At 40.0% G+C, this 288,358-nt stretch overlaps 1 protein-coding gene across 1 annotated transcript; it reads right to left on the bottom strand.

Moving 5' to 3' along the window:
* Positions 1 to 52,260: 52,260 nt before the first annotated feature.
* Positions 52,261 to 249,044, bottom strand: NUBPL (NUBP iron-sulfur cluster assembly factor, mitochondrial). Its single transcript, XM_080939670.1, has 11 exons — positions 248,921 to 249,044; positions 248,281 to 248,428; positions 245,946 to 245,980; positions 207,013 to 207,103; positions 168,851 to 168,890; positions 168,675 to 168,765; positions 93,156 to 93,249; positions 77,601 to 77,686; positions 61,296 to 61,416; positions 57,170 to 57,252; positions 52,261 to 52,449 (listed from the first exon to the last, which is right to left on the bottom strand). The coding sequence occupies exons 1-11, from the start codon at positions 249,026 to 249,028 to the stop codon at positions 52,387 to 52,389; spliced, it is 960 nt and encodes a 319-aa protein (XP_080795796.1). The 5' UTR covers positions 249,029 to 249,044; the 3' UTR covers positions 52,261 to 52,386.
* Positions 249,045 to 288,358: the final 39,314 nt, after the last annotated feature.

Below are 288,358 nucleotides of genomic sequence, written 5' to 3'. Positions count from 1 at the left end.
GAGACAGGGGGTGGGGCATGGAGGATGTATGGGATGTGGAACAGTTGGAGGGTGAACTGGGAGGGGAATAAAATCTTGAGTGTAAGAATAAAATAATTAACTAAGAAAATAATGCAATCTAACAGTTGTTATCAAGGAAGAGGGGATGGTGGGAAGGGCATCTGCCTGAACCATGTTTGCCATACTCAGGCTGGGTAGAGCTCCTTCACATCCAGCCACCAAGTGCTCTTATGATGGGCTAGTACAGAACCTGCCACACAGCTCCTGCCCAGTACATATATTTCTTTCACATTTGTGATATTAATAAGCATCTCTATTCTTCGAATAGAAAATAGAGGTCATACTAGTTGATCCAATGTACTGTACCTTTGGGATGCCAAGCTACTCAAAGGAGGAGGAATAAAGCCTTCTTTATTCGGCACCTCAATTATAGACACGGCATTTGTTAGGGAATTCTGTCAGGAATTATAATTTCTCAAACCGAGACCTATAGTAGCAGAAGAAAAAAAGCTGCACTTCAAAGGAAAGACAAGTGTCTTTATCCTATTTCTGCAACAAGCTACCCACCCCCATCTCACCCCAGCCTCTGGCAAATCATTTAACATGTAACCTGTATCTCTAAGTCCAAATTTGCAAATTAAAAGCTTTGACTGGACAGCATCCAAAGTCCTTATAGCTCCCCAGATTCCATGTTTCTATAGTTCGGATCATGTTACACCTTAAAATGGCAGACCTTGCTCTCCTTGCAAACCACAGGCCCTCGCTCCACATCATTTACCTTGGTTTAACTTGTTTCTTAAGTTAGTGGCTCCTTCTAATCCAAGAGTGTGCAAACAAGAATGCAAGTGGCCAAGCTTCCACCTCTGCCTACTCGGAGATCAGCTGAGGCCAGGGTGTGCTGGGAGCAAACAGATCTGCTGCAAAGATAAGATTCTACCGTGACCTCGAGATTTCTGCCGAGCTCAGCGTGGTGGAGATGCCCCAAAGTCTGGTTTTGGCGTAACTGGGCCACATGAATTAAAGCAGGAATACATCCTCCTACACATCTTCATGTTGTAGTACCCTGTGCTGACAGGTGTCCCTTATGCTCCAGCTGAAACTCTCGAACTAGAAATGTTTTTGTTCAGAACAGAAAATAGAATGGGGCGCATGCCAATCATAGCCTCTGTAGTCAAAGCAGTGGGCTCGAGGGCTCAGCATTCTACACGTGTGACTCACCATCCTAGTTGCTTCAGCATGTCTCCAAAGGCACAGACAATACCTTGTTCACTTCTGGAACGGGCACTGGTTCACTGCAGGCACGTGTATACTTCGGTAGAATATGATGACCAAATACTCCAGGCTGGGCAGCGTAATACATTTGTGTTCTCTCAGGGAAAAAGAAATGGCTTAAAGTTTGAGATCAAGATGTCACAGGGTTGATGTATCCTGAGACCTCTTTCTGTGGCTTGAAGGTAGAGGTCTTCTCCCTGTTCCTTCCCACAGTCTCCTTTGTAAGTCTGCCTGAATTTCACTGTTTCATAAGGGCACACAAGCAAGATAGGGTTAGGAACCAACTCTATTCACTTAATTAAGTATTTTGTTAAACAGCCTGTCTCTAAATAGCGATGTTCTAGTTGCTGAGGGCAAGGTCTTTTCCATAGGAGTTCTGGCCCCAGGGGTGGTGTGGGGTCATAGTTCAGCTACAATGTTGCTCAGGGCAGTGTTCTGTGAGAATGACAGGTAAAAGGGAGGGATAAGAATGAGAAGAGAGCTAGACAATCTGGAGGCCGGGAAATATCTAATTGATTGAGTGAATTTTTAGGCTAAATAATAATATATAGAACTACATTGATTGAGATTGCGGAGATATTACATGTGTGTGTATAATATACATGCATGTGTGTAATAACATCTTAAGGGTCTTAAGTTACATATTTTAATCTAGACTTATATTTTAAAGCATTACTAAATTCTATCAAGTTGGCAAAAAAAGTGGATAGTCACAATGGGGCTCCCCAGGGGTAGTTCTCTGTCCTAATCTTTCCCACCTGTACTGACTTTCAGTAGCTCAAGTATCATCTACCTTCCCACACTACTGACATTCTCAGGACCCTCTCATTACAGACAAAACGTGCCGTCAAGTAAATCTGGTTCCTGGGAGTTTGTTTAACTGCTTTGAACGGAAGCTTGTCAATCTTTAGTTGCTAGGTTGTCTTAGTACTTTGACTCTGTTCTACAACCTTTGTCTTTACAGAGCGCTGGGCAGATGGCTCAGTAGTTAACACTACACAAGGAAGGGAACCAAAGTTCAGATCCTCAACCCATGGAAGTGATGGCCGCCGTGGTATCTGGCCTGTGATTTCAGCCTCAAAGGGCAAGGACAGCGAATCCTTGAAGCAAGCTGAATAGTGAGATTCGCCATAACTGGGGGTTCCGAATAGGACTGAGAGATCCTGACTCAAAGAATAATGTGAAGTGACTGAGGGAGTGCCCCAATATCAACCCCAAGCCTTCACATGCACAAGCATAACAACTGAATGTACATAAGAATGTATATTCAGTACATACAGTACATGCAGGTGCAAACATATACACACATATACATAGCACATGCATATACATATAGATTTTACATGTATACACATGGAAAGAAGATTGAAAAAAAAAAAACTCTATGGAATTATAGGGAAGATGGAAAATGCCCACCAGGAATCCCAGTGAATCTCCTTCTGATCCATTTCTTCCTCACTAACATTTTCCCTCTATCTTCTCTTGTCACTGGAGCATAATTGCTCATATGTAAAACTATCAAGAAAGGTATGGCTGTGTGCCCAGACAGGAGTCAAAGAGTCCCTGTGTTCTTCAGCATGTCCTGTGATGGATGCCCTATGTCATCTTGCTGGCTATGAATCTGATGCAGAGTTGCCTTAGGACCAGCCTACATCACAACAGGAAACGCTGCCAAAGGTCAGCCCTGGCTCTCTGAATGAACATGCTGGAGGCAGAACTAATATGAGGCTTGTTTGTGCGCCAGTATCATGGAGTCATGTAGACACAATTCACCCATCCCTTCCTTAGCCATTCTCTCCCGGAAAAACTAAACAGACAAGCCAGGGGAAGAAATGTCCCTTGAAGCACATGTGTTGGTTTTTCTGAAGTTTCATTATAGCATATACTATTTCTGCACTTAAAAACAGAGAGTTAAGTGGGCTCTATCTGTATCATATGAGGATTAGACATTAATATTTAAAGACAAATTTATTGTGGTGCTTTGTCAGTGACAGTGATGAATTGCTGCAACTTTGACCTCTGGGCGGATTGGCTGCCATAGGCCTTGGGAATGCCCCCTGCTGCCATCCCACAGGACTTTCTGTGATGAGGTAGTGTATCTCCATGGATGCCATTAGGCAAGATGCCACTGATTTAGCTCCATGTTAGAAGGGGCCGGCTGAAGAGTGCTGGGTTCCTCCCAATTGCAGATAGATTTTGTTTTCCTCCTTTCTCACACGCCTAGACATTTGTACCAGAAATTGATCAAATACATTTGTGCTATAAAACTTCTTGTCAGGAATTTAAACCAAGTGATTTCTGACTTTTCCCTGTCTGTCTTTTTTAAAATGTGTTTTAACTGTCCTATTTAAGACATGTTTTATTGTGAACCATTTCACACGCTTCTTGAGAAAAGAGGCACTATATAAATCACACTAGAAGAAAAGCCTCTCAAACCAGAGCAGTGTTCACAGAAGACAAAGCTGGCTCCCTTCGGGCCCACCTGGCTGGGTGAACCTGTCATTTCCCTGCCTCGATCTGTGCTCTGTGGGCTGAGGGATGAAGAACCACCCAGAGGGCAAGGAGGCCCGTCCTGCCAGAAGCATCCAGCTTATTCAGGCTTGCCTTGCTGACAGTTTCAAGGCACAGAGGAACAAGGATACAGTGGCAAAAGCTGAGGCACAGACTATTTCTTGGCTGTCTAGATGGCCATTAGAATGAACGTGAGTGGCATTTGTACTGAAAAGGGACTCTGTCATATGACTTGTAGAGGCAGGGAAGGAAATATGATTAGATTGAGTTCTCAAGACTATAAGAAATTATAGTTCCACAAGTCCACTAAATAAATAAACAAATAAGTAAGTAAGTAAGTAAGTGATTGGAAGGCTAAATCCTGTGGAGGTTAAAGTTCACCACAGGGATCTTGGAGAAACCAGGATTTGGATACTGTTCTTACAAGTATGCAAAGCTCACCTCCCACCTTGAGTCATGAATGCTCAGAGCAGTCATATGGTGACTGACAATGAGATGAAATGGTGCCTGGGTTACGGTAAATGCTCAGTCATTAGTACTAATTGGTAAGTCATGAGACCAGATATTCCCTGAGACTTTGGACAGGGACTTTAATCATATAGAACATCATTGAGAAAAACTGGAGGCTCCATGTAATTTGTTCAGTCTATCCATTCATACATAATTATAGAAGAGAGGAAGCCAGCCAAAGAAATCACATTATGTCCACATGACACTTACTAAGACCAAAAGAAGGAATTCGCAGTCGAGAGCAGATAGAAAAGAGAGATACAAGTTCTGGAAGTGAAGGCCTGGGTTGGGACAACACTGATGGCCACTGGGATATATTCAGGACAAGGAAAAGAACAAGAGAGGCAGAAGCCTCCTGTTTGAGCAGATGGCAAAGTTAATTTAGAGATGACACTGTGAAAACACAATTTCTCAGGTCTTACTTGGTTTTCATCATCTCTATCAGGAACAATCTTCGAGCCAGCTAGAAGAGCGAAACCCCAGCCAAGAGGAAATGAAAGTCTGAGATAGAGCAGAGATAAGAAGACAGCACCTGGTTGCTGCATCTAAGTCTCCAGGCTTGGATGAATGACATTCCAGAGCTGTCTGAAGTCTGAATATTTACCCAGATATTGCAATAAGAGAAGCATCAACAGCTGACAACACACACACACACACACACACAGAGAGAGAGAGAGAGAGAGAGAGAGAGAGAGAGAGAGAGGACCCAGCAAGAATAAGAAATCTTGATAGCAAATTCTGACAGCCCTGGCAAAGCAAAGATTTCACTTTAGTGGTTCTGGTCTATTGTTATTCATAGCCAATTCTTCAGCCCTGCCTGACCAGAACAGCCAGATTCTTAATTCCAAATACTGAACAGCCCCAACAGAGTCTTTAAGGGATACTTAGATTTCCCTCTGAAATTTTATAATACAAATCTCTGTCATCTGTACTGTTCTCGGCATTATCTTCTAAGTTCCCACAGTAGATCATTAATCTAAACCAGTGGGTCATAATCCATTTGTGTCTTGAATGACCCATTCATAGGGGTTGCATATCAGATATTCACATTATGATTCATTACAGTTAGGAAGTAACAACTAAAAATAATTTTATGATAGGGGTCACTCCAACATGAAGAACTATACTAAAGGGTTGCAGCATTAGGAAGGTTGAGAACCACTGTTCTAAACATTCAATGATTTTCCTATCCCAAAATGTCAAAGTTCATCCACAGTCCACCCCCAAAACAAGATGACTGGGTCTGCCACAAGAATACCCTACTTCTGGTACCAATTTTTGTCTTAATTAAGGGTTATAGGCTGATAAAAATCAGCATGATCAAAAGTAACTTAGGGAGGAAAAGGGTTATTTCAGCTTACAACTAACTCACAGTTCACATTCTATTACTAGGGGAAATGAGGCAGGAGCTCAAGACAGGATCTTGGAGGCAGGAACTAAAGCAGAGAGAGGAATGCTGCTTAGTGTCTTGCTCCCCATGGCTTGCTCAGCCTGCTTTCTTATATTGTTTAGGACCATGGGCCAAGATGGCACCACCCAGAGTGGGTTGTGTCTTCCCACAGCCATCACTAATTAAGAAAACCCTACAGACTTGCCTACAGGCAATCTGAGGGAGACATTTTCTCAACTGAGTTATCCTCCCAGATAACTCTACCTTGTGGCAGATGACAAAAACCAAAACCAAACAACCAAACAAAAAACTAGCCAGGATTGATATAAACTGGAAAAATGACAGTATGACAACATATGAAAACGAAGGAAGTGTGGTATAATTCCAGAAACTTCCAGAAAGATGAATGCCTCAATTTAATTACAAGAAACTTCTACTTTGTAATGGTGACACACACCTTAAATCCCAGTACTCAGGACGCAGAGGCAGGCAAATCTGAGTTTTAAATTTGCCTGATCTAGAGTGAGTTCTAGTCCAGCCAGGGCTAGATAGTGAGACTTTATCTCAAAACAAAGCTTCTGATAAAATCTAGCACAGAAGAGACATTTGTGTGAACCCAGTAAGACAAATGCTGTCTGCCTAAGCTCACACATGCGGGCTCAGATGGCAACCGTGTTTCACAGCCATTTTGTAGTCATAAAAATAGTATCAGCCAAGGCTGTGCAGTCTCTGTGGAGGCTCTACCAGCACCACTCTTGACACCCAGGGCTGCAGCTACAATGCCAGAGTGGACCTAGGATTGGCCTATAGAGGGGTTTCAACAGCACATGGCTCAGTCATAAATATCTGTCTTCCAGAGGACAGGGGTAAATTGGAGGACAAACGTACTGTGCTAACATCTGCTGGGTAAAAGACCAAGAAATAGCTGGAGATGGAGAGGTTGAGACTTCAAGCTGTGGAAGCAGAGAGCTTGTGTTTGAATCTCAGTTCTATACTCAACGGTTGTGATGTTCAAGGACTTCTCAGTTTATGTAAAATTACATAAATACCAGTGTATGTGCATACTTATGCACATAGTTTAAATGAAATTGTGCCATTTGAAGGTGACAATGTTCCCCCCAGAAGCCATAGACTAACAAAATCTCAGTGCTAGGCACAGGAAGCCTTCATTTCAAGTTGTTGGACAGGATAGTTCCAGACACCCCCAAAACAATATATGCTATTACCATTGCCCTGGTTGCCTCCCAGAAATCAAAGGTACAATCGTATCACTGAAAATATCACACACTTTGGACAGGGGATTTGGAGGAATCATGGAATCATGCTAGAACTGACCTTGGAAGGCTTCTCCATGAGGACCAGCTCACATATGAGCTGCCAAGAGAAGAAAACAAACAGTAGTCCTACCCAGCCAGGATGCCTTCAAACCACAACAATGGTCAGCATGGCAAGTTATCCTGAAAGGTACAATAGTGGAACTTCTGATTGAACTTAAGGCCAATCAACTGGAAGAAACTCATGTCTGGTACTGTAAACCTACCACTACCATATGGCTTACTGGTTAGGATCTCAGTCTATCACTGAGAGAAATCAGGGCAGAAACTCAAGGCAGGGGCCTGAAGACGGGAGTTGACTGGGACCATGGAAGATGCTGTTTCCTGGCTTGCTCCTCAGAAATCACTTGGCTTGCTTTCCTTTACAACCCAGTACCAACTGACTACAGATGGCACCGCTCACACCGAGCTGGGCTTTCCTACATCAATTTCATTAGCTGAAGAAAAAAAAAAGTCCCCACAGAGTGGTCCACAAGATAACCTGATGGATACAATTCCTCAACTGAGAGTCCTACATCCAAAGCATTGTCTAGGCCTGTGCAAAGTTGACAAAGCATGAAGTGTGTGCTGCCAAGCTTGATAACTGGAGTTGGATCCTTGATATCACATGTTGGGAAAGGAGAAGTGACTCTTGCAAATTTTTCTCTGACCTTTACACATAGGGCATGCTGCCTGGTACACATCTCACACCCACCACTAAATAAATAAAAAATTTAAGGAGACAGAGTTCTTAAAGTTAAAAATAGAACCACCTCATAACATACTAGTCTCTCTGATAGTTCTATACCATCCCCTGAGCAAATCATTATGTCACAGAGAGATCCACATCCTGGCTCGTTAATGCATTATTCCCAACTGCTAAGATATGGGAACAACTGACAGGTCCATCAAGAGATGAGTAGAGAGAGGAGTCATGGAGTAGGGCAGGGTAGAGTGGAATCTGTTCCAGCACTAAGGAGGCTGAGGTGGGAGGATCTCAAGTCAAAAGCAAGCTGGACCGTTTATTGAGAACCACACTCTCCCAAGTTAGGAAGTTGTGCAGCATTAGTGTGTGTGATGGTGCTGGTAGTGGGAAAATGGGTGATTATCTCTTTCTACCTCAAATCTGTTGACACAGGTCTTATCATTCAACAAGACGAGATTGGAGGACATTCTAGAAATCAGAAGAGGCCTTTGGTCGAGTGAGCGCTCATTTACCCAGTGTAGGGGAATGCCAAGGTGCTGAGGTGGGAGAGAATGGTTGGGAGACGGAGTACCATCATGGAGGCAAGGGGAAGGAGAGGGGGGGGGGTGGGATTGTGGGAAAGGGATAACATCTGAAATGTAAATGCAGAGAATATCCAATTAAAAAGTTGAAAAAATATTAGCAATAATGGCAGCCAAAATGTATTTAGTGCCTACTCTCTGCCAGACTCTCTCAGATGCCTCCACTTACTAATCATCACAGAACCTCAGGGCGATGGAAGCAAGTCAAGTGGCCAGAGGACAGGTGACGGAACATGATGTGCTGCACTTGTACGAAGGAATACTCTTCAACCTTAAAAAGGAAAGAAACGCTGGCATTTGCTAAAAACATGGATGAACTTCCAAGACACTCTCACAAAAGCTATATGCTGCTGCTCACTTATGCTCTTGCTCCTCGGAGACCAAACCCAGAGAGGAGAGCAGTGGCCATCAGGGGCTGTGCAGAGGGAGGGATGAAGAGATACTGCTCAGTCAACATGTTCTCAGTTTTTCAAGATGAAAGATGGGACGATGGGTGACAGCGATGCCACAGTATGAACTGTCACTGGGCTTCACAGGGGAAGGTGACGGCGATGCCACAGTATGAACTGTCACTGGGCTTCACAGGGGAAGGTGACGGCGATGCCACAATATGAACTGTCACTGAGCTCCACAGAGAAGGTTGATTTATAGCATCTGTTGATTCATTTGTGTGATTTTTTTAAACCACAATTTTAAAAAGCAAGGCAAAACTTTATAAACTAGAGACTATTTCTTCATTAGTTTTCTTCTTAAATTTTTAATTTTTTTGAAATTATAATATAATTATCTGATTTCCTCATGCAGCCTTTGCTCTCAATTTCATGACCTCTATTTCTTCAATTGTTGTTACATGTTACATACATTTTAAAAACACATATTCCTAAACACTTAACGACAACCTTCTCAGTCCACACAATGTTATCTGGATGGACACGATCCAGGTAACTTTATACATACAAAGGCTACTACTAGGTATTGATTAGAGAATCACTGGGGACATTCTTCCCTGAAGAAGACTGTTTCTCCTGCTGGAAGCATTCCCCAGTTATTCATGGTTCTTTGTTTTGAGTTGAAGCCCTGGAAACTTTCCACCATCCACATCAGCGCGTACATTTCTCAGGTCTGCTTAGGAGCCATGTTGATGAGATTTCATAGCTGTAGCCTCTCTAACATTTCAAGGAGACACATTCTCGCAGCAGACTTCTTACTCTGGTCTTTCTGCCTTCTTTTACACAATGACCCCTGAGCCTTAGATATAGGAATTGGGTTGTAGGTTTATCATTTGGGGCTAAGCATCATGTGATCTCTCGTTCTTTGAAGTTTGATTGGTTGTGGTTTTCTGTAATGAACCCCAACACCACAGAAGAGAAACCTCCTTTTGAGTTGTTGATCAGGATGGTCCGAGAGACGCCTAAAACATTGTTGGCTACTGCTGTTGTCCTTGCTTGCCTTCAGATGTAAAAGCTAAATCCCTATCGCTGAAATGGGTTAAGTCACCATGCACTTCAGACAGGACCCAGAGGACCCAAGCTGGATCTGGCCAGAAAGCCTCCCTCCCCGCAGGACTAGCTTTCATGGTACCAGAAGGCACCATGTAAGCTTCCAAGGAAGAGAGGCTGCCAAGAGCCCTACATAGCGATGAGTTCTGTGAACTCCAGAAATGAGCAGGATGGCACAGTAACCCTAAGGGTACAGTAGTGTTAATGCCTACTTTGGTGATAACCAATAACTTTTGGACTTAAGACTTTCTTCATAAGAGGAAAACCAGCCAAGTATCCAGGGCTAGTGAATCACTCCTGGGGCATCATGGAAACACCTCTTTACCTTTATTTCATAGAAAAGGTAGCTGGGTAAAGAGGCTAAAGTGGGTAAAGGTCTTGTAGTGGGCCCTGTGGAAGCAAAACTCACACCCACGCCACCATCAGTGGCCTTTTCCCTAAGCCCTGTGCATGCCCACCCCTCTTCATGGGCCTGATGCAATCCTGCCACATGGTGATGGGCTGGAACCCCTGTGCAGATAGTCTTTGTACTGTAGTGTTGAGATTCCATACCTCTTTCCAACCTTAGGAATTGGAGTGTCTCGTTTAGCTGAACAGAATTACTATCAGTATGGACTGTTTGTCAGGGGAGAAAAGCGAGTCTAGGAGCCTTTGCCAAGGAAAATTAACATGAAGCACATATTGAGAAAATTCTAGTCCACAGGTTAAGTAAAGCTCATGACAATAACCTTTAAAGAATTACTATTTGTTCACTTGACAAATATTTATTTGATGCCCTCCCTCTATGTGCATTTATTGGTCTAGGTGCTTAGAGTGCAATAATGAATTATACCATCAAAAATCCCTGCTTTAAGTCAGGTGGAGGAGAGAGAAATAAACAGGAAATATAATAACCAAGTAAGTGATGTGTAGCGTACCAGGAGGCAGCGAGACCTTGACAGCTGAAGTTTTAAATTGGGTCAGCAGGAGAGACCCCAGGAGAGGGTGACAGCTAAGCAAAGGCCTGCAAGGGGCAAAAGAGGCAGCCATACCTGAAGGAAGAGCATGTGGGGCCCTGGAATCATACACAATATGCCTGGACCAAGAGCCTGCTGGGAGGAGCCGCTGCAAAGAGGGTGTTGACTAGGATGGTGTTAGGAGGAGGGAGGAAGGGGCAGGCAGCAGGCCTTTCAACTGTGCTGAGCCTTGGGCTTCTCACCAAGCAGAACAGCAACCTACAGTAGGACTTTAAGCAGAGAAGCAATATGAACTGATTTACACTGAGTGTATTTAAATTCACTATATTCAATATTGTTTTGACTTGAAAATACGCTTTATCACTGAGACCGGTGCCCACAGGACGTGAAGCTTACCTCTAGGCAAATGTCAGTATCATGCTCAGAGTACCCACCAGGCCTACAGCTAAAGAGGGAGTATGTGGGGGGGGGGGTTTGAGGGGGGACTGCTGAGTAAAAATAGTTGTGTCCTTTAGTTTAGAGAGCTCTGGGAGGAATAGCTAATAACAATAGCTGTAAAGGTCAATGCAAATATTAAGTGCTATCAAATTCTAACTACTACTTAAACATAAAAAGCCTGCCATTATTCGTTGGCCCAAGAGTCAGGACCTCTGGCAGCCTGATCACATCGGCAGCCAGTCAGGGTCTTGGTGGCTTTAAATAGTTGCAATGCTCTATCCCTAGGTGCCTGAGGACACCCTTGGAGACCTTCTCCATCACTCACTGCCTAATTTCACAGAGAGGCTTGAATTTCTTCTCTTGTTGTCAGAGCCTCTTTGAGCTAAAACATCTGGAGATCAGAGGAGTGGTCTTATACGGTTTAGATCTTATGCCTCTGATGGGTTCCCCAGAGAAAGTGGCAGACACTCTTCAGACAGTGGATTTTCAGGGATGTAGGATGAAGGACTCCCAGCTCAGTACCATCCTACCTGCCCTCAGACAATGCTCTCAGCTCAAAAAGGTCAACTCCTACAACAATAGCTTCTCCATGCCCATCCTGAAGGACCTTTTGCAGCACACAGCCAACTAGAACAAGATCAATGTGTAACACCTCGCCCCTCTGGAGTGCTACTATTGGCTGGCTCATGTCTCAAGAGTAAGATTTTCCCAACATTGTCTAGCGCTCATGGATACGCTCAGGGATATAAGGCACCAATTTTGCTACAGATCTGGGCCATAATTGTCATTTGCGCCGTGTCTATGGCCAGGAGGTCAGACTTTGTGGTTGCTGGCAGTAAACATGGATGCAGGACTTCTACAAGTGAATAATGACAGGCTTTTGACACTTTTCTCATTCGGTGTGCTCAGTGATTGTTACTTCAGACACTGCTCGGATTGTTGGAAACGGAAGGATGGACAGTGGCTGGGATCCTGGAGGCTGAACTTGACACGGGGGAACAGTCAGACGGACTGTGGGAACAGGAGACCTGTGGAGTCAGACAACTTGGTAGATTTGAGTAGATTTTTCCAGGACAGATTATCTAAAAGCTTTGTCCTGGTCTTGTAAACTTTGTTTTTTTTTTTTTATTGAAATATTTAGTGAATAAATATAACACAAGTCTTTTTGTAGATGTCATTACTGTTATCTGAGTGGAATAAAGTATCTAAATTTAAACATTTTGGCAAAAAGGCCCTCTGGAAAGAGTCAAAATGAACACTTTGTGACCAGGGCTGTCACAATCCAAAATCTTGGATGGGTGAATAAAATTATCAGCTAAGGTGGTTCACATATGGACATCTAGTTTGGACTGTGGTACAGAAGTCATTAAAACAACCTCTATGTCTCTTAAAAAAAATAGTTGCAATGTTACATCCTCTATCCACAGCTCTGATGGAAGGGTCTGTGTCCCCTCCCCCATGTCCTCTGCAGCAAAACACAATCCTGAGGGTCAGGGTTGATGAAAACCTGTTTTCTGTTGTGTTTTGTTAAAAATCATTAATTCTTCAAAGGTACTCACAAGACTCCACCAATGCTGCACCTTTGCATGGGCACACATGCAAAGAGCACACTTGCTATGAGCTGTTTACACCAAGCCACAGAGTCATGGAAAATTTGCTAGAGATTGGTTTGTGTGGGAATTCCACTGGAACACTGGCTGCTGGGGCCAGCTTTGAAACACAATGAATAGCCATTGTTCTCAGAGGATCTACATACACCGAGGACTGCCTTCCTCTTCAGAAATAACTTCCAGCCATTATGTTTTTTTTTCTTTATAATTGTCGTTGGTGTACCCAATGTTCTAGATGCCTGCAGAGAAGAAGAATTACATAAAGACATCTCAGTTGTCTTTCACAGAGGACTAAATGCCTCTGTTTTGGTAAACTGGTCCTGATTGTTACTTCACATGAGATATGCTTAGAGACATCAGATAAGAGAAGGTGACCCACTGAATACCTATTAAGTGCCAGATTCTGTGTTTACGTCATTTTCCTAAATTTTGTAGAACAGTGAGAACAGACAGTAAATATTATTTTGCAAATGAAGAGCTGAGGTTCAGAGATTAGGCCACTTGCTGGAGTTAATTCACATCAGAGCTAGGATTTGAACCTGATTCTATTGACTAAACTCATGCTGACACCAGGCAGACCTAGGCTGAGGAAACTGTCATCTGGTGGGTGGGACAAGATGTGCACAGATGGTGCTGGCCTACTGGAGCCTCTGCTGGGCATTGTCACATCTTTCCCCTGGAGTCCTGTAATCTGCAGGACCAGGGCTTGGAGCAGAACAAGTGCAAAGGACCAGATCCAGAAGGTCATGTTCATAACCCCAGCACTCAGAATGCTGAAACAGGAGGACTGCTGTGAATTCCAAGTCACCTGGGCCTCAGGATATGACTCTGTCTCAAAACAAAATCAATAAATTCATTTTTAAAAGGCTTGCTAAGACACTGAAGAAAAAGAAAATCTGAGGCCACAACTGTAGGTCTCATGCTGGGAAGGAAAGTAAGTTTGAAGGGTGATTTATCACCTAGTGATGTTTTAGGAGACTCGGTTTCTGGGACACCCGGCCCATTTCCTCTCAGCAGAGCCACACGCCCTGGGAGCAGGCATTTGCTGGATGCTTAGCTATAATCTCTCAGCTCGAAACTTCTCATTCTGCTTTGTGGTTCTGTTCTGGGAGTCTGGCCTGCCAACTCCCTAACAGGCTGTCTGCCACGAATGCTGACCAGAGAGACAGGGAGGTCCCGTTTTCTTTCTGCTTTCGGGCTGTGTTCTATTTGCCTGGGCTGGCCTAGGCCCATTTTTCTAACTCAGGTCATGATAGGTTTTACTTGAGGAGCTATAACTTGTTGTAAACTTGCCAAGTGACCACTGTGGAAGAACGCAGGTATTAATAACTCTGACCTCTTCATATATCTCTCCAACCTGGGGCTGGTGATATTTCCTCTGGTAACTAGAACCATGACATTTACTACATAATTTGCCCTTTAGTTCTTCAATATTTTCTTAAAATTTATATTAAGGTGTCTGCTTTAAAATAACCAGTGTACTTTCTATCTCCCAACTGATATACAATTAATTCTGTTGCGAATTTAAATGAAAAGCAAACTAGAAAGCTTTTTAGTATGAGCCAGGGTCCAATGCCATGTTTACAATATATAGCTTGCTCCCAATACACACAGGAGGTTGGCTTTGCCTCCACCCTGTTAAAGCTATACAGTGGTTGGTTCTCCACTGAAGGGGTCCAAGTCCTCAGCACTAGGTCCTCCCATGTGGTCTGCTTACCTTCTTACCGTCCTCTCAACCATGCCTTCCTTTGATCCACAGTTCAGTGCATGCCGTACGTTTTTCTTCAGCCCTTTGCTTAATATTTATCCTTCAAAGTCTATCTCAGCTTCACCTCTTCTATGAAAGCTTCTCTGTTTCTCTTCTCTCTACTCATCCTCTAACCCTGTGTGCCCGGGTATGAGTATCCTCTCATAGTGACTCTGAGCTCTGGGCATCATTGCTTTAACTCTTGGTGGTCCCTTAGCCTAGTAGGCCCTTCACAGTTAATGGCTTAGAATTAGTTGTAATTTTTCCACTGTCTGTTATACAATTGTGAGAGAGAGCTGGAGGGGGGTGGGGCTCATTGTTTAGGAAACTTTGAAACTCTTTCTTCCTCTATTTGGATGGAACACTTCTCCAAACACAAAGCTGTTTGTATGTCTTTGCATTAGATTACATCCCTAGGAAGTGAGGGCTTTAGAGCCCGAGTGCAGTGCCAAGGAGGCCTGACATCATCAAGAACACAAAGCTGCAGATAGCGAAGAAGAAAACTCGGCCTCTTAGAATCTTGGAAAAAGAAAAGTAGTCCCTCTAGGCAGGGCAGAGACTGTGGTACTGAATCATCTCCTCTTTAAAAAAATCAATTACACTTATTTTTAAGAGATGGGAGTCTGGCTGTGCTACCCAGGCTGGCTTCAAACTCTTGGACTTTTGAAAAGGCCCACTTTGCAACAGTTCTCACGTTGTGCCTTTGAGTGCACGCTACCTGTGAATCTCAATGTCACATAAGAGCTCTGATCTTGCAAGAAGGTTAATGATGTGTCAGTCAGAATCCAGAGCTCAACTCTTTTGTTGCCAGCTGTAGGAATATGGAGTCTTAACATTTCCAACAGCACTGAACATAGTGGAAAGTTTATGGGGGGCTGTTTCTGTCCCACATCTCCAGAGCCATGCCCCCACCTGATGGTTAGTCACATTGGTGCTCCATTATTTGATGCCTCATCAAAGAACAGAGTTGCTCAGGGAACTCATGTCTATGAAAACTTGTGAGAACCTAGAGGCAAAACAGTCAGTGCTATCCGGCACTAGTCATGGCTCCGGTGTGGCCAACATGGAACTTTGGCTGGAAAAGAACAAAAACTAGAAGAAGAAAAGGGAGGAGGAGGATGGAAAGAGAATGAGAGAGGGAAGGAAGAGGGAAGAACAGGAAGAAGGAAAGAGAGAAGAAGAGGCAGGAGGAGGGGAAGGAGGAAAAGCAAGGGAGAGAAGAAGAGAAGGCGGTAAAGGAGGAGGGGGAAGGAGGAGCAGCAGCAGGAGGAAGAGGAGACAGTGGCAGAGGCGGCTGCATAATGTCCTTTGGGCCTGTAATCCACCTCTTCTTCTTCTGATAGGGAGACTGTCTGCTCTTGCCTGGAAAAGAAAGTTCACCTGTTTGGTCAGAAATAACTGTGCTGTCTTTAAGACTGTGTTTCACACACAGAGATGGAGCTTCACACTGGAGACGGCATAAGGACTCTATTGGATTTTACTGAGAATAAGTGATTATCTGATACAGTCTTAGGACTGCTGACATCTATTGGTTTCAAGAACTTCTGTTGAACAGCTTCATACCTTCTTTGTTGTCAATTAGCATAGGGATACTGGAACTTTGTGTAAACTGGTCAGTTGTGAAAATGAACTTGTCACAGCTGCCTCTGGTCTGATATTAAGCAGAGCATGAAAAATGGAGTGATAAAATAAAACAAAGATGTTCTTTAAAATCCAAAATGATAGGAGCAAGTAAAATCTACAGCATTTCCTCTGCATGAGTGGAACACTTTATGTGGGATAGGGTGTGGATTATGCTGAAAAAATTCACAGGGGAATTGGATGATGGGCCAGTGTCTTCCCTTGGTTCTTCCAGGGTCGTTTTCTTCCCCCTTCACTCAGAACTGGTCACAGAGATACGACTTACAGGTGGTCAGTGGGCACTGGCACCCTGTGGCGGTTTGAATGTGCTTAGCCCACAAGAAGTGGCATTCTCAGGAGGTGTGGTCTTGTTGGAGGAAGTGTGTCACTGTGGGGGTGGGCTTTGAAGCTCTGCTCAGTGTGGAAGAGTCAGTTTCTCCTGGCTGCAGTCAGAACAAGAGGCAGAACTCTGAACTCCTTCTGCAGCACCATGTCTGCCCGGATGCTGACAAGCTTCCTGCCATAATATTAATGAACTGAACCTCTGAAAGTGTAAGTCAGGCCCAATTAAAAGTTGTCCCTTATAAGAGTTGCCTAGGCCATGGTGTCTCTTAACAGCAATATACCTAAGTCAGAAGTTGGTACCGGGGACTGAGGTTTTGCTGTGATAGGCCTGACCATGCTTTTGTTTGGAGGAATGTGGGTCTTAGGACTTTGGAAAGCATTGGAATGCTTTAAGTGGGGCTTAATGGGCCATCCTAGAAGGAATATGAAAGATAGTGGTGCTGAGAGTAATTTAAACTGTGGAGGCCTGCTGGCTCAAGAGGTTTCAGAGAAGAAGAATTTTAGTATGTGGCCTAGAGACTGTTCTCGTGATGTTTTGGTGAAGAATGTGGCTGCCTTTTGCCCTTGTCCAAAGAATCTGCCTGAGGCTAAGGTGAAGAAATACAGATTAATTGCATTGACAAAGAAAGTCTCCAAACAGCCCAGCACAGACTTTGTCCTCTGGTTTATTCTCATGAAGAATATTTTGATCAAGCATAGCAAGCTTAGAAAGGAAAAATACAAATTGTATGCTTCAAGTATTAAAGGGGCACCAGGAAGTAAAATGGAGCTAAATCCTATGTTCAAGGAGATAAAGTGATGAAGCAAGTTCCAAGTAGGAAAAAACTTGGGTCCAGGTGTGGTGGTACACGCCTTTAATCCCAGAACTCAGGAGACAGAGGCATGCAGATATCTTGAGTTCAAGGTCAGTTTACAAAGCAAGTCCAGAAGAGCCAAGCTTAGACAGTGAAGGGTATAATAGAACAAGGAGGGCATGTTCCAACTCCAGAAAGCAGCTGAAATTGGAAGTTGGGGTTACTGGGGTGCTGGTTGGCTGGAGCTAAGAAATGAGCAGTGATTAGAAGAGACCAGCATCACTGAGGTGGAATCTTCTGTGAAGTATTTTCTGGGAGCACAAAGAAGCTGTGTTCCAGATATAGCCAAGGTTGTATTTCATGCTGCAGCTGTACTTGGTAATATGTAAGAGTCACTCAAGTGGTACTAGGTTTGGAGGAATGAAGGGGTCATATAGAGCAGCTGAGGCTTGGCAGTGTTAGAGACTAGGCGAAAGTACAGCCTCAGTTGCAGTTGACTGCCCATGACTGAAGGGGTCATGCAAAGAAGTTGATGCTTTCTACCATGAAGGGAGTCTATGAGAAGCCATTGGTAAAGCCTAGTTGCAGTGAAAACCCCCAGCATGCTGGAGATGTCAGTATCATGGGTTGACCACCAAGAATAGCAGCAACAGTGAAGTAGAGTCAACCAGACTCTGGAGTGCTACAGAGGGCACAGTTAAAGATGTGACCCAATCTCTTTGGAGGAGCCTAAAGGATCATGTTGGATCCCAGAAGCTGTAATTGGAGCAAGAAGCTGTAATGTTGAAGTTACCTTGGAGACAGACCCCAAGATATTTGAGATGCCAGAGCTTATGGGATACCTGCCAAGGAAAGCTGCTAACAGGGAGTGGAACCAGCCCAAGAGAAAGAATTGTGCTACAGTCAACAAAGCTGAAAGGAGTTGGATATTAGACATGGAGATGCAGACTTTGGAGTTGCCCAACTGATTTTTGGTCTTGCTTTGGTCCAGTATTTCCTCACTAATGTCTTGGAATGGTAACATTTATGCTTTGATGCTGGGATTGTGTGAGCTGCTCTTTGATTTTGTTTTTATAGGAAATTACAATTAGATTTCAGAAGAAAATATGAACTTTGGACTTTTAAACATTGTTGAGCTGTGATAGACTATAAGGACTTTTGAAGTTGGACTAAATGAATTTTGCATTATGCTATGGCTAAGTATGGCCCCCATAGACTCATGTGTTTGAACAAGCCTATGGGGAACAGGGAGTGGAATGTGGTGGCTTGAATATGCTCAAAGTTGAGGGGTAGAAATGTTCTATTTGTGTGATGGTTTGAATATACTTGGCCCATGGGAATGGGCACAATTAGGAGGTATGGCCTTGTTGGGGTGGGTGTGTCCTTGTTGGATAAAGTGTGTCACTGTGAAAGCAGGTTCTGGGGGTTCCTAGTGTTCAAGCTTCACTCAGTGCTGAAGAGTCAGTCCTCCCCTGGCTGCCTTCAGTTCAAGATGTAGAAATCTCAGCTCCTTCTCCTATATCATGTCTGCCTGGATGCTGCCATGCTTCCTGCCATGGTGATAATGTACTGAACCTCTGAAACTATAAGCTGGGCCCAATTAAATGTTGTCCTTTATAGGAGTTACTTTGGTCATGGTGTCTCTTTACAACAACGAAACCCTAACTAAGACAACTGTTTTTGGAAATCTACTTTCCAGGAAATTTGGTAATATTCAGGGTGCTAGCAAAATCATTAATGCTTTCGCAGCATACAGGAGCTTCTCATGTTTTAGATGTTATCCCTTCAGTTGCTGTATTACAGAAGTTTTAGAAAGTCTAACATATGGGTAGAAAAGCCAGAGCTACTAGCATCAGAAAGTGGGTAGCAGGAGCATAACTTTACCTATCATGGGAAAGGGTTTTGTATTTTCACAGTTGGTGCATCTCAGCTATGTGTGAACCTATCTATTTGCACCTTTGGGTTACCAGGAAGTTCATTTCTAGGGTTACCTAATGTACTCAGAAAGCAGAAATGCAAGCAAAACATTAGCAGGGAACAGATGTTGCCTTGTACACATGATGATTGAGCAAGAACTTTTGCATTCCTTCATCCATCCCAAATGAACCAAAAGAGAACCAATTTAAGTCTCTAGCAGAATGGATAGAGTACTGACAAGCGCACCACATGAACCAAATTTCAAAGGTTGCCCAGGGCTACTACCCAGTTTTTGGAACTGTGACATTTGCATCAAAGATAGTGTCTGCTACGCATTTCTGTGTCCCCTATGACAGTCCTTTAAATCCTGGACGTTGCATTTGGAACTTATTTGTTTGAGAATTACAAAATATAGCATTGTTTTATCCTTAGCTTCATACAAGAAGTTTCATGATGCCATTAGAGCTAATCTAGGATAATATACTTGGCTGTTTTTTTTTCCTGAAACATAATTATATTGCAAATTTTCATATTTCCTTCTGCTGCTTCTATGGTGACACCATTTACATATCTCAAGTGATGAGTCATTAAAAGGGGCCATATGCTTATAACATAGACTATCTGGGTTTTTAATCCTATTAACTAAGACATGGGCAATTAAATAAATTCTTATTCACTAAGTTGGAAATGCTAAGTAACTACCTTGTTAATGAAGCATCCAATTTAAGCAATGAAAAACCTAATGATTTTACCAGACTTTAAAAACTAATCTTGTATAGGACAGTGGTTGAGTGCAAATGAAAGCCCATTTCTCAGCTGCCATTCCAAAGGCAGCAGGGTGATAGCTAGGATTAGGGAGCAAAGGCAGAATGTGCATATGTATAAAACCAGATAAGGGACAGTAGACACAGTAAGCCACACAAAACCTATTCTGAGGATCACAAATCTACAAGCCATGTAAGCCATATATTTAACATGAATAGCAATATCAGCTGATATCTATAACATTAAACATCTGCTTCCTCTTCTGTTAAAAGATTTTTATCAAAGGCTAATTGGTTAAGAAGAATATTCTGTCTTGACATGAAGGTAAGTCTTCAAAGTTGATTTGTTGAGTATGTCTCCTTAATCTAATATTCAAAAGCAATGAAAAACTCCGAATTAACAAAATATGATGCTACTAGTCTTTAATTAAACCACCATGTCTGGAAGTAAAAAGGTAAAAGGGAATTTAGTGAGTTACTTAGTCCAACCATTTTTCTCTGAAGACTTTAGTCAGGTACTGAATCATTACTTGAAATAATGTCAATAATATTAATAAAACTAAATTATCAAGGTGTATCTAATATTTATTCATCTTATAAAATTTTTCCAGAAGATTGATATTTGTTTTAGTTAAGTGAGCAAATAAAAATTGTTTCTAAATGTACTGTGTCACAATTCTTTTAAAACCGTAACAATCCTAGGATTAGTTTAATTTCCCTTGCCAATATGGATGGTCCCAAGACAGGGAAATAAGAAGCAGTCTTCTTGGTTTCTTGTAGAAAGCTAGGTGTTCTAGGGAGTGAAATTTATGTTTATTTAACTTCCAAGTGGGAAGTCTCAATATACAGTCAAAGTAGATGTGAAATAGGCAAGCGAAAAACAAGAAAAATAAAACTCTGTCCACCCACAGAGACAGCTATAAAGGGGCCCCACAATTTACCACTGCCTTCCAGTGAGTTCCTGTTTACTAGTGAGGAGCAAATGATGGAAATTCTCCTCTAAATGTGCTGCCCCAGCAAATCTTTGCCCATGAGATACCAACCTGACTTCAGGAAGTTCATTGGCTCAAGGACTAGACACAGCAGTCCTAGAGCTGCCTGTTTAAAACTGCCTCAGGGGACCTTAGGCAGACAGCAAGCAATTCAATAGAAAGGCTTCAGACCAATTTGTTTTCCAAGTTAAAAAAAAAAATACTGCTGATATTACAGTCTCAAAGAATTTGGAGACCAGGCCATCTGGAGTCTCAGTGTGGTCTGCTTCTAATTACAACAGGAGATCAGGGGGGTGCTGAGGTCAAAAGGACCTGCAGGGTCTTTGGTGGAAGGGCCAGTATCACTGTGTGATCTGTGTCCTTCCTGGTGATGACCCTCCCTTCAGGGGAACTTTTGGAAGGCAGTGTCTTACCACCTGGCACAAACTGACATTTGTTGGCATGTACTAGAACTTACAGTCTTGTAACAGTCTCTAGATGCTACTTGAGCAGTCATGGGGAAATGAACAAAAATCCATTTGCTTGGAATTGATGTCCATTGTCTTCCTTAAGCATTATCTCTTCAATCCAAATGAACACATGCCTATTGACTGTCTCCATCTGATTAAAGACAGGCAATTCAAGGAAGACAAAGTAGTAGACAAACACATAATTAAACTTCATGCATAAGAATGAGTGTTATGCCTAAAAAAAACCCTTTGAAACCCACTACTGGGTTGGCAATGTAGCTAAGCAGGAGAATGGCTGCCTATCACTTTAGGCCAGGAGTTCAATTCCCAGTACTATGAAGAAAAGACAGATTGGTGAAGATGGATTTGTGGATGGACTATCAAGACCTAAGTTTGCATCCCTCTTACCAAATAAAATCTTGGTATGGGTTGGGGCACCCACGGTCCCAGCACTGAGGGGAGGAAGAGGGCAGGTTGACGCTGGGGACTTGCTGACCAGCCAGGCTAGCTGAAACCTCAGACTCCAGGGCTAGTGAGAGTCCCTGTGCCATAAGTAGAGTATGACAGAGGAAGATATAACTTCTGGCCGGCACATGTGCACACATAGCTGTGCACATCTACACAATCATGTGAGTGTTCCCACCTATGTACACACACTTTCTCTCACACACACATACATGCCCCTCACCCAAACTTCCACTTAAAAGTATTTTTCTCTTTTCCATAGAAATATAAACTTTTGTGGTAACAAAAAGGAAAGGAAATGTAAAGGTGAACCCTACTGAGCAGAGCTATGCTGGTCGGAGGACGATGCAGTAGGGCAGAGTGTTAGTTGCTGGTCTTCCTCTGTTCCGTTGAGAGGTCCTAGAAACACTTGTGTGGAGCCCCCAGGCCATACCCAACACTGCAGAAGGCAGGGCTGATCTGATGTGGAGTTGTGGAGTTAGACGGCAGGTATGGCAACTGCCACGGGATAAGGGAGTTTAAGTCAGATCTCCAAAATAAGGACGGTTAGGAAACTGGGGCCAACACAAGCAGCCTGGCCTTAGCCAGCACAGACAGGGGTATACACTGAAGCCTTGGTGGACAGGAAGAAGAATATGAACGTTACACTTAGGTATTTGCACATTTCCAGAAACATCAGTTACTGGATGCTCCGAGAGGGATGGCAAGATTTGTGTTAGGAAGGTGGGGATGGGGTAATCTAAGGGGTGCCACAGAGTAGCAAAACCACCGAGCTCAGTATGAGGTGTCGCAATAGGAGAGATGATGATCTCTTAAGGGGAAGAGTCTGCGTGGCGAGGGATTTATAAGAGTATTTTGCTAAGGAAAATTCTAAGATAATGCTAATCTATTTTGTTCATTTATTCATTCTGAATACTTGCTGAGGATCTGTCATGTGCCAGGCACAATTCACAGGTGGACAAGAATAATTTTTGCCTGCAAGAAGGTTACAGTCTAATTAATGAGACGGGAGGGGCATAATTAGGCAATCAAGGGAACACTGAGCAGAAGGTAACACCACAGAACCACATTCATGATGACAGGAGACTAGAGGGGAGTGGGAGGCTGTCTCTACAGGTTTTCTCTTTCATTTCAACCCCCTTCTAGCATACCTTCCCTGAGACAGGGACCAGAAAACAAATTTCCGGGTTCCTTGTAGCATCATGTATGGACCTTGCCTATGCCAAACAGCAAAAAGGACTGGAAGACAGAGCAAACCAGTGAGAGGCTGAGCCCACTGTCCATCCAGGCTGTCAGATTTTCAGCAGTGGTAGTGCCAGTGTCTAGCCTCCAGCTTCTGGGAACCATGCTAATGAAACCCTTAGCAGAGGCAGTGTGACCCTCTACCGTCAGTACATTTTGTGTTTCCTAGAGTTACAGCCGTGGCAGAGGCATACACCTTTGGTGGGCGGGCTCTCCAGTGTGAACCTAGGAACTACTCTGAGAAATTACCTACAGCTTGCCTACACTTCCAGTCATTTTATGGGCCCCTAATCCTCCCCACTGACTGGCTTTTCTTAAAGCTAGCTAAGCAGTTGCAGCTGACTGCTGTTAGCTACAACTAATCCCTAAGTGGAATCAAAGGGACAGTTCGTGCTAGCTGGAGGTGGAGCTGAAAGACTTCTAGGGAAAGGTAATGCCTGCATAGCTCTTGAAGGATGCATGTAATTCAGACAAGCAGAAAAGCAGGAAATATGTAGTCCAGTTGAAGCCAGGAAGGTAAAGAAGAGAGTGAGGTATTCCGAAAACTGTCTGGGGTTTACAAAAAAAGACAAGCACAGGGGCAGACAGGTGTCCATTCCTTAGAGCCCGCGTTAGCCAAGCATGCTGAGTTTTATTCATGGAACTTACCGGAACTTGTGAGCCAAGAAGTAATATAAGCATATTTGCATGCTTAAAAGACAAGCCTGCAGACTTGTTACACAGGAGTTAGCAGGACTGGAGCTGGAGCACACCTGAAGAAGACAGAAATGATCCTGGAAAAACCGAAGAAAAAAGGAGACTGGAGAGATGACCCTCTGGTTCAGAGTGCTTGCTGCTCTTGTACAGGACTCGGGGTCATCCATATATGAAGTGGAAACTAAATCCACCTTTGGTTCCAATGTTGCTGTCAATGGGACTTCATGTGATTAAAAACTAATAATAAGGGTTTGTTACAGTATTGGTTTAATTTAACAAGTATACTTAACTTCTCTAAACTACAGCTGCCTCCAGACTAATCTAGTATAACGTTCATGGTGCTGTTAGAAAAAAGTTAAAAGAGAACCCATTATTGAGTCAGTATAACAGTGTGAGCCCAAGGGGTGTGTGAGTGTGCGTGAGTGTGTGTGTGTGTGTGTGTGTATGTGTGTGTGTGTGTGAGTGTACGTGTGTGTGTGAGTGTATGTGTGTGTGTACATGTATGTGTGTGAGTGTATGTGTGTGTGTGAGTGTGTGTGTGAGTGTATGTGTGTGTGTACGTGTATGTGTGTGAGTGAGTGTGTGTGTGAGTGTGTGTGTGAGTGTATGTGTGTGTGTGTGTGTGTGTGTGTGTGTGTGAAGCTTACTGAGCTATTATAGATGTATCAGTTATCCGAGTATTACTCTATAACAGGATTTTTTGTTACTTCTACTAGAAAGCATAATTCTGGAACAAACCCCCAAGGATACAAATCTTTGACTTCAATGATCTGCTCTTTTGGCTTTCATTCTCCTCTATCTAAACTTCTTCAAAATAGAATTTTTAAAAAGTAATTTTGACCTTCCCAGATGATACAATAACCAATATTTATTTTATCTCGATTGGGATTTTATAGGATTATTTATAATATTTTTTTAAAACAAATGCCCCCTTTGTCTGTAGATTTCTTTCTCTCAAGCTTCCACATCGATTCAGTCTCCAGGCTGTGTTATTTGCAGAATGAAGAAAAGAGGTTGCGTGTGAGGGGAGGAGGCAGCAGCAGTGGAAATGAATGTGAAGTTAGAAATAAAGTATCTGCCTACTTCCAGTTTTCTTATCAGGGGATGTGTCCCTGAATGTCACAACCACAGCCAGGAGAGAGACCATCATATCTCATGCCTTTAGGTACCGAACAGTGTGAAGAAGAAGCGTCAGAGTGGAGGTCTTGCTCCAGTCTTTCCTATGCCCCTGAATAGCATCAACAAGAGTAAACCATGGTCTCAATGGAGCAGGAGCCTCTTGCTTATTAAATGGTCAGGTAAGTGATTGCAGATAAAACAATAATCTATGTCTTAGACAGCTAATCAGTGGCCATAATTCAAACTATGGAGATGTGAGGGCCTTTACCACACTCTCATGGTAAAGCATGACAGGAAAGGCACAGGGAATGTTTTCTCTGAATTAGACCTTAGATTCATCTTCTAGGCAGGAGTGGACCACTTAGCATGGGATGCATGTAGACTAGTCCTATAGAATCCATGATTGAGGCTTCTGCTCTCTCAGCTTATGTGTACTGACCTCTGTGTCACACTTGTCCTGGGGAAATGTCTTACCACAGATAGATCTTGGGATGAGCATGCTGGTGCTACCATTCCCTCAGGCTTCCGGTAAAAGGAAACAATCAACATGTGCATCTAACTGTTTTAAAGCAGTTCATAGGCATTCTTTCTACCACCTTTTAAGTTAGAAGGGGTGATCAAATGTGGTATAGTCGAAGCTTCCCAAGCAACAGATAGTACTCACATCAGGATATAACTTGGGGGTATATCTCCAGGAGTGGTATAGCTGGGTCCTGTGGAGAAACTAGTCCCGATTTCCTGAGAAACCGCCAAACTGATCTCCAAAGTCCCTGCACAAGCACTGAAGGAGTGTTCCCCTCGCTCCATATCTTGGCCAGCATGTGCTTGACATTTTGATCTTAGCCATTCTGGCCAGTGTAAGATGGAATCTCAGAGTTATTTTGATTTGCATTTTCCCAGTGACTAAGGATATGGAACATTTCTTTCAGTGCTTCTTGGTCATTCAAAATTCCTCTGATAAAAATTTTATTTAGATCTGTACCCTGTTTTTTTTGGGGGGGTGGCTATTTGGTTTGTTGATGTTTTATATATGTGTTGGATATTAGTCCTCTGTCAGCTGTAGGGTTGGTGAAGATCTTTTCACATTCTGTAGGCCGCCATTTTGTCCTATTGGCTGTGTCCTTAGCCTGGAAAAAGCTTTTGGTTTCATGAGGTCTCATTTATTAACTGTTGATCTTAGTGTCTGAAATATCGGTGTTCTGTTCAGGAATTTGTCTTCTGTGCCAATGCGTTCAAGGCAGTTCTCCACTTCCTCTTCTATTAGATTTAGTGTGTCTGCTTTTATACTGAGGTCTTTGAGCCACCTGGACTGGGCAGGGAGACAGATATGGTTCTATTTGCATTCTTCTACATGCACGCATCCAGTTACACCAGCACCATTGGTTGAAGATGTTTTCATTTTTCCATCTTATAGTTTTGGCTTCTTTGTCAAATATCAAGTATCCACAAGTGGGTTTATTTCTGGGTCTTTGGTTCTATTCCATTTAGGGGACATAGGAAGGGACCACTTACACAGGTGTGGGTAAGCAAGCCACAATATGAGATACCGAAGACAGCAACAGGGGCATTGTGACCAGCCCAAGGCTTTAAGGAGACTTAGGAAATTCATTAGGAAAGAATTCTGTGGAGATGGCCATGTGGAAGAATAAACACCCCAGCTCTCTCCTGAGGTCCGAGTTTGTTAATGCAGAAGTTAGAGCAGAAGAGCACATACCTCCCTCAGGCAGAGAAGGCAAGGAGAGAAGTGGAGTGTGGCGGTAGAAAAACTCACTGAAGCCACCAGAGGGGGAAAGGCAGAGCTTCAAGTGGACCTGTCATATCAAGAGGCTTAGGAGACATAAGGAGAAGTGTGTCAGGTGAGCCACCAGATGAACAGCTTGTGCTGGAGAAATGAACCAGGGCTCAGCAGGCTCAAGGGCTGCTGTAGACCATCACAATGGGAGAAGGGAGAGACGGAGGCCATGCAGAGACCAAGCCTTACTAAGTTGCGGGGCCGGCGAGAAGAGGAAGCAAGGGCAGGAGTTTGAAAGATGGAAGCTGCCATATCACAGGCAGCTCCCAGGTGTACTGTGCAGCGGGGGGATGGGGGGGTGGGGGGAGTCCATGGGCCACAGCTAGATGCAAACCATGTTATGGAGAGTAGGAGCCCGGGATGCTTACTTCATGTGCACAACTCTTTTGAGCTCCTGCTGCAAAGAGAAGAAAGCAAATGGGAACGGGATGGGGATGAGCATGGGGGAATCTGGTGATCTTTATTTTTTAAAGAAGGCAGAAATGCCAGTGTGCTTCTGTGCCCACAGGGACAATCCAGGGGAAAGAGGACCGAAGGTTGTGATAGCCAAAAGTACCTGCTTCCCTAAGGGGGTGGAGTGGCAGCCAGTCAGCACCTAGCGACTGTAGCCACCAAGCCTCTGCTTCCTTGGGGAGCTAGAAATTGACCTTTTTCGTTACATAAAAAAATATGAAGTCTCTTGATATTTAAATGTTGGCAGTTAACTAAATATCTTTAACTCTGTGAAGGCCAGGGAAAATTCATCTGTAGGCTGCTGGTCAGCAACGGGCAAGGCTTCACCCCTCCCTAATTTATCAGGTGTAGCTCTGTTCTGGGAACTTCTCGAAGACACTGGTGGTTTAATCTCTACAGTCTTTGAACCATCAGTGCCCAGTGCCTGGCCAGGGTAGCTAATGACACAGTCTTTGTCCCTTTCATAAAAGGCAGCGGAACCAGGGCTGCCAGAGCCTGTGGTACATCCTATACTTAAATCCTCACAGTTAATACTTAGGCGTTCCATGTGCCCTTACCTCCTCCCACCTCCTCCTTGCTAAGGAAACCGACTATTATCTGCAGGCCAATGCAAATAAAGGTCACCAAGAGACACTTGCAGGCCAAACACCAAATGCTGGCATGCAAGAGAAGGGCCTATTGTTTCAGTGTTCCCAGCTAATAAAGGAAGTGTCAATCAAAGGAGGCCTCTGGACTGGTCCATACTCCAAAAAAACCATAACTGTCAGCAAAGCTTCAAGCAAGACAGCACTGGCCTCTGCAGAGGTGACCAGCACCTGCTCGGAAGACTGCAAAAGCTGTGACTTCACCCAAAGCCCTTTCCTGTGGAGGACACAGGACCTGCCAAGCTGGGAGGACTTCAATTTCAGGGCTGATTTTCTTCAGAGGCAAGAGTGAGGAGGGGAAACCATCTTGGAGCAAGTCTACATTTTAATACTCAGGAAGGGACATCCCATTTATAAATGAGCAAATCCTAGATCTTCCATTTTTTCCCCATGGAATATACATGTTAGGAACACTTCTTGGGGCTGGAGGGAAGGATGGGAGGCAAAGAGCTTGTCCTGCTCGAAACCGAGTTTGGTCCCATACCCACACCAAGTGGATGACAACTTCCTGTAACTCCTGACACTTTCTGGTCTCAGTGAGTACCTGCACTGCTGAGCACATATTCCCACACAGACACATGTGCACATAAACAAAAACAAATCCTAAAGAGAAAACTACTCCTTAGCTACAGGACTGGCCTGACCAAGTGTCATGTGCCTCTGCCTGAAAGTAATTAGATGTGAACGACATGTTCCATTTATTGTTTTATACCCTAGGCTCTAAAATAGGTATGTTTCTTTCATTTTGTTAAAACCTGTCTGGGAAATGAAAGAGACCAAAGAGAGACAAGACAGAGTGTCTTAGTTAGGGTTTTATTGCTGTGAAGAGACACCATGACCAAGGCAACTCATGAGTTATGTCATTGATTAGTCAATACAAATAAAATGCTTCTCTCTCTCTCTCTCTCTCTCTCTCTCTCTCTCTCTCTCTCTCTCTCTCTCTCCCCGTGTGTGTGTGTGTGTGTGTGTGTGTGTGTGTGTGTGTGTGTGTGTGTGTAAGTCAGAGGACAACCTTAAGTCTTGGCCTTTACCTTCTATTTTAAGATTGGCGTGTCTCTTGTCCATTGCTACATATATCAGACTAGTGTGCCTGTGAGTTTCTGGAGATTCTTCTGTCTTTGCTGCTCTCCTATCTTACAGAATAACACCCTGAAACCACACACAACGATTATGACAAAGCCATATGTTTACTTCTATTAGGTCAGAGGGACCTGTGGAAAAGATGGTGCATAGGGGAGGGGGCCGAGAGACAAAGTTCTGTTCTTTTGTTGGACCGCATTTTATAAACGCCAAATTCAGAATAACTCAGTCAATCACACACTCACTGTGCAGCCTTCCTCTGTGGCCATTCCTTATGTTTAGTCATCATCATCTCATGGCCTCCACAGAGCTTAACGGCTGAACCAGTCAATAGGCAATGGAGTCGTCTTCAGATAGGAGCTGATTTGTAACTAGCGGAATCTGACAATAAAGGCAGCCAGTCTCCACTAAAGACAATGCAGACATATAATCATCACCACAAAGGCAGAAGACACAGAGACTGCTCCATTGGCTCAACTTCTGGATGTGGGAAGTAATGTAGCAATCTTCTGAGGAAAACATTAAAAGGATAAAAATATTAGGTGAAGAAGAAAGAGTGAAGATGACGTCCAGGGAGCTGAGTTTCTGGACACTCGGCAGAAAGGGCTTCCTGCTGTGTTGGTGGGAACAGACTCTGGTGAGGTGATTCTGCAGCAGAAGCCACAGAAAGCTAACTAGGAAACAAGACCCCTTTCTTAGGATGCTGATGGACGTGCCAGCACTCTCTTTGACCTTTGTCACCCTGGGGGAAGGAGGGTCACTAAGCCCTCCTGAGAGAACGGTTAATTAATATGGCAGACACTTGAGATTTCCACCAGGAGGTGAATGGAAGCTACTTTAATGGGACAGGTCAGGAAAATAGAGCCTCACTCTGCAGATATCTTGCCCACAGGCTGTATATGGACAGGGATTGGCAGTGGGTATGTGAGCTCCCAGAAGAGGCAGCCAACCTTGTCCTAGCCCTTCTGATCACATTTGCTTTGCTCTAGAGCTCCGCTCAGTTCTGCTGTGTACTGTACTGTACTTATTTTTGCGTTCAATCGTTTAACATTTTAAAAATCTGTAAAATTATTTTGTTTAATTGGCTAAAAAACTGCACACAAAAGCCTCCTAGCCACTCGACTAGGCAGCTAAGTAAAGATCTTCCATAGGAGCCTGGGGAACTTCTATTTCAAATCTCACAGGTGAGGGAGTGAGTGCAGACAGGTCTAGCAGCTGCCCAAGACTCTGCCAGGAGACCAGTCACACTGTTTACTACCACACAGATGAGCCAACATGAACAGGGGGGCAGGCGGCCTGATGGTTGGAGCGCAGGGATGACCGAACATTCAAGTTTTGACCTCTTCCACTTCCAAGCTCTGGAACCCTGTGTAAATTAATTAACTCCCCCACATGTTCATTTGCTCACTGTAAAAAGTAGTAGGGTCTGCTTCACTGAGCTGCTCCGAGGGTTGAACGTAAGGGTGGATGAAAGGGCAAAATATTTGACATTCCACAAGAGCTCCCTAAATGTGACCTCTCTTCTTCATTATTTCCAACATCCCCATTGTGTCTAGAAATAGACTATCAAGCAGCAAGATCCTTTAGGACAAGGTGGCTGAAATGTATTCCCTATAGTGCATGGCTTTGCCTGTGGACTGGTTAAAAACCAAGTTCATCCCAGGTCAACCTCAGATCTATCAAATCAGGTCTTGGGCAGGGATTGGGAATCCGTTTTAACAGGCCCTTCGAGAGCCTAGGCCCACTGGGGATGTGAGAACTGTTGATTTACAACAAGTATATGCAAGTCTCTTGGAAATGTTAGCAGCCAGAGAGGCTTGAGTTTTCCAGGAAGGCTCCAAAATTGTGTTTTAATAGACAGAGAAGAACACACATGAGATTTAGCCTTGATCCACCAGCCAGTGGATCCCAGCCCAGCCTTCCCAGCCTGCTGAGTGCGACTGAGGGCAGACACCGTGGTCTGTCATCTACATGTTCTGAGCATCTCCCGCTGTCTGACAGGCTGCAGACACTTGATAAATATTCATCGCCTCAACAGTGAATGAGCAGTTAGGAGAGAGGCTGCAGATGACTATCGTTTCCAGTCATCAGGGATCTCACATCTAAGGTAATCGAATCAAGGATTTTGTTTTAAAAATTCTTGGTAGAATTTAAGGAGCACCCATTTGTTTGGGTTATTCAGCAGCTTAAACACTTTTTATTAAAGCGCCAACTGAAAAGGAAAAAAATATTAAGAGTGATCTGAAGAGGTTTATGAAGGGGAAACCAGGAAAGGGAATAACATTTGAAATGTAAATAAAATATATCTTTTTTTTTTTTTTTAAGGAGAAAAGTAAAGGGTGTTCTGAAAACCCCTCTAACCCTCACTAAATCCGCAGTGAGAGTGAAGCCTTGAGGTCACGAAGAGAAAATGCAAGTCCAGAATGCTGGTGTTGCTTTGCCTCCTAATCTGAAGCTCTATCTTGAAAATAGAGAGAATGTAATTACTTTATCAACATATGCATATATGTATACATACATTAATTATAGTTGAAACATAGATGATTGCTTATATCCTGAAGCATGGCAAAATGGAGATTAATTAAAGAGAGACAAATAGAATAGACTCAGAATAATTTACAATGGGGATAAATATAAAAATTTTGTCTGGGATGGTTCTAATAATTCAGTTAATCCTCATATCTAATTAAACATGCATTCCTGTTAATTAAAGTTAATATATTTTGAAAGTATATGTCATATTATCAAGTTAAAATCCCACATCTTCACAGAGAAAAACACAGCATCCTTTAAGAATTAATAAATACCATAGCAATCCAAGCATTTACAGGATAGTTCAGTGTAGTCCAGCACACATCCACACCTATCGACTATGAAAAAACATTAAATAAAAATCTGTCAAAGGCTATAATGTGTGGATCATCCATGTTTATTTCATGTCTTATATCAGCCTGTGTGGACAGCCCTGTGTGGAACGGACAGCTTCATCAATATTCTCACCGGAATCTATTTGGTTTCATCAATGCAAAATCTATTGTCACCAGTTTCAGAAGACTGGCCTCCTGGCCCAGGGACACTGCCTCTCTTGGAATATTGACACAAAGAAAGAATGGCAAGCATATATTAAGTGGAGCGACTCTATACATTAGAGCAGGAGAGAAAAGCTAGCCGAGGGAACATGATTCCTTGGTGGCAGAATTAGCTAATGACTTAGTGAGGATGTTAGCACTGTCCTGTCTCACTTCTACCCCAGGAATAACAAGAAAGCCTAGGGCTCTAGAGCACATGGCAAAAATTTTAAGAGGGCCGGGGAAGCTGAGGGTTATTCCACAGAGCCTAAGTAACTTCTCAGGTTCTCAGGGTAATCTGCTTGACTCATTTATGCATCCAGCACCTAGCTCTCTGCCACTTTTAGACTTGGGCATACCGTTAGATGTACTTCAGTATTTGAAAGTAGGCTAGCTGGCTTCCCTATTTTCCTTCATGTTCTACTGACTCTTTTTGTGGGGGGGAGGGGCAGGGAATGCTTCAAGGATTAGGCTTGTAAGACATCTAGAGAACCTCTCCAGTATTCTGTTCCCTCTCCCGTCTTCCTGAAATTAAAAATACTTTAAAAATGTTCATTTAAATCTTTACAATGTTCCACTAAAACAGTTATTGATCCCCTATAGCAGTGATGTGACAATGGGGAAAATGGCCACACCCTTATTTTTGAAGAGCTATACTATCTGCTGGAGCTTTAACATAAAGGGACTTGGGTGCAGAAGAATGCAAAAAGTACCTAAGAAATAATGTAATCTCCCACCCCATCCCCCGGCACTTCACGATCTATGGGTGCCTGTTCAGTCTGTATATGTGACTGCCATCCTGATGCTGTCTATGAGATTGGTCAGAGGAGACAAGGCCTGTCTCAAATGAGCCATGTAGTCACGCGTGCATGGGCACATATATACATATGTAACACTTTGTATCTGCTATCATTAATTCATAAAATGGCTGTGAAGGGTGGACCTCTATACAGGACAGGAGCTGGATGCAGCTGTCTGAGCACATATTTTTTTCCATGCATGTCTCTGTTGTAAAACCAGTGTTGTCAGTGGTCAATGATTGGCCCCTCTAGATGCCTGGGCATCACTGTTACTCTCCCTGTTGGCCGACATTCTTGAAAAAGCAATGGGATCACATGTCCTCCAAAACTGATGAATAGATGGAAGGAGTCATTTTAAAAGGGATCTTATTTGATTGTTCCAAAGAATTATATGCTCATCCAAATAATCAAACTTGCTGGCTGCTTTTGTGAGAGCTGCTTTCCCTCTGCTCACTGGCCTCAGAGTCCACTCCTTTACAGTGGGCTACAGAGTAGCACAGGCAAAGATGGTGAGATTGTAGAGGAGAGACAGCTGGAACCCCTGGAGCTGGGACTTACCTCTCACATATGTGCATAGCATCCCTGCTGGAAGAGAGACTTTTCAGTTACATAGAACAAGTCCTTCCTTGTTTAGGTGACTGGAAGTAAGAAATTATCACAGTTCCTTTCACTCTTACAACCAACCATTCAGATGAAAGGTGAACCCCATGCCCTTTTGGGTAGGAATTTGATCTAGGCAAGTCACAAGGCCAAACCCATCTCTTGGATTCCTTCCAGCACCCAGCTCCTCTTCCACTATTGCTCTGACTGCTAGGATCTGTCTAACTATACCATCCTCGAGCCCTACCACTTCAGCAGTTTGGAACTCCCTTACTCTTGAGTGATTGGGCCAGAGGTAGGAGTGAAAGGTGGACGTTTGGCAGGGCAGTTGAGTTGACAGATGAAACAGATTACCATGGAAGGGGCAAATAGTCAGGAATCAGGTGTCATGGCTTCTGCATTCCAAAGCGACCTTGGCAGTAAGCATTAGAGCAGTAATTCTCAACCTGTGGATCTCAGCTCATTTGGAGGTTGAACAACTCTTTCACAGGGGTTGCATATTAGATATTTACATTACAACTCATGACAGTAGCAAATTACAGTTATAAAGTAGCAACAAAAATACATTTGTGGTTGGGGTCACCACAACATTAGGAACTGACGGATATCTCAGCTACTGTTATCCTCTGGCTTTCTGAATAAAGCCAGCAAACATGCAGCCTTGAGTGGAGCAAAAGCCAAAAGCCATCACATGGAGAGAGCACTGAGCATGTAGGGAATGATAGGTCGGATGTCAGTCACCAGGAAGATTAAAATGGAGAAGACACCAAGCTGCTTGAAGAGTGTTTTAAAGACAAGGATGCTAACAGTTCCTAGACTCTTCCCAGCTCCAGACTTATCTCCAAGGTAAACCAAGACTATCAAAGGGTCAGGGCAGTGGATTGTAGGGTGTTGCCTGAGGTCAGGATCTTCCCTGTGCAGTATTGGACAGAAGGGACTATTGTCCTTGCTGGGTCTGAAAGAGGACATTGGCTTGGAAGCATGCACTTCCCAGCAACCCCGTGGACCAGGTGAGGCTGGAGAGAATGTGTCAAGTCACTGATACACAGCAGATCTAAGGGTGATGGAAACTGACGTCATACAGCAGATGTAATGCTCACACAGTACAAGAGGGAGAGGTAAAAAAAGCCACTCACTGGGTGGGCCACAGCTAGATAAGAAAGAACATTGTGATGGTGATCTGTGTATGTCAGTGTGAATGAGCTACAGGGACCAGACACATGGTCAAACACAACATGAGATATGTTTGTGAGTGGGTGGCAGATGGGTGGAGACTGTGCACCCTGAGTACTTTGTTACCCATAATGTAACACAGAATCTGGACTTTGTAGTCTCTACTCTTTCAGAAGTTAATTCCTTAAAATAAGCTTCTACCTACACCCACACATCCTGTTACTTCTGCTTTTCCAAAGAGCCCTGGCTAACATGGAAGTACGTCAGGAGAGAACAGACTCAGTGAAGGGACAGTACAGTACCAGAGTCCCTGTAGAAAATGGCTGCTGAGAGCAGGAAGGCCAGAGTCATTAAACTCAGATTTCACATGCTGAAGAACACACAGGAATGGAAGGGGGTGGAACATGAGAAAGCCTCTGAGGCTCCTGCTGGACATATTCCTTAATGCTGCTGGCCGGGCTCCACAAGCTCAGAGAAGCTATACCTCAATTGGAATGAGGAGAGAACTGTAAGCCATGTTTCAGGCTGGGGCAGTGCCTGTTTAGATTCTCCATTACGCCTGTGTCTTAAAGTCTTCACACTGGACAAAGGTCCTTCCTCCCCAGCTTACCTCTTTGCACCCTCCAAGCTCAGCTCCGGCCAGCTCCAGGTCAGCCTGGCATCAGCCACACACATCTGGAAGCTAACTATGCTCTTGGCTGTCAAAACTTTCAACTCTAACCCTTTTGCCCAGCCCTCTTCTGATCCAGCCCTATCCCTTGCTTTCCATAAGGAGGCTTTGAATGAAGCCCAGGAAGATTCTTGCATTGGTGAACATCTCCAGTATTCCAAAAGCTATATGGGCAACAATTTAGAACCTGTCTTTTTGTCTTATGCTTGGTGACTAAACGAGCTTTGAAGGGAGTCAACAACATCTTCTGTGCAGTTGCAGGGCCACTGATCTACTAAAAAGCTGTAGGTACCTCCATCCCAGGCACATTCTCTGAGTTTGTGGCAGACGACACAATGGGATTTGCAAAGATGCTGATGTACAAGAGCAAGTGGCAGATGGGGTCATTTCCAATTTTATTTTTCTTTATAATCTTATCTACCATCATCTTTATCAGATTTCCAATTTCAATGTTCAGTGTAGATACATGCTTTTGCAATCAATTTTCTAAACATTTCTTAAAGTTGGTGCTTTATTTACAGAGTAGTAAATAAAACACATGCCTGGTTTTAATGTTTAATAGCAGTACTATAAATAGATGAGTGGACAGATGCTAATCAACCACACCTGATTCATTACTTTCCAACTGATATATCAGAGGCTCTGGCAGTACCCTTTAAGGAACCAGGTGGACTGATTTCCTTTGTGGTGTGAGTGAAATTCACCCTGTGACTCATTCTTTCCTTCCATAAAAATTGTTTGGGGGTGGAAAAGGGAGCTTTAGGAACAATTCCTTTGTGAGTGACTACCCCTTGCATGTTTATTCATCTTCCCAAACCATGGCCTCTGTCTTCTCTCACAGCACAGAGAACACTGTTATGTAGTTCCACCTATGGTTGGCCTTCCCTAGCTAGCTCTTCTCTTCACAATTAAGCAAGCTGAAGCATTTAATGGCAGAAATAAAGTATAATTTCTTTCATCCTTAAACTAAATATTCTCTTTCCTTATTAAACTTCTTATTCACTGTGAAATTGAAAACACAGCTTTTTCATGATGACCAGATGGCCCAGAAAATTTAATCACTTCAAGCATTCCACACTTCCTCTCCACTAGCATCGACGATGGCAGAACCAAGACACAAACTCCTCATTTGTCCCAGATGCCAATCTCAATTGAAAGACTTTCACAACACAATTATAAAAACCAGATATGCATGAGAAGTAAGGCTGGGAGAAGAAAATGTTCCTGTAAGCTACACCATAAATCTTTCAGAGAAGAGTAATAATAGTAAATTAAGAAGAGCAGTAAGTAAATATTATAGTTTTGATTAATATTTAATTCAACAAGAATGGCACAAAGTGTTTTTCCAATTTATCTAGTAAGTCTGTTTGAGTTAAAATTTCTCAAGTTCAAGTTTTGTACTCCAGAAATTATACTCAGGGATTACTGATGAGTAACACAGGCAATGTACATGGTACCTGAGTCACACAAGGCTAAGATGTAGCCCAGTGGGGTAGTGCTTGCTTAATAGACACAAGACTTTTGGTTTGATGCTACACATAAAAAACAAAGACCCCACTGACTGATACCCATTTCTTACTATAGACTATTCCAAAGAATGTAGGCTTGTTATAATTCTTGACTATAGTTTTCTTTGATAGTTCAACCAAGGTAAATTGATGAACCTTTCTAAACCTGTTCTTCAATCTTAAAATAAGTGTTGGGAATTACCTTCCTATGGTTTATTGGTCAGGGAGACCCCAAAGCCATTCAAACGGAAGAGGTTATTGTCATTGTCCACCTTAACTACATAGCAAAACCTTATTGCTGAAGAAACTACATTCTTTGATTGCAGGACATAGGAAATCAATCTTGAATTGACTAGGAAATTCTCTCTACTGGCTGTTTCTCATTGTCCTGAAAAGAGCTATGCAGGCTCCTGGAAAAGACATTCATGGTATTACCTAACACCAGATCCCATCTGAAGAGGAAATAAAGAGATGAGAGGAAAATGGAAAGACAACCCTAAACTAATGGCAAATTGACTAGGCACCAAAAGGCACTAATGACCTGATCTTAGACTTCTCTGCTCCAGCCACATGAGAAATAGACTTTTACTATTTGTAAATTATCCACTCTGGTATATTTTGCTATATTATCACAAATAGACTAAAATAGAAGCTTCATTAGTTTACTTGTAGTTGTCAAGAAAACAAAGCCCCTTTTGCTTAAAATCTTTCACTTAAAAAAGTGCCCAGTTAGATGAGGGACTATGACATGACTCCTTATTGCACATGAAGAGGCAAATGATTTTAAAAATCTCACAAAAAATGCATCAATTAAGTCCTCGCTATGATGACAGGACGGAGAGTAGCTTATAAAGCAAATAAAAAGGGATTCATCCCTGTGACTCCACAGATCTGATGAGCATTTATGATGTGAGAAGTCTTGATCACACCTTGGATCTGACAGTTCATTAATAATAAAATAAATCACATTTAACAGCAGTGTCTAAAATACACTTCTTTATAACCTTTTAGACTTGAATTTTGACAACAGGAGTGTGTGTGTGGGTGTGTGCGTGTGTGTTTGTGTGCGTGCACAAGTGTGTGCACTTGCTGTAGGGCTCATGCCTCCACTTCTCCCTGAGCTATCTTTGGTTCTATTAGTCACTGTTTGGGTGCAAGTTTTGTTGTGTGACTTCTCCTAGGGAGAAAAATGTCCACTCATTTCAGATAGGGCAGAAATATTCTCTTAGGAGTTGTTGGCCAGGGAGGCCCTACAAACCATAGAGGGTACTGTTTCTGCTGTTCACTACAGGCGAGAACAAGATTGAATGTTCTTGTTACTGATGGCATCATCTTAGTCGGTGATATATTGCTGTAAGGAGACGCCATGACCACAGTAAGTCTTATAAAGAAAAACTAGTTTGAAGCTGGCTTAAAGTTTCAGAGGTTTAGTCCATTATCATCACGGCAGGATGCATGGTAATAATATATGACTGTAGCCCAGACAGACATGGTATTGGAGAGGTAGCTGAGAGTTCTATATCTGCATCAACAAGCAGTAGAAAGAGACACTGGGCCTGATTTAGGTATCTGAAAGCCCAAATCCCTCTCCCACTGACACATTTCATCCAACAAGGCCACACCTCTTAATCTCTGTCAAATAACACTACTCCCTAATGACCACATATTCAAATGTATGAGCCTATGGGGCCATTTTTATTCACATAATCATTTGTTTTGACACGGAGAAACTAAGATAGGGTTGAATGAGAAGGTCCTTCCTAGTAGCTGGCTTTCACAGTATCAGAAGGTATCATAAGGACTGTTAGGAGAGCATTTTTATCAGTAGTCCTGCTTAATTATAGAGCCTATATGCTATGATACAAACATGTCAGACAAGTTGTACTTACAGCTGCCAGAGTAGTATGGCTGTTATGGGTACAAACAACTGTTTCACATCTGGATTTAAGGCCTGTTGTACAGAAAGGAACTTACATCCGAAATTTTAAGCTACAGGAAAAGTTCATAGGACCCACTGGGAAATTAACTGGTTATTTCTTGAATTTACTTAATTGTTAAGTGTTATTACTTGAATTGCTACTTTCTAAACATTGTGCTTAGACTTACAGATCATTGTTGCTGTCAGTATCATTCAGGCATGGACTCAAACTTATTCTCTTTGCAATGGGAGGTGTATTACAGAGACTCAGACCTGGTCAGTCTCCTGAGACAGAGTGTTAGTGTAGTACAGAGTCAGATGTTCAGCCATAGACCGAGGAAAATAACTCGACATTTATACCATACACTTCAGGGCTCAGAGCATCCTGTGGAAGAGGGGGGAGAAAAAAATGTAAGAGTTTGAGGAAAAGGTGAGATGCTGTATAACAATGTCCTCCAAATTGAAATAATCCATCTTAGAGAGGGGCCCATGAACGCTCCAAGACCCAGGAAGTAAACAAAGCTGGATACACCTTAGAAAGCTCCTGAGACTTAAAGGATTCACAAAACCCTTCCCATAATTATGCAGATGTTAAACAACTGTTAGGGAGCAGACTCTAGCAGTCTGCAGGTTGTGCATGGGGCTTCAGGCATGTATCTCTCAAGGAAGTGGTTCTCAACCTTCCCAATGCCATGACACTTTAATACAGTTCCTCATGTGGTGGTGACCCCAACCATAAAATTATTTTTGTTGTCAATTCATAACTGTAATTTTGCTACTGTTACGAATTGCAATGTAAATATTTATGTTTTCTAGTAGTCTTAGGCAACCCCTGTGAAAGGGTCATTTGATCCCCTGAAGAGGTCATAACCCATAAGTTGAGAGCCATGTTTCATAGGATGTCATCCATGCTTTGGAGGGGCTTTCAGAGATGTATCTACTATTGATTCATTTATACTCCTGAAACTAACCTCTCACCAAAAGCCCTACCAGTAACTAATAAATTCACGAAGCACAAAGTTGGATTTTGGTGGGATGGCTATTCCGGTCTGTCACTGATTCGTATTTGGCACAAGTAGACATATTCATGCTTCTCCGGAAGAAGCTGAACAACTCTGTGTCGGCCCACAGCCAGCAGCCTCGTCCAGGCCCTTGCTCTCTCAGGCTGCGTCCTTGTGGTGGATTTCACTGCTCCTGTTCCTGACTGCCACTTTCTTGTGCCAACACTAGCATCTTATTTTCCACATATAGTTTTCTTTCTAATCTTCCTTTAAAAATTACAGCTTCTCTAAGTCATGTCAGAGTCAAGTACTTATGAGCGCCAATTTCTTGGTAACCTTACAAAGATAAATAAGTGTTCATGTTTTAGTGCAGATTGCAGCATTTATCACATTTTCTTCATTACTAATCCAGATCACTTTATTGCCAAATTCTCTAGTGTATGTGTATGTGTATATAAGTGTGTTTGTGCACAGGTTGTGTATGCATGTGAGTCTGGAGGCCAGGTCATATTAATGCTTCCATTTCATGCCCCCTAAATAACTTGTACCTGATCTCATGGGTCCAGCCTGCTTCTGCTGTACCACAACACGATTCTATTGTTATCATTCCCATATGTTTTTTTTTTTATTTATTTCTTTTTGTTCCTGAGATCCATTCCTTCTTTAAAAGTAGCACTTGTTGGGGCTGAAGAGAAGGTTCAGTGATGAAGCACTGGCTGCTCTTGAGGAGGACCCAGGTTCAATTCCCAGGGTTAACATGGTGGTTCACAACTATTTGTAACTCCAGTCTCAGGGAATCGTATGTCCTTTGATGGCCTCTGAAGGTACCAGGCACACATGTGGTACACAGACATATATGCAGACAAAACTCCCATACACATAACATAAAAATATAAAGTTCCACTGGTGCATAGTGCTCTGTGTGACCCTCATAGTGGATATATCAGCTCTTCTGTCACCAGATGTCTTAGTCTATTTAAGATACTCTATAGGATGCAGAGCTTGTAAATTAGAGGCTGAGAAGTTCGAGGTAAAGGTGTCTAGCAAGGGTCCACTACTGAATTGTAGACGGCTGTCACTGTGCTGTAATCTCAAGTGGTGGGAGGCAGGGGCTATCTATCTGAGATCTCTCCACAAAGGTATTACATCCCTTTTGTAAGGATCCCCCACAAGGCCCCACCTCCCAAAGTTCCACCACCTCACAGCACTGCCTGTGGACCAGACTATCACAATGGACCCTTGTGGGGTTCATTACAGCCAAATAAGAGGGGAAGCACACACGTCCAAACAATAGCAGTAGAAAGCTGGGCAGTCTGCAGGATTTGCTGTTTTCAACAGCACTGTCATAAACATTATGTGTCTTCAAGTGATGTGTGTAAGCATCTCCGGAGTTTAAGGGACATCATGGTTACAGACATGACTATATCTTTGCCCTTCAAGTCACATCTCTTGAGTCTTGCTCAGACTTCTGAATTTTTAGCACTTAGTTGGTAGGACAGGACATCTCGCTGGTTTCCATGTGCATGATTTCTATCGAGACTAAGTTTTCCTTACTTATGCTTACTAGCTGTCCAAGTTTTTGTTTATGAAACCCTGTTCACTGCTATTGGTTAGTTTCCAATTACACATTTTCCCCCTCTATTGCTTTACACGAGTTCTTGGATTATTCTAGATAACCCGTTTTACCCTGTTTCATGCTGTACCCAGCCTGCTCACTTTACGTTCCTTTTACTGAAGAGGCATTTTCACTGTGACGAAATCTCTTCTTTCATGATTGGTGTCTTTTGTAACCCATTTAAGGGATCCCTCTTTCCCATGGTCACAAAATTCTCCATTTTTTCCCCCTGGGTTTTAAATCTTTGCCTTAAACATTGATTTTACATAGCAGGAGACAGGGCTCATTTTCTTTCTACAAGCCTCAGCAACACTGTTTTGTCATAGTTCAAGTGTTCAAATATGCATGGGCTAATCCTAACTGTTTTGTTTTTTTCCCCTCAGTTTTGTAGCCCTACATCAACCCAAAATGTCTAATTACAACAGATTTCCAGTAAGGGTGGATTTCTGGGATTCTTAGACCTTTGTTCTTTACATAAAAATTAAAATCAATATATTAGGCATGTATAAAGGGGAGAATTATGTTTCAAATTTTATCTCAAAGACGTGTATTATAAATACAAATTTTTTGAGGATTTGGAAAGATAGCATGTAAGTTAAGAGAACTGCTGTACGTTCATTAGAACCAAAGCTCTGATCCCAGCATCCATGTAATCAGCGGGGCACCATAGACACGTGTGCCTGCAACAGATGCTCCCAGAAGATGAGTCAGAGAACTTACCTCAAATAGAATAGAGTTAGAGGGAGATACAGGCATGTGATTCCCACACACAAGTGTTCATATAATCACACGGACACACCATACACACACACACACAGACACACACACACACTGAATAAATCGGTTTTTCATAAGATCTCACTATATACAGGCTGGCCTTGAATTTGCGACCCTTCTATGCCAGTGTCCAAAGCACTAGGAACATAGGCAAGCGCAACCATGCATGACTTATACCCAGATGTTTTTAAACAAGTCTTAGGACTCTCCTTGTGTCAAGGTCAAGCTTAATCGCCTGTCACCTGAGGCCTGATATATACTCTAGTTGGTCCTGATATACCATGTCACTTGTCATTAGCTGCAGGTAAGCAACTGCCTCTCAGGAGGCTGGCTTCTCTAAGCCTCCCCATCTATTTCTAGCATATTGTGACAGCCTGCGTTTATTCGCTCATACCGTTTCCTCATACTGATCCATCCTTCCCTTCATACTTATCCATCCTTCCTCATACTTATCCATCCTTCCTTCATACTGATCCATCCTTCATACTGATCCATCCTTCCTTCATACTTATCCATCCTTCCTTCATACGGATCCATCCTTCATACTGATCTATCCTTCCTTCATACTGATCCATCCTTCCTTCACACTGATCCATCCTTCCTCATACTGATCCATCCTTCCTTCATACTGATCCATCCTTCATACTGATCCATCCTTCCTTCATACTGATCCATCCTTCCTCATACTGATCCATCCTTCATACTGATCCATCCTTCATACTGATCCATCCTTCCTTCATACTGATCCATCCTTCCTTCATACTGATCCATCCTTCCTTCACACTGATCCATCCTTCCTTCATACTGATCCTTCCTTCACACTGATCCATCCTTCATACTGATCCATCCTTTCTTCAAGCCTAATTCTAAATCTTTCTTCAAACAATGGAGATACTAAAAATCAAACTTTGGCTCGTTGGTTTTAAGTTTTACTTTATTATTGACAGCTTAGCATCCTCCTTTAAACAATGTACAGACTGGAATGGAGCTGAAGAGGTATTTCTGATGGTGCCTTTCAAAATTAAACGCGTTTAGATTAGTCACTATTGCCACTCTCTGGCTGTAGTTACGAAATGTTAAGTTTGGACTCTCTGTTGTACTTAATCTAGATGAACACCTATGATTAAGAAGCTACAAGAGAAAGCCAATATTTAATGGAATTTGTTTGCAAGTAGGTTTTACAGCATAATTCAAGAATACCTTCATCACAGAGACAGCCTAATAACACATTCCCATAGAGGTTTACAATGCAACTGTAGACTTCTCCATCTGAAGAGATGATAAAAAACAACTGTGTGAACCATAATTAAACCCATTAGGCACAGTGTGGGAGATAATGTTTAACAACAGCTCAGCAGCTGCAACACCCATACACTCCACAGTTGCTTCATGCTCCAAACAGATACGGTTGAAGGTATTTTATTATTTTTGTCTTACTTACCAGTTAAAAGAAAATTAACATCATTTTGAGTGGATATATTTAATTGATAAAAGACAACTGATGTTACTCTGAATGTCTAGTTGATGTGAAAAATAAAAATTACCAAAGGCAAAAGGTCTTAGTAACACGAAACAAAGACCAACTGAAGAATTTCAAATACCCATGAATGGTTAGAAACCATAAGCACCAGTAAAACCTTTCATACCCAGACTCCTTTTTTGCCTTTTAAATACAAGAATATTCTTTTGTATTGAAATTCTTTTTTTCAATTCGGTGTGTGGTCAATGGCTGTAAAGCCAGCACCCAGGAGGCTGATTCAAGATCATCAGAAGTTTGAGGCCCATGTGAGCAACACAGCCAAGACTCTGTAACAAGCAAACACACCAAACAAAACAAAATATGTTTTTTATTAACCAGCTCATTTGCTGTCGCCAGTTTGATCTTCAGGGAGGAAATGGTACTTCTCAATCAATGAGTTTACATTTACTTATTTTTCTTGATGCTGAGATAAAGTACTCGGCAAAAGCAACACAAGGATTTATTTTGACACACGGTTCAAGGGGGACAGTCCATCCAGTGAGGAAGTAACGAGGCAGCTTGTCAAAATGCATCAGGACGCAGGGGCAGATGAAGGCTGTGCTCAGCTCATTGCCCCCTCTGTTCATCTGAAGACTCCAGCCCATGGAATGGTACCATCCTTATGTTGGGTGTTTTTTCCCACCTCGATTAGGATTAGCCTAATCTATATAACCCATAATAGATATGCCCAAAGATTTGTGTGCATGATAAGATTAAATACTATAAAGTTACAATTATGCCTAATATCACAGAGCTAAAAATGTGACTCATCACTAACACGCAGCCCAGCCTGCCTCAGCTATCTCACGTGTGACCCTTTAACCCAGCAGATCTGTGTGTGACACATCACTAACACTCAGCCCAGCCTGCCTTAGCTATCTCACGTGTGACCCTTTAACCCAGTAGATCTGTCTGTGACTCTGGGTATACAGGTTAAGGAAAGTACACAACCAGACATTTACTGTTAACACACGAGACTCATGGTGATCTCCTACTTCACCTTTTGAAATAGCTTTGGAAACTTTAATCCAAATCATTTAAAAAGCAATAAGTGTGAAAATAAGCTGTTGCTCAAGATCACACACACTCAAATTAAAATAAATTCCCAGACACTCTTCTATTTCTACATTGCTGAGAATATTTTTTATATCATAAATGAAGATTTTTTCATCATGTTTTGTTGTAATCTACTGAGATAAACACGACCTTTCTTTTTTTAGAGCAGTCTATTCTATTCTATTTATCTAATTTGCTGTTTATATGGATTGGTTTTTAAATATTGGCAAACTTTCTATTCCCATTAAAAACAAAAACCAAAACAAACCAAATCAAAGAAACTCTTGGTTGTGATTTTGGTTTCTTTTCCTGTTGCTGTGATGAAATATCTAGACAAGAGCAACTTAGGGGGAGGGGGTTATTTGGCTCACGTTCAGGGGTACGTCATCATGCTGAAAGAGTCAAGTATAGGAGTGTGAAAAGCTAGTCACATTGCACTGCCGTCAAGACACAGAGAGCCATGAATGCGTGATGATGTTCATGTAGCTTTCCTTCCCTCTTACACAGTCCTGGAGCCCAGCCAGAGAATGGTGTACCCACAGGGAGCTGGCCTTCCCACTTCAATTAAATGAATGAAGATACTCCTCCACTGGCATGCCTAGAGGCCTATCTCCCAATTAGATCATTAACATTAACCATTACTGCCGTATGCCTCTCTTTGGAGAAGAGATTCCTCTCTGGAATCAACTAAACAAGATTTTTGCTAAGGTTTATTATAGTTGTTATGTTTATTTATCTATCACATTATTATTGTTATTAATTATTATTTTGTATAATGTATGTACTGGAGGAGAGATTCCACAGGGCACACGTAGAGGTGAAAGGCAGCTCTGTGGAATCTGTCTTTTATTTGGGTTCCAGGGACTGAACTCTGGTTGTCAGGCTATTATGGTAAGGCCCCTTACAAGCTGAGCCATTTCTCCGTCCCTGTCCTGTCTACAGAATGTTGTGTGTATGTATGAGAAGTATTTGGCTGAATTCTTGTACTGTCTGTGACAGGCTTGAGTGTCAGGTCAATGACAACTTCATAAATGAGCTAGGATCTGCTCTCTTGTCTGCTGTGTGAATCCCTTGTCTAGAACTAGCCCTGTTTTTTTCCTTTACTGTTGGGCAGACTTGTCAGTGAAGGCATCTAGGCCTGAAGTTTCAAGTTGTTCTTCTGTGACTTACACTGTTGAGGTCATTTAATTTTGGAAGGTGCTTTGATAACTTCTTTCATGGTATGTATATTTCACCAAGTTGATAGTTTTATAGGTGTAAAATTGGTAACAGTTCCTATTGTTTTTTTAACTAACTGTAGCACTTCGACGCTGCCTCGCCCATTCCTGATTGGGTGATTTTTGTCCTCTCTTAATAAATCTGATCACAGCTTATTGATTTTGTTCATATTTTCAAAACACCAGCATTTGATCTCAGTATTTCCTTTATAGCTTTTCCACTCCATTTCATTCTCCCCTTTCCTCCCCTGCTTTGGGCTTAATTTGCACTTGTCTCTAGGCCACTAAGATGGAAGCTCGATTCACTGATACATTTGTTTTCCTTTCAAATATAAAGAATATCATCAATTTCCCTCTACAGATCACGAAGATGGATCATGCCTAGTCAGTTCAGCATGTTTTATGACTTTACTTCTTTCTTCCTTTTGTCTCACGGGCAATTCAGAACTGAGAACAGAACTGTGCTGTAGGAGGTTCTTCTAAACATGTCATAGCATGGAAGTGCTCTGCTTGCATATGTATCTTACTGTCTGGGACTAGAGTGGCCCATAAGTGCTGTTAGTGACTCTGCTCTTTAATGCTCACTGATGACGTGATGATGTGCTCTTCTCCATCGACGACTGCAAGATGAGGACTGAAATCCCCAACTACACGATTCCGAATTTATTTATTCGAGTTTACCAAATCATGTTTTCTGCATTTGAAGACTGTTTTGTTATGTGGGCACAGACGTAGAATCACATCTTTTTGGTTATAACACCTTTATCATTACATGGTGCCTTTCTCTATCCCTAGAAATACTACTTGCCCTAAAATCTAGGGCAATTAACTATACTATAGTCACTTCATTTTTTCTTTTCATAAATGTTGACATGGTATAACTTTTTTACCTTTTTCTCTTTTAACCTACTTATATTTTTATACTTAGCTCAAGCTAGTTTACATACATACTCTTGTATGGAGTAGAAAGGGCTCATTGTCCCCCTCACCCTATCCCTCAGTTGCTATAGACAGCTGTTAGCTGCTAGGGGAGGAAGAGTCCATCATCTTTACAAGTTTGACTCACTGTAGGTGAACCCCACACCAGTGGATGGCTGACACTCAGGTATGAATAGCACAAATTGGGATTTGTGGGTGGTGTTTGGGGGGAGAGGCTGGTACTGAAAGGAATTAAAAGAGAGCAGGGGTTGAATATGTTCAAAACACATGATATAAAATTCTCAAGGAATTTAGTAAAAATATTAATAAAATTGGGTAACTTGGTCTTTGTGTGGCCCCCCAACAACTGGGGCAGAGGCTGTCCCTGACTCTGTTGCCTCCCTGTGGATTCTGTTCCCTTTGTCTGGCCTCAGTGGGAAAGGATGTGCCTAGTCCTGGAGTGACTTGATATACCCAGGTAAGTTGATGCCCAGGGGAGCCTCCTCTCCTCAGAGTAGAAGGGAAGGGACATAGGGGAGGGGCTGTGTGATATGGGGCCTGGGACTAGGGGTGCTGCTATTGGGATATAAAGTGAATATATAAATTACTGAAAAAATAATGGATATGGCATTTTGTACTTTAGTTGCTCATGTGGCTGAGGTAGGCTCACTGGAGCCCAGGAGTTAGAGACCAGTCCAGGCAAAAAATTGAGACACTGTTTGAGGGTTTGGGAGGTGGGCTGGGAATAGGGATGGGAGATAGGTGGCTTTCTTCTAGGCAGTATAGAGTTGGGTCTTTTTTTTTTATTTAGTCTGACAATTTCTTTTCATTAGTATGCTTGGACATTTTTGGTCACTGAAGTTATATATATGTTTGAATGAAAACATGCCAGCATGCTACTAATTTTCAATTTTCTCTTTTGTATTTTTATTTCTGCTTGGTTTTAAATCAAGTTTGTTTGTATGTTTTAAATAATTTCATTTTTATCTCTACTACTTAGCTTATCTTATTTTTAAAATGTTAATAATTACTCTAAACTTTATACTGTTTAGCTTTAGTTAGTCCTGATCTACATTCAAGCCAAAGCTCTCCTGTAGGGCTTTCTGGTAGCACACTCACTTCTCATCACTTGGGCCACACATGGGGCACTATATATGTTGTTTGTACTTTTATTAAACCACTGTATTACTTTTAATGTACTCAATTGTTCTTTAGAGTGATTTAAAATAAGGCACTACATAATGATGGTCACTCCTGTGTTCTAGCACTCAGGACGCAGATGCAGGAGGATTTCCAGTTCAAGGCCAGTCTTATCAGCACAACAAATTCTATTTCCCAAACAAAAATCTGTTAAAAATAATAGAAAATAGAAGACAGTGACCGCTTTAAGGTAAATGCCAAGTGTATTACATCAGAAAGCCTGACCGAGAAAGGAGTGGGGAAAACTTGCAAAGGTGTAGTCAGGCATTTTCATCACAGGATGTAGCAATTCCCAGAGAGACATTGTGATGGGCAGGACATGCCCACTTAGTCTGAAGGTCATCTGTGGTTGCTATATAACTTCAGTTGTTGAGTAGTTTTGAGAAAACCTAAACTCTGTAGTTCATACAGGTTTTTTTCCCTCCCTGTGTTAAGTGTGGATATAACACTGTTCCTTATCCTTCCATCCTTAGCCAAACTGAAATTCTCTCCAGTTTTGTTGCACTTGGATTTCACAAGCTATTTATATGGAAAGGCAAAGAATCATGCACTGTAAAATATTCTTGAAGAACATAGTGATGATAAAGAAGTCAGCGAATTATTGGTATGAAGAAAAACATAAAAACTGGTGGACTAGAACAGAGGCAAAATAGCCACTGACTTGATATAGATGGTGTTAGCAAGAACAAGAGACGTTGCCAGTGGTACTAGAAAATGAGATCTCCATAAGGAAGAATGACAACAAACCACATCCATCCAAAGTTGTGTTTTCACAGGCCCTAATATATGCTACTAAAGTCAACAATGTAGGAAAATAAATGGCAAATCTGAAATAGTGTAAGATCTTTTGTTCAATAAACACCAACAATATGAGAAAAAGGCAAGGCACAGGATGGCAAAAGAAATCTCTACCACAGAAAACTGACAAAAGATCCACATCAAAGACACACAAAGTGCCAACAGCACAACTCCAACACAAACAGGCAATAGGGTTGGCAAGGCTCTACATAAAAGAGATCACTCAATTAACCAGCTAAGGGACATAAAGTTGTTCAAACTCATTCGTATTTTGAGAATTTCAGACTAAACTCAATGATTTATCAGTGAACAACTGCCAATAGTTCCACTTCAAAATAAATAATTCAACAGAAATCCACAAAGACGGAGACATTGTTTAAGAAAGTTCTGAGTGGTAGGGTTTGGAGTAAACACTGGAACGATCCAGTTCTATCTGCAGTGCTTTGTTACCTATTAATTTCACAACAGCCACTTCCAACTCCTTTAAAAAGCTTTTTAGACTAGTGAGATGGCGCGTTGACTAAAGGTGTTTTCCATCAACCCTGACAACCTGATTTCCATCCCTGGAACCCAAACAGTGAAAATAGAAAGCTGATTCCCAAAGTTTTTCATCAAGATGTTGTATGGATAACAGTCCAAACATTTCACCTTATATACAGATTTCTTTTAAATAAATTTTTATTTTGTTTTGAGAGAAATACAGATTTGCATGTAGTTTTAAGAAACAAAACAGAGATTCTAAGTGCCTATAATTAAAGTTCCTTTAGTGAATAGTAACTTATAAAACTAATACAATCTCAAAATCACAAAGAGGCAATAACAAAGCACAGTAGAGAAGACTTCCAAGAGCTCAACTTTGTAAATGTAGCTTTGATTTCCTCAAAGGAAGGGTTGAGATGAGAACCAAACCCACGTTGTATGAATACAGTTTGGGCTGAGCCCAGAGCATTTCTTCCTGTGTTATATCTATCCTTCCGTCTAGGCCTGGAAGCTTCTAGCCTCAGTACAATCTAATCTGCAAGTCTGGACCATGAAGGCTTCAGATCCCAGCCTCTACCTATTAACCTAGGCCTAGAGTGTTTTCAGCCTCTAGGACTACTGCTGAATAAGCTCACCCTTTCTAGTTCTTTCTGAATTCTGGCTGGCTGCTTCAGTTCAGCTTTTTTGGTTTAAACTCTTTTCCAAGTTGACTGATTCAATCTGGTCTCTCTCAGCTTCTAACTGAATTGCTCTGCTTATCATCAAATTAATTCTGGTAATTTGTTCTAATCTTCTGTTTCCTGTATTTTCTCTGGCTCAGTCTGTCTTCACCAATATCTAACTTGTCCTATCTGAAATCCATCTATAAAACTGTTTATATAAAAACTGGCTCCTCTCCCTCCTTTCCTCCCTCCCCCTTCCCTCTTGCTCTTTGCACTGCTTCCAAGTAGTTTTTCTCCTGAGAGAATAGATTCTACCTTGGATGCAGTCTGTCAAATCTTTCTCTGATTCATCACTTTGTCTGCTCCTCAATTAGATGTCACTGCTTGGTTAAAGGGGTGTACAAGAAGATGTTTGCCTTCCAGATGGATCACACAGACCTAGAAGGTCTTTGGATGTGATCAGAGCAGCCATGTCGTTGGATTAAAATTCTTCTATACTGGGGCAGACCTGTTATCTCAGCTATGACATAGGCTGAGGTAAAATATCATACATTTACAGCCGACCTGGATTACACAGCATGTTCAAGGTCAACCCAAAGAACGGTGAGATCTTGTCTCAAAATTAAAAAGAAAAATGAGGGGGGATGGGATAGGGGGTTTATGGAGGGGAAACCAGGAAAGGGGATAACATTTGAAATGTAAATAAAATATATGATAAAAGTAAAATGAAACAAAAAGAAAGAAAAAGAAAAAAGAGGAATATCATCAATATAGTTGTGTGGTAGAGCCCTTGCCTAGCATGTGTGAAGCCCTAAATTTAATTTCTAGTACTGCAGTGAAGAAAATATTGTCATCCTTACTAGGATTCCTTATGTTGCTTTTATGGTCACACTTACTGTTTAGTCTCCATCCTTTCTTTACATGGCTATAAACTAATCTATCATCCCTTTCATTTCAAAAGCATACACGTGAATCACATGGCACACTGTCTTATGAGATTGTTGCACATATCCTCACAAATCCTCATTTTCTCATTTTCAACTGTGGAGAAGTCTTTCACGGCATCAATTTTTTATAATCATTTAGCCATCCACTCACTGCAGAAAACCTGACTTTTGGGGTCTCCCATATAATGCTAGAAATAGCTGTATAGTTGTTTGTTTGAAGGTTATTAACTTTATAACTGTCAATTAAAGAGCAGGAGCAGCTCCCCTGACTTTGGGATGTCCTTGACTATCAATTAGACAAGACATATGTTTTTCAAAGCATATGGTTAGAAACATGAACACCATAAAATACTCCTAAGGTGGGATGGAATGTCATGATCACGGGGAACACTAATCCCTCATAGAATACTCCTAAGGCGGGTTGGGATAAGGGAGGACTCTAGCAGCAAACTACCAAAGTGTCCAAACCCAGCTTCATCATCTGCTAGAAACAGCAACACACCTACGATAGAGCACTTACTACCTTTCCCATAGCTCCATTTGTCCTTCAAAAAATGTATAGATGAACAGTATTCCAATGATAAAAATGAAAGATTCTAAAGCTATAGAAAATACTTATCTTTTATAATTTTTATACTTATTATCTGTGGTGGTCTGAATAGGAATGGCCTCCATAGGCACATATCTTTGAATGTTTGGTCCTTAGGGAGTGGCACTATTTGAAAGGGATGAGGTGGTATGGCCTTGTTGGAGTAGGTGTGGCCCTGTTGGAGGAAGCGTGTCACTGGGGGTAGACTTTGGGGCTTCAAAAGCCCAAGTCAGGCCCAGTGTCTCTCTCTTCCTGCTGCCCGTTGATCTGGATGTAGCATTCTTGGTTCCTTCTCCTGTGCCATGTCTACCTGTGTGATGCCATGCTTCCTGCCGTGCTGACAATGGACTAAACCTCTGAAATGTTCACATGCCCCGATTAAATGCTTTCCTTTATAAGATCTGCCATGGTCACACAGTGTCTCCTCATAGTAATATAACACTGATAAAAGACATCATCAATGCCCTGACCCCATCCTGGAAATTCACATTTATCAGGTCTGGATAAGTCTGTGCACATGGAGTAGCAGTCCTTTTCATCAAGTATGTGTTTAAGACAGGACTACAGACAAGGACTACTGCCTGGTGGCAAGTGTTACATCTACATCGCATCCACATTTAGTAAGCCCTTTGAGTGATTTGGTTCAGCAGTTCTCTGCAGACCTGGGGCTGTGGCATCACCAAGTTACAGTTTCTTAAGAGATGGTTCAATGAAAGCAGTGGAGCTCAGACACCAGCTGTCAAGCCCCAAATCCAGAATCATCATAGATGGCCAGCACACAAACACCAACATTTTATTAGTGAGTTATAGGTTGACAAACCAAATCTGAAAATGAGACATTATTTCTTTAGAGATGAAAGAAAATGATCAGAATTGTCATTATTTTGGTGAGTTTTTACCACAATGCTCAGTTTTGACAGTTCATGATTATCAAATACCAGGACAATTTCCAGGGCACTTGGGAATCATTCTGGAGGTGATTTCAATCTTCTTACCACTTCTGAAGCAATGTTCAGATAAGCTTTGGCCTGGAAAAAAAAAAAAAAACAGACTCATTGTTTTATGTTTCTTAGCAGACACTGAATGAATCCTGAGAAATTCACCATAGATGCCCCCTGTATCTGATCAGAAAGCAGTAGACTGGGGTGTAGACAGTGAACGTAAGGCAGTGTACATTGTAAAGAGGCAAAAAGGTTTCTCATATTTGAGGGTAAGTGCTTAGCAGGTGACCTTCTGGAAATAAATAAAAAGAGTATCAGCAATTGCTGTGTTTCAAATTCGAATTCCGATGTCAGTACATTAACAACCTAGTCCAGTTTCAGAACATTTAAACTTCCTCCTCTGAGAAACCCTGAGTTAGATACTGTCAATTCTTGTCTGGCACAGAAAAGAGTTCCAGTTGAAAGACAGCTACTTCTTACTATCTGTGCTTTCTCTTTAGAAGGCATTTTCTTAAGTCTCCCTGAGACAATTTACAACAGCAGCACCAAGCACAAACCAGCTCTTCTCCAGGTGAATTTGGGTATTATACAAAAATTTCTGGTTCAAGTGTCACATGCCTCCTGTCTGGGATTCCCAGCACAAGGCATTGCTAGGACTGGATCCAAAGACACAGGCTAACACAGCACCCTTTGTTCTGGCTACAGTAATGACCATGAGATCTGAATTTAAAAAATTCTCTTAAACAAATGTAATAGTAACTGCCAATCTTATTCATAAACAGCAACTATGAAACTGCAAGACTCTATTTTTTTTTGAGGCAGGGATTCACCATGTAGTCTAGACTAGCCTTAAATTTATAATCCTCTTACCTCAACCTCTCAAGAGCTAAAATTTCAGCCTGTGTTACCATATTAGGATTTTGGAAAAGCACAAATTTTTAATCTAATATAGTTAAAATCATACTACCACTATTATTAAAAACTACCCAGCTTCCTATTTGCTAGTCATAGATCAAGGATAAAAACTATATTCACCTTCACTTTATACATGAGGTGACCATGGCCCAGAAAAGACTGTTTAAAACATGTCTACTTGGTAACAAGTTAGACTTTGAGTCAAAGTGACCAGCCTCCAATGCTGTACGCTACAGAGAGGTCCTGGCATCAGATTGCTGAATGACAAACATGTCAACATCTTCGTTTATGCCGGAGTCCCATCAGCTGAATCAACAATATCACGCATAATCATTTAGCTCTTACCTGTATTAGAGACACAAACAAGCCACAGTACAACTTCTGGGTGATTACAGAATAATTCAATTTCTCATACTCAGCCTTCACTCTTTAACCTTAGAGTGCCAGTGTAACACACTCAAGGTAATGGTTAGATTGGCATTTGCTGTGAAGCTCCCACTGTGCTGATTTTACCAGTTTTAATCTCTACAAAACTGTTGAGACTAAAATTTTTAAAGGCAATGCTGTATCATTTCAACAAATCCATTTTGGTCCCCATTGCATATTAAGCACTATGCTGGAAAATCTGTGAGATGCTATGATTTAGAAGAAGGCAGAACAGCTCATGGGAGAGAAGCTGGGGCTCTGGAGTTACACAGGCTGTTCCTGGAGTCTTTCTTTCATGTCTGATTAGCTGAGGGGCCTTGGGCTAGTTATGCATCCCTAGGCTGGTTCTCTAGGTGTAAAATGGCTGTGGAACCCACACACACTCTGAGGATTTGAGACGCCATGCAGAGTGCTGGTACAGAATGTATACTATTATGCCCAATACACCTGGTCAGGTGTGGTATCACACACCTGTAAGCCAACAGCTGGAGGGAGAAGCAGAAGAATCACAGGTTGCAGGTCATCCTCAGCTACAGTGAGTTCAAGGCCAGACTGAGCTACAACAATCTCTGTCCCCCAATTTCAAAAACAGAAGAAAGAAAAGAAGGAAGGAAGAAAGGAAGGGAGGGAAGAAGGAAGAAAGAAAGAAAGGAAAAGAGAAAAGAGAGAGGAAGGAGAGTTGGAAGGTAGGGAGAGAGAGCCATTCATATGAATGGGTCATATGAATGCTTTTGGAGGACATTTCCTCTCAAAGAATAATAAAACCACTGTTTCTTCCTTCATCTAACATTAAAGTACATGTATGTAAAAGATATAACTGAAATTTCTCAAGCTGTTAACCCTCTTCATTCATTAACTCAACTTTCCTGCCACAATTGCAGATCTGTCTAACTGGCCATTTAAAGGCACCTTGTCTATACTGAAACTATTAGAAGAGAACGTGGGGAAGACCTTAGAACACATAGGCACAGGGGAAATTTTCCTGAACAGAACACCAATGGCTTATGCTCTAAGGTCAAGAATCAACAGATGGGACCTCAGGAAACTACAAAGTTTCTGTAAGGCTAAGGACACTCTCAAGAAGACAAAAATGGCAGCCAACAGAGTGGGAAATCTTTACCAACCCCACATCAGATAGAGGACTAATATCCAAGGTATACAAAGAACTCAAGAAGCTAAACACCAGAGAACCAAACAACCCTATTAAAAATGGGGTACAGAGCTAAACAAAACGTTCTCAATTGAGGAATATCGAATGCAGAGAAGAGTTCAAGGAAGTGTTCGACAACCTTAGCCATCAGGGAAATGCAAACCAAAACAACCCTGAGATTCCATCTCACACCAGTCAGAATGACTAAGATCAAAAATTCAGATCACAGTAGATGCTGGTGAGGATGCGGAGAAAGAGGAACACTTCTCCACTGTTGGTGGGGCTGTAAACTGGTACAACCACTCTGGAAATCAGTCTGGCGGTACCTCAGAAAATTGGACATAGTATTACCTGAAGACCCAGTTATTCCACTTCTGGGCATATACCTTAGAGAAGCTCTAACATAGAACAAAGATACATGCACCACAATGTTCATAGCAGCTCTATTTATAATAGCCAGAAGCTGGAAAGAACCCAGATGTCCTTCAGTAGATGAATGGATTCAAAAATTGTGGTACATTTACACAATGGAGTACTACTCAGCTATGTGAAACAATGACTTTATGAAATTCTTAAGAGAATGGATGCATCTAGAGAATATCATTCTGAGTGAGGTAACCCAGTCACAAAAGAACAGACATAATATACAGTCACTGATAACTGGATACTAACCCCAGAAAGCTCTGAATACCCCAGAAACAACTCACAGACTATATGAAATTCAAAAAAAATGAAAAAGAAAAACCATTATGCTTAATCTTTACACACCAAGAAAACTTTGACTATTTCCAGGTTACATCTTGTTTTACATGTAATTTATGCTCATTGTAACTAGTAAGATTTTAATGCATACTATCAAACCTTTAAACACTCAAGTCCTTTCAAAAATGCATTCCTATACTTTTATGCAAAAATGCTTTTAAAATATGTACATTTATCTTTGTTTTTTTTAAAAATAAAGTTGTTCAATAAAAAAAGAAAAAAAAGCAACAACGAACAGGTAGAAATACTTTAAAATCTCAACTTAAAATTGAAATTACTAGTAAAAACTATTATTTGTAAGGAATCACCATAGAATACTTTTAAGTATTCTGCTTTTGGATGTCATTTTAATGTACATAATTTAAAAATCCTCATTTCAAACTTCATATTGAAAGTATACTTTGATAGTTGGGATTACCATATTTTAATATGAAAGCAATAAGGAGTTATGGTTTTGCTTATCTCAAAGCTCTTTAAAGAAAAATTGGAAAGTAAATTTAATACCGGAAAGGCATAGAAAAAGAAAACATTGATAAGCAATATACTGCATTTACTCAATGGTCCCACTGCAATAGCTGCACCCAATGTGCTGAAACTTGGGACAGGGAAAGATGCTCTGTGCCCACCAAAGGGTAAGTCTAGATGAATCGTTGTGTTTATTCACAACTCCAGATCAAATCTCCTCTCACTCTATTCATGGCTTAGTCAGGCTTGGTTCTTTTACTTCCGTGTTCACAGACGATAGAGGAGTGAGGAGGGATGATCAGGGTAGTTGTTAGGAGTGGACAGAATAGTCCCGTCCGCTAGGGCAGGGCTGGAGTGTAAGAACAAAGCTACTGGGAGACAGGGGTGTTGTGGAAGGTGTGCAGAAACTACACACACACACACACACACACACACACACACACACACACACACACACACACACACAGATGATAACTGGGCTTCCAAATTAAACAGCAAGACTGAGACTGAGCAGGAAAAAAATATGCATGTGACTTAATTTTATTTCTATTTTTTAGAAAACATTATAATAACACATTTTAATCTCTAAAATTTCCATACTTTGGCAACTTTGAAAACTTATCAGTTATATCTCTTATGATGTTGGCTAATGGTTTTTCATCTACTCCCCAGTTCTACTCACTAATATAAACAACAAAAATCCTATCCCTGCTGATTAGTAGTCCACAAACCCACTTTCTCATGTCAGGTTCCCTCCCCTCAGTAAGCATCTGAAGGTGTAACACTAATGTGACACACTCTTAACCAGTCAGGTGTTGTCAGGGGCAGGATAAATCCTTTAACTTCTCATTATGGGGTTTTCCCCAAGAAACCTGCTGGGAGGTCAGCTGTCTGTTCTTTGAACTGAGCGTCTGGTATCCACATTTGCATCCTAGCACACAGCATGATGAGTGACTTAAATCAAGGCAAGTCACTGTTGTCTACATGTTTGTCCTGTGCACTAGCAAACTCAACCTCATCTCCCATAGCTTCTGTATGTCATAAAGAGTACATCCCATAAAGAGAACAAAATCAAAAAATGGTACTTACCTCATCACTCCCAGGCTGAGAAAAGACAACTGGCTGACCCACGTCTGATGCTTCCCTTATGCTGAGGTGTAAGGGGACATCTCCTGCAGAAGGCCAGCAGAGAGCATTAGAGCCAGAGAAACTTATATGGGCACGGAGTTTCACTATTTCATCTCTGGAAAGAAAGAAAATCTCAACTAAGCTGAATTGTGTCTACCCACCTTCAATTTGATAAATGCCTAAAAGAGAAACTCAAATGTAATATAAGGTGAAAAAAAATCAAATCACACTCAGGGCAGTCGAGAGATTATGTGTGTGCCTATGTGTGTATAAGTGTGTGTGTGTGTGTGTGTGTGTGTGTGTGTGTATTTATGTGTAGGTGCAAGCTCTGGGGCAACCAACCATGAAATGAGGTATCTGATTTCCCTTGCTGAAGATCTCCAGGAGGCAAAGGCTAGCTCAGAGGGCATCTGTAAGCACTTCCCTGGAACAGCTGATATAGACATACTGTGTTTTACGCATGAAAAGGATAGATGAGGAAAGAACATTGAGGCAAAATGCCTAAAGACTCTTCATGGTGTTGCTGGATGAGTGAGTAAAGACAGCCGTTAAATAGTTAAGGGTCTGGAAAGATGCCTCAGCATGAAAGGTGCTTACATGCAAATCTCATGACCCAAGACTGATTCCCAGCACCTACATGGCATAAAGAGACAATCAACATTCAAGTTGTTCTCTGACCTCCACATATGTACCAAGGTACCTGCATGCATACACATGCACAATCATAGAAAAAGTGTAATAGAAACACTTAAAAAGTAAGCCAGATATGTATCCCAATGTTAACCTACTTTTGAGCCATCCTTTTTCTTACTATCTACTAGCCCATGTAACATGGCACATAAACTTGTGAGCTTGGTGTGCTCTTGGGAAGCACTGCCAGAAACCAGCCACGTGCTCTGACAATGCTGTACAGTAGGTGGGAGAACTTGAGAGCTGAGTGCTTTGAGCCAGTCTTCTGAAGGCTGAGAACTCAAACACAGTAAATGAAGTCTTAAGTATAACATCCTTGTTGTGCCTCAGAGCATTCTCAGAAGTACCCCAAACTCCTGCAGAGGCCACCAAAATGTGTGTTTAAATGTACGTTTTATGTCACACAGCACCCTGGCCATCAATATAAACAATGCAGAAGTTTATGTCACAGATATTGTAATTTATTACACCAGGCACGGCTGAAGGACAGGTATCAGCCAACTCTGTAGTTATATTTCTTTGTTAACCAGTTATTTTTATATTTTCAGTTATTACAAAATAGGTTTCACTATAACATTTTCACACATGTATATTGCTATGTTCTGCTCATGCCATCTTTACTCTCTTAAATATTCAAGATCTTGGTCATCAGCTTGACTATATCTGTAACCAGCTAAAACCCAAGCAGCTGGACACACATGTGAGGTCTGCCTGACTGGATCATGTGAGGGGGGAAGACCCATCCTAAATCTGGCCATGCGTTCTGCTAGCAGCCCACATAAAAGGACACAGAGGCAGGAAACTTCAGCTTTTTGCCTGTTTCCCTTCATTCTTGCTGGCAAGCTCATCTATTCTGTTCCTGAAGAATTACTTTGCTGGTATTAAAACCTACCTCTTCAGGATTCCAGTATAGACTAAAGACAAGCTTAGACATCCAAACTCGTGAATTGAACAACTACTGAATTCTTAGCCTTTTGGTATAGGTTGAAAGAGAGCCATTGCAAGACCAGGCAGACTATAAGCTATTCTAATAAAGTATACACATTCCTTCCCTCCCTCCCTTCTTCCCCCTCTCTCCCTCCCTTACCCTGCCCACCCCCTCTCTCCTGTACCTTTAGAGAATCATGACAAATATAATACCCAACAACCAAATTACAAAATATAAGATTATGTCAATAGCCATTTAAGGGTTAGCTTTGCAGCCAATTTGGTGTTCCTTCTACAGACCAATGTAAAACTACAGGCGATTCTCTCAGGGCAGACAAGGTAAATGTTACACAGAGTGTTTAGAAACCCACAAAGATTTTTATCTTGATTTATGAATATCAAGGAAACCTGAATGGCTTCTTTTCTGCTGCAGAAATGGAGTAAAGAGGCCAACTCCGAATTTCACACAATCACCTGCTGACATGGTGTTTGCCCTCCAGAGAGTCATAATGTTACATGCAGACACAGAAGACCATGGAACAGCCTGGGAGGTGAGCACCTTAGAAGAGTCAGGGCGCATCTCAGACGCTGGGCGGCCTTTTCTCTGTGATGGTGCGAGACAACTACTATGTATCAACTTGGTTCATATGGGTAATGGTGGAAAGAACCACTGCAGGCAGAGGGATGCCTCAGTCCGTAAAGACACTTGCCTGAGTTCAATTTCAGGAACTTACACCATGGGAGGAGAATATCAACTCCTAGAAGTTGTTCTCTGACCTCCACATGCACTCATGGTACATGTACCACACCCCTTCACCCCAACACACACACACACAAATATTTAAAATATAATTATTTTCTAAGAAAAAATTTCAAGAGCTGTTTTAGGAATAAGCAACCCAACAGTTCATATAGGAATGGGGGCAGGGATGTTAAACAGAGTACCTTAGCTAAGAGAGAGCTCTTCTGGTTTCAGTCCCTCATCCCTAGTCCCAACCTCTTGTTCTAGTCCATGGGACTTGCTGGATTCCCTACTACATTAGGTAGACCAGTAGGACTCTAAGTAACCTGTCCTGTAGCGGTGTTGAGATCTCATCTCTAGCAGGGTCCGGTGTTCACTACTTCTGACGGGATTTAGGTCATCATACATTTGTGAGTCACTGCTTAAGAAACAGTCTTCCAGTCTACAAGAGGCTTCAGCATCTAATAAATGACTTACAAAACTGTCCCACTTGTTCTAAGTTATGGAATTAAACCACCAGCATAATTCAATAATCCCATTGTAATTACACATTTACTTTATTATATAAGGGAAAGTCAATCTGTTATGTTATAATGTAGATTTGGAAAACTGAACTTTCTAGGTTAGTTCAGTCAAAAACAGTTTCAGAATATAATTAGTGGATATAATTACAGTAATGTATCAAAATATATCATTAGCATTCACCTGGTATTATAGTTGCTGCCACAGAGCGATGAATAATAACAAAATAATACAGTTAGCATTAACTTTCAGAAATGTATTATAATAGAGAATGTTTGAAATTCTTTCATCTCTAAAGGATCTTAATTTTCAACTGTCTCTAGCTAGTAACACCTGTCTTTACCCAGAACAGAAACTCATTCACAATTAAAGTAGAAAAACATATTAGCTTAAACATCCAGAGCTTGCTTGTGGGTTTTCTTTGAAAATGCATGTTTTACTCAAAATCTGTTTACTTTATTTTTCACTTATCACATGATTTTCATTCTCTTCCTAAACTACTCAAATCTTTGATTTAGTGCTAGAAACAATATATACAATAAAAATTCACCAGGCTGGAGAAATGGCTCAGTTATGAGCACTGATTGCTCTTTCAAAGATCCCGAGTTCAAATCCCAGCAACCACATGGTGGCTCACAACCATCTGTAATGAGATCTGATGCCCTCTTCAGGTGTGTCTGAAGACAGCTACAGTATACTTATATATAGTAAATAAATAAAATTAAAAAAACTCATGTGCCATATATCATAGAAATGGTAACCATGTATCACAGTAAAACAGGAGGAGATGCTGTGCAGCTGAAAGGCTGACAAGCAAAGAGCCTCATGAAGGTGTTTACACACGGCCCAAGCACCCAGTTAGGGCGAGCATGTCCAGGAACCCGACTTATACAGTAATGTCTATGTCCAACATTGAAACCAAGCTAACAACCATCTTTTAAAACATAGCTTTAATCCATGGTACTCAGACTACATCTGTCTCCTCAAACTGATTGGTAGGCTGTTTTCATCTGTCACAGAGATTATATCATAGCCTACAGAAAAAAACATATTCCCAGATGCCCAAGAGAGCTTAATACATACAATGGCACTAACTAACACTTTAAAGACACAAAGCTCCAAGCAACCACTCACCCTTACCTCCATTACTTCACTGCCATTTCCCCCCTGCAATTTGCCCCGTGAAGGAGAATTCTAAAGTCTTACCTAGAACATCAAGATCAAGGGTCTGTGCTAGTTTTCTTGCACCATCAGCACCAAAAATATGAGTTTTGTGTTTACATTTTGGACACTGGAAGACACTCATGTTTTGGACAAGACCAAGAACCTAGAATAATACAAACACATTGAAATTGAAATAAAATTACAGCACATCACAGTATATGATTTTAACAATTTTTACTGAGTACCTACTGGTTTGTGATACAAAGGTGAATAAGGCAGGGTTCTTGATTCTCATGGAACTCAGAAGCTAGTGAGAGATGAGGATAGTAACTAATGTAGTGATAAATGTAGTAATGAAAAGGGATACATGGAAACTAGAATGCTTGGCTTGGGAAGAAAGAGAACCTTTGTGTTACTCAGAGACAACCAACCGTTCCTTCAGGGTGTGCACAGGAAACCTGAACAGGCAGTGAAGCCTGCAACATGACACAGTCGGAAGCCGGAGCACAGCCAAGGCAGCAAAAATGTAGCAAGCTAGACCTGTTTGGTAACTGAGTGGCCTGGTCAGAAGGGACTGGTAAGAAAGGTCAGGTTTGATAGTGTTATGCTAGGAAAATTGAGTCTGATGGTGTTATGCTTTGAACATTCAGTCTTCCAGAGGCTCTTGTACTGAAAGCTCAATGCCCAGCTGCTGCTATTTTGGGAGGTGTTGGCAACCACCCAACCACAAGGAGCTGAGCAACTGTGAGCTGGACCGTCAGAGCTGTGAACCAAATTAAATCATTCCTTTTCATTCTTCTGGGTGTCTCACTCTCAGCAATGAGAGCAGCAACCAATCAGAAGACAAGACAATTAATGCTCACCAGACACAAGAAGCGCAAAGACTTCTGAAGCTGAAAAGAGGTGCTGTGAAAACGTAGCTCTGACAACAATACACTGAAGAACAGAATGGAGGACAAAAGTCTTACCATGGCAGCTTACACACGGCTCTTTTAAGTCATGTCCTAGAATAAGTGCTTGGAAGGTGTTACTTTCTTCACATAAGAACACTGTTAAGTGGGTGTTTTCTCATCCCCATTCTGCAGTGGAGAAAACTGAAGCTAGCAAAGATTCACGTCAGCTCTTACTGCTGCTATTTGAGTACGATTTTAACATTCTACCTACAGTTCCCATCTCTTTTTCTCAGTTTCCCTGGCTTTAGGCATAAATCAGATCTTTAAGAAATATTATTATTCAACAGTACCATTGCATAAGCAGATGACAGGCTCTGCAAATATGTGCATCCATGTGCCTTTCAATCTCACATTCATACAGACTGAAACGGTGGCTCTCGTGTGGAAGAGCACAGGGCGCACTGTGAAAACAGAGATAACACGGAGATAACCCCGTCTGTGCCACCCTATCTGCTCCACCATAAGATCATCACTATAGGGATTAGTACACCATTCGCATCTTAAATGAAGAACAGCACTCACATCCCACAACTCTGAGACAGAAAGGTGCTGACATCTAATATTTTTCCTGAAGGGAGGAGCAGAGGAGATGAAGGCCATCCTCACTCATGGAAATGAAGACAAACAGCGACGGGGTCTTGTGGAGCACAGCTTTTCACAGCATCTTGTACACACACCCTTTAGCTGATACAAAGTATCAAAAAGTAAAGCATACCATGCTTTGGTAATTCAATGTGTCACCTCCAGAAAGCTAGGAGAAAACATAGCTTAGTATCACAGGCTTTAGTTTTGTTTTGTTTTTTTTTTTAATTGACTTTGAGTATACAATTGCCTGGGAACTCTAACTGCTAATTATGTTAAATGTCATGTATACCCTGACTTAAACATAAAATAATTACTCAATAAAAGAGAACACACACACACACACACACACACACACACACACACACACACACACACGCCACTTAAGAAAGTGAAAAATCTAGGTATGCTATATTTTAACTTAGATGAGGAAAAGTATTCTTACCCTGGAAGCTCTCAGCCCCCATGGCATAGAGGTGTGATATGAGTGTGCCTGCGTTTATGTGATTCATTTCTCATGAGCCAACTGTCCTCTGTGGACTACAGAAATACCCCAGACACATTCTGTGCAGACTACATAAATGTCACAGTCATAAAATATACTAATATAACCAAATAGCATTTAATGTGCACTTACACACAGTAACTGGGCTAGACCCAAGGGAGAGCATGCAGTGGGGTGAGCAGAGCATTAAAGCTCACATTGTAACTGAAGAAATGAATTGAACAAAAAAATTGTCCTGGAAGTATAGAGTGTTATGAGAGAACAGAGTGGAGAAGATTTAATCTACTCCAGAATCATAGAGGACTTTTTAGAGGAAAAATCTGACCTCAAGTTATAGAAAAGCCAGGCAAAAACAAAGAAAGAAACAGAAATATTTACTCCTGAGTAAGAAGTCCATGTCTCCTATTAGAAGCTGCAAGTCCATGTGAGACCTCAGTAGGCTAGGAGTACAAGATGGAGCTGGAGTGGGAGGGTTTTGACAGAAAAGGCCTCTATGCCTATACTCAGAGTAATTTTATTTAGTGCTTTTAAAACAACATGACTATATGGGAAAATACGTTTGTCTTATCTGTTTGTTTTTCTTAAACAAACAAATTTAGGACTATGTGCTTCAAAATCAATAATGTGGGAGGTTAAGCATTGGTCTAAAATATATCCAGTTCTCTCTCTGGGCACAAGGTAGGGATTTTCGCTTCTGTCCAATCATGTGAATTCATAAATACCCATGTGCAGAAATACTCATGTCACAGTCAAGAATTAGGGACAGACTCCCCATTCAGTCGTCTTTGTCTTGGTGTTCAGAAAGTGGCTGTTAGAACCGATGGCATCGTTAAGTATGATTCAGAGAAAACAGCCGTATATCGAGAGAGAAGTCAACTGTTGACTGAAACCACCAACATAATTAACACATAAAACCCACCTGCCTTAGCTGACACAAAAAATAATTTCCATTTCTAGAATTTTTTTATGATTTATGTAGTATCATTTTATATTCTATAGTGAGAATAACAATACTATAACACACATGCGCTAAAAATATGAACACACATATATAAAGCATAAATACGCATTGGTTATATAAACTACCATTATTGACTAAGATGCAAATCACAAAAGTGAAATGAAAAAGAAAACAAAACATTGAGGGCCAACAACACTTTCTCTTGTTCTGTCTTCCAGCCTAAGTGTAAATGCTTAACACTGCTTGTTCACCTGAGAAAGCTACTGCACTTCACTGAGAAAGAATGCTACCCACTTACTTCTTTGATTCAATATTAACAGCCAACAACAGCAGCAAAGCTGGCTATAAGCCAGCACAGAGCCCAGAATACCCTATACATGAATGTCATTGCTTTATCACAGAAACGACATAGTGTTTCCATGTTAACTGGTGACTACATGGAAACTAGCGTATCTTAGCCCACCATTTGCACTGTACAAATACTAACTTCATGCAGACCAGAAGCTAAATGTGAAAAACAAAACAACACTTTAAGGAGTACACTTGCAATCTTGGAAGCAGACACAGACACCAGAGATAAGCTTAAGTGTTATTATTAAATAGAACTTTAATAATATTAAGGAACAAGCAGATGTCATTTAAGGAAAGGGAGACTATGGAGCAGGACATGCCTTCTACAACACAAGATTTGTGATAGACTTCCTACTGGGAGACATAAGAAACCAATATATTCAGACAGCATGATGAAAACCAGGGAAGAGCATTGTGGCTGCTTTATCAAGGAGACAGCCAAAGCACCTAAGCAGACAGAAACCAGCACCAGCATGAATGAAAGAAAACTATGTGACCCAACAAATCAGACACATTCTTATATGTACTTGCTGTACAGTGAGTCAAGGAATGGCAGCCAGTCAATCACCTAAAATGAATTTTGCGATTACGACTCCTGCACACTGTTCATAAAGACAAGCACTGTGTGACCCCAGTCACAGAAAGATCACAGACAGACCAGACTCCAGCTTTAGAAGCTGGGTTTCCATGGGGGTGTGGGCAGGAAGCTCCGGGTTGCTAGAAATTTTCAGTTTACTTTGAAGTGTTAGATCTACTGCTCAACATCTTTCATGCTTGAGCTGTCACCCTGCCCTCCTCCCAGCTCTGATGAGCACCATTTTATTCCCTACCGCTGTGAGTTCAGCACTCTTAGATTTTGCATATAACTGAAATCATGAAGTATTTGTCTTTCTGTGCCTGGCTTATTTCACTTTAAATGATATCCTCCAGATTTATCTATACTGTTGAAACAACTCAATTTTTAAAGGCTAAACACTATTCCACTAAGTATATAAACAATGTTCTTTATTTCCTCAGCTATGATGGCCATTTACAATGTCCCGTAGCTTGGCTTCTGTGAATGATACTGTAAAGAACCTGAGAGTGCATACACGTGTATGGCCTGCCTACTTTACTTCCTGAGGATGTATACAGAGTAGTGGGGATGCTGGGTCATGTGGCTTAACTCTTTAACTGAAAAATAATTTTAAAGTGTGAAGAGACAGCTCCACAGTTAAGACTGTGTTCTGCTCCTACAGAGGACTGGAGTGTGGATCACAACTCCTTTGTCAATTGCTTGTAGTTTACAGCTTACACTTGCCTGTAACTCCAGCTCACATGCCCTCTCTGGACCCCATAAAAACCCTTATGTGTGTATGCCATCCCAACACATATACACATAATTAAAAACAAAAGTTTAATTAATTAAGTCAGCTCTATACAATCCCAGAAAGCTATAGTAATTGACATTTCCACAAGCCACGTGCATGAAGACCCTTTCTCTACATCTCTCAAGTCTGTCTTTATCTGTTGTAGAGCATCCTCCCTAACAGGGTGTTCCTTGCATGTCTGACAACTAGTGATGTTGAACATTTGTATACACAATGGGCACTTGTATGCCTTTTTGCACATTTTTCCTTGCAATGGGGTTTTAGGATTTTTATGTATTTTGGATAGTAGCCTCTTATGCTGGTTTTTGTCAAGCTCACACAAACATAGACACTTGGGAAGAAAGAATCGTACTAGAGAAAAATGCCTCCATAAGATTAGCCTGCAGGCAAGTCTGTGGGGCATTTTCTGGATTAAGGAATGGTGTGAGAAGGTCTAGCTGGCTGGGGGTAGTGCCAGCCTTCGCAGGTAGTCCTGAGTTGTATAAAAGATCAAACTAAGCAAAGCAGTATGCAGCATTCCTCTGCAGTTTTGCTTCTGTTACTGCCTCCAGGTTCCTGCCCTGACTTCCATGATGGCCTGTGATGAGGAAGGTGTGAGATGAAATAAACCCTTTCCCCAGTTGCTTTGAACATATTTTACCGTAGCATTGGAAATGCTAACTTTGATGCCCTTGTCACAGACACGGAAGATACGTTTACCATTTCATAGGTTTTCTTCTGTCCTGTCAATTGCTTTCTTACTTGTGTGGTCTGTCCATTTCTGTATCCGTTTCTTCCAGAAAGTTTCTGTCCAGAGCAAGGTCACAGGAGAGCTTTGCTCAGTTTATAGTTTCACAACATATATTTATGCTTTCAGACTGGCTAAAGTTGGCTTTTGTATAGAGTGTGATCTAATTTAATTCTTTTCATGTGGATACCCAGTTGTCCCTAGACCATCTATTGATGAAACTGTCCCACCCTCTCTCATTGCATATTTTCAACATTTTGGTTTAAAAATTCATGATCAAATGTATATATTTACTTCAGAGCATTTAGTTGTCCTGATTTTTTTTAAGTCAAACAGTAAGTATGCTCATCATATAAAAATTACCTAAGTTTTTTATTTACAATTGTGCCTTTCAGGTAGGCATGTTACAAAGTTGTCATCAACAAAGGAGGTAATCATGGGGATGGCTCTGAGCTCAACTATCTAGAATTCCAGCTCGTGGGGACCAGTGCCCTGGTGCAAGTAATCCCACCCTTTCCTGACATGCTCACAACTAAACACTTTCTAAGTGGATCATGAAAAGAATGGTAATAAAACATTAGGAATAAATGACTAAGATGATGATCCACGGACTAGCAAAACCACCATCTGCTTTACATAGAAATTGTCTATAAAACACAGGCGGTACAAACTCCAGGAAAGAACTGTCTCCTGCTCTTACCTAACACTGCAGTGCAGACCTGACTTCTAACCCCAGAGAAGCTCCAAGATGATAGCTTTACACAACCTATCAGGAGTAGCCACTAGTCACCTGTGGCTACTGAACACTGGCAATGGGAGAACCTGCAGGGAATGAAATCCAGGCTGCCAATGAGTCAGTCAGAAGGGAAAAATAATTCTCTAACTTGTTCTTAAGTTGTTAACTTTTAAGGTTTTTAATTAAAATACACACAAATATAAGTACACTAGTTAGAAGTGCCATCTATATATACTTGTAGAGTAAATACACTCATGTTACCAAGGTTCTGTTAAGAGAAAAAAAACAATGGCAGGATTCTAGATGTTTCCTTACATACCCTTGAAAATACTTCTCAAAGAAACATGCAGACCTGATTTTTAGCACAGTAAACTAATTTTATCTGATCTTAAGCTTGATAGGAATGCAATTATACAATGGAATTCTTTTCTTTCCATCTAAGCCATTCATTTGTAATATATTTTCATGGAGCCCAACACTCTGTAATCTACTTTTCTATTAGTATAGAGACTATTTCTAAGCTTTGGATATTATAAATAAGCTTCTATGGATGCTTTTTTTATTTCTTTATACATTCTGAGTATTAGATTATACCCAGACATCATTCCCAACATGGTTTGAATATTAATTGCCATCATTCTGAGTGAAGCTGAGCACATTTTAAATGTGGCCTTGGTCATTTGTATGAGAACATCTACAATCTGCCTATCCAGCCATTCAGCCTAGTTTTGCAAACTCCTATTTTCTTCTTACTAAATTGTAAGGATTTCTGGGGTAAGGGTGGCAGGGTGGCCCAGTGTGTAAAGGCAAACCTGACATCTGAGTTTAACCCTCAGAATCCATGTAAAAATGGAAGAGAGAACCAATTCCACAAATGGTTCTCTGATGTTCACACAGGCATCATAGAGATGAATTCCCCAACCACATTAAATACATGTGTACACATACACACACATACACAAATACACACACTTTAAAAAAATTACTTTTAATGATTTTTAAATAGAATTCATATTAAAATGATATTTTTAATGTATTGCTAAACTTAATTTTATCTGCTTTGTTTTATTTTTACATTAAAAAATATAGCTACCCAAAATTTTAGTTACATTTGCAGCTTACTGTGTATTTCCAACAGACAGTGCTGCCCTAGACAGCATCTACGAGCGTAGTTTGGAAGTCATCCTACCTAACGGCACATGTGTAAGGATGTACAAAACTATTTTATCAGGATCTGAGACTTGTTCTAAGTATAGTACTTAATTGATTATATTTATTATTAATATTGGTGTCACTGTGTATGCATGTGTGCTATGGTCCTACATGGAAATCAAAAGGCAACTTTGTGAAGTCAAATCTTTCTAGTCCTTTATATGTACATTTATATGTGTATATATATGTATATACACACACACATACACACAAATGTTATTTATGTGTATATATAAATGTTCTTTATGTGCATATATGAATAATACATCTAGTTTTTCATATATCTGTATATGGCATATATTTTCTCTTTAATTAATTAAAAGGGAGAAAGCCATTATTGATAGATGCAGACTACATGACAAATGACTCTTTTAAGACGGGGATAGTTATGGGAAAGTATGCATAAAGGAGCTTAGAATCCACTGTACCTACTGATGTGACATCAGGCCTCCAGTCACCGAGGTCTAGAATAAGGCAGCCAAGGGTAATTAGGAAGAATCTAGAACATCCATATTCCAATTTTGTTCTTAGAAATTCTTCTACTGAATAGGAAATACACGTCTACATGACCCACATTAAATCAAAACAGCCTCACACCTTGTGAATACTTTATACACTGCTAAGCTGTTTGTGTTTATTGTGGGGCTGTTGTGTGTGTCCTTTGATAGCAGACACATTAAAAACAGCAGCTTTGCTCTAGCTTAATTTGCATAATGCCATGGAGCTGCAGCTGTAGTACGCTCAATCGTGTTTAATGCTCATCAGAGTCTAAGCTCCTTTCTTCCTTCTGACCTCAGCTAGTTTTATTCGATGCAAGCAAATGTTACATGCCTGGCTAACATCCGCCACCACCCCCATTTTACATGTTATTCCTACATAATTCCTGTCCAGCATTGGCTCAAAGGGGTACTTCTTTTATATTTTTCAGCAGATTATATTTATGTTTATTTGTGTATACACATAAACACATGCACACATACACACACATACATGCATATGTCTGTAACAATAATCATCAAAGAAATAGAGGCTATCAACTTGAGAATAGGAGGGCATTGGAGGGGCCTAGTAAGGTTATCTGGGAGGGGCCAGATGCAGGAAATTGAGGGGTAAAAATGGTATTTTAATTAAAAATACATTTTTAAAGGCATAGAAGAGAGATGGGCCAAATGAGGTGGTTCAGTGGTTAAGATCTCTTGTTCTTGCGGAGGTCTCAGGTTCAGTTCCCAGCACACATGTGGTTGCTGGCATATAACCATCTGTAACTCCAATTGCAGGGAATCTGATGCCTTCTTCTGACTTACAAGTGGGGTACTTCTTTTATTAATATTTAAAAAACTGACTCTTGAAATATCAACATTTCTTTGAATATTTTTTTTTTTTGTGTCTAAATGTATTGAATTAAGCAGGCTCAAAATTTTACTTTCTTCTTGCTATTTGAAACCCTGGTTTAGGCAAGCAGCAAGTAAGACTGTCAGGCCACTGTATAATACAATTTCTCAAGGTTAGAATCAGGTTAAATGTTGCTTGGAACCTGTCACAATCATTAAAAGAAACTGTGTGTGTGGTGGGGGAGTACACTGTTACATAGAGAATGAATATTAATAATGAAAATAGATTAGATACATAAGTGCTTTTCTGTTCTGCACCTATTTCTGAAGCATGCATACAGACACTATAATTTTAAAATCGAGATGGGTTTTTCATTTACAAGAAGTCTGACTTGAAAAGACTGTGTCAGGAGGATTGTGTCTACACACCTTTTATGGACCAGAGACGTGGCCATGGTCTATGAGGTACAACTCTTCTAGACCTTGCACTCTTCGTCTCTAAAAGGAGAATTTCTATTGGTTCCTGAAGCCTGCACGGAAACAGTAGCAGTCAGACCTACTAATCATAGTACTACATGCTAAGTTATGCCAAGAACTGGAAATGCACTCTTACTCAACTGCTCCTTATGACCAGTGGGTCGAGTATTACCACTTCTATTTCATGGACGAGAAACCTGATGCTGAATTACTTGCCCTAGGTCACATAATAAATTACAAAGCTAAAATCAGTCCAGGTCACTGACTTATGTATGAAAACAGGATGACAAGTAAATGAACTGGGAACTTTACTCATGGAAGCAAGTGGCCTTGGATAATGATAAGTCAATACAGTTTAGAAGAGCAATTTAACATGATCACTAAGGGACAGTCACAGACAGGCCCAATTTGCATTCTCCTTTGTACTCAGGAATGCAGTGAAGCCAAAGCCTTCCTAAAGAGCCTAGTCATGGCCTCCTCTCTCTCTTGACTGCCATTAGAGCCTCAGCCCACTTCTCAGTGCTCCTGTTTCCACGAGCTTTGCATCCTTACTTGAGCAAGTAAACCTCATAGAGAAGCAAACACTAGACTCCTAGAATGTCTCTGTGATAGTCTGTGGTGCCCACAGCACCGATCTCAATTTTGGTGCAGAAATCACAGGTGAGAATGTGGGCCTGGAAAGAGTGGGCTGCGTGGTAGTGACTGGTGGAGCGCGGCACCTCACTAAGCAAATGGATGCATTTATATGCTTCCCTGTGAATGGGGGAAATGATGCTATCTTCCTCACAGGGGTGTTCTGAGAGTAAGATGAGCTTAATGCATTAACTAACTTAGAAAGGTAGTCTAGTTTAGAGCACACGAGAACTCCTATGAAATCTTGTGGAAAGACAGATGAGCCTGCATCTGGTTGCTAAGATGCAATTATGGCTGTGATACACAATATTATCAGTATATTTTTGTAAAGGGTAAAAGTCATTTAAAAAAAGAAACATAAAATTCCTTACTGTTAAGAAGGAATTCATTGGTTGCATTATATGCAAACTAGTTAATGTGAAATCCTCAAAAGAATTTAAACAGAATGTTGCAAGGTCTTCTTTGAAACAATATTCTAAGTACATCCTTTTCATTCTGTTTTTATTGCTGTAACAAAATATCTGAGGTGGGCAAACACTATATCAAAAAGAGATCTACAGCTCACAGTTTTGGAAGTGATAGGACATAGTGCCTCAGCTAAGCTCTCAAGAGTGTCTCATGGCATGAGATAACTTAGGGGAAGGAAAAAGTCATATCACCAAGCAGGAAGCCAGAGAGGATGATTTGGGGCCATGCCCACTCTTAACTGATTCCACAGTCTCTTCTAGATGCATGCCCCCAGTGACTTAACAAAGGTCCCACCACGACTCTGAGAACCAAGTCTCCAGTACAGCCCCTCTCCGGGACAAGCCACGACCAAACCACAGCCTTATCACAGGTAAAGCAGAGTAAACTACTGTGGCGTCATGCTGAGCAAAAGCCATCTCCAGGTAGATTCATGGGAATATAACACCCCAAGTTCCTTTGCCTTCTGCTTGTTTTGCTTGAACCCCTTAAGCAGGCCGTTCAGGTTCAGGCTGCCAATCCTCTTTCAATATTCCAGGTCCTTCCCTTTCATTGCTGTTATTCTGGATCAGGTTCTGATGCATCATCACCTTGGCATTTTTCACCCCAGTCCACTAGAAATGCACATGTATGTGTGTTCATAAATTACGATATCTAGACGTGAGGGCTTCTCTTAAGAACTTGGCTGATGCTGTGTAAAACCTTTAGTTCTATCTTTTACTGTACTGATTTATGGCCAATGGTGCATCGCATTCAAGTGTCTGACCGTTCAGGCTGCCTCATTGCCTCTGTGTTTACTTGGAGTCTGTCCCACAATCTACATCTGGTTAAAACACTTTAAGCTTCATTCTAATGTACCTACTTCTTGGTTATCTTTTTATGGGCTCCCCTCATAAGAAAAGTCCAAATGTAATATGAACGATCAAACCCAGATCATTCATCTAGTATGTATTTACTGAGCAGCTACTTGTTTAGACACAGACCCAGGCAGGCCTCCATCTATAGCCCGTACAGGGTAGACCTGCAAATGTGCAAGGGGAAAGAGCATAATGAAACCGTAAACAGAAGGAGCTCTCATAGCAAACAGCACTAGGCCAAGTCCCCATGAGGAAGGTCTGCTTGTTTAGTCTGGGTACTTCAGGATGAAAACAGATTCTTAATAGAAAAGTAAATATCAGCTGTGCTTGGGTGTCAAAGCAGCTGAAGATTCTGAGGACACAGGATGGAAGGATGCTGCAGAAGTGGAGGAAGAGCAGGTGGCTGCAATGAGGAAAAGGCAGAGTAGGCTATGCTCTGGGTCACAGTGACAGCGTGCCTGTGGTCCAGATGGTTGAGCTGGGGGGATAGGATTTTCAAGGCAGGTTCTCTTGCTACAAGGGACTCAGACTCTTGTGTGAAGACTGAAGATAAACCTGTAGTGGGGTAAGAGGTGAAGTGGACATGTGTACAAAGACTTTGCAGGAAGTATCAGTGACTTTCCATGGCATATTGGGAGAGGGGAAAAAAGACTCCCCAGGGAAAGCTGTAACTCCCAAGTTGAAATCTGAGAAGTGAACATAGATTCCTAGGCAGGAAATGACTGTATCAGGCCATAGTTTACCATGTGCAAACTTACAGAACAGTGAAAAGAAGCAAATAAGATAAAGGCCTTCCCATAACACCAGCCCCACTGGCCCAAAGAAGAAAGTTTCCTTATTCTCAGAACTCATGGCCCCTTCAACATCACAAAGTTAATCAAAAGATGAAAATGTAGTCAGAAGAAATGGGTCTGCTTCTCTTTGTGGGGTTAGCATAGAAGTGTACAGTCCATGCTGTGCTGGGCTATATCATGTGAAGGTGTCTCTGTATTCGATTGCTAATCCTGTGCCATACAGTCCATGCTGTGCTGGGCTACACTGTGTGAAGATGTCTCTGTATTTGATTGCTAATCCTGTGCTGGCAGAGTTGACGCTCATCACCACCCTCATATTTTGTAACTATGTGTTCCTTCCTCACCTGCCTAAGGCAATCTAGAATTGTATCTGCTTGACTTTAATAGAGACCTGGCAGCCAATAGCTGGGCAGGAAGTGGAAGGCAGAAGAAGGGCAGAGGTAGACACATTGGGCAGATGGCTGGAGCAGAGCCGAGAGGTAAACCTGGCTACATGGTGGGACGTAGGCCAGGATTAGTCAGCATAGAGTAGTAAGAAGACTGCCCAGCTAAGGCCTAAGCTTAAAAACAATAAATCCGTGTCATTATTTTCATTGCTGGAGGGTCCGAGTAAGTCTGTAGTGCTGGGTAGCTTTTGCCAATTTGATGTAAGCTAGAGTGAGTGGGAAGAGGAAGCTCAGCTGAGTAAATACTAACCACTAGTTGATAGAGAAGCGTCCAGCCCACTGTGATACTGCGAGCCAAGTCACTCCTGGGCAGGTGGGCCTGGGCTGCACAGGAAAGGGAGCTGAGCGAGGCAGGAAAGCAAGCTAGTGAGCACCATTCTCCCATGGTTTCTGCTGCGAGTTCCTGCCTTGGCCTCCCTCAGTGACGAACCCTGATTCTTAGGATGAAAGAAACCATTTCCTCCCAGGTTGCTCTTAGACATGGTGTTTATCACAGCAATAGAAAGGAAATGGGAACACGATACTTCATTATAAAGGACACTAATTATAAGCAAATATGTACTTATGGAAGGCATCAGTTAACAACTGTTTGTTAAATTAAAGTTAAGTGAGCCCCTGCGTGACTGAGGAATAAGAGTAAAGATACAGTGTGGTGCTCTTCAGGAGCTGGGTGAGCTTCCAGAAAGGACTGGAAAGAAAATCTCCATGAGACCAAACACTCAGGCAGTGAAACAGCAGCAAAGTACACAAGGCACTCTCAGAAAGGAGTAACAAAAGTGGGTCACAAGGATACCATACATAAATTACTCACTACTAAAACTGGGCAAGGCTGACCATTCTGATGCTTTTGAAAAGAGCAGTCTACATACAAATCCTGCCATAACCAAGGGTTTTTTCATAGTTTTTTTTTTTTTTTTTTTTTATCATTTCAGGCAAAGGCCAGAATTTAATCCCTTATTTCTTTCCTCCTTTCCCAAGCTATGCATAGCATTTAGAAATCATTTAAATTAACTTCAAAACATTCTTGCAGACATCACTAAACTCTGTCCATACCAATGAATTCCAATGACATCACCGTTTCCATGGTAACTAATGCACTTCAAAATGGTGAAAAACAGAACAAGACTGAAAACCAAGAGAAAGGGAATGAAGTGGGATAAACTGCAGCGTCGCCTCTGCATTATGGAACACTTTCTAACTCTGAACACTTTGCCGTTCCTTAGACTCTGGAGCTTTTAAGAGCCAGAAGGTTCTCAGAAGTCACCACACTCACATCTCACTAACAACCGAGACCCACTTTTCTACAGAGCAGCACATGGTTGTTAGACTGCATACAGAGCTCAGTACTGGAAGTTCTTGCTCACTGGTGCACCTTACTCCATACACACACGCATCTTTTGGGTTTAAGAGATGATTAAGACATTCTACTTGTTTTAAAACTGATTTTTCAGTATAGAGGGAAATGATTAAAGTCAGGGTGTAGAAAGAGATACAGCAAGCAGATGTCCAAAATGCCAGAGGGGATGATTAATTCTACCTTAGAAACAGCCATAGAAAAAACAGCTCTGGTGACTTTCATTCCTATGCCATTGAGTCCCAACACCCATGAACACATCCCAAGACCCAGAACTATTCTAAGTCTACAAACTTTAATCACTTGTGTGATCCCAGACAGCTGTTTCCTCTTTTCACCAATCCTGGATGTGGTCCTCCGAGCCCTCACAGTCCACCACCCCTCACTTCCTTATGCTATTTCCTTGTTAACATCCTCAGCTTTTATCCTTAGGTGGCATCTAGCCAGCGATATCCCAGCTGGGCTTAGTGGCTGGTCTCTCTTCCTCATTATGGTCTGTAATAATTATATAGCCTACTCTCTGTCTTGAGAACAAAAAAAAAAAAAAAAAAAATTCCAACACATCAGTATGAGATTGTTTTCTTTATTATTTATATGTGAACAGTGTCCCAGAAGGGTGTGGCCCATAGTCACTACAGCCTCAAATGGCAGCATTAGTTAAAATGATCTAGTGAATAAAACAAATCATTTCTGAGGTGAAATGGGAGAGAAAATCTGATCCCCTTTGTTTGTAAATCACTTTCCTTTGTGGATTTTCTGAGGCTCAGTACAGTAGACATACACCTCTGCCTTCCCCTCAGCACAGGCAAAGCTCAGCATCCACAGGCAGGCAGAGGGCTAGTATCTGGACCTTACAGTGGTATTAACAGACCAGTGGACCCATTACTTTACCCAGGAAGTGTTACAGACCACTTGTTATCTCAGTGCCATCAGCTGTGGTAGAAGGCTGCCTCTCTCTCTGCCATTTTAACATTAACATTTTAATCTCATGTAGGAGGACTCATTAGTCAGTGATCTCCACGGCCAGTGCTTGCATCTAGTTTATTCTGGAGGACATAATACATTGCTCAAAAACACATGCAATAGAGAAAGTTTTCTGTCTGTAATGGCCATGTGATTGGCTTTGCTTTAATTATTTTCCAAGCTAAATTTTGGAGCCTAGAATGCCTGCTCTAAACCCACTGATCATACATCCAGGTGCACAGTGAAAATAGCCATGGTCCCCTGGAGAGCAAGCAGACAGGAAACTCCCTTACTGGGCTCACTCTCACTAGTGCTTGTTTGTCTAGCCAATGGACATAGCTCCACTCTAGCTGGTATGGGAAGAGAGTTACTCCTAGAGGAAGTCACCTTGACTCTACTATATATGCTCTTTTACATCTTTTAAGGCTCCTCTCAGAAACAAACACTTAAAGCATCCTTGAACTTTATCCTGTGTCATGGTCCTTTTGAAGAATTTGAGGAAAGTTCTGAGCTCTTCCCATAACCAAACACAATTATCACATAATTTGTGGTGGGAGGAAGGCAGGATAGAGAATGATGAGAACCCTGAAGCTAATCCATGGGTCTAAGATTCTAAAAATTGTTCCCTGTCATTATTGTGTATGTATATGTGAGCACAGGTATGCACTGTATGATGTGCATGTGGAGGTGAGAGATCAAGTGTGAATTGGTTCTCCTTTCACCTTTACATGGGTTCTGAGGATTGAATTCAGGTTGTTAGGCTCACACAGCAAGTGCTTTAACACTGATCTATCGTTCTGGCTTGGACCAAAATTTTGAAAGGCCTGTTTCTATTAGCTCTAAAATGTCTGTGGAGAGCCACATGAACAGAAGCATCACAGTGGTCATGTTCTAACTGCCCTCTGGTACAATCCCTTGGCTTTTGTGGAAGCCACTAGAAGGAAGAGCCGTTCCCTTAGAGTAAAGAAGAGGAGACTGTGTTTAATATAGTTTCTTCCTCTCAAGAATCTAGTGAAAGTATGTGTCTGGTCTCGAGCAAGCAGCTTGTGTTAACCATGTGCAAATGGGCAGTGTCTTAATTGGTATCATGCTTCTTTCCTTTGGCTGCTAGAAAATTCATAGCATATTTAAGTTCCTTAATGGCATGCAATTTGTTTGCTGACTTTACTCTGGGCTCCATCTGATCTTAATTATTCTATGTCTATTTTTATTACATTCTTACATTATTTTGTCATATACAAAATATCCCAAAACACTCCCTACACGAACTTGGGCTACTAAGAGTTAAAATGTAGTGGGCCTGAAGGAAAAGGAGTTACCTTTTCACCTCCTTTCTACAGGTGGCTTATTATAGTCTATCACGAAAGCATTTCCCAAGACGCTCATGTGACTCCATCAGCACTGGAGAGCATAGTTTTGTAGACAACTTGAAATTCCTGAACCCTGGTTCAGATTTCCTCTTGATTAGCATGATTTGGACATATTTGTAACCTTAAGTATGTTTTAAAGTAACTGAAAAGATTGAGTAGGAGTTTCACGAAATGTTCCACAGAAGGTTAACCTCAAACATGGACGATGTTTTGTTAATGACTTGTCTCATGCTTTTCCCCAGGAGAGTGTAAATGCTTACAGGCACATTGACCTTCCGAAACATCTCCGCACCCTTGCGTGCATCCATCAGTGCAATGTCCTGAGGTGTGGAGACAATCACAGCACCTGACCAAAGAGAAACAAAGCAAAGTATCTTTTACTACTTCAGGCAAGCTTGCTTCCAACATGACTTTATTCACCTGCTCACGAGGCCTCTACACACCTTGGCTAATTTACACAAGTTTGATACCAGCAAGTTCCCTTTCCTGCCTTCTGAAATCACAACTGACTGAGCAGCACAGCCAGAGCATTCCAACCTCTTCATTCAAACAGATGTTAATGAGACATGTATGGGGCCAGCCTTACTGCCCAGAAGTCAGGGATCTAACTGGCACACCAGAAAAAAAAAAAAAAAAAAAAAAAAAAAAGAGGACTGCCACACAGAGTAGTACAAGGTGCTAACAGAGAATGTGCACGAAGTCCTGAAGTTCTACCAAGCGACAGGAAGGAACACTAATAGGAAGAGGGAGTAGAGTGTGATGTATAGGGTGGAGAAGTGAAAGACACAAGGAGAAGCAGATGGTTTGGTTGGGATAAGCCAAGAACTATGGTAGAAATGTGGATGAGGACTGGCCAGGCTTGAATGGAGTCATCATTGAGTGATGGGGATGGAGCAGTTCAGGATCCCCACTATCATCCATCCTGCACACACAGATGGCCCTGGGATAGAGGTCACTGAAAAAACAAAGACTTGGTGTGTGATTAGCAGATTCTGTGACCTTGAATTCTGTGGTTTAGGTACACCAATAACCGGTATCATGCAGCTTACAATTCAATGTACAAAAACATGGCATTTCAGAGCCCAGAGGGACAGTATCAGAGCCAATAAAAATAGAGGAGAGATCAGCAATTACTATCTGATTAGGTAAAGTAAAGGTCAGGTAGTGCCACAAACTACTGTCTGAAGGTCCTTTGGGAGAAGTCAGGTAGGAAAAGGGGCAGGACTACCAAGTGACACAGCACACATGGGGGTGACAAGCAGACCAAGCTAGAACAAGCAAGATCCCATGGCATTTCTCCAAGATGAAGCCACAAACCCTTCTTGCAATCACATTTCTTCTTATCAAAATCTATCTTTTACATTAATATCAATAATTTGAATGTCATTTTTTAAAGTTTTGGTTGTATGTCTTTATTAAATTTTTATTTTTTTAAATCTAGATGTAACTTTAGAAAGAGAGCTCATGTCTTTATCAACTTTGAGATATAAATATATAAGGATTCAAATTTTGATTCTATAGCTGATGAGCTGTGTGCCCATGTAGGCTGCAGTGTCTTTATCATAAATGGCAGTAAAACCATGTCTGCAGTTACAGCACTGCACAGCTTTTAGACACCCATGGCTGATACGATGCCCTGCATCCAAAAAGAGATGCTGTCAAAAAGATCATCACTACTATGTTTATTATTATTAATAAAATGCCTCAGAAGTTGCCAGGAAGACCATTTCCTTTGTGCCATTAGACAGATCATCCTAGTCTTAAAAACAGTTTTGTGGATTGTTTCAGCTTTTTTTTCTTAATTTCTCTGCTTAACAATTCAAAAGCTAGACCACAGTTCTTTCTTTTAAAAGATGATTAGCCACATCTCTGCAAAAATTATTCTCTACACATACAAAGTATTTCCACAATCTGTCACCTTCTCAATTCTGTTATTAATATATTTTCATATCCAGTCATGTGGAAGGAATTAATCCTAGCTCTGGCCCCATCTAGCTGTGACTAATCTTGGGCAAGAAACTCAGAAACACCCTAGGTTTCAGTTTTCTTGACTGTAAAACTGGTGTGACTATTTCCAAGGCCTCCTATAGCTGTATGGTCTAGCATTAGCTTCTAACTGTATTTCTGAACAACCTGTCCAACCTGACGGCCCTGATTATCTTATTAAGTAAGTACTGCCTCTCAAACCCAGACAAATTTTTTTCCATAGAGGAACGAGGGGTTTCGTGGGCCATTTCCTCCCAGTCTTGTCCCTCACAATTGCCCACTGCAGGGTGTTCTCTATTGCACCAGCTCTAAAAAGTGCTCTGCACTCTAGCCACAGGACACACATGTGTTCTTGTCTAACTGTTCCTGTCTACTATTTGTATCTCATTACACTATACAGGTTCATGTGTTTTATGGTCTGTATGTCTGTCCTCCAAAGGACTGACTTATTAGAGTCCTAGTCTAAGGGTAGTACTGGGGTGATAGGACCTTTAAAAGGTGGGGTCCCACGTTCTACTACCCTGTTTTCTGTGGTACTCCAGGTTACAGACTCATATCTAAAGATATAAAAAGGAAAATGGGAATATAGACGGGAGATTTTACCTGGAGTCAGTGGAGGGAGGGAAACACTAAGCAAGAGGGAAAAAAGGAACAAAGAACATCAAGGATGATTGAAAACACCATAGAGAAACATGATTTTATATTTATTTAAAAATACTATTAGTACATATACGGTTTGGAGATGTTCATACTGTGGAATGATCCACCAAGAACATGCCACTAAACAGCAGCAACTCCCTCCCTCCCATGGCTTCTATATAAGCTCAAGACTCTAGATTCCTGGCCTGCTGGAGTTCCTGCCCTGACTTCCTTCTTTGATGAACATGGACGTGGAAGTATAAGACAAATAAACCCCCCCCCCAATTTGTTTTTAGTCATAGTGTTTCATCACAGCAATAGTAACCCTAACTAGTACAATGTATAAACACATATAAGTAGCTTACATGAAGTTATGCCACAAGGGGTAGAAATGTCTTTCCCAAGAGCCAAAAGCTATCTAACAAAAGCCCTGGTGCCAAGCATGGAAACTTTTGAGTTGTTGGTCAGAGAACTCCAAAGGATACCTCAAGCAACGTAGAATACTACTGTTTCTCTTGATGGCCTCCCAGAACTTGAAGGTCAGAGCCTATTGCTGAAGACGCCACATACTTCAGAACAGAACTTGAAGAAATGAGCTGCAATTGACCTGGAAGCCTCCTCCCTGAAGGCTGGCTCTCTTAGTATTCAAGGGTGTGATGTAAATTGCCAAGGCAGAGAAGGCGTCCACAGTGCGGCTCCTCTGCGACTCCTGTGAAGCACAGCAATGGCTAGACTGGCAAGAGACAAGCAGTGCTCCACAGTGGCAGCTTTCCTGTGGGCGGAACCAACTCCTGTCTTCCCGGAGTTAAAGCCCACTTAATGAGGGAATCATACCTACCGTAAACTAGTCAGTTATCCATGGCTAGAGATGTCATATTCCCAAGACGAGAACCTACTACTACCTTCCCCCCAAATAATGTAACGTCTAACTGTATTCTAAATACATATCCCTATACCCACAATACACGCAATTCTCACCCTTTATCAAAGAAGATGATTTTTGCAATAAATGCAAATTACAGAGATCCACAACTGATGAATATGCAGAGAACTGGTGGCTGTGGGGTCCCCATCCTCAAGAGACACATCTGCAACACAAACCCCCCACACCTAAGACTCAACGGAACTCTCCAAGATGGGAAGAAAGGAGTCGAACAGCCAGACCAGTCTGCTGTGAGATAGTGTCTTCTACAGATGACAGGGAAGTACCAGCACAGACTCTCAATAAGATGGCTGCTGAAAAGAGCATATAGATAATACCAATTAACATTCCAACATGGACAGGGTAAGTTCCACATAGATAAAGACCTGCAGGGGGTCAATGCTTATGGACGGGAAAAACAGTCTCCTCCAGGGATACGCTTCTACACAGGTTGTCCAATTCCAAGTGGTCAGTCATGGACATAGAAACATGATGCAAGCAAAGCTAAACAGACTTAGTACATTACATAAATGTGTGCATATATGTGTGCACACACATATGTATATACACATAAAGAAGAGATCATGTGGAACTGAAGTGAGAAGGGTACCAGTGAGTTAAGTGAATAGCTCACGTATGAGTTCTCAATATATTATTCTAAAAAGGGTGGAAGAGAGCCCTGTGGAAGGCAGCGAATGAACTGTCCTCACAGGGTTTAAGGTAGTTTTTTCCTGTGGACCATTGCAGGGGCTTAGAAAAGCATTTGTTATTGCTCAAAGGCAGACCCTTAAATCTCTCATCTCCTATCTGATGATTCGATAGCTCCTTCTTGCATAAATTCCTGGCATGATGTCTGCTACCTCCATGGTATGCTTCCAAGGGAGCCAGGACCAGGTTCAGCAGATTGGACCACTGAAAGCTTGGGCTCTTAGATTCTAAAACTGAGAGCTAATTAAATCCCTTCCTATAAAATACACAGCCTTGTACATTTTGTTACAGCAATGGAAGCAGACAAATAGCCAAGTGTATTTAATCTTTTCTTAGCAACCAAAACTAATGAGAAAATACCCTGTACAAAATGGGCACTTAGCAAAAAACTGAAGACCTAAAACTACTTTTGTTCATTTTCAAAATCACACATCTTAGATTAGTACAGTATGAAATTTTAGTAATTCTTTAAGCCAGACGTCAAGAGTTTAGCTTCTAGTTTTGTTAATGTATTGTATAACTCTGAATAACTAACTCACTAACTCTAAATCAATCTCAGCATATAAAATGGACCTATTTACACTGGCTGTATTTAACTAAAAGGAGTTTTGCTTATTTAAAAAATATAAAAGTGACATTAAAATGTTCAGTAACATTATTTTGTTATCCACAAGAGTTGAGAAAGATGAGTAATTTAACCTTAACTTAATCATTAGCATCAATTCTGAGTTTCTTTGTAGCTAGAATAGTGCCATAAACAGTTCTAGGATAGCAATCACTTTTCATGTCACCAAATGTGTATACATGTAATATACATAGAAAGTACCAGCCAGGTTTATAAAAGATACTTTGGTATAGATTTTAAAAAACAAAAGTACTGTTTTTTGTTTTTTTGTTTTTTTGTTTTTTTTTGTTTTTTGTTTGTTTTTTTAAATCAAGTCCTTGATTCCAACACAGTTCAGGGCTCACTGCTTTGGTTTCACTGAAACCTCTTCTTCTATTGTTCCAAAATTTTGAGCATTTCATATAAACAACCATTTCAAATAGTCCTCTAATGCTACTTACAACTTATGAAAAATGCAGCACAGACAAGGCTTCCAATAAAGTGACATTTTAGTCCTTAATCAGCCTACAAATTATCATCCAAAAATGTAAATTTTAAAGGAATCATGCCCATTTTCTTTTGTGATGAATCTCACAGCTTAAAATACAATCTCTTAACTTGATAAAACATTATATTCTTGCCTTTCTATATGGCAACATTTAATGTTTTATAGTTCATAACATATAAGACAATAAGAACTATTCTAGAACTTGCTCCTTGTATGCCATTACAAGTGATGTCACTTCCGTTCTGATAGATCTGACAGAAACTTGTGCTCCCTCTACTGACCACAAGGAAATGTCATCAGTATCAAAAAGAGTGTTAAGTTTGCAACATTGTCATTATTTTGGGTATTAAAAGACTCAAGGATCTCATAAGAATTCTTTATTCACTTCCTAGGTTAAATGTCTAGTTATATAATTTTTAAATACACTTTCCAACTTGAACCTTTTAAAGGTTTTGATCCTGACAAATTTGTAAACACCTCTCAAAGCAATTGCTTAGGACTATGTGTTAATTGTTAAGACACGTTACTATTTAGAGGAAGATCCATAACTGCATGCCTGGATTTCGGCCACAGTTCAGAGCAGTTAAACATTTAAATTCAATCACTCCAGGTTAGCTGATCATAATTACAGTGGGGTAACTACTCAACTGCTCAGTCCAGCCTGTGGGGCACAGACTGCACCCAGGGCCCATGCTTGTCAGTCCAGCCTGTGGGTCACAGACTGCACCTAGGGCTCATGCTTGTCAGTCCAGCCTGTGGGGCACAGACTGCACCCAGGGCTCATGCTTGTCAGTCCAGCCTGTGGGGCACAGACTGCACCCAGGGCTCATGCTTGTCAGTCCAGCCTGTGGGGCAGACTGCACCCAGGGTCCATGCTTGTCAGTCCAGCCTGTGGGGCAGACTGCACCCAGGGCCCATGTGGGGCACAGACTGCACCCAGGGCCCATGTGGGGCACAGACTGCACCCAGGGCCCATGTGGGGCACAGACTGCACCCAGGGCCCATGCTTGGCTGACAGCCTCAGCTGGGAGCATATTAGACATGGACAAAGTCTGCTCGGAATCCTGCCTGCAGGACAGCACTGCATCTTACAGCCTGTGAGCGCCTAAACCACAGCCAGCAGTGGCTCAAAGGCTCTGAGTGTGGCCCTCATGCTCACTGCAGCCAATTCACACAGCACCAGAGAACCAGCACGCAGTGGGGATGCAGCTCAGGGGCAGAGCATGTGCTTGGCACATGAGGGCCTCAGTTTGAGCAGAGCACCACAGGGAAAGGAAAACATAAGAGCCACTCAAGTTGTGCTGGCTTACCATGATGTCAAGTGTGTAACTGTCATTTACTGTAAACTGGAGTCATTACTGTCAACTCTCCTACATCTCTGTCACATCTGAATTTCCCAAATTATATCATCAAGGAATGCCCACTAATATTAGTTATCAAATTAAGTAAAACATGAATTATACCTAAATCCTCCTCAATTGTGCTCACATATTGCTTCAAAATATAACTCTCAGATGAATCACTGTTGGCAGCTTTATGCTTTCTTCAACCACAGATGTTTTATTAATTTAAGCATTACCATTATTTTGTTAACCTTGGAAATAAACTTTGCAAGTCAGCCATGGCAGCACATGCCCCCAATCCCCACAGAAAGGTGGAGACAGGAAAACTCCCACAGGTTTACAGTCAGCCAGAGTTGCACGGCGAGGCTTAGAAACTAAACAAGGAAGAAAGGGAAAGATGGAGGAGGTAGGAGAGGAGGGCAGAAAGGAATTCTGTTAACTGATCTGAAAAGAACTGTCAAAGCAGTAATGGATGAAAACCTACTTCATCGTTACTGGTAAAAGATGTTCAACCATATTACTTCATACTAGCAGAGTCTGGACACAGATCTAACACAGGCAAGAGAAGATGGGGTAACCAGTCACTCCAGTTACTAGCAGCACCAAGAACTAAGCAGGATACTTAGGCTGCACTCCTGAGGAGCTATGGGAACAGAGGCGGCTTCACAGATTCTAGAGTACAGCAGGAAGCAGATGGCTCGGCCACGTGCACATGACCTTTGTCCCTTTACTCACTCTTCCTTCTCATTCCCTTCATTGCGCCCCCTTCTTATGACTACTAGAGTTAAGTTAGAATCCTTCTTGATCACACTCATTGATCAAAACCTTGGGAAGCTTAACTGTTGGACATATATCTCCACCTCAGAAAGCTCTCATTTCCTGTAAGCATCTGTCTACAATTAAGGCTAAGGTTAAATATTAAGATTAAATGTCTTAAATTCTGTTAAATGCACATGTGGCTCAACCTGCCCACACTCTCCCTGAAACTACCAAAGTTTATTTCAGGATAGAACAAATTTCTTTTTCAACTCTTTTCATTTTTAAAGTGTCTTAGACTTTAGTTCAGGCTGGACTTGAACCTGTGATTTCCTATCCTTAGTCTCCAGACAAATGGATCACAGCATATGCTGACATTCCTGGCTCTTAGCTTTGTGTTTGCTCATTTCCGTGTTGTGAGTCTAATCCAGGACCGTGTGAGCAAAGCAAGCTCTCTGTTCTGAACTATTTTCCAGCTTTCACATCAATTTTTAGTCTTTAAATTTAAAAATTTTATTCTTTAAAAAGAAACTTCAGATGAGGGACTGACAGCTCCTGATCACTCTTTTACTAACCAAGCATGCTTCAGAAGACAGAGGACTGAGACCTGGCACTTATTGGAGAAAAGCTTTGATTCCCTACATGCCTAAAATGTTCAGAACACCTTCCAGATTTCCATCAAACCTGGAACATCTAAAACCAGATGCAAAGCTGTTTAGATTGTGGGGCCTGTGCTTTGCTAGTGTTTAATGGGTTTACATGTGGATTTTTTTAAAAAATATTTGTTTATTATATATACTTCAGATACACCAGAAAAGGGCATCAGATCACATTACAAATGGTTGTGAGCCACCATGTGGTTGCTGGGATTTGAACTCAGGACCACTGGAAGAGCAGACAGTGCTCTTAACCACTGAGCCATCTCTCCAGCCCTTACATGTGGAATTTAATACAGATCTTACCATATATGAGTCATTAACCTACTTACTAAACACTAAGCCAAAGGGATTTTAACTGTCAAGTTAAGCCATGAAGGAGAAGTCTGAAAAATTCCTAAACAAAATAGAATGGACTATTGTAAAAATGTCTGAAACAAGCCCATGTGAGATGAGCACCTGAAAGGAACTCAAGCAATTCCGACACCTGTCATTCAGTTGGTTCACACTAGTGATGCTGATTTAGACACCTGACATTGGTTCACACTAGTGATGCTGATTTAGACACCTGACATTGGTTCACACTAGTGATGCTGATTTAGACACCTGACATTGGTTCACACTAGTGATGCTGATTTAGACACCTGACATTGGTTCACACTAGTGATGCTGATTTAGACACCTGACATTGGTTCACACTAGTGAGTCTGAAAGCTGACTGTGTTGGAACCATCTGCAGATGTTTTCAAAATATGAGCTCCTTCAAGTAGCAATATAGAAATGTATTCATTCTTAGGCTAGTTCATCAAATTGGTAACTGATGCTCTATAACTTATACTTGCAGTATATGTTCAAGTAAATAAAACGACCCTAATTTTGTTTCTTCTTAAATTTAGATAGGAAACATTGCTGTTAGCATTGGCATTACATTTAATTTTAGAAATTTAAGTCTAAACGAAACAAGGACTGAAGTTCAGACTGGGAATAAAGCTCAATGTTACAATGACTGCCTCATTTGCAAAGGTCTGGGCTCAATATCCAGCAATAAATAAGTAAATAATGATATATCAGAAGTACCCTAAAAGGTAAAATCCTGAAACAGTTTCTAGCCTTTAACAGTTGCTTACATTTTTGTCTAACTACAAATAAATTTATTCTAGAAATAATTTCTATAATTTAGTGACGAAAACAGTAACAGTCTATACCACACAGTTCTTACTCGGTATCTGTGAGAGCCTGGCCTCACTGTCAGGCTGACTAGATTTGGAATCTATTAGGAGACACATTTCTGGCATATGTTTGAAGACATTCCCAGAGAAGTAACTGAGAGGGGAAGACTAATCTTGCATGTGAGCCGTATGATCTCACAGGCCGGAGTCCAAGACTGACTAAAAATGAGGAAAAGGAGAGAAATGAGGATCACCATCCACTTCTCCCTGTGGCTGATGTGATAACAGCATCTTGTCGTGCCACCACCACGCCTTCCTGGACTATGAGCCCAAATACTCCCTTCTCTCCTCAAGCTGTGTCTGTCATAGCAATGAGAAAAAAAATCACAGACATGGCATCCACTGATGAATTGTCAATCAAAGCCTGCACGGAAGACGGAGGACAGATGAGCACTAGCTGCTCTTCCATGTCAGGTAGTTCACAGCTACCTGCAGCTCCAGCTTAGGGGACCCAACACCCTTCCAGGCCCTGTGGGTACCCATGCTTACACACACACACACAATATCAATTTTTTAAAAAATAAATGATGATTTAATGTCTGACAACAAAAAAATCTATAATTAAGCCTTCTACATCTTGCTGGCTTTATAGTTGGAGGTCATTACAAATTTTATATAATTATAGAGAAAAACAAAGCACTAAATTAAAAAAAAAATCCTTTTCTTTGTTTACAGTAACTTTCTAAAAGATCAGTATTAGTTTATCTCTAAAGAATTAGTCTGAAAAATATAAAATTTTATTTTTAAAGAATTATAATTTTTTATAAAAGATTTTGTGTGATTTACATGTATGAAATAACTGTTCTTTTTGCTTTAAAGAGTAAATACTAGAAAATCAGGAACTATTTCAAATAATGGTGTACAGGTGCTCACGTAACACAGCAGCAAGCATTTCTGGATCCACCAATCCCAAGCAGATTTTCATTTTGTAAATGGCTGTTCAAATTAGTGAAATGTTACCACAGAAGAGAAACTTGATCAGTTGCTGATGGAGGAGAAGAGGGTGAGCATGCACAGCCTGAACTCAGGCATTTCTGAGTCACTAGTTCAGCCCTCCTGAAGCAGGATGGACACCTGCATAAACAGCACATGCCTTTCATTCTAGCCAGTGACTGAAATACTAAAGTGCCTTAATTTAAGTTTCCTGCCCCATCTCATTTAAATGAATGAGACACAAAAGGCTAAGACTGGCTTCTTCTATCTATAGGGCCCAGGTAGGGAGAGTGCTAGACAGGAACAAAGGACATCACCTCATTACCATAACACTGCAGGAGATTTTATGCAGCTTCTCTGGGCCCAAGGACATTCAAAATCCTAACCAGCAGACTACCCGGCCACTGAGCAGCTTCTCCTGGCCCAAGAGATAAGAGATGAAAACGGACTCACACCAGGCTGCTTGGCTCTTTCCTGTGAACAAAGAAAGAACAGTGGCTCCCCTCAGCCTCTTAACCTTTCTCCCTCCTATCATCTGAATAATTTCCAGTATTTTATTTCTCTATCAACCTTTACTTAGTAAAATGAAGGTTAATCTCAACCTGACTATACATTTACGACCATACTAAGAGACTTGCCCCTAACTCTACCCAACCAACACAATCTCTTGCATCTGTTCTTCTGCACCATACAAAACAAACTTGATTCTGTATTTATGTGTGATATAACTATTCTGGTCATAAAACTGATGGCCATCACATCGGTCTGTGAGCACAGGCTTTTCACTAATTTGACTGTTCTACTGAGTGTCCTTATCAGTTTATAAGTTGCTGAATACCATAAATTCCAGGCATTGCTTAGAGCTTCACCAGTCTCTACCACTAATATGCAATGAAATGGTGGTGACAAAGAACCAAAGTGTTGGTTACTCCACTTGCCTTGTCAACCCCTTCCCTACCCATTACTGTTGTGATCATGGCCCTGGGAAAGTGACCTCTGGGGACCGCCTCCCTGAGTGCCCTCGTTGTTTTGTTTCAGAAAGCTGTGTGCCAGCAGCAGGAGAGAACACTGTGGGAAGGGAGATGCCATGGTTCTGGGAGTGGCTACAGCCTCCATCAAGCACCTCTTTCAAAGATTCCAGTGCTCGACAGGACACTAAATTCACCCCCCCTGGCCTTCTCAGGTGGAGGGGCAAGAAGAACCCCTGCCATCCACCACTGCCTTCAGCATCTTCTAGTGTCACCAATGCTGCTGCCCACGTCTCTGTACCTAAACTCTTCACTAAATTAAGATTTGTCATCTGCTAATATAACAATAAGTTACTAATTCCCCAGTCCTTGGAAAAAGAAGACATGTTTCACATACTTAACATAAAGCACACATTCTGCTTAATTCTCAGAGTTAAACATAATGCTAGGATGGTCTTCAGATGGTCACACAAAAACTTCAGTTGATGTCAAGAGTGAAAGAAAATTCTATTAGAATTTGAAAACTAGAATAGTGTACATGTTTTGAAAGCATTTAAGAAAATTATAATGCCTTTCAGAGAAATATTAGTTTTCCTCTATTATGGAAAATAAACAAGTGACCAGTAACTCCTAGGAGAGCATCAGTGCACATCTGGAGAACAAAACAGAATTCAGCCCTCGACTCTACCCAATCCACAACATGTCAACAAATGATTAGCGGAATAAACTACAAACAAAACCTAGTAAGATGCATCCTCAATAACAAGGTACAAAGCACAGTGAAGTCGACACTGATGCTCTCTTAGCATGTTCAGTAAGACAAGAGCAACTCTAAAGCCGTGATCTCACACCCACCCTTCACCCCACCTCCTTTCTTTCCTGCAGTTTAGATTAGGAGTGTCTAGTCTGCACTCACAGTCCACATAGGCTCAGATTTAGCCCTCACTGATGGGCTGCCAACACTTCCATCTCTGCTGCTATACAACATTTTAACTCAAATAAGAGAATTTTTTTTTTTAATTTCTTCTTATACTGAGCTCATCATCTACCCACAGAACACAAACACATACAAAGAGTTGCTAATTAGAAAGATGATCTTTCGCTTTTACAGGTCTGCTATGAAATTCCAAAATAATGCCTGTTTCCTAGTACAAAACATTTCTTTTGTTCCCCCTGCATGGCTTAGAGCAATGTGAACTTCATAGACTCTGGTTCACATCTCTTCAGTGGCACTTGATTAGTTAGCATTTTGTCACTGTGGCAAAATTGTTGAGAAAAATAACTAAAACTATTTATGTTAATTCATAATACAACATTTCTGTCCATGGCCAGTTGACCTGGCTAGTTCTGCACCTCTGGGAGGCACAGAATCCTGCAAGGGAAAGGAGAATAAAACTGCTTGCCTCAGAGTGGCCAGAAAACAGATAGAGGAAGGAAGGGCAAGACAGGCTATGTAACCCACTGATGAAGCTAGCACCCTCATAACCCAGCCATCTCTCAACAAAGCCACTGGGTGGAACCAAGCCTTTAGCACACAAATCTTCATGGGGAACATTTTATCAAACAATATCCCCCTCAGCAAATAGCTCTTTTAAAGCATTTAAACAGTTTCTAAAAAGACACTATGCATGCATTTAGATAAGAGCTTTTACATTATCTCATTAGATCCTTATAAATTGTGGGACGGGCAGGGCTGCTCCTCATCTCAGTACAATAAGAAAGTATCAACTGTCTACACGGAGACCGTCTACACCAAAATAAATACCTAAAATGAAGTTATCTTTCTTCCTTGCTTTAAGGAGGAAATGCTTTGTTTAACTTATTCATTTACAAATTTCTTGTGTGAACACAGTGGGGGAGTTAAAATATTGAGCAGTAGAGCACTAAGAATGATAAAGACGCAGTAATCTTTTCATATGAACAGTGACAACTATCAGCCTAGCACTGTCTGTATTAGCTGCATATGCTCCTGCCCAGGTACTCTAGGAGACACTAGGACAGACAGAAAGATGTTCTGGCATTCAAGCAGCTGGAATGACAGTGTGACATTGATAAAACAGCCATTTTCTGGTGCCCCGCTCCTGAGTACCTGCAGGAAGGCAGTGAGTCTGGCAATAAGGGATGCACAGGAGAATGAAGACCTGTGCTGCAGATGCTGTGCATGCTTCAAAGGAAAAATGCCTGGGTCCCAAGGAGTGGTCCTACTATAATGCTACAGGGATTCCAAAGAGGGATAAAGGAGTCCTATCTGGGAGGTCAGGGGACAAGGCAGGGGCTGGGCATTAGAGCAGAAGGCTTTTAAAGGTCATACAAAACATGGGCATGCAATTCACTGCAATGGAAAGACATTCTGAATGAGGATCAAATCTGTGTAGAGACCTAGACTCAGCAAAGCTATAAGAAGAAAGTGGGGGGCTGTGAGGGTATAAGCAGTAGGGGTGGGGTCTCACCTGGTGTGAAGGGATGTAATGGTAGGAGCAGAAAGTCTCATCATAGACACGGATCTAAAGGGGGTTTGTGTCTTGGACAAATATAGAACATAGGAAAAAGTAGAACAAACTATCTTAAAAGAGTTTTAATGTCAGTGATAAAAAGGGCAGGAAACTAGGTTTATAAATAGGAAAGAGATAATTCTGAAGGGCGACTGATAAACCTGAAGGGCAAACACAACGCTGACAAGCTGTTCCAGATTTTACAAAGTGATGACAGTCATGCTGCAGCCAAGCCAGAAACTATGCCCACCGATTCCTAGAGCCAGCCCTCTTCTGGTGCCTCCTTAGACATGCTTGCTAGGAGATGGTATTGCCCCAAATAAAACAGACTTCAAGAACTAAGCCTCCGACAAACACTTTAGCAAATACTTAGAGAAATGATCAGACATACTTCGCACTCCTGGCTATCACCCTGGCAGGGCATTTTACTGTCTAGTACGCCTAGTTCCACTTCTGAGGACTGAACCCAAGATCATACATTTGCAAAGTACCAGTTCTACTGGTTCCCTCACTGTCTGATATAAAGTCAATGTCTGCTCACCAGGAAAAACAACCTTTTTACCATCAGTGTCAATACCGGCATGCCACGGCACATGCACACTCATTCTCACAGCTAGGACTCTACCAAGGGTGGGCACAGTGAGCAAGATGGTAGTATAGGTAAGCTCAAAGGCAGAGGGCCTTCAGTGAGTCACCTGGAATGGGTAAGTTCAGGAATAAGATAAATCAGAATAGCCTCTCAGGATTCAAAACATTACTCCTTGCAGTAAACTGCACTGGCTAGACAGGGGCACAGGTTTGACACATTCAGTAGTAAATGTAATTTATCACAGCTCAAATGGGTTGGATGCCCTGAGGCTGAACTTAGCAAACCATGACTCAGATGTTACCAGAGACCCTTGATGCAGAAGGTCCAATCAAGAGCTTTAAACTCAATCAGAACTGTGCTCAGTTATGACACATTGTAAATGTGGGACCTCGAGAAGTCAGTTAACCCTTCTGCTTTAAAAAGGAAAAGGCACATTATACAGTAGAAACCATCAAAATGATAAACTTGTTATTTGCATTTTATGCCAGTTTCATCTTTTATAGAGAGCCTTACCTGAATACTCCATTACGATAACATACATTAAAACATTCAATGCTCATCTTAATGATGCTCTTCCACTAGTAACAAAGAACATTTATAGCTTGCCAAAAAATCCTAGGTTTAAGCTTTTTCAGAAATTAAATGTCAATGGCAAAGCTAAAATAACCAATAAAAATGATCTGCAGAGATACTTTAAGTTTTCATTATCTTCCTAGAAGCCCAATATGTGTATGCGCATGTACACACTTGCAACTGTTTCAGAGTAATTTTTAGAATTTAATTCAAAATAAAGAGTTTATCACCACAAACTTCTAAATTCCATATACAAGATATTAAAACCTTGCATACTTGACCAAGTAAGCTATTTTATTTATTTTCTTGACTTAAAAGCAAAGGCTATAGGAGAATATAAAAATTTTCCATAACTACATTTGCCAAAAAGCCAATTTTCCTACCATTTACTTCTAATTAGTTTCATTAACTAATATTTTCTGTTTGTTAGCACTTCACTCTTAATACTTGAACAACTGGGCTGGAGAGATGTCTCAGTGGTTAAGAGCACTGACTGCTCTTTCAGAGGTCCTGAGTTCAAATCTCAGCAACCACATGGTAGCTCACAACCATCTGTACCGAGGTCTGATGCCCTCTTCTGGTGTGTCTGAAAACAGCTACATATAATAAATAAATATTTTAAAAAAGAGTTGAACAATTGTCAGTATAGCCAAATAATCACAATCTACCTAAATATATTTATATTCTGCATTTTTCTAGAATATAGATGTATATTATTACCTTTAAAATACCTTTTGTTTTTATAAATACACATATTTATTATCAAAAGTTCAATACATGATTCTGATCTCTAACAACCAATCCATAAATGATTTTAAGACAAAAAAAAATGTCAACAATATAGTTTATTTTTATGTAAAGTAACAGTAATACATCAAAGGAAGAACAAATCAAACTTTTAAGATTTACCTGAAATGGGAATATTCTGTGAAACTGATAACTGCACATCTCCTGTTCCCGGTGGCATGTCAACAACCAAATAGTCCAGTTGGCCCCAATCAACCTAAAAAGCAAGGTGATATAAGTAACAACACTGTATAAAAATTTCAGTGAATGCTGATGTAAACAAATGTAATGTATACATAACATCTCAAGTAATAGCTATGTCCTGAGTTAATTATGTCATAGAGTAAGCACAGTAGCTGATTACATGGTCACACACTGCCTACTTGTCCTGCTTTGAATGATAAACATGGATTTCCAGGTAACATGCCCTTACATATACACCTTAATAGCCTCTTTCACTATAGTCTTCTAGTCAGGACAAACCATTTATTTAAATATATAGCTTACACTGTGTCTAAGAAGGTCTTAGCTTTTTGTCCCCTAGAGGATTTGCTTCATATTTGCTTGTTTGTTTTAGTATAGCATTTCCTATTCAATAATTTTTTTATTTTTCTTTCATTAAAAATAAACATATTAATAATGAAAACAAATATTTAATAACAGGTAAAATTGTTTAATTTTAATATAACTAATCGCCCAGTACCATCAACAGTTGATTCTTACTTTGCAGTCATTTTTAAGGATTCTTCCTATAATTAAGTCTGGAATATTCAACTTCAGTTTAGACAGAGAAGCATCTTGTGCCCTTTTCCCCTCAGCTGGCTCTTCCCTTGGCTTCTCTAGCCTCTGTGAAGGACCCTTGGCTCCTCTTAGTAACCTAAACTAGAAAGCTGGCCTCATAATTAATGTTTCTCTTTCCCTCATCTCTCTCAGCCATTTAGTTACTCTGTCTGCTAAAAATCTCTCAAACACATCCATTTCTTCCTTCTACTGTCAAGAATTAAGGCTACAATCATGTGTTCTTATTAAAGCCTGTTCTTATTAAAGCCACTATCTGTTTCACCATTGCCAATCCAGGGAGAGGTGGCTCAGTGTTTAAGCGAACTGACTGCTCTTCCAGAGGTCCTGAGTTCAATTCCCAGCAACCACATGGTGGCTCACAACCATTACAGATGGCTCTGTTACAGGATTTGATGTGCACAAATGGACTCAGGCACAGACCGAGCTAGTACTTGCTTGCTTCTACTGCTCTTAGCATAAAGCCGAGCTTCCGATCCCTGAACTGTCTGGTCCTCACTGATTCCTCCTCAGCTTAAAATTCACTTTCTCAGAGAAAGCGGCCTAAGTCCACTGGACTAGACAGTGTGACTCCTACGCATGTCACCAATTCACTCTTGCCCTTATCCAATGAGTGTTGAAATACTCATATGTATTGGGAACTGAGTTAATAACTGATAATTAAATGCTTATAGAACATATAGATATTAGCAGGCAATCATCAAATTTCCAGTTCTACATAAGAAGACAGTAAGCTGTGAAAAGAAAACAGCCTACTGACTTCCAGAAACTCGAATGAGCGAAGACAGTCATCTTACTGCTGCCTTATGATCCATCTTGTGTGACGTGGAACAAGAAACGATGGTACAGGAGCTGGTTGCTATCTCTCAAGGAATGAGCAAATGCTAAGCTTTGAGACGTCTTAAGCTATAGGAGAAATGTGTAAATAATTCTATATTGCATCTCATAAAGTGTAGCATGCTATTTCTATACTATCTTTAAAGAGTAATTGGCTTGGGGTTAACAAATTTACATATCGCATACAACACACAGTTATTAGACTCTACTGGGTAGTCAGTATTGTTCTATGTGATTGGGATAAAATAAGAAATAAACCAAAGTCTCAGTCATCATGGAAGTAACATTTTAGTGAGGGCAACATAGAGATGGGCAGGTCAGAAAGCAGACCAAGTCAGGGAGGAAACGAGGGGCATCCCTCGATATACAAAACTATTTGGTCCCTGCTTCGGAAATTTAGATCAGGTAGGAAGAGGTGCCTCAAAAGCCCCTCAGTCTCTGAACTGCAGGTGGCTAGTGTTACAATGTCAGATGGCAAAAGATTTATCAATGGATTTCACTGACTTTCATCCCCAGTCACAGCGCAAAGAACACTCCCAGTGGAGGGAGAAGGGAGAGTAGAGGTGGCCAGGCCTCTGAGTGGGAGGAGAAACCCGCTGGGCCAGCCATCTGAAGGAAGGCGGGAGAGTCCTAGAAACAGCCATGGACCATGGCCTGGCACACTGAAGCGCGGCTGGGAAGGCAGTGTAGCCTTCCTAGAGTAGCACCCACCCCAGAGCCTCCATGGGTGGCTCTTGCCTTCCCTGGCACTACTTTTCTTTAAAATATGTATCAGTAGCTGACACTATATAGTGAGTGGCCTCTTAGGATCCCTTGTGATTTCATAAACATGTGCACTTGATATTGGTATAATGACATATTTTAAGAAAGTAATGAATACAGATTGACTTTCAACAGCTTAGAAAACAGTTACCCTAAGGCTACCCTTAGCTGTCATCTATGAAAGTTCCCAGGAAGATTAAGGACACTTTTTCCTTTTCTATCCCCATCTGAGACTGCCAGCACTGGCAGACGAGCAAATCTCTTCATTTCAGAGAATACCAGATGCCCAGTGCCAACAACTGATCATTGATGTTCTCTGCCATTTAAGCATATTGATCATGCTACATCCAACTTCTTATTTCTGAGAACTAGGGTCCCAAAGAACTAAAAATATGTCACTGTTATGGCAGTCTATTTCAAATGACCCTTAAATTCATACCATCTGAAAAAAACTAGCTGGTCTATCCTGTGTGATGCATACCAACTTTCTCTATAAGCGCCTGCTGACTGGAAGTGCACTGAGCAGCCAGAGGCTGATAACCACAGCCTTTGATCAGCAGATGTATGTGTTGGTGACATGGTCTTTATTCATAGCCTGTTGAGTGCTCATGATAGAAACTGCTCTACTGGGGGCTCATGGTGACAAACTTCATGACCAAGTTAAGACGTCAGAAGTAGAACTGTTGGCCATTTGTTCACGGGCTGTTCCTAGTCTACACTTACTGCTCCGCTGTAAGACATTGATGATCCAGCATTTTGTGGAGCAATGTCTAAATGGTTGCTATTTTGTTCATATTTTATTGTTGCTAATTTTAAAAGTATAATACTTCTTACTATTTTTGAGAATTTCATACACTCATAAAAAAGTATTTTGAACATATTTGACCTCCTCCACTTAACCCCTCCAAGATACACCTCTAAATTCTTCCTCCCAACTTTGTGTCCTGCTTTTTAAAAAGTAGTTCACTGATTCTGTTCAGTGTTGCCCCTAACTCATGAGTGTAGGACCATCCACTGGAGTATGGTTTATGTATCAGGGGCCACATTATTAGAGAAACTGACTGTTCTCTAGAAGCCATCAAGTGCCTAGCTTCTCAACAAGGAGTTTGATCTGATTTTTATTAGAAAGTGTCCCTGGAAGAATCTGATTCATTATTTTTTTCTCATTCATAACACTTTCTCCATTCTTTTGGTGTTTCCCCAACAGTTAACATACCAAAAGCTCAGTCCTCATATGACAATGTTGGGAAACAGTAGAGATCTTAAGAGACACTGTAGTATAGTTACTTCCTTAAAAAACGTACATCAAACAGGAAGAAGGAAAATTCACTAAGACTCAGAAAATCAGGGAAAAGCAAAAGAAAGTGCAAAATGACAAGTCATAGAAGTGTCTTAAACTTGTAAGGTTCTTATGGCCCTTCTTCGAGGTGACAACTGACAGAGAGAAGAGATTCTAACCAGCTAAGCTGTCTGAAAGTCATGCTGCAAGCATGAGGGATAAGACTTTTAAGAACCCTCATCCACGCTGGGGTGGGCTTCTCTGTAAGTTGTTCATGCTGCAACTAAGCAGCCTCTGATTCATGCTCCTATAAGTATATTCAACACACTTACTGGCTCATAAAACTCAATTTAGGTGGAAAAAGAAGTTTCTCTGGTATGTCACGGGTGCCTTCTGGGGTGAGTAGACATCTGTCCACTCCCCCACCCACCCCTGTCCATGCTACCACAGAAGTTATATAACCAATAGAACTTAATGCAGGAAAATTAAGTTAATGTTTATCTAGTCATGCCCACCCCAACACTGCTAAAACAAAACAAAATACACACACACACACCCCTAATAGAACTTAGTGCAAGGTAATTAGGTTATAGATGTAACTGGTCTAATACAATGGGTTAGTTCTTAAAGAGAGCTATTACAAAAGAGCAAATCTAGCCCCTTTCCTGTTTCACTTTTGCATGGGTTCCTACCATAACACTGCCTACCATGCTGTGATGTACAAGGGGCCCCCACCAGGAGACAAATAGAACCAGAAGATCTTGAAATTTCAGCCTACCAAACTATGGGTTAAATGACCATTTCCTTATAAATTATTCAGCTTCAAGGGATTTTGCTTTTGCAACAGAAAATGGACTAGAAAACTTATATAAAAGATGCATTTAATCTGACATCAACTCCCCTAAGCAAATTTTACAAATTAGGAAGTTCACAGATTTTTTTTCCACATTTCCAAGATGTAAAATAGCTCTTTTAGCACTGAGTTATTGTTTTTATATAACTATCCTCCCAGTTTCAGATAAGATATGGCATGTTCAGGGTCATATGTCTATGGACGTATTCCCATCCCACAGAGTCCCTTAGCAGAAGAAAACACTGGCAGGCCTGCACTCCATACCCAGGCTCCCCCTTAGCTGAGCAGTGCTTAATCAACAGGTACTAAGTAATTCTGATTCACACTATCTGTCACTCGTGATTAAATTATACAACTAAAATAAAAATCTGCTCTGTGTAAGGATCCTTTAACATACTAGAGAAATCTAAAGTGGAACATAACTTTTTTATGTCTGAACTACTCATGGCTTTTGTTCTTCCTAGTGGCTTATTTATAAGCTCATGCAACATTTTATTTTGGTTGTATAAAGAATTTACAGAGGAGAAATTACTGAAATATAAATTCCTTAGAAAACTCTGAAAGATGAGAAAGTTCTTCCTTTCTTTGCTGGCCTCCTGACTAGCACAAATTAATGACACGGTGGAAGTAACATGCTGATCCTTGTAAACTTCAACCTTGTGACCATCAAACTTGTATCTGACTGTAAGGATACATTGCTTGAGTTATAACATAGAGTGTGTTCTCCACAAATGATTTCATTTTCCCCAAATAAAGTTCTCTGATTCATTTTCAAACTTTTCCCCTTCTACAGAAAGTGGGAGGAGAGGTGGATGCCTGGATAAATCTGTACAAAGTCATTACAAACCCAGCAGAGAGCAGACACCGCCTTGAGAAGGTGGACTTCATGTGAGACATCTTCCATTTCCTAAGTGGCCCTCTCGCAGAGTTCTGGAGCAGGTCGGCTCTGACAACTTGGAGATTATCTAAAACCGGACCCTTTGCTCTCTCTGAGCCCATTTACTGAAATACTAGTTAAAACAACACCCCACAGAAACTTAATAGCATCCCCATAAAAGTCATAGTTATCGGGGATTTAAAGGAATATTTAAATTCTCTTAAGGCAAAATTTAAGCTACCTGCTTATATCTGAAGATATTCAAAAACAAGTAGATATAGTGACGTATAGGACTGTGACCAAAATGCCTAAATTATTTTAAACCTACTTTAAAAATCAAGCTATTTTCAGTTTAAAGAAGTCACCTGTAGATTTAGGTATCTCTTCCCTATCCTCTCCTGTACTCTGCCTCCCATTCCCATCCCCATTTAATCTTCCTGTTTAATTTCCTCTGTATCCCTATATAAAACTATACTGTCCCCCCTTCTTTGGAAATGTCCCTACTTCCCACCCAGTGCTTTATCTAACTTCTATGGGTATGTATTCTAAGTAAAATAAAACCTCTAAAGCTTAAAAACAAAATCCACATAGAAGAGAAAATGTATGTTTATCATTCTGAATCTGAGGTCTCTCGAGGTAACTACTACAAATTTGCTCCCACTGCAAATCTCTAAGTTGAGTTTTCTTCCATGGAGTGACACCTAGTATGCATCAGTCACATTCCAGGCAGGTCATGTCAGGAATAGTTGACCAACACAAAATGGACTCTGTGTGTGTGTGTTGTTTTTGTTTTAAAGAGACAGGTTAACATGAGTTGGGAAACCGGGAGCTAAAGGATGTTGGAAGAGTTGGGTGAAAGAATATGATCAAAATATATTGTATGAATAATTATAAAAGTGAAACTTAATTGGCAAAATAATTTTTTAAACGACTTTATTTTACAAAACAAAGATAAATGTACAGATTTTAAACATTTTTTGCTTAAAATTATACATTTTTGTCAGTACTGTTTTTTCAGATATTAAAATAATTTTTACATAAAACTATATAAATATATTTTTTAGTCAGTACTTGATTTTTTCAAGGGCTTGACAGTATGCATTGAAAACTTAATAGTTACCATGAGCGTAAAGTACATGCAAAACAAAACGCAACATGGAAATAGTCAAAGTCTTCTTGTTTTGTAAATATATATATATATATATATATATATATATATATATATATATATATATATATATATATATATATATATATATTTGTTTTCTTCATTTCTTGGACTTCATACAGTCTGTGTGTTGTTTCTGGGGGAGTGCAAGCCTCTGGGGATAGCATCCCAATATCAGAGACTGCATATTATGTCTGTTCTTTTGTGACTGGGTTATCTCACTCAGGATGATATTCTCTAGATGCAGCCATTTTCTTAATAATTTGGTTCTGGTGGCTGAGTAGTATTCCATTGTGTAAATGTACCACAATTTTTGTATCCATTCATCTTCTGAAGGACATCTGGGTTCTTTCCAGCTTCTGGCTATTATAAATAGAGCCGCTATGAACATTGTGGTGCATATATCTTTGTTGTGTATTAAAGTGTCCCTGGGGTATATGCCCAGAAGTGGAATAGCTGGGTCTTCAGGTAGTACTATATCCAATTTTCTGAGGTATTGCCAGACTGATTTCCAGAGTGGTTGTATTAGTTTGCAACCCCACCAATAGTGGAGAAGTGTTCCTCTTTCTCCTCAGCCTCTCCAGCATCTGCTGTCATCTGATTTTTGGATCTTGGCCAATCTGACAGGTGTTAGGTGGAATCTCAGGGTTGTTTTGATTTGCATTTCCCTGATGGCTAAGGATGTCGAGCACTTCCTCAGATGTTTCGAGGCCATTTGGTGTTCCTCAACTGAGAACATTTTGTTTAGCTCTGTACACCATTTTTTAATAGGGTTATTTGATTCTCTGGTGTCTTGCTTTTTGAGTTCCTTGTATACCTTGGATATTAGGCCTCTATCTGATGTGGTGTTGGTAAAGATCTTTTCCCATTCTGTTGGTTGCCGTTTTGTTTTCTTGACTATGTCCTTAGCCTTACAGAAACTTTGCAATCTCATTAAGTCCCATTTGTTAATCTTTGACCTTAGAGCTTGAGCCATTGGTGTTTTGTTCAGGAAATTTCCTCCTGTGCCTATGTGTTCTAAGGTTTTCCCTACTTTCTCATCTAATAGTTTCAGTGTATCTGGGTTAATGTGAAGATCTTTGATCCACTTACACTTGAGCTTTGTGCAAGGAGATAAGAAAGGGTCTATTTTCATTCTTTTGCATGCTGAGTGACAGTTGGACCAGCATCATTTGTTGAATAGGCTGTCCTTTTTCCATTGAATGTTTACTGCTCCTTTGTCAAAAATCAGGTGACCATATACATGAGGGCTCATTTCTGGATCTTCTATTCTATTCCATTGATCCACATGCCTATTTCTGTGCCAGTACCATGCAGTTTTCAGCAAAATTGCCTTGTAATATAGCTTGAAGTCAGGGATAGTGATTCCCGAAGATGTTTTTTTGTTGTTGAGAATGGATTTAGCTATTCTAGGTCTTTTGTTATTCCATATGAAATTGCACATTGATCTTTCCAGTTCCATGAAGAACTGAGTTGGAATTTTGATGGGGATTGCATTGAATCTGTAGATTGCTTTTGGTAGGATGGCCATTTTTAAGATGTTGATCTTTCCAATCCATGAGCATGGGAGATCTTTCCATTTTCTGAGATTCTCCTCAATTTCTTTCTTTAGAGGTTTGCAGTTCTTGTCGTACAGGTCCTTCACTTGCTTAGTTAGAGTCACACCAAGGTATTTCATAGTTTTTGTGACGATTGTGAAGGGTACCTTTTCCCTAATTTCTTTCTCCACGTTTGTCCTTTGAGTATAGGAAGGCTACTGATTTGTTCGAGTTAATTTTGTATCCAACCACTTTGCTAAACTTGTTTATCAGCTGTAGAAGTTCTCTGGTAGAATTTTTGGGGTCACTCAAGTACACTATCATGTCATCTGCAAAGAGTGATGTTTTTATCTCTTCCTTTCCGATTTGTATCCCCTTGATCTCCTTTTGCTGTCTAATTGCTCCAGCCAGGACTTCCAGTACTATGTTGAATTGACCATGTCATTTTGATCTTTGAGTTTGTTTATATGGTGGATTACATTGATGGATTTCCTTATATTAAACCATCCCTGCATCCCAGGGATGAAGCCTACTTGGTCATGATGAATGATCGTTTTAATGTGTTCTTGGATTCGGATTGCAAGGATTTTGTTGAGTATTTTTGCATCAATGTTCATAAGTGAGATTGGTCTGAAGTTCTCTTTCCTTGTAGGGTCTTTGTGTGGTTTAGGTACGAGGGTTATTGTAGCCTCAAAAAATGAGTTAGGTAGTATTCCATCTGATTCTATCTTTTGGAATAGTTTGGAGAGTATTGGTGTTATATCCCCAATAAATGTCTGATAAAATTCTGCACTGAACCTGTCTGGACCTGGGCTTTTTTTGGTTTAAAGACTTTTGATGACTTCTTCTATTTCTTTAGGTGTTCTAGGGTTATTTAGATGGTTTACTTGGTCCTGGTTTAACTTTGGGATCTTGTATCTGTCTAGGAATTCGTCCATTTCCTCCAGATTTTCCAATTTTGTGGAGTATAAGTTTTTGTAGTAGGATCTGATGATTTCTTGAATTTCCTCAGTTTCAGTTGTTATGTCCCCACTTTCCTTTCTGATGTTGTTAATTTGTATACTCTCGCTTTGCCCTCTAGTTAGTCTTGCTAGGGCTTTATCAATCTTGTTGATTTTCTCAAAAAACCAACTCTTGGTTTTGTTGATTTTTTCAATTGTTCTTTTTGATTCTATTTGGTCTATTTCTGCCCTAATTTTGATTATTTCTTGCCGTCTACTCTTTTTGGGTATATCTGCTTCCTTCTGTTCTAGGGCTTTTAGCTGTGCTGTCAGGTTGCTGATGTAAGCTCTCTCCAGTTTCTTTTTGGAAGCACTTAGGGCTATGAGTTTTCCTCTCAGTACTGCTTTCATTGCATCCCATAGGTTTGGTTATGTTGTGTTTTCGTTTTCGTTGAATTCTAGAAAATCCTAAATTCCTTTTTTTATTTCTTCTTTGACCCTGCTATCGTTTAACAGAGCATTGTTTAGTTTCCATGTGTATATGGGCTTTTTGTTGTCTTTGTTGTTGTTAAAGACCAGCCATAGACCATGGTGATCTGAGAGGATGCATGGGAGTATTTCAATCTTCTTATATCGATTGAGGCTCTCTCTGTGTCCAATTATGTGGTCAATTTTCGAGAAGGTGCCATGGGGTGCTGAGAAGAAGGTGCATTCTTTTACTTTAGGATAATATGTTCTGTATATATCTATAATTCTAGTTGGTTCAAAGTCTCTGTTTGTTTTGCAGTGTCCTTGTTCAGTTTCTGTTTCCATGATCTGTCCATTGGTGAGAGTGGGGTATTAAAGTCTCCCACTATTATTGTGTAAGGTGAAATATATTTTTTGAGCTTTAGTAGGGTTTCTTTTATGAATGTGGGTGCTTTTTTATTTGGAGCATATATGTTAAGGATTGAGAGTTTCTCCTGACCGGTTTCTCCGGTAATGAGTAAAAAGTGTCCTTCCTTATCTTTTTTGATAACTTTTGGTTGGAAATTTACTTTATTCGATATTAGAATAACCACTCCAGCTTGCTTCTTGAAGCTGTTTGGTTGGAAGTTTTTTTCCCACCCTTTAACTCTGAGATAGTGTCTGTCTTTGTCTCTGAGATGAGTTTCCTGTATGCAGCAAAAGGCTGGATTTTGTTTATGTATCCAGTCTGATAGCCTATGTCTCTTTATTGGGGAGTTGAGTCCATTCATGTTAATAGATATCAAGGAATAGTTGTTTCTGTTTCCTGCCATTATTGCTTTTGTGGGTTGAGTTGTGTCTGTGTCTTTTTCTTCTTTTAGTTTTCTTGTTTAGGAGTTTTCTTGTTTTTAACTAGGCTGTATTTTCCCTCATTGTATTGGGTTTCCCACCTATAATTCATTGAAATGCTGGTTTTGTGGTCAGATATTGTGTTAATTTTGCTTTGTCTTGAAATATCTTCATCTCTCCATCGATGGTGATTTATAGTTTTGCTGGGTATAGCAGCTTGGGCTGGCACTTGTGTTCTCTTAGGGTGTGCATGATGTCTGTCCAGGCTCTTCTAGCCTTCATAGTCTGTGTTGAGAAATCGGGTGTGAGTCTGATTGGCCTGCCTTTATATGTTACCTGACCTTTTTCCCCTTACTGCTTTTAGTATTCTTTCTTTGCTTTGGGCACTTGATGTTTTGACTATTATGTGTCGGGAGGTATTTCTTTTCTGGTCCAACCTATTTGGAGTTCTGAAGGCTTCTTTTATGCTCATGGTCATCTCATTCTTGAGGGTAGGGAAGTTTTCTTCTACGATTTTGTTGAAGATATTTACTGTGCCTCTTAGTTGATACTCTTCTCCCTCTTCTATTCCTATTATCCTTAGGTTCGGTCTTCTCATTGTGTCCTGGATTTCCTGGACATTTTGGGTTAGGAGCTTTTTGTTTTTTGCATCTTCTCTGGCTGTTTTGTCTATGTTTACAATGTTGTCTTCTGCTCCAGAGATTCTCTCTTCCATCTCTTGTAATCTATTGGAAATGCTTGCTTCTGTGATTCCTGATTTCTTTTTTAGGTGTTCTACTTCTAGGGTTATCTCTTTTTGTCTTTTCTTTATTGTGTCAATTTCCGTTTTAAATTCCCTCTTCCATTCCTTCATCTCTTTGATTCTGTTTTCCTCTAGTTCTTTGAGTTCTTTGAGTGTTTTTCTTGTTTCCTCTTTAAAACCTGTTGCCAGGTTGTCTTGGTTTCCTTGGAATATACTCTTTCCCTTTCCTCTTGCCATTTTGTTGTCAGTGATATCTTCTTGCCTTTCCCTTGTATCTGGTCTGTTTCCCTGGAATTCCACTGGTCCAGGTGGCAGATGGGTCGAGCCCTGTTCTATGCCTCAGAGCTGCCGTTCCGGGTGGTAGATGGGCCAGGCTCCGCTCTGCGTCCTGAAGTCGCCACTGGGTGGAAACAGAAGTTCGAAATTTCTGTTCCTGGTCGCTGGATCGGGCAGGGCAGGGCAGGGCAGGGCAAGGGAAGGGGTGCACTTTCCGTGTGCACTCCGCAGAGATCTCTCTGCTCCCTGGCAGCCCAGGTCTCCCACCCACCAGTTGTTCAGCCTCTACGACGCAAAATAATTTTTAATATTTAATCCTCTACAGACATTTGAAAAGCTAAGGTTTGAGAATGCTACAATTTACTTAACTGTTCTAATTTGAAGTAGTTTGTAAAATATATTTAGACATAAAACACTTAAAGTTACAAAACTATTATATACTTTAAAAAAAAGTTTTTGAAAGGGCAAAAGTGTAGTTGCCCTAACAGCTGCTTTCTGGATCTTCATTAGATGATCTTCAGTCATTGCTCAAGTTCAGGTTCTCCAAGGCATCAGAAACCACGAAGAACACTGTGTCCAGACCAGAGCAATCCAATGAGCCACTCAGCCAAGGGGACTCTTGATCCTAGCTCCTGCCAACTGCTTACATCTTACTTTGGGGATCAGAATCCCTCAAGTGGAGCTAAGCTGGGGAAGAGAAGAAAGCAGAAAATGGAGCAGCAGGTGACAGGTGGGTTGCATCAGGGTAAGCTGGGGAGCTACTGAGAACCTGTGTATGGTCAGAACTAGATGCTTAGGACATGCATGATTGATATAAAATGGGCAGTGTGACCCCAGGTTTACATATAAGAACACTTGAGCTACTGAAGTTCGTAACATTTGTCAAGGTCATGCTGCTGCTGAGCAAGACACATGGGACACCACAGTATTATCCTCCAGGCTTCGGCAGAGTTCTACTAGCAAAAACTCACAACACCAAAACAGAACGAGTTTTTTCATTATGCGATTTGTAACATATAGGCATATAAAACAGAACCCAATTAAGAGTCACAGCAAGTCAATTATTTATATACAACAGAGAAGAATTATGCCCTTGTTCCTTTCAAGTTCATTGTGTGTGTCTGTTATCTGTTTGTCTTTCTGTCTTGCTCTCTAAAACACACATACACACACACACACACACACACACACACACACACACATTCTTCCTGTCTGTTTTCATTCAGACAGTATTCATTCCTTACACAGTCCTTGAGAATCTTTTATATTAGAAAGTAAGGGTCCTAGTAACCATGGAAATCTTAGGCACAAGTTTCCCAGCTTTGTGCTAATGAAGAGCATTTCAGCACCCAATAATTTGCCATCAAACAGGTCTTGTTTGAAATCAGTGCCATTCCACCAAATATCTAGATAGAAAAATTATGTGGAGCAATCACTTAAATCCCAGTAAACCATCTACAAGAACAGATGAAATACTTAAATAGTTTCTCAAAAATATCTGTAGCTTTTGAACATATTTTTGAAACTAGGTCAGTAAATTCCATGTTTAAATGTGAAGATCAAAATCATCAAATAAGAAACCAACTGTGAGAATTCTAGCTGCATATGAAGCTATATTTTAAGTACAACCTATTATATTAAGGCTTGTGGGTTTTTAATTCTGATATGTTAATTTTAATCTATAAAAGCACACTGAAAGAGAACTCTAGAAAAACTAAGTTTATGGACTTAGGACATAAGAACTGAATCCAGGCATCTATTCACCAGCAAGAATTTTAGTTAGAGAAAACAGTGTATCTCCATTGTAATAATCTTGTGATAAATTAGCTGTGTGGCCAGAGGTCAGACAACTGAGTTTTGTGGGCTTTAGTTCTTTCTTCTGTAAAAGATAGGATGCCAGATGGGTGATCATTAAGATACTTTCAACCATTTCAAAAAAAAAAAAAACAAAACAAAAGGGCTATCTATGGTGATTTGTTGCTGGGTAAAGAAATACTTGTGAAGATTGTTTACAGAAAAAAGAAACAAAGTATATCTTTCAAAACAGTAACAAAACAAATACTTTATAAATAAGAAGAAAGCAGGTACATTGTATAAGACAAACATGGGTCCATCTTAGCATGTTTAAGAATTTTTATTTAGGGAATGATCACATTGTATCTGGTAATTTAGCTTAACTTTACAAAATGGTATTAAATGCACACTGAACCACTATGAACTTTGGATTCCCCCCTAAATTACCTTATTGTATCTTCCCCCAGGCTGATAAATTATAGCAACATAAATGTGCTGGCTCAACAGATGCAGGCTTTAGTTGCTGAGAAGACTGCCCACACACAGATCCTCAGGAGCAGAGGAGGAAGGGGTTTTAACTCCAACTCTGTAGGTTGCAGATCTAATCTAACTGCCCAGTACATATAGACCTTCTTCATACCCACACGAGAGGCACATGCTTAGCTAAAAAAGCAAGCTGCTGACCATTTTTTTGTGACTTTATACACATAAAAACTAATGTTTGAACAAAGAGAAGAATGAAAGAGAATGTCACTTAAGAACCTGATCATATTTTTTTTTCTCCTGATATATATGGAATTTGTTTACTCTGTAAATGTATTTTGAATTAAAATAGAATTATATCACTTCCCTTCCTATGTTTCTTTCCTCTAGCCCCTCTTTCCTGCTCTTCCTCACCCCCTTCCTTGATAGCTAGTCTGAATGTCAACCTAACACACAAGCTAGAGTTATATGAAAGGAGGAAGGGAACATTAATTGAAAAAAAATGCCTCCATAAAATCCAGCTGTATGGCATTTTCTTAATTAGTGATTGATGGGCAAGGGCCAGTTGGGTTCTGTAAAAAAGTAGGCTGAGCAAGTCATGAGGAGCAAGCCAGTAAGCAATGCTCCTCCATGGCCTCTTCCATCAGCTCCTGTCAAATGAACCCTTCCCAGCCTGCCTTTGGGCATGGTATTCCATTGTAGCAATAAAAGCCCTAGGTAACCCATGCCACCTGTCTTAGGGTTTCTATTCCTGCACAAACATCAAGACCAAGAAGCAAGTTGGGGAGGAAATGGTTTATTCAGCTTACACTTCCACATGCTGTTTATCACCAGAGGAAGTCAGGACTAAAAGTCAAGCAGGTCAGGATTCAGGAGCTGATACAGAGGCCATGGAGGGATGTCACTTACTGGCTTGCTCCCCCTGGCTTGGTCAGCTTGCTTTCTTATAGAACCCAAGTCTACCAGCCCAGGGATGACACCACCCACAATGGGCTGAGCCCTCCCCCCTTGATCACTAGTTGAGAAAATGCCTTACAGCTGGATCTCATGGAGGCATTTCCTCAAGTGAGGCTCCTTTCTCTGTGATAACTCCAGCTTGTGTCAAGTTGACACAAAACCAGCCAGTACACCCCCTTCTAGCCTCACATTGGTAGCCCCAGTTATTATTATTGTCATCATATGTGCATATATGTTTGTATATGTACACAAATATATGTGTATCTACAAGTTTCTGAGTCCAGTTTTGTCATCTGTGTGTAAATACACATTGAGGTGTCTCTAAAGCAGACAACATGCTGGAACACAAAACTTAGCAAATACCAAAGAGGATGGGAAGAGAAAGATTCCCATGTATTCTATTTGACCATTATGCAATAAAACTTAAAAATCAATGGCCAATAAATCTCCATCTAATAAGTTTATGTAAATGTCTAAACTTATGGAGATTAAACAACTCATTACTGGAAGGAAGGAATGGGGTCAAAGAAGAAATCAATTAAAATATTCATAGTACAAAATGAAAACACAACACAATATAAACTCTGGGGCACATTCAAGGGTAGTTCTGAGTCCCCAGAGAGTTGACCACCCAAGAGCACTCTCACTCCTGAGCCCAGAGGTGAGGCCCCACTTTCTCTCCACCGACTGTCCAGAGAGAGGCATGACAGGAGTTCAAGGGGCGCAGGACTCATGGGGCTGCCTGCAACTAAACCCTTCCAGTCACTGTCTGCTCTGGGCAATCCCACCACCATTAGGACCCATAACCTGCCCACAGAGAGCTGATCACCCAGGAGCACTCTTACCCTAAGCCCACAGGCTCACAGGTCCACAGGAGGAACAAGGTCAAGTCAGAGACAGCCAAACCAACTAACATCACAGATAACAAGATGGAGAAAGGCAACCTCAAAAAAATAACCAAGAGAAATCAAGACAACCTGGCAACATCAGAACCCAGTTCTCCCACCACAGCAAGTAGAGGATATACCAACACAGCAGAAAAATAAGATTTGGAATTAAAATAATATCTTATGATGATGATCGAGGGCTTTAAAAAGGACATGGATAACTCCCTTAAAGAAATACAGAAGACCCAGTCCAGTTTCATCAGAACTGGCAGCCTGCCCAAAATTTGCTGGGCGTTGGGAAGAGCCTCAGGAGGAATCTCACTCCTGAGCACAAGGGTGAGTCCAAACTCCCGCCCCACTCTCTATCCAAGAGAACTCTCAGGGCCCAGGTACCAGTGCTGCCTGGGAACAGACAATTCCAGCCCAAGGACAGAGCCGGCCCAGTTGCATCAGAATTGGGCACTGATATCAGCCAAAGCAATCCTGTGTGTGTGGGGGGGATCATACAGGAAGGATTCATATTCTAGCCTTCACGATGTATTATAGAGCTATAGTAACACAAATAATATGGTATGGGCACAAAAATAGACATGTAAACCAATAAAGCAAAAAAAAAGCCAAATATGAATATATTTGACATAACAAAAATTATACACTGGAAGTAACAACAGCTTCTCAACAAATGGTGTTAGAAAAACTGAATGTCCAAGTGCCAAAAAAAAAAAAAAAAAAAAAAGAAAGAAAGAAAGAAAAGAAAAGAAAGAAACTAGACCCATGTCTATCTCCTTGTGAAAAAAATAAGATCCAAGTAAATCAAAGACTCAATCTGGAACTTGAAACACTAAGATTGCTCGATGAAAACAGGCAGTAACTTATGAGATATTGGTTGTACTGGCTGGTTTTGTGTCAACTTGACACAGGCTGGAGTTATCACAGAGAAAGGAGCCTCACTTGAGGAAATGCCTCCATGAGATCCAGCTGTAAGGCATTTTCTCAATTAGTGATCAAGGGGGGAGGGCTCAGCCCATTGTGGGTGGTGCCATCCATGGGCTGGTAAATCTGGGTTCTATAAGAAAGAAGGCTGACCAAGCCAGGGGAAGCAAGCCAGTAAGTGACATCCCTCCATGGCCTCTGCATCAGCTCATGCTTCCTGACCTGCTTGACTTTTAGTCCTGACTTCCTCTGGTGATGAACAGCAGTGTGGAAGTGTAAGCTGAATAAACCCTTTCCTCCCCAACTTGCTTCATGGTCATGATGTTTTGTGCAGGAATAGAAACCCTGACTAACAAGCAAGAAATGCCTTAGACAACTGGAAGGAAGAGCAGTGGGCTGGTTAATGAAAGCTCTCCAGACTTGAAATGGAGGGTCCCAGTACCTATACACAATGAAATCAGCCAGATAAATATGACTCTTGTTGAGTCAGCTCTTCTGCAGAGAGATGCTGGAACTAGAGTCTCTCTTCAGGGATGGAACTGTGTTATGTATATAACTGAAAACATTAACAATTTTCATGGCAATTTCATAAAGAGAGAGTCAAATACTCAACACTCTCATCCCCAGCATCTCTGCCATACCACCTCCATTACACTTTACTGGATCAACTAAGACCAGGTCCATGAGTGTGCCTGGATGTGGGCTATGGGATTATAAGAAACTGATATAATAAAGCTGCATGTGTGTTTGTTTTACAAATAAGGAAAAGAAAAGAAACCCTGACTAAGACATTGGTGTAGAAAAGAACTTTCTGAACAAGACCACATTTACACAGAACTTAAAGCCAACAGCTGGTAAGTGGAGCCTCAAAAGCAAAAAGGCTTCTCACAGCTAGAGAAACAATCAACTGTGTGAAGAAATACCAGAATGGAAGAGAATCTCTGGCAGCTATACACCTCACAAAGGATCAATATCTAAAATACACAAAGAACTCAAAAAACAGAGTCATGGAAAGACACCACCCAATAAAAACTTGGCTAGAGATCTAAACAGTTCTCAAAAGGTGAAGCAAAAATGTTTAAGAAATATTTCAAAGAAGTGTTCCTCATCATTAGCAATTAGGCAAATGAAAATGAGAACAACTGAGTTCGGCTCGCCTCAGCAAGAAAGGCCAAGATCAGAACAGCTGAGCACACACGCTGCTGAGGTGGGTGAGGAGAGAGAGCCTGACTCAGGTGAGAATACAGACGGCACAGCCACTCCAGAAGAGAGGAGAGGACCCCAACCTCCCACATTCCAGCTATGCCACCCCCAGCAAATGACTTGGACATTTATACCACAGATACTCGCTCAGCCATTGACACTGCCACCCTAGTCACAACAGCTATGAAGCAGAAGCAACCTGAATGCCTTTCAAGGACCAGTGGCATATTTACACTAAGGAATACTATAACAGCTGTAAGGAAAACTGAAACTTATCTACGTTTGATTTCCAAAATCATTTTCTAAAAGATAGCTTCTGGGCTCAAATTCAGGCCTGTCTTGTCTGCAGAGCAAGCACTTCATTAAATAAGCCATGCCCCTGCCTCAGATACATTGTCATATGAAGATCTGTTATTGGGGAAACTGCTACTTATGCGACCTCTCTCCCTTTGGTAAATGTTAAGAATCTACTGAAATACAGTGAGAATGGTATGCAGAAATATACTCGAAAATTTAAAACAGTTACAGCTGTAATGTAATTTTTAAAAAACTTTTATTTCAACAAGGAAAGAATGACAGGCAAGAGAATATCTGCTACCATGCCAATTAGGAAGGCAGACATCAAAGTTTTATTAGAAACTCAGTATCTCAGTCTCCTGTTTCCATTCTTCATTTTAGAGCGGTACTGACAGAGACAGTCAGAGCAGGAAAGCACCCTAGAGATGAGCATTCCATAAAGAAACTGAAATAGGAAGTCAAGCATTTCTCCAAGAAAGTCTATATACTTTGTCTGCCTTTCTGTTGTTTTGTATTTAAGGCAGAAATAAGATTACAAATTTGAAAACAAAAGACCCCACTAGTTAGGTAGTACTATAACAACAAAAAGCTGTTCTTAGTGTATCATATAGATAACATTTAAAAATCTTGTAATGAACACAATGGTGAAGTCTTTTCTAACAGATAAATACAATAAAATGGTGTTGCCATATTCCAAAATTATCCAAACAAATAATCTCTAAAATCTCTTTTGCAAATGCCTTGGTGATTAAAACAGGTAAATGCCGTTTTGAAAACCAAAGGCAATGCAATACTCTAGAGTAAAAGTGAGCATGAAAATATGTGGTCAAATTTAACAAAAATACACAATAATAATAAAAAACAAAACAGGGGCTAAGAAGTGAGCAGAAAAGAAGTCCCACCTGTTGTCTGAATAACAGTCCTACACTTTGATGACCTGTATTTTAACTCTGGAAAAATGGACTTGCCACCTACAAAGTTGTGCAGAAAACAAAACATCTACTTCCATTGGCATTACTGAGTAAAATCCAATGCCACACTTTTTAACTATAACTTCTTTTAACTCAGAAGATACTGGGAAAGATTAATGGTTACAGTATTAGAACTGGGCTACAGATGTCAAAAACAGGGAAGGAAGGAAGCTGGAGGACTGGGGAGATGATGAACATGGAATACCCTGATTCATAAGGACACGCATAAAAGCATATCAGGACTTCCAAAACTACATAGTTACTGCAGGATTATCAAAGACAGCCAAGGAACCTAGCTCATGAAATCAGAAAGAAATAAGGGAACAGATGAGTTTCATAATCCCGTTAAAAGACCATTAAGTGAGCAGCTGTTCCTCCATTCACAGTTAGGCACAATGTCATTACAATAAGCTGCTCAAAACAACTTTGCAGATCATGAGCAAGTAAACTTGATAACGTATCTAGAATTTGCTCCTGCCTCAACAGATATAGGGTGTTCACATTTATCTAGCATTATAGATCACACATTAGTATGGTGTCTAAAGCCATTAAGTATAAAGGCTGAGTATGAAGATACTTAATACGGAGTTCAATTGTAAATTAAAACATAGGCCAGAGGAACAGTGGTGATCCAGGGACACAGTCCTGGTGAGACAGCACTCTGAATAGCCGGGGAGAAGAGAGGTCTGTGCCGGGCACTCAGAAAGTGCCCCCCCATTGGTTCAGGGAAGCAGGAACCCTGCCTTAGGGTCTCTGTTTCCACCCAGCGGGCCATGCGTGCAGAACAGGTGCTCACGCCATCTGACACCAGGAACAGCAGAGATCCAGGGACACAGGCCAGGTACAAGAGAGAGAAGAGATCCAGAAGAGATGCCCCTGCCATCATGAAGGGAAGAAAGGAAGATAGACAAACCAGTGAATACACTGCATGTCATTCTGGTGACAGCCATCCCAATCTACTATCAACAAAAGTGGCAAGAACATATTGACATGTAAGTACCACTAGGTCTTTTCCAAACAAAAATTATGTCAATGATCAGTAAGACTGGCACCCTAATTTTTCCTGAGCTATCTCCTTCGGTGGTGTAAACAACAGAATGCCAATCATAGTCAGACACAGTCACAACAAAGGCTGAAGGAAACAAACTGGGTAGTAAGGCTCTAGCTCACTTGTGTGCTATGTAGGAATTAACTAGAAAGGAGTCCAAGAAGGCAGATCAGAAGCCCCACTGATCACCTGCTACTACTGCACACAGGCAATTGTGAGAAGGTGCTGATGCTTAGTGTCATGATAGACTTGACAAAACTCAAAAACTTCAAATGGGAGAATAAAGGGGAAAAAATAATGCCCAAGCACTAAGCACAGGGTAGTGCAGCAGGTGCAGGAATCAAAGGAATAAGGGGAGATTCTGGAAGCACCCCCTAGGACAGGTCTTAGCACCATGCCAAAATACAGCCTAAACTGACAGAGACATAATCTGAACAGAATACAGCCTAGGATACGTTATCTCTTTCTCCATCAGATGACCTAGACAAGCTGTCAAGGAGCTATGCTGAGAAAGGTCCTTGTTAGGGTTACTATGACTGTGATGAAATACCATGACCAAAAGCAAGTTGAGGAGGAATGGGTTTATTCAGGTTACACTTCCCATCACAGTTCAAAGGAAGTCAGGACAGCAATTCAAAGGGGGCAGAAATGATGCAGAGGCTATGGGGTGGTGCTGCTTGCTGGTTTGCTTCACATGGCTTGCTCAGCCTGCTGTCTGAACCCAGGACCACCAGCCAGGGTTAGCACCATCCTCAATAGGCTGGGCCCTCACTTATCAATCACTAATTAAGAAAATACCTTACAGGCTTACTTACTGCTTGGTTCTTATAGAAGCATTTTCTTAATTGCCGTTCTCCTCTCGTGGATGTCTTTAGTTTGTGTCAGGTTGACACAAATCTATCCAGCACAGGTCTTGTCTGAACATCTAGTTCTAGGAGTCAAAGGTCCTTATATTTTGCTGTCTTTGGGAACCCCAGAAAGCATCATGCCTTGATCTAAAAAAATGCTACCCTCAAGAACTACACTTGGGGAGAGCCATAAGACAAAAGTGCTGAGAGAATGAGGGGGTCTATGACATACAGAGGAAGGAAGATTGCTTTTCATTTGGGACCATCAACTTGATACGCCTGCTACAGAATCTAAAAAGATTGCTTCCCAATCACACTGTTAACCGTGCTGAGCATGGGTACATAGGAGCGTCGTTCCTGTGATACTGAGCAGTAGAGTACATGCAGCCCCTCTACAGGCGAGACAGAAATCATCAGACCTAAATGTACTCTAGTGAAAGCAGAGCTCTAGAACTGTGTAAATAAAAATAGAGCCAAATGCTGCCAGTAAAAATCTTACATTCCACCCCACTGTACTGGTGAGCTGCTATCCCTCTGCCAATAAACCACGTCATTGCTAGACAAGCAGCGCAAAGAAAGGAAAGGTAAACAGTACAACTGGCGTTCTCTAGCCTGCATAGCTAGAGGTCAGAGGCTGAGAATTTTCATCTGTTTACATCACAAACTCCTTGATTGAAAGGAAATTTATACTTTGATTTTTAAGATAAGTTTGGTTACACCTATCTGGTAATATAAACACACACACACACACACACACACACACACTCACTCACTCACTCACTCACCACAGAAGTGGCTGAGATAAAAATCTAATGGCTAATAATTAGGTTTCTTAGAATTTATCAAAGCTAAAGGCAATGAAAATGGACACCCAAATACAGAAAATTTCATTTTAAAATTCTAAATAGATTAACCAAATAAGAACTTCTCCACAGCTCTTTAAGATATTGGGAGGGGGGTGGGGGTCAGCACAAAAATAAAAGTTACAAGGAGGAAAAAACCCAACTTACTTATATTTGTCATCAGCAATTCTAAAAACTAAAAACTGTGTGTGTGACATTCCAAGTCTTGAAGAAAATGTGTGTGGATGTATATATTTATATATTTATATATATGTATGTATATATGTGTGTGTATACATATACATATGTACATATACATCATATACATATACATGGTTGTCAACCAAGATTTCTGTAACTTGCAAAGTTAACAAGTTCACAGTGTCGATATTTTAAGACAAATGCAAAGACATAGTTCGTGACAACTAACCCAGTACTGAAGAAAGTTTACAAGGACTTTTAAATTGCATGTAGGAAGAAAATAAACAGTGTCACATGTAACAACACAAGACAGAATAATGTCAATGAAAGCAAAAGATGGATTCAGGAGAATGGAGAAGGAACCAGCAATACCCAACAAAGAAAACAGCAGGAATCTGACAATGCAAGGCAAAGAAGAAAAGGACTAACAACCAGACAACCAGAACACTACATAGTGACATCCAAAATAGCAAACTTCAATTGTAACTGTCAATGGAAACTTCCTCAATGCACTAACTGAAAGAGAGTCTCGGCAGTTAAAGCACTTGCCATATGCCACACAGCACGAGGATTGAGCAGAAAAGTGGAGTTCAGATTACAGAATCTAAGTACGTGGGAGCCCAGGCCATAAGAGGCTGTGATAGGAGAGTTGTAGCAAGCTGGCTACATAAAATAGCTAAAGGTTTAAGGCTCCAATTCAGCAAGAACAATTCTCTCTTGATATATAAGGTAAATATCCAAAGTCAATTTCTGGACTCCCCATGTACTCATACACACATACTCCCACACACATACATGTTTTAAAAAGACACATACTATTTGAGTAGACATAACAATATTCAACATCTCTTGCCCACACAAAACACACATAGCTAAGAAGCATAGTAAATAAATAAATACATAAATGCATAAATAAATACATACATAAATAAATACATAATAAAATGTGATACATATAAGTTATATACATACATGTATATGTATGTATATGTGTGTGTATATATATAAAAATATATATTGTTGTTTGTTCTTATTTTAATTCCATTGGTATGATAAGATACAAGAAATTATTTTGTGCTTGGTCTGTGATTGTTTAATCTTGTTTAATAAGGCCTAAAAAATCTACTTCAGCAAAAGTTTTATGAACAATCTGCCACTGTTACGTGGAATGGTACATAGATATCTTATTTGTTAAAGAATTACTTATTTATTATATATAAGTACACTGTAGCTTTCTTCAGACACATCAGAAGAGGGCATCAGATCTTATTACAGATGGTTGTGAGCCACCATGTGATTGCTGGGATTTGAACTTGGGACCTCTGGAAGAGCAGTCAGTGCTCTTAACCACTGAGCCATCTCTCCAGCCTCATGTAGATACCTTTTAAGTCTTAGTCTACTCTAGTCTGTTCTAGCTTAACTCTCAATTAATGTTGTTTTTAGAATAGTAAGTAAAATTGAGATATGAATTTTGAAAGGCCTAGATTCACATCCAAATCTGTAGACTAACATAGTCACAGGAAGAAACTGTATAGCTATGAGCACCTATGTTATAGAAGAACAATATAAAATAACTAACCTTACAATAGACTTGAGAACTATCAAAAACAACAAGCTAAATAAAAGCTCATCAACCAAAGAAATAATGCAGATAAGAACAGTAATAAATAAATTAAGGACCCATGAAATAAAGAAATGACCTTTGACATAATCAACAAGTATGGCACAATGTCAGGCAAATTTAGGAAAAATTAAAGAAAAGACAATCTGGATTACTATAGTAAAGCTACAATCAACAAGCCTATAGCTAATATCATACTGAATGAATAAAGACCAGAAAGCATTTATTCTAAAATCAGGAAAAGAGAAACAAGAAAGAGAAGTGAGCCCAGCCTTGTCCCCAAATTCAATAAACTATTTGAAATTTAAGCCAGAGCGATCAGGCAAGAGAAATTAAACACAAATAAGAAAAACAAACACATATCTCTAACTCTGCAAGGGTTCAAGGGTTTTACCATCAATTATACTGATTTTTATAAAGTGGTTTCTGCCCTGCATCTATTGACATGAATATGTGAGTTTTGTACTTGATTTGGTTTGTGCTATATTACATTGAATGATTTGCATATGTTAATGTGCATACCCTTGGATAAAAATCAACTTGATTGTGGTAAACGATCCTTTTAATGGATGTTAAACTCAATTTTGTTGTATCTTATAAGGATCAGGGCATTAGTCTGTAGTTTTCCTTTTTAAATTTTGTTACTAGGATAGTACTGCTATATACAATGAATTAAAGAATCAATTTAACTTTTTCCAGCTAATATGGTTCTATACATACAATATCTTAAGAGTCCAATAGGAGATTCTTGAAACTTAGGCTTTGCCACCCTAGAACTTACATTCTACAGTTACTGTAAAAACCCAAGTACTGTACAGCCAATGGCGCACATAAGAATGCTGCATGTCAAGCCTTCTAATGGGCCATGTTGATGGGAACCTAGAAGAACACCAAGAGAACATGAATAGTGGCCCTATTTCACGAGATTTCTGACAGGAACAGAACTTCTATCACAACTGATCTAAGTAACATTTGTATGGTACTCTGTCAACAAACAAACAAAACAGCAACAAAAACTTCCCTGCCTTCTGCCTGTGCCCTGAGAATCTGGTTGAGGCTGACACAGCAGTGGGGACTGATTAGCTTGTCAGGGATATGTGAGGCACTGCAGCTGTGTAGTGTGATGATTCTGCCACTCGCTATCTCATCCAGTTCTACAGTGGGGAGGGGAAGGTGGACAGAAAGATATTTTTAAAACATGCAGTCTGGTGAGGAGAGCATAGGAAAGTTTAAAGTTGCAAGCCAGGAGGTACAGAAAAAGAAGCTACAATTCTTTTTCTGTTTTTTTTTTTTTTTCTGTTTTTTTTGTTTTGTTTTGTTTTGTTTTTTTTATTGGATATAATTTATTTACATTTCGAATGTTATCCCATTTCCTGGTTTTCTCTTCCCACTGATGCCCAACAAGGCCATCCTCTGCTACATGTGCAGCTGGAGCCATGGGTCCATCCATGTGTGCTCTTTGGATAGTGGTTTAGTACCTGGGAGCTCTGGTTGGTTGGTATTGTTCTTACGGGACTGCACACCCCTTAAGCTCCTTCAATCCTTTCTTTAACTCGTCTATTAGGGACCCCATTCTCAGTTCAATGGTTGGCTGTGAGCATCCATCTCTGTATTTGTCATGTCCTGGCAGAGCCTCTCGGGAGAAAGCTATATCAGGCTCCTGTCAGCATGTACTTCTTGTCATCAGCAATAGTGACAGGGTTTGGTGGCTGAATATGGGCTGGATCTCCAGGTGAGGCAGTCTCTGGATGGCCTTTGCTTCCATCTCTGCTTAAAACATTGTCTCTGTATTTCTTCCTGTGAATATTTTTGCTCCCCCTTCTAAGAAGGACTGAAGCATCTGCACGTTGGTCTTCCTTTTTCTTGAGCTACATGTGGTCTGTGAATTATATCTTGGGTAATCTGAGCTTTTGGGCTAATATCCACTTATAGGTGAGAACGTACCATGGGCGTTTTTGGTTTGTTTTTTTTTTTTTTTTTTTTGTGATTGGGTTACCTCACTCGGGATAATATTTTCTAGTTCTACCCATTTGCCTAGGAATTTCATGAAATCCTTGTTTTTAATAGCTGAGTAGTACTCCATTGTGTAAATGTACCACATTTTCTGTATCCATTCCTCTGTTGAAGGACATCTGGGTTCTTTCCAGCTTCTGGCTATTATAAATAAGGCTGCTATGAACATAGTGGAGCATGTGTCCTTGTTAGATGTTGGAGTATCTTTTGGGTATATGCCCAGTAGTGGTATAGTTGGGTCCTCAGTACTATGTTCACGTTTCTGAAGAATCGCCAGACTGATTTACAATTTGCAATCCCACCAACAGTGGAGAAGTGTTCCTCTTTCTGAACAGCCTCACCAGCATCTGTTGTCACTTGAGTTTTTGATCTTAGCCCTTCTGAGCGCTGTGAGGTGGAATCTCAGGGTTGTTTTGATTTGCATTTCCCTGATGACTAAGGATGTTGACCATTTCCTTGGGTACTTCTCAGCCATTCGATATTTCTCAGTTGAGAATTCTTTGCTTAGCTCTGTCTCCCATTTTAAAATAGGGTTATTTGAATCTCTGAAGTCTAATTTCTCGAATTCTTTGTATATATTGGATATTAGCTCTCTATCGGATGTAGGATTGGCAAAGATCTTTTCCCATTCTGTTGGTTGCCGATTTGTCCAGCAGCGAACACTCTTAACCACTGAGCCATCTCTTTAGCCTCAGCTGAATTTCCTAGTTGAGAAATAGATCCCAGATGATGCTGGTTTAAGTCAAGCTGACAAAAAGACAACCAGACGGTGAGGTAGCTGGGAGATGCTCCGCCATGCTGCTTCCTCCTAATGCTTCATCCTCAGGTCCAAGGAGAGCTTCTCTGGAGTGGTCTTTTCTGGCTGACCTGGTCAGCTGGCTGACCTGGTTAAGCAGAGACGGTGGAGCTGAGAGGTGGGCAGGGGCAGGTGTACCTGAAAATGTAGCATCTCAATGGCTGTAGAAGGTGGGGTTACTGAGGGCAGCTGCAGCACAGGAGCAAGGAAGCCTGGGAACCACTTGGCCAGGACAGGGGTAGAGAGGGTGCCATTAGAATGGTCACAGAGAACAACAGTAGAGAGGCATAGGTTATAGCGGCCACATGGCCATGACATCAGCATCTGTCCAGGTGAAAAGCAGTGGCAGGTGCCTTCATGGCTCAGGAGACTTCAAAGTCATAACAGCAGCTGCTCTGGGTGATCAGGAATCTTAGATTCATTGGCACTCTAGAGCTTTGCCAATTGCAGAGCTAAGAGTCCCACCTTCAGGAAGGCTGTATGATAGCTACACTGTTGCCTGGCTGCCCTGCACTGTTGCAAAGTGCCAGCACATTAGTGCTGGTATTGTTCATTGTTATTGTTGCTGCCAGACGTTGATGGATACAGAGACTGCCAAAGACCAGAGGGGGCTTCCTGCTTACCATGACTTCTGTTGATAGGTGTGGGTAGGAATATGAGACAGGGTCTCATGTATAACAGGAAGGTCTTGAAGTTGCAACATAGCTGGAGTTGTTCATGAATTCCAGATTTCCCTGCTTCCACTTCCTAAGTGCTTGAGTTATGGGCATATGCTACTATACCCATCTTAACCACAATTTCTACCAGAATGGGTCTCTCCATTGGGAAGTCTAAGAACTCAGCAGTTATTCAGTCCCACGCGGCTAGGTGTCTCAGCTGGCTTTCTGTATATTCTGGAATCCTGAAGAAATAGGTTCCAATGCCAGTGAAGGAATGGATGTGCAGGCAGGGTGAAGGCAATGGGGGCAAATGAAGCTACAATTCTTACAGAGATTGGCCCCATTAAAGAGAAACCTGCAGACAGGTTCCAATCCACCAAAGGCTCTGACTCATAAAATCCAAATGTATTAAAATGGAGAAATCACAATCTAGTTCAAGGACTTCCAAGTGAAAAACCCAGGGAACTGATCTTGCAAATTCAGTCTGAAACAGAACTGCAGGATTCATGTTTAATTCTGAGGATTTTGCTTTAGTCTAATACTGGTCTCAGCCTGTAGACTGTGACCCCCTTGTGAAACAACCCTTTCGCAGGGGTCACCTCAAACTGTCAGAAAACCCAGATATTCACATTACAATTTATAACAGCAAAATTACAGTTATAAAACAGCAATGAAAATGAATTTATGGCTGGGGTTCACCATAGGAAGGTGGAAAACCACTGGTCTGATGATTCTTCCTTTTGGAATGAAAATGCCTATTCTGTACCACACTATAGTGGAACTATATAACTTTTTAAAAATTGTTCAAGGCTCACAATTAGACATTGCCAGAGCCTCAGAAGAAACTGTATATTTAAGTGAGTGAGTGTGTGTGTGTGTGTGTTTCTGTGTCTGTTTTCATTAATTCAATATCTCCAGAGGTCAGATTAAAACATCAAATTCCCTTGAGTTGGAGTCACAGCAGGATGTGATCTCCTGATAAAGGTGCAGTGAACCAAGTTCAGATCTACTGCTATTAGTAACAACTTTAGTTGTTATGGTGTGCTAGCTGAACATGCTACTTGCACATTGTGAGGATGTTAGTATAAAAAAAAAAAAGTCCCTACTATGTCTCCAGTCACATCTAGCACTGGACAGTTCTGTGCAATGCATAACTGACAGCCATGATAAATGACTGTTACTAGATTTTGTGTAACATCATATATTTTGTTATCGTCTGTAGAATAGATCTTTACTTCAAAGGGGACTAGAAACAGTATATGGTTTTCTCTGGCTCAACATGTCAAGTTTTCATATCTTTCACTGAAACAAGGGGTTATACCCACGAGATGGACCTCTACCATCTGGGTCTGTATAAAGATAAACTGATGTTCATACAATGAGGAAACTGCCAAACAAGGAATTTGAATACACACAGCCACAGTTGAGTGATGTATAACTGGGTGACATTTTATGGTGCTTTCTTTTAATAAGAGGGCTCATAATTTTACAATCTCATCTCTACTATGCTTTTATTTATAAAGTATTAGTTCCCTCTTCACAGAAGGTATAATTATATATATTTCATTGACATTCACATGAGCCAAGAACTGTTTGCCAAATTTTCATATCACATATAAACATACCTCATAAACATTAACCTCTACTCATCTAGATATAAGAAACAGAGTAGACAAGATATGACATTAATTACAAATATTTTTATATAAATGCTATGAGAGATTTTGACATTTTCTAATTTTTTTCTGAAGCTTTGCTAACAGAGCTAATATTCTCATACATAAGCTTTTGAAATACATTAATAATGGGGATGCCAACTGAATTTTAAATATATCTGCTAGGCAACAGTAGCATGTATTACTGATTATAATATGAATAATGCTCCTAAGATTCAAAAGCTTCTCAAGCATTGCTGCATTCAATTCCTGGGCATCAGCCCCACCTATATGAAGTCCCAGGAACTTAGCAGTGGACAAGACAAGAGGTCAGCACCACCCACAAAGAACTGATACTCCAGTATCAGCCAATGACAAATATAAAGAAGGTATCAAATGTTAGTAAGTGTTCTGATAAACTTCTAGGTGTAAATGAAACTTGAGTGTCAAAAGGGGACACACACTAGAGATCTGGGGATAGACATTTCTAGACAGAGAGACTAGCATACATCCAAGAACCATGTTCAGATAGAAATAGACTTGGGACTGTCAAAGGACAATGGAGGCAATCGTGGTGAACCTGAGGACAGTGGAAGTGAGACTCAGAACCTTGAGGCTTTGAGTTACAGCCTCAGTAAAATGGCAAGTTTTTTCTTTGTTTTTGATATTTTATGGCAGATTTAAACATATATGAAAGAAAAGAAAAACTTACTGTGAAATTCATCAGAGTTTCCATAATTATTTACTCAACACTCTTGCTTGTATCCGTTCCCGATTCCTGCTCACCCTTCAAATTGCTTATCAATACGCATACTTTGCCATGTGTCTCGGGAAGAACTTCCATTTTAGAAATATGACCACAGTCTTTATAATCTATGGATTATCCTGTTTGGCTTCTCTTTTTCCTCTTACTATTGGGAAGGGAGGAGCTTTTTCTTTAGTTTTCCTCAGACTTAACGTGTTCTCCATGTTAGCTCTTTCTGTTTTTAATTGGTATTTCATATACTCACTATAAAGCCACAGTTGAGTCTGGATGCTTAAAATACTCAGGTTTAAAGTTTCTGAAAGACTACTCCTCCAATTGTCATGGGCTTCAACCAGGAAGCAGATAAATTACAATCTCTGCCTGACATTACAAGTGATATATAGCACCTAATTAGATTATATTGTTTCATTAAAGGGTATAAAATGCTAATATTAAAATGATATTCCTTCTCTATTTAGCTGAAATGCTTCTATAGAGAAAAAACTTTCCTTTAACAATGTATTTTGTTAAGAATTACAAGTATTTAGTCATAGTAAAAACAGAACACTTGATTTTGTGTATCTCAAAATTTAGAATGAATGAGTTATGTACCTAACACAATGGGATGCATAGCCAAGAAGTGTTAATGACTATTTTAGCTTTTTTGAAGAGCAGAAGGATATATATATATACATATATATATATATATATATATATACATACATACATACATACATACATACATACATACACACACACACACATATATGAAAGACAAAGGAGCCAGATTTAGAAACATTTGGAAAGGAAAACCCAGCTAACTGATATTCTGTAGGTATAATCAGGGAAAGAAAAATAATTATGAATGAGTCTTAAGACTGAGAATGGTCAATGGGAGGGTGTCTTCCTAAATACATGGAGTCTTGGGATGAATATCCCTGAATTGGAAAGAGAGAGGGAAGGAGAATGGCAGATAGAGGGAGGGAGGGAGAGAGGGACCTGGTTATTTGACTTCAGCAACATGATTTCTGGGAAACATTGGGAAAAACAGGCTTAGGAAACAGTATCACCGTGCTTTGACCTGGTGAAATTAAATGTGTTCTCATCGTTAGTGTCTGTCTGTAGTTTCATATCAACTTGACAGAAGCTAGAGTTCAAGGGAAAAAAACCTCACCTAAGAAAATGCCTCTGTAAGAACAAGCTGTAGGCAAGCCCCTAGAGCATTTTCTTAATTAGTGATTGATGTGGGAGGGCTCAGCCCATTGTGGGTAGTGCCATGGGTTGATAGATCTGGGTTCTGTAAGAAAGCAGGCTGAGCAAGCCATGATGAACAGACCAGTAAGCATCACCCCTCCATGGTCTCTGCATCAGCTCCTGCCTCTAGATTCCTGCCCATAAACAGTAATTCTAGAAGCGAAAACTGAATAAACCCTTTCTTCCCCAACTTGCTTTTTTGGCCATAGTGTTTCATCACAGCAACAGAAACCCTACCTTAGTCAGTATCCTACCCACCCACCCCCCAAAGAGAGCTCAACATCCATGAGAGAAAAGATGATTGACAATACTTTCTAAATGGCCAAAGATCTAAATTCTCACACAACAAAGGAATGCTTGCAAGACAGCAAGATAGAATGATTGCCTGTGCAAGACCAACACAAGAGCAAGCTGTCAGGACTGCAGCTCAGATGCAGGAGAAGCTCATGGATAAAGGAGGTGTTCATGGATACAGGAGATGCTCATAGATGCAGGAGGTGCTCATGGATGCAGGAGATATTCATGGATGGAGGAGGTACTCATGGATGGAGGAGATGCTCATGAATGGAAGAGAGCTCATGGATGCAGGAGGTGCTCATAGATGGAGGAGATGCTCATGAAGCCCCACCTTCATATAACACCTACGGAGTTATAGGCAGTGGGTGGCTGCTGGGAAGGGAGAATCTGCCTTCTGCAGGGGAGTGGTCCTGCTCGTGTTCTACAGGGTCTCTCCATACCTCCGTGCATGCTAGCAACATTAACTAGTGAATTGTTCGTTTTGAAAAAGAGTACATAAGGCTAGAAGAGGGGCATTTGAAGGGACTTAGGAGAAGTAGGGAGGACTGGAAAGTAGATATGGACAAGGTTCACACATGTGAAACTGTCAAAGAATAAATAAAAATATATTTTAAAAGAATATGCAACAAATGATTTCTACAAATAAAATCTTTGATTATACCATTTAATGATACACATAGAGTATTTGAATTATTATTAAGATTAAAAATGATAAATAAACTATGTAATCAATCATTCATATGCATTTTTATGCACAATAGTTAAATGCATCCTATTGATTCCCATGAGGCCTTTAGTTACATTTACGTGTGAATATACCTTACTGAATAACCAGGTCTGATTAATTTTCTCAGTATCAGTGTTGCCCCATAACTGGACACTGCCAACTCCCGTAAGGAGTAGGAGACATAGCTACACAACTTGACAACAAAGAGAAATAGAAGAAGTTTAAACTTGCTGTTCAAGCATCTCAATCATTACACAAACAGATATTGTATACAGAGATAACCTGCTGAAAGAAAGGCTTGAAATTTACATTTACAAAGGCTTGAAAATAAAAGTATCTAAGCTATGGATAAAGGCTGAAAACTGCATTGATACTTTCAGTACAGCACATGCATTAATGTACATAAAGTCATCCTATTATCCTTCATGGAGCACAAAACACTGTGCATTCTGTGTGCATTCTATTTTTTAAATGCTTTTCCTGACATTTATTTTTAAAGAAACCTAATTAAGTGCTTTATGGTCTTGTGTGTTTCTCTTGCTCAGAAACATCATGAATGTTTAAATGCAAATTGGTTCCATCAAACATCTTCACAGATGACAAATTGTATTGTGAATATCAATTATTTAAAAATGCATAGTCAGAAGATTCCAAACTGCTTGTTTAAACTCTGAATGTACAAACACAGAAGACATATCAATTCATGCACTTTGTAATACAAAATAGGTTCTTAATATTTATATATGTGACATATGCCTGAATGAAGCCTCTAAGCCTCAAGTTTCATGCTAATCTCCCATTTCCCAACTAGGAAATCAGTGTGTCCCACTCCTCCACTGTGTGTGTGTGTGTGTGTGTGTGTGTGTGTGTGTGTGTCTGTCTCTCTCTCTCCTTTCATTCTTCCCTCCCCTTCCCTCTTACCCTCCCTCCCTCTCTGCCCCACCCCCTCACTACATTCTTTCCTCACTATTTCTCTAGTTAATGGCTAACCCTATGCCTGCCTGAAATAAAAAGAAAAAAAAAAAAAAAAAAAAAAAAAAAAAAAAAAAACAAACTTTACTGTCCATCTCGTCTTCACTGCCCTAATCTGGGTTATGACAAAGTTATGACTTAGACACCTATCTTCATCTTTGAATGTTTCCAATCACATCTTCTTTCATCTCCTTAAAAATGTTCCACTAAAGCTTCCTCTGTGTTATAAGAATCACCACAATACAGTTTCTAAGAGGGAGAATTGTAACTTAACTTTTTCAAATCCTACTTTTAATAACGGTTCTTAGACGCTTTAACGTCCCTTTCAGCCCACCCCCCCCCCCAGAAGTAGTGGGAAAAAAAGGATATAGAAGAAGTGGACCTGTTTAGAAAGGTTCTTTGGAGCAGCTCCCATCTGTTCACAGGTCAGCAACTAAAGCTCGACCCACTCACAAACACTTCATGGATACCCCAGCAGTCCAGTTTGGCAGTCAGGTTAGCAACAGAGGTGACAAGACCTAGCAGAGACAGCCAGGCCTCTGCCTCCACACAAGTCAGCAGGAGGGATCAGGGAAGAATGCAAGAAAAGCTCTCCCTGTGCCTCTCTTAGTGAAGAGAAGGTCAGTGGAGATTGGAGACCAACAAGCATTGCACAGCGAGATCTATAAGCAAGCCAAGCTCAGCCTCCATCATTGTCAAGTCATTTTTATATCCCTCCAAGCACCACATGTCCTCCGTGGGTCTTGTCGCAGCATGTACGTATCTCAGCTCACATCATTTTGCCAATCAGCACTAGTCCAAAGAAGCAGCAAGAAACTGTAGTACACAACCAGAAGGTTTTGTTGTTGTTGTTGTTGTTTTGTTTTAGTAAATTTCTCTCTATGGAGTCCTAACAAATGGAGCTCAAGTATACAATGCAAGGCAAACTGACACTTGTGTGTCATTAGTGATGAGTCCTTCCATCTGCTTGCTTTAGCAGAACATCCTTTCACTTGTGTCTGTTTTGTAAAAACGTTCCTTCATGAATCTGCCTTAGCCTTTCATCTGTGTCCACTTCAGGAAAACACTCCTTCATGCAAAACAGCATCCAACACAACTGACTTTCCACAAAACCCTCTAGTTTCCATTTCATAGAATGGCCTAACTCCAACTACTCTGTGGTCGTTTGAATAAAAACAGCCCCCATAGGTCCATAGGGAGTGGCATCTTTAGGGGGTATGGCCTTGATGAAGTAGGTGTGGCTTTTTGGGTGTCACTTCCAGGGTGGGCTTTGAGATTTCAGATGCTCAATCCTGTTGTAGAACTCACAGCCACCTCTCCAGCAACATGTCTGCCTCCACATGGCCATGCTTCCCATCATGATGATAATGGACTAAACCCCTGAACCAATAAGTCAGACCTAATTAAGTGTCCTTTATAACAAGTTGCTGTAGTCATGGTGTCTCTTCACAGCAATAGAAACCTAAGACACACTCTGAATTAGTTAAACAACTAGAACCTGAATTTCAAGGACTATGGACTCTGGGAAAACTCTTGTCAAAGTCTAAGGTATTTACTGTCCAATTACATCACAAGTTCCATATACAAGTGAGTGAGGAAATTCACTCATCAGAATTATTTAAGATTCATAAACTGGAAGCTGAAGAGGCGGCTCAGCAATTAAGAGTATATACTGCTCCAAAAGATCCAAGTTCTGACTTCCAGCACATTCAGTGGGGCGCTTACAACTGACTCTAACTCTAGTTATGGACTTGTACTCATGTGCACACACACACCCACACTCACTCACACACACACACACACACACACACACACACACACACAAAATAAAGAATTTTAAACACCTATAAAAAGAAGATTCTTAGACTGATTAGATAATTGAAGGTTGAAACAAAGGAACTGGCTGACGGGGCTATCTCTACCATCCATGAGGAACAGGCAGCCTTCACCTGTTTAAAGGGTTATGTAAACATACACAAACTGTATAAACCACTGAAAATGTTACTTTCCAACTTCACGTTACTAAGGCATTAATTCCATAGTTTTACTTACTTCAACATACCTTCATAATAGCTAATAGTTCTCACACAGACACATCAAGCTAGTTTGCTTCTCCCTTAAGGCAGAACTGTTTTTTTTTTTGACAGCATGCATGTAGATAATGTGGGAGTAAAATATATCCAAATTAAACCTGAGCACGAGAGGCACTCTGCACACTGTGCTTTCAGTACAGGATGCAGCCAATTAAAGAGAGACTCTGGCCTCTCTTACTTACATCAGAGCAACAAAAGGAACTTATCAACCATGACAGGATGGTGAAAAGTCATAAAGAAACAGAATCATGAAGGCAAAACAGCTTTGGACAGGAGAAAGAGCAAGAACTGAAAGGAAGACTCGTCGTGCTCAGGTGGATGTGGGGACCACAGGCTGTGCCAGGCTGACACAGAGGCTGAGCAGTGAAGGAGCAGTACCACATCCGGTTTCCCAACTGTTACCAAGTTAAGGCATACTCCGCATTTTCAGGAATGCTGCATCCTTGTTTATAGATGGCTATGAAAATGGAGACTCTAACACCAATTGTGACCCAGGGATGAGATTGTCACCAACCAAGACTTCTCTGCTATACAAAATCATTAATACTGACAAACCCTTAGCCAGATTAACTAGGAAATGGGGACAGAAGAGCCACACCAATATAATTACAGATGAAACAGGAAGATTACAGCAGGCACCAAGGAGTCCAGAGAATCTTAAGGACATGCTGAAAAATCTCAGAGAATCTTAAGGACATGAAGAAACTGGAGACAATGGGTCATCTGAAAGCTGGCCATTAGTTTTAGGTTCAGCATAAGAATACACTGTAAGGAGGGTGTCTTAGGCTCAGAGAAAGTCAAAGCACCAGGCTCTGAAGTTCCACTGAGATCATGTGGAGATCAGCAGTGTGTGTCTGGGGGCTTCCTGTTCGGTGCTGGATTACAGATTTAAACCACTACATCTGGGTTTTAGGGTCTGTATGTGTTTTCCAGGAACTGACATGGGTTTTCACGATGCTCTTCCCTACTGAGTCTTCTCACTGTCCCCGGTCTCTCTATCTCAGTGTTTTGTTGCTAGCCTCTCTTTTTTGTTTCTTAGAACTTCCATGTCTGCGTTAATAGCTTTGTGTTCTACATGCTGCTACTATAGCCCTGAACATGCTTCTCAGAGCTTTTCCAAACTCCTGATCTCATCACTGCAACATCCTCCCCATGTCTAATTCTGTTTCTGATCCCTGCTGTCCATTTTCAGACTCTCTTTAGCTTTGGTGTGGACTGCACTTTTTTCTCCTTTTCTTTTTCTTTTTCTTTTCTTTTTTTGGATAGCTGACATGTGCCGTGTGAAAAGAATTGCTGGGAGCTAAGCCTTTGATGTATTCAGTGAACTGTGGCTGAGGTTCTATAGGTCTGTGAAGTCTCAGTCAAGTAATGAGTCTTTTGGAATATGACCTTTCAGGCTGTTGTCAGACCACTGCCACCCACCCTACCCTGAGGGTCCAGAGGTGGCTGTGGTTGGATGTCTCCTCTCTCAGGTGTGTGAGGATCTGTCTGAGGCAAACCCAGCAGGTGAGGCCCTGGTGGGCAGCATCTGTGATAGACCCACTGTGAAGAGAGAGGGCTCTGCTAGATTTCAAAATGGCTTCCCTCTGACTGTCATCAGGTCAGGGGTATCTTTTTTCCTTTTCTGATTTAGACATCTACTATAAAAATCTGTATGAGTTCCTGGAGATTTAAAACTCACAAAGTGCAGAATTCAGCACAAAACACAGTGCCCCAAAACTGAGATCTATGTACAAAGGCAAAAAAACAAAACAAAACAACAACAACAACAAAAAAAAAAAACCTCACACAAGAAATCAGAATGTCTGAAGAAAAAAGGAGGAACAAAAGAAAAAAATGATGTAAAACCAAAATCTTACCACAATGATATTTGACATCAAAGCAAAGAAACTCAGTGGCTGTGGACAAGATAAAAGGAAACAGGACAAAAGCCAGAAACCAGGTACTTCATACCCAGGTCCACATAAAAGACACCCTTAAGAAAAATGTACCAGCATGAAAAACAGCAGCTTCAGAGCAGGCAAGCAAACAAACTGCACCTGCCATTCAGACATGTTAGAATTGAAGGTGCATCATGACAGGTCAGAGACGGACTTGGAGGTGACGTTCCTGCCAAGCACACAGAAGCCCTTGTTTGGTGGTAAGCTTGGAGAAGGGGTGAGCGTGCTGAAGCAGATGTACAGAAAGGGAGTAAGTAAAATACTTAAATCACCAAGACTGCTGTGCTGTACAAAATCATTAATACTGACAAACCCTTAGCCAGATTAACTAGGAAATGGGGACAGAAGAGCCACACCAATATAATTACAGATGAAACAGGAAGATTACAGCAGGCACCAAGAAGTCCAGAGAATCTTAAGGACATGCTGAAAAATACATTTGTCAAACTGGAAAACCTAAAAAGAATGAAAACATATCCTACTAAAGTTAAATCAAAATGTAAATGAACAATTTAGACAGACTCAGAGTCACTAGTGAAATAGAAAAGCCCCTACAAAAGCCCAAGATGGACTGAGTGCAGACTCTACCAGATCTTTAGGGAAGAACTAACACTAGCCCTCCACAAATCATCCACAAAACAGAAACTGAAGGAACATTTCCTACTTCTTCTTATGAAGCTACTGCTATGCTGATATAAAAAAAACATGAAGACCAACAAAAATGAAAATTATAGACAAATATCCCTTAGGAATATAAATATAATTTTTATTTTTATTTTATTTTTTAAAACGACTTTATTTTACAAAACAAAGATAAATGTAAAGATTTTAAACATTTTTTGCTTAAAATTATACATTTTTGTCAGTACTGTTTTTTCAGACATTGAAATAATTTTTACATAAAACCATGTGAATATATTTTTTTAGTCAGTACTTGATTTTTTTCAAGGGCTTAACAGTATGCGTTGAAAACCTAATAGTTACAATAAGCGTAAAGTACATGCAAAACAAAACGCAACATGGAAATAGTCAAAGTCTTCTTGTTTTGTAAATATATGTAATAATTTTTAAATAAATACTTGAAAGATGAATTCAAAAAGATCATCCACCATATCAAGTTACTATCACCCTAGAGATGCAGAGATTGTTCAACATGTGTAATCAATAAACGTAATCCACCCTGTTAATAGACTGAAAGACAAAAATCACATGATCATCTCATTAGAAGCAGAAAAGGCTTTTGACAAAATCCAACACCCTTTCATGAAAAAAGTCCTGAAGAGACCTATAATATAAACAAATGTACTATACACTTCAATCTAGTAAAGATAAATTTTTTACAGCAAGCCTCTAGCCAGTATCATCCTAATCAGAGAGAAATTCAAAACATTTCCACTAAAATTAGAAACAAGCCAAGAGTGTGTCCGATCTCCATACCTAGTCAATATGTTCTTGACGTCTCAGATAAAACAATAAGACAACTGAAAGAGAGAGATACAAATGAATGGAGGAAGTCAAAGTATTTCTATTTGCAGATGATTTTACAGATATTACCCTCAAATCTCCACCATGAAAATTCAACAGCTGATGACCACTATCAGCAAAGGATACAAAACGAACACTTACAACTCAGGAGCCTTCCTATATGCAAATTACAAAAGAAATGGAAAAGAAACCAGGGGGAAAATATTCACAATAGTCCCCCCAAATATCTTTGAATAACTGTAATCAAGCAAGTGAAAGACTTGTACAATAAAATCTTGAAGATGCTTAAGAAACTGAAAAAGATATCAGAAGAAAAAGAATTTCTGTAAAACCCATTAACTATAACATCTTGTCTGCCCCTCCAAAAACCTTGATTTCCCCCCTTTATTTTTCCTTTTCTTATTAGCTGTCCGAGGGCCTGCTATGTCTGTGACATGGTCTAAAGGTTTAATCAGTCCAAGTAATTTAGTGACAGTAAACATATTCAGTATTGCTCTCAGAATATGTGAATTATAAGCAGCAACAATAGTTAAAGATTGGCTATCAAAAATTAAGGCTACCAAATTCTCATACTTACATTTAAATACAGGTAATCATGCAAAACTTATACCAATTCATCACTGAGCCATTTTTTAAGTAGGACATATGGCTAAAAATTGTTCCCAAACTGTGGAACATCAGAATGTCAGGGGCCCAAGACAGATGGGGTCCAATTACTTAACACTCTTCTCAAAAGGGAGAGAATGAACATTCAACTTTTAAACACAACTAGAAAGAGCATAAAATAAGAGTTGTGTTTGGAGAGAGTATAAAGAGGTGTGGCTGAGATACTCATAGGACTGTGGCCAAACATCAGAGTGGCCAGTACATGGATGCTCACATAATTTACATCAATTATGCCCCTGAAATTAAGTGTTGGAACAACCTGGTGTACATATAGAATATATGATAAACCTTGAGCCATGATCACCCTCATTAAAAAATTAATTTGAAAAGAGAGAGAGAGAGAGAGAGAGAGAGAGAGAGAGAGAGAGAGAGAGAGAGAAATAGAAAGACAGGCACACACAGACCAAAAATAAGCTAATTTGAGCGTGACCATGGATAAAAATGTAAAGACTGAAAAACTAACCTTCTAAAAGAACCACAATAATAAGTTAAAGAAAGATTCCTTAAATAATAGCCATAAATATTTCAACAGTTTCAATAAGCTCAAGGTAGTTAAACCCTTTACATGATAAGAGTCAAACACACTCCAGAGACCAAGACCACATCTACAACACACATAGAAAGGTTACACTGAATTCACACAGGTCAGGAAGAAGGAAGGCAGCAGCTAAAAAAAATGGCCCAAACAAAACAGATACCTCATAGAAAAGGGCATCCAAAAGCCAAGAAGCATTATTCAACAGAAAATTGTTTAAAAAACAAAAAAACAAAAAAAACAACAACAACAAAAAAAAAAAAACAAACAAAAAGCCCACAATGCAAACTTGTGTATTAGCTCAGTGGTTAAGAGCACTGATTACTATTGCAGAGGAATAGATTCCCAGCACCCCACATAGAGCCTCATAACTTTAACTGTAGGTTAAGGTGGTCTGGTACATTTTTCTGACCCACATGGACACATATAAATACATGCAGATACGTACATGCAAGAAAAACGCTCATACTCATAAAATTATAAGATTTTATGAACTAAAAAGAACACAATGAGACACCAAAACCTACTCTTCAGAACTTCAAAGGGTCAGACAGACAAAGTGCTGCTAATAGAACTCTTACTAAAACTCAGAGATTACAAGATGTACCCACTTTAGAAAACTGTTTCAGGCTAGAGGGATGGCTCAATGGTTATGGAATACTGAATGCTCTTCCCAAGGTCCTGAGTTCAAGTCCCAGCAACCACATGTAATGGAATCAGATGCCCTCTTCTGGTATGTCTGAGGAGGACAGCTACAGCGTACTCAGGACCTTAATATGTGGCTCAGGGACCAAGCAGCACTTCTTCCCAGGGAGCAGCCCCTGGAATGAGATGTAACCCATGTTGGTGGTCAAAATGTGGCTGGCAGACATGCCTTAAAGTTGTGACCGTGGAGTCTGGAGGACACTTCAGGCTCCCCTTTTGGTTAGACTAGGTCCCAGTTTGAGTTGGTCGAGTTCCCTGATTTACCTGATTTATCTGGGTGGTGTGCAGTCTGTTTGCTATTTGTCTCTCTGTGTTCTTGGAGTTGGACTGATGTTATTTTCAGACATGGGACACACTGTCTCTACCCTGTTAAACATCCTAGCTAACCACTGGAGGGAAGTTAGGGAAAGAGGAGAAAGCTTGGCAGCAGTAGTCTATATGGTCACTAAGCTGGCTCTCCCTTGTAGTGCACACTCCCTCCTTCCCTTCCTGCTGCTGAGCTGCTGCAACCCCTGCCTGGCCATGCCTGTTGTGTCCTACTAGGGGCTCTGTCTGCGAGACTTGCTTTCCCAGCCCTTGGGACTTGTTCAGCCCAGCAAGCCTTCTTAGCTCAGAGGCAGTAAAAGCAGCTTTGACCCTGGCTATAAACACTGTGCCTTTGATTGTGGGTTTGCTTGGGTCACTCTACAGCTACAAGATCATGGTAGTTCAGGTATATCCCTTCCCCTGCCCACCGAGGAGTGAAACAGTGCCTGCCCAAAGCCAGAATCACTGGTCCTGGGCATCCAGCTGCCTCAACTGTTCCTGTGTTCCACAACTGTCACATTCCCAAGGCTTACTCGCTTGCTCAGTGTCAGAGGCCTGAATCTGCCCGTCAAGGTATCAAACACAGCACAGTTTCTTACTTCTTTTCTCCTCTACTTTAAAAAAAAAAGTCAGAGTTAAAGACTTGCAATCCTGTCCTGTCTTGATAAATAATGGTTTTTGCTACTGTCATTATGGTGTACCTTATTTAGATGTAATGGATAGACAAAGCCCTCAATCTTGTCAGAAGTCTGGTCATTGTTAATATGTGTAAATTTATGATGGGCAGAATCTCCCGAAGCATTTAGCAGTTACCCCACAAGATCTCAGAAGATATGAACATGACTCAAGAGGCTTCCTGGATCTTGGTATGACAGCCACTGGGAAACACAGTGGACGAAACTGGATCCCCTCAGAGTCAAATGGCTTATCTAAATCAAGGTAAGTCATTTCTCACATGCATCCACTCCACAGAGGATCCCCGTGTCTTCTGGGCTTGAAAGCCAGACTGACTCACCCAAGTTGCCATAAAGACAACGGAGACCATAGGGAACTGTTGGCTAAGAGGCTCTGTCATTTTTAAAGTGATATATGACCGCTAGATTATAGTTTATTTTTACCCAGATTTCTAACTACATTGACAGCTAAGGTAACCGTAGGCTGACAACTAAAAGAAACAGACTTCTAGTTTCTAGTAACTAGTTCAGATATAAGCTTTCACGGATGTAATTGGCTAATTCCTTACCTAAACTCAGTTTTCATTGATGAATGCTTCATGTTTCCTCTTCTTGCGAAACTTTGCACTATGTGGTCCAAATATATAATAACAAATTCTTGTTCCTTATGCTCCACAAAAAGCTATTCTTAAAGAATGTTTATGTTGTTACCTCATGTTGTTAACTCTTTTGTAATCTTATAAGTTACAGAAAACCCCCTCAGATATACCTCTCATGGACCAAATAAGACCTTGACCATTGAGCAGAAGTTCCCTTGAAAGCCGTTCCTCCACACACACCCCTTTCAGATAACCAAGGGGACTGATTAATCTCAGACTGTTCTATTTACTCATCAGCCCACCTGGGATGACATCCAACAACTCATGAGAGTGTTCTTCATGACTAAAGAACAAGAAAGGATAATGCAAGAAGTCAGAAAGAATGTCCCCTCAGACACAGGGGCACCATCTATTGACCAGGCTGTCATCAACAGTGAGATTCACCTGACTAGACCTGTCTGGGACCACCAGGTCATAACGGGGTCCCAGGAGAAACCAGAGGAGTCACCCTCAACCTTTCTAGAGAGGCTCATGGAAGCATTCTGCCAATATATACCTTATGACCCCAGCAGCAAGCAGCACGTCTTCCCAGGGAGAAGTGTCTTATCTGGGCAGCCCCTGGAATGTAGGGCATAGGTCCTGAGATGCAATCCATGTTGGCAACAGCCAATCAACTTAAAAAGTCAACTAAACCCACCAGTGCTTGCATGCCTGGTCACCATTGCTATAGTCCACATGTTCCTACTTGTATAAAAACTGTACTGAAGAAGGGCTTAGGGTCGCCTCTCCTCTGAATGTAGGCCACCCCAGTGCACTGGACTAATAAACCTCTTGCTTCTGCATTGATCTCTGATTTCTCTTCTCATTCAAGGGAGTCTCCAAATAGCTAAGTCTCTTCGAATCTTATACTGCTAATAGAACTCTTACTATGACTCAGAGATTACAAAATGCATCCACTTTAGAAAACTGCTTCAGGCTGGAGGGATGGCTCAGTGGTTAAGAACACTGAATGCTCTTCCAAAGGTCCTGAATTCAAGTCCCAGCAACCACATGGTTGCTCACAACCATCTGTAATGGGATCAGATGCCCTTTTCTGGTGTGTCTGAAGACAGCCACAGTGTATTCATATACAGTAAATAAATAAACGTAAAAAATAAAAGAAAACTGCTTCAAAATATGTGACATACACAAATTCAAATCTACAACCATCTTTTTAGCACCTGAAGGAATGAGTGTATCCAATTACTGGAAACAAGAATTTTTACAGCAGCTTTATTCATAAGAGCTTCAAAGTAGAAAACTCATAATGGTTACGTCTGATTGTACAAGAAGGACTCTTGACAAACACTCTAGGACTAGAGAGGAAGCATGGTAGGTAAAATGCTTGCCCTGTAAATCTAAGGGCCTGACTTCCATCCACAAAACCTGCGGGTGGGGAGTGAACCAACAACAGCATGGAGATGCTCACATGCTTGTAACTGTAGCACTGGGAGGGAGGGAGAGACACTGCAGCTCTAGGGCCAGCTACATAGTCTAGTCTAATCTGTGTGCGCCAGGCCAGGGAGAAACCTTTGCTCAAACAAAGGAGGTATCTCCAAAGAAATGACACTCAGGTTGGCCTCCAGTGCCCACATCCTCTCATAGGTACACATTGTAGATACTGGTCAGGTTACATCATTATGTACACATACTGAGAATAATGTTCCTTATATTACTATATTGTTTGCCATTACATAGCTTTTAACATTTCGGTTTTTGTTGTTTTTCCAAGATAGGGTAATGGGCTGAATGGTGAAAAGTAGTAAAAAAGTCAGGAGAGAAAAATACTTCAGGCTGGACTAGACTAGGGATAGTGCTTGTTGGTTGTTGGTAGAGCACTTTCATCATTGGCATGAGGTTTTAGGTTCAATAGTCAGCACTGAAAAAGAAAGATAATATATTTCTTCAAAATTACATGCATAAAATAACTTTCACACAAATATTATTTATAATGAAGAAAGCAAGTGCCTGAGAAACCCCTTATATTTCTGAGAATTAAGTAAAGTTAATAAGACAGAAATATACACTCATCCTAAGATACCAGTGACCACAAGCTGTTTATTAGGGATAGTTTATTTTCACCAGGGTAGTTGGTAAAGCATGTGGCAGACAGTTATTGCACAACCAATAAACATGTAAAATGCCTTCCTACCTAGCCAAGATTATAATTGTTTATTCATCCTGATTTTTAAAATTGGAGAAGTTCTTCTCAGGTAAAAGAATTATGGAAAAACATCTCAGCAATAGACTCAGAATAGAGATGCCAGTCCCTGCAGTCTTCAGAAATGATTTCAAGGTTGGGTTGGGTTGGGTTGGGTTGGGTTGGGTTGGGTTGGGTTGGGTTGGGTTGGGTTGGGTTGGGTTGGGTTCGGTTCGGTTTGGTTTTTTTGGAACTAGGTCTTATGTTACCCAGATTAGCCTCAAAATTCTGGTCTCCTGGCCTTAGTCCCTGAGCGTGGAAATTATAGATTGTGTCACAATATTCAGCTTTTTCAGTTATCTGAAGCATGCTTTAAATTTCAAAGGTCAGATATCACTTGCCATATCCAAATAAGGCAGGAATAATAATACATCATTTCTAAAGCTTCATTATTTGGAGCCACTAACAGCTGACTTCACTCTATTCTTCCTGGCTTGCCGTTTGAAACCATTACAAAGGCTAAACTATGGATCCTGTTCTATTTTCCTTTCTGTCACTGTGATCAAATATTGTTATTAAAAGCAATGTAGGCAAGAAAGGGTTTATTTCAGCTTACAGATACCATATAATCCACAGATGAGGGAAGTCAGGGCAGGAACTCACAAGACCTTGAAGCAAAAACCATGGGAACTAATGCTCATATGTGACTAGCTTCCTTTTATAGCCCAGGCCTATCTGTCCAGGGAATGATGGTGTCCACCACTATATAAATTAACAATCTACCTATATAAATAAACAATTAAGACAATCCTACCCAGACATGCTCACACAACAACCTGATCTAAGCAATTCAACGTAGACTCCCTCCAGTTGATTCTAGGCTGTGTCAAATTAACAGTTCAAGCTAACTATGACAGATACCCAGCACACACATAAAAGACTGGACACAATAACATTCCTCTGTAAACACTGTAAAGCAAAAGACAGGGAACTCTCGAGCCTGTTATCTAGCCAATCCATCAAAACAGAAAGCTCTAGGGTCAGGAAAAGAATACACACACACACACACACACACACACACACACAGTATTATAATAGTTCTATATATTAATATGTGTTATATATATATACATATATATATATATATGATGGAAAAGCAATGAGAAAAATATCCAAGTGTTAACTTTAAGCCTCCATAAATGTCCATATGGGAAATCAAACCCCCATATATATAAAACACAAACATCATATATACAACAATATATAAAAAATAAGTACATATAAATAAACAAATAAATAAAATGTTACTACCTACTACCTCAAATGGCAGAAAGAGACCCAGAGAAGTAGCTGTCTAGAAGGTACAGTTTTGGCCTTACTTTTGCTCCAGAATACACAACATTTGTCCACAGATATTGTTAACTGAACCATGAACAACAAGTCAATCAAAACCAGAAAGGTGGCTAAACTTCAAACACACAAGATAGCCTTCTTTAGCTCCAAAGAATTACCAGTTCAAAATGTTAATAAGAAAGAAAAAAAGGAGGGAGGAGGAAGGAAGCAAAAGTGGAAGGAAGGAAGGAAGGAAGGAAGGAAGGAAGGAAGGAAGGAAGGAAGGAAGGAAGGAAGGAAGGAAGGAATCCTGAGTCAGAATTGGTATGGCAGGGAGTATAAAATTTTTGTCACCTGATCATCCTGTCTTATCTTTCCTAGTTATTACTTACAGTTCTAAGACCAAATCTATAAATAATCAAAATTCATGGAAAGAAGGCTGCTAGAAGAGGCCCTGACTCTCTAAAGACCCAGTGGTAGAGGTAGAGACCCATTGAGATTCAGTGTATTAGGATTACTGCCATGATGAAACAATGACCGAAAATAACTTGGAAAGAATTATTTTGCTTACACTTCCACATCACTGTTCTTCAAAGGAAGTCAGGACAGGAACTCAAAAAGAACAGGAACCTGGAGACAGGAACTGATGCAGAGTCCATGGAGAAGTGTTGCTTACTGGCTTGTTCCTTATGGCTTGTTAAGTCTGCTTTCTTACAGAGCCTGGAACCACCGGCCCAGGTTTGGCACCACCCACAATGGGCTGGGCCCTCTCCCATCAATGAAAATGCTCTACAAACTTGCTTACAGCCCAATCTTATGGAGACATTTTCTCAAATAAGTCATCTCTAAGATGACTAGTTTTTGTCAAGTTGACATAAAAGCTGGCTAGGACACCAAGATATACAGTATTTCTGCGGTGACATTTGTTTTGAAACTATCAACAACATCTATAACCTTGTGAAGCAGCAAAAGCTCCATAAAACTACACTGGAGATGAAACCTATGACCACTTGACACTGGCCACCCGAAGGTTGCAGTACAATACCTCCCTAGGTTGTCGTGGTGATTCTGGTGCAAGCAAATCCATCATGTACAGTGGAATAGAAATAGCGTGTGGGATTCCCTACAGGACATGATGCTGTGGAGTAAGGGACTGTCTGCAACAGGTATTTACTGAGGTGTGAGCTTCCCATTGTTTTAGAGTGAACAGCATGCCCTGTGATGGCAGCAGCAAACTCCTACATCTCGCTTACCTCTTAAGTGCATGCATCATTTTCTCTCATTAAATTTAAGTTCATCCATTCTTGAGCTGCATTACTTAGCACGGCTCTGAGAGCCATAGGAGAGAGCATAGATATACAGTGTGCCCCAGACTGTAATAAGACACACACATGTTCTGTACCAACATCCTATGATATGCAGACAATGAGATCAGTGACTAATGATACATTTCACAGACTACAACCTTTTTGGTGATACACAGCTATATTTAAAATGAGACAAAAAAACTAATATTCAAAGAGGTACTTATAGATAAAAGTTATAAAAAGATTCAGCTACAAAAAATTAGCAAATCACAATAAATGTTGGGAAAGCAGAAAAATTTATTGTAAAAAATATTTATAAAATACAAAGTGAAAAGGTTAGAATTTCAAAGTTAAAAACAAACTACTTCAAACATATTATAAAATCAATAATTAGGGACTAAATCCTTCATTAACATGGACAGAAGACTTAAGATTAGAAAACAAATAAGTAAGGCAGTTATAAAAAATATCTCGGAATTGTTCCTTTCTCCCTTTCTCTCCTTCCTTCGGTCTTCTTTTCCGGCCTACTTCCTTTTCCAGGACACAAAAAGGAAAAGACACACATGGAATACAAATAACCTCTGCAGCTTTGCAGTTTTCAGAATGAGTACAAACCTCATCAGAGTAGGTACTAAAACAGTGCATAAGCACAGAAAGATGTTCACGAGCATTGTTCATCTCAGAAATATCAGCCTAGAAACACAACTAAGATAACTTCTACTGCTAGACATGGGGGAGCACATGCCCACAGAAAGGTTTGCACATGGCATGTGTCACTGCAGCAGCAGCTATGTTCATAACAGCCCCTAAAGATGTAGACACCGTAGCTGCCATCAACTGAAGAGCAATGAACAAATTACAGTGTATTTGTAAGATCAAACACTATCCAGATTTTTAAATTACTACCATATAGAACACATGTGAATATCAAAAATGTTATGTTGGCCAAAGACAAAACTACTCTAAGACAAGAAACACTCAGAAAGTGAGTGTCTCTGGAAACGAGGGAGGGACTGCTGTGGAAGGGTAGCAAGAAGCTGACTACAAGTGCTCTCTGGTCCTTTGCTTCCGTTCTATTTAAAGACTCCTCTCAGTAAACAGGGAGTTCAAAGCTCAGCTACAACAGCTGGCCAACAAGCTGCTAGGACCCTGCTTTTCAAAACTGAGACGGCATGGGACTCCGCTGGGTTCCTCTGGGTACTGAGGATCCAACCTTGTGACCTAAGCAGCAAATATTAGATCCATTCATCCTTCCCTATCGTGCAAGGTTTTTATATTATACGAAAACAGCAAATGCAGTATCATGCCAAGAAAAATTCAAACTATAATACAATGAGTCTCACATGCGCACACACAGGTACAAACACACACTGATCAGAACTGACAGAGAAACTGGAGAAGCCTAGGAAGCACCAACACCTGAAAGCTGATCTGCTGACTCCCGCAGACTCCTGACCTCATTTGTCCTGGCGGTTTGCAGAAAGAGTTCTTCCTACTTGGAGAGTGTAAATGCAGAAAAAAGAGAAAACTAACATGATCCTAAATGTAAAATATGATGCACTGAATCGATAGTGTCAAGGAGACATCCTGGAAATGAGAAATTAAAAAAGTGCAAAAACCTACCAACACAGCCCATTGAGTTCAACAATTTTCAAATCATTGCCATAAATATCAAAAGAACAAATTAGTGTGATTCAAGTCTTCTAATTATTTGAGAATCTAGAATATACTTTATTTCACACTTTTAAACACAGTAAGAACATTGAGATTATATAAAGAATTTTGCAAAAAAAAGTCCTAAAATATGAACTATTTAAATGATTTGCCTAGAGTCTAATTTAACTACTTTGAAAAGTGCCAGTTAAAGGAGCAAGGAAACAGTGAGGCTGGTGTGAGAAGTCGCAAGCTAGAATCTTCATCTCAACTGCCTTTTCAACGCAGAGAACTCAGTCTAAGGAATAGACATGAACGCTAGACTCCATTCTTAGCTTACGTACTCCACCAAGCTGAGTCTAACATTCAGAATAATGTCCAGTGATAATCTATTCTGAGAAAGGCTAGAAAAGCTGTCAATATTCCTGATGCAATTCACAAATGTGGCCAGTTCTCTCATGGGAACTCCTGAATACCTGAACATCTGACATGAGTTTTTCAGATCTCTGGGATTCCCAGAAATTCACCTTAGTCATTCTAAAAACTGACCCTTCACAGCAGTCCTTGAGTGTCCCATGGGCAAACTGATTTTATACCTATATGCTGTTATATATAATACATATATATAAACATGCATTTCCATCACCTATCATACTGTCTTGCAAATATGAAATACGTTGTCTTTGCAACAGATATCTGGATAAAAAGCAGGGAGACAGAGCAGAAAACATCAGTAATCTTTGGATGAAGCTAAGTGAGTCAAATTATCACTAATACAACAATATTTATTTTACAAACGAGGCCAAAAATCTGGAAACACAAAAAGTCAGGCATTTCTGCATGATTTATCCACAGGCGACAGAGAGATTTGACATCCAGGTGGCTCTCTGGTTCACTGCCCCCTTCCTGGATTCCCTACATTTACTGCTCTATAACAGCACTGCAGATTTTTTATCCTGACCTATCTTCAAGTGCACTAATAGATTTATGTCTAATCTGACAGAAAATCTAATGATTAGATTTTAAACAACATATTTTTCAGGTTTTGGACTATATGGTTCTTTTTATAAATTTCCGAATACTTTTTTCCCTGGTTTCCAATTCCTTATTGAACTTCCATTCTTGGCCTTACTTCACTAAACACAGTAAAAAGGCTCTGCCAGTACCTGACTAATTCAGATGCAGATACTCACAGCCAACCACTGGACTGAGTCCAGGGACCTCAATGGAAGAGTTAAGGGAAGGACTGAAGGAGCTGAGGGGGATTGCAGCCCTTTAAGAAGAAAAACAATATCAAGTAGCCACCTAAAACTCCCAGGCACTAAACCACCAACCAAAGAGTACACATAGAGGACTCCAGCTGCACATGTAGCAGAGGATGGCCTTGTCTGACATCAGTGGGAGGGCGACCCTTGGTCCTGTGGAGGCTTGATGCCCTACACATCCTTGATGTGTAGAGGATGCTAGAGTGATGAGGTGGGAATGAGGGAGGGTGGGGGGAGCACCCTCATAGAGGCAAAGAGAAGGGGAAATAGGATGGGGGCTGTGGAGGGAAAACCAGGAAGGGGTGACATTTGAAACATACATAAACAGAATAACCAATAAAAAATAGCTCTTCTCAGGAAAAAGGGTTGTAATGCAGCTTTTTTCCCTTTCTCCATTATAGAGCCAGATACAGTGAGTTTTGTCAGAGAGCTCTCTCAACAAGTGTGCACAGCATCCAACAATTAGCCAGTATCATTTATATTGCATTGCTTTATAAAGTTCCTATTGAAAATTGGCTTCCTTTATTTAAATTTTTCTCATAAAAATGCATAAAATTAGAGGAGTAGAGGGAGAGGAAGCTGAAGTCAGGATTATTGAATAAGAAAGAATAAAAAAAGTTAAAGAAAATACATACAAATAAAATTTATAAATTTTGCTGTGTTCTATTGCTCTTTATTTTTGACAGTTTGAAGACCTTTAATTTTTCTTTATATAGTGATTTTTCTTTCAGTACTGGGCATCGGGGATAAAGCATCCTAGTTAGCACAACCTAGATTTCTCCATGGCCTAGGACTCGAGTATGTGTTGTCTTTAGCAACAGCCTCTAATGTCAAGTCCTAGTGGCCAACAAACAGCAAATTTCCTGTACAGTTTGGAAGGAGGGGTCTATGTGATCTCACTGACACAACCTCCTCAACAGTATCTAAAGAGAGAGATTGGGAGACTGGGGGGGGGGGTGGTGGCATTGGAACTGGATGGGTGAAACAATGGGGAATATCTTGTAGGAGATGAAGAAGGGGAAATGATGATCATATATGGCATGAATAATGATTTTCCCTTAAAACATTAGGTTCTGAAAAAAAATTACTCTCTCCAGAAGTTCACTTTCATAAGATGATCTCCAGATCCCAGGTTCAAAGCAAATAATAACAATTTTTGTTTTCAACCAATTGAAAGGTGAGAAGATCACTATTCCTGAAGCATCTATTAATAGCATCATCTCAAGAAAGAAAGTGACAACACACACCTAGGTTAGGGACTGCGTGCACCACGCAAGATGGTACAAAATGAATAAACACCATCAGTAGTACTCACCAAGCAAGGATCTATCAGATGAAACTTGCTCAAGTTCCCATGCTACAGGAAAGCTGAATCTAGTTATCTAGGGCTTTAGGCAGTGCTCTAAGACAGCTGTAACAAAATATCTATTGTATCAACTTGGCGAATATGTTTCAAATGAGTCTATCAAAACCTGTATAGCACAGAGCAGGAAAGGAAGCAATGCTATCTATCTGGCTGTCAGTTCCCACTCCCTCACCTGGGCTTATGGGATAAAGACCAAGTTTAGGGCACCTGGGTCCGCTGGAACACGAGTGTTTAAACGCTGTGACAGAAAGTAGTTGGAAACATGAGCTTCAAATTTTATTTTTACAGTATAACAAAACTTGGATTTCAGCTCACAATTTCTATACATGGTTTTAGCCCAAAGCAATTTAGAAATAGACAAGTCAAAAACTCCTTAAAAATAAATTAGGGTTTATAATGGAAATGCTGACAGATGCATCTTTATAATAATGTTTGGTAAGGCCAATATATTTTAGAAACAACTTCACCACAGTATGTATGCAAGTGTTCTATATTAAAATGTAAGAATGGCTGGACTACAATTAAGCAGAATCATAAGTAGCTCAGTATATGTTAGAAAGTATGATGCGACAAGAAAGCGTACTGAGTTAAAATACAAGGCAAGCAGAGATCTGTAGAAACTAGAAATCAGATTTAAACAAAGGAAATATCAAGCTAAACCCCAGGGAGAGGAGGCAACAAGTACAAATGCATCACAGTCTACCATGACCAACTGCCAAGAGGGCCGGTGTTACCCATAAAACCACGCCTGCTATCTGGGGATTAGACCCTAGACTGTCTCAGCCGGCCTATCATGGCCGCCCGTCCTTCCGCTATCATGCCGCAGGTGTCTGTGTCAACAGCCCATTTCCAACTCTTCATGTCTGTACTGAAACACGCAAGGATTCTTAAAGCATTTCAGAGTAAAAACCTAGTGTAAGGAATTCCACCAGTATACAAGGAAAACCTTCATTTAACTAAGAAGGTAAAACCAAAGAAACAACTTGAATTTCTACTTCAAAGCAAGCTAAAGCTGCATAATCAATATACAGCTAATACTTCCTTCTTCCAAGTTACACACCTGCCTCAGCATACAAATCAAACCAGTACCGGATCCATCTTAAATCATCTAAAATGGGCTTTCAAATCACTTTTTAACTTTATCTAATAAAAATGCAGTCTGTTGGCATGGGTATACTCTAGTGAGTTACTTTTAATTAATTATTTGTTTGTTTACATACCAAACATTGCCCCTTCCGGGTCTCCCCCTCCCAGAGTTCCTCCTCCATCCCCACTTCCCTTTTCCTCTGAGAAGTTTCCCTCCCAGGTTCCCCCCTACCATGGTGCATCAGGTCTCCATCCACATCCTATAACTGAGGTCAGGGAAGGCAGCTCTGCTGAGGAAGGGATTCCACAACCAGACAACAGCTTTAGGGACAGTCCCTGCTACAGTTTGTTCGAGGATCCATATGGAGACTGAGCTATACATCTGCTATATATGTGTCCATATGCACGTTCTTTAGTTGGTGGCTCAGTCTCTGAGAGCCCCCAGGGATCTGAGTTAGTTGACTCTGTTGGTCCTCCTGTGTAGTTCCTAATCCCTTCAGAGCCTTCAATCCTTCCCCCAAGTCTTCTCTAAGAGTCATTGACCTCTGTCCAGTGTTTGGCTGTGGGATCTGCACATGTTTGCTTGGCTGCTGGGTAGAACCTCTCAGAGGATAGCTATGCTAAGGCTCCTATGAAGGAGGTGTAGGCAGGGGGATCACAAGTGAGTTACTCTTGAAATCAGTGATTTCAATAAGAACAACAGGCCTCCAAAGGGGCATCTGGCAATGTCTGGGACATCGTCTATTGTCGCAACTGGCTTATTTCATGTCCTATTGGTATCTCATTATTTAGCAGCCAGAAATGCTACTGAAAATATACGCTGTACATAGTAGAACCCCCACAAAGGCATCACTGGCCCACAGTGCCATTGCCACTAATGAGAACTGTCACTGTTGTTTCTTTACCAAGCAGAGAAGAGCCATAGTTTCTCTTTCCTGTGGTCAATAAATAATGAATACTCAACCAACCAACCAAAATTCAGTACTGAGCTGTAGAAAAGGACAGTAAAATGTCCAAATGACCACTGAGAAAATGATCGGCTCACTGATGCACTGCACAGATATACAGACATAGCAGTACACACTGTGACTCACAATCAGACAAAAATCTTGTATGGCTTAGGTTTCAGTGATTCTGAGCTATCAAGATTTTCAATATGAATCAAATCCCCAATGCCTGACACATTCTCAAAAACTGATATAACTATTTACAAATAGTTCCACTGACACCATCCTTTCTATTTCTGGAAACTGCTTGACTTTAATGAGCTAAAACAGTCTTCCCTGTAGCTTTCACACTTGAGTCATAGTTCCAATCTTTTGAGTCATAGAAATCAATCCCTGTTTTCTATGGAAGGCCTTCATACATTTAAAGATAGCTATCATACCACTGTGAACTTTTTGTCTCCAAAACTCTGCTTCAATTTTATAGTGCTTCAGACAGCTCTTTTAAGAGCTGATCCTTAAGATTACAAGGAAATAAGTAACATCGAAGGCTCATAAAAATGTATTGTTTAATTAGTAATCAATATATACATTGTTTGAATGATCATTCTCATTGGTACTTGAGATACAATGTTACATTTATTAAAAATTCTCTGAAATATGTGATCTTCACTTTAGATACCAAAAATATACTCAAATATTACAATTTCCCCAACAGTGCCCCCTTTACCTAGCTCCATGCTCTTTTCACAGCACTGTGGTACAACCTGAAGGTAAGGATAACTTTTATTCTTTAAACCAATCAATAAGCTCTCAGCACTGTAAACTGGTTTTACAATAACGTTAAATGTGATGGTGATTTATGTTTATCTACATAAGAATTTTGTGTAATTAGTTATGAAAAATAGCATTGCAATCAGAGCTTAAGAACATTCTTCCTAACATCCTTATCTGAGTTCTTCCTTCCCCACTTCTCTGTCCTTATGGCCTTGTTTTGCCCTGGAAGGCATTCCTCTTAGACCTTATCTCTAGGCCTATAATTTTTCTGCCTTCATGTGGCTATACCTGGGTCAAGGTTTATATCTGAGAAAGGAACTGCAGATCTGGACCACAATAAATAAAAATCCAAATTGGCATGCCAAAAAAAAAAAAAAAAAAAAAAAAAAAAAACCAACAACAAACCTCTCACTCAACTTCATGGTCAAACTGTGAAAAGTACAATACAAAGAAATGCCAAGCAAAGCGTAATCATCATGGAAACAATAGGACTCTTGGTGACCTGATATTTTGATTGAAGAAAAGGCAATGACATATTCCAAGTTCTGAAAGAAAAACCCAAAACCAACCAAACAAACAAACAAACACACAAACCCTGGCAAACAAGAACACACTTCCTACCCAAGCTCTCCATCAAGAAGAATGAAGAAATAGACTTTGAGACACACAAAAACAGAAAATACTTTATCACATGGGCCTTGCAAAAGGTGCCTAAGATGAGTTACACATGTAGAAGCAGAAGAAAAATAGTCAAAAATACATAAAAGTATAAAATACAGTGTAAAGCAGAGTAGTTCACATATGAGAAACAGAAACCTCATGAACAGAGTAAACTACCAAACCACCAAGAAAAGAACAAAGAATATCTGAAGCAAACAGATGAAAATTAACAATAACAGAAGCAAAACTTTACTTAACAGTAATAATACTAAACATAAGTGAACTAGATTTTCTAACTAAAATATACTTATTTCCTAAACAGACAAAATAATATTATAGACTCAACATGATGCTGACTACAAGATAACTTTATTAATAAAGACGCACACACAAAGTAAAAATGAAAGGTTGGAAAAGTATATTCCATACAAACAGAAACCAAAACCAAACAGGAACAGCCATGTTATTATTGTCTCACAAAGGCAGTGGCATCATACTGTGGCTACTCTCTGAATTCTCCTCTATACAGAATTGAAAATATTAATTTACATAGCTGATCGGGTTTTCCTACATAACTAATCAAAAATTTTGTATCAATGTTGATCAGTGTACTCATATAGCCCAATTCAACAATTTAAGTTGTATGACAAATGTTTTGTAGTATACTTTTAATAAACCACAGACATCTTGACAAAAAAGAAAAAAGAAAAACTAGACTTCATGACAAAAGTGCATAATAGATACAGAAAAATCAACAGCCAAAAGACTAATGAATGTTATTTTACTAAATGTATTTATCAACTACAGGAGATTTCTGGTGCACCTTTTATGGGCTTCTTTTTTTATTTGTAAGTCTTTTATCTCGTTTAGTTGTCTTATTGCTCTAGCTAAGACTTCAGGTACTATGTTGAACAGAAAGAGGAGGAACAGACATCATTATCGTGTATAAGACTTCCGTGGAAATGCTTTAGGTTTTTCATCATTTAGCAGGATGTGGTTTTTTATATATTGTTTTATTGTGTTAAGTGAGATATGCCCCTGTATATCTAGAAGCTCCAAAACTTTTATCATGAAGAGATGTTGGATTTTGTCAAAGGCCTTTTCTGCATCCAGTGAAATAATTATGTGGTACTTTATTTATGTGATGAGTTACATTTATTTATTTATGTAATTAAACTATCCTGGAGTCTCTGGAATAAAGCTGATATGATCATGGTAGATAACTTTCTGAAGTGTTAGTAAATTTTATTTCCAAGTATTTTATCAAGAATGTTTATGCCTATGTTCATCAAGAGATACTGGCTTGTAATTTGTTTTTATTGTCAGGCCTTTTTTTCAGCTTTTGGTATCAGGGTAATACTGACTGCATACAAGTAATTTCAAAATCTTTCTTCCTTCTCTACTTTGTAGAATAGTTTAAAATGGCTTTAAGGTTTGAGTGGGTTTGCTTGTTTGTTTGAGGTCTAGTAGATTCTTCACTGCCATCTGCTCTGGGTTGTTTTTGTCCAGTTCGAAGATTTTTAATTAATGCTTCTGTTCCACTGGATGCTATGTGTCTAGGTAAATTACTTGCTTCAACATGATTTAACTTTAGTAGATCATATGATGCATCAATTTTATTTAGAGTTTCCAGTTGGTGAAATAAAGGTTTCTAAAGTATGTCTGAAGAAGATCTGATTTTCTTCAGAATATGTTGTAGTATCTCCTTTTTATCTCTTATATTAATTTGAATCCTCTCTTTTGGTTAATCTGACTAGAGGTTTGCTGCTCTTATTGATCTTTCCAAAGAACTAAGTTTCCATTGTATTGATTCTTTGCATGGTTTTGTTTGCTTGTTTGTTTATATTTCATTAATTTGGTTGGGATTTCTGCTTTCTGTTATTCCAGCTTACCAGGTTATAGACAGGTGAATGGAGCTTACGGTTCATCCTGGAAGCAATTCAATATTGTTGCTCAAAATGAGTATCAGAAATAGTCCCAGATCAGCTCAGGTAAGGTGTAGATTCTAACCACAAGAGAGACCTCCTATACAGTTAGAAGATTCTTACAGTTAATTCTCCAGACTCTGGGAGAGATTCTCTGTACTTTTTAGGCAACAGAAAATGAAACTGTCAGTGTGAGTCTAAACTGGAGGTGGGTGTGGGGGAACAGAGGTCAAATTATAGAGATGGGCCGAGTTCTACCTGGAAAGAGGTAGCAGAAGGGCGGGGCCATAAGGATGACAGTTGGTAGAGAAATTCTAAGGTTCCTACCTTAAGATGTGGCTGGACAGTGAGTCTATTTATATATATATATATATATATATATATATATATATATATATATATATATATTTTTTTTTTTTTTACTGATAAATGTACATATCAAACAGTCAACTGTAGCTTACTTTCATAGTGGGGCCATGGGTTATAATATAGTGTTTTAATCTTGAACCTTTTTCTGATTAAAATTACAAGTACAGAAATTTTTATTTACACAGTAATATAACCATTTGCTTTGAGGCTGTGAATCTAAAAACAAGTCCTTCAAGTAGGCCTACCCACATTCACAGCTACTCCACAGAACTGCTAATACAACCAAGTCCTGAGTCCACTTCAAGCAGGGGACTAAATTGATAGCAAAGTGAGTATCAGGGGGTTTTGTTGGTGGTGGTGGTTGTAGATTTGGGGGGGGGGGTTGTTTGTTTTCTTTTATTAAAAGCTACTTCAATTTAAATGTATAAAATAGATAACGTACCATTTATTCTTAATGTCTTAGCATTTTTCAAAAGATGACTTTAATAATTGTTGCCCAGGTATGAGAAGTAGTCCCCATTTCTCAAATGGCTTAAGTCAACAGCCAGAGAAAAGACATATGAGGCCTCTTTCTCTTCTTCGACTTCTTCCAGCTGCCCTTGCCCCACCCCAAGCTCCTCCTTCCTCTTCCCCTTCTCTCTTTCTCTCCCTTCCATCTTTCTCTAACCAGTAGCAAAGGACTGCCTCTATGGCTAAGATCAACTGTGGCAGTTTGAATGCTCGGCCCAGGGAGTGGCACTATTAGGAGGTGTGGTCTTGTTGGAGTAGGTGTGGCCTTATTGGTGGAAGTGTGTCACTGTGGACACGGGCTTTGAGACCTTCCTCCTAGCTACCTAAAAGTTATGTCTTTTCTTGTTTGCTTTCCAAAAACAAGGTAGAACTCTCATCTCCTCCTGCACCATGCCTACCTGGATGCTGCCATGCTTCCCACTATGATGATAATGGACTGAACCTCTGTAAGCCAGCCACACTAAATGTTATCTTTTATAAGAATTGCCTTGGTCATGGTGTCTTTTCACAGCAATGAGACCCTCTATGCCTAAGTAACAAATCTTTTAACCTGGAATTCCATCCAGGGAGAATGCATGGTCACCCTCGCAATGCTACTGTGATAGTCAGGCAAGCATAAACTGGCAAAATGAATAGTGTGATGGTTTGTATATGCTCTGCTCAGGGAGTGGCAATATTAAAAGGTGGAGCCCTGTTGGAGTAGGTGTGGTCTTGTTGAGTAGGTGTGTCACTGTGGGTGTAGGCTTTAAGACCCTCATGCTAGCTGCCTGAAAGCTGCTAGCAGCCTTCAGATGAAGACATCAAACTCTCAGCTCCTCCTACACCATGCCTGGACTCTGCTATGCTCCCGCCTTGAAGATAATGGGTTAGACTTCTGAACCTGTAAGCCAGTCCTAATTAATGTTGTCCTTCTAAGAGTTGCCTTGGTCATGGTACCTGTTCACAGCAGTAAAACCCTAACTAAGACAAGTAGAATGAACCTATATAAACATGTTTTCTATGTTGGGAACTCTGTATGACAGGTTAGTCAGGTAAAGGTAGAATCCTGCAAAAGGTATACTGTAAAAAAACATTATTAGCTTTCCTTTATTTCCCATGTAGGGTTAATAGTAACCCTGGTACTGGAACCCTGATTTAGATGGAAACTCTCCAAACATATGGCTATGTTCATATACTTGCAACTTACCAAAGAATGCAGTTTCATCTTATTATTGTATTCTGTATAGTCATGCAAAAAAAGAGATTTATTCTGCCCATATTCTGTTTCAATTACTCAAGTTCATTTGATATACAGCAGACACTATATGCTGAAGAAGCAGGTCAGCAAATATTAATCATTTTTATATGTACATGCCAGCGGTTTTGCACTTATCAAAACCTAGACTTTCAAGTTCTAAATTTAGAGTTACAAAGATATCTTGACAGAGCAGAGATACGCCTATCACAGAGGTAAATGGTCCTGAATTCCTCCTTGTGTCTGAATGTGAAAAAAGTCAGCTTTGAGAAGCAACAAAACAACTCTGTTTAAACAGAAAATGCAAATACATTGTAAACTATAATTTAGTCACAATACTATGCTATAAGGTTGGGGAAGTACATATATGAACAGCAAGGGAACAGCAAAGAGACGCTGACATAATAACGTTCTCAGCCAATCAAAAACAAAATTTGAATACTGTCCAGAACGAAAAGGAAAGGCTGCAATTAAAAGTGAGTTTCCATTTTAAATAACTAAAAACACAGTTTGATTTACTGGACTGAAATTAGCTATTACCTTATTTGTATGTTTTCCATTAAAACATACTGGCAGAGGACAGTTTTTCTCTAGGTTTCTTGCAAATAAGCCTGGGGATAAACAGCAGCAACTGGATCATTAAATAAATATAACAGAACTGACGGAGGTCAGACTGAGAGGCAGCAGCAGACCTGGGGAAATGACAGACCTCTTTATTAGAAGTCTAGAGCCCCTCCATGACAACAGTGCAATTTCCCAGAGAATAAGGCATGGCGTATAGGTAAGCATACCAGCTAGTGACACCTGGGACACACAACATAGCTGTCAACTATGAGCTGCCTCACATGTGTAGCTAGTATCACATAAGGATGGAGCAGGCAAAGTCCTCAAATAATCACACCACAGATAAACAGAACTCAGAAATCTGCAATAGCAATTAGCCACCAGAATCTCAGTATGTTTCTGTGGTCTGATGTCCATTTCCATGGAAACAGGAAAAGGAGTGAGAGGCAGCCAAGAGAAGAGATGTCAGAACTTGTCGGGTTCAGTAGCTGGGGCTGAGAGATGAAAATACACCCTCCCCCCCAACAAACAGAATCTGCTGACTTCTGGCACTAAGTCAATTTTCAAGTTGGGTAATGTCAGTCTGCTTAAAGAAGTAAAAAGCTGGAAAAGAGGTCTAGATTTTATTTTTAAAAGCTTAAATTAAGAAGACAAATTAAAAAATAACTGTTGGAAATTCTAAATTTCTATGTAAGTACACTGTACACTGTCATTGTTTTAAGACACACCAGAAAAGGAATCCCATTACAGATGGTTGTGAGCCACCATGTGGTTGCTGGGAATTGAACTCAGGACCTCTGGAAGAGCAGTCAGTGCTCTTAACCACTGAGCCATCTCTCCAGCAAATATTCTAAATTTCTCAAGCATAAGAATACAATACTGTTTCGAATTTTACAAAGTAAAGATAAGACCCTCTTGCCAGGATGGATGGAGACCAAGCCCATTACAGGGCACTGCTGGAAAGAAGAGCAAAGGGGCTGGGGGCACAACTGCTGAGGGTGTTCTCCCTCAGGGCACTCAGAGCTCTGTGGGGTGACATCTAGGCTGAGAGATCAAGATGAGATGAAGCTACAGCAGAGCCTACTTCAGAAAGAGCAAAGACTGAGATGCAGGAGGAAGCAAAAGGAACTAAGGAGCAGCGAATGCTTCAATGCCAGCCCAGAGCGGCAGTGAGAACATGAACCATGCGGGTTGGTGTTAATGTGATATATGACTGGACAGTGGAGAGCTAGAAACGGAAGATGAGAAGAGATGGGGATTCCGGGAGGAACGAAGATGGAGGCAGACGTTTATGTTTCTCCTGGTGCATCTCTTCATTAATAAGCTTGTTATTGAATGTTTTATAAGGGATGGAGTTGTACAAGATCATTTGACTTATCTAGATTAGCAAATTATATTATACCAATTGGATCAGAGTAGTTTGGTGTGCTCTTTGATGTGACTATTTAATTGAGTTCAAAGGGTGTAGTGGTGGCACGCATAAAGCCCGCCAGAGTTGGAATGTGTGTGTGTACCTAAGGGTTGGTAACAACATGCCAAGAGGAAGTGAGTGAAAACAACAGACTGGGGCACTCGTATCCACCCGGGATAGAAGTAACAGGGGCAGTGAAATGAACTGCGACTGAGTTCATAGAGGCGGCATAAGGCCGATAAGTTAGAGTTCCCAGCAGTACCGGATGGCCCTGAGCGGGAGCTGGCAAACTGCAGGATAAGAAGTTAAAACACACTTCAACCTTTACCACAACAGAACCATGGCCATATCAATCAGGGTTGGATTTCCAGAGTCAGATTTTGACTTTTGCCCAGAAAGCAAATCGTCACTGAAGATCTGAGTCAAGAGAACAACTTGCCAGGATCTGTACCTTGGGAAGGTTAATGAGGCTAGCTCAGCTTACAAGAGACGTGACATAGAAAAGGGGTAAAGGGAAGAGTACTCCAGTGATGGAAAGGGGTGGGGCAGACAGCAGTGAGCATGGAAAATGGGATTTTGTGAACATTAGCAATAGAGAGAGGAAGAGGAGCCAAGGATTCAGACCTGAGTATCAGGTGAGTAAGAGCCCCCATTCCCAAGTGTCGGTCACAGACAAAGAGTTTCAGGTGTGTGACACCGTGACGAGCTCTCACTCAGACCTCATGATTTTCAGACATCCCTGAGATGGCCAATGAGAGCTATGATAGGCAGTTGTGATGAGTGGATAGATCTAGGACCCAGCACATTGGGCCTCAACATATGTATCTGGACTTCAGAACTGCATAAATGGCCCTGGGTTGGAGGTGTGGGGGTATGGTGGTGTGGGGGTGGGGAGAGGAACAAAAGTCACAAGCTGTTCTAGAGGAGAACTATGTGGGCTATATGTTTATCTTATTAGAGTGTGTATACATGGAGGTACATACATGCCAACAAAAGACAAGCTCAGATGGCAGTCCTCACCTCCACCTTACTTGAAACAGGGTCTTACTCTTCATCTCTCTGTATGCCAGGCTAGTTGGCCTCCCTTCCCACTGTAGACAGGATTACAGACATGTAACACACATCTACCTGAACATGATCTGTTCTGATCCGAATGCAGATCCAATATCAGGCATCTATGCTTGCGTAGAGCATGCTTTATTGACTGAGTCACCTCAGCCCAGGATGCTGACTGTATCACTTACTAAGTTAACTACCTGGAGCAAGGCAATTTCTAAACCTATAAAACCTGAATAAGTATTCCTATGCTGAGGACTATGCCTAAGAAATACGCAAGGAAAAGAGAAAGTATAACATAGAAGAGGAAAGGATAGATAGAAGCAGACAGTACAAAAGCAGACAAGGTCAAGGAAAGAATAATGAAGAACAGTCCGTGGTCAAGGCTAGTACATCAAGCGCTGCAGACAGAAAGCTTTTAAAAAAAAAAAAAAAAAAAAAGGATCAGAGCCTAGTGTAGCATTCACCCTGGATTCCGGCACTCAGGAAGCGGGGTCACCAGATCTTTGTGAGTTCCAGGCCAGCCTGTTTTACATCATGAGTACTAGGCCAGCCAGGCTGTGAGATCCTGCCTCAACATTGATGATGTTGAAATGATGGTAATGGTGGTAATGAAGAAGGAAATGATGATGAAGGCAGTAAGGATGATTAAGAAGTACATATGTGTGTGTGCGTGTGTGTATGTATGTGTGTAGGTCAATGTTTGGGTATCTTTATCACTTTCCACCTAATTTTTGAGACAGGGTTTCTCACTAACCCTGAACCCACCAATTTGGTAGACTGGCTAGCCAGCGTACTCTGGGGATCCACCTATTTCTACCTCTGCAAGCCTTGTGGAACAAATGTGCATGTAGTTTCTGTGTGGGCTCTAGAGCTCTGAACTCAGATATCCATGCCTGTAGAGCAAGCACTTTACCCACTGAGCCACATACCAGGTCCAAGATTTAATTTTAAAAAAAAGGTGACGCAGATGAAACTATGGTAAATGAGGGCAAACAAATGTATGAAAAGCTTTAAAGTTTTCGATAATGAAGAAAGTCAGGGTAGCATCTAGTGAACATCAACAGGTCAAGCCAGAGCTCTTGGTGAATGGACCCAGTTGCTGCAACAGACTTCTGAGTCTAAGACACCTTCAGATACAAGGCAGAGAGAGGCTGACTGACAGCACTTAGCCCTTTGGGGAAATACCTGTTAACTTACCAAAAGCTGAAAGCAAGTAAGTCCATAGTGAGCTTCACGTTTTAAAAAGATTTACTTACTTCTTATATATAATTCAGACACCAGAAGAGGGCATCAGATCTCATCACAGATGGTTGTGCGCCACCATGTGGTTGCTGGGATTTGAACTCAGAACCTCTGGAAGGTTATAGGACCAGTGCTCTTAACCACTGAGCCATCTCTCCAGCCCAAGTTTCACTTTTTTTTTTCTTATTACAATATTGGTCCTATAAATTCTGGACTCTTTTTGTACCTTTTCTTCCATAAGATAATTTCCCTGCAGGTGACGTGTTCTTCAAATGCAGGACTCACCAAAGTAAAGGGAAAATCCAAAGTGCACCTCTGTGAGGAAGCCAAACTTGAGCCTATTCCCTCCTACCATAAGCTATACATGTGCTTGTGTGGTTTTAAGAGATAATTAAGAAGTACATATAGATGTGTATATTTGAGTATGTATGTATAGGTTGTGTGTGTGCATGTATTGTGTGTGCTGTGTGTGTGCCTATGTGTATGTGTGTATGTGTATGGGTTATTAACAACCTCCCCACTAAATTTCGAAGGAAAATGGGGTTGCAAATGACTTCTATATAGCTCACCAATGTTGTCTGCTCATGCATGCACAAATGTGGATGGAGAGATTTGGTAAAATGGAGCAAAGTCAAAGACTGAAAACATTAATTCATGTGCAGAAATTTTAGGAAGGGGCCTGCTGAGTCTGGAATATGTGTGTGCGTGTGTGTGTGTGTGTGTGTGTGTTTATGTATGTATGTGCATATATATGTGGAGAGAGAGAAAGTAAGTTACACATTTTAAAAGAAGTCTGAGGCAGAAGGTTAAAAAAGAAATTTAAATATTGAGAATAATAAAGATGGTTTAAAATTATTCATACCTATAATACAAGTGAAGACTCCCTAGGATAAAAAGCTTCTAAGCAGGGCTGGAGAGATAACCTGGCAGTTAAGAGCACTGCTTGTTTTTCCAGGGGTCTGACCAGGGTTCAATTCCCAGCACCCACATGGAAGCTCGCAACTGTCTGTAACTCCACACCGGCTCACAGACACACACAACCACACATAATTAAAAATTATATAAATGAATTTTAAACCTTCTAAGGAAGAGGAAGAAGAAAAACAAAACAAAGGAAATGTCCTGTGGATTGATGGCAATGTTAAAACTTCTGCTCTCTGTGGAGAGGCACAGCCTTCCTCCTCTTGCACACGTGCCTACAGCCATGATGTTCTGTCTGGGTAGATGAAGCTGAAGATGCATATACTGAGACACGTGACAAGCAAAGTGTCCATGACAAAAGATTTTAAAGACAGTAGTTTTTCCTCAAGTACCTTTCATCATATCACCTCAGAAGGTCCTCATATATACCACACAGCAGCAGTAAGTGAATAAAATAAGACATTGGCTTGAAACATGCATGTGTATTTCCAACCCAAAGGCATCTTTAGCATGTATTTGCCACAAATCTCCAGATTCTTCACTTCCGAGAGATTTCAAGTACATTCCTGCCCCTCTGAAAACACTCCCCATGAACGCAGACCCACCCCTGAACACATCCCACTGGTAACACTCCACATGAACACACAGAAGCATCCCCTGATCAGACCCATTGTGAAATGATGGAAAAACACATAACCAAGCACCAAAGACCAGTTCAGAAGAATCAAAACACACTGAACCAGGACAAAGGGCAGAAGTTAGCAAAACGTTCAGTATGCTCATGGCAGTGTTTCAGATGATGAAGGTTAACCCTCCAAAGGACTGGTTATTTCAGTTCTTAACAGAATCAAAGAAAAACATTAACATCTCTTGTTTGTCAATTAAATAAACATAATCATGTGCACTCATTAATATGCCATATAGTAAATAAAAAATAAATAAATGTGAACTCATACTACCACCCAAGGGCACTTATAAGGATTTCTCTAATAGCTTCTAGAAGCCTGAGAGTACACATAAACCTATATGCACACGTGTTTTTTCAACATATGAAATACCTGCATACAAAAGGGAGTCAAGTCTAAACATAAAATACATTTATATATCTCACACGTCACACGTATAGTCAAAAGATAATTACTATAGTTTTAATATATCTGAATGTTTACTATAAACTGCCATATGAGGTCAGGACACCATTTGCCACTTGGGCAATCATGCTTTGAATTTTGGAACACTCTAAAAATTTAATTTGCAAACCTGAGATCTTCAAGCTGTTTTTCTCAATAGTGAAGAACTCCACCTTTCCTAATAAGGGTACAAATCATTAGCCTTTGAACTCAGCTTCTGACAGTAACTAAGGTCTCTGCCTGCTTACAGGCTCTGAGCTAGCCTCCAGTATGTGAGTATAGCTCTGAGTCATGCCTGAGATGCAGGGATCAGCCACCTAAACAATGGATTATGCCTCAGGCCCCACAATCCCAATAAAACCCTCAAGATCAAGACTTGGATGATCTCTGCTTGGTGATACTTTGTAGGTAATTGTCATACGTCAGCTCGTAGAAAAGTCAATGAATGTCTATCTGGAAACTATAGTCAGTCCATTTCTTTCCTTGACTGATTTTAATATGCAAACTTTTTCTATTAATAAACCATAAATAAGAGTATAAAGGCTTTTAGTGGGTTCATGAGGCAAGTGAAGGACCTGTATGACAAGAACTTCAAATCTCAAAAGAAGGAAATCGAGGAAGATCTCAAAAAATGGAAAGATCTCCCATGCTCATGAATTAGAAGGATCAACATTGTAAAAGTGGCCATCCAACCAAAAGCAATCTACAGATTCAATTCAATCCCCATCAAAATACCAACCCAGTTCATCATAGAGTTGGAAAGAGCAATGGCAATTTTATCTGGAATAACAAAAGACCTAGAATAGTGAAATCCATCCTCAACAACAAGAAAACATCTGCAGGAATCACCATCCCTGACCTCAAGCTATATTACAAGGCAATTGTGCTGAAAACTGCATGGTGCTGGTACAGAGATAGGCACATAAATCAATGGAATAGAATAGAAGATCCAGAAATGAGCCCTCACATATATGGTCACCTGATTTCTAACAAAGGAGCTATAAACATTCAATGGAAAAAGGACAGCCTCTTCAACAAATGGTGTTGGTCCAATTAGCACTCACCATGCAAAAGAATGAAAATAGACCCTTTCTTATCTCCTTGTACAAAGCTCAAGTGCAAGTGGATCAAAGATCTCCACATTAAACCAGGTACACTGAAACTATTAGATGAGAAAGTAGGGAAAACCTTAGAACACATAGACACAGGAGAAAATTTCCTGAACAGAACACCAATGGCTCGAGCTCTAAGGTCAAAGATTGACAAGTGGCACTTAATGAGATTGCAAAGTTTCTGTAAGGCTAAGGACACTGTTAAGAAAACAAAACGGCAACCAACAAAGTAGAAAAAGATCTTTACCAACCCCACATCAGACAGAGGCCTAATATTCAAGGTATACAAAGAACTCAAGAAGGTAGACACCAGAGAATCAAACAACTCTATTTAAAAATGGGGTACAGAGCTAAACAAAAAGTTCTCAACTGAGGAATAGCGAATGGCTGAGAAGCATCTAAGGAAGTGCTTGACATCATTAGCCATCAGGGAAATGCAAATCAAAACAACCCTGAGATTCCACCTCACACCAGTCAGATTGGCCAAGATCAAAAATTCAGATGACAGCAGATGCTGGCAAGGATGTGGAGAAAGAGGAACTTCTCCACTGTTGGTGGGGTTGTAGACTGATACAACCACTCTGGAAATTAGTCTGGCGATTCCTCAGAAAACTGGACATAATACTACCTGAAGACCCAGTTATTCCACTTCTGGGCATATACCCCAGAGAAGCTCCAACATACAACAAAGACACATGCACCACAATGTTCATAGCAGCTCTATTTATAATAGCCAGAAGCTGGAAAGAACCCAGATGTCCTTCAGTAGATGAATGGATACAAAAATTGTGGTACATTTACAAAATGGAGTACTACTTAGCTATCAGAAACAATGACTTAATGAAATTCTTAGGAAAATGGATGCATCTAGAGAATGTCATCCTCAGTGAGATAACCCAGTCACAAAAGAACAGACATAATATGCAGTCACTGATAACTGAATACTAACCCCAGAAAGCTCTGAACACCCCAGAAACAACTCACAGACTGTGTGAAGTTCAAGAAAAGAAAAGAAAAAGAAAGAAAAAAGAAAAGAAAAAACCATTATGCTTAATCCTTACACACCAAGAAAACTTTGAGTAATTCCAGGTTACATCCTGTTTTACATGTAGTTTATGCTCTTTGTAACTAGTAAGATCTTAATACACACTATCAAACCTTTAAAAAAAAAAAACCAAGCACTGACAAAAATGTATTCGTATACTTTTATGCAAAAATGCTTAAAAATTTGTACATTTATCTTTGTTTTTTAAAATAAAGTTGTTAAAAATCTTATCTTCTAGCTACTATATCAATAAATAAATTATATTACTATATTTACTGACATACCAAAAATTATCAACTTTATGATATCAAACACATCAAAGACTCTATAATTTGTCTTTATATAACAACTTCCTTCAAATAATATACTACCTGTGTTAATAAAAAAATAGAATTGACAGGGAATGTAGATGGATATTTAAATAATGAATACCAAAGTAAGGAGATTAACAAAGACATTTTCTCAGAAACAATCCCTATTATTAAGTACAGGGCAGTAAGGCTTAACATGTAAAGATGCTTGTGACCAAGACTGACAACCAGAGTAACCAGCACTCACATGGTGGAAGGAGAGAACCAACTCCTATAAACTGTCCTCTGACCTCCATACATGGTATGTGCCCCTCCAATATATCCATATACAAAAAAAATAAGTATACAATGTTTAAATTATTACGTATAAAACAAGTTTCAACCAGATTGTAAAAAGAAAAGTCAATCATTTTAATATTTTGTATTTCAGAAATTACACAAATATGCTTTTACTTTTTTAAGAGAAAATTTAGGACTATTAAAACTTGAGATGTGCATTTTACTCAAAAGCCCAGAGGTATACTATGGCACCCTGGCATAGTTATTTATTATACCTTCTTTTGCCTCCATTTCCTCATTTTTGAAATCAGTATATTACTACCAGAATTTTGTGGGTTAAAAGAAATAGTAACCATAAATAAAATAAGGTTTGACACATAAAAATAGTTATAAATAAATATTTTTAGGAGCATAGCATTCTCTAGGGATAGTATATTAATTTGATTTATTTAATTGATGCTTTCTATATCCAGGGAATACTTGAGAGCCTGACTCTACCAATACACAACCTATAAAGACCTAACATTGGGCTTACATGGTCAAACAGCTAGGACATAAATACACAGGCACACAAGAGAAATAACAACAGTAAGAAAGATTTTTAGAGGGTCATTTGCCATTTATTTTGTTGGGTGATTTATAAACACCAATGATACTGTGTTGAAGCAACCATCAAACACCTACAAATGAAATAGTATAGTTACTACTCTCGACTATAAATAATAACATGAACAGTATGTTAACTGTAAGAGAAGGTTGACAGTAGGCAAAGGATCTTTGGGGCCCAGGTTTCATAGCTTTATTATTTACAGCAATATTCCCAAGATCTAATTAGAGGAAGATATAAAGCAGTGAAGAAGGTGTTTTTAGAAGTAATACCAACAGTCTTTCAGATGACTGACAACAGGAGAATTTGCTTTAGGAAAAATAATATTATCTGGCAGCCTTTGAGTACATAATAAGGGGAAAAATAACACCGGTAGTATGGGATATATACAAAGCAAGTCTCAACAGAAAGAAATGATAACAGAAAGAAAATTGAAATAACACCCTGCATGCTATATTACACCATAAACTAAAACTGGATTTCAACAATAAGCAGAAACAACAAAAGGCTTACAAACTCATAGAAACTGAACAACTCACTATTGAATGAAAATAATGGGTCAGGAAATAAATTAGAGACTTTTGAGATTGAATGAAAATGGATATACATCATTCTCAAACTTACAGGACACATTAAGGAGGTTCTAAGGGGCAACTTAATAGAACTAAATGCCTACATTAAAAAATTGGAGAGATCTCATACTAGCAACTTAACAGCACACCTGAAATCTCTAGAAAAAAAAAATAAATCACACCCAAAAGAAGAAGATGGAAAGAAATATTCAAATTCAGGGGTAATATCAATAAAATAGAAACAAATACACAAAGAATAAATGAATTAAAGAGCTAGTTGGTTGAGACGCATGTGCTCAGAATAATGACACACGACCTCCCCTAAGCTCCATGGGCAGGTCCCTCCCAGTCCCACAAATTGCTCAGACTAACTACACAGAATGAGGAGTGACTCACACAGCAAAGCGGGAGCACTCCCCTTTCCCATCTGATTGCTTTGTTTCTGTCACTTTCTTACAAAAATCACCCACCTAGAGCTTCAGAGCACTAAGTAGTTTTACTAGGTAAAAAATATCTCTACCCCTGCCTTAATGGGGCCAGAGACAGATGTAGATTGGAAAAGGAATGACAGATCTACTCTAATGCTTAGAAACAGGTGGTGCCAGCCTAAAACACTGCAGTAGCTTGTGGTCCCAGACTCTATCCCAGTAACATGCAGGAACACTGGTCAGCACAGCACGCACAGCTACATCTAAAAGCAGTGCCATCGCTGTGGTGTGAAGGGTCTCATGTAGGTCATCTCCCATCATTATCAGGGAAAAGGCATTTAGGTAGAAGGAAACAGCAGCAATTAATATTCATAGGCTGCCTCTAACTCCTCTGACAACTTGTTCTTTGGAAGCTGACCACCAGGATTCTTCTCTGACATGGAATCTAAATAAACTGCATCTGTTATCCCATAGTAACCCCACCACCAGGGTGCTCAACACTACACAATAGCTGAAGTTCCAACCTTAACTGCCTCAAATGAAACATTGCCCAACAGTGTGTAAAAGTCACCAAACTCCCAGTCTATGTAAATTCCACACTTATAAGTAAAAAGTAGTTTTGTAACTAAAACTTTCACTTTACAGCTATGATGTCCATAACTATGTCTTGCACATTCCCTCTATGGCATCAAATCAACACACAAACAGTAAATGTCAACAGCTGACAATGACAAAGAGGCTTAGGACATACTAAAAATTATCTCGTATCAGCAAAATAAATAATTGGTTAATGAATGATTGCATGATAATAATACTGGTAATAATACTGCCTTTTAAAAATATCTCACAGAAGCTAGACACAAGAATAAATATCTTTTATCCCAACACTCAGGAGGCAGAGGCAGAGTCAGGCAGATAGATCTCTGTGAGTTTGAGGCCAGCCTGTTCCAGAGTGAGTTTCATACAGCCAGAGCTATGCAGAGCTATAATAAATAAATATATAAATAAATAACACAAAGTATGGCTTTAGTCATAATACATTTCTATAGTCTTATTCTAATTTTCTAATCTATACTTTTAAAATGGAAAGGAAAACTCAAAACTGGGCTCAGCATTAGCTCGAGATTGCGTTTTCAAAGAAATCTAATAGGAATAATTGAGCTAGCCTATCCAGAAAGCATGTTTTTATTTTTGTTTTGTTTTTTTTTAAAGATCTTATTCTTTAAAGGACAAGTTTTAGGTGCTGAAAGACTACTTTCTGACTAACTAAATCAATATTCTTAATTCTTTTTGTATGGTTGGTTTGGTTTGGGGATGGGGTTATGCTTTCTTTCTTTCTTTCCTTCTTTCTCCTCTCCTTCCTTCTTACTACCTGAGGATTTACTGTTCTGACAGACACCATGCCAGAATAACATGTAGTGTTGTCCAGGTATTGTAACACTGTAATATTAACAAGTGTTACTGAGGCACCTGTGAGATTACTTGCCACACTCCTTTCTGGGTGCTACATCGTGACTTACTTCAATAGCTCTACTCAGCTGGTGGAGGAGAGCTTCAGAAATCCATTAAATCACTTTTAAATATGATGAGCACCCGATGAAGAATGACACCTAGTGACTTCACCTGCAAGTGAACATGTCCTCAGAGAACCTGCCCCAGAAAGACAACACATCTTCTTGGTGTGCCTAGACATAACTAACTTGTCATTTTGTATCTCTTTGCCTAATTGTCTAAGAACTTTGAAACTTACTGTATAACAAAGTAATTTATATTACTTATATGTCAAAAGAAGAAAGCTGGATGACCTTCTGAGAAACTGGCTGACTGTGCAAGACAACGAAGCTCACGTGCTGCAGTGTCACGGCTATCACTCCTGTCCAGCAGGAAGAATTCTGTAACTTGACTCGGTAATGCAAATACTTACAACTACTGACCTTAAGCTGAACTCTGACAGGAGCCTAGCTGTGATCTGCGGGTATGACAATGCATCGACTAGATAATACATGCTTTTGCTATGTAGACTTCATACTGAAATAGTACTGCTAATACAACTTTAAACATACTTATTTCCACAAGACACTGATCATTACCTAATAAACCTCTATTCTTGCAAACATTAAATACAGAGAAGAACTTGGTTGCTAATTAAACACTGGGAAAAACAGGGCTATTATAGCTTCTTGTACAATCATTTGCCATTTGCAAAACTAGGTATTGAACTCATTTGGCCCTTCCCATGAGAGGTACTTAAGGGAGTTCAAACATTTTCTTTTTTCATTTTAGACAGGATTAAGCAGAGTTTAGCCCAACTCAAAGGAAAAATTCTTTAGGAAACCAAAGGCTGAGAGCATTCCTTATTCAAAAGTGAAATTCCATTGTCAGGGAAATCACTAATACCAACTACCAAGGGGAAATGTCTCATTCCTATTGCAGGATCAGCTAAAATGAACTGCTTCTCTAGTTGCTAGGAAACAACCACTCATATTATGCCATTATCAGAGCCCTAGAGAAAAAACCTGGCATCTGCTCCACATTTGGGATATGAGAGACTGAACTAAAACCTCTGAAACTACTGCCAAAACCCTCCTCTCTGAGTGTGCACTGTGCCGAGGCGGGTGTCCCCGTCCACCAGACTTGGAAGCTTTCCCTCCTCCACTTCTTTCTCTAATGACTAAGATTAGTTTTTTCCAATTTCCTACATTTCTAAACTTAAAGATTCTAAGGGGGTAAAAAAAAAAAAAAAAACAAAAAACAAAAAAAACTTCCTCGGGAATCTTAACAGAGAAACTAAAAGACACTAAATTATTCTACCTTTAAAGATTAAAATCAAAAAAGAAAACAGAAACATCTCAAACATGAGGAGCATAAGAAGAAACAGTAATAAATTCAGTACTGATACGGCATTCCAGCATTTCTCTGCCTGGTTTTCTGCTTTTATATCCTGACATACTTTTCTGCAGTGCATCACTTGGGGGTTGCTCCTACTTGTCTCAGCAGGGAGGATTGTCCTTGGTAGCAGGCTTGTGGTGGTTGTAGCTGGGAATGTAGAGAGACCTTCTACCAGAGATTAGGCTGCCTTCCTATAGGTGAAGTCCCAGATGGCTTTCCGCTTCAGATCTTGGTGGAAAGACACAGTCCATGATGGTTCTAAACAGTTTACTGTCATGGTGGAAAGTGGATGCTTAAAACCATACCCCCTTTCTCAGAGTGGGCCTGAGATTAAATACCTTTTGCAGGAAGGAATGTGTGGGAAGGGAGGTTATTGACTAAGCCACCCAGACCTCTAGGTACCTCATTAGCATGGGGAACTCTGTTTAGGACCTATGTGACCTATAGTCATGTCTCTTTATGTGAGAAGCATGGCACGTGTTTCATGTCAGGAGTCTGGCAGGGAGCTGGGTGTGTGCCCACTGAGTCTCCGGGTGAGCACACCTGCTCTACCTTATCAAACTTCCTGGCATGGTTTTGTGTCCCCCATGCTCCTAAACATACACCATATTTATTCGCCAATCTTTTCCCTTCCTTTTAACAGATGAGGTTCCAAGAGGATCAAGTCAAAACATATAGATATTCTACTAGAAATTGGCAAATTGAAACCAAGAAATGTCCAACCTTATCACTTCTGGATTCTGTGAATTAAGATATCCTCAGAAGCTAATGTAAATTGGTTAAAGTAGCTGACAAACCATCCTTTACTATGTGAGAATGATGCTGGAAGGTTCTATCCCACAGTAACTCTTCCCACAGCTTACTCATGGTCAAGACATTGCAGTGACTCCTGGCTACATTCTGAACTCAATAACCAGTCCTTGGTGTAACGTTGAATTTGCTCTCTGTAAGAACTTGCCTTACTGAAATAGCATGCCCAGCTTCTCCCAACCTCTTTCTTGTTCCCATAGAAAATAATTACAGGAAATGTATTTAAATATCAGATTCGTTTTAAAAGTGTGGACATGCCCTAAATCCTCTGTTATATCCCTAGTACTCAAACTACCTGGATATTTCAGTTTATCCAGCAACTTGCTCCTACTCTACTGTGCGATGTCTTGATCCTTGACTCTTTTCTCTGTGTATTAAATCTGACTTTCCTCACAAAACTCCACTCCAAATTCTATTTACTTTATATAATAAAATAGCATAATTTTAAAAATAGCCTCAGATTTCTAATGCCCTTTCTTCTCTGAAAACAACTAATTTAACTATGACTTCACACAAAGTTCCACATCACAGGAGATTCTCAACTACTGGATCCCATAAGTTCTACCCTGGCTCTGGATCCCTCCTGACTATGTGCCTTACACAAAACAGAATTTAACTTCCTTACTGTCTTCCAAACTGACTGGCTATTCTCCCCCTCTGGATTTCCTGTAGGGCTACTTCTAAGTCTAGATCCAGTGCCAGATTGTTCGTGTAGTCTACAGCTTTACAGTTACTATGGAGGCTCGCAAATGCTTTCATGTTTAGCATCCTGGCTGCTATACTGGGATGTTGCCATTCATCTCTTCTCTTCACTGACTCCTCTGGAAGAACCTAAAAGTATTTCCTCGGCACTACTGTGTTGAGGATTTGATTTGTGCTTACATAGAAATTCTGTCCCTGCCAACGGTTGTTTTTTTGATAGGTCAATACAAAGCCAGCAGCCAATGGCTGAACAGAGGAACAAAGGTGGGACTTTGAGGATTCCCAAGAGGAAACACGACAGAAGGAGCAGAATCTCCATGGCGGGGAAACAATGAGATCAGGTTTAAGAGCCTGCAACAGGTAAGAATCCTGGAAAGTGGCCCCAGGGGCACTCCTCCAATAGGCTCTGGGGTAGCAGAAATGAAATATAGATTTAGCAAGTATCAACAGGAATATTGGAGGGGAGTGTGTTAGCCACATGGAGGTTCAGAAGTGGCCCAGCCATTAAGGTAGTAAGGTATATTAAAAATTAACGCTGGGCATGTGTGTCTTTTTATTTGTGAATCCAGAGAACTCTGGAGGGTGGCAAGAAGTGCGCTCACCTGCCAAGAGCTCAGAGCGACCACTATACTACTGACTAATTTCAGAAATCTGGAATAATATAATTAGAAATGCTAATTCTATGGCCCTACTTTCAACCCACCAAATTAAAATGTTCAAGTGAAGAAAATGAGTGGGGTACCTTCCCATGTAGTTTTCAAAATAGTGAAACTTGTGAAATAATGTTATTAAGTAAACTCACGACCCTTTTAACTCACTATCCTTTTCCTTCTACTGATCAAGGCAAGGTAATTTAATTAATGCTATTTTACCTCACCTGCCATTTCTCATTTTAAGTTTGAACTTAGAACTACAGACTTCTTTCCCAAAAATATTTCATTGTTTGACTTGTAACCCCATTCCCTTTTGTCTTCTTCGCAGCACTCCATTTGAGCAATCCTCTCATTTCCAATAACTCTCAGTTCCTTGGAAAGTATGGGTGTCTCCTAGGGAGAGGGGTCACACTTTCATTTGGCGGTGTGGGGGAGCTGGCATGTGTGACATGAGCATGGGAGAGCTGGCAGGCTGAACAACTCAGCTACTCATCAGGCCCAGATCCGGGGCTCTGAGTCGTACCACCCCAACATCTACCCGACATAGGAGCTACTGAGATATATGAAGGGCCAGTCCTGAAGAGCTAACGTTGCTGTATCTCCGTGACTCAGGACAACACGGGATATCCTAAAGGTATCTTGGTGAGGTCCAGTATAGACAGCATAGCAGAAGCCAGAAGCCTTAAACTAGACCAATGACTCACTGCAATGGTCATTTGCAAGGTAATGAATGATGTCTGGGCAAAAAGGAACACTGTGTAAGATACCATGATATACTGCAGCTTCCACCAAGAAAAAAGTTTGGGTTTTTTTCTTTTAATTTGTTAATTTTCTTTTGGGGGTTGGGGTAAGGCTACAAAGGTGGAAGGCAGATATAGAGATGGAGAAATGAGCGGGACTGGGGTTGCTGATGTGAAATTTACAAAGATCAAAAGGAGCATTTTTCAATACTTCACTAATACAAGTACTGCAAAGACAAAGAGTTATAGTGAAAAAAAGATCTCAGAGATCACAGCCTATTCACTAGTTGTACAATCATCTGACAATAAAAGCAGAAATGCTCGTCATTAGTGTGAACAGCTATAGCACGATGCCATCCCCAGTGCAGAATCTGAACAATAAGAGGTAACTGTAAACTGTAAATTGTCACTAAAAGACAATTACAACCTCTCACCTACTGAGAAAAAGCAGTTTATTCTAAGCAAACTATAAATGAAATAACCCACCTAGTAAATTTTAATTATGCAGTCATATGTGATATCCTTTGATAGGAGTAAAGTTGACTGAACATGCACTAAATATACACCTACAGAATCACATGGAAAAAATAATAATAAACATACCTGCTGTGAAAGAATTTACATAACAAGAACTATCATGGCTCTATATACATTCACCTAGAAATGAAGAATTTCTACACAGTCCCTATAATTCATAACTAACCACTGCATAGTTAACCACAGTCTAAAGAAACGGGGAAACACTCTCTCCCTACCACAGACTCGGAAGACAGTACAGAGGAAGACAACAGATGGTGGCACTAAGATGCAGCAGAAAGACTAAGGTGACAGAATTTGGTCTCTGTACATCAGTCACTCCACATTCCACATATCAAGTAGGTTCCTTTGTCAGATGTGCTGACTATAAATTTTAACAATTCTTCCATCAGCAAATACATTGGCTGCATCCTTGTCAAAGTGAAATAATATTTAATGCAACTTTCTTACCTGTCTTAGAAGTTTCTCAATGGCTGACATTACCATAAGGCCTCTCCAAACAAGTGGTGCAGTCTCTTCAACCAAAAAGCCCATTGACATACTGCAACAGCAATACAAAAATATAATTCATTTGTACGAGTTAATAGTATTCTTTTGAAAATACAAAATTTTTAAAATACACTCACCAAGCAATACCATAATTCAAAAGAGGCCTCATTAGGTTATCTGGAATAACAAAAGTAATCTCTGTTAGAAAAGTATAACATGGCATATAAGAGCTTCCTTCACTTTATACACATGTGGTTTATAGAACAGTTAAACTGGGCATTACCACCTACATTTATTATTTCTTTGTGATTGGAACACTTAAATCTACTTTCAGCAATTTTGATGTACATAATAATGTTGTACAATAAATCATTGAACTATGCTCCAGCCTAAATGGTACAATGTGTCCTTTGATTAAGAAACCATGTACTCTTGGATTAAAATCCTTTTCTTATCCTCCCTGGTGAGGATTAATCTTCTTTGCCACTTGCCTGGCTAGAATCACCTTGGAAACTCTGCTCTGACTATGTCTAGAAGGGTGTTTCCATGGAACCACCATGGAAGACCCACCCTGAATGTATGCAGCTCTAAGCCTGTGCAAAGGTCCTAGATGGAATACAAAGGAACAAGAATAGATGTCTAATAACCATCACCACAATGAACTAACTCTCCTCACACTGTAGGCCGAGAGAAACCTTTCCTCCTATAAATTGCTTTTTGTCAGATATTCTGTAACAAGAATAAGAAAAATTACTAATGCAATGCTTAGACTCTCATCAAAAAGTATTAGGAGTTCATCTCTCTCCCACATCAAATATCTCTGGCAGGTCCTGTCCGAATACATGCACTGAAGAGTCTATCTGATCCTACCATTCACATACCCTCCCCAATGCCTGGTTCTATCCCAGGTCTGGCATCCAGGTGCCTTAGCCAAGTTTAGGTAGCACCACTCAGAAACTCCAAGCTTTGGCCAGGACACACATTACCTTCAACCTCCAGACTTCAGTCAGGATATACATAAGCAGAGGTACAATACTACCATCTGACTTCATCCCTCCTCTTCCAATCCAGCCTCCAGGCTCTGCCATCTTACACTGAAACCCAACCAAGGAAACCCATCAGTTCCTCCCCAACATGAACCCTCTCCAATCCCCAGATGTAGGATGCATGCTACATCTCATGTCCTGGCCTACTCTAGTCAGCACAGATATCCATTCCAAAGTTCTATAACTAGAACACTCACATCCTTTATACCAGACTAGTTCTTGTATCCACTTGACTTTATCACACATACACCATATCCAACCATCAGGCCTTACCTGTCCTAGAAACCCTGGACTCTGTCCCAGACTGCTGTGTTACTTTCAGACACAGAACTAGTAGAACAAGTCCATATGCCGAGGTCTCATTGCAAAAGAACAAACAATATGAAAGATCAAGACAGCCCCACTTCTCCAAATCTACTATTCCTACAGATATGTTCTGCAATGAGAATGCTTAAAATGAAGAATTTAAAAGAACAATCAAGGACATCATCAAAGAGTTCAAAACATTTAAAGACAATATGAAGAAAGAGCTCAATGAATTTAAAAAGAATTTACTTTTAAAAATACATATGTGAATGATAACCAAGACAAACACAGACTGAATGAAATGTCACACAATATTCAGATTTTGAAAACTAATTTCAATAAAAGACAGAAATACTGAAGAGAACTCAAGCAGAAATGTAAACCTCAATAACTCAATGAGAAGACTCAAGGAAAAGTTTAACAAGTAGAAGGAAGGGATCAAACAGAAGTTAAAACAACCAGGACTCAAAACTAAAACTGAGCAATTAGAACACACAAAGCGAGGACTATAAAAGTTTTTAAGCAAAGGATAGGAACATGCAGGAATTGTGGCCATAATGAGAAGACCGGATCTTTAAATCACAGGGCATAGCAGACAGAGAAGGATCCCAAGTCAATGGCATAAACACCATAGGAGAGCCACCAAACTAAGGAAAGATATACCTGTACAAATATAAGAACACAGAACACCACACAGACAAACAAATGACCACAGCATATCACAGTTAAAGCACTAAGTACACATAACCAAGAAAGAGTGGTGAATGCTGCAAGAGGAAAAACAAAGTCACATATAAAGGAAAATCTATCAGTGTTACAGCTAATTTGTCAATGAAAACTTTGAAAGATCACAATTAGCAATCTAGGCTTTGTAACAAGTAAAACTATCTGCCATGATTAAAGGGTAAGAAAAACTTTCCAAGATACAAACAGCACATGAAAAAACTTACATCCACCAAACCCTATGCTCTGAATATCCCACTTTCTCCAATTTATAGGTAAACTGGACAAAAAAAAAAAATGAATAGAGAAACATCAAAATTAAGTAAATACTATCTTTAATTGTTCAGGAGAATTTTAGCTATCCTGGTTTTATTTGTTTGTTTGTTTTTCCAATATGAGGTTAAAAATTATACTTTCAAGGTCTGTAGAGAATTGTGTTGAAATTTTAATAAACGAACTGATGGAGAAATCACCATCCCTAATTTTAATCTGTACTACAGAGCTACAGTGGAAAAACACACAGTATTGTCATAAAAACAGGCACACTCCCAGAAACAACTCACAGACTGTATGAAGTCCAAGAAATAAAGAAAACAAAAAAAAAATATACATATATTTACAAACAAGAAGACTTTGACTATTTCCATGTTGCGTTTTGTTTTGCATGTACTTTACGCTTATTGTAACTATTAGGTTTTCAATGCATACTGTCAAGCCCTTGAAAAAAATCAAGTACTGACTAAAAAAAAATATATTCACATGGTTTTATGTAAAAATTATTTTAATGTCTGAAAAAACAGTACTGACAAAAAGTATAATTTTAAGCAAAAAATGTTTAAAATCTGTACATTTATCTTTGTTTTGTAAAATAAAGTCGTTAAAAAAAAAAAAAAAAAAAAAAAACAGGCACACTGATGGATGAAAACAAATTGAAGACCCAGACATAAATTCAAACATCTATGAACATCTTGCTTTTGACAAAAAATCCAAATATACACAATGAAAAAAAAGAAAGGATCTCCAACAAATGGTACTGGTCAAATGAACAAAGAATTCTCAAGTGGGGAATATCAAATGGCTAAGAAGCACCTACAGAAATGCTCAACATCCCTAGTCATCAGGGAAATGCAAATCAAAACAACCCTAAGATTCCACCTCACACAGGTCAGAAAGGCTAAGATCAAAAACTCAGATGACAGCAGATGCTGGCGAGGATGTGGAGAAAGAGGAACACTTCTCCACTGTTGGTGGGATTGTAAACTGGTACAACCACTCTTGAAATCAGTCTGGAGGTTCCTCATAAAATTGTACATAGTACTACATGAGGACCCAGTTATACCACTCCTGGGCATATACCCAAAAGATGCTCCAAAATATAACAAAAACACATGCTACCCTATGTTTATAGCATCCTTATTTATAATAGCCAGAAGCTGAAAAGTACCAAGATGTCTTTCAACGGAAGAATGGATATAGAAAATGTGGTACATTTACACAATGGAGTAATTAAAATTACTATTAAAACAATGACTTCATAAAATTCTTAGGCGAATGGATAGAGCTAGAGAACGTCATCCTGTGTGAGGTAACCCAGTCACAAAAGAACACACATAGTATTCACTCACTGATAAGTGGATATTAGGCCAAAAGCTCAGATTACCCAAGATACAATTCACAGACCATATGAAGCTCAAGAACAAGGAAGACCAATGTGGAAATGCTTCAGACCCCCTTAGAAGGGGGGAAAAAAAAAACATTCACAAAAGGAAATACGGAGACAAAGTTTGAAGCAGAAACTGAACCAAAAGCCATCCAGAGACTGCCCCTCCTGGAGATCCAACCCATATACAGCCACAAAATCCAGACAATATTACTGATGACAAGTACATGCTGACAGGAGCCTGATATAGCTGTCTGCTGAGAGGCTCTGCCAGAGCATGACAAATACAGAGGTGGATGCTCACAGCCAACTATTGAAGTGAGAATGGGGTCCCCAATAAAGGAGTTAGAGAAATGATTGAAGGAGCTGAAGGGGTATGTAACACCATAAAAACAACAATACCAACCAACCAGAGCTCCCATAGACTAAACCACTATCTAAAGAGTACACATGGGCAAACCCATGGCTCCAGGGACATACTGAAGGAGAGGCCCTTGGTTCTGCCAAGGCTCGATGCCCCAGTGTAGGAGAGTGTCAGGGCGAGGAGGCGGGAAGAGATGGGTGGGTGGGTGAGCACCCCAAAAGCAGCAGGGGGGGGCAGATGGGTAGGGGGTTTCTGCAGGGAAAATCGGGAATGGGTATAACATTTGAAATGTAAATAAAATATAGCCAATAAAAAAAGTTACACACCAAAAAAAGAATGCAAATAGATCCATATTTATCACCTGGACAAACTCAAGTCCAAGTGAATCAAAGACCTCAAAATAAAACCAAACAAACTGAACCTGACAGGAAAGAATGACAGAAACAACCTTGAACACACTGTCATATGAGACAACTTTCTGAACAGAACACCAGTAGCACAGCCACTAAGAATAACAATTGATAAATGGATGTCAAGAAACTGAAAAGCTTCTGTAAGACAAAGGACACTGTCAATCAGACAAAAAGGAAGACTGTGGAATGGAAAAAGTTTTACCAACTCCACATCTGATACAGGTCTAATATCCAAAATATATAAAGAACTCAAAAAACTGGGTACTTTAAAAAAATCAAATTTAAAAATGAGGTACAGATCTAAACAGAATTACCAATAGAGGAATCTTCAATGACTAAAACACTTAACAAAATTTCCAACATCCTTAGCCATCAGGGAAATGCAAATCAAAACTTCATTCAAATTCCATCTTACACCTACCTGTAAGAGTGGCTAAGGTCAAAGAACACAAATGCCAGCACATGTGACAGGAATGTAGAGCAAGGGAGCGCTCCTCCACAGCTGGTGGGAATGCAAACTAGTACAACCGCCATGGAAATCAATATGGTGGGTCCTCAGAACATTGAAACACCATGTATTTCAATCGCTCTACCTCAAACCACTCTTGTACACCTACCCAAATGATGTTCTATCCAACCACAAAGACAACTGCTCAACTACGTTTGTAATGACATTATTCACAATAGGCAGAAAGTGGAAACAACTTAGATATCCCTCAACACAATGGAGTATTTACTCTGTGGTAAAGGGGGAAAGGACATCATAAAATTTGCAGGCAAATGGATGGAATTAGAAAACATCATCCTGAGTAAGGTAACCCAAACTCAGAAAGACAAATATTGAATGTATTTACTTACAAGTGGTTATTAGCTATTAAGTAAATGATAATCAAGCTACAGTCCACAGACACAAACTAGTTAGGAAAATAGGAGATCCCTAGGGAGAATGCATGAACCTCACTGGGAAGGGGAAATGGTGTATATTTTGTTGGTAGACTTGGAAGTGTGGAGACAGACTTGGAAGGTTCAGGTTGGAGGGAGAAAGCTGGAGAGACTACAGGAAAAGATAGCTGGAACTGGGGAGTGTTGTGGGCACCGAGTAGAGGTCTAGTGCAGTGGAATCTATGAGAGTAACCCTAGTATGGATTCCCAGTAATAGAAGATACGGAGTCTGAAGTAGCCATTTTTTAGCCAGGCAAGGCTTCCAGTGGTAGAGCTGGGTTGCATTCCATTAAACTGTGTGCCAAGGAGATTCCCGTGGAGATCACTAAACAACCCAGGCTGATGCTAGGACAGAATTTTGCTGTAAAACTGACAGCTGGACCCAATGCCAAAGACAATATCCACATAGCTCATTGAACAGAGGTCAAGCTGCTGTGGGCTTGGAGCCTTCACGCTGACATTCTAGTATGTTTGGTGTGGGAAGCTACTCTGAAGGCTATGAAAAGAGAAACCTGGACAACAACCTAGACACAAAACCCTTAACAACCTTTCCTACCTGCAGCAATGGTGGCCCAGAACTAAGGCAACAGCCACTGATACTTGATTTAACTTGAGTCCCATACCACAAGAGGGAGCTCATGTCTTACACTGCCTGAATGACCAGAAACTAGAGACTGGATAACCCAGAGACCTAAGGAAGAACCAAACACTACTGTCAAAATAAACAAACACAGTATCTGCTAGACTCATACATAGATCAGTGTTCTGTCCGGTCATCATCAGAGCGGCTTCTTCCTCTGGCAGCAGATGGGAGCAAATGCAGAGACCCACAGCCAGACATTAGGTAGAAAGAGTCTAACTTCGAGGTCTCCATGCATAAGAGTGAGAGGAAAGCAGGAGTAGGAGTAGGAGTCGGCGGGGATGGAAGACACCAGGAGAACACATCTGACACAGGAGTAATGTCTAGACTACAGAAAGAACTAAAAACTCAGTCATAAAAACAAATGGCACATTCGAAATAAGAGCAATGGATCTAAACAGATAGTTCTCAAAAGAAATTTTAAAGATAGCTAAAAAATATTCTTTTTGAAAAAGGTTTATCATCCTTAACAGTTAGGGAAATACAAATCAAACAACTTTGAGGTTTCATCTTACCCCAATCAGAATGGTTAAGATCAAACCAAACAAAACAAAAACCAGACAACAAATACTGACAAGGATGTGGGGAAAGGAGAACCCCCACTGACAGTTGGTAGAATTGCAAGCTGCAGCCACACTGGAAATCAGTATAGAGAATTCTCAAAAAGCTACCATGTTACCCAGCTATGCCACTCTTCAGCTTATGCCCAAAGAAATCAACATGCTAGGTACTGAAACAGCCAGCTGCCCTTAAGTAGGATCTTAAGGAGCCTACTGTCACTTCATTGACTGAGCATAATTTCTAACTACACCCTAAGTGAATAGCATACACACTGCTAAGTGTAGCTCTGCTCTTTTCCCTGTACCATCTCACACTAGCTCCTGACCTAGGCTGGAGGCCAGCCAACCTCTTTCCCAACAAAAGCACTCACCTCTTCTAACTATGTATTACTCAACCAAAACACTTTCTCATATGGAGAGATTCTATTAGGAAAACAGCTTGACTCAGATAAATTACATTATAGATGTAAGCTCACAGGTTCTGGGGAAACTACATCTTTCCTACCCTATACCTTACCCTACCTCAAAATTATCCATTTAAGAGCTATTAAAAAATGGATCAATGACCTCAATATAAGAGCTGAAATTTTAAACTGCTAAAGGGAAAAGTAGAGGTAACACTTCAAAAGAGAAGCATAAGCAAAAAGTTTTTGAAAAGGTCTCCAATAGCTCAGGAAATAATCCCAAGAAATGACAGATGGGGTTGCATGAAATTAAAAAGGTTCTGCACAGCAAAAGAAACAATCACCACAGTGAATATGCAGTCTATACTATAAAAATAAATTTTCCAACTGTGTATCAGATAGAGGGTTAACATCAAAAACACATAAAGAAATGCAAAACTTAAATCTTTTAAACTAAATCATCTGTTCAATGTAAAAACTAATGAACTAAATAGTTCTCAAAAGAAAAAGGCAGGCAGAAATAGGTTGCAAATAAAACCCAAAGATTTATTGGCCAAGGTATATGAAGAAGCTTTAACAAAACCTATCACTTTGCATACAGACCTAAAAAATTAAAGTAGTAATATTTTTAAACAAAGTTAGTTTATTTAAGCAAAAACAGTTCACTAGAATATAAATGACAAAAACAGATAACTCATTTTCTTGTCTGTGAACGTAGTGGACGAAAAGGTCTTATCTGGCAAAAAAACCGCAGTTGGCATACTTTTTACTGAGTTTCTGTTATCCACCATCTTTTTGTTTAAAGGGTAACATTTCTAGCCTTCTTAACAAATTTATATGACATACAAAACTGGAGTATTAACTCTATTTCTAATTATTTTTATTAGCCAAGCATGGTGGTGTACGTCTCACTGTGATATGCCCGATCATGCCTTTGTTTGGAGGTATGTGGACTTTAGGACTGTGGATTAGAAAAGCAGTTGAATGATCTAACGTACCATGTACCATGAAAGACAATGGTGCTGAGGGTGATTTGAGCTGTGAGAGCCAGTCTCAAGATATTTCAGAAGAGAATATATATGTATGTGACCTATAGACATCCTTGTTTGGTTAACAATGTGGTTGCTTTTTGCCCTTATCCAAAAACTCTGCTTGATGCTAAACTGAATGTCATTGAACTAAAGGCACTGGCAGAGGTAATTTCAAAGCAGCCTAGTATTGACTCTGTTGTGTGATTACTGGTGTTCACATTTAGGCAAATTAATGAAAAGGAGCAACCTGAACAAGAAAAATTACAAATGTACAGTTCAAGGAGAAAGGGGGCACCAAGAAGTAGAATGGAGCCAGTGTTCAAGGAGATAAACAGATTAAGTAAAAGCCTGCTGTTAGATGGAATAAAGGGAGTGAGGACCTCAAGGTAAAACCCCACCCAGCTAAAGCTTCCTACTTGTGAAAAGGATTTATAGAAATTAGAGCCAGGTGTAGGGGTACAGGCCTTTAATCCCAGAACTTCAGTGACAGAAGCAAGCAGATCTCAAAATTCAAGGCCAACCAGACCTACTGATTGAATTTCAGGATAGCCAAGCTTAGGCAGTGAAGGAAACCACTGAGAATAGAAAGCTAATAAAGATGTGACTGAATGAGAAGACAGTGTTCCAACCCTAGCCAGCAGGAGAATGTGGCAGCTTCAGGCACATGGTTCTGGATTTAGAGTCAAGGACAGAAGAAATGGGCTATGGACTATCCCTCACCAACTACCAAGGTCAGGTATGTGGCAGGGGTGTCCCTGAAAGGAGGCCTAGAGAGATAATTGCAAGAAGCAGTGAGGTTGGAGCCTAGATTGCCTTTGAGATCCCAAAACACTGGAGCTGTGGGCTAATGGCCTAGGAGAGCTGCTAACAGGGAGTGGAGCCAGCCCAAGAGAAAGAAGTATGTTGCAGTCAACAAAGTTGAAAGGAGTTGGAGATTTGAAGAGCATTTTGATATCAGAGGCATGGAAATAGAGATGTGGAGATGAAGAGTTTGGAGTTTGCCCGCTGATTTTCAGTCTTACTTTGGTCCATATCCGCTGTCCTCCCTTTTGGAATGGTGATGTATATCCTGTGCTATTATAAATTGGAAGTGTGTGAGCTGGTTTTTCATTTTGAGTTTACCCCTAAGAAATTGCCATGCGTCCTGGAAGAGACCTTGGACTTTTAAACAAATTTGAGACTGATGAACTAAATATATTTTGCATTATGATATGTCCACAACCTTTGGGGTCCAGGAAGTAGAATGTGATAGTTTGAATAAAAATGCCCCCCATAGGCCCATAGGAAATGGCACCATTAAGAAATGTGGCCTTGGAGAAAGTGTGCCCCTGGGGACACTGGCTTTGAGGTCTCAAATGCTCAAGACATGCCCACTGTGACATTCATTTTCTTCCAATCCAAATGTAGAACTCTCAGCTCCTTCTCCAGCACCACGTTTGCCTGCACGCTGCCATGCTTCCCACCATGATGATAATGGACTAAGCCTCTGAAACTATAAGCCTGCTCCAGCTAAATTTCTCTTTATAGAAGTTGCTATGATCATGGTGTCTCTTTCTCAGCAATAAAAAAAACCTCTGATTTAATCTTTAATCCTAGCACTTGGAGCCAGAAGCAGGCAGATCTCTGAGTTTGAGGCCAGCCTGGTCTACAGAATGAGTTTCAGGACAGCCAGAGCTACATACAAAAGACCCTGGTTCAAAAAGTTCCTCCCCAAAATTGTTTTTATTTATACTATCAAGGGGCTGATATAGTGGGTGGACAAGCACAGGACGTAATACAGTGCAGATATTAAAGGACAACTGTGTGGAATCCATTCTCTCCTTCCACCTTTTGTGGGTTTCAGAGACTAAATTCAACTTTCTACTCTTGAATAGAAAGCACCTGTACCATCTTGAGAACCCTAAACTAGTATTTATTAAAACTCCTGTCTTGCTCAGCTGTCTTATTACTGTGAAGAAACACTATGACCATTGCAACTCTTATAAAGAAATCATTTAGCTGGGGCTGGCTTACAGTTTTAGAGTGTGATGGCTCACCGGCAGACGTGGTGTCAGAGAAGTAGCTAAGAGTTCTGCCTCTAGATCTGTATGAAGCAGGAAAGGAGACACTGGGTTGGCTTTGACTTTTAAAACCACAAGCTCACCCCTAGTTACAGTCCTCCTCCAACAAGGCCACACCTCCTACCACTCCCTGATGATAGAGCATTGAAATATATGAGCCTTTGAAGGCCTTTCTTATTCAAATCACCACAATTCCTTTTCAATGGGAACCGGGAGGCATGACCTACCTGGAGGGATTCCTGAGATGGAATTTGAAAGTCTCCAGGACACAGCCAACCCGAGAGATTCAGAGTGGTGTAGGACACAGAGGGAGGGGAAAGATAGTCCTAACCAAGACTGCACTATTGTGCTGACTGAACACTCACCGCTGCACACAACACAAGCCTGACAGCATTAGGACTGCCAGCAGGGAGAGACAACTGAGGATTAAGTAGAATACAACTGATATAGAACCAATTACATGACATTGGCCTTCATGTGGCCTACAGAACATGCATTTACAACAATGACATAAACACAGCTGAATCTGAAGAAAAGAAACATACACAAAGCATAAAAATGAAAAATTATTTTAAAACTGCTGAGACATTGTAATATTATTACACAATAAAAGTGATGTACAGGTTTAGCTGTAGGATGGAAATAAACATGTTATAATGAAAACTATAAGAGTTAACAAATTACTAATAGATACTAAGAGGCAATCCTTGCCACAAATGTTTAGTACAGACATTATAAGCCTTACTCTACTACCATCTGGCTAAACTAGAGGTCTGAGAGTTTGCGTGGCCCATATGGCAGCATTAGTAGATAAGGAGTCAAGGTTCAGAAGAAATTAGCAGAGCCACCAACACTGGTGACACATAACCAAGTGAAAAGTACCGGAGCAATGATACTTGGGAAGACAGAGGACAGTGATGTCAGGTGCAAAGCAGTATGGGAGGCAAAAGGCCACCTGCTTTACAGAGGTTCCTCCGGGGCAGGTCAGATTACCACAAAATCCATACAAGATCTGGAGCCCTACAAAAAAGACCTGCCAATTATTTTTATTTTTAAAGTTATACTTTCGAAGGTCAATGAATACTCACCATATAAGAGAATGGTTTCCCTATACTCACTGGTATATTTATATGAATTTATATTTATTGAATCCCTACTTAAGCCAAGAAGAACAAAGCCAGGGACGGAAAGGCAAAACCAGCCTGACACAGGATCTCCTCATGAAAAATACAGTCCAGATAAGCATTAACGCTAACCACAAAAATCACTATAGATGAGAGCGTCAGCCAAAACCAGCAACAAAACCCAGCTCTGACCTCTTCTAGTCCCAGACACGTTTGAAATAAAAGAAAACATTATAAGTTCTCAAGATAACAGAAAAGCCTGATAATTTTGTAAATTTTATAATAATATTGAATATATTATTGATGAAGAGAAAAAAAGCAACATTTATCTAAAAAGCAACATTTGTCTAAAGAATAAGCAAATTCCCTTTTTTACTGTTTTTCTAAATAGGCAAAAGAATGCCTACTTGTGTCATACAATGCAATACACTGATATGCATATATGCTGTGGGATTATTTCATCAACTAGCATGTCCACTGCCTCACATGCTTATTCTTTGTATGAGAACATATAAAATCTACTTCCAAGCAATAACTCATTGCTACCTGCAGTCACTACACTGCACAGAAGGTCTCTTGAGATCACCCTATCTAATTAAAACCGTGCGCTTCTGAACATGGCATCTCCATGCGCAGCTGCCCACTCCCAACCCTAGTAACAACAACTGTACTTTCTCAGTCTGTGAGTTTTGTTCTTAGGGATTTGGTGTGAGTGAAACAACACATTAACTAATACAGTATTTATCTTCTTGTGCCTGGCTTATTTCACTAAGCATAATATTTTCTAGATTCATTCTGGTGACTGAAAACGGAAGGCTATCCTTCTGTAGCTGAGTAAGTAAACTTCCATTGTAAACATAAACTGCATTTTCTGGATCAATTCATCTACCAACTAACTTTTTTTCTACATCTTGTTCTTCTTAATGCTATTACAAACTCAGAGGGCGGAACTCATCAACATACAGATGTTATATCCTTTGGGTTTATACCCAAACATGTTTCTAGAATATATGGTAACTTTTTTTTTCATTTTTGTAGCATTCATGCTGTTTTCCATTATCACTCTATAATTTACATTTCTACCAACAGTGTAGCATGGTTTCCCTTTTTCTACATCCACGCCACCATGACTCATCTTTTTGGTGTGTGTGTGTGTGTGTGTGTGTGTGTGTGTGTGTGTGTGTGTTTCAAATGGAATCTCATATAGTCCAGGCTGGCTCAGCACGTTTGCTACCCTGCTTCATCCTCTTTAATATTTGCCTACCTGTGTGCACTACTGTCGATCATTGTGAAAATCACAATCCCACCAGGTGCGAGGTGACAGCACATTGTAGCTTTAATTTACATTTTTCCCTGCTTACAGGTGGCATTGTATGTTTCTTTGTATACTTGATGGGCCATTTGTTTATCTCATTTGAAAAATGTCTCTTTGGAATGCCAAGGCACTGAGGTGGAGAGGGTGACTGTGAACACCTTTGTGGAGACAAGTTGAGCAAATGGGGGATGGGAAGGGAGAGGGGATAACATTTGAAATCTAAATACAGAGAGTATCCAATAAAGTAATAATAAAAAAAAAACTTTAAAAATAATAAAAAAGGGGGAACTACTCCAAGATAAAAAATTAAAAAAAAAAAAGAAAATGTCTCTTCAAATCTTCTGTCCAATTTCCAATCAGATTACTTGTTTCCTTGCTACTGAATTTCTTACATGTTTTAACCCTTTATTATATACATGATTTGTAAACTATTCTATGATCAATCAGTTAAGAGGAGAAAATTGTAAAACAGTCTCATGCTTTTAAAACCTATGTTAAAGTGTAAGACATAGCTTGACTTTCAAACAAACATTCAAATATCTGAAACAGTGTCAACATTTCGAAAGTCTTAAAGCACAGTGTGTTAATAATATTTGTATCTCTAAGAAGTAGCCAATGCCCATTATATCTGAAAATGGTTTTCGATGAAAACCACTCTTGAAGAATGCTAAGTTAGTTTGCATCTCTACATATAGATAGCCACTCAGAATTATGAAGATACTGACTCACTCATGACCAATGACTCCCTCTGAATGTGGCTAATATTTCTGAGCATACAGTTATCCACAAAGGAGTGAGTTTTACATTTCAGTCTCCTAAAAGTAAACACCTAATTTATCAAGGCATAATGATAACTATTATTCAGACTAAAAAATATTGTCTGAGCCTCCTTAACAGAAATGTGTGTGTGTGTGTGTGTGTGTGTGTGTGTGTGTGTGTGTGTGTGTGTGTTCGGGTTGGGGGTGTTGTTGTTGTTTGTTGGTTGGTTGGTTTTATTTCAGAAGGCCTAATTGCAAGTGCATATGTTACATCCTTAGGCTTATCTCTTTAATGTTAACTTAGTAAATTTTTATGTCAAAACTGTTATCTGTATGTCCTAGTTTCATTTCTGGTGTTTTAATAAAATACCCCGACAAAAATTGCTTATTTATTTTAGCCTATAATTTCAGGTCACAAGTTTTCATGGCACAGAGGTCAAGACAGGACCTTGAAGGGGCTCGTCAGATTACACCCAGAATCACAAATGCTTGGTGCTTATTTGTGCTTAGCACCTCTCTACACTTTCTACAGTCCAGGACCCAAACACAGGCATGGTGCTTCCCACAGTGGGTGGGTCTTCCTCCTTAATTAAAGTAATTCAGACCATCACCCACTGACAAGCCCACAATGACATCCCAATCTAGACAATCGCTCACTGATACTCTTTCTGGGTGATTCTAGATTGTGTCAACTTGACAATCAAAATTTACAATTATACTATAGTTCCTTATGTATAATATCTAAAGTTGCATGTTTTTAAGCTATTTTATAAGACTTTAGTTTGCCATGTAAATCTTGTTATTAGCATACTTAATAAATAAATATTAAAATAAAAAATTATTTGTATATTTTATTCATATTCAATTTATTACAGATTAAATTCCCTAAAACAATTATCTTCAATTATATAACTAGTTAAATTAAGTTACTTATATGTACATTTAGAAACCAAGTAAACTAATTCTCTAAAGCATTTCAACTGTGTCACACGGCTGTTTTATAAATCTTAACAGCCAAAATGTATCTAAATACATAAACAACTCATGTAAATCTAGTAAGCTAATGAATAGGATAAATCCAATTATCTTAATGTCAGCTTATCTTAAATATTCTAACATGGCTGAGGAGCTTGAGCAAATTATTTTACATTTTTCATATTAAAAGCCTCTAAGAATAATAAGATGATAAAGTAGAAGAGATCTAGGCTCCCAGTAACTTTGTGTAATAGAAATACTGCAACAATGCTGGTGGTTACCAACCTCTAATGTGAAAGAGAAATCCATATACAATATATTTTTAGTTTGATTAAACATTTTGATTTAAAATGAAAGGCAGGGCTAAGGAATGTCGCTCAGTGGTAAACAGCTTGCCTGACATCTGAGAGGGCCTGAGTTCAATGCAAAGCACTGCACAGCGCACGGTGCCACTTGCTTGGGATGCTATCAGGATTCACTCACACGGCTGGTTTGAGGTCAGCCTGACTGAGGTCCATCTGAAAGACAAACAAAAGCTAATGGAGTTTCTATGTAATAAATGCAGGTTTATTGGGAGTCTCCTCTCACCAAGAACCAAGGCCAGGGAAGTCACCATGGGGAGGGAGAAAGGTGAATGAAGGGGGAGAGGAAGAGAGAACGAACACATGCAGAGAGAGAGGAGAGAAAGCAAGGTTCTTTTAAAGGCGATATGCGAAAAACTGGTGAGTAGGAGATCTAGGGAGCCAGGAAGCACAGAGATCTCTGCAGAATGCGCACAGAAAGCGCACCCCCCCCCCCCCCCCCCCGCCTGCCTGATCCAGGCACCAGGAACAGAACTTTGGAACTTCTGTTTCCACCCGGCGGCGACTTCAGGGCACAGAACAGAACAGAGCCTGGCCCATCAGCCACCCGGACCGGCAGCTCCTAAAGGTTGAAAAACTAGTGAGTAGGAGATCTAGGCGGCCAGGGAGCAAAGAAATCTCTGCAGATTGCGCACAGAAAGCACCCCCCCCCCCCCGCCGCCGCCGCCCTGCCCTGCCTGAGCCAGAAACCAGGAACACAACTTTGGAACTTCTGTTCCAACCCAGCGAATCTGAGGCGCAGAACAGGGCTCAGCCCATCTGCCACCTGGACCATTGGAGATCCAGGGATACAGACCAGATACAAGGGAAAGGTAATAACATATCACTGACAACAAAATGGCAAGAGGAAAGCAAAAGAGTATATCCCAATAAAACTAAGACAACCTGGCAACAGCAGAACCCAGGTCTCCGATAACAGCAAACATTGGAATGCCAAACACTCCAGAAAAAGAAGTCGCAGATATGAAACCAGACCTCAACATACTGATAGAGATACTTAAACAAGAACGGGAGGAAAAGCAAAAAGATTCAGAAGCTTTTAAAGAGGAAACAAGAAAAACACTCAAAGAACTAGAGGAAAACAGAACCAAAGAGATGAAGAAATGGAAGAGGGAATTTAAACGGAAATTGACAAAATAACGAAAACACTAAAAGAGATAACCCTAGAGGTAGAACACCTAAAAAAAAAAATCAGGAGTCACAGAAGCAAGCATTTCCAATAGATTACAAGAGATGGAAGAGAGAATCTCGGGGGCAGAAGACAACATTGTAAACATAGACAAAACAGCCAGAGAAGATGCAAAAATCAAAAAGCTCCTAACACAAAATGTCCAGGAAATCTAGGACACAATGAGAAGACCGAACCTAAGAATAATAGGAATAGAAGAGGGAGAAGAGTATCAACTAAGAGGCACAGTAAATATCTTCAACAAAATCGTAGAAGAAAACTTCCCTACCCTCAAGAATGAGATGACCACGAGCATAAAAGAAGCCTTCAGAACTCCAAATAGGTTAGACCAGAAAAGAAATACTTCCCGACACATAATAGTCAAAAACACCATGTGCCCAAAGGAAAGAGAATACTAAAAGCAGTATGGGAAAAAGGTCAAGTAACATATAAGGGCAGCCCAATCAGAATCACACCCGATTTCTCAACAGAGACTATGAAAGCTAGAAGAGCCTGGACAGACATCATGCACACCCTAAGAGAGCACAAGTGCCAGCCCAAGCTGCTCTATACCCAGCAAAACTATCAATCACCAAGATGGAGAGATGAAGATATTTCAAGACAAATCTAAATTCACACAATATCTGACCACAAACCCAGCACTACAACGAATTATAGTGGAAAACCAATTACAATGAGGGTAAATACAGCCTAGTAAAAACAAGAAAACTCCTAAACAAGAAAACCAAAAGAAGAAAAAGACACAGACACAACTCAACCCAAAAAAGCAATAATAGCAGGAAACAGAAACAACTATTCCTTGATATCTGTTAACATAAATGGACTCAGCTCCCCAATAAAGAGACATAGGCTGTCAGACTGGATACATAAACAAAATCCAGCCTTTTGCTGCATACAGGAAACTCATCTCAGAGACAGAGACAGACACTATCTCAGAGTAAAAGGGTGGGAAAAAAACTTCCAAGCAAACAGCTCCAAGAAGCAAGCTGGAGTGGTTATTCTAATATCGAATAAAGTAAATTTCCAACCAAAAGTTATCAAAAAAGATAAGGAAGGACACTTTTTACTCATTACCAGGGAAATCTGTCAGGAGGAACTCTCAATCCTTAACATATATGCTCCAAATAAAAAAGCACCCACATTCATAAAAGAAACCCTACTAAAGCTCAAAAAATACATTTCACCCCACACAATAATAGTGGGAGACTTTAATACCCCACTCTCACCAATGGACAGATCATGGAAACAGAAACTGAACAAAGACACTGAAAAACTAGCAGAGACTTTGAACCAACTAGAATTAATAGATATATACAGAACATATTATCCTAAAGTAAAAGAATACACCTTCTTCTCACCACCCCATAGCACCTTCTCGAAAACTGACCACATAATTGGACACAGAACGAGCCTCAATCGATATAAGAAGATTGAAATACTCCCATGCATCAGATCAGATCACCATGGTCTATGGCTTTAACAACAACAAAGACAACAAAAAGCCCACATACACTTGGAAACTAAACAACGCTCTGTTAAATGATAGCAGAGTCAAAGAAGAAACAAAGAAAGAAATTAAGGATTTTCTAGAATTTAACGAAAACGAACACACAATATACCCAAACCTATGGGATGCAATGAAAGCAGTACTGAGAGGAAAACTCATAACCCTAAGTGCTTCCAAAAAGAAACTGGAGAGAGCTTACATAACAGCACAGCTAAAAGCCCTAGAACAAAAGGAAGCAGATATACCCAAGAAGAGTAGACAGCAAGAAATAATCAAAATTAGGGCTGAAATAGACACAAAAAGAACCATTGAAAAAAATCAACAAAACCAAGAGTTGGTTCTTTGAGAAAATCAACAAGATTGATAAACCCCTAGCCAGACTAACGAGAGAGCAAAGAGAGAGTATACAAATTAACAAAATCAGAAAGGAAACTGGGCACATAACAACTGAAAGTGAGGAAATTCAAGAAATCATCAGATCCTACTACAAAAAAATATACTCCACAAAGTTGAAAAATCTGGAGGAAATGGACAAATTCCTAGACAAATACAAGATCCTAAAGTTAAACCAGGACCAAGTAAACCATCTAAATAACCCTATAACTCCTAAAGAAATAGAAGAAGTCATGAAAAGCCTCCCAACCAAAAAAAGCCCAGGCCCAGATGGGTTCAGTGCAGAATTTTATCAGACATTTATTGGGGATATAACACCAATACTCTCCACACTAATCCAAAAGATAGAATCAGATAGAATATTACCTAACTCATTTTTTGAGGCTACAATAACCCTCGTACCTAAACCACACAAAGACCCTACAAAGAAAGAAAACTTCAGACCAATCTCACTTATAAACATTCATGCAAAAATACTCAACAAAATCCTTGCAAACCAAATCCAAGAACACATCAAAACGATCATTCATCATGACCAAGTAGGCTTCATCCCTGGGATGCATGGATGGTTTAATATAAAGAAATCCATCAATGTAATTCACCATATAAACAAACTCAAAAAACAAAATCACATGGTCATCTCACTAGATGCTGAGAAAGCGTTTGACAAAATTCAACACCCCTTCATGTTAAAAGTCCTGGAAAGAACAGGAATCCAAGGTCCATACTTAAACATAATGAAAGCAATATACAGCAAACCAACAGCCAACATCAAACTTAATGGTGGGAAACTTGAAGCAATCCCACTAAAAGCAGGGACTCGACAAGGCTGCCCACTCTCCCCCTACCTATTCAACATAGTACTGGAAGTCCTGGCTGGAGCAATTAGACAGCAAAAGAAGATCAAGGGGATACAAGTCGGAAAAGAAGAGATAAAAACATCACTCTTTGCCGATGACATGATAGTGTACTTAAGTGACCCCAAAAACTCCACCAGTGAACTCCTACAGCTGATAAACAAGTTCAGCAAAGTGGCTGGATACAAAATTAACTCAAACAAATCAGTAGCCTTCCTATACTCAAAGGACAAACATGTGGAGAAAGAAATTAGGGAAAAGGTACCCTTCACAATTGTCACAAAAACTATGAAATACCTTGGTGTGACTCTAACTAAGCAAGTGAAGGACCTGTATGACAAGAACTTCAAACCTCTAAAGAAGGAAATTGAGGAGGATCTCAGAAAATGGAAAGATCTCCCATGCTCATGGATTGGAAAGATCAACATTTTAAAAATCGCCATCCTACCAAAAGCAATCTACAGATTCATTGCAATCCCCATCAAAATTCCAACCCAGTTCTTCATGGAATTAGAAAGATCAATGTGCAATTTCATATGGAATAACAAAAGACCTAGAATAGCGAAATCCAACCTCAAGAACAAGAAAACATCTGCGGGAATCACTATTCCTGACCTCAAGCTATATTACAAGGCAATTGTGCTGAAAACTGCATGGTACTGGTACAGAGATAGGCATGTGAATCAATGGAATAGAATAAAAGATCCAGAAATGAGCCCTCATGTATATGGTCACCTGATTTTTGACAAAGGAGCCGTAAACATTCAATGGAAAAAGGACAGCCTATTCAACAAATGGTGCTGGTCCAACTGGCACTCAGCATGCAAAAGAATGAAAATAGACCCTTTCTTATCTCCTTGTACAAAGCTCAAGTGTAAGTGGATCAAAGATCTCCACATTAAACCAGATACACTGAAACTATTAGACGAGAAAGCAGGGAAAACCTTAGAACACATAGGCACAGGAGAAAATTTCCTGAACAGAACACCAATGGCTCAAGCTCTAAGGTCAAAGATTAACAAATGGGACTTAATGAGATTGCAAAGTTTCTGTAAGGCTAAGGACATTGTCAAAAAAACAAAATGGCAACCAACAGAATGGGAAAAGATCTTTACCAACTTCACATCAGATAGAGGCCTAATATCCAAGGTATACAAAGAACTCAAAAAGCTAGACACCAGAGAATCAAATAACCCTATTAAAAAATGGGGTACAGAGCTAACCAAAACGTTCTCAGCTGAGGAATATCAAATGGCTGAGAAATATCTGAGGAAGTGCTCGACATCCTTAGCCATCAGGGAAATGCAAATCAAAACAACCCTGAGATACCACCTCACACCAGTCAGATTGGCCAAGATCCAAAACTCAGATGACAGCAGATGCTGGTGAGGTTGCGGAGAAAGAGGAACAGTTCTCCACTGTTGGTGGGGTTGCAAACTAATACAACCACTTTGGAAATCAGTCTGGCAATACCTCAAAAAATTGGACATAATACTACCTGAAGACCCAGCTATTCGACTTCTGGGCATATACCCCAGAGACACCTTAGTACACAACAAAGATATATGCACCACAATGTTCATAGCGGCTCTATTTATAATAGCCAGAAGCTGGAAAGAACCCAGATGTCCTTCAGAAGATGAATGGATACAAAAATTGTGGTACATATACACAATGGAATACTACTCAGCCACCAGAAACAATGACTTAACCAAATTCTTAATAAAATGGCTGCATCTAGAGAATATCATCCTGAGTGAGATAACCCAGTCACAAAAGAACAGACATAATATGCAGTCACTGATAGTGGGATGCTAACCCCAGAGGCTTGCACTCCCCCAGAAACAACTCACAGACTGTATGAAGTCCAAGAAATAAAGAAAACAAAACAAAACAAAACAAAAAAAAAAAGTCATGCTCAATCCTCAACCACCAAGAACACATTGACAAATTTCGGGTTGTACCCTGTTTTACATGTACTGTCTGCTCATTGTAAAAAAAAAAAAAAAAAAAAAAAATCTTTACACACCAAGAAAACTTTGACTATTTCCAGGTTGCATCTTGTTTTACATGTACTTTATGCTCATTGTTACTGGTGGGATCTTTATCACACTATCAAACCTTTAAAAAAAAAAAAAAAGTACTGACAAAAATGTATTGTATAATTTTATGCAAAAAATGCTTAAAATCTGTACATTTATCTTTGTTTTGTAAAATAAAGTTGTTTAAAAAAATAATAAAGGCTATATGCATCTTTAATAAGAGATGCGTAGTTTCACAATGATTATTAATAGACAAATGTTAAAACTAATGTATTTATTGACTTTATCTCTAAAAGCAGTATCAAGATATGCTTTAGGAATGTGGATTATCACTCAGAAAATCAAGACAGAGCTAAGGGACAAAGGTGTTTGTTTCAAGAGCACCCTGACTGAAAGTTCCCAGTGATGGTGTTAGGAACGTTGATATCCATGTATTTATTGTACCTCAATAGAACACACACCCTTTCAATTTTGTAAACACCCTGCCAAAGCAACTTTTAATTGCTGCTTTCAACTGATGGCATTCTTTGAAGACCTGAAGATGCTCAGTGGAGAAAATAATTAAAGCTAAGATCACAGTATACAAATATCTCAAATGTTATCAGAAAAAAACAAAATTAGAATAAGAAGTTCATATAGGGAAATAATGAGGAAAACATGTGAGTTACAGGAAGGTCTTTGCTCATACCCTTTGCACCCAGGTATGAGCTTTCTAGACAGTGAGGCCTGAGATCTTCTCCCAAATACTCAACCCCCCCCCCCCACCTTCTTTACCGGATCAATGAGACAACATAACATTCATTTTGCTGACAGTGAAGGTGCATCAGAGAAATCAGGTTCTAGTTTATTGCTATAACTGTTGAAAAGTGATAATCAGCAATTAGATACTATAGACCTGACTTCTAAGAATGATTCCTGGATAACCATAAAAGACAGAAGATGATCTCTTTGTAAACAATGCTGAGAAACAGTCTACATTTTTCACTGTGGATAAGTAACAAAACAGGGAGATAAATATAATAATCAAAATTCCAGGACTGCAAGGTTTTTATTTTTTATTGAATATGCATAAGTAAAACTGCAATGTATAGATTAAGTATCACAGTGGTTAACTGTTGGATAACTCCTTTGGGATAATAAATTTGGACTTTGGGAGTGGGGAACAGAAATAACCAATAGGAGTAAAAAAGGCAAATGAATTCATAGAAGAAACCAAATTGCTTCTCAGTTCACAGATGCTCTTTAAAAGCATCATCACAACTTGGGACTGAATCAGTCTAATTCTGAAGTTTAATATCTTCCTACTACAGGACCCTGTCATAGCAGTAAAAACTCATAGGCCCATTTCCTCATTCTCTTAAAGTTTTGCTTGAGGCTATGATCTTCACGGAACCATTCTTTACCAACCCAGCCCTCAATCCGTCCCTCTGACTTCTTACATTTTACTTAGATATGCTAGCATGCAGTTCATTACAGTCACATCTGAGTATATTAACCAACAGCAAGCAGCTTGGGGACAATTCACATCTTTATCCCAACATGACATAACAGCTTTATTACCATCATGTTCAGCTGTAATAGCTTTGAAAATGTACTTAGAGGGTTTCAATTGCTAACAAACCAGCAGAACTCGTAAGTAAGAAGGAGAGAAGACCCAGTGGGACCCTTACAGAACTTCCACAGTGTGTCTTAATGCTTCTAGACTACAGATAGAACTTGTCTGCTTGTAAGACATTCACCTCCATGGGATCAGTAAGAAACAGAAACTTAGTCCACAGTACTGCAAACCCCTAACAACAATTACTAAACCAGAGAGAGACCTCTGACTTTTGGGTGAACCATCAGTTATCCAAGATGGCCAATGATTCTCTAGAGATCACCAAGAACCTTTTAACATCATATGAGCCAGCATGACTGCTTTCACAGGTATACTAAGCTTCATATGGAAGAAAGCCACAATAGTCAGAGCGTGGCCAGCTTTCCTTTTCATTGACAATACGAACGAAGCATGGTAGAGAAAGATGGCAGTCTTTGGGTCATGACAGCTGCAGTACAGCCTATAGTCACTGTGTTTATCACTGCCAGGTACTCACTGCTGAAAAGGTAATAAATTATGTAGCACAAACTAATTTGATTTATTAGGTCTCAACCCTGGAGAACAGGTCTTGTTGACATTTTGTGTGACATATGAGGAAACTTAATAGAGCACCTCTGAATTACAATGGTTTTCCCCACAGAAAACCCTAGCACAGTGGTTTGAGCTACAAGTTGAACTACAGCCACTTTTCATGGGGTATCAACTTTACCTAAAAGGAAGACAGACAACAAAGGCTATTTATTGAGAGTTGGGTATTCATCATACAAAATGAAACAATTGTTTCAAAAGTATAACTAACACTATTTCTTGCCTATAAAAATTTTTTAAATTAAGTAATAAAATTTTTAGAAAACCTTATCTGACCATGAATCTTACAAATTCTTAATACCTAAAGAATTTTTTGATAAGTAATGTCAATCAACAAATATAATTTTAAAGATCACATAATGAAATACACAAACCTTTAGGAATATACAAACCTTTATAAGTCACCTAATAATATTTTTCAAATGATGAATACATGATGCTGTAAAGTCATTTATAAGATACAACTTACCAGAAAAAATCCTTAGGAAGCAAACAAACACACTGCTGCCCAGTATGACAACCCGAGTCTGATCCCCAGGACATAGAAGGTAAAAAAACAGAAGTAACTCCTGCAAGTCATTCTCTGACCTCCACGTGTGTACTGTAGCACATCTGCCCACACATACAGGAACAGATAAAAGTCATTTAAGTTCCAACTCAAATTCAAAGTCTATCCTAAGAACTCACTTGTCAACCACCCTAGCTGAAAAAGTTTCAATGAAACACTTTTTCCCAAATCAGTAATTCAGAAAATGACAGAGAAAAGCATTCAATGTCCTGTTCTTGCTTCCACATTCTGCACACATAGACACATGTATCCATAACTACTACTCTCTCTCAAAAAAAAAAAAGAGAAAAGAAAAAAGAAAAAGAAAAAACACAGCTACTAAGCTCTCCCATTCTTAAAGAAGTTAAATATTCAGCTTTAGACTTGAATATTAGCAAATTTACATTTAGAAAATCAAGTTTCCAAAGTAAAAAGAAAAAATAAAATAAAATAAAAACCAGCCATTTTATTCTGTGTAACTTCTCAAAGGCATTTTTAAGCTATTTCTAAAAATCATACAAATATTCCTTTGAGGTTTAAAATTGCTTGAAACAATTGATTTAACAAATGTGGGGAATCATCCCAAAGTCTTTTATATTCCCTTAGAGCACCAGCATTTGAAAGAATTCCACATCTTCTCAGGTCCTGGGCACTGTGCTGTTTAGAGGAGGTTTAGAGAAGGAGGCCTCACTATGGACGAGAATACATACACAATGTTCAGGCTTGAAGAACAGCTTTGTGTAGCCTACTGTGCAGTTGCTCAGAGCCTATAGAAAGTTGGTTGCAACCATGGTGCCTAAAACAAGAGGCAAGTGAACACCTTTAATCCAAGGACTCTGTAAGCAGCGTCTGGCTGATCTCGGTCAATTTGAACCCAACCTGGTCTACATAGCAACTTCCAGACCATCCAAAAATTACAGAGTGAGACTCTGTCTCAAAACAATAACAAATACACCAATGGCATTGTTGGACATGATAGCACCCTGTGGTGGTCTAAATATGCTGGGTCCACGAGGGTGACACTATTAGGGGGTGTGGCAATGTTGAGTAGACATGGCCTTGTTGGAGGATGTGTGTCAATATGGGGGTGGACTTTGAGATACCTATGCTTAAGCTCTTCCCAGTATGGAAGAGAGCCTCCAACTCGCTGCCTTCAGAAGATAGTCTTCCCTTAGATCAAGACTAAGTTCCTTCTGCTCTTCCTGTACCATGCCTGCTTGCACACTGCCATGCTTCCTGCCATAATGATAATGGACTGAACCTCTGAAACTGTGAGCCAGCAGCCATCAAATGTTTTCTTTTACTCATGGTGTCTCTTAACAGCAATTTAACCCTAACTAGGATATACCCAGCCTCAAAGTTTTTTAGATAGATAGATAGATGGATGGATAGATGGATGGATGGATGGATAGATAGATAGATAGATAGATAGATAGATAGATAGATAGATAGATAGATAGTGAGAATTAAAAGAAAGACAAACAGACCCATGAGATTAATATAGCACACCTTTGGGTATATCTCTGAGTGTTTAATTGAGGAGAAAAGACTCAGCCTAAATATGGTCACACTATCCTACAGTCTGAGGTCTTGCACTGAAAAAAATTTAAAAGGGAAAAAGGAAAAGGCTTTTCTTCCATCTTGTCTTCCTGACTGTGAGGACTGCATTCCTCTAAACTGTAATTCTATTAAGCTGCAACAATGAGAAAAGAAATTCATCCAGGAACTATGAATAATGACTGAAATGTGACAATGGAAGAGTCTGTGATACACTGAAGAATCATACCCCAAACTCAAATAGTGTGTGGAACCAGAGTCTTTTATTCTGCAGAAGTCCAGCATGCAAGAATATACCATTTACCAAGATGTAAGAATGACTAGGTGACCTCAAAGCTAAGATCCTAGACAAGATTGATATGATCAAGCAAATGAAAATATTTTATTAAAAATTAGAAAACATCACATTCCATAGACCATAATGCTCAAAGGGATATTACTAATTATATTGTTATTGCTGTTGTTGCTTCATTTCGTTTTATTTTAAGAAACAATGAGGCAGAAAATCAGTACAAGACACTCAGTAAACATATCACAAAGATTAAATGCTAAGATAAAGTCTTTAAACTATCTTTATTATTCAAGGAGAAAAAAAACCTGCAACTTCTCTAAAATACACATAGCAGAAAACTAATTACTCAGCTAGCATACATAAAATATGGCAAGAGTAACTGTGAAATACTTGTATTCAACTAAGACTTACTACATACATGTTGTATATGAAGCATGAGAGGAACAAGTCTAACAAAAAGCCAGCACCTTAAAACAATGTAAGGAGAAATTTTGAACAAAGAGCTGGTAAGAAGAAATACTGGGGGAGGAAAGCAGTGGCAGAAGCAGTGGAGGTAGCAGTGGAGGTGGCAGTGGAGGTGGCAGTGGAGGTTGCAGAGGAGGTGGCAGAGGAGGTGGCAGTGGAGGTGGCAGTGGAGGTTGCAGTGGAGGTGGCAGTGGAGGTGGCAGTGGAGGTGGCAGTGGAGGTGGCAGAAGAGGTGGCAGTGGAGGTGGCAGTGGAGAGGGCAGTGGAGGTGGCAGTGGAGGTGGCAGTGGAGGTGGCAGTGGAGGTGGCAGTGGAGGTGGCAGTGGAGGTGGCAGAGGAGGTGGCAGTGGAGGTGGCAGTGGAGAGGGCAGTGGAGGTGGCAGTGGAGGTGGCAGTGGAGGTGGCAGTGGAGAGGGCAGTGGAGGTGGCAGTGGAGGTGGCAGTGGAGACCTTCTACAGGGAGAATTAAGACTCAGAATGCACAGACCGGACAGAAGCTGGGGAATGAGGAAGCACAGCAAGGCAGGGCTGAAGGAGGAGGCTTTCCAAGTAGGGGCAGCTGTATTAGCAACACTGGGAAGGGCACACGGTAACATTATAACAAAGAGGGGAAGGGGGCTTGTACGATTTTAGGCTACAATTTATAACAGTAGGTTACTGACTTTACCTCAGTAAAAAATAGAGGCAGTTAGTAGCTAAATGAAGTCAGGTGGTGAACTGTCACTATTATTCTCCCCTGGCATCATAACAAATACCCTTCAAAGAAAAAAAAAAAAACCTACTGGCCAGAGCACTCTATACCCAGACCCTGCTGGGAGCAGTTTGAGACAGGTTCGTTAGTTTCTTCCTACACCCTGAGCCGATCCTGTGCTACAGCACTCTGTACCCAGACCCTTCTGGGACACAGACAGTCTCACAGGAGCACTACACATCGAGAGAACAGATGAGACCATCTCTGCTCAAATTCCTAGCCCAAGAGAAACACGCCTGGAATACTCGGAACACTGGAACTGAAGAGCAGTCTGGAACAGGATCCTTCCGGTTTCTGTCTCCACCCTGTGCTGACCCTGTGCCACAGCTATTTCTACCCAGAACCTGCTAGAAAAGAACCGGCCCACCTGTAGTGCTGACACACAGGCTTACATGAGTGTCAAGCCACTGTCAGAATAACCAAGACCAGCCAACATCAAAAATAAGCATATGGCAAGAGGCAAGTCCAAGAACCTAAGCAACAGAAAACAAGGCCACGTAGCATCATTAGAACCCAGTTCTCCCACCACACCAACTCCAGGATACCACAATACACCAGAAAAGCACAATTATGATTAAAAATCACAACATATGATAATGTTAGATGACTTTAAGAAGGTCATACATAACTTCCTTAAATAAATACAAGACAACACTGGTAAACAGGTAGAAGCCCTTGAAAAGAAAACACACACATACACACACACACACACACACACACACACACACACACACACACAAACACCACACAAAATTCCTTTAGAAAATTACAGGAAAACAGGAGCAAACAGATGAAAAAATTGAACAAAACCATCTAGGATCTAAAAATAGAAACAATAAAGAAATCACAAAGGGAGACAACCCTGGGGAAAGAAAACCTAGAAAAGAGATCAGGAGTCAGACAAACATCAGCAATAGAATACAAGTGATGGAAGAGAGAATCTCAGGGGCAGAAGATAACATAAGAAACAATGACACAACAGTCAAAGGTGTGCAAAAAGCTCCTAACCCAAAACACCCAGGAAATCCAGGACACAATGAGAAGATCAAACCAGAGAATATCAGGTATGAAAGACAGCAATGATTCCCAACTTAAAGAACCAGTAAATATCTTCAACAAAATTATAGAAGCAAACTTCCCTAACCTATAAAAAGAGATAACTATGAACATAAAAGAAGCCTACAGAACTCCAAATAGATTGGACCAGAATAGGAATTTCTCCCATAACATAATACTCAAAACACTAAATGCACAAAACAAAGAAACAATATTAAAAGCAGTAAGGGGGAAAAGGCAGACCTATCAGAATCACACCAGACTTTTCAACAGAGACTGTGAAAGCTAGAAGATCCTGGGCAGGTCTCCTAAAGACCATAAGAGAACACAAATGCCAGCCCAGGCTACAACATCCAGCAAAATTCTCAATTACCATAGATGAAGAAACCAAGATATTTCATGACAAAACCAAATTTAAACAATATCTTTCCACAAATTCAGCTCTACAGAGGATAATAGATGAAAAACTCCCACTCAAGGAGAAAAACGACACTTAGAAAAAGCCAGAAAGTACTCTTCTTGCAGCTAACCCAAAAGAAGACAGCCACACAAACATAATTCTATTTCTAACAACAAAAATAACAGGAAACAAAAATCATTGGTCCTCAATATCTCTGGACATCAATAGACTCAATTCCCCCAATAAAAAGACTTAGACTAACAGAATACATATGTAAGGAGGACCCAACATTTTGCTACATACAGAAAACACACCTTAGTGACAAAGACATTCACTTCCTCAGAGTAAAAGGCTGGAAAAAAGTTTTCCAAGAAACTGGTGCCAAGAAACAAGCCTGAGTAGCCATTCTGAAATTGAATAAAATCAACATTCAACCAAAAGTTATCAAAAAAGATAAGAAAAGGTACTTCATACACCTCAAAGGAAAAATCCACCAAGATGAAATCTCAATTCTGAATATCTATGCTGCAAAGACACCTACATTCATAAAAGAAAGTTTACTAAGGCACACATTGCACCTCACACAATATTAGTGGGAAACTTCAACACTGCACTCTCATCAATGGACAGATCATGAAAAAAGAAACTAAACAGAGACATAGTGAAACTAACAGAAGTTATGAACCAAATGTATTTAACAGACATCTATAGAACACTTCATTCTAAAGCAAAAGAAAATACCTTAGCAGCTCCCAGTACCTTCTCCAAAACTGACCATATACTCAGTTACAAAAAAGGCTGGAGAAAAATACAAGAAGATTGAAATAATTGCATGTATCCTACCAAATCACCATGGACCAACACTGTTTTCAAAAACAACAAAAATAACAGAAAGCCCTAATGCACATGGAAGTTGAAAAATGCTCTATTTAATGATAACTTGGTCAAGGAAAAAAATAAAGAAAAGACAGTTTAAAAATTAATGAAAATGAACATACAACATACCCAAACTTATGGGACACAATGAAAACAGTGCTAAGAGGAAAAATCATAGCTCTGAGTGCCTCCAAACAGAAACTGGAAAGAGCATACACTAGCAGCTTAACAGCACACCTAAAAGGTTTAGAACAATAAGAAGTAAAAGCACTCAAGAGGAGTAGAAGGCAGGAAATAATCAAACTCAGGGCTGAAATCAATCAAGAAGAAACAAAAAGAACTATACAAAGAGTCAACAAAACCAGGAGTTGGTTCTTTGAAAAAAACTGACAAGATAGGTAAATCCTTAGCAAAACTAACCAGAGGGCACAGAGACAGTTTTCAAATTAACAAAATCAAAAGTGAAAAGAGAAACATAACAATAGAAACAGAGGAAATTTTTCTAAAAAATCATCACATCCTATTACAAAAGCCTAAGCTCAACATACATGGAAAATATGGATGAAATGGACAATTTTCTAGATAGATACTAGGTACCAAAGTTAAATTAGGATCAGATAAACTATTTAAACAGCCCCATAACCCCTAAAGAAATACAAGCAGTCATCAAAAGCTTCCCAAACAAAAAAAGTCCATGACAAGATGGGTTTAGTGCTGAATTCTATCAGACCTAATTCATAGAAAACCTAATACCAATACTCTCCAAACTATTCCACAAAATAGAAACAGAGGGAACACTACCCAACTCTTTCTTCAAAGTCACAATTATGATCGTTCCTAAACCAAAGACCCTACCAAGGGGGAGAAAAACCCTTCAGATCAATTTTCTTTATGAACATTAATGCAAAAATACTCAATAAAATTCTTGCAAACTGAATCCAAGAACACATCAAAAGGATAATTCACCATGATCAAGTAGGCTTCATCCCTGGGATGCAAGGAAGGTTCAATATACAGAAATCTGTCAACGTAATTCACTATATAAACAAACTCACAGTAAAAAAAAACACATGACTATCTCATTAGATGCTGAGAAAGCATTTGACAAAATCCAACACCTCTTCATGTTAAAAGTCTTGGAAAGGTCAGAAATTCAAGGCTCATACTTAAACATAGTAAAAGCAATATACAGCAAACAAGTAGCCTACATCAAACTAAACAGTGAGAAACTTGAAGCAATCCCACTAAAATCAGGGACTACACAAGGCTGACCACTCTCTCCCTACCTATTCAATATAGTACTGGAAGTACTAGCCAGAGCAAGCATATGGCAAAAAGAGGTGAAAGAGACACAAATTAAAAAGAAAGAAGTCAAATATAACTATTTACAGACAATATGATAGTACACTTAAATGACCCCAAAAATCCCACCAGAGAACTTTTACTACTTTTTGCTGAAAAACTACTTCAGCAAAGTGACTGGATATAAAATTAAATCAAACAAATCAGTAGATTTCCTCTACTCAAAGGATAAGCAAGATGAGGACGAAATTAGGTAATCAACACCCTTCACAAGTCACAAAGAATACAAAATACCTAACCAAGCAAGTGAAGGATCTGTGTGACAAGAACTTCAAATCTCTGAAGAACGTAATTGAAGAAGACTTCAGAAGGTAGAGAGTTTTCCCATGCTCATGGATTGGAAGGATCAACATAGTAAAAATGGCCATCTTGCCTTAAGCAATCTACAGTTTCAATGCAATCCCCATCAAAATTCCAACTCAATTCTTTATAGAGTTAGAAAGAGAAATTTGCAAATCCATTTGGAATAATTAAAAACCCACGATAGCAAAACCTATTCTCAACAATAAAAAAAAAAAAAATTCCAGGGGAAATCACAATCCCTGACCTCAAGCTGTATTACAGATCAATGGTGATAAAAACTGCATGGTATTGGTACAGAGACAGGCAGGTAGGTCAAAGGAACAGAATTGAAGACCCAGAAATATACTCTCAGACCTATGATCACTTGATCTTTGACAAAGAAGCTGAAAACATTCAATAGAAAAAGGACAGCCTCTTCAATAAATGGTGCTGGTTCAACTAGCACTCAGCATGCAGAAGAATGAAAATACACCCTTTCTTATCTCCTTGTACAAAGCTCAAGTCCAAGTGGATAAAGATCTCCACATTAAACCAGGTACAGTGAAACTAATAGAACAGAAAGAAGGGAAGAGTTTAGAAAACATAAGACATGGGAAAATTTCCTGAACAGAACACCAATAGCTTATATTCTCTAAGATCAAGAACTGACAAATGAGACCTCATGAAATTGCAAAGCTTCTGTAAAGCAAAGAACACTGTCAAGAGGACAAAACGGCAACCAACAGATTGGGAAAGGATCTTTACCAATCCTACATCTGATAGAGAGCTAGCATCCAAAATATACAAAGAACTCAAAAACTTAGACTCCAGAGAATCTAATAATCCTATTTAAAAATGGGGTACAGAGCTAAACAAAGAATTCTCAACTGAGGGATATCAAATGGCTAAAAAGCACCTAAAGAAATGCTCAACATCCCCAGTCATCAGGGAATGCAAATCAAAACAACCCTGAGATTCCACCTCACACCAATTAGAATGACTCAGATCAAAAACTCAGGTGATAGCAGATGCTGGCAAAGATGTGGAGAAAGAAGAACACTCCTCCACTGCTGGTGGAGTTGTAAGCTGGTATAACCATTATGGAAATCTGGTAGTCCTCAGGCAGTGCTGCCTGAGGACCCACCTATACCACTCCTGGGCATATATATACCCAAAAGAAGCTCCAACATCTAATAAGGACACATGCTCCACTATATTCATAGCAGCCTTATTTATAATAGCCAGAAGCTGGGAAGAACCCAGATGTCCTTCAGCAGAGGAACGGATACAGAAATTGTGTTACATTTACACAATGGAGTACTATTCAGCTATTAAAAACAACTACTTCATAAAATTCCTAGGCAAATAATGAAACTTGAAGCTGTGATCCTGAGTGAGGTAACCCAGTCACAAAAGAAGACTCATGGTATGTATTCACTAATATGCAGATACTAGTCCAAAAAGCTCGGAATACTCAAGAAACAATTCACAGAACTTTTGAAGCTCAAAGAGAAGAAAGGCCAGAAGGTGGATGCCTCAGTCCATCTTAGAAGGGAGAACAAAACACTCATAGGAGGAAACAATGGGACAAATAGAGAAGCAGAGATTGGAGTAAAGGTTACCCGAAGACTGCCTCACCTGGGGATATACCCCATATGCATCCACTAAACTATTGCTGATGCCAACTAGTGCTTACTGGCAAGAACCTGATATGGATGCCTCCTCAGAGGCTCTGCCAGAGCCATACTGATACAGAGGAGGATGCTTGCTGCTAACCATCACACTGAACACAAGGTCCCCAATGAAGGAGCTAGAGAAAGGAGCTGATAGGGTCTGCAACCCCATGAGAAGAACAAAATTACCAACCAGCCAAACTCACCACAGTTCCCAGGGACTAAAACACCAACCAATGAGTTTTTATGGAAAGACCCATAAAAACTCCAGGTACATATATAGCTTTCTCTGTTGTCAATTAGAGGAGAGGACTTTGGTCCAGGGAAGGCTCATTTTCCCAGTGTAGAGGAATGCCAAGGCGCTGAGGTAGGAGAGAGATGTTGGGAGAGGAAACACTTTCATGAGGTAATAGGAGGTGGAGGGGTTTTGTGGAAAAGGGATAACACCTAAATTGTAAATACAGAGAATATCCAATAAAAATAAATAAATAAACAAACAGTTTCTACAGAAAAAAATCTGAATGGATGACTTATAAGATGCTATTTATACTAATAATAGATCTTATTAATCTATTTTTCCCAGAGTACCATAAATTTGTGTAACAAACAAAACTCTAATTTCTGACTTTATCTTAAACTCACTTTTATATTATTTATGGAAAGGCACACCAGTGATCATATCTAAAATTAGATTACTATCTACATACCAATGTTTCTTTTTTTCAAGTGGTATAACTCATATTAGGAAATCCCAAATTTTGAAATAATGAATATTAGTAAACTCTTTAAAAAATTGAAGAAAATTATTAAGTCAATCCATGGATACTACTGAAGAAACCTTGCAGTGCTGTGCCCAGTACATCATCAGTGTGCCTGGTGATATTACCAGAGCAAAGCTATCCAGTCCTAATGAGCGTGTTCTGCTCCATTCCAATACAACACTCCCTCCCCCTCTTCCCCTTTCTCTCTGTCCCTACTTCCCTCCCTCCCTCAGTCCCTCTCTCCTAACTTCCTGTGTGTATACATAATTTCTCTCCTTTTTTCTTTTGTAAAAGGATTAAACTTACAAAGCCCAGACTAGGAGGGGGGATGGGATTGGGGAAAAGGGGATAACATCTTAAATGTAAATACAGAGAATATACAATAAAAAAAAAAAAAAAAAACCAAAGCACAGACCACCAAAACTTCCCATGTGTTATGCCGTTGTGCCTTTTCCTATAGGTCTTCTGATTGATGGATGAATATTCACTGTCTCATATATCTCCAGAACTCAATTTACATCCTACTTAACCAGATTACTTTGCTTAAATGAAACTATACATTTTTAAAGTGTCTAGTGAACTATTAAGGTAACGATGGACTAGCCATAATGGGGCATATTTTTTAAAGCAAAGGTATCATAAGTAATATAAACAAATAATTATTAATAAATTAACATGTTTATCTTTCCTCTACCTAATAATATTTTAAGTCCTAACTTTTCTCACAAAAAAAATAGCAAAAACTTATAATTTTAACATTTTAAAAACCATTTATAAAGAACAAAGGTAATGAAAAGAAAAAAAACTTTTGGTTTAAGCTGAGACTAGCTAGTAAAAGTGAATTGTAAAGTATATATAGCTTTAACAGATAAATCACATGATAAATATATTGTACTAATAATAATCTATGGATTTTAAAGCTTGGCCTTGGATGCAATGAGCAATGTCGTCAAGAGGCAGGACACCAGTTTTCTCTGGTGGATGGCGCTCCCACTATTTGAGAACCACTATTTTTTAGAAGAACTAAAAAAAAAAAAAAAAAAAAAAAAAAATGTTACGCATAACTTAGGTAGTTAGGTCAAGTATTTCCAATAACCTATCACATACACATAGAGACATACAGACACACACTCACACACACTTACACATGTGTGCACACATGTCTTTAGGCTTAATAAACTTCAGTGAGGAAATTCTTCATAGACCACCTACCTCACATATGAGCTATTTCAGGGATCAAGTGTCTAAAGCACAAGCCAACTGTCTTTAAGATTCTTGTCCCTGCTTATGTTGAGTGCCACCTTGCCAAAGAGTCCAAGTACAAAAGAAAAGAGAAGGCAAAATGAAATTAAAAGAATTCTGGCATATACCACAGAATCTTCCACAAAGATAGTCAGAGGACCTTTGTCATCAGGTGAAGGCCAGGGTCCAAAGAAGAATGATCAACACAAACTAAGTAAGTCACAAGTTCTGGGTTTTCCACTGACACAGCAATAGCTTTACCAACACCCCTAAAATTTCCTCCACTGAATTAACTAGAATTGATTCTCATTCTTTACACAGGTAAATTACCTAAAGGAAAAAAGAACTCTTTGTCCCTTCTTCATAATCATAAGTGCTATTATAGGAAGTTATTTTCTCATAATGCTTTTCTAAGTTCCCATAAGCTACATACATACCCATTCCTAGAAAAAGGAGAAGAAAGCTATATCTGGTGCAAAATTATTATCTCACAACAATAGAAAAGACTAGTGTGGATCTGCCTATTTAGTCATTAATATGCACTATACATCCTCAATAAAATCATCTGACATTTACATCTTAGTAACCTCTTGCTGCAGCTCTTAAAATTTTCTTACTTCATTAGTTCAGTACATTAAAAGACACTCAAAAAAACTAAGCTCAGTAAATCCACAGATATTCTGGTATTGAATTAGTATCACAAAACATGAAGGAGAGCAGTCATTTCTACCAACAAATGGCACTTTAGAAAACTTATCACAAAAAGGATATTACACGGAAGGCAGGGATGATGCACCTGTGGGTAAAGGGCCTCCTAGAGAAGGACCTGAGCTCAGATGCTTGGCATCCATGCAAAATCCAGGTGTGGTAGCAAGTCATCTGAAACCACAATGCAGAGAGGCAGGATCCTGGCGGTTTGCCACCTAGCCTGTGAAGCTGAAATGCTGAAACCCAGATCCAGCAAAAAAATCCTGCCGCAGAAAATAAGCTGGAAAGTGATCAAGGAAGACAGACAGTATTTGTCCTCCACATGTGTACATACAAACACATACACACACACACACACACACACACACACACACACACACACACGAATTCATGAAACCTGTCAACATATTCTTGAGTGCAACTATCATTAATAATTATTTGCCACTTCAACCAAAAACTTTCTTCTCAATTATGCTTACAATTATGCTTTGGCTAGACTATAATATGAGATCTGAGTACTGTGTTACTTCAAAGATTTAAATAAAAACAATTGGCATTTGTTCAGTTTAAAAACAAGGCTTTAAATTCAGGCACAAATACAAGCTTCAGCAACTAGCCGTTGTTTTGACTAGCTGTCAAAACAATGTCAACCTGTTGATGTTCTTGTACAATATGCTTTCTACAAACTAAGTAGATATCACACTACCTCACCTCTGAGACATTTCAGAGATAAATCTCTTAAAGAAATACAGAAAACCACAAACAAACAATAGGAGGAAATTAATAAATCCCTCAAAGAAAGCCAGAGAAACACAAACAAATGGAGAAAATAAGCATATCCCTTAAAGAAAGTCAAGAAAAACAAACAGTTGAGGAGCCGAATAAAACTGTTCAAGACTTGAAAATGAAAATAGAAGCAATAAATAAAACACAAACTGAGGGAATTCTGGAAATGAAAATTTTAGCAACGTAAATGGGAGCTGTGGAGGCGACTTCTGCTTTGCCAACAGAAGACATGAGGTGGACGAGAGAATTCCAGACACTGAAAACACAATGGAAGAAACAACAGTCGAAGAAAATGTTAAACCAAGACATCCAGGACGGATAGACAGACAGACAGACGAAATGATTTCTGCTGTACTCTTAGAGCAGTGCCTTGTCCAGTAGTTATCAGAGAGACTTTCTCTGCAGCAAATGGGAGCAGGTGGCAGACAGTAGGCAGTGTTTAGATAGGAGCTCCCTCCCCTTGGAGTCTGAAAAGCCCTCAGAAGAGAGGATGGAAGTGGGGGACACCAGGAGAACATGGCACCCCAAGTCTACTAAGCAGGGCACATATGGGCACGTGGAGACTGAAGCGGCAAGCACAAGGTCTGCAAGGCTCTGCACCAGCCCTCTGCGCATATTTATGGCTGTTAACTTGTTCTTGTTTTCTTCTGTTTCTGTGGGGGACTTCTAACAGTAGACGCAGGTATATCTCTCACTCTTGCCTGCTCCTGGGACTCTTCCTCCTATTGGGTTGCCTTGGCTTGCCTTGCCTTACTGTACCTTGTTTTGTTCTGTTCTGCTATTGTCTCTTGGAGGTCAATTATGCTATTGTTTCTAAAGAGGACACTGGAGAGGGAGTGGATCTGAAGGAGAAGGGAGGTGAAGGGAAGTTGGGAGTAGGGAAAACTATGGTCAATGTGTATTATATGAGAGAAGAATCTACGTTCAATTAAAATTAAAAATAAATAAACTAAAACCTATTATAAATTTTGGGTTTTTACATCAATTAGTAAATTCAAATCTAGATCAAATAAAATTTTCTAGATCAAATAAAATCTCTTGGTAATCAAGTCTATAATGTCCTAATTCCACAAATTGTAGAATTCTCTCAGTAAGAAAAATAATATGAGAATGGGAATAATGCCCAGTCTACCACTTTACCATGGGGTTTTTTAATGAGCAAACTGATGAAAACCACATTATTGCATCGGTTTAAACAATGAAGAAGGAGGCAATACTGAAGCTGTCTGGCCTTCAGGGTTCCCAGCTTAGCCCAGGAAGAGAAGGCTCATTCACCAGAATCTCTCCCAAGACTAACACACTGAAACTTATGTCTCATAGTTGTTCTGTATTGTTATTTAGATAATTTTATGTGGGTTGTATTCACTGTAACAGAATAACAAGGCAAATTAACATGACAAAGTACAGAAATGTCAAAATGAGACCTGTTAGTATAATGGTAGCAACTTTTTCTAAGACTCAAAAACAACATACTGTTAAGAATTCATACTTGGGAATGAACACCTTAGTTATCCTGTTTGTTTCCTAGGGAACCGAGTTCACCCTGTTGGCACAAACTGAGTTTGGAGTTGTTTTGTTTTTCAAGCTTCCCAAGGTTTCTAGTACACTGAAATTCCCCTCCAGCATTCCCACTGGCAGACACTGACCAGACTGCCTGAGAAAGGAGAGCTGAGCTCAGCATCACACCTGTGCCATGGGGTCAGTTTTCATGCTGTCCTTATAGACACAGACACTCAGAGTGCTGAAGTCATTTCTGCTCTTCCTTGGGTAACATTCACACATTGTTCATGGCACATGTTTGCAAACTGTGCTGGAACAAAAGCAGAAGCCTTTTCCCTGTGTTCTCCTGAGACAAGGAAAAAGCTATACGGGGTTGCCTGCAATATAATCCCCTCCGGTCAGCCACTCTTAAGGAATAACACAGGCTCTAGAATAGCTGGTGTCTGAAAATGATCATATACATAACCATCTTATTGAGCAAACAATGTCTAACCAACTTTTAATTACAACAAAATAATACTATAAGCTAATAATCTCATAAATAGATCAGTACGTATATTTTATGCTAGACCCATGGAAAATAAGCCTATAAAATTATTCAATTTTATATGTTATCACAGTTAGAAATCAATTCTATTTAGAACATTTTTACATAAAACCAATTTTAATAACCAGTTTTTACCCATTTTTATGACTATTTCCTATACTGAAGATTTCATATTTGGTAGCCTTAAAATATGTAATAACAAGAGCAATGAAAATACTTCAGATTTATTCAAAAGCTACTGCTTCCTATACTTGTGGCAGTAAAACTGTGGGCAACAAATCAGTTTGGGGTTCATAAATGCTCTAAAAAAAATCTGACAAAAATATGTTTGCAAAATAAAGTTTCCAGTTAATACAAATATGTTTCGACTCAAATATTCTCATACATGTACATACTTCATATAAACAATGGATACTTAATATTTTATCATATACAGCCATGACTCGTGCTGAATGCTGCATTTACATTATTCCTCACAGCAACTGTGACCCTATGTGTGTATGTATGGGGGCCAAGGCACATGATGCAAGGTATTCCGCACACTGGTCAATGGCAACCGAACTGCTACTCTAGACACAGAAAGCACAGATGGTGCCTGGAAAGGGACAGCAGGTGCTCTTCGCCTCTTCTGTACTTACTTGGCGATAACTCTGGATTCCCTTTCAGGTTCATCATCTTTGGAATGGAAGGACCATACACATCCACGTCTAACAAGCCAACCGCCTTGGACTGCAAGAAAACCAAATTTATCAGGTTCACCAGCAAAAAAGACTACACAGTAATAATCCTGTTAAAAATAAAATGTAAAATATTCCAAAATCATAACCTAAGCAACAGGAAGTATAAATTGCTTGGAATAATTTTAAAATTATATTTAGATAACTGACTCATTCAGGTCTCATGAATAGTCTCAAGAAAACTAAGCACTTTTTGATCTAAGCATAATTTCTGAGAAATAACAAGTTATATGTAAACAAGATCGAAATGATTAATAATTGGCCAACAAAATCCCAAGATGATGGAACACTGACTTCTGGAAGGCCTGAAATCAAAAAATGAAAAAAAGAAAGAAAGATAGAAAGAGAGAGAGAGAGAGAGAAAGAGAGAAAGAAGAAAGAAGAAAGAGAGAAAGAGAGAAAGAGAGAAAGAGAAAGAGAGAAAGAAAGAAAGAAAGACAGAAAGAAAGAAAGAAAGAAAGAAAGAAAGAAAGAAAGAAAGAAAGAAAGAAAGAAAGAAGACTATTGTATAGAGAGTAAGGATTCTGTTGTGTGTCTGGCAAGAGGGAGGAGGTGGACAACAAGGCTACTGGTACTTATAATACAGGTCACTTACAAACCACAGCAAAGCACACAGACTTTTTGGAGGAATCAGAAAGTGCTAACTACAGTGTTCTCTAATGACTGTCCTAATGAGACAGAGCCTTATGAGTCTTATGAGTCTCTACCAGGTACTAGTTAATCAGAAACTTAGTCAAGAAATGAAAAACAAAATTTTCTGCTTATAAATATACGTTCTCTCTACCTCCAAATCTATCTCTGCTATTTTTTTCATCTATGAGTAGGCAGTACTACCTGTACCTCACTATGTCTGCCTGTACCTCATTGTGCCTTTCATCTCTCCTCCTACTATCCCCAATTCCTAGCAAGACAATACTCATAATCTCTCAATAACAAGAAATTCAAGAAACTGAAACAACCCTAAATCTTCCATGATACCTGTTTCCAGACACACAATTACTTTTCAACTCTTATCATCTGCTTCTGTAAATATGCAAAACAAAGTAAATTTAACATTCAAGTTCTTAATCTTAAACAACTCAATTTGTAGTTCTGAGAAAAGTACTTATACCCCTATGTGATTTGTTCTCCTGGTTGTGAAGAGAGGAGACTGATGTCTGTCTGAAATCCCAGGCTAATTTAAAATTTAAAAAAAAGCAAAAAGGATAGTTTACTTTTAATAAGATGATTGCATATAAAAATTAGTTTTAATTAATTGAAGTAGCTGCTATAAAAGGGGAATATTCCTGTGGAAATCTGCTACATTTAACAAAAAGGAAAACTTCGTCAAACTACAACAGAATTTAATTTACTGTGAATAAAAACATTTCAAGCAGGACTGTTAATGCAAACAGCTAAGCTTCCTCTGATACTATCTCATTGTAGGATTGTTTCTGTGACAACTTCAAGGGCTAAAAAGAACTAATATAAAATAATAAACCTCAACTTTAAAAATGTAAGGTTATTTTTCTCTTTTCTTATCTATATTAACACTGTTTTGGCAGTAACTTGAGTGAGTAAGGTGCTGAGTTTCAATCAAAATGATTTAAAGTAAAATAACTCGGCCTTTTAAATTAATGTTCTAGCGAAACAAAACCTAACTGTACAAACTGAGGACATGGCTGCACTAAGGTTCTTAGGAGAACTGAAAGGTTCTTAGGAGTCCAGAGAGACAGAAAAGGGAGTAGACTGAACATGGCCGGCAGACTGGACTTGGTAGAAAGAGCAAGAGAGGAAGAGAAAGAGATGGTGGAGGGACAAGAGAGAATAGCCAAAATAGCAGAGTTGTAAGGACAATGGGGGGGGGGGGGCAGGAAAAGTCTAGGCTGAGGAACTGTATAAAAAGAGCCAGGATGCCAGCAAGGTCTGAGACATGTGCAAATCTGTGGGAGCTTAGCTATGATTCTAGGTACCACAGAGAGCCATTTATCCCTTCTGCCAGTAATAAGAGAAATAGCTCCATTGATAGAGGAGAAAAAAAGCTTTAAAATTTCTGGAGGAATGCTGGCTTTTGTCTAACTGCCAGAATGTGGATCTGATAATAACCAAGTGTCATAGCCCTAACTGCACACCAATTTCATCATCAATAGACTTTTAAGTTTTCTTCAAAATGTGGGAATGCATCTTCTACTCTATCTTCTAGAAGAAAACCAGACTTTCCTCATGAACCACAGTCCAATAAACAAATCAAGACTTGCCTTCACATTTGCTGTGGTAAGAACAGACTTTACATACATGAATATAATGATTAACATATCACACACACACACATACACACACACACACACACACACACACACACACATATGATTACAGGGTTTAGAATTTATATTCCTCACTTACTACTTGCTGTAATACCACTCTGGTACTGTCCCTACTTTGGTAAGAAAGAAGAGAGACTAACATTCACAATGACCATGTTTGTCTTTAGTTGTATTATGTTTTCTTTCTTATGACAAAGCAGAATTAAAAACAACAAGCCAAACCACATCAATCTCCACCAGAATCATAGCACAATCCAATTACAAAAAACTTAAACAGTGAACACATTTTATCAGCAAGTTGCATTTATGCATATTTGTACACATACATAGATACGCACACATACACATATAAGTATGTATGTATGTATGTATGTCTCAACAATAATAATCACAGAACAATACTATCCATTTGGGAAAGGAGACATAGGGAAATAGGAGTTTGAGGGAAATAAGCTGAGAAGGGCTGAAGGAGAAAAAAGAGGACAGAAAGTAATGCAATTCTTTTTCAATTCAAAATACATTTTAAAAATTTAAAAGAATGATATTGATTAATTTTATTTATTTCTTTTATTTCTTGAGATTGTGATACCTTTTCTCAAAAAGTCACCTCATAAATATTTTAATCCTTGTGGATCTACTGCAGCTACTCAAGCTACTAGAGCCTCAACAGCTGCCTAAACAACATGGAAGTGAATCAGCATAGCCATGTTCCAGTAAAACTTTACACACACACACACACACAGAGAGAGAGAGAGAGAGAGAGAGAGAGAGAGAGAGAGAGAGAGAGAGAGAGAGAGACATACATGCATGCACACACATATGCACATGTCAAAGATGACTCACAGATTATAGGTTTCCAACATCCAATCTAGAGAATAAATTTTTTAAGACCAAGTGAATCAATCAAGTACCAACCTACTCTTAGTAGAGTCAAGAGTAAGCAGCTCTTTTTTAATTCCTTTTTTTTGAGATTATAATATAATTACATGATTTTTATCTTCCCTTTCCTCCCTATAAATGCTCCCATACAGCCCTCCTTTCTCCCTTCCCAACCCATGGCCTCCTTTCTCCCTATTGTATGCTATTGTATGCATACATGTATTTACATATACATCATATTCCCAAAATATAACCTGTTGAATTTGTATAATGCTACTCACATGTATGTTTTCAGAGCTGACCATATGGCACTAGGCAACCAATGTTCCCTGAGCCTAAGATATGGGACTTTGTGTAGATGTAGCCATTAAGGCTGGGATTCACAACTCTGCATTTTAATTAGTTGTTGCTTTCTGTACTGGTTTCCCATCTTTTGAAAGATGTTTTCTTGATGAAGGTTAAAGACTAGAAGGCCACAGTTCATCACTGAAAGAAGCCATAGCAGGAACTGAAGCAAGAACCAGGAGCAGAAAGTACAGCAGAGACCATGAAGGTGCACCGCCTTGTAGCTTACTTCCACAGCTTCCTCAGCAGCCTGCCCAAAGCTGCCCTGCCCACATGCTGAGCAGTGGAGGCAGCAATTCAACCAAGGTCCATTTCCCAGATGTGCCAAGCTGACAACTGAAGCTGACTATGACAGTTGTTAGGTAGGCTTCTATTTTAAATATTTTGTCTTTGAATTTAAATTCCAAGGTTATTCCATACCATAGAAAAATAGGTGAGCAGGGGAGGTTACAAATAAATTGTACTCAGCAGTGTCCAGCTAAGTCTCAAATATTTTCTACCTCTTTCTTGACAAAATAATTATACTTAGTCAAAAAACCTTCAGTTAGGATTTTCTTTATCTTTAATTTAGCAAGACTCAAAAGAAAGGATCACAACAGATACCTTATAAGTGCACAGCAAATAAAATCACTATTAGCAAAAGCAATTGCAAGCTTACTACTGAAAACTTAATTTGTCATCTTTATCATCATAAATACAGCTAAATATATTGTCATCTAACAATGTACTCTTTTTCTGACTCTCCTACAGGTCTCAATACCTAGCAGGTAGCATAAGATAGACCAAACCCAAGATACTATTTAGATGTGTGGATTGTTTCTTTATAATATATACCAACCTGTGAAAGCTGGAAACAGTGGCAAAATTATTCAGTGATTATACTGTTTCACTTCTACTGCAAGAAAGCTGCAATTTGAGAACTTACACATCTGTGTGTATGTGTGTGTGTGTGTGTGTGTGTGTGTGTGTTGAATTTCAAAGGCAGCAACAACAGTCCCAATACTGCTTTGTTCTTCCAACAGAATTTATCCGGAAGACTGTAAAGGTTCTGACATCTTCCTTTCATCCCTCTTGTCTACTAATGTAAGCCATCAAAACAACATCTGAGAGCACTCCCACCCAATTATTCCTAAATAAATATTCCTTTCAGACTTCCCTTACGCTTGTCCTTTCCACAGACATACCCAGCTACAATTCCCATGATTCCTTGCATATTATAATCAAAGTAATCTTAAACTGGTAATTGGTATTATTCAATTTGGAATTGATCCAAGCCTCTTCTTTCTTGTCTTTCTGCCTATCTTTGAATCAAGCTGTCATTCAAAAGAATTTCAGTCTCTCACTAAAGAAAAAGCATGTTTCCTGATTCTGTTAGCTAGGATTAAGGAAGAATCTGCCTGTCAGAGAACTAATGGTTGAACAAAGGACTGAGACCAGTTTCCCATAGCTTATCAAAGGGATATCTAAATCTCCAGGTTCAATCAAGAAAGGAGCAAGGGCATTGTGAAGGACAAAGTCGGCCAGGCAGGGTGAAGCACAACCAAGATGCCTGGCGGAGGGTACCAGACTCTTAACGGACAAAGTCATTGGTTGTAAGAAAGCCAAAAAAGCAAAAGCAAGAAAAGGATCATTTCTAGCTGGAAACGTTATTTTTAGAGCAGAAACAAACCTCTTCAGAAGAAACTGATGGGCTGTCAAGATAGCTCAGTAGAGAAAGGCAGATAAAGACATAGATATTTAGATATAGATAAAGAGGCCATTATCTTTTATCATTGACTACTCTCAGATAGGCTCCCACTCTGCAGTTTCTTAAACACTTATAGCATGCTTCAGCCTAAGGACACTCACAGCTGCTACGCCTCTGCCCTCTACCATCCACCATCCAGTCCTCAACCTCATCACCCCTAACTTACTTCATACATTAAACATGACTTTCACTGGCCACCCTAAAAATCATGATACTCACAATACACTTGGCTTTCCCTATTCTTTTTCACAATTTTTTTTACTTTTTAGTAAATGTATGAATAGTCAACACTACACCCAAGAGAATGTGAAATACAATGAAAGTGGGTGATTTTGTATGTTTGGTTTGCTAATGTTCACATAGAACAGGAAACAATAGGCACTCTTGAAGATCCCCTGAATCCTAGTATACTTAATCAGTTGAGGATACCCAAAGTACTTACATAGATCCTCTAGTCTAGGGTATAGGATGAACAGTGTGAAAGACAGATGCACTTAGTACAGGAAAAGGGAGAAAGGTCTGCTGTAAGATCTAAGCCACGGAGCCAACAGGACCACAGTAATTCAAGAATATCTAATTCAAGAATATCAAATGTCTCTTTATAGAAGTTCTCTTTATATGTATGTATGTTCATTTTTTTTGTTTTTGACAGGATCTCAATATATAGCCTAGCTGGTCTAGAATTCATTATGTATAATTATCTGGCCTAGAGCGCTCAGTCCTCATGTTCCATCCTCCTAGATACAAGGTTGTAGGTATGTACCAAAATGCCAAGCTTTAAATAAGTTTTTAAGTAGTGAACATTTTGTCACATGTGTAGTCAATAAACACTGTATAAAACACATGTATACAAATTTATTTGTTGCCTATCTAAAATTCAAATTTAAAATGGGTATATGTAATAGTTAGTGCTAAACTAGAAAGTAGAGTCTATGCTGACCAGAAAGATAGGCTTCTAAGCATGCCTGTTGAGGGGTTATCTTGACTGTATTGAGGTGAGAAGTCTCACCCAATGTGGATGGCAACAATCCCTGGCAGGTATCCTGGAGTGTGTAAGTGGAGAAAGGGTGATGAGCAACAACATGCATTCCTCATTCTCTGCTTCATGATTGTAGATAGGATGTGGCCCATTGTTCCTTCTCTTGCCTTGCTTGCCTTCCATGATGGACTGTGCCCTTGAACTGTGAGCCATAATAAACGGCTATTCTCTTACATTGCTTTTGCCAGGGTATTTTATCACTGCAACCAAAATAAGTTTAAAAAGTGTCATATATTTATGTTTGTCACATCTGGCAGTACTACCCAGCACCTCTCACCAGAGAAGCCAGAATGAATCCATTAAAGCTAGGTATCATTACTCTGTTCACGCCCTTCATTGTACCCTCTCCTCATGGTTTTCCTGTACAAGTCAATGCCCTCACTGCCTTTCCCAAGACCTCACATGATCTAGCCTGATCTCAACCCACTGCCTGCTCTTAACTATGGATTTTCACTGCCCACTTTATCTAGAAGCCACAGAAGCCTTCCCACTGTTTCTTGAGGAGCACATCCTAGCCTGTGCACTAGCTAGCTAGTCCTTCCTAGGACTACCATTTTTGCCTTCTGACATACTATTAATCATGAACTGTGAGGGTAGAGCCATCCTCCAATAAGTCTGAGAGTGAATGAGCCAATGAAGGAATAAACTTCTATTTGCTCCTCACTAAAACCTTAAGAGTGTGTCGCTATATAATCTCTAAGATCCCTCACCAAGGTGTTGAGAGTCAATGATTTCATATAATTTCCCCTCCTTATAATTTTATGGTAATGTGTTGAAGATGTTGGACTCAAAAATGAAGCAAAACATGCAAACTTTAGCCTGCTAATTAGAGTTGGTACATGCCTCCAATCTCAGCAGTCAGGAGGCTGGGGCAAGAGGCTTGTAAGTTCTAGGCCAGCCATGACTATAAAGTAATTTCTAGACCAGTTCTTGTCAGGAGCCTACCCAACCTGAAATGGGCTTGAAGTGGGACACAGCATCAGACATTGCTTTAAAGACTGATGGTCTCTGGCCTTCTACCTCTCTAACTATGCTTTTGCTGATAACTTCTAAAATGTTCTAAAAACTTCCTTGCTTATTCTATGGCTAAAAATACTGGCTTCTTTTCTCATTAACTGTGTGCTTTATTAAGCAGTACAACTCTCTGTGCTTTATTTAACTCTTTATGCTTAAATAAGGGCTAGGAAACTTAACTCTTTCTTACCGTTCTGTGCTTCATTAAGTGCTAATATCTGGCAATTAACACATACTGTTTAGCAGCAGGGGATGAAGATAAAAGCTTTTTTGCAAGTGCTCCTTTCTCTTGTGAATCAGCCAGAAGCCTCTCTGGTTTAGCTGGTTAACTCTTTGTGAACCAGAGAGGAAGGAAAGGAAAAGAATCAGGGTGCTTTATACAGGCAAATATGCACAGACACATATATATTCAAACGTTCATACACCCACACTCTGGCCAGGCCCAACTGTCACAATCAACTCCACAAATATTCATGCATGCTTACATATATACATATACCTACACACAAACAAAGGATGGATTTGCACATTTGGAGGGATGGATGCATGGATGGATGGATAGATGGGTGGATGGATGAATGGGTGGATGGATGGATGAATGGATGGATGGATGGATGGATGGATGGATGGATGGACGGATGGGTGGATGAATGGAACTCTATTTCTTTTCTCTGTTCTTTTTATACCTTCTTAGACAAAAAGTTTTTAGAAAATTACTTCATAGATAAAATGTTACATAGAATGAAAGTTAAAGAAAGATATTAATATTAAGTTCAAAGCAGTGTTTCATTACAATATACTCATTAAAAGTTCAAAGCAACAGTTTTCGCATGGCCTTGCCTTATCATAGTGTACATCATTGGACCTAAATTCTCTTCTTTGAACAAAAAATTGTTCCAAGTTTATTTTTCTTTTTAGTGTAATTATGAAAGCTCATTGTATTTCTTATTATGCAGCTTTTACTTACTATTCTGAGGAGTGGGCACATTCTAGCCTTGATTCTAAGTTTATTACATCTTTCTTGCAACTAAGACTATCTCTAAAAAAATTTTCCAAAATTGTTTGAATCAAATCAGGAATTCTATAGAATAATTATCTATTTGTCTAAATAGCATTACTACAAGATAGTACATCTTTTTGTATATCTGCAGAAATCTGCTCGAAGAGGTGGGTCAATACCTAGTGATTGTTATATACTTAATAATAACAGAAAAAAGAACATTAATATCAGGAATCTTTTCTCAGATACAGTCTTCTTAGCCTTGCCTAGAGAAGCAAATCTGTCGTAGATGTTAGTCCATGGTGGAACCATCTCAGGAAGATCACCTGCTAGACTTTAGCTTCTCCAAAATGGCTCTTGGCAAGTTCTAACTACACAGTAAAGCCCTTTCGAAAACCCAAACCTCCCCTAGCAAATAAACTGTAGGTGTGGGTATGTATGAGTGTGTATTTTTGTGTTAAAAAAAAGGTTCTATGAGTGTTATAAAGCTTATCTTAATCATAGTACTATAAAGTTAAGGTAGAAAGATCATGAGTTCAAGGCCAGCCTACGCTAAAAGAACAAGATTCTGTTTAAAATATAAATAAGATAAAAAATATTTTAAATGGGTTAGAAGTGTCCTCACAGAATACTCCTAACTACCACATTCTTCCCAAGAAAGTCTCCTGTGAGATTCCATTCACTAGAGATCTCCAAGCTAGAACTCTGGGAGAGCAGCTAGTGGGAACAGTGGGCTGACAGAGAAACATGACATGACGGTATTCTATACCATCAAAAGCTTTGGAAACTAAAGCCACACGTGAAATAAAAGAGGCTACTTAAAAGGAAAGATATTTAAATCTGCTAACTGGCAAAATAAAAGTACACTAGGGTTTCCAAAATTCCAGGACTACAGAGGTTTGTTTTGCTACATTTATCCTTTCCTGGAACAAGATTATACAAGAACAAGAAGAAACTGACTTCAGTCCCACATTTTTACTTCAGAAGAAATGAAGAAAGACATTAACAAAAGTAAGTAAAATCTTAGATCCTTGGCCTATTTTTTTAAAGCAATAATGTGCTTAGTCAGTAAAGTTTCAATATGCAAGAAAAATTAGAGAGCTTTTTATCTCCATGGTAATGCTTATAAAAATACAGGAAAAGATGCTTACAGTCACTAAGCCATAAAAACAACATTGAACCTGATGGTGACATCAACTAATCTTTTTGTTGCCATATTCTCAGCCTGGAAACCTAAAAACTTAACTGAACACCAGAACCCTTCCCAAAGAGATGAAGTCCTCCAGCTAAAACACTACAAGCTTCAAGATGCCTTAGCTAACTGCAGTGCCAAGAGCAACCCTGCAAAGAAACAGGAATCCCATACCCACAGAAGTGGTTCTTGGGACAAACCTGCAGCTCCCAGGGATCCTGTGCTCCCTCCCTCTGGCTAACTTTTCCAACAGTGTTCTGCAAAGGTTAAGCCCTTCACACTCCTCAGAGAGAGGAGAGGGAGGAAGATAATTTACTAAGGAAAGTAACTGTTTCTGAGGAAAAGTGAATTGGTGAGAACCAACTTATGAAGTAAGAAGAATCAAAAGGAGAGATTATTTTTTGAGAAAGCCCGGGTAAGCTTGTATTAAAGTCAGGTAAGGAAAATGTAGGTGTTACCACCTACAGGCAGTTAAGGGAAAAAAGAATTTAGTAAATGAATATTTCAGATAATTTCTCTAACTCAAATGACAATTCAACAACTTCCTAAAACAAGTAAGATAATCAACTACTGCAACAAGCTGTACTTTATTTAAAAGAAAAAAAAAAAAAAATGTAAAAGGTAGGTGGGCCAAAGGAACATGGCAGGAAGCACCATCTAATAGTGTCTTAAAGCCATTCAAAACAAAGTCGCTTCTAGTCACAAGCTTCAAAGTGCACTGTGTAAAAGTTGCCAGCTGAGTGTGGAGAACACGGGGAAAGCCACATGCAGCTTCTCTCTAAAGGCTGCTTAAGACAGCCTTTTCTCTTTCTGAATTAGGCCAGGGTGGTGTCCATCTAGTCCTCATGGAAAAGGAGGAACAAGTGAGGAAACTGTCCTCACAAGACTGGCTTTAAGATGGAACTTAATAGTTCTTTGTCTCTATTATTGAAAATCTCTCATTTCAACAGCTGGTATTAAATTCCTTATTCAGCACGTTGAATTATTCTTACAAAAGATGCCACAAAGATAAACAGGCACATATCTTAAAACAATACTATTAGCATTTAGTGGCTTTCAAATCAGCAAACACAACTGTTACTATTTTTATAAAATGTATGAACCTTGAAGATTTTGGTAATCAACTTAATCACAGATTGCATTTAAATCATGAGAGGAACAAGCAATTATACTTTATTTAAATATAAACATAATGATAAAGGTCTATCAAATTAAAAGAAGATTCAAAAATTATAAAAATTACCAAAGCATCATCATAATATTTGCAATATTTATAAAACAAGGTTATAAAAATACTACTACCTAGTCCCAGGTAAATTACAATTATGTAATTGATTTTGATTAAGTTGCTATTGCAATATATGCTTAAGTATTATAGCAATGTTTTAAATTAAGGGAAATATTACATCTTTTTAAAAATCTCAGCACTGGAACTGGAGAGATGGCTCAATAGTTAAGAGCACATGTTGCTCCTACAAAGCTTGATGCCCAGCACCCACGTGGTTCACAGCCATCCATAACCCCAATTATGGAGAATCCAGTGCAGCTCTCTGACCTCCAAAGATACCAAGAACACACAAGGTGTATACACATACATTCACCAAGCAAGCATATGGTACATGCACCAAGAGTGCTACATGCACCAATCACGTGTATAGGGTATGCATATACATGCACAAAGCACTCACATTGTATACATACATATGTACACAAAGCACTCACATAGTATATACACATTCATATACTAAGCATGCAATAGTATAAACACATACATTCTCTAAGCACAGACATGGTGCAAGCACATACATGCACCAAACATGCACATAGTGTATACATGTACATGCACCAAAGATACACATGGTGTATACATGTACACATAAAGAAAAATTAGCATATTAAAAAATACATAAATTAAAATTTAAAACAAAAATTAAAAAACAATGTACCCTTAAAGTTAAAACAGTTAATTATCTAGACAGGTAATAATTTTTTAATAAATGAAAATCAGTGCCATGTAAATTAATTTTTATATGATTATATGTTTTAGGTTATTTTTTAAAAACATACTAAAAGTATCATAGAATAGACTAAAAAGCCAACTAGTACTTATATCACTTAACAGACATGACTGAAGTTAGTTGCTCATGTTACCAAGCCTCAATTTTCTTACTTATAAAATAATACTTAAGAATATATTCTAAGGACAGAAAAATGATTTGTTGGTACAGGTATTTGCTGCCAAGTTCATTTCCAGAGTCTAGATAGTGAAAGAAGAGAAACAACCCTGAAAGCTGCCCTCTGACCTCCACACATGTACACACACATACATTAAATAACTATTTTTAAAAGGCAAAGAAAAGAAAAAAAAACAAAAGATGCTCCAACATACAATAAGGACACATGTTCCACTATGTTCATAGCAGCCTTATTTATAATAGCCAGAAGCTAGAAAGAACCCAGATGTCCTTCAACCGAGAAATGGATACAGAAATTGTGGTACACAATGGAGTACTACTCAGCTATTAAAAGCAATGACTTCATGAAATTCCTAGGTAGGCAAATGGATGGATCTAGAAAATATCATCCTGAGTGAGTTAACCCAATCACAAAAAAAAAAAAAAAAAAAAAAAAAAACACATGGTATGAGCTCACTGATATGTGAATATTAGCTGAAAAGCTTGAATTGCCCAAGATACAATTCACAGACCACATGAAGTTCAAGAAAAAGGATAACCAAAGTATGGATGTTTCAGTCCTTCTTAGAAAGAGGAACAAAAATACTCTCCGGAGGAAATAAGAAGACAAAGTTAGAAGGAGAGACTGAAGCAAAGGCCATCCAGAGACTGCCCCACCTGGAGATCTAGCCCATATACAGCACAAAGCCCAGACAATATTGCTGATGCCAAGAAGTACATTCTGACAGGAGCCTGATATAGCTGTCTCCTGAAGGGCCCTGCCAGATCATGACAAATACAGAGGCAGATGCTCACAGCTAACCATTGAACTGAGAATGAGGTCCCTAATGGAGGAGTTAGAGAAAGGATTGAAGGAGCTGAAAAGGTTTGCAACCCCATAAGAATACTAACCAACCAGAGCTCCCAGGGACTAAACCACTATCCAAAGAGTACACATGGATGGACCCATGGCTCCAGCTGCACATGTAGCAGAGGATAGCCTTGTTGGGCATCATTGAAAAGAGAAGCACTTGGTCCTGCCAAGGCTCAATGCCCCAATGTAGGGGAATGTCAGGGTGGGGAGGCAGAAGGTGGGAGGGAGGGAGAATCTTCACAGAAGCAGGGGGAGGGGAGATGGTAGGGGGTTTATGGAGGGGAAACCAGGAAAGGGGATAACATTTGAAATGTACATAAAATATATCCAATAAAAATAAATAAATAAAAATTAACAAAAAAGAAAAAGAAGCATTACACAGAAGGATTTGAGGCCAGCATGGTCTATATAGCAAGCTCCTGGCCAGCCAGTTACAGAGTGAGACCTTGTCTCAAAAAAAAAAAAAATGTTCCACATACTTCCTAAACACTTTGTACATACACATACACACACACACACACACAGTCAGGGATGGCAACTTGTGAGCTGCTCTACCTCTGTGCTAGAATGTTCCCTAGCTTGAGCCTCTGTGGGTCTTGTACAAGCAACTATAGCTGCTGTGACCCTGTAAGTGTATCATTCCTGTCTTGTCTAAAAGTCTGTTTTCCTCTAGTCCTTCCTGACTTCTGGTTTTTAAAATCTTTCTACACACCCTCTTCCATGATGGCTCCTGAGCCATGGGTGCCATCTGTGGCTAAGCACTCCACTTTCTGCTCAGTTAGTGCCTTAAGCAGCATCTACTATGAAACAAGAACAAACAAACAACAAGCAAACAACCTCTGATGCCATCAGACGGCTGCAGAACCTATGGGTACAGAGATATGAGAGGGCAGTTCGACATTATGTCCATATATCAGAATGATAGTAATATGTTCACCTCTGGAGCCTATGAGATTCCCAACCATGAGTTCTTGGCCAGAATTAAAGTACAACATATGTGTTTGTTTATTCCTGTGAAATGGGCCTCGAATCAAATCAGAAAGCAGTTGATTAGTCTATAAAACCCATTCCACTATTGTATCCATGGGCATATCTTCTTTGTTTTCCTCCAGAAGCCTACACAGCTCCATCCAGTACTATAAAAGCCACACAAGGTAGGAAGATTCCTGGTCAGTACAAAGTTGATTTCCCCATGTACTATGACTAAAGTCTATGAAATCTTCAACAATAGAGTTTTACCATCAAGTTCTGGTGGGCAGCCAAAAGCAATAGCAATAGCTCAGGTGTCAATGTATGTAAGTCTAATAACTAGGAAGTGGGTGTACAGTAAGTCTGAAGAAACCAAACCACATACTAGTTAGTAATTTCCCAAGGTCAGGCAGTTGCCAGAAGGAAGCAGTGAGAACTCGGCAGCACACTTTCAGAGTCTGCAGATAACCAATCCAACATGCTACTACTTCTCCCCAGAGAAAAATTAAATCAAAGTCCTCACAAAAAGTACAGACTTGGTGTTACTGTATTTCTCCCTTCAACCAAGACATCTTTATGCACTAGGGGGAAATAAGCATTCACTGTCAGCAAGTGGTTATTTACCACACAAAACTACCATACAAAATAACATTCCAATTACTAATTTGGAAAATACATAACAAAGACTTTGAAAACAGCAATAAGATCTTTAGTGCACATGCTACTTTTAGCTCAATTGATACTGTCCATTTTAAGAGCAAAAAACCATGCCTACCTTAAAGCTTTGAAACTGCTATGAAAAATAGTCTCTATTAAGTAAGAAGTAACATTTTATAGAAACCGGGTGTAGAGGGTTTTATTAGCCAGTTTTAAAGTATATACTTACATAGATTACATAAAACAGGTACAGTCAAAAATATAGTTAATGAAACAAAAAACCCTAATCTGAAACCAGAGGATGCTTGGCTAAACCAATAGGAAATTAGCTATTGATAAAAAAGAGATACCAAACCATGAGGGAAGCATTTACCATATGCCACTATTTATTTTCTTGTAACTGTATAGAATATAGTGTTTCTTTACTAAATCCAATACTAAATACTTAGAAGCTAATATACAAAAATGGCCATTTATTGAACCATACTACTAGCTCTAGACATTATACCAGTAGTATCAAATATACAATATCTATTTCCCAGAACCCAGTAGCTATTATTCTGTTGTTGTCATTATTATTTCTGCTCATTTCTAAGGTGAGAAACCTGAGTTCTGAGAGGTCAAGTTCCCTGCCTAAGTTCATGCAGTTAACAAGTGAAGGGCTGGCACACAGAGTTTGGGCTTATCAGAAGCCAAAGGCCATCGTTTTTCCACCAAGAGTACCCAAAAGCTAGCTATATCAGAATCACCTGGGAGCTTGTTAACAAAACTGATGGCCAAGTCCCAGACCTAAAAATACCAATTCCCAGAGATTCTGATTTATTTAACAAGCTCCCAAGTGATACTTACACAGCAAGCAAGCGCTGGTCACAGAGTAGTGTTACACCCACAAAACTAACTCCATCTGCCTCCTCCATTTCTATTAGATTTGGTGGTTTGAAAGTGAGGTCCTAAGGTCGTAGGCATCAAGATTTAGATTCAAGTGAGTGAACAGCTCAGGTAAGAGAGAAAGAATCCAATTGAGCCTCATACTGGAAACTCATTTATGATCTTCTTACTCATATCTAAAACCCAAAATCATCTTCAATGCCCCTTTCCTTTCTTCTCTGTCTTAAACAGATCTCCTTGGCCATTTTGCTTCTAACATTAACATATGTGGTTAATCTTTAGATCCTAAGTCCCTATCTTGGCTACCTTCTATTGCCTTGACCAAGGTAACTTATAAGGAAGCATTTAATTTGGGGCTCATGATTCCAGAGAGCTACCATCCACGACCATGGTGAAGAGCACAGCAGCAGGTAGGCAGGCTGACGTTGGAGGCAAGAGCTGAGAATTTACTTATTGGTTGAAAACCATGAGTGGGAGTGATGGTGCGAGGGCAGGAGCAAGCCAACTAAGAATGACAGGGGCTTTTAAAACCTCAAATTCCATCAGTAACACACTCTTCCAACATGCAAGTGTGGGCCATTCTCACTTAAACCGCAAGAGTCCCTACTCCCACCACCTCCTTTTCATGCAAAAAGTTTACATCTTTGAAAACACTGGACTCTATACTTGCCTAGCCTCTCTTGCATCTAAAAGATGGTTATAAGAATCAGTCATGGTCAGCAAAGCTAGAAAGGACCAAATGAAATTTTCTCCCCATAACAACAAAGCCAACCACAAGAAAACACACACTTTCTCTTCTCTTTTGCAACTGACTGCAACAGTCAGTTTACAGAAAATGTAGGAGGCTACCCCAGAACCCTGATATACTTGAGCCCTGGTTTTATTATTGTTGTTGTTGTTGTTATTATTATTAAGAACAAATTTTTTCATACAACATACTTTAATTATAGTTCCCCCCAACTCCTCCCATATCCACCCTACTTCCCATCCAAACCCATACCCTTTCTTTTTCTCTCTCTCTTTAGAATACAAAGATGTACCTAAAATATATTAAGATAAAATAACAATGCTGTGACTTCCAGACATCTGTGATATGCAAGCAAAACACCCATACACACAAAGCAAAAATTAAAATGGACAAATGAGGATGTTTATAATCAAAGCACAGAGGAGGCAGAGGCTCTTAAGAGAACTGGAAGTTCAAAACCTTCCTAAGACTACACAGCAAGTTCAAGACCAACCTGAACTACTTAGTAAGACCCTGTCTCAAAACAAAAAAAAAAAAAAAAAAAAAAAAAAAAAAAAAAAAAACAAAAACATACACCCCATCCGAGAAAAAAGTCAAATCTGTCATAACAGAAATTCTAAATTCCAACTCCAAAATTCTAGCTCCCTAAAGTTTTCGTTCAAACTGGGGAGAGTGCGGAAGGAGGTGAGCACCATATAAATAAGAAGCGACAGTGACAGAAGCCATTTCTGGAAAGCATTATGGAATCCTGAGAGAACACAATGGGGGTTGTAGAAGGTAATGGAATCGTCTGACTCCCCAGGGCAACACTTCCCCAGTCCTCAGGTTAGGATCAGTTTCTCTAATTTGCTTCCCGAACACCAGGACTTCTTTTGTAACAGGATGGATGGCATTTTTCACCACTTCACCAACAATTCCCACCACAGGGTCTAACCTACATCAGCTAGTTACTGACATAGTTAAAGGGATGTTGTTAGTTCTGTTTCACAAAGGAACTCATAGAACCACATTTCCCAATTCTACCAGAGCCAAAAGCAACAGAACCATGAGGGTCATCTAGCCATCCCTGCCCTGCCACCCATGATTTACTACGACTTCGGTCCTATTTCCTGCAGTGACTCATGAGACACACACTTAACAGCTGGCTTCCATCCCCCTGTCTAATCATGTATAAAAATAAAACATCATTTATATTACACAGTCATTTTCCCAGTGCGTGTGAAAATGTCAGAGCCCTAGCTCAAGGACAAGCGGCAGCCTTGCAGTCTAGTCAGAGGCAGATGTTAGCTACTCCAGATCCATTTATAGGACCTGCTCCCAAACGGGACTATTCTTTCCTGACTTCATTTCCTCCTTGAAAAATGGTATTTAGTAGACTAAGATTTTCAAATTTTCCTTTCTTTGATCATAATATTTTCTTAGCAAAACAAAACCATATTTCTATTGTGTTTGTTTTATAATAGAGAGAACAATTTCTCCTACCACCCTCCTTTTGAAATGATCTGATACTCAAAAAACCATACAAAAATGGAACAATTTTTTTTTTAAATAACTGAATTTACAAGCCCTGTGGAATACAGATTGTAAAGACAAAACAGGGAGCTAATCAAGTTGGGTTTTGCTAAAAGGATAAAAAACAAGAAATGTAGTTCTTGGTCACCAACCTATGAACTAGTGTCTCTGACACTCCTCCTAGCATTTGCACACACCCTCCACCTGGCCCATCCTACAGGGCGTGGTCTTTCTTCTGAAACTTAGTCCTCTGGAAAAGAAAAGAGACAATGAATCTAGCATTAAACCTACGCTGGTAAAGAAAAGAGTAAGCACACTTCTCCCCAAAGGCCTCACCCTGGACTCAGCACAACACTCTGTTCATAAACAAGGCCCTTCTTCCTCTGACACTGGCATCTAGGAATTGTCTAATTGTCTCTGCCAAGGTAGTACATCTAGTCTGTGTGCTGATGAGGAATAATCCCTCTAGTCAACACTCAGTTCATCGTGACACTTTCATTCCTCAAAGAAGATGGAAAAGAACAAAGCTTGACACTATTTTAAGCCAAAGAAAGTAAGGAAGTTAAAATATAATAATAATAGGGAAAACAACTGTTTAAAATCCATTATTTTAAAATATTCTAAAAACAATGTCATTTTTATATCATTAACAACTTCGCCAAATCTTAGAATAGACATGTTCCTTCATCACAACCTCAAAATATACTAACAGCTAAAGATACTTTGTGGGGAGCTGAATGAGGACGCCATTACAAGATGGCACTGGCTCCCTCACGGTTTGAGGTAAACAACTCCATATATAGTAATGCTCTTGTCAGCTAAGGCGCTGCACCCTGCTCATGCGCAGTACATAACCTATCTCCGGCCAATCCCGAGGCCTCTGGTGTCAGCAGACTGGTGACAACCAATCATGGCAAGCCCGTATGCGCTTCTCCCTATATAAGCACACAGCTAGGGTAGTTCAGGGCCCCTCACTTCCTGCTCTCCCCTTCAACCAAGAGGCTCCCACAATAAAGCCTGATCTGAGAAGAATCCTCTGGTGGTGGTCGTCTTTCCGCGCTGGTCGAGGAGCGCGCCGCAACTGGTGCCAGAACCCGGGACCGTGCGAGGGGTCCAGAACTCAACACTCGGGAGCGGCGACGTCGGTAAGTCAAGTTTTCCAAGGTATGTTGCTTGCGGGTCTCGACCCCCTGGTTCTCTGTGCTGTGTTTGTGATTTGGGTGATTGTTGTCCTTGCCTGCTGCTTTTGGTTGAAGTGTAGGGAAGGACGCAGAGCATTAACCAGGTACCAGGATAGTTTGTCAGAGACCTCAGAAGCTGAATTAAAAGGGGAAAACTTGAGTAGGCCTAAGAAAAAAGGAAAAAAGGAAAACAAAGACAAAAGCTTAAAAGTAGTGCCTGCAGGTGAAAAAGAAAACCGAAAGGAAAGACCGCTGAGAGAGGAGATGATTGTACCCCAGAATCCAAGTACAAGTTTCCTGGAGAGGATACTTTGTATCCGCTAAAAGAGCAAAAAGCTTTAGAGCTGGTAGAAGAAGAAGATTTAGAGGAGGAAGCAGCGGAATTTGAGGCGGAGCGGTTTCAGCCCGGGCGAAAGACTCCTGTAGCAAAACCGGAAGCTCTTCAAACAGCCACCTCTGCTCTTCTGCCCTATTTGGACACGCCATGCCCTCAGGCAAATGTTTCCCTTGGAGCATAAGCAAGTTAAAGAGTTGGCAGAGTCAGTTCGAACTTATAGAGTCACTGCTAATTATACAAAAAACCTGGATAGGCTGATGCCACCTGGATTGCCGGTTGCTGGCCTATTTCCCAGCCAAAGGGTAATTTGTCTATTCCAGCCCAACCTAAGTGGTCACCTTTCTGTACAAAAAAAGAGATTCAGCTCTACATCCTTAGACTGGCTGTCAATCTCAGGGAGTACGTTGGGCAGTTAAGGGCCTCTTTAATTTTTCTCCTAATATAGGAATATTATAATATTAGGAGAAATGTTTATAATAATACCTTAGAAAATTGATCTGGTTCAAAAACAGATAGATATATTGTGGCAGGTTGTGCAGCTGGGCTGCCAATGGAAGTTCTCAAGATTATGTGTGACCAGTATTCAGTATGAAAATTTTACCAAAGCTGCAAATTATTCTAAACAATTACCTCAGTATCTTTTACATGTGTCCATTGATACCTGTTCAAGAGTCATTTTTGCTTCTCCTTTATCGGGAGAAAAGGCTTCTCATGTTATTACTCATTGTCTTGAAGCGTAGAGTGCATGGGGCATACCTAAAGTGTTAAAAACAGATAATGGTCCTGCCTATACTTCGGCAAAATTCAAGCAATTTTGCCATCATGTGGGAGTTTCACTCCTGACAGGATTGCCCTATAATCCTCAAGGCCAAGGCATTGTTGAAAGGGCCAATAAAAATCTTAAAGAATGTTTACAAAAACAAAAAGGGGGTATAGCAGAAGGAGCTGCCCCCCCCCCCGGAAAGAGTCTCTCTTGCACTCTTTACCCTTAATTTTTTGCATCTAAATGATGATAGAAAATCAGCCGCAGACAGGCATGCCTCCGAGGTACCACCGGATGAGGAGAGGCTAGTTATGTGAAAAGATGTGCTGGATAATAAATGGTATGGCCCGGATCCGGTTATATCGAGGTCCAGGGGAGCTGTTTGTGTTTTCCCACAGGGAAAGGAAACACCTCATTGGGTCCCAGCCTGGCTGACGCGCCCCGTCAAGAATGAGTCGACTTCGGGAGAAGATGTCCCTACTGCTCCTGTCACTGACAGCAATGGCGACCAAGACCGCAGCGGACCTGAGATGGGAAATATTATCAGCGTTCCCCAAGCCCATATTGGTCCAAAAATTTCAATGCCAACCTTGACGAACTAAGAAGAGCAGTGACTGCCATCAATGCTACTCGAGTAGATCCTGGATTTGCTGAGGGACTTACCTCTTGGCTCTCCTCTGCTGTGTCCTACTTTAAAGAATGGGTGGGGGTGGGGTTGTTTATAGCTTTCTCTCTGGGAGGTTGCATACTTTGTCTATGGTTGGTGTGCCAGCTTCGTGCCCAAAATCAGCTAGATAAGGTTGCTATTACCCAGGCATTCGCTGCATTGGAGGATGGTGCCTCACCCCAAATTTGGCTCTCAGCCTTAAAAAGCACTTAAGTTAGGTTGCACGTGCAGCCTTTGCACCCCCACGAGACCACGTTGTCTCATTGCACTGGGGAAGGTGCATGTAAAACCCGGTCTTTGGCGTAGCCTTTGAACCTCCCTGGGCTAGTTCCCATTGCATGGGAGAAGGTGCGCCTTGGACACGGCCTCCTTCGAGCAGTCCACACATCATGAGGTGGGGACTCGTACAGGAGTAAGTCCGATGTTGCTTGTGCTCAAGTTAAAACAGAAGGGGGAACTGTGGGGAGCCGAATGTAGACGCCATTACAAGATGGCGCTGGCTCCCTCACGGTTTGAGGTAAACAACTCCATATATAGTAATGCTCTTGTCAGCTAAGGCGCTGCACCCTGCTCATGCGCAGTACATAACCTATCTCCAGCCAATCCCGAGGCCTCTGGTGTCAGCAGACTGGTGACAACCAATCATGGCAAGCCCGTATGCGCTTCTCCCTATATAAGTGGACAGCTAGGGTAGTTCAGGCCCCTCGCTTCCTGCTCTCCCCTTCAATCAAGAGGCTCCCACAATAAAGCGTGATCTGAGAAGAATCCTCTGGTGGTGGTCATCTTTCCTCGCTGGTCGAGGAGCGCGCCGCAATACTTTTCTATTTTTCCTTCTAAGTAGTCTTAAATGCTGCCTGTACTTTGATGACACACAACTTTAAATCCCCAGCCCCAACTTCTCCTCTGAGCTCTGGACTTTCTCAATAATCTCAAGTGTCTTTTGAGCATTTGTAACATAATGTACATAAAAGAGAAGTGACTTTAATTATCAGTCTCTCCTTCACAAGGTTGTCTCCATTTCAGAAAGACCACTAGCATCACACAGTTGCTAAAAGTTAAAAAAAAAAAAAAAAAAAAATCCTAAAAACAAATTAAATTCAACATAGATGGCCTTGAAACTATAATGCTGAGAGAAATAAACCAGTCACAAAGACAATTATTCTATAGTTTCATTTGTATAGAGTGAAGTATCAAATTCACAGAGAAAAAAAGTAGATGTGCCATTACCAGGAGGAGAGGGTCATTGTTAATGAATACTGAGTTTCAGTTTGGAAACATGCTAAAGTCTGCGGGGGGGGGGGGGGGACACGCAAGGGTGATGATTACATAACAATGTAAATGAAACTGAAGCCAATGAACAGTACACTTAACAAGGTAAATCTGTGTTATCTCTATGTTACTGCACTAAAGAAAAGAGGTATTATCAGATATCCATACTACCTTTTCCTTTTCCATCCTCGACTTACTAGCAGCAAGTCCTACCTTCAAGTATTTGTAAAAACTATCAGCTTACCCACATCAGAGTCCAAGCTACTTAACTATCTTCAGCCTAGATTCCTCAATTAGCACTAGCTAATCCTCGAATCCTTAAGTCTATTCTATACATTATAGCTGGATCCTTTAAAGCAAGAATAAATCATGTCAAAACCCTAGTGTAATGCCACTGTATCATACTCATGGAGAGAACAAAAGGACACATGATCCACCGAGTTCATAGCAGCCATATTGATAATAGCCAGAAGCTGGAAAGAACCCAGATGTCCTTCAACAGAGGAATGGATACAGAAAATATGGTACATTTACACAATGGAGTACCACTCAGCTATTAAAAACAACGACTTCATGACATTCTTAGGCAAATATATAGATCAAGATAATAACATCCTGAGTGAGGTAACCCAATCACAAAAGAACACACACGGCATGCACTCACTGTTAAGTGGATACTAGCCCAAAAGCTCAAAATACCCAAGAAACAATTCACAGACCTTATGAAGCTCAAAAAGGAAAATCAAAATGTGGATACTTCAGCCCTTCTTAGAAGGGAGAACAAAATACTCATGGGAGGAAATACAGGGACCAAGAGTGGAGCAGGAACTGAAGAAATGATCATCTAGAGTCTCCCTCACTTGGGAATCCATCTCATATGCAACCAGCAAACACAGTCAATATTGCTGATGCTAAGAAGTGCTTACTGACAGGAGCCTGACATGTATGTCTCCTCAGAGGCTCTGCCAGAGCTGTACTGATACAGATGTGGATGCTTGCAGCTAACCATCAGACTGAGCACTAGGACCCCAATGGAGGAGCTAGAGAAAAGACTGAAGGAGGTGAAACTGTTTTCAACCCCATGGGAAGAAGAATATCCACCAAACAAACCACCCAGAGCTCCCAGGTACTAATACACCAACCAATGAGCACACATGAAGAAACCCGTGGCTCCAGTTGCATATGTAGCAGAAGATGGCATTTCTGGCATCAATGTGAGAAGAGGCCTTTGGTTCAATGAAGTCTCATTTCCCTAGTGTAGGGAAATGCCAGGGCGATGATGTGGAAGTGGATGGTTGGAAGTGAGAGCATTTTCATGGAAGCAAGTGAGGGGGAGGGGGTGATGGGAAAGGGAGGGGAAGGGAATAACATTTGAAATGTAAATACATAGAATACCCAATAAAAAATGAATTTAGAAAAGAGGTCCTACTTCAGAAAAACCACTGAAAAGAGTGTCTCCCAGGACTTGCTGGTCCTTACACTGCTTTTCTGTTTCACAATGCTCATTGCTAAAAAGTGTCCATTTGTTACGCCTCTCCCACTGCACTGTGAGACCCTTAATGTCAGATACTGTGACTTACTCTGCAGATGCAGATTCCAGGGAAGTGCTTTGTACCTAGTCATTTCTGTAATGCACGAAGGAACACAATTACCTTCATCTGTAGATGCACTACATTCAATTTTCTTGATTTTGAACTTGTTTGAACATGAAAAAAAACATTATTTGAAAAAGCAAGATGAAACCTTGGTCATCCAAATTTTAATAAAGGTCAGAGTGCAACACTAAGCAAACCTTTCATAATGCAATCATTTTGGACACCTCTTCTATAATCACAACAATGTCACGTTTGAAATTGCCTCAGTGAAATGCTTCCTCCTACCAGTACCAGAAACTCCTAGGACTGTTCTGCTCAGACTCCTCTCTTGCTCCCAGTTCCTCACTTAGGAAATGAGAGGAAAGGCCAAAGTTTAGACTCCCAAAGATAACCAGGAGATAGCCTCTCCTGCTTTAGCTACAAAGAGGTCTTTTCAAAACATGTATTACTAGACATCTATAAGATCTTAACATTTAAGCAAGTTAATTGCTTAGATGCTTTTGCTTTGTTATCTCTAACATGACCATTTAAACCACCTTTTATTTTTGACAGTGATTTGATAAAATAACAGCCATGCCTCAATTTCTATGATAAGTCCTCTATCACTAGGCAGGTAAGGGAAATTAAACATGTTACTCTTCTACATAGATAAGCACAGAGCACAACAGATAAAAGTCACATTAAAGGAATTATGCTCATATACAACAAAAATTCTTTTTCTCTTGACGCAGACATGTCGGCACAGAATGTCTGAAGCATGACACGGGGAATGCACCCTCAACTAACTATGCTGCCTTCCCATCATCTTTAAAGAAATTTGAAGAACAGGATTAGATACAGTCATTTTTTTTTATTATTAAACCACCCCAAAGAACCCACAGGACAAGACTAGCTCTTGGATCAGTTTCCATGGTGACATCACACTGCAGATTACATTCCTGTACAAGTTTGAGGCCAAAGCTATTCCAAGGCTTGAAGAAGTCTTAGGCTTTCTGTTTGGTTGACAAGAAAAATCAGAACAGAGAGCAACCTGTTCCCACGGAGGGGTCCAAACAACCTTCTGAGACATCTGAGGAGTTTCCTTCCTTAACACAAAGAGGCTTCACTGTTCAGGAACCACAGGCAGCAATACAGCTTGTCACTGCTATAGCAACCCCTCGCTTGATGACATGGGGTCTCCTTTCGGAGCCCAGTGGACTAGTGCTCCCAGCTCAGCTGGGAAGGGGCTGTGCTTCACTGCTCACTGTCGCAGACCACAACTCCTGCTCTCTAACTGGCTTCAAAAGTACAAAGAAGCTTATGAGAGACAGGAGAAGAGAAAGACTTTCTCCAGAAGCTTCTAAAAGAACTATTAAACACAGCAATCCATCTCTGTCTCTCTCTGTCTCTCTCTCTCTCTCTCTCTCTCTCTCTCTCTCTCTCTCTCTCTCTCTCTCTCTCTCTCTCTAATTAGCTGACGTGGTTAATCTGGCACCGCTATGAGAGATGGAAGAGGAACCAAGACATTGTGAGAGGCTCCCGCTCATACTTTTCATCTGATCATGCCAACAGTAAAGTAAATAAAGGCTCTCTAACTGCTTCCCCTTCATCTGAGTACTCTGACCCCTCCTGTATGACAGTGCTGACCCCAGCCCTTTCACACATTGCATCTGCCAAAAGGGACCAAACACATGTCCTGACCAGAAAGAAACAGAATGAAACAAAATCTATCATGTGAAACAGTCCATGGCCAAAATTAAAGCTTTAAAATGCCACAACCTAGAACAGTACCATTCTTAATTCAGATTTATTTTTCTCTAATCTTATCAAAGTTTGTTTTCTGTGTTCTTAGCCAGTCCACTGTATTTTCTAGCATAAAATATTTACATACACAAGTTTTGAGAATTTGCTGCTTATGTTTTAACTGAAAATTAAAAGTACTGAAAAACAAAAGCTTCTCTAAATGTAATTCTTCTAAGGCAAAAATGATTCTTGGTAATTTGTGGGCATTTGAGAAAGCACTGGAACGCATTCAAAACTTTGGAAATTTCCACCACACCTAACCTATTTTCAACCAGTTAGCGAGAGTTTACCAGGTATGTAGCAATGGGTCAGGCAGTAGTGGCAACTCATTTGAGATGACACCAGGTTTATCTAATGGCAGATGAACACAGGAAGGGACAGAGAGAAAGTGATGTGGTTTGAAACCTCTAAGACGGCTTCACAGAGGAAGTGACATCCATAGGGGAGCTGAGAGAGAACAGAAGCTGGCACAGAAGACAAGGACGACATCTAGTCAGTACAAAGAAGGACAGCCAAGTTCAGAGTGGAAAACTGGGTAGAACCAACCCTAGGACCTAGGCTACACAATTTGGGCAGAGACCTGGATGCAGTAAGAACATCTCCACAAACAACGTGAGAAATCACTATTTAATTCAGTATGAGGGAGCTTAGACTGACCAAAGTAAATGTCAGAGGTTGGTTTTGTTTTGTTGTTGTTGTTGTCTTTCCATTTTGTTTTGTTGTTTGAGACACTCCCTCATGTGACCCAAGCTGGACTCAACCCTGGTATGTAGATGAGGGTGACGTTCAACTTCCAATCCCCCTGCCTCCACCTTCTAAAGTGTTTAAGTATGTGCCACTGCACCTACCAAAACTGCAAGCATTACCTAGATTCATAACAGAAATGAGCTATTTCTCCAGTTACAAAGGCCAACAGCTGGTGACTGTCTGGTGAGAATGGAGGAGAGTTAAGGTGACAGATTGGGACAATGTAAAGGCTGCAGGGATTCACACTGCAGCCTGGAGTCCATCCTTGTTACCATAGCTAGTCAAAGCACACGAGTAAACTCTAGATACCACTGGGTCTTCCCCACTGAAGCTGCAGCAGTGTGGAAGGAACAAGCCATTCCTACTGCTCTGTCCAAATCCCTCCCCCATAGAGACTGGGACAGTACTAAAATGGGCGGAGCTTTATGAGTTTAGAGTGCACATCCCTAACTCAAACAGGTGGAGGCAAGATGTAGCTAGTAACTAAAGAGTACGCCAACAGATGATTTTAGAGATCATGACGCTGGCTCTGTTCATGTCACTGAAATTTGACCAATCTGTTGGCAATCAGAAGAAGAAGAGGAAGAGGAGGAATAATAAAAAATTCAGTTTAAAAAAAACAGATATTGACTGAAAAAAAAATATTTCTAAAACAAAGAAACCATGTTGGGGTAAAAAAGTATAGGGATGAAGTAATATGAAAAGGGGGAAACTGAAAGGGTCAGGAAAACAGAAAAAAACAATGCTGGGAAGGCCAGGAAATAAAGGTCCTTCAAGTATCGGCCCCTGTAGTGGACATCATCAAATGCAGCAGAAAGCCAAGAATCAGGAGAGAAAAAGAACTGATACATGAGTCCACCCAGAGAAGCTGCAAAGTGAGGATGAAAGCTGGGCAGTGCAACTGGAAACAAGGGCAGACTGCAGCTGAGAACTGTGTGGTCCCACACAAAAGGTAGAAGTCCTTACACTATTATTAAAGTGTGCATGTGCACTCACAATGTGTCAAGATCAGGGAACAGATTGGACACAACTCCACAGGCCACTCCCACCTTTGAGGCAGGGTCTCTCACTGACCTCAAACTTCAAGTAGACTACACTATCTGACCAGCAAGCTCAGAGGGTCCAGCTGTCTCCAAATCCCATCTTGCCATGGCTGGGATTGCAGGCCACAGCTGTGCCTGGTCTTTATGTGGGTTCTGGGATCTGAAGTCAGGCCTACCATATATACAAGGTAAACACTTGACCAACTATTTCCCCAGCCCTTATAAGTTTTATTTTTGTTTTCTTGAGGGTTTTGTTTTGCTTTAGCTGGATTTCGGGTCTTGAGCTTGAATTTCATAGATGAGAATGTAGTATGAAAGTAAAAGGTCAAACGGTGGAAGACCCCTGGAGCAGACATAGCCTGTGTGCTGCACTTTCAAGGTAGAGTGTAAACATAGGGTAATGAGGGTTAGTGACTCACTAATTCATTCACTCACCCAATACACATTCTGTGTGCTATGAGTGGACCTAGGGGAAAGAATTAGTTAAGGACAAACTGAAGATGACCAGCAGATATTCACAAGGCAAAAATCCTAGGAAGAGGAATGAAATAAAGCATCAAGAACAAAAGTAAACCTCCTGAAACCGAAAAGCTTCTGTAAGGCAAAGGGCACAGTCAATAGGACAAACAGCCTACAGACTAGGAAAAGATCTTCACTAACCCTACATCTGATAGAGGGCCACTACCAAAATATATAGAGAACTCAAGAAGCTAGACTCCAAAAACCCAAATAACCCAATTTTAAAAATGGAGTAGAGAGCTAAACAGAATTCAGAACAAGCACCTAAAGAAATGACCTTAGTTATCAGAGAAATGCAAATCAAAACGACCCTGAGATTCTACTTTACACCAATCAGAATGGCTAAAATCAAAATCTCAAGCAACAGCACATACTGGCAAGGAAGTGGAGAAAGGGGAACACTCCTCCATTGCTGGTAGGATTGCAAACTTGTACAACCACTCTGGAAATCAATCTGGTTGTTCCTCAGAAAATTAAAAATAGTTTACCTGAAGACCAAGCTATACCACTCCTAGGCATATATCCAAAAGATGTTCCACCACATACATATGTGGTCTACTATGTTTACAGCAGTTTTATGCATAAGAGCCAGAAACTAAAAGCAACCCAGATGTCCCTCAACTGAAGAATGAATACAGAAAATGTGGTTCATTTACAGAATGTATTACTATTCAGCTATTAAAAACAAAGACATCATGAATTTTGCAGGCAAATGGATGGAACTAGAAAATATCATCCTGAATGAGGTAACAGAGATCCAAAAGGACAGGCCCTGGTATGTACTCACTGATAAGTGGATATTACCCAAAAGTACAGAATACCCTTGATACACCCCATAGAACCTAAGGAGATAAACAAGAAGGAAGGTCCAAGTGAGGATGCTTAAATCCCACTTAGAAGAGGGAACAAAATAATCATGGGAGAAGAAGGAGGGAGGAACTTGGGTGAGAAAGAGGAGGAGAGGAAAAGGAGGACAGGAACAGGTATTAGGGGGGAGACAGGACTGAGGCCCAAAGAGCCGGGAGAATGAATGGAAATATGCAGCTTCTTGGGGCAGGGAGACCTCTAGAAAGTCCCAGAGACCTGGGATGTGAGAGACTCCCAGGACTCAGTGTGGGTGACCTTAACCAAAATGCCTGACAGTGAGAATATAGAACCTGAAGAGACCACCTCCAGTAATTACACAGGGCCCCCAGTGGAGGGATGGGGACATTAACCTCCCTACAATACTTTTGACACAAAACTGCTCCTGTCTAAAAGAAATGCAGAGACAAAAACAGAGCAGAGTCTAAAGAAATGGCTGACATGTGACCAGATCAACTTGGGATATCAATCCGCGACAACTATTACTGCTGCTATGTTGTGCTTGCAGACAGGAACTTACCATGGCTGTCCTCTGAGAGACCCTACCAGCAGCTGACTGAGACAGATGCAGATACACAGCAAGCATTGAAGAGAGGTCAGGAATCTCTATGGAAGAATTAGGGAAAGGACTAAAGGAACTGAAGGGGATGGTTACCCCATAGGAAGAACAACAGGGTCAAATAACTTGGACCCCTGGGAGGTAACAGAGACTGACCCATCAATCAAAGAGTATGCATGGAATGGTCCAAGGCCCCTGGCACATATGTAGCAGAGGGCTGCCTTGTCTAGTCTAGTGGGAAAGGATGTGCCTAATCCTGTAGAGGCTTAATGCCCCAGGGTGGGGGATAGCACCCTCTCAGAGGCAAAGGGGAGGGGTGTGGGGGAAGAACTCAGGGAAGGGGGAATGAATGAGGGCAACATTTTCAATATAAATAAATAAAATAATTTAAAAAGTAGAAAGATCAGGACTGTCTCCGGGACAGAAAGGAAAAGATGGAAGGATGACTGAAGATTTAATGCTGATCAAGAACATGAAAGAAGCCATTGACAAAAGCCATTTTCAGTGAAATAGGAAGCAATGGGAAAGAAGGCTTATGAGCAGGAAAAGGTGAAAGAGCACAAGTGGCCACCAAGAGAAACAGTCCCAGGCAAGGTAGATCAGGCATGGTGGCACACACTACAGTTCCAGTGTCTGAAAGCTAAGTCAAGAGAATCAAAATTAACATCAGGCTGGGCTACAAAGTGAAACCCTGTTTAAAGAAAGAAAGGCATTGCAGGGGAGCCAGGGTAGACTTCAGACAAGTCAGAGTCAAGGAAAGAGCCCATAGAAACAAAAAACAACAGTCTTGAGCCACAGTAGACTTCAGACCAGTCAGGGCCAAGGAAAGAGCCCATAGAAACAAGAAACAGTCTACTAAATAGTCACTCGAAGATAAAAAGCCTGAAGTGAAAAGGGCAGGGTCTTTCCAGTTGTGTAAGCACCATGCTGAGCAGAGCCTAGGTGACAACAATCTCTCAAGACATGACTAAGACAACATAGTAAAGAATAAAGAAAAGGTATCATCAGAAATGCAGTATATAAATACATGTATAGCTATAATAAATATCAAAAATTTGCAGGAAAAAGTCATAAATAATATTCTTATCCTGAAAGTATATCAGTTTTTATAAAGATTCTTCTAATTAAAAAAATATTTTCAATCTCTTAGTAACTGTAAATAATTGTGAATTTCAATGCATGTATAAATGTAAAATATTTCTAAGAATTACCTTTAAATTTCTGAACAGAAAACAAAAAATAATGATTTTGTAATTGCTCCTCCAGGGTTTGATTTCTTGACCCAGCTTCCCCTCTCCCTTTACAACAATTACACAGTGAACACAGAGTGTTATCTTTCTTCTCAAACTTGCTTACCATGACTGTGAAACAAATGTTTGCATCAAGAATTACTTGTTATAGTGAAAGTATTAAAAATAGGTTAACAGGGCTGGAGAGATGGCTCAGTGGTTAAGAATACTGACTGCTTTTCCAGAGGTCCTAAGTTCAATTCCCAGCAACCACATGGTGGCTCACAACCATCTGTAATGGGGATCTGATGCCCTCTTATGGTGTGTCTGAAGACAGCAACGGTGTGTACTCATAAATAAAATAAAAAACAATATGTTAACAAACCAGAATGTAGTCCTTTTCCAATACCGATGCTAAAGAAAAGATGAAACAAACTTCCTGAAGTTCAATTAAGTAGTCGCCATTTGGATTTCCCATGTAAACTTGTGAGAAACATCCTTTTACTCCAAAATCACACAGTAACTGCACTGCAGATGATGATGGTGCAGACCAGGACCTGCAGTCCTGTACCAGCAAAGACAAGCACCTCATCTTATCAAGGTCGGCATGCACCATGTGCTACACACCATGTGAGCATCCCATATACATCATCTTGTTCTAAAACTCAATGAGGAAGGCAGAGGCAAAAGCCATTCCGTGTAAAAGACACAGCTAGAAATAGGCCCAGCTCTGCCTGACAGAAAAAAGCTAGAATGTGAACTTCTTAATGCAGAAAATACTGCTGTGGGTGGGAGCCATATAATATGTTCAACTTTTCCAACTCCCAAAACCACATCATTTGGGGGGACGGTTGTTTTGCAAAATAGTGTTCAGGCAGGCCTTGAAGTGGGACTTTCTATGTAGTGAGGGTGACCTTGAATTACTGATCATCTGCCGCTGCTTCCAAAGGCTAGCAGGATGAAAGGCATGTCCATCATACCCAGCCAGAACCTGACTCTTCAGCTAAAAATGTCAAGTCTATCATAAAACTTCACAGGTTTAGGACAATGTTAGTCACACGAAAAGGCCATTTGTGAAAAAAGCAGCACATCTGGAGAGGCACTATGTGATCACAGGAAAAGACAAATATTTTGAAATAAACTATGGAAAAGACAGCCAAAAGACAAATTCTTTGAAGATAATATTGCTTCCTTTTCCATTTTAAATCCAATTTTAAAATCTACTTAATGAATCATTCTAAAAATAGAATGTAAGAACTTAAACTTTTGCTAAAATAGTTAAGTAAAATATACACTGAATCTTACTTTAAATATTGTTTACAGAAAGTGTTACTCTGTTAGTACAAAAAATGTATTTGCACCTTACTATAGGATACTGTGCTAAGTATGTTATATGTATTATCTCATTTAGATTTTAATCATTTGTGATAAATAAAAGCACAATTTATAGTGAACATGCTACAGAGAACTTATTCCGCATTTGAATCTATGTATATTTTGTATTGGAGAAGTACACACTCTTTAATAAATGTCTCATGGTCATTACTCACCAATAAAGAGCCAGCACTTAGGGGGCTAGAGGCAGGAAAAACAAAAGTTCAAGGTCATCCTTAGCTATGAAGCAAATTCAAACCCAGCCTGGGCTATCTAGAGACCTTAAACCCAGCCTGGGCTATTTAGAGAGATTAAATATAGCCTAGACTATATAATGAGTTTGAATCCAGCCTAGTCTATAAGACCCTGTCTCAAAAAAACATAAAAAACTTACCATGTGACTAGACTTAGACACCAAGGATGAAAGAAAAAGGGGAAAAAACAAAATCACTCTTTCCCAAATGCTCACAAACCTGCAGAAGAGATAAGCAAGCCTTTCTGACACAGGATGTGGGGGAGCTATGCTACACCCAGAGGATAAAGCAACTATAGGAAAGGGAGTTTGTTCTACCCATACAGAGTTGGGAATGCACAGAAAGTGTGAAAGTGGTCATCTGCAGCAAATGGCTAGACACACAGGTCTAGAGCCCAGGAGTGGTAATCTAGACTAGCAACACACTAGTATCAAAGGAACAGGAATCATAACCAGAGCTAATACAACTGAGTATCACATAAAATGACCAGACCAAATAGAATCAGAGTTGACAAAAACAACTCAGGAGAGAAAGGTTTTATTTTAGTCCAGAGTCCAAGGGTGTAGTCAGTCCATCACAGCGGGAAAGCCAAGACAGCAGGAGCTTGAAGCAGCTAGTCATGCATGCTGCAAAAATAGGAAGCAGAGAGCCATAAATGCTGGTTCTCAGCCTTCTCCATTTTATATAGTTCAGCCCAAACCCAGAGATTGGAACCACCTACCTCAACTAATCCAATCAACATAATCACCACAGACAACCCTACTGACTAAATAATCCCTCACAGTTGTGCCCAGGGCCTAGTCTGGTGATTCCAGATCTTGCCAACTTGAAAAATAATACTAGAGCTAGAGAGATGGCTCAGAGGTTAAGAGCACTGACTGCTCTTCCAGAAGTCCTGAGTTCAATTCCCAGTAACCACATGGTGGCTCACAACCACCTGTAATGAGATCTGGCATCCTAATCTGGTGTGTCTGAACACTGTGACAGTATACTCATATATACATGAAATAAATAAGTAAAATCTTTTTTTAAAGGGAAAAAAAAAGAAAAGTAATACTAACCATCACAGCCACTAGGTTATCACCAATGTCCCGACCCCCACATCACTTTGAAACAAAAGAAAAAAGAGGTTTGTACTTACACACTGAAAATCGAACTCGATACTCAATTCAGCCACAAAATAAAGGTGTACTTTGTGTTATGCAAGCCATAAGCACTATACTGCTGGAGGTAGCCAAGACTAGAGACAACTAACTTGGGATTGAGGAATGAAGCTATTAATTTAGTTGGTTGGCTGGTTGGTTGGCTGGCTGGTTGGTTGGCTGGTTGGTTGGTTAGTTGTTGGTTAGTTGGTTGGTTGGAATAGCATCTCAGTATGTTACCCAGCCTGGCCTCAAATGGCTAATTCAAATAAATATCCTGCTTCAGCATTTCCAATAGCTGAGACTACAGTTACATGCCACACCATAGGCTTGATTTAAGATGAGTTTCTCTGTGTGGTGTAGGCTGTAACAGCTTTTTTTAAAGATTTATTTTTAATTATGGATATAACATATGCATGTTGAGTACAGGTATCCCTGAAGGTCAGAGGCATCAGGATCCTCTGTCCCACAGGAGCAGGAGTCACGAATGATTATGGGCCACAAAAACTCAAGTCCTTGGCAAGAGCCATACTCACTCTTAACCACTGTGTCATGTCTCCAAGCCCTACAATACAATTCTTAATGCTAAGAAGCAAAACATAGGAGCACTAGGTCAAAAGTGCACTATCTAGGTTGTCAGTCAGTCTCAGTTATGTTATTTTCTTCTTTGGTGATTTGGAACAAGTCACTTAATTCCTATGTGCTTTTACTTCCTGTCTTCAATGGGAATTGTAATAGTAGCTGTTAAATATAGTCATAAAGAAAAAAAAAAAAAGCAACAAGCAGCCCAAGAAAGTAGCTGCCACATGATACACTACAAAAAATGCAGTTTATTGAGAGACATGGGACCTAGAGAACATTACTGGAACCCAACGTGGAAAGAGAGCATTAGACTAAAACTGGTACACTATATGAGAGAGGCCACATAGGGCTTTCACAGAAGGAGAGGCTGACCTTTAAACCCAAGAAAGAAGCTTCAGTAAGGGTAAGAATAAGAGACAGGAGAAACAGTCAGGCAGACGTGAGAAGAAAGCCAGAGGAGCTCTACAGCAATCCCAAGAACAAAGGAAATATCAGACCTCTATAAGCTTTGAAAATGGGGAGAGGGAGTTTTACATCATGTAACTTAGTGTAACATAGTGTATATAACAAAGATCGTGGAAGAACAAGGTGCTGGTTAGAACCATCAATTAGGGACACTTGTTAATGCTGTCCCAGGGAGAGCAGCAGGGAGGTGTGGCCTAAAAGTTTCTGGCATTGATATCTGGCCTCTAAAAATTGACTATCTCTTAAAGGGGCAGGCCCCTGTTTTAATTATGAAAAGGAAATGAGCTGAGAAACATGTCATGAGAATTATTCTATGTAAAGTGCTAACTATCTGTGCTAACACAGTAAGTGCTCAATAAGCGTTAGTTATAAAATAAACATGAGAATGACCACATGAATGCAATGATAATATAAACAAACAGTGCCACTGAATTTCACAACACTGGGGAAAGACCCTTACTGAGAAGGAATTCACACAACACTTTACTGACCTACCCGATACATGATTTGTGTAAGTACTATAAGCAGCCCACAGATGCATTAAAACAGTAGCTGGATCGTTCGTTGTAAGCACTCAATTCTGCCCCGCCCCCACATTCACACCCCTGTACAGGACAGGCACATGGGTAGCCTGGAAAAGAGGACACAGAACTCTGAAGAACACTGCACAGAACATTCCTGTAGAGACATAGGTTATAAAACAATAGAATGCTTTTTGTGAGCAGGTCAGCACCTGCTCACACAGTGAGCACAGACACAGACGGAGAGAAACCTCCTAACTGACAACACTCACGGCCAATTCCCAAGCATGCAGCGGCTGTTAAAGCCAACAACACGACACATATTTGTGACAACCGTAAGCTTTAAAAGCCATAAAGAAAACCTTAAAAGCTTCAAGGGGGAAAACAACACATGCCATTACAGAGTAATATAGTTCAGAAAAGCATCAGGCAGTCTCATTAGCATTTCAGAAGAGAATGGAATATTGTTTTCAAAGTTCAAAAAGTGATTCTGAGCCTAGAATTCAATATCGTCATTTAAATGATCAGATGTAAAGAGATCTTCAGAAATTAAAGAGCTAGGAGGGCCGACTTCCTGTTTGTACTCATCTGATACTTCTTTCTGGACAGAGTCTCAGGGAAGTCCGATGGGCGGCACGGAGTGTCAGCTATGGCACTGGAATAGTGACATGCCCAGCGCCTCTAGCTCCTTCCCAGCTCTCTTGTGACTGAGCTGAACCTACCAAAACTCTAAAGAGATCTTCACCTTAATTATCCCACCAATTCTCTTTTGCTGTAAGGGTAAGCTTCATGAGTAAGACACTTTAGCCATGAATCTGCCTACCAACCCACAGAAGAACTGAAGGATATATCCAGAGAAAAACAATGAAGATCAGGGAAAAGGACAAGACAATGAGATACAGGAGTGTATGTCCCCCAGAAAGGAAGAGAGCTGTAAAGGGTTTTTACTCTGACTTGATGGTAGACTTCCCCCCTCGATGCAGAACCACGACTTTAAAGAAACACTGCAGCATCTGCCCTCAGAAAGTTCAGTTAGGACAGTCAGCTCTGCAGTGAATTAGGTGAGTGATTTAGACAAATACCGGGAATGTGTAATAGCCTAACACTGTCAGAAACAAGGGCCAAAATCTTAAGACATGAACATACTTAGCTCTGTATTCTAGCAAATTCTGGATCCCTAGCTCAGCAATACATTACATACATACCACATGTCATTTTTCTATGTGTGCTATTCATAGAGAACTAAAACTGCATAGCAGAAAATAAGTAAGTACAGTTACAACTAAACACATTAATTCTTACCTACGTTTCATATATATATATATATATATATATATATATGAATTTACACTTGATATATTTCACATATTAGCACAAAATATGATAGAACATTTTTAAAACCTAGTAATTTGAAAATAATAAGAAACAATATGAAATATTTCATAAATATGAAAGGAAGATTAAAAACTAAATTATGAAATAGATGTGTTATTAACTAATGACTTGCAGGGTTACATAATACGTTCAGTGTAAATTTTCGTTCTTATTTTAATCTCCAAAAAACGGATAATATCTATCTGAAATAAGAGTATAAATATTCCTATAAAATATAGCCAAAATAAAAGACAAACATTTTCTGGAGGACATTTATATAGCTTGCTTAGCATGTAAGAATATAATGTAAGACTGCCATTGTAGGGCCGGCAAAATGTTTCAGCCAGTAAAAGCATTTGCCACACCATCCTCACAGCCTGAGTGTGATCCCAGAACCCACACCAAAACATCAAGATGAGGGGTGTATCTGTAATCCCAGAATTCCCACTGTAAGAGGCAGAAACAAGAAAGTCCCCTAGAGTTGCAAGACAGCTAGCCTGAAGCATGTAGGCCCTGCCTCAAAAACAAGGTGGAAGAAACCCAACTCCCCAAAGTTCCCTGAACCCACATCCATGGCATGCATGTGCCTGCACACACACAGTATTAATAACAGTATTAATAAGTACAATTTACAAAGTGAAAGAAAAAGGATGTCATTGTAGCAGGCTAGGGGTCTGGGGGGGTGGCTCAGTGGTAGAGCATCAAGCCTAGAATGCTTGAGGCCCTGGGCTCAAATCTTCCAGTCCCAGAAAGAAACTCTGCTGTAGGAGGATCCAACCTAAAATATTTGAAAAATCATATGGAAACCTACTACTATAGAAGCTTCCTAAACTATATACAAATATAAAAGGAATATAAATTAGTTACCGTATAATGAGGGAAGGTAATATCCCAACTAAACATATTATGTCATCTGTAGTTCCAGGAATAGATAACATCTTGTTGAGTAGTTGGCAAACACACACACACACACACACACACACACACACACACACACCTGTAAACATTACAAGCTATTGCCAAAGCCACTGGTTACTCTCCATTATCTGATGGTACAGTCCTATTACCAAAGACAACACTTGCTTATGTCATTGAACATGAAGAAATTGGGCTGGTGCCAATTTCATCTCTCCTGACTTGAGTTCATGGTGCTGGAAAATACTCTGCATGCTAACGGAGAAAAAAAGTAATCATCAATTTCACCCACCTATTAATCTTGAGACCTTCTTTCTGCTTGAAGATAGAAGTATCTTCTTGAAGATAGAAGATACTGGTACAATTGTAGCATAAATTTTGTGGTAGTTATCAACCACTCTTTGACTGGACTTCAGGCCTACTCCAGGCCTGACCCTACCTGACCCTGGAAGGGTGGCCAACAACCTGAGACTATATAGGTCATAGACCTAGAAGAAAACCTAAGACTATTACTCTGCTAAAGGAACACAGCAATAAAACCACTTTTAATGATGTCTTATCGCTAGGCCCATAGACCAGTGCATGGCTCAACCCTCATCAGAGGGTTCTCTTGAAGTGTGTGGGAGTAGACCCACAATTAAACAGAGAGTGAGACTTTGGAGCACTCGGTCATAAGTGGAATGACCTCACCAAGCTCCTTCTCTGAAGACTCAGGTATCACTGAAGAAGAGGAAGCAGACAGATTCTAAGAGGCAGAGATGGTGGATGAGCACAGGGAAAGAACCTTTCCCGACACAGGAGGACTGACACTCACAGACCCTGTTCAAACTGGACCTGGACAAAATCCCAGTGTTGAGAAGGGAAATGGACATAAAGTCTCACTCTGAGGGGAAGGCTATCTGCAACGGTCCTGCTGCAAACCAGGAAACCAGTTTTCCTCAGTGGCGTGTCACTCCAGAGGGCAACGCAAAACGGACTCCATGTTTTTGTTGGTTTGTGCATGCTTTCTGTTTCAGTTTGGGTTTGTTTTAGTTTCTTTGATTCTTTTTCTTAATTGGTTTTCTTTATTTTTTAGGTTTTTGTTTTTATTTATTTTTAGTTCATTGTCTGTTTTGGTTTTGTCTGTTTTTCCTGGTTTTGTTTTTTCAGAGCAAACATGAAGTTGAGTAGGTAGGAAGATGAGGAAAATCTGGGAGGAATTGGAGAAAGTAAAAGAATATGATAAAAGGCACTGTAGTAGGTGGGCTAGGGAGGCGGGTGAGCTAGGGAAGTCAGTGTAGAATGCCAGTCTAAAATGTATGCTAGACTCAACCCCACGGGAAAAGATCAATAAATCCTACTGGCCTTTAACTGGAGTAAGCAGAGAAAAGGGGAACAAACCTAAGGATTCACTCAAAAGAAAAGTGATCAACCATGAAAGCAGCAGCCAAAAGTGTAAGGTGCCTGGGTTGGAGAAATGGCTCACCATAGGGAACTGCCGTCTATGCAGAGGACCCACGTTCTGTTCTCAGAGCCAATATGACAGCTCACAACTACATGCGACTCCAATGCCAGGGATCTGCCCTCCTCAGACTTTTTCCACACACATGACATAAACTCACATACACACACATAGAATTTAAACCTTAAAAATGAATGAGGGCTATCACAAAATATCACATGAACATGTGAGTTTAGTTTTTATATGAAGAGACAAAAACTGACCAAATACATACAAAAATACATACAAAAATACATACAGTTAATCATATGGTATAAAGGGGGAATAAACAATCTTTCAATCTTACATTATACACACAGTCAATTCAAATTCTGCTCCAAAGGACTAACACTACTTTTAGAGTGTCTTTTGTCTTGTCAAGTTAAATAAGTTGAAACTTATTTCTGATGAACCAGGCAGGCATGAGAGCACATGTCTGTAATCTTAAGACCTTGGCAGCTGAAGCAGAAGGATTCTGAGCTACTTTGAGCTACAGAGCCAAGTTCTAGACATGTCTGGGAGTTATCCTATGGCTCTAGCTTCAGAAAGAGTTGAATCCAGAATACTACTATCACAGATACAGACTGTAGCTATACATTTTTGTTTTGAAAAATTGCCTCTGTGCAAGAACATGAAAGCTACCATGGGATACGTGGTCAACATTTAATTGCAACACCGCTGTTACGACATGCAGCAGTATAATAGCAGCATCTTTAGTCCCTTAAAAACATGCACTGACTGAAAGTAGACTGTAGAGCTCCAGGAAACAATACTACATCACTGCCTGAAAAGCACTGTAATACATTATTAGGATTTCTATTAAACACCTACCGGATCATTCGCTGCCAGTGCAAGAGCAAGGTTCACTGAAAGAAACAGAAAGAATTCAGTTTAGTAACTTTCTTTTTATGAAAATTAACTTACCTTTCAACAAGCCCTTCACTTGTAAAGCAGCAATGGGGAGAGTATGCCAAAAGCAAAAGAACAAACCAGAAAATAACCTTGCAACTACCAACAGATACCTGCCTCACACTGAACATTTTAAATAGTCCACTTATAATCTGTTACAAATGTGTTCAAATATTTCACTTAGTTTTTCTTAAAGTAATGTTAATGAAATTTATAGTTTACTTTCAAAGTTTATTCATGAAAATTAACTGTTTGGTATCTAACAGATGGAGCCCATAATGCTTTTAAATAAGTGGTGCTATAGGTGTCTGTGTAGACAGCTCACAGCTCACACATACACAAGTATACAATGCTGTGCACAGAAGCCTGGGATGCTGTGCACAGAGAAGCCTGGGAAGCTGTGCACAGAGAAGCCTGGGATGCTGTGCACAGAGAAGCCTGGGATGCTGTGCACAAAGAAGCCTGGGATGCTGTGCACAAAGAAGCCTGGGATGCTGTGCACAGAGAAGCCTGGGATGCTGTGCACAGAGAAGCCTGGGATGCTGTGGACAGAGAAGCCTGGGATGCTGTGCACAGAGAAGCCTGGGGTGCTATGCACAGAAGCCTGGGATGCTGTGCACAGAAGCCTGGGATGCTGTGCACAGAGAAGCCTGGGATGCTGTGCACAGAGAAGCCTGGGATGCTGTGCACAGAAGGAGGTGAAGAACATAAATGGTGATGGTAGAGTGTGGCAGCCAAACTGTCTATACCAGTGATTCTAGAGACAAGGAGAGAAGCAGTATCCCCAAAACACGGGTAACCAGCTTTGCAGCCAGGCTACAGCTGAGAGCAGAGAGCCTAAAGTACCTCATTTGCAGGACTGATAGACATCGGTCCTCCTCCGGCCCATATTCCATAGTGTGAATCCCAATTCCTTGCAGAACAATACTGACAGTTTCATTAGGAAAGTAGTTACAAGCACAAACTGTAAAGCAGACCTGCAGCTCCACCAGCTTCTATCATTGTACGACCCTGACTGGTTTTTAAAATAAATGCTGTTATATTTAAGTATCCGTTTAGCTATAGGTTTTTATCTGTCACTCTGCTTCTTCCTCTATAACATAAATCTATCTCCTACTCTTGTAAGTGCTGTGAGGATTAAAAGAAAAGTGTGCATATACAGTTTACTAGATCTGGAGTGTGAAGGTTACAAATCCACTCTTATATTACATAATTTGAATTCCAGATAGATACTAGGTAAATCATCTGATTTTTAAATACAAACGTGTTTTAGATGACCTCCTTGGGCTGATGACAGTGACAGCACAGAGCTGTGTGTCACTGGAACCTTCAAAATACATAATATTTATGTGCCAACATAGCTCAACAAGGCTGACAAAGTCAATACATGACTTCTAATAAGTAAGGCTACAAGAAGTTTCTCACATCGTCATTCCTTATCATCTCTTTAGAAAGAAAAGATTTCTTTCAGAAATAACTTTTAGTCTCGGGTGTTGATTCTATTTCAGAACTCATAGTCTTTGGCGCTGAAACACCATCTCAGTGACAAATGACAATCACCAAAGAGGGTCATGAAAAAGATTCTCCATCACTAATATATTGATAAAGAGGATGTGAGGACTAGATGACCCGGAGAGGAGATGGCTGCAAGTAGGGAAAGTGCTTGCCACACAAGCACAAGGACCTGGGTGTGACCGCAGCCAGCACTGAGAAGAACAGAGACAGGCAGATCCTGAGAGCTCAGTGGCCAGGCAGCCACAGAAAAAATGTAGAGAGCAAAGACACCCATTGCTGCCTTCTGCCCTGAACACAGGAACATGGGTCTTGGTGACTTTACAGATGCTATAAATTATGTGATTAAATGAAAAACAGTAATAAATGTTCTCACTGCAAACATTCAGGTACATATATGACAGACTGGGAAAGAACAGACATAATTTACTATTCAATTCCTAGATGTTTTAAAAGTAACCGCAACCAATTACTAGGTACTTCTGTGGAAAGACACTGGGCTAAGTGGCTGGTGTAATTTGCATACCATCCTCTGAAAGAGAGTCCCAGTTAAGTGAACAGAATATGGGTAGACAAATCTACTTTTTGCTCTATTGGGTAGGCAGTCTGGTAGCGAACATGTTTGGTTTGGCTCCTAGCCATTATCAAATCCTAGTACGTAGGAGCCAATGTCAGAAACATCACAAATAGGAAGTCTGAAAAGTGGTCATTGGTAGTGCATTTGAGAGCACAACTCTTTACAAACCTGCGGTGGTAGACTTTCCAACACCACCCTTTCCAGAGGCCACAACAATGACTTCTCTAACACCTTCTATAGGCTTCTGCTTAGGAAGTCCTCGGGCCATGATTTGTGTTCTTCTTTGTTTCAAGGCCTCACCCTCAGCGCCTAATAACTTCAAAAAAAAAAAAAAAAAAAAAAAAAAAAAAAAAAAAAAAATGATTTAAACCAACCACCCTCATTACTGGATTATTATGCTGTAAAAGTGAAAAAACAACCCAGAGTTTGGATTTAGCAGGGTTTTCTTTTCTAATTCTGTTCATTGCCATAGGTTTAGCCTTTAAGTGCTCTTTATCAACTGCTAAACTCAACGGCAAAGATAAATTGATCAAGCTAGAAGTTGTCTGCCACTATAAGTGAGGATGTTAAAAAAATTTTTTTTTAAATAAAATGACCTTTTTTTACCGAGCTAACCCCTCTGCATATTTTCCTTCTCCTTAACCTATTCACTAAATAGCCCCAAGACTAGAGAGCAATGTGCAAACCACACATCCATACTCGGGACAGTTTGGGACCACAAGCCCCAGCCATCTAGGAAACCCGCTAGCGGGAGCGCGCAGGCGCCTGTGGTCCGGCCCTCACCACCCCGCCCGCGCTCCGCACACACCTGGCGCCCACAACCCAAAGCTCGGCACCCCAGGGGCGGGACAGTGGCCCCGCCACCACCCCGGAGTGACACCCCGCCAAAGAGCAGCAAACGGCGCCAGGTCCCCATAGCACGCAGCTCTTCCCCCGGCCAGGATGGAAGCACTTCGCGCTCGGCGCGGACAAATGACGTCACGTGGCAACCCGTGGCTTCCCTTGCCTAGAGACGAGCGTCATTGGTGCTTCAGCTCAGGAATTCCATTTGTTTTAATTCTGATTGTCGTCAACTGCAAACATTTTTTTGCAGCGTTTGACCAGATAGTCCCAAAGCCTTTTCACATATAACATTTTATTTTATCCTTTCAGAGTATACAAGACGACTTATTATAATTTTTTTTGTGTTTGAAAGGTGGCTTTACTCTAGGGCCTCCTTCACACTAGGCAAGCTCACTACCAAAGAGCTACATCGCCAGTCCTCATCTCTTGTTATTAATTTACAAACTGTGATTTAGAAATTTTAATAAGACATCCCATCTTAACAGAAATGGGAAATGCTAAAACTTGCAGATTAAGTTTTTCTTACTGCAAGTACTGTATATGGTCACTTCAGCAATGCCACTTTTAAGATTACTACATTTTACACACAGACACACAAATGCTGTGTGTGACCTACAGTACAAATGTGCAATAAGCTAGTCCCTGCTTGTATGCTTGTGTTACTAATGGTTAACAAAAGAGAGATGAGGATGCTTTACTAGAGTCTAAAAAGATTAGCTAAATCATAAAATTGAAGGAGTAAAGAAGCCTAGTTGAGAAGGAACTTAAGGGCTAAGCTAGCAGTAAATGTTTGGGTTCAAAAATTTAAAATTCCTTGGGGTGACACTAACCAAGCAAGTGAAGGATCTGTATGGCAGGAACTTCAAGTCTCTGAAGAAGGAAATTAAAGAAGACCTTGGAAAATGCAAAGATCTCCTATGCTCATGGATTGGAAGAATCAGCATTGTAAAAATGGCCATCTTGCCTAAGGCAATCTACAAATTTAATGCAATCCCCATCAAAAGTTCAATCCAATTCTTCATAGAGTTAGAAAGAGCAATTTGCAAATTCATTTGGAAAATAAAAAAACCCAGGATAGCAAAAAGTATTCTCAACAATAAAAAAAAAAAAAATAATTCTAAGAGAATCACCATCCCTGACCTCAAGCTGTATTACAGATCAATTGTGATTAAAAACTGCATGGTATTAGTACAGAGACAGGCAGGTAGATCAATGGAATAGAATCGAAGACCCAGAAATGAACCCACACACCAATAGTCACTTGATCTTTGACAAAGGAGCTAAAAACATTCAATGGAAAAAAGACAGCTTCTTCAACAAATGGCAATGGTTCAACTGGCAGTCAACATGCAGAAGAATGCAAATAGATCCTTTCTTATCTCCTTGTACAAAACTCAAGTCCAAGTGGATCAAAGACCTCCACATAAAACCAGGTACTCTGAAACTAATAGAACAGAAAGTAGGGAAGAGATTAGAACACATAGGTACAAGGGAAAATTTCCTGAACAGAACACCAGTGGCTTGTGGTCTAAGATCAAGAATTGACAAATGGGACCTCATAAAATTTCAAAGCTTCTTTAAGGCAAAGAACACTGTCAAAAGAACAAAATGTCAACCAACAGATTGGGAAAAGATATTTACCAATCCTACATCTGATAGAGGGCTAGTGTCCAAGATATACAAAGAACTCAAGAATTTAGACTCTAGAGAATCAATCAATCCTATTTAAAAATGGGGTACAGAGCTAAACAAGGAATTCTTAACTGAGGAATATCGAATGGCTGAGAAGCACCTAAAAAAATGCTCAACGTCCTTAGTCATCGGGGAAATGCAAATCAAAACAACACATGAGTGTCCACCTCACACCAGTTAGAATGGCTAAAATCAAAAACTCAGGGGACAGAAGATGCTGGCGAGGATGTGGAGAAAGAGGAAAACTCCTCCATTGTTGGTGAGATTGGAGACTGGTACAACCACTCTGGAAATCAGTCTGGTGATTCCTCAGAAAATTGGACATAGTACTACCTGAGGACCCAGCTATATCACTCCTGGACGTATAGCCAAAAGAAGCTCCAACATATAACAAGGACACATGTTCCACCATGTTCATAGCAGCCTTATTTATAATATCCAGAAGCTAGAAAACCCCAGATGTGCTTTAACAGAGGAATGGATACAAAAACTCTGGTACTTATACACAATGGAGTACTACTCAGCTATTAAAACAATGCGTTCATGAAATTCTAAGACAGATAGATGGAACTTGAAACTATCATCCTGAATGAGGTAACTCAGTCATAAAAGAACACTCATGGTATGTACTCACTTATAAGCAGATGCTAGCCCAAAAAGCTCGGAATACCCAAGAAACAATTCACAGAACTTATGAAGCTCAAAGAGAAGAAAGGCCAGAATGTGGATACCTCAGTCCTTCTCAGAAGAGAGAACAAAACACTCATAGGAGGAAACAATGGGACAAATAGAGGAGCAGGGATTCGAGAAAAGATCATCCAGAGACTACCTCACCTGGAGATAGATCTCATATGCAGCCACTAAAACTATTGCTGATGTCAAGTAGTGCTTACTGGCAGGAATCTGATATGGATGCCTCCTCAGAGGCTCTGCAAAAGCCATACTGATACAGAGGAGGATTCTTGCAGCTAACCATCAGACTAAACACAGGGTCCCCAAAGAAGGATCTAGAAAAAGGGCTGAAGGATCTAAAAGGGTCTGCAACCACATGAGAAGAACAAAATTATCAACTAACAAAACCCACCACAGCTCCCAGTAACTAAAACACCAACCAATGAGTTTGCATGGAGAGACCCATGGCCCCAGGTGCATATGCAGCAGAGGATAGCATTTTCTAGCATCAATTGGAGGAAAGGCCTTTGGTCCAGTGAAGGCTCCTTTTCCCAGTGTAGGGGAATGCCAAAGTGCTGAGGTGGGTGAGGGTGGTTGGGAGATGGAGAACCCTCATGGAAGCAATGAATTGGGGGGAAGGGGATAACATCTGAAATGTAAATACAGAAAATATCCCCCCCCCCCAAGAAAAAGGTTGTGTTCAATCATCTACACCAAGAATGGAGAAAAAAACAGAGAGCTTGAGGGAGGGAGTGGAATTGATACCTGTAGAAGTAAGAACATGTACATATAGATTTAGATAGTCAGTACTGTATCCAAAACACATGAAAGAGCAAAAGCGATCCCTTTAAGAAAAATAACTCACACACCTATCCAGAAACCAGATCCAGTCAAAGGTGGATGGAGGTCTGGCTATAGTTTGCCTTCCATAATCTGCAGAAGACTTTAAGGAGGGATTTTATTTCTTTTGTTTGCTTCTTATTTGTATTTGTCATATCAAGGATTCAAAATCGGTTTATTTTTCTCTGATCTAATTCTTAATTTTATATATCTTTATTATGGGCATAACAGCATCAAAGAATTGCCTATGGGTTAATATCCTGGTGAAGAACTAGCTTTCCATTTCTTAAGCTCTGAATCGCCTCCAGCTTCTTGCTTGCTCCCCTCGAGCTCTGGCCCTTGTTATTTCATTCCTTTTTCTCTGCTTTACACTAGGCACTGGGCTTGCCTTCTCTCACATTTTCTTTTGTGGCATGTGTCCTCAAATAGATTTAGATTTACTTCCAGCTCAGTTTTTATAAATGAATAGGAAAAGGCATAGTTTAAAAAGAAACTATGTACTGTCACTGTAATCTGTTCACTAAATACCAAATGCCAACTTATTATAAGCAAAGATTATGTGCCAAACACCAGGCTTAGAACATTCTACATTGTACCAAATATAATGGCTCCCGCTAAAAGATATGGTCCAGAGCAAATGAAGAACAATTGCAGTAAGAGTGCCGCGTGATATGTAAAGAGAAAAGTGCTGGACACTACAAGAGGCACCTGGTCAGTTAAGGACGCTTCCTGGAGAGGAAACAACTGGGCGGTGGTAAAAAGTGGGGGCAACCTGGAAGAATAGCTCTGGAGTTGTGCAAAGAGCAAGCAGACTGTTAAGAACTGTGAATGATGTGCACCCCACATACATTTATACTTACCGTGCCAATTAAAAATTAAAACGTGCTTCTCAGCTAGTAAAAGCAAAGACGTGAAATTTGCAGGCAAATGGCTGGAACTAGAAAATATCTTCCTGGGTGAGGTAACCCGGAGCCAGAAAAAAACAGGTGCTATGTACTCACTTATAAGGGGACATTAGCCATAAAGCGCAGGATAACCATGCCACAATCTACAGACCCAAAGAAACTGAATAAAAAGGAGGGACCAACAGAGGATATACGAATCTCACTCAGAAGGGGAAATGAAAGAGACATCAGAGGTGGATGGAAGGAAAGAGAGAACTACATGAGAAGAGGGGTGAGGAGGGAAACAGGGATGGGGATCAGGTGTGGAAAGAAGGGAGGCTGGGAGAGATAAGAAAATCTGGGGGTTCGGAGGGAAGCATCTCTGTGACTAGCCAGAGACCTGGGATGAGGGAGGCTCCCTACACACTCGTAGCAGATGTGCAGCTTGGTCTTCATTTGTGTCCCCTAGCTGTTGGAGCAGAGACTGTCTCTGACTCTGTTGCCCGTACTGCATCCCATTTCCCTAGCTGGACAGCCGGCCAGTGGGAAAGAGAGCAGCAGTTAGTGATTTGATATCCCAGGGCAGGTTGGTACCCAAGGAGGGGAAGGGGGACTTCCCCTTCTCTGAGAAGGTAATGGGAGAGGGTTTTGTGGGGGTGGGGCTGGGAGGAGAGGTTGGAGGAAGAGCTGCAGCCAGAATGTAAAGTAAATAAACAAATTGTTGAAAAATAGATAAAAACGTTAAACAAGCCAAAAGCAAGAATTACAAATAATCTTAGGAATTTTTTGAGGACAGAGTGACTGAAAGGGATATAAATGGAGGAGGGTGTTGGTTTGGTTTTTGGAGACAGGGTTTTTCTGTAGAGCCCTGGCTGTCCTGGAGCTCACTCTGTAGCTGGACTCAAATGCAGAGATCTGCCTGCTTCCTGGGTTCTGGAATGGAAGGCATACACCACCACCATGTGGATGAGATTAACAGGTTTTAAATAGGACTGAAACGTGATCATATTCGTGTTTTAGACATATCATTATGAGGATGCACTCACAATCTTTTTTTCTCACATATGGAACCTAATACACACATGACATGAACGTAGAAAGGAAGAGGCATAGGACTAGTAGAAAAGGGAAGGGGAGACACGAGAAATTAATTTGGTCAAAGTACATGATCTACTTGAACAAAATGGCATTGGTGTATTACTGTTCAGCCTATTAAATCTTCAGAAGAGCAATGGAAATGTTCATTATTTCTTCTATAACAGACAAGCTTCCTCACATGCAAACCTATACTCCCTTCTTATACCCTCCCCGACAGCCTGTGAAAGCTAAGTTGTTTGGCTCAATTCCCATAATAATATCTTACTTAAAGATTGATGAGAGGAAAACACCTGGACCAATCAGAGTTTTCCCCCTGAGAATTCAAAAGCTCAAAGTAAGTAATGTTACTAAGCTTAAATTTGCATTTGTCCTGGTAGAGCTTAAATGATTTTCTGCTATGTCGATGGGCATGCAGTGAGAATCAATGACACTCACAGAGGGAAAAAACATATTATACATGGTGTGGACAGAGGAGATCATGAGAGACAGAGGGAGAGAGAAACATTGGATGCAGCTTCCCAGCCCTGGTCTGTAGGAGAGATACAGCTTTACTTTCTGACCTCAAATCTATGAGACAGATTCTCATCCACCATGTAAACTGTCTCTGGGTCTTAGCTTACATTGAGTAGATATATTGTCTATTGTAACTATGGTGAGGAACCTTTTTCAATATCAGATTTTTCTCTCTGTAATCTTTCTACTTCATGTAGGCCTTCCTCAAGCTAGAGAAATTATGTGGTGTCATCTGACTCAAAAAAAATTTACGAGCAAAATATAATTTCCTTGCCTTTGAATGGGAACAGTGCTGGCAAAAACACCAAAATTGGAAACATATAAATGATCAGTCAAAACTGAGACATTTGGTTTCAAGAAGCAGAACATGCTGTAGTAGCGTTGAGCAAATAGGAACATACTAATTCAGAGGTGGGCTCTACAGACCAGAGGAAATGGATCCCCAGTGTCTTTGTAAATCCAACTAATTCTTTTAGAGGCACCACAATGGTTTCTTCACTTGCATCTCTTCTCAGCCTCCCTGTGGCTGTGGTGCCTGCAGGAATCAAGAATTCATAAGGAATCAAGACTTTCATGAAAGAAGAGGATGACACAGCAGGACTAGAGGGTTTTCCTCTGAGAGACTCTTTATTTAGGAAAAGACGTTACACACGTGTGTGCACAGGCACATTTGTATCCCCAAACTGGATGGAGCTAGATCACAATGCCATCCTTTAATGAAAAAGATACTGAGGACTCACGTGTTTCAATGTGTCTAATTTATAGATCAGGGTAGACCAACGGAAGTGACCAGAGAAGAACAGTAAGCGAACTCAATAAGTATCTGCCCTAGAAACTTCCTCAGAGTGTGGAGGAAAAGGAGCCTGGAGGAAAGTGGGTGTTTCCACACTCCCCATCCTTCCCTTGCTGACTCTCCAGAGAGAAATAAAGGGACATCTGTCTATTCACTCTGTATACAGGAGGCGCCCACAGACCAAATGGTTCTACCTGAGTGCAGCTTGGTGAGCCAACAAATTTGTGAGAGTCCTTACAGGAACACATATGACTCACAGGCAGCCACAATGGACGCCCCCTGAGTGGCTCGCTGACAGCTATGCCACCCAGAAGTCCCACTCCAGTCACGTGATTGCCGACTGTGTAGTACCGATTGAAATCTCGGAAGCAGGGAGGCAGATGCTTCATGAGGATTTCCGAAGGCTCGTAAGCCTTGTAAGTCCCACAGTCCTTCTTCTTCCCTCTACACAGGAATCTGGACAAACTAGATAGAATGAAGGGTCTTAGGCAGGGGATAGTTGCTGCTCTCCTTTAGGACAGTGATGGTCAAAGAAGGAGGTGCCCATCTTTGCTTCATTCAACCATACAACCTAGAAGGCCATTTACTCTCTGCAATCTCCTGTGCGGATTCTAAGCAAATCCAGCAGATGTGGGTCGAAGAGGATTCCACGGAGGCGTCAGGGAAAACATGTGCCTCTCTGGTACAGGGAAATATAGCTGGTGCCACTTTGTTGCTATTATTTTACTTTGGCCGTGGATATTTTACCTGGAGACGAAATGGCAGAACGGGATGGTAACAAACAGTGGCAAAGCCAGTATCCAAGGACAATGGAGTGGAAGCAAGGCAGGAAAGAGTCTTCTTTTGTGTTTTCATTAGCGTATATTAATTGTATATAATGGGTTTCACTAAGGAATTTACATATATGTAAAATGTATTTAATTATATCTACCACCATCCTTTCATCCCTCTTTGTCCCCACGAACTCCCACTGATCTTTTTAATCTTCCCAATCACTTCTCCATCTCCTTCCCTGACTTTCTTTTTTAATGAACCAATGAGTTTCGTGGGACATATTTTTAAAAGCATGTGGACTTCACAGGTGGCTATACCACTGAAGAAAATAATCTTTCTCTTCCCCCTAAACCATTATTTACTATGTATACATCCTAAGGGACGGGTGAAATCTTTCCTTATTCAGGATGCTAAGAGAAACTGTGTGCTGTGACTACAGCTGCTGTGAGTTCAGAGGAGCAAGTGCACTCCTGGGCAAACGACTCCCTTGTGCTGCTCTGTCAGATGGCTGAAGGAAGGCTGATCCTGAGGAGACCTCAAAGTCTCCTTGGCGGCCACTGGGATAATTAGATAGTGCCATTTTCAGGTATAAATGGAAGACATTTGGGATGAATTCACCACATCATGTTCACATCCGGATATTACAGGGACTCCTTAAACTTAACTACAACTCAGGTAGAACCTGGACAGACAGGATTTATGTTTCCATGGTTTTGACCGAAATTTAAATAAATAAATATTTTTCACAAATAGTAGTCTTCAGAATGAACTCTACTTGGTGTCTATGTTGAACTGCAGGAAGGATTTAGTTGAGCCTTCTAGGCTGGCACTCTCCCTTGCCCTTTTAAAGAAATCCCTGTTAAGGGACCAAGAACTCACTAAAAGTTGAGGTACTTACATAGATGTGGAGTTTGCCCCATTCCCTGTCTGCAAGCTTGGGTGTGCCCCAGTGGCAGCTGAGACCCTGCTTGTCACTCATTTGCTTAGCTCCCTAGAAAAGAATAAACTGCCACATACTCAAGAGGGGCAAACAGGTCATCCTTAGCTACATAGTGAACTTAAGGCTAGCCTGGGCTATCTGCGACCATGCCTCAGTCAACAACAAATGAATAGAATGTCAAAGACAGTTTCCTGTCTCTGTTGAATATTTAGAATAAAGTTCAAGAAATGCTTCCAATTCCATCAATTTATAGTGTCTCCCACAACAAGACTTCTAGTCCCACCCATATGTTCACCAGAAACAACGTTTTTCACATCCAGGGGATTTGTCTGAGTGGCATTCTTTTTAACGGACTCCACTTTGCCTAAGCATGGTTTGTTTCCAAACATCATTGTTCACGACTAAGCATAAAACTGTCTTAGCTACGTCTATTATAAATTTGAAACACTAAGACTTAGATTAATTTTTTTTTAAATAAACAGCTTTCCAATGGCCCAGCCCTTTGTGGAAAATCTGGCCCAGAAGTTTGTGGGTTTTCCCACATCAGAAACTTTGCTGGTCTTTACTCAGCTCATATAAGCTGTCTTTATCTAACTACTTCCCAATCCTGTTCATTCAACAATGTCAAGATGTGTAATTAGGCTGGCTAGATTTCTGAAAATGTGCATTAAGATGACTAAATCTCCCTCCAAAATGTGACAGAATTTTTTAAATGCAAATATCCAAAGCCAGATAAGTCATAGTTGATTTGGCATTTGAATCTATGATTTCTAAGACTAAACTAAATCCAGAGCTGAATATCATCCTATGTGTTGTGGTGAAAGCTTTGAAGTTGAGCATTTCCTAAAACGGAAACTACACAATCAAAATCTGGAAAAATCCTTTGTCACTCGAGGCAGATATTGCTGTGCACAGGAGTGCAGTGCGCCCATTCTTTCCTTCTTTGGTATTCTTTAGACTGAAAGTATCTGCTTGTCTGTCTGTCTGTCCGTCTGTTTGGCTAGCCCTTCCTATTCGCCCATTCTTAGAGATTAGAGTTTCTGCAGACTTTGTCTAAAAGCATATTTCATTGTGTATTCAGATGAGAATTCTGAGTCTCACTCCAGAGGACACATGAAGGACAATGACGAAGCAGAGCCCATCAAGATGCCAGACCTTCACATCAGTGAGCGTGCAGTTCCGTAGTTCTGTCTGACAGAATGCAGGATGGATGACCTTTACAATCAGGAGGCTTGGATGATGTCTCCATCTCTTTGCTGTTCTGGCTTCCAATGTAGTTGATGCATTTATTAACCCTTTCTACTTCAGATTGTTAACTATTCACAAAGACATTGTAACATAGGTGTATAAGTGCAGTAAATCCACATTTTAGTTAATAAGTTTATATCAGTGAAGAATGCATTCACACCAAGATATATTATATATTCTAATTTTGAGTAATAGGAAAGAAATGATAAGCTTAAGGAAGATAGTATTCTTGGATCAGCTGACAAAGTGTAATATTTAGAGCTAGGAATGTAACTCGGGTAATGACCTGCCCTGTAACTGAGATACATAAGTTCAATGCACCCCCACACACAGAATATACAAAGTTTATTTTTTCTTCTACTTAGTTCCATTGCTGTGCTAAGTACTTGAATTTACAAGCATAATTTGGGTGCATTTCCCATAGTAATTTCTACAACTTAATTAAATTACATTTTGAAAGTACAATATTTTTGTTCACTGTGATACAAGTTAATGAATCTATTCCCACTCCTATTACACCATTAATTCACTAGCATAATATTAAAATACCCACTAACTGTAACTCTACAGTCTAAACATTACTATAGCTAGACTCAACCCCTCCCATTTACCACTTTGCTGAGTTTTGCTAGACACAAAACAATTTTACATAGAAACATGTTAAGAAGGGCCTTTAGTGTTCTGTGTATTTTGACAGCTGATATTTTGGCCTTGTGAAGAACACACAAACCAATAAAAATAGCCCCTTAGATACTCTATAGAGCTCTGGCTGATTAATGAAAGTCAAGGACTTTATTATACAATTACATATTTAATCTTCTTTGCAAATGTCTCACCATATACAAGGTCTTTTCTTTAACCAAGGTAAGTTTTGGAGAGGAATATGCTAGCAATATGTTCCCTGAGATGCCATTTCCAAGGCTTTCCGTTACCAGTAGAACAAGAGGCACCACATTAGCTAATGAAACCCACACACAGCTGTACTCATTTAAAGCATTGGATGTTTTTAATGACTTTCTAAATGTAGCTCTGCTGTTTTGCCAAGGTCCGGTGCAAAACTTTCTCTTTTCATAGCTGATAGAATTGGAGGAAAACCACAGTCCTACAAGGACCTGGTAGCTTGTGCTTATCTATGATCTGCATGGCTAACTAAGAATGTGCAATTGGAAAAGTGAATTTATTTGGAGTCTTAGAGTTGCAAGTCAGGAGCCACGGGTTTCACTGGTCTCAGTCAGTGTTTCAAAGAAGGGAGGAAAAGTAAGAACTTACTTCAAGGAGCTATAGAACAAAGATCAATGAGAGAAGGGAAAAAAGATGTGGAAACAGAATGGGAATGTTCAGTTCCTCTTGGCGTGTATCTCGAACCTTGGGGCACAGTTTCACTGATCCTTCATTCTGGTCTTCTAGATGTCAGAACAGTGCAGAGTCCTGCTCCCACCGACCTTTATTGTGAATTTTCATTCAATGCTGCTTTCATCATAATTTCCACACTATTGATACACTGTCATTGATTTCTGCTGCTAATAGACTTTGCTAACTGTGACTTGTTGCCAGGTAGCTATATTTTAGACAAGTTATCTTATGTATCAAATCAATCACAAGTTTTCCAGCAGACTCTAAAACAGCCTCGGTGATGCCTGCCTTTGGTATCCTTCTTTGGTGTAATCAATAAGAGTTAGCAGGACCTAGGACTTGCTTCAAACCCAGAAAACACACAATACCTGACAGTTGTCTCCTACAGTTTTAAGAGACAAGACTACAATTTATTCTTAACTAGGAGATGCCTTGCTAGCTTAAAGAAAACCACACTGGAAAAACCCAGGTACCAAGGAATAGCCTCCTGAGCAGCAAAAGGTTAAGGCCTCAATCTAACCACCTCTAGGGCATGGAATTCTGGAGTCCGAATCTTCACAAATGAGATTTCAAGAGAAACTGCAGCCCTGGCTGTCTGACCCTGATAGAAGCCTTGTGTGAGAAAAAAATCATGAAGCAAAGGTCTCAGCTAAGCTGAACCCAGCCTACTGACCCATAAAGTCTGTGAGAATAAATGGTTTAAAGCACCAAATTTGTGGTGACATGTTCTGCAACAACAAATACCTAATACTCAGTGAGGTGGTTTGAATAAGAATGGCCCCCATAGGCTTTTATATTTGAATGCCTAGTGACCAGGGAGTAGAACTGTTTGGAAGGATTAGAAGGATTAGGAGGTGTGGTCTTAATGGAGGGAGTATATCCCTGGGGATGGGCTTCAAGGTTTCAAAAGCCTACACCAGCCATACCCCTCTGTCTCTCTGTGTCTCTCTATGTCTCTGTCTCTGTCTCTGTCTCTCTCTCTCTCTCTCTCTCTCTCTATCTATCTATCTATCTCTCTCTCTCTCTCTGACTGCCCGCAGGTCAGTATGTGAGGCCCTCAGCTACTGCTCCAGTGCCATGTATGCCACCATGCTCGCAGCCATGATGATAATGGACTAAGCCTCTGAAAATGTAAGCCAGCACCCAGCTAAATAAATGCTTTTCTTTACAAGAGTCGCCTTGCTCATAATGTCTCTTCACAGCATTAGCCAAGGTATAGTTTCCTGTGAATAATTCTTTTTGAAAATTTGTGAGGAAAAAAAATGACATTAAAAAAAAACTGCTTTCTTTGTTAAGAACTTAAATGCTTTATGGAGCACAAACCCTCATTGAGAAGGTCATACACTCATAAGCAGTAGCAGAATTACTAGTAATTATTCTTTGATTTTTATAGTAATTATCAAGCCTGATAAATTGTAGTTTAGAATTACCTACTATAGAATAGCAACATGGAAGTGGTAAGCTGAAGGCTCTCTCTGCTTCACCAACTTCTCTGTAAAAACGACATTAACCAAAGAAGAAATTATAAGCCATCAGAGCTCATATCCTGCTCTTCTCGGTGACAGAGCAGGCTTCACATTAGTGTTTATATAAGAAATGGGAGCTCCTTCCCCACACTCTGCACTAGCAGATCATGATCCATCAATAGTGCAATTGCTCAGGTGCAAGTGTAAAGAAATCAATGTTTGAGGCTGGGAGATGGCTCAGCAGTTAAGAGTACTGGTTGCTCTTGCAGAACACCCAGGTTTATTCAGTTCCTACCCACAAGGCAGATCATAACCAGCTGTTAACTCTAGTTACTAGGGATCTGGCTCCCTCTTCCAGCCTCTGCTGACACTACACACGCATAGTGCACGTACATGCAGGTAAAACATCCATATTCATAAAAGATAAAAATAATAAAAACTTTAAAGTAAGTTCAAATTTTATAAAAATAAATCAAGCATTTTATAATTGATACACAAATAAAGGTAATACAAGTAAAGATTTTCTAATAACATCAAAGTAACATCATGCACATCTGTCAGCCTAGGTAATGGAAGATTATTCTGATAATTCAGTACGTATAAAATATCTAATTGATATTGAAAGGCCCCCGAATTGGGGAAGCCCCTCACTCTAGTACCGGGAGAACTCGAACCCAAGAACTCACAGAGAGCCTATCGTGCTGCAATCAGGCAAGAGGTTTATTCAAGGTGGGGGGGAGACCAGAGCTCTGGGGACGATACATATCTCACGCAGGAGATAGAGGAGTTGACCTCGAACTCAATTAGGGGGACATATTTATAGGGAAAATTACATAGGTAGTTAGCCACAAGTACATAGCAATTTCATTGGTTTATTCAAATTGGCATTCTCTGCTTTTGGATATGATTCAACTCCAGATCACCCTGTTTTGGGGCACACTGACCTTCATACTTGTTTATCTCAGGACTGCAGAGCCAGACCTTATCGAGACCAGGTGGTCTGCAGTTTCTGTTCTTAACCTTAAGGCATACTTGTCCTCAAGGCAGGGTTAGTGGGGCTAGCTTAAAATCTTAACTCTTTCAATATGTTATACACATATCATACAGTTATCTACACCCATGGGAGGATATGATAATGCCTATTAGGATCATTAGAGATAACCCAAATCAATGACCTACTGATAATTCCTGCTAGAAATTCCACTGGACCATAATCTTTACAAATCACTTTTTTCTTCAAGTTTAATTGAAATATAGTGAGCAAATAAAATTATATATATTGAGGTGTAGGGAAAATCACTTGCACATTGTATAAAAGCATCACCTGTCAATAACAACCTGATGGTCAATAGCTGAGGTGGGATTAGAAAGTGGGACATCCCGCAGAGAGAGAGGAACTTGGGAGACAGTCAGGTGCTGGAGGATTCACCACTGAGACTCAGAGAAAGTTGGAGGAACGAAACTGAGGGAGGTAACCAGTTATGTGACACAGAATAGTATAAATGAGTAATCCAATTACTCAACTGGGGAACAAGTCTAGCTTAAGGCGTAGGCATTAATTCATACATGGGGCAGACATAGAAAGACCAAACAGTTACATTCAGGTGTATTCATGCTATGAGGTTGGTGAGGCTGTGTGTGTTTGTTGTATGGGCACTCGTGTGCACTTGTGTAAATGTGTGTACATGTGGAGACCATATGACAGCATTGGGTGTTCTCATTCTTTGCTGCAGTCCCTTGAGGATTCGCTGAACATGACACTCACTATTTTGGCTAGGCTAGCTAGTCAGTGCACCCCTGAGATCTGCCTCTCTCCATCACCCCTGCACTCAGGGTAACAGGCATACCCAATTTTCTATGTGAGTTCTGGGAATTCGAATTTGGGTTCTCATGTTAGTAGTTGCACTGAGTTGTTGAGTCATCACCCCACGCCCTCAGGGCAATTTGTGACTCTCTGTTTCTAAAGATCAGAGTAGCCAGCTGATTTGTTTTAGGGAAGCTTGTTGAAAGCACACAGATTTCTTAATACTCATACAGATGAATACATGCCACTGAGAAATGGTAGTTCACTTGGAGTGGCCACCACCAAAGAAGCACTTGAAAGAAACAGAATCACTAACACAAAATGAGATCTGGATACCAGCTCTTCAGCTTAACACAATGCACATTTCTACATCTAAGCACTTATGTGAATTGGGGTTTTATTGGTTTTAGATAACAGCAATTTATTTGAGAGGCCCATAAACATGTTTAGTAGCTTTCCTTTGAACAGCATTGGAATTGTGTTTTAATTTCTAAGGTATCAATTTTTCATTATAACGTTGCTCGCGTCCTGATTGTGGTAGTTGCTAATTTTCCTCCCTCCTTGACTTCAACATCCTTTGATATTCTGTGTCTGATGTTTCTATTCCCAAGAAGACTTCTCTGGTTCTTTCATCCGTTATTGCTTTTCACCTTCTGTAATAGCCCTTAATGTTTTCTTAATTCAGCATAAATTTAAGTTTCATCGACTTCTTTTATTTTGCACGTTTAAGCTAATTCGGATCAATCTTGAACTATATATTTTCAGTCACAATTCAACATTCTCATCATATAGCCAGGCTTATTAATTTATTTAGGATGATACACAGTATTATTTCTATAATATAATCATCTATATCATTCACCCTTAATTCTATCTGATTGTGAACTTTGTTACATATTACTCTTGCTGTTTTCTAAGTGTGTTTTACAGAGGACTCTGCAGCCAGAGATGATTATCAGTGGTAATTTGTGCCTTCTATTCATACTACAGTGTTGTAAGGGCTCAGGGGCTTCTTTCAAGTTAGCCACTGGGCTAATATTACATAATGAGATTATCAGAGGCATAAAGAGGCTGTAAAGCCTGTGACATTACTAAAATGCTACACAAATCATATAACTCTATAAAGTTATCTCTTCCATACAAGAAGAGGTATTCAGCTAAATAATCTGCAGACGTCTCATATTCAATAAGAATGAGAAGTGAGAAAGCACATTTGTGTGACTGGGTGCTCTTAAAATACTTTTGAGCAAGTTCAGGGTAAGTCATTTAGAAAAGCTTCAGACCAAGAAGGGAACAAAATGTGTGGTTACAAAGGGCATACATCAAATACCGTGTATGGCTTTTCCCATTTATCATAATGTTTTTATGTTCTGAGTTTTAGGACTTAGATTCTTGCCTTTTCATGATCCAAGTAGTCTGCACCAGGCTCAGCCACAGACATTTATTTACATACAAATGATTCCTGACAAAGGCATTAAGAACACTGGAGAAAAGACGACCTTCTCAACGAATGAGGAGGGCGATTGGGTATCCACATACAACAGGGTTAAACTAGATCCTTTCTTCTTACCAGTTACAAAAATCAACTCTCAAACGAGGCATCATGGCAGTCACCTGAAACCACAGCTCTTTGGAGATGGAAGCAGAGGACATTCAAGGTCATTCTTGACTATATTCCAAACCCAAACTACCCTTCACACATATAAGGGCAAGGTCAGCCTGGGCTACATGAGCCCCAGTCTCAAAAAAGAAAATTCACTTTCCAAACATACTGAAGACTTAGATATAAGGCCTGAAACAGAAATCACTAAAGCAATTATAGCATAATACTTTTTGTATAAAACCCTAAAAGTCCAGAAAATGAAAGCGAAATTAGATAAAAGGGTAATGACCTCATACTCTAGCTCATTCACAACAAAGGGAACAATCATCTGTGTGGAAAGACAGAGAAAACAGTTACAAACTACACTCTGACAAGGGCTGCATATCGAGAAAATGTAAAGATTTTAAAGCCTCAATGACAAAAATAAATAGCAGTCTTAAAAGTAAATGATACTATTTTCCCAATAAAACTGTGAACACCAACTTGAATATGTATTGACACTAACTTAGATAATATTTGAGGAGAAGACGAGAACAGGAGGAAAAGGGAGACAGAGAAAGGTTATGGATGAGTAGTGAGTAAGACCAAAGAACATGATGCACGTACAGGCATGAGAATGTCACAGGGAAACCCTCTATTTTGTCTGTCCTAGGTGTGGTTTCTATTGCCGTGATAAAACTCTATGACCAGAAACAACTTGGGAAGAAAGGCTTTTTTTTTTTTTTGGTTTTGGTTTTGGTTTGGTTTGGTTTGGTTTTGGTTTTCAGAACCTACAGTTCCACATCATTGCCCATCACTGAAGAAAATCAAGGCAGAAACTCGGGCAGAAATCTGGAGGCAGAAACTGAAGCAGAAGCCATGGAGGAATGTTGTTTACTAGCTTTCTCTCATGGCTTGCTCAGCCTGTTTTTTTTTAACACAACTCAGGACCATCTGCCTAGGGGTGATACCGCTCACGGTGAACAAACCCCTCCTGCATAACCCTAATAAAAGGTCTACAAACTTGCTACAGGCAATCTGCATTAAGTGGACAAAAGAACAGCCAGGAGATACACACACACACACACACACACACACACACACACACACACATAATAAATTAAAAGGCTAGGCATGGTAATACAAACCTGTAATCTCAGAACTTAGAAAAGGAGGGAAATCGAGAGTTCAAGTTCATCCTTAGTTTCTGTGTTAGTCAATATTTTATAGGAGAACAGAATGTGCATTAAAGGGAGATTTATTAGATTAGCTTATATAATATGACCTGGCTAGTCCAACAGAAGCTGCCGCACATGGAAGAGGACAAGGATCTAAGGCTGGAAGCCTCAACAGTACTAATGTGTCATGGAAGGCCTGAAGGGTTCTAAGTGAGCTACTACTAGTCTACTATGTACATTGGAAGCCTAGCAAAGCTATACAGGAATACACCAGAGGCAGGATAGATGCCCTTGCCATCAATAATGAAGATAAGCAACAAAAGCAAAGCTTCCATCTCCCATCTCCTTTTAACTGGGCTTCCATCTGCAGGTGTTACATACATTTAGGTTGAGTCTTCTTACTTTAAATAATGGGATCATGAAAGGTCCTAGAAGAGTAAGTCCACATTCAGTAGATAGACAAGACCCCAAGTGGAGGGACAAGGTTACCAACTCACAGTTAAAATTTCTGACCCAGAATTTTGTTCCTGTCTAAAAGAATTGCAGGGACAAAAATGGAAAGTTTGTCCAGTGACCAGTCCAACTTGGGATCTATCACATGGGGGAGAGGGGGCACCGAGGCCTGATACTATTACTGATGCTATGGATTGCTTACAGACAGGAGCCTAACATGGCTATCCTCTAAGAGACCCTATTAGCAGCTGAGTGAGACAGATGCTGATACTTACAACCAACCATTGGACTGAAGAACCGTAGATTGTCCTGAAGCTGTTCGCATTTTAATGTTAATTCCACTTCCCCAAGAAGGGCTGCCTAGTCATACACTCATGAGGTGACTTCATCTGAACCTTCCCATTTTAATTAGTAAATTAAAGGAAAGGCAGTGGTTGGGCTGTGTAAGAGAGGTGGAAAGAGAGGGTCAGAAGTCAGAGGACAGGGGAGGATCAGAGGAAAAAACTTCAAGATGGAGATCCAGACGGATGAATTAGATCCAGGTGACCTTAATTGGCATTAAATAGCTATGACAATTGAAGAATTTTATAGGTCTAATATCTCACATAGAAGGGCAGTTTGTATCATTGTCTATTTGATGTAATCTTGTTGTGTATAGGGTTTGTGGATTAAGAGTTAATACATAAACTTTTATGAAAGGCTATCGGGCTTTAGAGTGGTATTTGTGTTGGGATTGGAACAGAGATGGTAAAGAGGCAGTGTAAAACCGCCAAGAGAAGGGAGAAAGCGAACAGAGTGAGACCCGGGTGGTGGATCAGACCGAGCGACAGAGGTGCGAGAGGGAGGCTGCATACAAGAATTGGGCCCTCGGAGTGAGACTGCCAGGCCGATAAAGAGATAAGCCTTTATTATTTTTTAAATACTTACTGCAACACAGAACCCCTATGGAGGAATTGGGGAAGTGATTGAAGAAGCTGAAGGAGAGGGTACCCACAAAGAAGACCAGCAGTCTCCACTAACCTGAGCCACCAACCAGACAAATATGTAGCAGAGCACTGCCTAGTCTGACCTCAGTGGGAGAATATGCACCTAATATTCAAGAGACTTGAGATCCCAGGCAAGAGGGATGTGGGAGAGGGGAGAGCACCCTCTTCGAGGCAAGGGAAGAAGAAATGGGATGAGAAACTGTGGGAGGGGAGATTTGGAGGAGGCAACAGATAGAATGTAAAAGAAAAAGAAAGGGAGGGAGGGAGGGAGGGAGGGAGAGAGAGAGAGAGAGCTCCTGACAGGAGTGCTCACTGATACACCTCTTGATGACTTCAGAATACTGGTGAGGCCTGCCCCTCTAACAGAGATGAAGCCATTTTGTTTCATGCCCACCATCTATTTCTTCTTCTTCCTCCTCCTCCTCCTCCTCCTCCTCCTCCTCCTCCTCTTCTTCTTAGCTTTTCATACAAGTTTATATATGAAATTTTCAATCCACAAACGATACAATACAAATCTATACAATAAGATTATATCCAATGGACAAACACACAAACTGCCCTTCTATATGACATAAAATGATCTACAGAAACTCTTAAAATATTCATATCTACCTATCACCTATTAGGTCCACCAGGATCTAAGTCTGCTTTCTCCAGCTCCATCTTGATCTCCTCCTCCTGCCAACTATTTCATATTATTGCTGTAATGTGCCTGCCAGTCACCTCGGACAAATGGGCACAGGGAATAATTTCCCAAACAGAACACAAATAGATTATCCTCTAAGATCAAGAATCAACAAATGGGATCTTATAAAATTGCAAAGCTTCTGTAAGGCAAAGGACACTATCATTAAGACAAAATGACAACCAACAGAATGAAAAAAACCTATGCCAATCCCATATCTGATAAAGGGCTAATATCTAATATATACAAAGAACACAAGAAGTTAGACTACAGAGAATCAAATAAGCCTATTAAAAAATAGGGTATAGAGTTAAACAAAGAATTCTCAACTTAGGCATACTTAATGGCTGAGAAGCACCTAAAGAAATGTTCAATAGCCTTAGTCATCAGGAAAATGAAAATCAAAACAACCCTGAAATTCTATCTCACACCAATCAGAATGGCTAAGATCAAAAGCTCAGGTGACAGCAGATGTCACCTGGCAAGGATGTGGAGAAAGAGAAACACTCCTCTATTGTTGGTGGGATCGCAAGCTGATACAACCACTCTGGAAATCAGTTTGGCAGTTTTCAAGAAAATTGGATATAGTACTGCCTGAGGACCCAGCTATACCACTCCTGGGCATATACCCAAAAGATGCTCTAACATACAACAAGGACACATGCTGCACTATGTTTATAGCAGTCTTATTTATAATAGCCAGAAGCTGGAAAGAACCCAGATGTCTTTCAACAGAGGAATGGATACAGAAAATCTGGCACATTTACACAATGGAGTACTATTCAGCTATTAAAAACAATGACTTCATGAAATTCTTAGACAAATGAATGGATCTAGAAAATATCATTCTGAGTGAGGTAACCCAATCAAAACAAACAAACAAACAAACAAACACCCATGGTATGCACTCACTGATAAGTGGATATTAGCCCAAAAGCTCAGATTACCCAAGGTACAATTCACAGACCACATGAAGCTCAAGAAGAAGGAAGACCAAAGTGTAGATGCTTTCAGTCTTTCTTAGAAGGGGGAACAAAAATATTCTCAGGAGGAAATATGGAGACAAAGCTTTGGAGCAGAGATTGAAGCAAAGGCCATCTAGAGACTGTCCCATTTGGGGATCCAGCCCATATACAGCCACCAAACCCAGACAATATCGATAATGCCAAGAAGTATATGCTGACTGTAGCCTGATATAGCTGTCTCCTGAGACACTCTGCCTGATCATGACAAATACATAGGCAGTTGGATGGCCTTGTTGGACATCAATGGGAAGAGAAGCCTTTGGTCCTGCTAAGGCTCAATGCCCCATTGAAGGGGAATGTCAGGGCAGGGAGGCAAGAGGGAGTGGTTGGGTGGGTGAGCACCCTCATAGAAGCAGGGGGAGGGGAATGGGATAGGGGATGTAGAGGTGAATCTGGAAAAGGGGATAACATTGAAAATGTACATAAAATATATCCAATAAAATCTGTTTAAAAATGGCTGCCAGTCATCGACACAGAAAACTAACTTGACACAGAGCAGAGTCATGCTGCCCACATACCCTGTTATGTTCTGTATGTTACAAGGTTTGTTTATCTTAAGAAATCCCCCAAGTGCAGCCTCTACTCAGGGCCAAGCAAGATAGGAGTCATCTTGAACAGACTTCAAAATCAGCCTAGACTGCATAAGGGCTTTCCACAAAACTTCAATAAATCATTTAAAAATATGCAAGAGATCTAAATACATTTGTCAAAAGAAAACATACAAATTGCCAAAAATATATAAAAGTGTACTCAACATCTCTAATCTTCAGGGAAATGCAAATTAACGTCACAATAAGATACACTTCACTCCATTAAAAATTGCTATTTTTGAAAATGCAAAAAGATAACAAGTTCTGGCAAGAAAATGGGAAAGGGGGACTCGCTGAGCACTATTGTTGGGAGTGTAAGTTAGCATACCATTATAAAAGGCACTATGAAGGTTTCTCAAAATTGTCTATGTATAAACAGCATGTGTGCTGTCTGGTTTTACATCTACTTGACACATGCTAGTCATCTGAGAGGAAGAAACCTCAACTGTGAAAATGCCTCCACAAGAAGAGGGTGTGGGCAGGCCTGTAGGGCGTTTTCTTTATTCATGATTGAGAGGGAGGACCAAGCCCATTGTGGGTTGTACCCTCGCTGGGCTGTTGGTTCTAGAAACTACATGAAAGCAGGCTGAATAAGCCAGTAAGCAGCACTCCTGCACAGCTTCTGTATCAGCTGCCTTCAGATTTTCTGTTTGCATTCTCGGAATGCCTTTGATGATGAACTGTAATGTGGGACATCAAGCCAAATAAATTCTTTCCTCCCCAAGTCCTTCAGGTCATGATGTTTCATCACAGCAAAAGATACCCTGACAAAAATAACATGTGATCCAGCACCTCAGTAACAGACAAACGTATATGTAAAAGAAATGACACCAATGTCAATGCTCTATTCATAGTAGCCAAGAAGTAGACACAACATCCTAGGTATCTATCAACAGATGAATAGATGAAGAGAATGTGGTACATATCATAATCAAATACTAGTCTGTCATTTTATCTTATCATTTGCATCTACATGGGTGGGATTGGAGATCATTGTGTTAAGTGAACTAAGGCAGGTAGAGAAAAACAACTATCATACCTCTTATTCATACATAGAATCTAGAAAATGCTGGTCTCCTGGAAAGTGAGAGAGGAATGTTGTTATTAGAGCCTGGAGAGGATGGGAAGTAGAAAAGGGAGAGGAAGCTCCATCCACAGGCATTAAGTAACAGTAAAATAGAAGCAGGAAATTCTGGGATGCACAGTAAGGAGAGCCAGACAACAACTCTGCACTGAATATCTAAAAAACAAGAACAAGATTTTCTACGTTTCAACTATAAAGATCCGTTTAAAGAAGCAGATATAAACATCATACAATATGACACCATTAATATGTGCCATTCTTATGTCTAATGTATCATTTCAAATAGTTGTTCTGAGACAGGGTCTCACTACCTATCCCTAACTGTCCTGCAGCTTACTATCTAGAACAGACTGTCCTTAATCTCACAGAGATCTGCTTGCCTCTACCTCCTGAGTGCTGGAATTAAGGTGTGTGCCACCATGCCTGGCCCATTCTTACACTGTACATTCCAGGGATTGAACACAATTCATGAAGTTTGAGTGGCAAGTGCTTTTAACCACTGAGCCATCCCATTGGGCCCAACCAAAGATTTTTAAAACAAGAAAGTGAAACTGTAGGCATGCCCAACAGGCACACTCAGTATTCAAACTTATCAACTAGACCTTGAGAGTTAGAGAGAAGTCTCAAATATTTCTGGAGGAAATTTAAAACAACACAAACAATCTGGAATATATCCTGATGTTATAAAACTTATCCTGATACCTAGCAATTCATTCCCAGACATTTGCCTGAGAGAAATAAAAATGCATGACCCACAAGGTTTAAATAAAAATGCTCATGATTGCTTTGCTTCTTGTAGTCTCAAATTAAAAAAAAAAAAAAAAAACAAGTAGCTCAGATGTCAAACAGATAAAAGAATGGGAAATTGTAGTGTATGCTGAAGTAAAAGACACTCAAAAATTAGTGATACAACATATATGAATCTCAAAAACATATGCAAGAAAATATGCAATATTATTCCTTTTGTGCAAAACTGTAAAATAGGAAAAACACAATTATCACTATGGTTTGATTTACCTGTGAATATCTATCTATTTGTTAATATACACCAATAGACATAATATTTTCACAGCTCAGGTATAAAATTTGATATTTTAATACCTATAAATAAATAAATATTGAGCTCCAGTTGTTAATATACATATTAAAGAGTATAGGGGAAACTATCTGATACCTGGAATTTAAAATTCATCAATATTAGATGAATTGACAGATTTATAAAAAGATGAATTGATAGACCATTATGTAAAAGTGATGGAGTAAAAAGTGAATAAAATCTAGGCATGGAGAGATGGCTCTGCAATGAAGTACTTCTGCCTATGCTGGATGATTCACAACCACCTGTAACTCCAGCTTTAAAAGATCCAACTACATCTTTTGTCTCAATTGTTCTCTCTGTTCACACACACACACACACACACACACACACACACACACACACACGTATGCATGCGCACCCACAAACATGCACATGCTTACTCGATAGATAGATAGATAAATAGATAGATAGATAGATAGATAGATAGATAGATAGATAGATTCTTTTTTAAAGGCTAATAAAATCCAGGTAGTATGAATGCTTGTAAAATTATTTAATTCAAACTCCTTCAAATTTTCTATTTGTTTCATTTTCTTGGCAATTAAGAGATAATTCTTTCAAAAATAGAACTCCAATTTTAGGTCTCAAATAAATCTGGGACACACCTGAAAATTCAGAAAGCTTGAGAGTTCAAGGTCATCCTGAGCTATAGAGTGAGACAGATTGTTTTTTACATGGGAGCAATAGAAACCACTAGCTCAAAATCATTTTTTCTAGTTTCTTGCCATAGATTCATCTCACAAATGCTTGGGTGGTATTCTCTATTTCACATAAAAACTTCACTCCTTTCAAGGATATTGCGTATTGTCAAAAAAGAAACACGCAGGATCCTTAAAGTTTCTGCAACTTTCCATATCCTCAATGCCTATAGCAATGGTCTTCAGTCTCTAAAGTGTAGAGAAAGAGAACAACTTCACAGAGGAAACCTGATAGACATCACCTCAGCCAGGCAGTCAGGGTTAACATCCACAGTGACAAGTTATGTCAATAGCACAAACCTGTTTCTTTCAAAGATTTTGACTAGCCTTCATGCTTGGCTCCTAGGAAGGAAATGAATCCTTGAAATTTTCCAAGAAATAGGAGTGGCTTTGTTATTTATAAATCACTCAGACCACATCTGAGTTTGTAACAAGATGGCTCAGGATGGAGGCTGGCCATGGTAAAAATGTCAGCTCCAAGAGTGTGGCTTTGAGTTAGAAGGTTGGGAAGTTGGAGGCAAGAGATATTCAGTTCAGCCAAGTACCTTCCACTGCGGAGAGAAATGCTGGAGATTGAGTCAGTAACAAAGTCAGAAATTCAAATAAGTTGACCCAAGATAAATCCTGGACCCAAAAGCTTAGGAGCACTTTGTAATTGATGTAAACGTTAATGTTCTGAGAGTGTGACCACTTGGACAGGACATGGAAACCCCATGCTATAAAATTGGAACCTACCTTTGTGTTTCTTCACTTGGAAGATACTGATATGTATATTTTATAATGAAGGTACACAGAAGTGTCTCACGACTGTGATGGAGGCCACTGTGAGGAAAGAGGGTGTATTTTGGATTATTGTTTCAGTTCATGTTCACTTGGCTCCTTTGTGGCAGCTGTGGTGAGGTAGAAGACTGTGCTGGGGTTCCCATAGTGGAGCAGAGATGCTCACCTCAGAACAGCAGGAAAGCCAAACGGAGAAAGAGAAAGTAACTGGGCTCTCAAGGCCCCCTTCCAGGACATGCTTCCAGTGACTAACTTCCATACTAGCCTTTACCACCTAAGGGTTCCAGTAACTCCCAATAGCACCACAGACTAGAAACCAAACCTTCAACAATTGGCCTTCTAAAGATGATGAAGAACCAAACCATAACAATTTATAATCAATACTGCATTTTAACTCTCAGTCCTGTGAGTGGTTAGAGTGACCTATCACTACAGACTTGAGGAAATCCTTAGCTTTCAGTTAGCTGAAGGAAGCATGGATAACCTAAAGAGCCCCAGACTTGTGGAAAACAATTCTTGTTGGATACCAGGCCTTTAACCCCTGTCTATGCTAACTCTGAGTGGCAGTGACCAGATACTAGTGTGAAAACTATTCTATTCCTGTAATCTCTCACAAAATACATGATCCTACTCTATCATGAATAAAATGAGAATCCTAGTTGAGGGCCATGCTATACTTGATCATTACTCCTCATGTCAAAGTCATCAGAAGCAGAGGAAGTCTGAAGACCTTTTCAACTTAGTAGAATCACCTAAAGAGACACAATAATTGAATGAAATCAGAGAACTGGCATTGGGTTCTGGAACAGCGAAAGGACACAAGGCAAAAACTAATAAGATAAAAAGCAAATATGAACTTGACTAATAATAATAAATAAATAAGAAGTCATCAATTGTTGCAAATATTTTACTGAGCTAATAAGGAATATTGGTGGTGATGTATGAGAATATCCTGTGTGGTCTTTATATGTTTTGTACAAATATAAAATTTCAAATTTTATCTTTTTTTTAAAGGAACATAAAAAAATTTCTTATGGTTCAGAACACAGTCATAAACCAAATAAGCCAGGAGCGGGTGCCTGTTTATTGACTGAATTTAGTTGCTGTTACTAACACTCTAGGAATCCTAGGTCGATTCAACAAATCTTAAATGTAGTATTTATTGAGTAACCTCCCAGTTAAACAAACCTAATTGCATAGCTCATTTATCTCCTGCCACTAACGGAAGTAAAGGGAGTGTGAAAGATATAAACTGACAGAGGCAAAGAGAATGAGAAAGAAGATGATAACCAAAAAGTGACGTCAGGACCTTCCTAGAGCTTAGGGACCAGGGATAACTGCAGCTCGTGGGCTGAGGAACTGGTCTTAGGGGCCAGCAGGGACAATTCCTTCACATCAGAAACAAAGATGGGGGCCCTATAATATAAGAGGGATGCTAAAGATTAAGGCTTGGGACTTTGAAAATACAGGGATTTGCCAAAACTCTGTAAGGTGCCTGTGGAGCCTACATTCACTCTGATTGTGCATTTATACCATCACTGAACACTGCCTGATGTGGTGGTGCCGATTTGGTAGGCTGTTGGGGTCTGGTTAATGGAGAGGAGTCCTGGGGTGTTTTTTTGTTTGTTTGTTTGTTTGTTTTTATACTTCCAGCTCTGCTCTCTGCTTCATGGTGGGGAATGTGGGAGGACTGACAGCCTCAAGCTCCTAGCACTAGCATGGAGCCCATGGTGGTTTCAAAGACAATGGTTGTCTAGGCTCATTATTTGACTACTTGCTCCCCAGCTGGTGGAACTATATGAGGAGAATTAGGAGGCATGGTTATATTGGAGGAGGTGTGTCCCTGGGGGAAGACTTTGAGATTTCAAAGGACTCACAGCATTTGAGTTAGCTCTAACTGCCTTCTGTTTCCAGACCAGGAGGAGATGTGTGCTCTCAGCTGTCACAGTTGCCATCTGTGTATGTGTGCATGTTTGTGTTCATCTCTGTGAGTGTGTGTGTGTGTGTGTGTGTGTGTGTGTGTGTGTGTCAGAAGACAACCTGAAGGAGATAGTTCTCTCCCTCCATCATATGGGCCCTGAGATCAAACAAGATCCTTTACCTTCTCAACTATCTTGCTAGCCCATCACACCTTTTTATCCTGCATCCCTTGCCTCCTGCAGGTGATCAGAACTGTGGTCTCAAGAGAAAATTAGCAGTAGAAGCCCTGTAGTTGGGAAGAGCATACGCAGCAAGGCCAAGGTCAGCCAGAAGCAGTAGTGAGGCTCTAGAATAGTTTGCAAAAGCCAACCACTCATCTTCCAGAGAATCTGTAAGGCAGCTGCTGAACACAGCCATGTTTTAAAGTTAGATTATATAAGCATGCTATTAAATAAAAAAATGGATGTTACAGGTTTTCAGAACACACAACTTCTGATATTTTGACCATATTTCACTATAATTTATTCTCTCCAAGCTATCTATATTGTACATGTGTGGCAGAAGTACAAGATATAGTAAGATACTATATATATATATCTTCCCCATTGCACATTGACACCATATCAGCAGTTCAAAAATTGATCATGGGAATATTAATACTACATATGTTGGCTAATCCTACGTGTCACATGAGTTTCTGTTGCTGTAGTTGTTCCCTTAGACAGCTAGTTGTCAGTGTTCACCAGCACATCACTGAGCAGGATGATGTGAGGGTCCTGGTGATGAATGGTAAGACTTATAACCATGTTCATTTACCCTGCTTCTAGAAAGTTTGCGTGAATCTGTCCACATGCCTTTAGGATTCTTGTTTAAGAAATAAAACACTAGCAAAAACACTCGGGCCATTTGCCACCAGGAACAGCGGAGATCCAGGGAAGCAGGCCTGGTGAAAATGTGCTGCTAGTAGCCAGGGCACAAAGAGGTCTGGGCCCAGCATGCTGAAAGTGCAGTCCCCCGATTGGTTCAGGGGAGCAGGAACTCTACTATAGGGACTCGGTTTCCACCAGGAAGGCCCTTGCGTGTGGACCAAATGCTCAAGACATTTGCCACCTGAAACAGCAGAGATCCAGGGACACAGGACAGGTACACGGGAGAGGCAGGAACCAATCACTGGCAACAAGACAATGTATAATCACAGACAACAAGTTGGCAAGAGGAAAGCAAAAGAACTTACCCAATGGAAACCAAGACAACCTGGCAACATCAGAACCCAGCACTACCATCACAGCAAATAGGAGAATGCCAAACACTCCAGAAAAAGAAGACTCAGACATGAGATCATACCTCAAGATGATGATTGAGACCTTTAAACAAGAACGGGAAGAAAAGTATAAAGAAATAGAAGCTTTTAAAGAGGAATCACGAAAACACTCAAAGAAATCAAAGAACTAGAGGAAAACAGAACCAAAGACATGAAGGAATGGAAGAAGGAAATTTAAATGGAAATGAAAACAATAAAGAAAACACTAAAAGAGACAACCCTGAAGGTAGGAAACCTAAAAAAGAAATCAGGAGTCACAGATGCAAGCATCTCCAACAGACTGCAAGAGATGGAAGAGAGAAATTCAGGGGCCAAAGACAACATTGAAAACATAGACAAAACAGTCAGAGAAGATGCAAAAGCCAAAAAGCTCCTAACCCAAAATGTTCAGGAGATCCAGGACACAATGAGAAGACCAAACCTAAGGATAATAGGAATAGAAGAGGGCAAAGAATATCAACTAAGAGGCACAGTAAATATCTTCAACAAAATCGTAGAAGAAAACTTCCTGACCCTTAAGAATGAGATGACCATGAGCATAAAAGAAGCCTACAGAACTCCAAATAAAGTAGACCAGAAAAGAAATTCCCCCCAACACATAACAGTCAAAATGCCAAGTACCCAAAGCAAAGAAAGAATACTAAAAGCAGCAAGGGAAAAAGGTCATGTAACATATAAAGACAGACCAATCAGAATCACACCTGACTTCTCAATGGAGACCATGAAAGCTAGAAGATCCTGAACAGACATCATGCAGGCGCTAAGAGAGCACAGGTGCCAGCCCAAGCTGCTATACCCAGCAAAACTATCAATCACCATAGATGGAGATATGAATATATTCCAAGACAAAACTAAATTTATACAATATCTGAGCACAAACCGAGCATTACAAAAAATTATAGGTGAAAAACCCAATGCAAGGAGGGAAACTACATTCTAGTAAAAAGAAGAAAATACCTAAGCAAGAAAATAAAAAGAAGAAAGACACACAGGCATAATTTTACCTCTAAAAGCAAAAATAGCAGGAAAGAGCAACCACTATTCCTTAATATCTGTAACATAAATGGACTCAATTCCCCAATAAAAAGACATAGGATATCAGACTGGATACATAAACAGAATCCAGCATTTTGCTGCATACAGCAAACTTAGAGACAAATACAGACACTATCTCAGAGTAAAAGGTTGGGAAAAAAAACTTCCAATCAAATGGCCTCCAGAAACAAGCTGGAGTAGACATTATAATAATGAATAAAGTAGATTTTCAACCAAAAATTATCAAAAAAAGATAAGGAAGAACACTTTTTACTCCTTACAGAGAAAATTTTGTCAGGAGGAACACTCAATCCTTAACATATATGCTTCAAAATATAAGAGCACCCATATTCATATAAGAAACCCTACGAAAGCTCAAAAAACACATTGGACCCCACACAATAATAGTGGGAGACCTCAACACCCCACTCTCAGCAATGGACAGATCATGGAAGCAGAAATTGAACAAGGACACAGTGAAACTAGCAGAGGTTATGAACCAATTGGAATTAATAAACATCTACAGCACATTTCATCCTAAATCAAAAAAAAAAAATACACCTTTTCTCAGCACCTCACAGCACTTTCACAAAATTGACCATATAATTGGTCACAAAACAAGCCTGAATAGATATAAGAAGACTGAAATGCCCCCATGCATCCTATCAGATCACTATAGTCTAAGGCTGGACTTTAATAACAACAAAGACAACAAAAAGCCCATATACACATGGAAACTAAACAATGCTCTATTAATTGATAGCATGGTCAAAGAAGAAATAAAGAAAGAAATTAAGGATTTTCTAGAATAATGAAAATGAAAACACAACATACCCAAACCTATGGGATGCAATGAAAGCAGCACTGAGAGGAAAACTCATAGCTCTGAGTGTTTCCAAAAAGAAACGAGAGAAAGCATACACTAGCAACTTGACAGCACAGTTAAAAGCTCTAGAACAAAAGGAAGCAGATACACCCAAGAGGAATAGACAGCAAGAAATAATCAAACTCAGAGCAGAAATTGACCAAATAGAAACAAAAAGAACCATTCAAAGAATCAACAAAACCAAGAGCAGGTTCTTTGAGAACATTAACAAGATTGATAATCCCGTAACCAGACTTACTGGAGAGCAAAGAGGGAGTATCCAAATTAACAAAATCAGAAAGGAAACTGGGCACATAACAACTGAAACTGAGGAAATTCAAGAAATCATCAGATCCTACTACAAAAGCCTATACTCAACAAAGCTGGAAAATCTGGAAGAAATGGATGAATTCCTAGACAGATACAAGGTACTAAAGTTAAATCAGGACCAGGTAAACCATCTAAATAATCCCATAACACCAAAAGAAATAGAAGCAGTCATCTAAAGCCTCCCAATCAAAAAAAAGCCCAGGTCCAGATGGGTTCAGTGCAGAATTCTATCAGACATTTATTGACGTCATAATACCAATACTCTCCAAACTATTTTGCAAAAATAGAGTTAGATGGAACACTACCTAACTCATTTTTTGAGGCCACAATAACCCTTGTTCTTAAACCACTAAAAGACCCTCTAAGGAAAGAGAACCTCAGACCAATCTCACTTATGAACATTGATGCAAAAATACTCAACAAAATCCTTGCAAACCGAATCCAAGACGACATCAAAACGATCATTCACCATGATCAATTAGGCTTCATCCCTGGGATGCAGGGATGGTTTAATATACGGAAATTCATCAACATAATCTATCATATAAACAAACTCAAAGTAAAAAACAAGCTGGTCATCTCACTAAATGCAGAGAAAGCATTTGACAAAAATTCAACACCCCTTTACATTAAAAGTCTTGCAAAGAACAGGAATCCAAGGCCCATACCTAAACATAATAAAAGCAGTATACAGCAAACCAATAACTAACATCAAACTTAAAAGTGAGAAACTTGAAGCAATCCCACTAAAATCAGGGACTAGACAAGGCTGTCCACTCTTTCCCTACCTATTCAACATAGTACTTGAAGTCCTGGCCGAAGCAATTAGACAGCAAAAGGAAATCAAAGGGATACAAATCAGAAAGGAAGAAGTAAAAACATCACTGTTTGCAGATGACATGATAGTGTACTTAATCGAGCCCAAAAATTCCACCAGAGAACTCCTACAGCTGATAAACAAGTTCAGCAAAGTGGCTGGATATAAAATTAACTCAAACAAATCAGTAGCCTTCCTCTACTCAAAGACAAACATGCGGAGAAAGAAATTATGGAAAAGATACCCTCCACAATAGTCACAAACAATATTAAATACATTGATGTGACTCTATCTAAGCAAGTGAAGGACATGTATGACAAGAACTTCAAATCTCTGAAGAAGGAAATAGAGGAAGATCTCAGAAGATGGAAAAATTTCCCATGCTCATGGATTGGAAGGATCAACATTGTAAAAATGGCCATCTTACCAAAAGCAATCTACAGATTCAATGCAATCCTCATCAAAATTCCAACCCAATTCTTCATAGAATTGGAAAGAGCAATGTGCAGTTTTATCTGGAACAACAAAAGACCTAGAATAGTGAAATGTATCCTCATCAACAAGAAAACATCTGTGGGAATAACCATCCCTGACCTCAAGCTATATTACAAGGCAATTGTGCTAAAAACTGCATCAGAGATAGGTATGTGGATAAATGGAATAGAACAAAAGATCCAGAAATGAGCCCTCACACATATGATCACTTGTTTTTTGACAAAGGAGGCATAAACTTTCAATGGATGAAGGACAGACTCTTCAACAAATTGTGTTCATTCAACTAGCACTCAGCATGCAGAAGAATGAAAATAGACTTTTTCTTATCTCCTTGTACAAAGCTCAAGTGCAAGTGGATCAGAGATCTCCACATTAAGCCAGGTACACTGAAACTATTAGATGATAAAGTAGGGAAAACCTTAGAACACATAGGCACAGGAGAAAATCTTCTGAACACAACACCAATGGCTCGAGCTCTAAGGTCAAATATAGACAAGTGGCACTTAATGAGATTGCAAAGTTTCTGTAAGTCTAAAGACACTGTCAAGAAAACAGAAGGGCAGCAAACAGATTGGAAAAGATCTTTACCAACCCCACATCTGATAGAGGCCTAACATCCAAGTTATACAAAGAACTCAAGATGTTAGACACCAGAGAATCAAAAAATCCTATTAAAAAATGGGGTACAGAGCTATAGAAAAAGTTCTCAATTAAAGAATATCTAATGGCTGAGAAGCATCTAAGGAAGTGCTTCCTAGAAGATTTTACCTCAATGTTAGTATATTCATTTTGTCCCCACCACGGTATTTTTATTAATTATTTGGGTCTTTCATATAATCACTCTCCCCATCCCTTCCATGTCCACCGTCCCACCCTTCTACCTTCCCCCAAGACAAAACCAGAAGCAACAACAAGCTTTCATGCCCACATCAGCCAATAGCAGCATGGATCACAGATATCATCATGGCCTCCCTCGGCAGCAGGGATCACAAGTCTTCCGTAGAGACTCACTCCAGAAAATAAACCAGTCTTCATCTTGGATTCCCTGTTGTTGCTCGGAGTCAGGATGCCTCTGCATTTGGGCAGCGTCTCTAGAAACACCACCCTGCCCTCAATGCCAGCTGTGCTGCCCAGGACCTGAGGCACGACCCTTGTGTCTGTGCTGCACATCGTGGGTGTCACCATCCTAGAGGCAAGGACAGGGCAAAGCAGGCTGTGTGGTGGCCTGAGCCTTGTGGTGGCCTGAGCCTTCGCCTTCGGGTGGCTGAAGGACAGGCCCTACCCAGCAATGCTACCAACATGCTCCTTCATCCACCACTCATACCTGTGCTGCTGTCACCATGGCTGAATTCTTCAGCCACAGCTGACCCATATGAATTGTTCCAGCAAAGTAAGGCTCTCACTTTAGCAGTGCTTAATTCAAAAATATCAACAGCCCAAACAGAGTCTTTAAGAGACTAGAGACTCCCCTCTGACACATCACAAGGCAGGACTCCGTAATATCCGTTGGTTTCAATATATGTTGGAGCTTGTTTTCTAAGGGTTTCTATTGCTGTGACAAAACACCAAGACCATAAGCAATGTGGGAAGAAACGGGTTGATCTCACTACACTTCCACATTACAATCCATCATCCAAAGCGGTCTAGGCAGGAACTCAAGGCAGAAACCTGGAGACAGGAAGTGATGTGAAGACCATAGGGAAATGCTGCTACTCACTGGCTTGCTTCCTATGGCTTTCTCATCCTGTTTTTGTTTGTTTGTTTGTTTGTTTTGTTTTGTTTTGTTTTGTTTTTTAGCACCCAGTACCATCATCCCATGGGTGGGACCATCCAAGATAAGCTGGGGCCTCCTCCAATCATCACTGGGCCATTTATTTCAATTGAGGTTCCCTCTTCCAAAGTGACCCCATCTTATGTCAGGTTGACATAAAACTAGCCAATACAGTGATGTACAAAGTATAGAAGAACTAAATGCTCTGTGCGTAAGACAGCTTTTAAAACTGAAGAATCAATAACCCCCCTCCACGAGACTTTTTTAAAGAGACAGAGGTAGGAAGGTATTTACTGAGAAGGATCTCAGTGGGAGAAAAGTGAGAATTAGGAAAGACAATTAGGTGGGTGATAACTCTCCTCTCTCTCTCTCTCTCTCTCTCTCTCTCTCTCTCTCTCTCTCTCTGTGTGTGTGTGTGTGTGTGTGTGTGTGTGTGTGTATGTCTGTGTGTGTGTGTGTATGTGTGTGTGTGTGTAAATAAAACCATTTAAGAATGAATAATATCTGTTAAAACTTTATGTTGGAATCTAGGGTATAATCAGATTTGTTCTTGCTTGCTAGCTACAGAATGGGAGCCAGGAAATGAGGTAATATCGATGGCTTGAGTAGCCTCCTACATTCATCAATTTATCAAAAGCAAGGCAGTTTGTTCCAATGTCTAGTCAGGACCGCAACACACTGGTTTCAAGAATGTACTTTTCCATGTTTTTTTAAAGTTTCCAATAAGAAAAGTAGTAATGTCTCCAAGGATACAAGGATACAGAACAAAATTCTGAAAAGGTATAAAAGAAAATGCTTCCGTTAGAATTTTAAGGGCAAATTCAAGAACGTAGTTATACTTATAAACATTAAAATGCATGCCAAGCATTGTGGTACCTGCCTGCATACTTCCACAACAGCTGGAAGGCAGCAGAACCAGGAGTTCGGGGGCAGCCTAAGCTGCATATCAAGTTTAAAGCCAGCCTGGAATACCTAAGACCTTGTCTTAAAATATAAAAATTTAAAATTATGAAAATTAAAATACAACAGTCATTTTCCTCCTAGAAAATTCACTGCATGTATCTACATTCTGTTTGAAATATTACTTCTGACAGCTCTGCAATATATAAAAGTATAATTTTAACTTTCTATAGATGAGTAAATGTTTCTTTAAAGAGAATAGTTAAGGCTCAAATTCTCAGTCAGCTTTCCAAAAGATTTCATGTGGAAAAGTAGAATTGATTTCCATATACAATGGAAATAATGAAAATAATTTCCTACTGTGTATTATTCTGACTCCAAATAGATTACAGATTCCCCACTGTATCCATGAGAGGCTCCTCAAAAAAAATCAATGTTAATTCAAAAGTATTTTAGAATTTTAAAATTTGCTCCCTTTAACGTTTGATTCATCTGAAGCAGAACAGACAACCAAAAAGAATCCATTTTGGAAACCATGGCTATATGTGTTCATTGCATGTTATCAATAAAAGAATCACTATTTAAAAACTATTATTGTTGATTTATAGTAACTGTGATGAACAATTTCAGCTTACCATTTGAGTGATCTAGAAAGATAACTTTTCTTTCCTACAAGTCAAGCTCATTTCTATTTTGAAGCCTAATTCTGTCTTTATGGACTTGGCACCATCTGGCTGTCTTCGTGGATAACTTGAACAGCTGTCAGCTCTGTATTTCCCTTGGCTTTTAGTCCAAGGAATGAGCCATAGGCCCTTTTATGGGAGATTCACCAGTTTTGCATTGTTTCTGTTCTGTCTTGCCTCTCTCAGACACCCTACAAAGGGAGTCTCAGAAAAACCCACAGCTAACATAATACTTATGGACTGAAATATAGACCATTACTTCCCTAGGACTATGACCAAGAAAATGAAATAAAGGTAATTTACATCCGGGTGTGGTAGCTGACACTCACGGTTCCTGAACTCAAGAGGCTGAGACAAGAGAACAGAAATCTGTGAGTTTCAGACCGAATAGGAAACATATCTAGAACCTATCTCAAAAAATACCACTGTTAACCAGGTGTGATGATTCAGACCTGAAATTCCAGCCATAGAATCATGAGATCAAGGAGAGACTGAACTACATAACAAATCCTTAACTTGTGCATGCATGCCTCTGTGTGTGTGTGTGTGTGTGTGTGTGTGTGTGTGTGTGTGTGTGTGTACAGAATACCACAAACTGTTATTTCCCTAAGATCAAGAGCAAGACCAGTAATAATTACAACTGGAAAAAAGTGAACCTATTTTCATTTGCAGATAGTGTGAGCTCATATCTAGAAAAATCATCATAAATCCACTAAAAACCACTAGAGCACTTTCCAGCAAGGTGCCAGCATATAAGATTAATATTCAGAAATCAATAGTAGTGTTTGCCAAGCCTGCACAAGCTCCCTATGTACAATCCCTAAGATAAATAAATAAATAAATACAAACAGTAGCCCATGCTCCCAGCATATGAAATGTGAGACAGTGACCGTAAGATCAAGGTCAGTCTGTGCCACATTGCAAGGCCTGTCTCTGGTCAATGAATCGGTAATAAATAAATAAAATCACTATATGCCAACTATAAACAATCCAAAATGAAAGTTTTAAACTTTACCTATTATAGTGTGGAAACCGCATGTTTAGGAGTGAATGTGTCTATTTTAAATGTTGGTAATTCTGCACATTTATAAAGTGCTGTGGTCCCTTTCACCCACCATTTCCCCTGATACACTCCCCAGGTCCTGCTGGCCTGAGGCTGCTTCCCAGTGACTTCTTCTCCTACTGTAATGTCTTGTACAGCGACCCACAGCTGATGTGTGTTCATAATTGCAAAGACCATGGTGTATCAGAAAGGCAACATTTTATAGTAGTATTTCAACCTTCCAGCCTAAACTATTTCACCTCCTTCTCCACAGTGCTTGGTTGGCCCTGGAGGAGGTGATCTAGGTATCATTTAGGGCTGAGCACACAAAGTCACTTAGTCTCGGTACTATGACCAGTTATGAGTATTTGCAATAATAATCCATTGCGAAAAGAAGCTTCTCTGACACAGGGAAGTTATGTGTATAAACATAAACATTTAGGAAGCACTTGGCAACAAGTCCATTTTGTAAAGCATCGCCATAAATTATCCACTTGGGACTGTGACCTCCTTGACTATGGGATTTTGACCTTGTTTTTAAGAACCAGAAATGTATTCCCTCCTGTGAAGTGGGCCTCAAATTCAATCACAAACAAATGTACCAATGTTGCACCAGTGAGCATATCTTATGTGGCAGATTAGTATTGTAGTGTGCAGAGCCCACCAAGGGGTAAGACCACAGATGGCTTTTCTCAACAAACAACCTTCACCCAACTTCTGGCACTTTGAATACTTGCCAGCAAAACCTCAAAAATTTTACCAGGGAACTCCTAAACATGACAAACAATTTCAGCAAAATGGCTGGATATAAAATTAATTCAAACAAATCAGTAGCCTTCCTCTACTCAAAAGATAAACAGGCTGAGAAAAAAATTAGGGAAATGACACCCTTCACAGTAGTCACAAGCAATATAAAATAACTTGGTGTGGCTCTAACCAAGGAAGTAAAAGATCTGTATGACAAGAGCTTCAAGTCTCTGAGGAAAAAAAATTGAAGAAGATCTCAGAAGATGGAAAGATCTCCCATGTTCATGAATTGGAAGGATTAATATAATAAAAAATGGCCATCTTGCCAAAAGCAATCTAAAGATTCAATCTCCATCAGAATTTCAATTCAATTCTTCATATAGTTGAAAAGAACAATATTGTAAGTTTATTTGGAATAACAAAAAAAAAAAAAAAAAAAAAAAAAAAAAAAAAAAAAAAACCCAGGATAGCTAAAACTATTCTCAACAAGTAAAGAACTTCTGGGGGAAATTACGGTCCCCAATCACAAGCTGTATTACAGAGCAATTGTGATTTTAAAAAAACAGTAAGGTATTGATACAGACACAGGCAGGTAGATCAATGGAATAGAATCGAAGACCCAGAAATGAACCCATACACCTGTGGTCACTTGATCTTTGATAAAGAAGCTAAAACCATTTAATGGGAAAAAGACACCATTTTAACAAATGGTGCTGGTTTAACTGGAGGCCAGCATGTAGAAATGCAAATCAATTCATTCTTATCACCTTGTATAAGTTCAAGTCCAAGTGGATCAAGGACTTCCACGTAAAACCATATACACTGAAACTAATAGAAGAGAAAGTGGGGAAGAGCCTTGAACACATAGGTACAGGGGGAAAATTCCTGAGCAGAACACCAATGGATTATGCTCTAAGATCAAGAATCAACAAATGGGACCTCATAAAATTGCAAAACTTCTGTAAGGCAAACGACATTATCTTTGAAATAAAACATCAACCAACAAATTGAGGAAAGACCTTTACCAATCCTACATCTGGTAGAGAGCTAATATCCAATATATACAAAAAACTCAAGAAGCTAGACTTCAGAGAATCAAATAACCCCATTAAACATAAGGGACAGAGCTAAACAAAGAATTCTCAACTAAGAAATACTAAGTGGCTGAAAAACACCTAAAGAAATGCTCAGTGTCCTTAATCATCAGGGAAATGCAAATCAAAACAACCATGAGAGTTCACCTCACACCAGTTAGAATGGCTAAGATCAAAAACTCAGGTGACCGTAGATGCTGGCGAGGATGTGAAGAAAGAGAAACACTCCTCCATTGTTGCTGGGATTGCAATCTGGTACAACCACTCCAGAAATCAGTCTGGCGGTTCCTCAGAAAATTGGACATAGTACTTACTACCTGTGAACCCAGCTATACTACTCCTGGGCATACACCCAAAAGACACTCCAACATATAACAGGTTCTACTATAACATGTTCTACTATGTTTATAGCAGCCTTGTTTGTAATAACTAGAAGGTGGAAAGAACCCAGATGTTCTTCAACAAAGAAATGGATACAGAAAATATGAAACATTTACACAATGGAGTACTACTCAGCTATTAAAAACAATGACTTTATGAAATTCTTAGGCAAATGGATGGAACTGGAACATGTCATCCTGAGCAAGGTAACCCAGTCACAAAAGAATACACATGGTATGCACCCACTGATAAGTGGACATTAGCCCAAAAGCTTGGAATACCCAAAATACAATTCACAGATAACATGAAACTCAAGAAGTTGGAAGACCAAAGAGTGATGCTTCAGTTCTTCTTAAAAGGAGGAACAAAATATTCACAGGAGGAAATACAAAGTGTGAAGCAGAGACTTAAGGAAATACCATCCAAAAACTGCTACATGCAGGGACCCATCCCATATACAGTCACCAACCCAGACAATATTGTGGATGCCAAGAAGGCACATGCTGACAGGTGCCTCATATCGCTGTCTTCTGAGAGGCTCTGCCAGAGCCTGAGAAATACAGAGTTAGATGCTCTCAACCAACGATTGGACTGAGAAGGGGATCCCCAAAAGAGGACTTAGAAAAAAGACTAAAGGAGCTGAAGGGGTTTTTAAACCCTCAGGAAGAACAATAATATAAACCAACCAGACCCCTCCCCCAGAGCTCAAAGAGACCAAAACACCAACCAAAGAGTACACGTGGTGAGACCCATGGCTCCAGAAGCATATGTAGCAGAGAATGGCCTTATCAGGCATAAATGAGAGAAGAGGCCTTGGCCCCGTGACAGCTCACTAACCCAGTGTAGGGAAATGCCATGGGGAGAGGCATGGAATAGGGGGATTTCAGAGGGGAAACTGGGAAAGAGGACAACATTTGAGATATCAGTAAAGAAAATATCCAATTAAAAAAAAAACAGATGACTAAAATTGTGTTGATTTGTACATGGGTTCCCTGAGCTAACTATCTCAGTGGTTTATATGTCTGTCAGGGAGCCAATGCCATGCTGTTTTATTATCGTGTCTTTGTGATGTAATTTTAAATCATGTCATATCTCCAACATTTTATTTTTGCTCAGGGTTGCTTTGACTATCTGAAGGGTATCTTATGCTTCAATACAAACTTTAAAATTGCTTTTACTAATTTTTTAAAGTGCCAATCTGGAATTTTGATAGAAATTGCATTGAATCTGTATCATATGAGTCTTAAAGTCTTTTTGTTTTTATCAAATAGGACTTTTATGGTCCTGAATAGATTTTTTGAATTTTTTTTTTTTTTTTTTTTTTTTTTTTTGTGAACTTAACACAAACCAGGGCCATCTGATACTTTAGAAAAAACTTCCAGAAAATTGACCAATAGGCATTTTCTTGATTAAAGAATGTACCCAGCCAACTCTAGTGTCAACATGCTGTCTTGGGTTATGTTACAAAGAAGACTAAACAAACCATGAAGAGCAAGCCAGTAAGCAGCACCCCTCCATGGCCTATGCATCAGGTCTTGCTTCCAGGTTCCTTCCCTGTTTGAGTTCCTTTCCTGACTTCCTTCAATAATGAATGACAATACAAAAGTGTAAGCTAAATAAACTCTTTCTTCCCCAACTTGCTTTTTGGTATGGTGCTTTGTCACAGGAATAGAAAAGCCTAACTGATGTGCACAGCAAGTGCCTTTACAAGCTGAACCATCTTCTTGTCTCACTGATATGTTTGTGAATATGGTTTGCAAGTATA

Source organism: Micromys minutus (assembly GCF_963924665.1).
Source record: "Micromys minutus genome assembly, chromosome: 1".
In the NCBI taxonomy this organism is placed as follows: Eukaryota; Metazoa; Chordata; class Mammalia; order Rodentia; family Muridae; genus Micromys; species Micromys minutus.
Note: the sequence above shows the minus strand (reverse complement) of the source record. Positions and strands in the feature narration are given on the sequence as shown.

Bases quoted from the DNA above. Each gene is read 5' to 3' on its own strand.
- NUBPL (XM_080939670.1), bottom strand. From the start codon at position 249,028: ATGGGGACCTGGCGCCGTTTGCTGCTCTTTGGCGGGGTGTCACTCCGG. The intron at 245,981-248,280 runs GTTTGTAAAGAG...TGTTTCTTTCAG, and splicing joins TGGAAAGTCTACCACCGCAG to TGAACCTTGCTCTTGCACTG. The intron at 52,450-57,169 runs GTAAGTACCATT...TTTTTTTTCCAG, and splicing joins CTCAGCCTGGGAGTGATGAG to GCCAAAGCTTATCTGAACAT.